The sequence below is a fragment of the Peromyscus californicus genome, unplaced genomic scaffold, assembly GCF_007827085.1.
Source record: "Peromyscus californicus insignis strain IS unplaced genomic scaffold, ASM782708v3 Scaffold_2__1_contigs__length_46816999, whole genome shotgun sequence".
Lineage (NCBI taxonomy): Eukaryota > Metazoa > Chordata > Mammalia > Rodentia > Cricetidae > Peromyscus > Peromyscus californicus.
The window spans coordinates 639,909-848,494 of record NW_026294540.1 but is presented as its reverse complement, the minus strand read 5'-3'; the positions used below and the strand labels follow the sequence as shown (position 1 = coordinate 848,494).

Below are 208,586 nucleotides of genomic sequence, written 5' to 3'. Positions count from 1 at the left end.
TATTCCTCCCAGCCAGTTACATGCAGTTCTGCCCTAACTGCATACGGCCTCCAGGTCTTGGGAGGGGCTAGAGCATAGAGGTGGGGAGAACTGAAGGAAGGGAAGAGGGGTCCATCTACATAACCATTAGGGAGTCATCCTCCATACTGGGTGCTGACCTTCCTGTGCACTGCTTAAGGGTCACCCCTGATCTGTAAGTAACTCCAGGAAACTCAGGGGTCCCCAGGGTGAACTTCGGTTTGGCTTAATGGACTATAGGGGTTCTGTAGTAACTGCCGGGTTCTGCCATCATGGCACAAGCAGCCAGGTGGCCAGGGAGGCGCTCAGATGATCACAGAGAGAGTATTTGTGAAACAGATAGTAGGCAAAGGTTAGCCGTGGGCTTTCTAGCCTCTGCTTGACAGCCACAGCTTCACTCTGCAGAACCAAGCCATTTATTGGGGTTCTTCCTCCAACAGCTGGAAAGCCTTACCCAACAGGGATGAGGGCTTCTGCCTGTCGCTACATAGACTGAGCCTCTGCTCTAGTCTTCCCTGGCATGCATATAGACTATACATGCATACATACACACACACACACACATACATACATACACACACACATACATACACACACACACACACACATACATACATACATACACACACACACACACACACACACACACACACACACACACACACTAGTCTCCACCAGGCCACCTGCAGCGTTGTCATGTTGTAGGGAGCAGATACTCAGGTGAGAGTCTCTCTTGCATGCATGAGTGCTTGTCTTGCGTGTGTGTGTGTGTGTCTGTGTCTGTGTCTGTGTCTGTGTGTAACATCAGTCGGCCTGATTGTTTGCGAGGGGTCACTACTGACCTCCCCCAGATGGTTGTTTGGCGTGGACAGTCACTCACAGCAGGGTCTTTGTGTGCCAAGGCAATAAAGTAGAGAACTCCAGATGACTGTTAATCCCACCAGTCCAGAATAAGACCACTACCACAATTTAAAGCCAAATCTAAAACAAGCTTTAATTAAATACTGGCTAGGTGGGCCCAGACCAGGTCCATCTCTAGGTTTCCAGCAAATGGCCGCAAGTCATGGTTTGCAGTGGCTTAAGTATTTCCAATCAGGGGCAAGCACACATCCTGCCTGTGAACCTCCCGCCTACATGAGATCAAGCACGTCTGGTGTACATTTGTCAAAAACCTTGTTTAGGGGAGTGAAAACATGGGGCTTGCTATGTCCCAAAGCAATAGCCTCCAGCATTTCAGGAACTGTCTTGTCTGCCTTGGGCAAGGGGCTTGCAGGTCAGAGGCATTTTTGTTTCATGGATCTCTTGGGCACAGTAATTGAAACTTAAAATGTAACTTTGGCTCTCACATTCCCCCCTTGAATTGTATCCTGAGTCAAATTCTTGACTCTGTGATGGGTACCTGTTTATATTGGGATCTAATAATCATCAGCTTAATGGCACCCAGACAGGAATTATTATTTAGTTAAGGCATCAATGATGCTAGAACCAACAGACAACACCTGATCTGATATCCCACTCCTGTGCATATACAGTCACACACTTGCATACTCATATATGTGCCACACATATACCACATGAACACACACATACAAATCATGTCTGAACCAATTCTCCAGAAACAAGCCACTATAATGCAGCAGTTTGACCCTGTCTGAAAATGTGAGATTTGAAGTTCCTGATACACAGGTTTACTTAGTTAACAGGATCATCACAGCAGCTGTGTGGCCTGAAGATCTTTGGGTGTATCAGTACTGGCTCTACCTGCCTCACGGTTTACCAAAAAAAAAAGTCAGTTACTTGTCTGAACACACCAGGAGTCGTTTAAGCAAATAATTACCATGCAAGCAAATGTGCTGATTAAGTTGAGTGCTTCTGCAACAATGGAGATGAAAGGGGGTTAAAATACTTGAGAAGACAATTCTCATTCCTCCTTCAGAACAAGGATCCGTACCAAACCAGTCTGTCCACAAAAAGAAATCAGATAAACACTGACAGCTCTGGAGGAGCCTGAGAGAAATCCTCACTTTACCCATTCCATTAGCTGGAAAGGCTGCTTATTCCTGATTTAGGGCACAAACTAAAAAGGCGTTGTTTCTGAAACAGCTTCTAAGATCACTGAGTGTCCTAGTCTGCTATCTGTTGCTGTAATAAACACCGTAAGAAAACGCAATTTGGGAGAGGAAGGTTTTTTTTTTTTTCATCTTACCCTTCCACAATCTGCCACTGAGGAAAGTCAGAGCAGGAACCCCGAGGCAGAAGCTGAAGCAAAGGCCGTGGAGGAACTCTGATTACTGGCTTGATTTTCATGGCTCTCTCAGCCTACTTTCTTATACAACCCAGACCCACTTGCCTATGGGTGTCACTGTCCACAGTGCACTGGGTCCTCCCACATCAATCATTAATCAAAAGAATGCCTCACAGACTTGCCTGCTGGAGCAATTTCTCAATTGAGGTGTCCTCTTCCCAGCTTGTGTCATTGACAAACTAACGCAACTGACCCCTTGTCAACATGACACACAAATACTTCACTGTTAAACCATAACCTTTCTCTTTTTCAAGACAGGGTTTCTCTGTGTAGCCCTGGCTATCCTAGAACTCACTCTGTAGATCAGGCTGGCCTCAGACTCAGAGATCCACCTGCCTCTGCCTCCCGAGTGGATTAAAGGCATGTGCCGTCGCCACCGCCACCGCCACCACCACCTGGCTCCTGTGATATCTGTTAAGTTGGCAAGTGTCTATTTGTGCTAGCTGTTATGGCTTTCCTCGCCTTGTTTTCTCATGGTTACGGGAACTAACACAGTCACTCTCAGGCTTCTGGGAGTGTCCTTGATGAGGAGGCCACAAAGGACTCTATTGAACAATGCATCCTGACAGAGTAGTATGACTAGTTAGAAAACAGTGCACCTTAGAGCTCCAACCACAAAGTCTTTGAGATGGTCTTTGCTCAAGAAGTCATCTAAGGCCGGGCAGTGGTGCCTTTAATCTCAGTACTCGGGAGACAGAGGCAGGTAGATTTCTGGGTTTGAGGCCAGCCTGGACTACAGAGCGAGTTCCAGGACAGCCAGAGCTACATAGAGAAACCCTGTCTCAAAAAAAAAAAATCTAACTTCCCAGAAAATATTTGTGAGTTTTAATGACTTCATTTCTCAAAACTGCCAATACTCAATCACTCTCTAGGTTCTCCAAGTGTTATTGGAATGGTCACATAAGTCTTTTTACATTCTGTAACAGTGTCTGGCGATACATCACTGCTTATAACACAATCACTTGTGAGAGATGCCTACAAGAGATCCTTGAAACTTAATATTTTTAAGAAATCACATAAGAAAAGATAGTCACTTGCTTTCTAAGTCTTTTCATTTTAAGGAAAGAATACTCTTTCCTTATAGGCTTCCACAATAACCTCTTTCTAAGATACCCGTTAAGAAGCCAAATGTCTCAGAAACTGTTGGGTCACAGTGTTTAGGTTTCTGCTGCTTGTTTTCTTTTTAGGACTCAAAATAACACGGTTTGTAAGACTTAATGTTACTTAATGAAATGGTCCTGTGGGCCTCTTTACCTGAAGTGGACACAACACGGTGATGGAATAGGAATGACTAATTACACACAGTCACTCTTAGAGAAGCATCCAAGACACTAGAGACCTAGTGCTCTCACGAAGTCATATACAGAAAAATGGTGGCCACTTGCTTGCTTGTTTGTTTGTTTGTTTGTTTGTTTTTGGAGACAGGGTCTCTCTGTGTACCCCTAGCTGTTCTAGAGCTAACTCTGTAGGCCAGGCTGGCCTCAAACTCAGAGATCCACCTGCTCTGCCTCCCCAGTGCTGGAGTTAAAGGCATACAACACCATGACCAGCTTACATTATTTATCTTAAGTAACAACTAACAATAGCCATAACCCAAACTTTAGCCCTAAACCTGACACTTAAACTAATATACATTTAATGCACACTTTAGGGTTCATCTTAATATTAACCCTAACCATTACCCCAACCCTAAACATAAAATGTTCTAGCAGTAAACCAAATACTAAAACTAGCCCTAACTCTAATGCTAGTCCCATTGATAACACTAACCCTTGTCTTTCCAGAACTAGCCCTAAACCAAACCAAAACCCAAAACTTACCCTAGTCCTAAAACTAAGTCTACCTCAGTACTAATCCAACCCTAGGTCCAACCTTAACCCTAAATCTAACTATACCCCTAACCCTTACCATAGCCTAATTGCTAACCCCAGACCTAGCCATAAACACTAAACCAAACCACAGCCATAATGTTAACCACAGGCCTAACCAAAAGCCCAAGTCTAAGAACAGCCTTAAACTGGACCGCAGCTGGAACTCTACCCAACCAAGAACTTCAATATCAGCTCTAATACTAAAATAACCTTAGACTGCACATAATCCTGGCTAAACTATAACTCTTAAACCTAAACCTAGCCAAGCCCAAACCTAATCCTAGAGACAAACTTAGCCTTGGCCATAATAAAACCTAAACCTAATCCCACTCTAGCCTAAGTCTACCCTAGTCCTAAAGAAGTGGTTCTTAATCTGGTGTTGTGACACCTTTAGGGGTAAAACGACCCTTTCACAAGGGTCACATATCAGATATCCTGCATATCAGATATTTACATCACAATTCATAACTAGAAAAATTAGTTATGAAGTAGCAACAAAAATAATTTTATGGTTGGGGGTCACCACAATATGAACTATATTAAAGGGTCACAGCATTAGAAAAGTTGAGAACCAATGCCCTAAATAGAAACATAACCATAAATGTAACCCAATCACTAACTCTAGTCCTAATCCAAACACTTGCCTATCCCTAAAAATACCTCTACCCTAACCATAAAACAAACGCTAGCACAAACCTTAACCCTATATCCAGCCATAAACTTAACCCTAGGACAAATCTTTTTTTATGTACCCAGTGTTCTGCCTGCATGTATGCCTGCACACCAGAAGAGGACACCAGATCTCATTACAGATGGTTGTGAGCCACCATGTGGTTACTGGGAATAGAACTCAGGACCTCTGGGAGGGCTGCCAGTGCTCTTAACCTCTGAGCCATCTCTCCAGCTGCCCTAAAACAACTCTTAACACTAATACTAAACCTGAATCTATGCATAATTGAGGGGGTCCCTGCAGGTATCACACAGGGAAGTAAACCACGTGAAGAGGTAAGAGTCAAAACCTGGTGCAGATTGACTTCATCAACCTGGATCTGACTTGGGGAGTCTAATGACAGGTGGTTTATTCCCAATGTGTTTAAGCCCAGTACAGTTTGGAAAAAATGTTCCCTGGTGCAATACAATCCCCACTGCACAAAGAAACGTAATTACACTGAAACTCAGCTCAGGATACATGTCATTTCTACATAAAGATGGGTTCTAGAGATACACTACCTGTACATGCTTAAGGGACTAAAGGTCTGGCCTGGTCTAGGTCATACAGATAGCACAGAGGTCATTTGGGTCACCTCTGGTCCTGGTTGTGGCAGCTTGATACAGCCTGGCCCAACAGATAATCAGATCACCAGGATGTTTTTCACTTCTAACTTACAGCTTTCTAGATGGAAGAACAGGTTTTTCCCATTGGAAAGACAATCCTGTATCCTTAGCATTCCTGGTTTTTCTGAAGATTTGTAAACACAAGGCTCTTCATGCTATGCTCCCAACACATAATCTTAACTATATTGCTTAATCCTAAATTTATCACCAGCATAGCCCTACACCTGTCCCTAACCCTAGTACTAACCCTAACAATAACCTCAGGCTGAAAGGTAACTTCAGTCCTGACCATCACTCTAATGATAACAGAACCCTAACTCTAACTTGTAACATGAATTTCTAAATGGTCTTTAATAATAATAATAATAATAATAATAATAATTTTTAAAAAAGTACCATATATTGGTGGAAATGCTGAAAGATCAGAGAGACGAAGGAACAAGTCACCTCTTACTTCTCGGACTCCTCAGCCTGAAAAGCTTCCCTCAGCTGAAAGACTTTAGTTCCTGTCTCCTCACGCCTTATATATCTTTCTCTGCCCACCCACATCATTTCCTGTATCAACTTTCCTAGTTGGAATTAAAGGTGTGTGACTCCCAAGTATTGGGATTAAAGGTGTGTGCCATCACTGCCTGGGTTCTATATTTAATCTAGTTACTTGTTCTGTTCTATGATCTTCAGGCAAATTTATTAGGGTACACAATATATCACCACACTAACCCTAGCCTTAAACCTAACCCCAACCCCAGCTCTAAGCCTAACAATGAACCCAGACAGAAACCTAACCTTAACTCTACCTATACCCCTAACTCTAATCATAATAAAGCCCCAACCCTAACCTTATCCCAAGCCCTAAACCTACACCTAATACTGCCCTAAGCCCTGCTGTAGGATGTCCCGTATACTGTAAATATATGTTGCTATGATTGATTGATTGATTGATAAATAAATAAAACACTGATTGGCCAGTAGCCAGGCAGGAAGGATAGTGTAGGCAGGTCAAGGAGGAGGAGAATTCTGGGAGGTGGAAGGCTGAGGCAGAGAGATGCTGCCAGCCGCCATGAGGAGAAGCATGATGTAAGATACCAGTAAGCCATGAGACACGTGGCAAGGTATAGATTTATAGAAATGGGTTAATTTAAGATACAAGAACAAGCCGGGCGGTGGTGGCGCACGCCTTTAATCCCAGCACTCGGGAGGCAGAGGCAGGCGGATCTCTGTTGAGTTCGAGGCCAGCCTGGGCTACAAAGTGAGTTCCAGGAAAGGCGCAAATCTACACAGAGAAACCCTGTCTCGAAAAACCAAAAAAAAAAAAAAAAAAAAAAAAAAGATACAAGAACAGATAGCAAGTAGCCTGCCATGGCCATACAGTTTATAAGTAATATAAGTCTCTGGGTGTTTACTTGGGGGACGCAAGTGGGAGAGATTTGTCCTGACCATGGGCCAGGCAGAACTAGGAAAACTTCAGCTACAAAGCCCAGCCCTACTTAACACTAACTAAAGTCTAACTATAAACCTAATCCTAAACTGATCCCTAGCACAAAATTGAATCCAAACCTAACCATAGTAAGCTAATACTCACTTAACCATAAGCTTTGTTGAATTCCTAGTCTTCACCCTAACAATAATTATGGCCCCAACTCTAAACGTAAAGCTAGCCTTAACAATAAGCATAATACTAATGATAGTTCTAAACTAACTAGAACACCAGCCCTAACTTTAACCCTAAAGCTAACCATTAACTTAATCCTGAAACTAGCTTCAAACCTCAAAACATTGAACCCTCACTGTTAAACAAAAAGTAGACCTAATCTGCATACGAAACTAAGCCTACTTTTTAAACACAACCCTACCCTAAGCCAAACCCTAAACCTAGCACTAACCCTATCCAAAGAAAGTAATAATCCAGAACCTAACCATAGCCTTAGCCCTAAGCCTAAGGCCAGTCATAATGTGAACCCCAATCCTAGAATAACACTGACTATAACCCTATTGGAACGTTAACCCAAGCCTCAGCTATGACCATACCCAATCCTAGCCCTAGCTGTAACCCAACTATAACCCTAACCATAACAATAGATCTGCCCCTAATCTTAACCCAAATCCTATAATTAACCCTAAGTCTGGAATAGAACTTAACCATAAACATGACCCTAAAATGAGTCACTACCATCATACTTAATCATCAAACCAACACTAACACTAGCCTACCCCTAATGATAAACCTAGACAACATCCTAAAATAAAAATAACCATAACTTTGACACTAACCATAACTTTGATCCTAAGCGTAGACCAAGTCATAAACCTAACCTTAACTTCAGTCCTAATCACAAGTAAGTCTGGACATAATTGTAGCAAGCTTTCTTGTCAGATATCTTTGGATCACTAGCCCTCAAATAATGACATGGAGAGAAGATTTCTTATTAATTATGAAAGCTTGCCTTAGCTTAGGCTCATTTCCAATTAGCTCTTATAAATTCTACATTCTGCCACGTGGCTGTTTTACCTCTCTTCCATTCTGTATGTCCAACTTGTTCCAAGTCTCACTGGTGTCTCATGTAAGTCCAGATTCATCCCAAGTTCCTCTCTGCCTGGAAGTCCCACCTAGTTTCTCCTGTGTGGCTATTGGCCATTCAGCTCTTTATTAAACCAATCACAGTGACACATCTTCACACAGTGTAAACAAATATTCTGCAACACATAATCCTAACCATAACTCAAGCACCAATCATAACCATAATACTAATAATCATAGACCAAAAATAACCCTAACCTAGCCATAGTCCTAAACCTAACTGAAACCATAACATTAACCTTAGGACCACGACTAACCCTAACCAACACTAGATCTAACCATAACCCTAGAAATAGGCCTGAACCTGAAACTAGCCCTAATCATAACCCTAACCCTACCTCTAACCAAAACCACATTCCTAATCTTTACTCTAACCTTACCCCTAGCCAGACCACTGAGCTTTGGCACTGGCCTAATCCTAGCTCTAACTCTAAATGAAATCCTAAACATATTCCTAATTCTAATTGTAGCCCAAGTCCTAACCCAAACCCGAACTGAGGCCCAGCCAAAATCCTAGCTCTATCATCGTCCAACAAAACCATAACCCTAACAATAGCCCTAACACTGACTCTCTCACCGTAGCCTAAACCAAACCCTAGAAAACTCCTAATCCTAACCAGAGGTCAGAACCTAAAACTATCCCCAGCCATAACACTTGACCCTAGAACTAACCATAACCCAAACCCTAACCTTAGGTGTAACCCCAACAATAACCCGAGCTCTAGCAGTAACACAAGCCACACCCTAAACTAAACCCTACCCCATAATCTAACCCATAGTCTTAACCCTAAGCACTGACATAGGCCTAATCCTAAACCTCTAATAGAAACCCTAAACATGTCCCTAACTCTAATTGTAGCTCCATCACAAACCCTAAACATAACCAAAGATCTGGCCAGAACCATTTCCCTAATCCTATTGTAAATATAACCTATAACCCAAATTCCTAACATTAACTCTAGCCCTAGCCTTAAACCTAACCCTATACATAACCCTATCCATAAATCCAACTGTAAACATAACCATAACTATAACATCTGACAGAACTGCAACCCTTATCATAACATAAGCCATAGCCACAGCACTAAGCCTAGCCCTAAAACAAACCTAGGCCCCAATTGTAGCCTTAAATGTAACCCAAACCGTAACCCTAACCCCACACTTGAACATAACTATAACCTTGAATCTAACACTACACAGGACATTAACTATACTCCTGTTTGTAACACAAACCCTCGCCTAAGCACTAACCATCACCCTAACCATAGTCCTAACTCTAAAACAAGTAAAACAAGTCTGGCCTTACACCTAACCCTAGCTATATACCTAACCATCACAAAGCTCACCCTAACCATGGGCCTACACTTAAAATTACTCCCAGTCACATTACAAACTCCAGACCTATCATAACCATAATCCTAACCATTGACCAAAGCCAAATGCTAACCCTTAGCCTAACTCCTAGCTCTATCCCAAACCCTACCACTAGGATTAACCCTAATCCTAACCCTAGTCCTAAACCTAAACCTAGATTTAAACCTATTTGTTGATCTAATACTAACTCCAAAATCTAAACTGCTAACTCTAAACTCCTAACGAAACACTAACCCTCTAACCATAACTGTGTACAACTACATAACTCTAACCCTAACCCTGCTCCCAACCCTTTGTCTAACCTGATAATACTAATCCTAACACTAACCATGACCCTGACTCTAATCCTAACAGCAGCCCTAACTCTGAGCATCTAACTCTAACCCTAACACTACATATGACAGAGATAGGAAATACATGCTTATGATCATATACATATACACCTAGATATGACCAAGCTGGAATATACAAGTATGTGAACATGCATAATATACACACCAACATATTACAGATCCAGGAAATGCATGTATGTGAACCTGCACATATAAGCCCACCCATGACAGAGCTGGAAAACATGTGGGTCAACACAGACATACATATCTACATGCATTTATACCTACATATGCCTGACCTAGGAAAAATATGTGTGTGAACAAGAACATATTCATCTACATAAGACAGAGCTAGGAAATACAAGTGTATGAATATGTACATAAACACATAACATAAAAGTTGGGAAATGCATGTGTGTGAATGTATGTGTGCATGCTCACACACATGCATTTCCTAGCTTTGTCATATATAGCAAATATGTTCATGTTCACACACATGTATTTTTTTAGTTCTGTCATATGTAGGTATAAATGCAAGTTCACATACATGTATTTCCTTAGGTCTGTCATGTGTGTATGTTCACACAAATGTATTTTCTTTTTCTTTCATATGTAGGAGTATATACGGCCAGTGTTGTGGAATAATCTTTTTGTACACTGTGTGAAGATGTGTTGCTGTGATTGGTTTAATAAAGAGCTGAATGACCGGGGCTGGGGATTTAGCTTAGTGGTAGAGCGCTTGCCTAGCAAGCACAAGGCCCTGGGTTCGGTCCTCAGCTCTAGAAAATTAAAAAAAAAAAAAAAAAAAAGAGCCGAATGGCCAATAGTAGGCAGGAGAGAATGGCAGGACTTCTGGAGAGAGAGAGGAACTCGGGATGAATCTAGGGGCGCCAGTTTCATCAGCGAGACAAGGAGGAAGTCAGAGACATACATCATGGAAGAGAGGTAATGAGTCATGTGGCAAAACGTAGATTAATAGAAACAAGTTAATTTAAATTGTAAGAGCTAGTTTGAAACATGCCTAAGCTAAGGCCAAACTTTCATAATTAATAACGAGTCTCCATGTTATTATTTGGGGGCTGGTGGTCCAAAGAAATTCCAACCAGAAAGCCCAACTACAGCTGGCCTGTGGTGGTGCACACCTTTGATCCCAGCACTCAGAGGGAAGAAGCAGGTGGAGTTTGAGGCCAGTTTGTTCTACAGAATGAGCTCCAGGACAGCCAGAACTACACAGAGAAAGCCTATCTCAAAACACAACAACAACAAAAGGATCTATATGCATATTCAGACATATATATTTTCTAGGTCTGTGTATATGTGCATGTTCACACATGCATTTCCTGGCTCTTTCATATGTATGTGTTTGAACATGCATATATCCACCCTACATATGAAAGAACAAGGAAATACATTTGTGTGAACATACACATATATACCTACATAAGTATGCACACATACACATATATGTGACCTGGCTTGGAAATTGCATTTGGTTCAACATGTACTTATAGCCCCCCCTCCAAGTGACCAGGCTAAGACATTATTTAAGGGCAAACATGCCCATACACCCCTAAATAGCAGGGGTAGTAAATATCTTGTGCTCCAATATGCCCCTATAATTCCCCCATGTTACCAGTCTCCAAATAGACACATGGGCCAACATGGCCGCCCCCTCCCCCATGAACAGAGTAGGAAATGGCTTGAGGGTGAACATGCCACCGCTCCCCTCATGACCAGCCTCAGATATAGTGTGGTGGCAACATGCCCATACACTCTATGTGATTAGACTTGGAAACAGCATGTGAGTATTCATGTCCCTGACCAGATTTGGAAATGGCATGTGGGCCAACATGCCCAGACAACCTCCCATAGGACTAGGGTTCAGAAAAAGCATTTGGACTAACATGCCCATACACTCCTCCATATTACAGGACTCAGAACTGGTATGTGGACCAACATTCCCTTATACCCTCCCCCCAAAATGACCAGGGTCAAAATATCATGTGCCCAAACATGCCTGTACAGTCTTCCATGTGTCCAGGCTCAAAATTGGCATGTGAGCAAGCATGCCCACACAACATCCCCTTTTAACAATTCTTAGAAATGGCTGATGGACCAACATGCCCTAACAACCCCCCCCCCATTTTACCAGCCTCGTAAATGCCATGTGGGCAATCATGCCCATACACCAACCACCCCAAATGACCTAACTCGAAAACGGCATAAGGGCCAACATGCCCATACTGCCCTCTATACGACCAGATTCAACATGTAAATACAACCTGCCATGTCACCTGGATCAGAAATGTCATGTTGACCAACATATCCGTACACTGTGCCGTATGACTGGACTTCGAACTGGCATGTGGGTCAACATACACATAACCCCCCCAAATGATCAGAGTCAGCTTCAAAATACACGTGTGGGCCAACGTGGCCATACACTTCTCCATGTTAACAGGTTAGGAAATGGCTTATGAGAGAACATGTCCACACACACCCACCAGATGACCAGGTTCAGTTATGGCATGTCAGCACGCATGCCAATATACCCCTTCCTTGTGACTGGGCTTGGTATGACATGTGGGCAAATGTGCCCATATACTCCTTACATAACTGGGCTCCAAAATTTCTTGAGGGCAAACATGCTCTGACACCTCCCTTGTTAACTGTGCTTGGAAAATGCACATGAAGCCACATGCACATACACCTCCCATATCACCATTCTCAGAAACAGCATATGGGCAAACACACCCTTATGAACAGGCTCAGAACTGGAATTGGAATACTTCCCTCCATGTGAGTTGGGTGGTAAATGACAGGTACTCCAACATGTCCATACTGTCCCCCAAAATAGACATGTGAGACAGCATGCCCATATATGCCACATGTGACCAGATTCGGAAATGGCATGTGGCCAACATGCACATATACCACCCCCATGTCTCTGTGCGCAGAATGACATTCAAGCTAATGTATACGTACACCCTGCCACGTGACCCAGTTCGGAAATGATATGTGGACAAATACACCATATATCTCTTCCATGTGACCAAGCTTGTAAACGGCACGTTGGCATGCCCGCTCACCTGTCTATATGAATGGGCTCAGAATTGACAAGTGGTCCCATAAACTCCTCAAAACACACAATTTGACTGGACTTAGAAATGACATGTGGGGGGGTTGGGGATTTAGCTCAGTGGTAGAGCGCTTGCCTAAGCAAGCGCAAGGCCCTGGGTTCGGTCCTCAGCTCCAAAAAGAAAAAAGAAAAATGACATGTGGGCCAACTTGCCTACACACCTATCATATGACCATCTTCTGAAATGACATGTGGGCCAACACACCCTTACACCCTACACATGACAGGAGCCATATGCTGTTGTTTATCTTTGGTCTTTTAGGGGGCCCGCCACCAAGCTCCCAAATAAATCACAGACGAGGCTTATTCTTAATTATGAATACCAAGCCTTAGCTTGGCTTGTTTCTTGCCAGCTTTCTTTCTTTTTTTTTTTTTTTTTGATTTTTAAAGACAGGGTTTCTCTGGGCAGCTTTGCACCTTTCCTGGATCTCGCTCTGTAGAACAGGTTGGCCTCGAACTCACAAAAATCCGCCTGGCTCTGCCTCCCAAGTACTGGGATTAAAGGCGTGCGCCACCACTGCCCAGCCTTGCCAGCTTTCTTTAACTTATCCTGTCTACCTTTGGCCTTTGGGCTTCTCCTTTTCTATTCCTGTATAACTTTCTTTGTTTCATACTCTGTGGCTTGCTGTGTAGCTGGGTGGCTGGCCCCCGATGTCCTCCTTCTCTGGCTACTTCTCTTTTTCTCTTCCTAGATCTCTCCTTCTGTTTCTTCTCTCTGCCTGCCAGCCCCTTCTATCCTCTCTCCTGCCTCGTTATTGGCCATTCAGCTCTTTATTAGACCATCAGGTGTTTTACACAGTCACAGTAACACAGCTTCACAGAGTTAAATAAATGCAACATCAACAAAAGTAACACACCTTAAAATAATATTCTACAACAGTCATAAATATCAAATGCTCCAATATGCCCATGTCATCCCCATATTACCATATAACCACTGTCAAAATAGGCACATGGGTCAACATGGCCGTACCCCACCCTCACCCTGTGTGAATGGGCTAGGAAATGGCTTGAGAGTGACTATATCCACACACCTCGCATATGGCCCAGCTGGGATAGCACATGTGTGCACACATGGTCACACACCTCCCTGTGTGATTGGGCTCAAAATTGGCATGTGGGCCAACATTCCTTTGAATGTGAGCACATGTACGCACGTGCACGTGTACACACACACACACACACACACACACACACACACACACACACATACGTACACACACACACACACAGCTCTGATATGGCATGTGGGCCAACATGGTCTTGCTGCTCCTCATGTTACTGGGCTGAAAAATAGACTAGTGGTCCAATATGCCAATACACCTCCCAAATGGCAAAGGTTGTAAATATCAAGGGCTTCAGCATGCCCATTCGGTCCCTCGTGTGACCAGCCTCAACACAAGCATGTGGGCTAGCAAGGCCACTCTCTTCCCCCAACCCTGTATGATCAGGCTAGGAAATGTACACTACCCCCATGTGACTGTGCTCCTGATTGCTGGGATTACAGAAGTGCAGGACGACCATCCATGGGTTATGTCATGCTGGGATTGGACATGGCATCATGTCTACGCTATCAATTGAGCTACATCCCTGCCCCCAATCTGGATTCTCTTTTGTTCATTTGTTTTTGTGATACTGGGATTGAACCCAGAGCCTCGTGCACAGTGGGCATGCAGTCTACCAACTGAGCCCTTCCTTATCGGAATTCTTTTTTTTTTTTTTTTTTTTCGGTTTTTTGAGACAGGGTTTCTCTGTGTAGCTTTGCGCCTTTCCTGGAGCTCGCTCTGTAGACCAGGCTGGCCTTGAACTCAGAAAGATCCGCCTGCCTCTGCCTCCCAAGTGCTGGGATTAAAGGCGTGCGCCACCACCGCCCGGCCCTTATCGGAATTCTTATCCCTTTGTTCCTCATTTCCTTTTGTGCAGTTATTCCCTTCTTCCTACTCCTCTGTGTAGCTGGAACTCTCTTGTCCCTTTAGTGCTCAGTGTCTGCTTGGAGTAGGTTGGATGGAAAACAAAAAACAAACAAAAACAAGTAAGAAAAGGAGAATGCAGGACAACTCAGTTGGTAAAGATACTTGTATAAGCCTGATGACCTAAATCCAGTCCCCAGAACAACAACGGAAGGAGGAAACGTAGTTCTGGAAGTTGTGCTGCGATCATACACATGCCTACACAAATGGACAGAATAACAACTAAACATACAAAAGCAAGTCAGGGAATGAGGAGCACATGTGGCCATCCGCCTGGCACTTTCCGTTAGAAAACGCAAGTGCTGGTTCAGTAGATTTCTGTCCTTTCCACTCTGGTGTCCGTCCTTGGCCTCTGTCCAGATTAGAGAGCCTGTGTCCTGAGACCTGGAAAATGGACTGAATGAGATCAAGGGCTTCTGGGAGTGATCCACGTGGTTCCCTCTATTCCAAATATTAGGCCACCTGGGCTGGGCTGTCTCAACCAATAGGGAAGCCCTGGCCCTGGAACCCATGGTCATGTCACTGAAGGCTGTCTGGATACATAGTCACCCACTGGTGAAAAGTACTCCTTCATTCCTTATGTTCTTTCCCCAATGAGTCCTGTTGACAGTTCCTGTATGAGAGTCTAAACTCTTTCTCCTGCTGGCTGTGTGACATTAGGGACTATTAACTTCTCTGGGCCTTAATCTTCTCATCTTTAAAATGGAGATATAATAGCAGGTTTCCCAATTCAATGGTTAATAATGTCAACTTGATAGGATCTGGAATCGTGTAGGAGATACTTCTTTAGTCATGTCTGAGAGGGATTTTCTAGACTGGATTAACTCAGGAACCCAAATATAGAAAGTACCAATTCATGAGTTGGAGTTCCTCCTGGACTGAATAAAAAAAGACAAAGTGAGCCACACCTTTAACCCTAGCACTCGGGAGGCAGAGACAGGCAGATATCTGAGTTCAAGGCCAGCCTGGTCTACAGAGTGAGTTCCAGGACAGCCAAGGCTACACAGAGAAACCTTATCTCGAAAAGCCAAAAAAAAAAAAAAAAAAAAAAAGTGAGCTGAGCACCAGCATTCACCTATCTCTGCTTTCTGATGGTTGATGCAGTGTGAGCAGCTGCCTTGTGCTTCCCCTCCACAACGGACTGTACTCTCCAACTGTTCGCCCAAAGGAACTCTTCCTTCCTTAAAATTGCGTTTGCCGGGTATTTTGTTATACTAATGTATATTACAGTAACAATGTATGTAGTAAAAGTTAGGAATAAATTTGTTAACATATGGAAAGAACACTGCTTGGCTAATGGTAAGGGATGGGCTCATGTAAGTTCCAGAAGACATCAGGAGTACACCTACCCTTCCACTGGCCATAACATCAAGGATACTAACAATGGCCTAGTCCACATCTTGCTTGCGTTTAAAGTGCAGAGAGCTTTACATTTGCACAAAGGGATATTTTATTCTATTAGTTGTGTCTTTATTCTTCCATGAGTCACCCACTCAGTGATGTCTGGTAGACTTTCTAGTCCTTCTGAGGTTTTAGAGTAACTATTTTGGCTTATGATGTGGCGCTGTGGACTCGAATCTTTCATCTTTCTTTTGGTGCTGGGAACAGAACCCAGAGCCTCAAAACCCAGGAACTAACTTACATATTTTTGGGGGGTGCGGGAGACAAGTACTATGTAGCCATGGCTGGCCTGAAATTCACAGCATAGACCATGCTTACCTTTAACTCTCAGAGATCCCTTGTTGATGGGATTAAAGGTATGTATACCACCATTCCTGGATTTTGTTTACTTTTTAAGACAGGGTCCCTTGAGGCCTGGGCTGATGTCAACTTACTTATGTAGTTGAGTTTGGCCTTAGAATTCTGATTCTCTAGCTTTTATCTCCAAAGTCCAGGGAGTAAAGTTAAGGTGCTACTCTAGGCTCAGGGAAACTTTGGAGGGCCAGATAGGCAAGAACTCTTGAGGCAAACTGAATGCCCATGCTTATACTCCCAGGACCTGCAAAATGGAGGCAGGAGAATCACAGGTTTATAATTATCTTTAGTTATGTGATGAGCTCCAGGATAACCTGGCTTACATGGGACCCTGCCTCAAAACTCTTACAACAAAAATTAAGTAAAATAAAAATGAAAGAAAACTGAGGGGGCTTGATGGGATGGCTCCATGAGTAAAGGGCATTTGCTGCCAAACATGACAATCTGAATTTAATACTGGGAGCAGCAAGGTGGACAGAGACAACTCCTTTCAAGTTGTCTTACTGACCTCCACATGAGCATGTTCCCAAGTCTCCCTGTCCACATACAAAATAAATGAATGTAATTTAAAAAAAAGAAAAACTGGGTGTGGTGGTGTCTCCCTTTAATTCCAGTACTCAGGAGAAAGAGGCTGGGGGATATCTGTGAGATCGAGGCCAGCCAGGGTTACATTGTGAGAAGACTCTGTTTAAAAAAATGGGGAGTAGAATCTAGTCAATATTTATATGTACACTTCAGCTATCATTTGGCTTAAAAGGGCTTATTGGGAAATGTTATCATTTTTACTATTTTCTACAGAGAAAATATTTCCCTGTTTAAAATAACCCTAGACTTTTGACTTATAACCTGTTTTTATGTTCAAGCTATCTATTATTTCTCCTGCAGTTGTACATAAAACGTTTTTACATTTAAAAAAATGGGGAGTAGGGAAAGCATGGGTGGGTGCTGGAGAGATGGCTCAGAGACTAAGTGCATTTGCTACTCTCTTGCAGAGACCTGGTTTGGTTCCTAGTTCCCACAGGGCAGTTCACAACTGCCTGTAACTCCAATTCCAAAGATCCGACTCCCTCGGCTCTCCTGCACACACAGTGCACATAAACTTATGCAGGCACACACATACATACCTGAATAAAAAATAGTAAGTAAGGCAAACAAACAACAAACACACAAACAAACAAAACGCCTAGGGCAGAGGAGAAGTCACACAGCCAGCGGCAAGCACAGAGATAAGGAGACCTTCGCAGGCCCTGTCCCCTCCGGCCCCGCCCATACCGTAGCCCCTATCTCAAGTCCCGCCCACTCTAGGGCCAGCTCCCGTCTAGTCCCCTCCCTCCCGAGGCCACGCCCCGCCCCACCACCCACGCGGTGTCTTCCTTTTTCGGACCCGCCCCTTGCCAGCTCCGCCACCTAGGAGGTCCCGCCTCCGCAGGCCCCGCCCCTTGTCCCGCCCCCGCGCAGTGCGGCTGCGCCGGCGTCTCAGGCTCCGAGGCCCGGGTGCCGCGGATCTTTTGTTTCCCCGCGGGGCTCTGAGCCGCATCGCCTGTCAAGTGCCGAGCCGGAGCCGGAGTGCGTCTGAGCCGCGGGCCGAGTCGGAGTGGGTCCCGACTGCCAGCGCCAGGAGGGTGCCGCGGGGGACGCCGAGGGAGCGCGCCGCTGCGTCCGCCGGCCTGTGGGACTGGGACCCGGCCCAGGCCTGCCCGATGGGGCGCGCGGCCCCGGCGAGGAGCCCGCGCCTCCGGCCCCGCGTCCGCGGCCCGCCTGCCGCCCGCGCCTCCGCCTGAGGCCAGCAGCGCACCCCGGAGCACCGCCCCCGGGCCCGCGCCCCCGGCCCGCGCGCGCCATGGAGCCGGGCCGCGGCGGCGGCGTCGAGACCGTGGGCAAGTTCGAGTTCTCCCGCAAGGACCTGATTGGACACGGCGCCTTCGCGGTGGTCTTCAAGGGTCGCCACCGTGAGGTGGGTGGAGCTCCCGGGGGACCCCGCAGTCCAGGACCCCAGCCCCGACTTTCCTTACCTACGGAAATCCGTAGAGGGACCCAGTTCAGGACCCCAGCCCCGGAAACCCACCTGCTAACCTAGCTCCAGAAGCCAGGAGACGCCAGCCCAGGATTCTCTAGCCCTGAAGAGTCAGACCAGTCCTGGGAACCTAGCCTGGGACTCCATCCGCTTAGGTTCCAGGCCCAGCTGAGAGAGCCTACCTGCCTGCCTCTGGCAGCCTCCCATGCCACGACCCTTGGAACAGCCACCTTAGGCCATCAATGTGTTCCCACCTTGGGGGGCAGAGGGAGGGGTGTTCTCAGCCCTGAAGTTCTACGTTTGGCTTTTCAGAAGCACGACTTGGAGGTGGCCGTCAAATGCATTAACAAGAAGAACCTTGCCAAGTCCCAGACACTGCTGGGAAAGGAAATCAAAATCCTGAAGGTGAGCCAGCGCCTCGAGGGAGGGGGAGAGAGGGTGGGCCGGCTCTTGTCTCGCTCATGAGAAACTTGGATTTGTGTCCTAGGAACTAAAGCACGAAAACATTGTGGCGTTGTATGACTTCCAGGTAAGGCCGGGAGGCTTGCTGCTGTGGGGCTCGGGGGAGGGGTAATGTTATTCTTGCAGGTGATCCATTCACAGCCTCAGGCTCTAGGTTGCCAGGGGCTGGAGCCCCCAGTGGACAGTTAGTGGGTTTAGACTGGTGTGGTGTAGGTGAAAGGAGCTGGGGTTCTGAATGTGGTGTCCCTGGCTTGCGCAACTCTGAAGCCCTACAGGGCCCTGGAGACCCCCATGTCTGGTCCAAGTTTGTCTTGGGTCTTGTGCACCCCCCTTCCCCTGTCCCAAGGTTGTCTGTTGCCTGAATGGGGAAGGAAGGCAGGCGGCCATAAACACTAGTGTTGGATCTCTGGCGATTGTGTTGCTCAGATCGTGTGTGGTTCGGGTTTAGCGTATCCTGGTGCTAAGGACCCTTTCCCTCTCTACACTGTGTGACCCAGTGGCCCTGACTGCATCTGGTGCCCCTGGCAGGCCCACCTGTCTGGGCTGGCGGGTTTGTTTGTTGACATTGCTTCAGCGGCCTGGCATTGGCCAGCCCACTCCTGCGTCAGAGGCTGGGAGGGGGAGGGGCTGCTGGAGATTCCTTCTTGCGGGCGGTTGGGGCTGGGCCCACTGGACCCAGCCACAGGATGCCGCCGCCGCCGCCTCAGGACTGGCAGCCTCAGCAAGCAAGCCAGCTGACCAGTCAGCCTCAGTGTTGCCCTCCAGGTCCCCCAGCCCAGTGATGGCAGGGGCTGGAGGCCCTGGAAGCCCCGTGTGGGGACCAGGAACCCTAGGTGCTGGTCCCCGAGCAAAGTGCTGACTAATGATTTTGAAACCTGTTTACTGGGGCCACGGGACCAGCCCTGGCTGAGGGAAGTTCCCAGCGGGCAGCTGTGTTTTGGTGGCCTCCTACCCTCCTCCCTTCCTTCCTTCCTTCCCTCCCCTGCTCCTCTTCCAGCTTTACCTTGGAGGCTGTGACATGTCATGAGGTGACCGTGGGCAGGGCCTAGGTCCAGTATGACAGGGAGTACCTGGCAACAGCTGGAGACATTGTGTTCTGGGTCCAGAAGGTTGTCCTTCTGCTGCCTGCCTTTCCTCCCTTCCCCCTGTCCCCGGTGCTCTGGGCAGGGCCACATCAGTACAGTCGATGGGCTTCTTGGAGGACCCAGGGCTGAGTAGATGACATGACCTTCATAGGGACTCACCCTGGCCCTCATCCCACCTTGTGGTCCCCGCCAGGTTCCCACAGTTCCAGGCCTGGTCATTTCCATGGTTGTCTTCAGAACTGGACAGATAGTTGGTTAGATCCTCTGCAGATTTGAGGCCTGGCCGGCTCTGGTTTCTACTCCTCTGCTTCATCCAGTTGGCCACCTCTGCCATTTCCTCCAGTATTGGCCAGGCTGTGGCTTCCTCTGCCAAAGGAAGTGCTGAGAAATGCGAGTCCCTGCCCTCTCCCTGGGTTCCAGGGCCTTTCATCCCATGGCCTGGGGGTTGTTGCTCTGTATCCTTGATATTTGTTTAAGATACACACTTTGGCCAGAGGAAAAGATGATTTGGCCAAGAAAGCTCTCCCAATACTGCAGAAGGGATTGAAAAAAAAAATATACAGAAGTCATTCTCCAGTCCTTGAGCAGATGGAGGCCTGCTGTTCTTTCTTCTCTTAGGCATCCCCACAGTTTTTGGATTGCTCCCTGGAGATGTGTACCTTTCCTACCGTACTATCCCCATTGTCCTCCATGGTCTCTTGGAGAAGGCAGGTCGCCTCAGTTTCTTGTCACACACTGATGTCTCCCCTGCTCTGAAGAATCACACTTGGTTCCTTATTGGAATGACGGCTTGCAGGCTCAGGGCTCAGAGCTGGACTGTAGTGAAGTAGTGCCTACGCTGCAGCCCTGGCTCTCCTGTCAGGTCACAGGTTGAGTAGGAACACAGGTGGTATTTGCTGCCATCTCTTGCTGTGGTTATTTAAGGCCGTGTGGTGCCCAGGCCTTGACTGTCTGTGGTTCATTGTACTAGCCTAACCCCTCCTGAGGGACACAAGCTATTCCGGGATTCTGGCAAGTCAAAATGTGGTCATGACTGGCCTTGGGCACTTTGGCTAGGAAGGAGATATAGATGGATTCCTAGAAGTTGGAGCCGTGGGCAAGAGTTGTTGTATATACTGTAGTTTGAGTGACTGTTGTCAAATTGCCCCCCAGAGAGAGAATGCTGATGGTCATCTGGCAGTTGTCCATCACTTGAGGGTGTATTGACTCAAACCTCATCTCAGTCAAATCGTACTAGTGTTTTGTTCTTTTTAAAGATTTATTTATTTATGTATATATGTGTGAGTATATGTCTCGTGTGTGCTGGTGCCTTCAGAGGTCAGAAGAGGATGTGACGTCTTTTGTAGCTGGAGTTACAGTTGTGAGTTACCTGAGGAGGATACTGGGTACTAGAACATGGGTCTTCTGCAAGAGCAAAATATGCCCCTCCCCTTTTATAAATATATAATTTATTTTAATTTTATGTTCATTGGTGTTATGGCTGCATGTATGTCTGTGTGAGAGTGTCAGAAGCCCTGGAAGTGGAGTTACAGACAGGTGTGAGCTGTCATGTGAGTGCTGGGAATTGAACTTAGATCTTCTGGAAGAGCAGCCAATGCTCTTGGCTGCTGAGACATCTCTCCAGCTCCAGCAAAATATGTCTTAAGTGCTGAGATCTCATAGCCCTCATCTTGAGTAGTGGTAAACAGATCTACTTTTGTCTCCCATGTTGGAAGCAGGGTTCAGTAATTCCTGGTGGTCTGGTCCTGAGCCCTGAAGCCCGTCTTCGGGTGTTGCTTAGCTGTGTCCCTCCATATGAGACCTCTCCATGTCTGCGTTTTTACCTGTGAAATACCAGAGTCTGTGGTGACAACCTGAGTTAAAGTTCTTAGAGCTGTACTTACTTGGTACTGTCTATCTATACAGATGGTTTTGTTGTTGATTAGCTCTGTAGACCTGACTGACCTCACACAGGTGCTGGGATCAAAGGCACGCACCACCACCACCCTGTTTATGCAAATATTTTTTACGTGTATGGGCTTTTTATAAAAGAAAGGAGTTCTTCTGTGATAGGCTACACATAGGCGTCTCCCCTCCCCCTTGTTTTCTTTCCTTCCTTTGAGACGAGGACTCACTCTACCATCGGGCTAACCTGGTGCTCACTGTGTATCCAGTCTGGTCTCAAACACCTGGCAGAAGCAGGTTAAGGGAGGGGAAGTTTATTTTGGCTACAGGTTCTAGTTATCATAGCAAGAAAGGCAGGGTGGGGAAGATGATGATTCTCACACGTTGGCCAATGAGGGAAGCAGAGAGCTCAGACTACAAGTGGCCTGGCTATAACGTCCTCCATCCATGCTTTTAGCCATGAGGGTTCCACAGTGCCACAAGCTGGGGACCAAGTGTTTAAACATGTGAACCTGTGGTGGCATTGAAACCATAACACCGGGCCAGGGGTAGGGTACACTCCTCTAATCTCAGCACTTGGGAGGTAGAGGCAGGCAGAGAGCTCTTGAGTTCCAGGTCAGCCTGGTCTACATAGTGAGTTCCAGGGCAGTTAAAGCTACATAGTGAGACCCTGTCTCAAAACAAACAAACAAAAAACATAACACAGACTCTTCCTTTATTTGGTAGTGCTGGTAGTTGAACCTAGGGACCTGAGCATGCTTACCTCATACTCTTACAGAGTTAAACCTCTTAACTCCTTGCACTTCTGCATCCACCAGAGGTTTGGGGAGGCAGCTAGAACACATGGCCTTCACCAAGGGTGGAATGGGCTCTCTCCTCATCCAGCATTCAATGTCTGGACTTATTCTTGCTCTGAGAGAGAGGGCATTGTCAGAATCATAATATCAGGCCATAGATGTAGGCTCAGTCCTTGCCTGCTTGCCAGCCTTACTGCTGATGACTCCCTGGAGGCTAGTACGCTGTCTGGCCGGTTCTCTGAAGCGCTGCGCCTTGCCAGGTTGCCCAGAGGTGACTCACCTGGACCTTGAAGACAGACTAGCTCTGAGTTCTTCTGTCTGGGTTAGGGGAGTGTCTGTATTCATCACTGGCCTGTGATGTGGGTTTGGTCATGACCTTCCCATCCACAGTGAAGATAGTGTTTTGTCACGTGGACCCAGACAGAGATAGGCCAGGATTCAGATAAGTCTGCAGTCTGTATACCTACAAAATTGAATGTGCTTTCTCTCTCCCTTCCTTTCCTTTACTCCTCCTCCTCCTCCTTTTTTTTTTTTTTTTTTGAGATAGGTGTATTTTTGACTGGTTGACTGACCTGGAGCTCACTGTATAAACTAGGCTGGCCCTGAATTCATAGAATTCTGCCTGCCTCTGCCTTCCCAGGGCTGGGATCAAAGGCATACACTACCACACCCACCAGTCACCACACCCAGCTCTTTCTTTGTCTTTTGAATGAGGGTCTCCTGTAGCCCAAGGCTAGCCTTAAATTTGAATTTCTGATCTCCATCTTCCTCCTCAAGATTAAAGGCATACACCAATGAACATATCGAGCTTTCAGACTAGGTTTTGATATATAGCTTTAGCTGTCATTAAACTTGTGATCCTCCTACCTCATCCTACTAGGTGCTGGGATTACAGGTGTGCACCACCATTCCTAGCTTGTTTCTTTATTTTATTTTCATATCTATGGATGCTTTGCCTGGAAATATATATATGTGTGTGTGTGTGTGTGTGTGTGTGTGTGTGTGTGTGTGTGTGTGTACGTGTGTGTGTACGTACCACTTGCATGCTTGGTGTCTGTGAAAGGCAGAAGAGGGTGTTGGATTCCCTGGAACTGGAATTACAGATGGTTGTGATATGTGATGTGGTTGCTGGAAATCAAAGCCTGGTCCTCCGGAAGAGCAGCCAGTGCTCTTAAACACTGAACCATCTCTCCATCCAGCCCCATATGGTTCTTTGTTTAAACTGTTTTTTAAACCTTTGCCTATGTTATAGGAGGGGTCATGCATGTGTCACAGTGCCTATGTGAAGGTCGGAGGACAACTTTGGAGGTGATTCTGCCGCTGTGGTTCTGGGGACTCTAAACTCAGGTTGTCAGGCTTGGTGGTAGGCAGCTTTACCCACAGGGCCAACTTGCTGAGCTCCCACCTTATTTTTTAATTTTTATTTCTTTTAAAGATTTGTTTTGCCAGGCGGTGGTGGTGCATGCCTTTAATCCCAGCACTCGGGAGCAGAGCCAGGCGGATCTCTGTGAGTTCGAGGCCAGCCTGGGCTACCAAGTGAATTCCAGGAAAGGCGCAAAGCTACACAGAGAAACCCTATCTCGGAAAAAAAAAAAAAAAAAAAAAAAAGATTTGTTTTTATTTTGTGTATGTTTTCCCTGCATGTATTAAGTGTATCATGTATGTGCAGTGCCCACTGAAGCCATAAGGGAGTTGGATCCCCTGGAGCTTGAGTTATAGGCAGTTTGAACCATCATGTGGGTGCTGTGAATCAAACCTAGGTCCTCTGCAAGAGCAACCAGTGATCTTAACTGATAAACCATCTCTCCAGATCCCTAATCCCCTCCCCGCTTTATCTTTTTAAGTCCAAAATAGGGGGTTGATGTTGAACGAAGAATTGAAGGAGGCACATGTCACAGGGGTGTGGAGACTAGTCATCATTCAGAAACTACTAGAAGACTGGAGTTTTAAATTTTTAGTGTGGGGGCAGATATGTTCAACATGTGGAAGTCAAAGGATAATTTGGCAGAAGTTGGTGTCTCTATCAGGTCGGTCCCAGGAATCAAACTCAGGTTGTCAGGCTTGGTGATCACCTCTTTTACCTGCTGGACCAAGGTTTTTTACCTTTTGAATTGTGGATGACATAAAAATATGGAGGTTGCAAGGCTGATGAAATACATCCTAAAGGCCATGGCTGTGTAGGATAAATACCATGTTCTGGAGACTGCCTGCCCTCTCCTCCTGTCCTGTGTGGCTCTGGTCTCCTGGCTGGCTGGCTTGTGTACTTCCTGCAAGTAGACTGACTTTCTGTTGAGGGGAGCTTTCTGTTTTTTTGGGGGTATTCAGTAACTTCTGACTGTGCACTATCTGTAGTGGTCGGAATTGCTGTAGCTAGATTACAGGAATATGGTCCTGGAGAGGAACTATATGGAGTTGTATTCCCAAGGGTCCACTCTATGTTCTCCTGCACTATTTGTGGCTTCTCACAGAGGGGTCTGACTATCCATAGCAGAAGTTGATACATGGCAGTAGGCTTGGAGCCCTACCTAGACACAGGATGCCTCCTCCAAGAGGCCAGCCTGGGTTGCTGCTGGAACCCAGTGTGGCAGAGTGGACCTTCCTTACCCCCTGGTACTATGAGCTGGCCTGCCTTTGTCAGCTGTCCAGAAGAGCCCGGCATTTTCTGTGGCTGTAGCCCTGCCACCTTCTGCAGTCTAGAAGCCTGGCTCCTCAGGAGTTAATTGGGTCAGTGCATGTCACCCGCCTGCCAGACCCAGCTTGAGATCACCAGACCAGAGTAGAGCAGGCAGAGGGTGGAGAGCTGGGATCCTATTAAGCAAAATATCTCAGTGTCTGGGGCGGGGCAGCCTCCTACGTGCCTAGATGCCCGTGCAGCTTCCCAGGATGCTGGACTCTTAGGCTAGCTGTGCACCCCTGAGAGCAGCAGACCCAGCTCCTGCAGGAGCGCTGATTCTATTCTCCCTCCTAAGTTTTCTTTTGCTCTTGTGAGTTTCTGTGCACAGGGAGGGAGCTCAGCAAGGGGGTGTCTGTCTCCAAGACTTGCTTTGCCCTGCTGTTAGCTGTGAATTGTCCACTGGCCACTCTCTGCTGCCTTCCTCTCTTCATGAGGGCTAGGTGATGGGACCTGACTGGCAGAATGGCAATAATTGGGAGCCTAGGGCATTCCCCATCATGGTGAAGACTGCCTGCCACTCTGTGTGGGAGGCTGTGATGAGAAAGCTATTCCTGAGAAGGACTGCTGTCTGCTCAATATCCTGGAGTGTGTGCTAGGGAAGCAGTCTTGGCCTTTGAGGTTCCTGAAAGGTCTTGTGGGGCCCCTAGAGTTTGCAGAAACCAACTGAGCAGAGCAGAGGCTGGAGAGGTGGTTCTGGGTGAGCTCAAGGTGAGTTGGGACAGGGCAGCTGTGACTACTGTGGCTGTGCTTTGGCCTCTGCCTGCTACTCCTATTCCTAGGGAGGGTAGCTTCTGTAATGGAGGGGTCAGGTCCGGGTGGACTGTTTCCCTTTAAAAGCTCCTGCCTGGAGACCCTTCTTGCTTTGTGGTTTACCTCAACTCCCTCCAGGCTGGAGACAGCATGGCCCTGCTCTGGAGGCAGGCAGTAGAGTTCCAGCTTGATTGGCGCTGGTTGGGTATTGGCTTAGGCAGGGAGATGGAAGATGGTATGAAAGCCAGCCTGCCTGGGCGAGCCCTGCTGCTCCACAGAGCTGGGCATGTCCCTTGGTTTCTTGGGCCTTGGCTTGCTTGTTTGTGAAACTGGCTGGGGAACATCCTTGTGCCTGGTATTCTGTGGGGCTCAGAGAAGTCGAGCACAGAGGCAGGAGAGTACAAGGAGCAGGTTTGAGAGGGTTTGCTGAGATGGTGCTACCAGTGGGGGACTAAGGCCACAGCTCAGGCCTGGTGGGAGCACTCACTGTCAGATGGACGTCGTCTGGCTCTCTTGGGACAGTCACAGGTCGGAGTGGGGCAACAAGCTGGATATGATGAATTGAATTTGACCCCACTATACCCTGTGCCCTTTTGGGTCTCTTAGCATCACCTTCTGGGAAGGACTGAACAGGGTCTGGCCGGGGACTGTGTGCAGATGCTGAAGTCCCATGGTTCACTGGCAGCTTTGCCTCTAAGGAGGCAGGAGGCAAGATGCTGTGTCAGAGAGGACAGACCTAGGGGTACTGGGTTAGTAGCTCTGAAAGAGGTGTCCCATCTTTGTCTTTCCAGATCTTTTGTCTGTCCTTGTCACTGTCCCTGCTTGTCCTGGCTGGGTGGATGAGTTTGGGGCTCTAGGACAGATCATGCCCCAGGGAACTGTGCTAATGATAAGGACAGGCCTAGGTCTCTACCTGCCACCCTCTGTGTGTGTTCACAGCAAGTGGCCCCAGCAGCCTCCCTTGCTTGGGCTGCAGGCTGAAGCTGCTGAGACAGGCCCTCTGATACAGAAGGAGCGAGTGTGAGCAGCAGTGGCTATTTATGGGTCCTTATCTCTGCCACCTTTGCTGTGCCCTGAGCCCACCTCCAGCTCTTACTTCAGTCAAACTGAAAGGGCCTCAGGCTGTTCCCTCATTTTGGTCCCTATCCTACCTAGACTTTGTCCCTCTTTCCTGGTCCTATCCCTCCATCCTGGGTCCCTAACCTCCTTCCTAGTTGTTCCTGAGCCTTCCTTTGTGGCTCAGACTGGGGACTCTACAAGAGCATCACCTGCCCCAGTCTCTGTCTCCTGCAGCTAGCCTGGAAGGCAAAGAGAGGTGGGAGTGGAGCCACATGCAGAGCTCCTCCTCTAGGGAGGGCAGGTAAGTTCAGGCAGGGACTTGGGGGTCTTGAGCATACCGGCCTTGGTGAACCAGTCTAGGCCTGGCCTACACCCAGTTTGTAATCTTGGGAACACAGCTGGAATGGGACAGCTGGGCTGCCTGAACACACTTATTAGCTCCCCAACCTCTCTGGTGCAGTTCTGGGGCACATGGGTGGGCTCTTTGCACATCCCAGGTGTTCAGATGTTTTGTGTTACTCGTGGGGTGTTCATATATAAGCATTAGTCATAGGGACTGGGAGGCTGGGTAGGAGGAGGGAGTCCTTAGAGTCTTAGTACATGTTTGGGGTAGCTGACTTGTGGGGCAGGTGGCCATTGGTTGCTGTGGTGGGGTCATCTGGGGCCTAGGGTATCTGTCCCATCTAGCCCTCACAGGCTATCAGAAGGGTTCTTTCTACAGTCCCCTCTTGGTCCAGGCTCTGGAAGAGATTTGAGGAACCTCCTATGTATCTCTCTATCTGCAGCTGAGTTCCTGAGGACCAGGGAGTGCATCGTCCTTGAGTGCTGTGGGAATGGGGTGGGGCCTTGGTTTCTTGCTGTGGGCTATAGGAGGGAGGACCTTTTTCCTGTGGTTCCTAAGGCCTGTTCCACCCATCTGGCAGCTATATTGCATGGATCATGCTGCCTGAGAAAGAATTGCAGGTTGCTTAGACCCAGCCTGGCTGGCTTGATACCCCTAGGTCCCAAGTTTCTTGTCAATGAAATAGGTGAGAATGGGTTGTTAGAGCTTTGAGGAGTGATTTGCCATGGGAGGCACCACAGTTTGGGGCTTGGCCCTGTCAGATGGGTAGTCCCTGTTCACACCAAGCTGAGTTATCCTTTGAGACTTGATTAGACAAGGGAACATACTGGTACCCAGGTGAGGGTCCGTCTGAACCTGAGAGAGGTCAGTGGAGGGAGGGGACCACGATGCCTCCTGTGGAGAGTCTGTTAGCCTCTAAATCCCTACAAGGCAGGATCAGAACAGCTGAAGGCCTCCCTGTTGCTGACTCAGACTGACAGTACCAGCCTATAATCTGTTGGCATTGTGGATTCCAGAACTGGGAGCTGAGTTCTTGGGTCTAAGAGTCAAGGTCAGCTCCCTTTGAACAGGAGCCACCTTCATAGGTAGTGGTCCATGTGCACTTCAACCTTTTCCTACCCTGAACCTTATAGAAATCCTCAGACCTGGGTAGGGTCTGAGACACTGAGGCCTCATTTGGTATGACCATGAAACAAGTACTCATCTCCCAAGCCACTTGCCACAGTTGTCTTCCTGTCTCCTAATCTTGGCCACAGAGGATACCTAGACATGGCCATGTTCACTCTGCCTCAAACCTTATAGGTAGATGACATGTTGAGGGTACCAGTGGTCCCAAGTGCCGAGGGCTCTTCCAAGTTATGTCTCATGAGAGAATATGCAGGGTACACTCCCATCTCAAATGGCTTGTTCTGTCTTACAGGAAATGGCCAATTCTGTCTACCTGGTCATGGAGGTGAGTTCTCATGGGGCCAGAACAAGCACAGGGCCCAGAGGGATGGACAGAGGGGTAGGGTGGCTGGGTATAAGCATGCACTATTGACATTCCTAGCTGGGATTTTAGGATACCTATACTGGACAAGGTCCAAGGAGCAGATACTGGGTTAAGGAGTCTGGTTCAGGCTGGAGGGTCTTTGGCCGTGTTCTGATGGTGTGTCCCTGGTCTTTTGCAGTATTGTAATGGTGGAGACCTGGCTGACTATCTGCACAGTGAGTAGGCACACTCCAACTGGATACTGCAGCTAGCCTAAGATGCTGCCAGCTTGGTTTGCTTCCTGCTTTGGGGCTGTGTAGAAGGGAGCCCAGCTCTTTCAGGCCCTTAGGCCTCACCACCCTCAGCTGTTTTTGGAGTGTCTCCCGCATGCTGGGTGGGTGGCTTGAGCAGAATAGTCAGGTTCTGCTGTTTTGGTGGCAATGAGGACACAAGCCGGATAGGTGGGTCAGAGTGAGCACTGGCAGGGAGGGCATACGGGTTTCATGGTCGGGGAGTAGCTTTAGTGTATGTGGAGTTGAACCAAGAGACCTCTGAGTGTGTCTGGTGGGTAGAGACTAATGAGAGAGGCGCTCCCAGCAGGCCAAGGAAGCTTCGGACAGCAGGAGAGCTCAGGACCCACTGAAAGACAGCAAGTGGGTGGATTGTGAAGAGCAGAGTGAGGGTATTGACACCTCTTCCATGGAGCTCTGAGGGTCTGAGAGAGGCAAGTGGTGACGACGCAGGGACCTTGGCCCAAGGCCTGGAAGGACACAGTGGCTAACCAAGATTGTAATTTAGAATGCTTCACCTTGGCAAACACAAAACAGGAAACAGTGGGGACTGATAGCTCAAAGCAGCCCCTCCCAGATATGCCTGCTGTCTCAGACTGAAGGAAGTGACCGCTACTCAGTCTTCTTTTAAGAGTGGGGACTCTACGGTCCTAAGTACCCCCTAGCAAACCTCCTGAGCAGCCCTCTGTTCTTTGGGTCCTCCCTCTGCTGGAGCCTTTGGACACCACCCCAGACTGGGACACTAGCTTCTTGTTGAGCCATCAGAGCAGACCCTGGGTTTAAGAGGGCCCTGCGAGGTCTGCTGGGATGAGTCAGCAGTGGATATGGGGATGCTGTCTTTAGGCTCCTGGCCTTAGATGCAGTGGCCTGTCAGCTCACTGCATGCTCAAGTTCACGTGGCTGAGCCGTGCTAAGCTTTGCCCGCCCAGTATTTGCTCTTGTCTCCTGGGGCAGCATGCTGCACCCATGACCTTCAGTAGTTGGGTGGTTCCTGGCAACTTTCCAGGCTCCACAGGTGTTAGGTTGGCCCTAGGCCAGACTCAAATGTCACCTGTCTGTGGAGGAGGAATGGGTAAGCAGGCCAGTCCAGGGCTGACTTTTGAGTGTCTCAGGTGCTCACGGACCTCTAAGCATGTGTGTGTGTGAGTTCTTGTAGGCTCCCTGACTAGCCACCTGTCAAGTGACTGGGCTGTGGTGAGTGGGCGTCCCAACAAAAAGGATTGAGTGGTCCAGACTGGATCTGAAGTGAATGTTTGTTCTGTTGGTATTACCAAATGTATATATCTAAGGTGTACATGTTTTGGTGTCTGCCTGCCCAGCTCTGGGTGGGTGGTCCTTGCACTCACACTTTTCAGACCTGGTTACCAGTGAGGTGCCATTTGCTATGGCTCCTACCTGGGAGGGAGTTAGCTGGTTATCAGACATTTCTACACTGAACCACTATTGGTGAAGCCTGTGCCCTGTCTGGCCTGAGTGTAGAGCTACTCACTGTTTGTTTTCATTTGTTTGTTTGTTTATGAGACAAGGTTTAGCTGTGAAACCTTGACTGTCCTGGAGCTCTCTCTGTAGACAGGCTGGTCTCCAACTCCCAGAGATCTGCCTGCCTCTGCCTTCCAAGTGCTGAGATTAAAGGCACACAGGCACCATCACTGCCCAGACTTGTCTGCATTCTTAAAAAAAAACCTAGGTGGTGGTGTACACCTTTAATTCCAGCACTCCAAAGGCAGAGGCAGGCTTATCTCTGTGAGTTTAAGGCCATCCTGGTCTACAGAATGAGTTCCAGGACAGTCAGGGCTACACAGAGAAACCCTGTCTTGAAAAACAAAACAACAAACAAACAAAAAGCTTTTGTTTTTATGTGTATGTATGTATGTGGACCACATTTGTGCCTGGCACCTGACAGAGGGTTCCAGAACCCCTGGTATTGGAGTTATAGATTGTTAGCAACCGTGTGGGTGATGGGAACCAAACCCAGGTCTTCTGCAAGAACAGCAAGTGCTCTTAACTGCTGAGCCATCTCTCTAGTCCCTGTCTCCACTTTCACTTATGCTTACTTTTTGGAGGCCACTGTGGACTAGGAGGCAAAAGACCTGTCCCAGAACTAGGGACAAAGCCTGGTGATTGATTGCCTGGCACAGGGATGTAGAAGATTCAAGGAGGTGTCAATGGAGAAGTGGAAACCAAGACAAGTAGAGTGCTATCAGAAGCACCAAGAGCTAGCAGTTAGGGCTTGATGTGGAGGGGAGTCCTACAAGGATGCATGGGATGAGGGGCAGGTGGACTTTGTGGTTGAAATAAGAAAGGATCAGCTTCTGGAGGTTGCAAGACAAGTTGGCCTTGGTGCCCAATGGCTTGCAGAATGTACTGGCCCTGTACGCTAGAGGGTCTGAGGAGTGGCATTGGTGCTAAGCCCCTGAGCTTGTCTTTCCACACAGCCATGTACACTCAAGACCATGGTGTCCTGAGTCCCCTGAGCCTGCCTTTTCTTACAGCCATGCGCACACTGAGTGAAGACACTGTCAGGCTGTTCCTACAGCAGATTGCAGGCGCCATGCAGCTGTTACACAGCAAGGGCATCATCCACCGAGATCTGAAGCCCCAGAACATTCTGCTGTCCAATCCTGGGGGTCGCCGAGCAAACCCTAGTAACATCCGAGTCAAGATTGGTGAGACCCGTTGGGGTGGTGGCTGCCTGAGAGACTGCAGCAGGGGACCCTACCCAGAGCAATTTCAGCTCAGACAATCTGGGTGCTTCTCCTACAGCTGACTTTGGATTTGCCCGGTACCTCCAAAGCAACATGATGGCAGCCACACTCTGCGGTTCTCCTATGTACATGGTACGTGCCCACTCATGGTCCAGGACTATGGGGCGGGACAGGGCAGTACCATTTTGTCATGTCAAAACTGGTTGGTTATTGCTCTGGTAGTGTGTGTTGGTTGCTTGATACCAGGCAGATGTCTGCTCCAGTTGGCTGGTGCTTGGCACCTGTTACTGGTTATTGCATATTACTGTACAGTAGTGCTGATCTGTGTTGTCACCCTGTAGGCCCCTGAGGTCATCATGTCCCAGCACTATGATGGGAAGGCTGACCTATGGAGCATCGGCACCATTGTCTACCAGTGTCTGACAGGGAAGGCCCCCTTTCAGGTAAGTGAGCCCCATGACACTAAGGTCTTAGTGAGTTCCCAAAGCCTAGAGGGTAGGGGTCAGTTTGGGTGGCATTTAGGGTGGTGTCCCCAGCATGGAAGAGTACAGGGTTGCCAGATGGGGAATCAGTTTGAGGTTATAGGTATGAGCTTGGTGGCTATCCTGCATCCTCTAGGTGAAAGCTCTTGCCATACCCTATTCCAGGGGTCACTGAAAACACTGCATTTCCTTAAGAGTCAGGTAGCCCTTAGGCCCTGCCCAGTCACTCCTGATCTCTGCCACACAGGTACTTCCTGCCTAGCAGAACAGTCCTCTTATCTAGGGCTTAGGCCATACCTCTCTGCTTGGTAAATTAAGGGTCACCTCTGCGATGACCCCATCAGAGGTCAGTGTCATGTCTCAGTATGGACCTTCCACCCACCCTTGCTTGCTTCTAAAGCAGCTGTTAGCCCATGTGCAGGTGCCCAAACCTGGAATTTGAGAACCCAGGGCTGTGTCTGCCTTAACAAGACATGGTATTGATGCCTGCAGTGACCCCAAGTTGATAGGCCTCGCATAGTTCCTACTTGCCAACATTGACTATTCGGGTTAAGAACTAACCCCACTCCCTATCTCTGGAATGTCAACCCCTGAGCCTCCCAAGTGTGTCCCCATCAGGTGCTCCGTATACCCTGATCAGCCTTGGAATATATACCCAGCCCTGGCCACCCTTTCCTCAGTTGTAGGGTCTGGTGACTCCCTCTGTCCCACCTGCCTTCCCCTGGTCCTTGTGTGCCTCATGGGATGTCTGGGGACGAAGGCACTTGAGAGGCAAGGCAGTGGTAGGTGGCAGGACTCTGAGGTAGCAGGTACTCCACAGGACTGAACTTTTTCATTGTTATTCCAACAGGCCAGCAGCCCTCAGGACCTGCGCCTGTTTTATGAGAAAAACAAGACACTAGTTCCTGCGTAAGCAGCCCTCCATACTCTGCAGGCGGGTCCACCCCGGCACCCCACAACTCTTGCTCAAACTCATCCTCTCTTTCTCCCAGCATCCCGAGGGAGACATCAGCCCCCCTGAGGCAGCTGCTCCTGGCGTTGTTGCAGCGCAACCACAAGGACCGCATGGACTTTGGTGAGCACAGGTCACCTGGCACCTTACGTTAGCTGGCCTTAGTGAGCATCCCGGCCCCCGTGGCCTGCCGTCTGCTGTCAGCCTCCAGGGCCGCAGTGCCCTGGGCTGCTCCTACTTCAGCAAGGCCAGCAGAACGGACCCTGCTGAAATGGGGGTCAGATGTTCTCAGAGCCACGGTCTGGGGCCCTTCCTCTGCCCAGGTAGCTGGGGCCTGGCCTTGACACCCAGGGCTCTGTGGTTAGGCTGTCGGGGTCACGGGCACCAAGATAATTCACTCTCTTTATCCACAGATGAATTTTTCCACCACCCTTTCTTAGATGCCAGCACCACCATCAAGAAGTGTGAGTCTCTGGAGGTCCTGGGCACAGACAGGGCTTGTGACATGTTCCCCATGTCTATAGGTGCCACATGCTATTTTGGGAGACACCTTGGGAAAGTGGGGGGCACTGGAGGTACCACTGATGCTGGCTGCTTGTCTCTGTGGTGAGAACTGGAGTACTTGGGCCAAAGGCAGCCACGTCCCAGAGCTGCAGTGGGTCCAGCAGTGTGCATACTGACCCATGTTCCTCTTGCAGCCCCACCTGTGCCTGTGCCCTCGTATCCAAGCTCAGGGTCCGGCAGCAGCTCTAGCAGTAGCTCTGCATCACACCTGGCCTCCCCGCCGGTGAGTTGGCTTCCTGGGTTTCTGTTGAGCCATGGAATGCATAGTGATAGGTGTGCATAAATAGATGAAGCTGCCTCTGGTCCTTACATGCTTTAGGCATGGTCTGTGTAGCTGTGTCCTGCTTGACTAGGGAAGGGATCCACGCTCCCACTGCTCAGTGCCAGTGCCAGGTCTGTTGGTCATGCCTGTATGGGGCTTGAGCCCCATCTGAATGTTCCCTAGTGTTTGGGTTTGGCCCATACATAACTGGGAGCAGGTTCTGTGGTCTATGTCTGGTGGTGAGGGCTCCTTCCGGGTGGTGCTCATTCTGTGAAAAGTATGCCTGTGCCAAGCATTACCACCTGCTCTGGAGTCTGGAGGTGTGTCGACATGGTGCCTGCTTGGTGCTGGTTTGCAGCGGCAGCTTCCTCACAGGGACACTACTCTATGTCCCCTGGTTACTATATAGAAGTAGAGAGGTGGGGTGAACACTGTCCAGAGGTAGATTCTTCATGAATGGCTAAGAGCTGCCTATATATACACAGGCTCCCAAGCAGTGTGTGTATAAACTCCTGACACTAACCCTAAAGAGGGACTTGCCTTTAATGTTTTAGAGAGATGGCTCAGAGGTTAAGAGCACTGGCTGCTCTTCCAGAGGTCCCCAGTTCAATTCCCAGCATCCAGATGATGGCTCACAACCATCCATAATAGAGATGGTGCCCTCTTCTGACCTGCAAGCATACATGCAGGCAGAACACTGTATATGTAATAAATAAACAATCTTTAAAAAAAAGAAAAGAAAAGAGAAAGATCTGCTCTGCTACAGAGAATGTCTAAGCCCAGGCCCCTTGCTTAGCACTGTGGGCCTGAGCACCACTGTGGCCTGCACTGTTCTTGGGGAGGTTGATTGCCTGTGAGCTCAGTTCACAAACCCTGCTCTGTTTTGCAGTCCTTGGGGGAGATGCCGCAGCTACAGAAGACCCTTACCTCCCCAGCCGATGCTGCTGGCTTTCTGCAGGGTTCCCGGGACTCTGGTGGAAGCAGCAAAGACTCCTGTGACACAGACGACTTTGTCATGGTCCCAGCCCAGTTTCCAGGTCAGGTCCCACTACACAGGCAGGCAAACTCACACGCAGTATTCGTTGGGGGAGTATAAGGGTGTATCAGACAACTGGGTACTTCCACATACATGTGGCCATGGGGTTCAGACCTGACTCCCTATGGGCAATTGGAATGGGTTTCTAGAGCCCTGAACTTTCTGGGGAGGATGTCATCACCACAGGTGTATCTGGAGAGCCTTGTGCCCAGGTTCCAGAGTATAAAAAAGGGACATGGGTGGTCCATGTAGTGTCTATACAACACATAGGTGGTGCAGAAGGGCTGCCACCCCAGTGTCCACTTTTGTCCTGGAGTAGACTGCCCTTGCACTGGGACCCCACAAAGCCACTGTATTGGCAATTAACTGCGCTGCTGAGACTGCACTCTCTGGAGAACAGGGACATTGGACAGAGCACAGAGAGACAGAGAGGGGGTCAGGTGAGCCAGGGAAGGGAGGGGCACCTTGGTCAGATGATTTCTTCTTCCACAGGTGACCTAGTAGCTGAGGCAGCCATTGCCAAGCCCCCACCTGACAGTCTGCTGTGTAGTGGGTGAGTAAGTCTCTTTTGATGTCTGCTCAGGGATAAGTTGGGCCTTTGGGTCTTGGCCTGGAATAGACCATTTGGGAAGGACTAAGGCTGCTGGGCCCCCTTAGGGAAGACTGGTGAGGGAGTTTAGGGTCTGGATGCATCTGTCTAAAGGTGTCTGTTTGTCCTTTTGCCACAAGGAGCTCGCTGGTGGCCTCTGCTGGCCTAGAGAGCCATGGTCGCACCCCGTCTCCCTCTCCAACCTGCAGCAGTTCTCCCAGTCCCTCTGGGTAAGCATAGATGGTCACCAGTGACCCTCAGTGTCATGGCCACCTTTCTTGGCAAGATCTATTGTGTCTAAAGGTCCTGTATTCGATCAGATTTGGCTAGACATGGCAATATGGATGTCCCACTGAAGGGCTGTTGTTGATGTATGGCTGGATTGATGAGGGGACCAACTGAGGATACTGCCTACAGGACCTTCTCTAGATTAGGGTATTGGAACACCTGTGGGGGTCACACAGACACGTGTGCAGTGGGTACAGTGTGAAGCCAGCTCTTCAGGCCTGGGCGGCAAAGCTGAGACCTCTCTCCCCAAATGTGTCTGGGCCTGAGCCTCTTCCAGTGCTGTCTCCAGCGGTTACCCTCTCTCCACAGCCGGCCTGGCCCCTTCTCCAGCAACAGGTACGGTGCCTCGGTCCCCATTCCTGTCCCCACTCAGGTGCACAACTACCAGCGCATCGAGCAGAATTTGCAATCGCCTACTCAGCACCAGGCAGCCCGGTTAGTGTCCCTGACTTTAGTGAGAGTCTTGCCACAGCTGTCCTGTGACAGTCATGGAGTTTGTAGAACTCTTGTAACTGCTGGGGGCTCGTGGGCTCATAAAACCCATCTTGTTGGCAAGATGTGTTTGGTAGACTAAAGTAAATGTTAGGGGTTGGATGAGTGTTTTCATAGAAGCTATAGAAGGCAATTTGGGTTAGCAGTTTCAGTGTCTGTAAGCCAGAATAGCCAAGGACAAGCTCAGTAACATCAAGGGGCCCTCAGTGATGTTGACTAGACCTCATGTGCCCTGACTATGTGCAGGTCCTCTGCCATCCGAAGGTCAGGTAGCACCAGCCCCCTGGGCTTTGCTCGGGCCAGCCCATCTCCCCCCTCCCACACTGATGGAGCCATGCTGGCCAGGAAACTGTCATTAGGAGGTGGCCGTCCTTATACACCCTCTCCCCAAGGTAAGTCTATATGGGGATGAGAACCGGTGGGCATTCCTTTCTCATCTGAGTGGGTGGGGTGGGTGTGATGACCCCTCTATTTGCTGTGGTCTGATCTAGCCACTCTTTTCAGTGGGAACCATCCCTGAGCGGCCCGGCTGGAGCAGAGTGCCCTCCCCACAAGGAGCTGATATGCGAGCTGGCAGATCACCACGACCAGGTAGGTGTGGGCACCGCCCCTGGCCTGAGCGTCTGTAGAGCAGGCATGAAGGATAGCTGGGGTCTCCTTCCTGTTGTTGAGGCTCTTGCTCTTAGGGAGAAAGTAGGAAGTACTGTGAAATAGTCTAGCGTCAACCTTTGGATCACAGAGGGTGCCTCCTGCCACTCAGTTCCTTGTACCCAACTGTGTGGCTTTGGACAGATTGCTCAGCCCTCTGTGCCTCTGCTCCATGGAGGCTTCCTGAGGTAGCTGTAAGAGTTCTTGTGTTCTCGGAGTAAGGTGTCCAGAATGATTGCTACAGAGACCTAGAGCGGGGCAGTGCCTTGTTTGGTACTTTCCCAGTGTGCCCAGCTCAGGAACCTGTCTCTGTCCCTGTCCCCAGGCTCCTCTGTGCCTGAGCACTCTCCACGGACCACTGGGCTGGGCTGCCGCCTGCACAGTGCCCCCAACCTGTCTGACTTCCATGTTGTGCGCCCCAAGCTGCCCAAGCCCCCAACAGACCCACTGGGAGCCACCTTCAGCCCACCCCAGTCCAGCGCACCCCAGCCATGCCCGGGGCTACAGTCTTGCCGGCCACTGCGTGGCTCACCTAAGCTGCCTGACTTCCTACAGCGGAGTCCTCTACCCCCCATCCTAGGCTCCCCCACCAAGGTAATGTCTGGGCTAACTTCTAGGAGGGCCTGAGCTCTGGTGAAGGAGATGGGATGGGAAAGGACCTGGTCTCTGTGTCTTGGCCGCCTGTTGGGCTTCACCCTCAGGCTGCTTCCCTGGAGGTGCCCAGCAGGGGTTTAGGGAAGGTGATTCTTGGAGATCATAAGGCCTCACAGAATGGGGACTGCCAGCTTCCCTGATAGACCCTTGCAGTTCATTGGGAAGAAAGCCCGGGCCCCATGTCTCTTCTAGGCCATGGCTGCTTCCCTGTGGTAGTGTGGCACCACAAGTTTTTTCCTAGGATGAGTAGGCCTGGTTTGAGTATAGGGAAGAAATCTCAGACTAGGCATGATGGCACGTACCTATAAGCCCAGCTTTTGGGAGGGTCTGAATGTTGAATGGGCTGTTTGGTAAGACTCCATTTCAAAAAATGTCACAAGTCCAGTGTGTGACTTAGAGACATGGTGTAGTTCTCTCTCTTTGTGTTAGCTTTCCTTTTGGAAAAGGGTGCCCCACACAGCAGCTGCCACCTCATGTTGTAAGAGCCTGTACATACATCCTCAGTGCCTGATCTAGAGGGACAGATGTGCTCAGGGGCTCCATCCTGGGCTGTGGGTTCTGAGGTGGACCTTCTCAGTGCTGTCCTTCCCTCCTAGGCGGGGCCCTCATTTGACTTCCCGAAAGCTCCTAGCTCTCAGAATTTGCTGACCCTGTTGGCTCGGCAGGGTGTAGTAATGACACCCCCTCGGAACCGCACACTGCCTGACCTCTCAGAGGCGGGTCCTTTTCAGGGCCAGCAGCTGGGCTCTGGCCTGCGGCCTGCTGAAGACACCAGGGGCCCCTTTGGCCGGTAAGTGGGTTGGGAGGACTGTGCTCAGGAGCTGTCCTCCCTATCATTTCTGACCAAAGTCACCACCGCGTGCACTGGCTGCCCAGTGTGGCAGGTGTTGGGAATTGGTGGTGGGCCCTTGCAGTCCAGCCTGTTTTCCTTGTTTGAAAAATGAGGTGAGTTAGAGAACTACAGCTCCTTAGGACTAGCCTGAGGTGTGGTTGTGTGCAGAAATAGGGCCCCAGCTGCTGAGCCCAGAGGCCCTCCCCGCACACACTGCCTCCCCTCCTGCCGCCTCAGGTCCTTCAGCACCAGCCGTCTTACGGATCTGCTGCTTAAGGCTGCATTCGGGACTCAGGCCTCCGACTCAGGCAGCACCGATAGCTTGCAGGAGAAGCCTATGGAGATTGGTATGTGAGGGCCTGTGGATGTGTTTGGGGGAGTCTGGCCCCAGCCTGGTCCCTGAGCCTGCCTTATTCTTTAGCTCCCTCTGCTGGTTTTGGAGGGACCCTGCATCCAGGAGCCCGTGCTGGAGGGGCCAGCAGCCCAGCACCTGTGGTGTTCACCGTGGGCTCCCCACCCAGTGGTACCACACCACCCCAGGGCACCCGCACCAGAATGTTCTCAGGTGAGGGCTATGCCAAGTAAGAGCAGCACCTTGGGATGGGGATTCTTGAGTGCAAAATCCCTGTTCTGTAGCATAGTCCTGAAGATCCATTTTTATAAAGTCTGTGGCATTCCCAGCATGTACATGGAGCAGGGGTGGTGCCCAAGATGCTGGTCTCTGTGTCCATCTGCCCTAAAAGGCCAGTCTTTGTTGTCTGGGAGTCCTGGTTCCAGAATAGATCCAGAATTTCACAATGATGGCAATGGTTGCCTTGCCTTCCCTATACCACCCAGTTCTGCACGTGGCTTCTCTGCCTTCTCTGAGCAGATGTGGGTTTAAGTATTAGGAGCTAGAGTACTTCAAGATAGAGCCCTAGGGGTGCTGGCACCTTTGACTTGTCGTGTTCCCTATTGAAACATCAGGATAAGGAAGAATGTGAACTGAGGCACATCTGAACTCTAGAGATGGAGTTCAGAGGGCCAGAGACTGCAGGGTGAAAAGCAGGCAAGCTGCCTATCCCTTACCAGCCATCTACCTACAGTGGGCTCTTCCAGCTCCCTGGGCTCTGCCGGCTCTTCCTCTGCCCGCCACTTAGTACCTGGGGCCTATGGTGAGGCCCCTGAGCTTTCTGCCCCAGGCCACTGCTGTAGCCTTGTTGACCCCCTTGCTGCCAACTTGGAGGGGGCTGTGACATTCGAGGCTCCTGACCTCCCAGAAGAGACCCTCATGGAGGTGAGGCTTGTGGGGAGGTGACAAGCATGGGTGCTCCCTTCTGACTTGCCTGCTTAATACTAGTGGGGTGGGGTGGGGGGAGGCGCCCCTTTGGCAGATCAACCTTTCAGCCCTGCTACACACACTTGTGTGTCCCAGGCTCTGACCTTTATTGCTTCCTCAGCAAGAGCACACGGAGACCCTACACAATCTGCGCTTCACACTTGCATTTGCACAGCAAATTCTGGAGATTGCAGCCCTGAAGGGTAGTGCCAGTGAGGCGGCCGGGGGCCCTGAGTACCAGCTTCAGGAAAGTGTGGTGGCTGACCAGATCAGTCAGTTGAGCCGCGACTGGGGGTAGGTGTTGCCTGGGGACTGAGAAGGCAGCTCCTGGGCATTGCTGACTTGCCTCTGACCTGTTCGTTGCCCTCTAGCTTTGCAGAACAACTGGTACTATACTTGAAGGTGGCCGAGCTTCTATCCTCGGGCCTACAGACTGCCATTGGCCAGATCCGAGCTGGCAAGCTCTGCCTTTCATCCACTGTGAAGCAGGGTAAGGATGTGGTGCTGGGGTAAGAGTGAGCAAGCCACACTGAGAGAGAGAGGGCAGATAAGGCCACATGGGTAGGCCTAGGCCACACCAGAGGGCAGTTGGCAGAATGGGTACACAGGGCCTGGCCTCCTGGTTTTACCCAGGACAGAGCTACTTGGACTGATGTTGATCTTGCTACATAGGGCTGGGGACAGCTGGGGCCTGTGGCTGCTGTGCAAGTGGAACATGCCCCTTTACTCACATGCTTTCCAGTCCTCGATGGGGGTCCTATACTCCTGTGGGCCTGAAATGACTGACTCTTCTACCCTAGTGGTACGCAGACTAAATGAGCTGTATAAGGCCAGCGTGGTGTCCTGTCAGGGCCTCAGTTTGCGGCTTCATCGCTTCTTTTTGGACAAACAACGGCTGCTGGATGGGATCCATGGTGTCACCGCTGAGCGGCTTATCCTTAGCCACGCTGTGCAGATGGTATGGGGCAGTCTGTGTGATTTGTCTGGTGGGGCTTGGGATATTGTTCCTAGGGTACTGGCAGGTGCTAGAGGTCTCTGACGTTAGGGGATGCTCTACCCAGCAGGAGCTGGGGCTTCCCATGAACTGGCACAATGCCCTGTCCACCACCTAGCCATCCTCCCTGAGATTCAGTCTCCTCCATAAACGTGTAGATCACAGCCCAAGGCAGGGCTTCTGCTTTGAGATTATTCTGTTCCTCACCTATGAGGAACACATCTGCCAAACCGTGCTCCTTTCTCAGGTGGGACGACACGATGAGTGCCATGCACACTGCCCATAGAGCCACCGATTGTGCTGGAGTTGGGTTTGGTTGTTGTATCCAGCCAAGCAGACAGCACAGTGGCCACCATGCAGGCAGGTCACCTGGCTCTATGAGTATTATGTAGCTAATTCCTTAATTCTTTAGCCATCCCCAGGACATTAGCCATTCTTTTTTTTTTTTTTTTTTTTTTTTCCTAGACAGGGTTTCTGTGTGTAGCCCTGACTGCCCTTGAACTTACTTGCTCTGTAGGCCAGGCTGGCCTCAAACTCACAGAGATCTTCTTGACTCTGCCTCCCAAGTGCTAGGATTAAAGGCGTGCACCACCACCACCACCACCACCACCACCACCACCTGGCTAATAATTAGCCATTCTTTCATGCTCACTACAGATGAACTTGAGCCAATCACAGTGTGCAGTGTGCTGAGCATTCAGGCCACTCCTGCCTTGCTCTGACTCTGCTCAGCTCTGCCTTCGTCTACAGGTGCAATCTGCTGCTCTGGACGAGATGTTCCAGCACCGAGAGGGCTGTGTACCACGCTATCACAAAGCCCTGCTACTGCTGGAGGGGCTACAGCAAACACTCACAGACCAGGCAGACATTGAGAACATTGCCAAGTGTGAGTGCCTTTCCCTGGCAGCCTGAGTGGGGTGGTAGGTGTGACCTCCCCACCTCATGCTCCCTCTTCCACAGGCAAGCTGTGCATTGAGCGGAGACTCTCGGCCCTGCTGAGTGGCATCTGTGCCTGACTGGTTGCTTCCAGCCTGCTGTGCCCTTGGAGTCCAGTCCCCTCTGCCACCCTGCAGGGTAGGGTCTGAAACCTGGCAGACTGTCCTTCTTGACACTGATCCGATGGTGCTGAGACTGCTGCCAGCCAAGTCCAGCAGGAATGCTACGTGGTGGACCTGTATAGACTGATGCAACTCTTGCTTCCTAGGCTGCCAGTCTCTGCTGGTAGATGGACATCAAAGTGCCAGGGACGGCTCCCTTGCCCACTGGGACAGGAGTTTCTGAGCATATCCTTCCCAGCTGGCTCCCTTGGCAGGCAGGTGTGGCGCTGAGAGGTGGTAGGCTGGTGAGCGTGGGCACCTGCCACCTGCAGAGCCCACGGCAGCCCCATGGACAGGCAAGGCCCTGAGACTGTTGCTGACTCGAAGCCAAAGCGAGCTTTTTCTCACAGCTCACTTGCCCCATTGTCCAGAAAAAAAGGGTGTGGCCTTTTGGCCTCCTGATATCTCTAGGAACCTCTCCCTCTGAGGCTACCCACCCAGCTTTGTAAGTCACCGGAGCACTTTATGCAGACAGAGACTGGAGAACCTCAGCCAGCCCCTCAGACTGCTGGGAACCCGCCTCCCGTTCCTGGCTCTTGCTCTCCAAGATGCTGTACAGATGCAGACCATGTCTACGTGTATAAATAGCCCAGTGTGCACCTCCACCTGTGTCTGGTCTTTGGAGGAAAACACAGGCTTGCCTCCTAGGGGAGAAACAGTCCTCCTGTTTAAATGTTCATTAGGGACAGTCATTGTGAAGCACCATGCTTTTTAAACTCAGAACTTCCACACTTTACTCCTAAAATGTATCACCCTCACCCTCCAAACTCAGTTTTTCTTTAAAAAAGGAAAGTTACGATGTTTAAGAATTGGAAGGGTGGGGAGGGGAAGGCAGAGCATTGCTCTGAGTGTTTCCGATGGAGGAGACGGTACCAGCTGTGTGGCTAAGGGTGAGATGAGGCTACCTGCTGTGGTGTTGTGTGCATGTGTGAGTGTGTGGCTGGCTGTTTCTATCAACTGTCCCTGTTCGATGGCAGAAAGGGCAGTGCCCAGATGCCGTCCTCCCCATGCAGCGGGCAGGTGTGGGTGAAAAATAACATATGCAAAAATGTCTCCCTTGGAGCTTTCCTGTCAGTCTGGCTCCTGTGCTTGATGGCCTTCAGGATCTGTGCTGAGGCTTGTCTTCCAGGCTCCAGGGTGGACATAAGCTAATACCTTCCCAGCCTTCCTGGTCTGCTAGTCCTTTGTCACTGCTCTGTCCATGCATACTTGAAAGTATCTGGGTGTCCACAAGGCAGACCTGGGGTTGCTGTCCCCAAACAATGTTCAGAGTTATAGACTACACACACATACACACACACACACCACTTTTCTTGTGTGTGTGTGTGTGTGTTTTTTTTTTTGTTTTGTTTTGTTTTTTTGCAATACTTGAAATATTGCCACTGTGCTTGGACATACAGAAAAGCAGATCTCTAAGACTAGCCTCTCTAGTCACCCCATGACCTCCCTTGCATGTAACATGTTGTATTTATTGCTTTGTGGCCAACTGGAATCAAGAGCCACCAGGGAGGCTGGCGCAGGGCTCCTTAGCTACCACCTGATTCCTAATGGCTGCTGGGTGGCTGTGTATGCGTGTGGCTGGCTGTGTGTGGCATGAGCCAAACCTGCTCTCCAAAGCAGGGCTCAGCCTGTCAATTTTAAGATGAATTTTGTGTGAGTCCACCTCTTTTGCGTTTCACTGTGTCATATCAGTTTAAGAAAATAAAATTTGGAATTATTGATGTGGTGTCATTGTTTGTCCTGGCGTGCTGCTGTCTTGGTCCTGCCTTTAGGTCCATATTTGCAGGCTGCCTTTTCCTATAGGGCTTTATGGTGCCAGTGGTGGCATACTCAGCTTTGGGAGCAAACCCCAGCTTTATCCGGGGATAATTGGGTGGATCCATTGTGTATCCCAGGAAAAAACAGCTCACACTGGGCCAGGAAAGAATCCAGAGAAGGCAGGTCAATTCTCTAGGCCATTTGAGAACACCAGCTTTCGGTTCCTTTGGAGATGCACCAGGTTGAAGGTTTTACATACGTGAGGCTCATGTTTCCTGCAAGGAATCCTCTGACTGCTAATAGAGTGGTAGCATCTGTGTTCCTACTGTCAGCAGGAACTTGGATATGCACCTTCCCCACTTTTCAGAGACAAGGTATTAAATTCCTAGGCTCAAATGATCTTCTTTCCCCTGCCTCAGACTTAGGAGTAGCTGGGACTGTGGGGGTACACTCTATCACCCAAAGGCGTCAGCCAAAAAGAGCCTTTAGTTCCTGTCCCCACCCAGCCGTATCACTTCTTGGGATTAAAGGTGTGTGCCACCACTGCCTGGCTCTATTTCTCTCCTAGACTGAGTCAATCTCAGTAGTCCAGGGTGGCCTTGAACTCAGGATCCAGATGGATCTCTGCCTCCTGAGTGCTAGGATTAAAAGTGTGCACCACCACGGCCTGACCTCTGTCTAACCTAGTGGTTGGCTCTGTCCTCTGATCCTCAGACAAAATTTATTGGAGAACACACTATTATCACCACAGAAAAGGGACTGTAGGTAAGGCATTCTTAGAAGCAATGTTTTTTCCTAGAGATTGTTATGGGAAAATCTGTATGCTGTAAATATATGTGTTTCTGCTTAAGGTGCCTGCTGATTGGTTTAATAAAGAGCTGAATGGCCAATAGGTAGGCAGGAGAAAATGGGTGGGACTTCGGGAGAGAGAGGGGAACTCTGGGAAGAAGAGGAAGAGGCAAGAAGAGATGCCAGTGGGACATAAAAAATAAGAGAGCCAAGCGGTGGTGGCGCATGCCTGTAATCCCAGCACTCAGGAGGCAGAGGCAGGTGGATCTCTGTGAGTTCGAGGCCAGCCTGGTCTACAGAGCTAGTTCCAGGACAGCTTTAGCTGTTACACAGAGAAACCCTGTCTCAGAACTAAAAAACACTGCTCTGGTTGTAATCAAGGACAGAACTTGAGGAGATAAAACAAAAAATTCAGGAGAGACAAGAAAACAAGTATTTTGGCAAACTGCTATAAATGATCAGAGACCAAAACTAAAAATACAAATAAATGGCAATGAAATTGAAGGTTTAGTAGACACAGGATCAGATGTAACAATAATTTCACCCAAATCTTGGCATCCAGAGTGGCCTCTTCATGATGTATTCAGCTTCTAGGGTATATAGCCGTGAATTTATGGGGACATGATTTGTTGCCACAATGGAAAACACAGATTAACATTCCTCCAATCTCAGAAACAAACCATAAAAGAAAGAATGCTTCTGAGAAAAATATTAAAAGGTATTATCAAGAACAGTTACAGACTGTTCAGGTTGTACATAAACAGGACACAATAGCTGTTGGTCTTTCAAAGGTACCAAGTGCGGCTGGAGAGATGGCTCAGTAGTTAAGAGCACTGGCTGCTCTTCCAGAGGTCCTGATTTCAATTCCCAGCAACCACAAGGTGGCTCACAACCATCTCCAGTGGGATCTGATGCCCTCTTCTGGTGTAAAGGTGTACATGCAGATCGAGCACTCATAAACATAAAACAAATCTTTAAAATGGTTAACTGACAAACTTATGTGGTTGTAACAATGGCCTTTGACATCAGAAAAAGTACAAGCACTAGAAGAGCTGGTACAGGAGCAGCTAAATGCTCAACATATTGAAAAATCAACCATTCCCTGGAATTCTCCTGTATTTGTTATTAGAAAAAAATCGGGGGGGTGGGGGCTGGAGAGATGGCTCAGTGGTTAAGAGCACCGACTGCTCTTCCAGAGGTCCTGAGTTCAATTCCCAGCAACCACATGGTGGCTCACAACCACTTGTAATGAGATCTGGTGCCCTCTTCTGGCCTGCAGGGATACATGCAGGCAGAATACTGTATACATAATAAATAAATAAATCTTAAAAAAAAATCTGGAAAATGGAAATGTTAACAGATTTAAAAGTCATAAGTAAGGTGACTCAGCCAATGGGCTCCTTACAGCCTGGAATTCCCCTGCCTTCATTACTTAAGGGATGGTCTGTTATAGTGATTGATTTAATAGACTTGTTTTATCACTATACCTTTACAAGAACAGGATAAAGAAAAATGTGCCTCGACAGTGCCTTCTTATAATAATGTTCAACCTGTTAAAAGGTATTAGTGGAAAGTTCTTCCAGAAGGAATGTTAAACAACTGAACTTTGTGTCAATATTTTGCACAACAGTCCTTAGAAATAATTCATAAACAGTTTCCTCAATCTAAAATTTATCATTATATGGACAATATCTTACTGGCTGATTCAGATACAGATACCTTATAAAAAAGTTTGATGAAGTAAAGAGAATTTTGCTTTGATGGGGATTACATATTACAAATTGCTCCTGAAAAAATACAGAGAAGAGATTATATCAATTATCTAGAATATAAGAAAGGTTTATAGAAAATTCAACCACAGTAAGTACAAACTCTAATCAATTACAAATTCCTAATGATTTTCAAAAATTGCTGGCAGTTATTAACTGGCTATGGCCCACAATTGGATCAAGAGCTAAGTAATTTATTTCAAACTTTATAAGGTGATAAGGACTTAAAAAGTCCAAGAAAATTATCAGCTTAGGCTGAGAGAGAATTGGCTCTGGTAGAAAAGAAATTACAGGATGCACATGTGGATCGCTTGGATCCAAAGCGTGATTTTATTTTAGTTATTTTGCCTTCTACCAATTCTCCCACAGGAATTCTTATTCAGAGAGAAGATAATATCTTAGAATGGATATTTTTAGCACACAGAGTAAAAGAATAAAGACCTATGTAGGAAAGGTTTCTGAACTGATTCTGAAAGGAAAAATGAAACTTTGCCAATTAGCAGGAATATACCCAGCAGAAATTTTACTAATGCTGAAATTGCCTCATTATGGGCAGAAAATGAACACTGGCAAAGAGCTTGCAGTAATTTTTTGGGAAGAGTAACAACAAATATATCAAAATCAAGAAATTTCAGTTTATAAAAAGAACTAATTGGATTCTTCCTCATATAGTAAAAGGGAAACCAATTTTTGGAGCCCCTACATTCTATACTGATACAAATAAATCAGAAAAGGCAGGTTATAAATCAGGAAATTAAAGTAAAGTGGCTCAAAGCCCTTATGGTTCAGTTAAAAAATTCAGAGCTGTATGCCATTCTTATGATATTATTAGATTTATTAGATATTATTATTTTTCTGAATCTCTTAATATAGTTACTGACTCTCAATATGGAGAAAGAGTTGTTTTACATATTGAAACCACTGAACTTATTCTGGATGATTCAAAATTAACATCACTCTTTATTCAACTACAACAAATAATTAGAAATAGAAATCGTCCCTTGTATATAACACATATCAGATCCTGTACATGTCTACCAAGCCTTCTAGCATAAGGTAATGATGAAATTGATCAGCTAGGTAGGTAGGAAATGTGCTAGAAGCCTCAGAATTTTATAAGAAACATCATGCTAACAGCAAATGTTTGAAGAAAGATTTTTCTGTCATTTGGCAACAAGCCAAGGAAATTATAAGGAAATGTCCTACTTGTTCTTTGTATAACCAAACTCCATTACCTGCAGGAAGTAACCCAAAAGGTACCCAAAGAAATGAAATCTTGTAAATGCATGTGTTTCATTTTGCAGTTTAGAAAATTAAAGTATGTATACCACACCAAAGATACATATTCAAGATTTCAATGGGCAACTGCTCTGAGTTCTGAAAAGGATGATTCTGTCATTACACATTTATTAGAAGTTATAGCCATTATACCTGTACAAATTAAGACCAACAATGCTCCAGCATATCTCTAGTAAAACGAAACAGTTTTTTGCTTATTACAACATAAGCATATCACAGGTATACTACACAATCCTACAGGACAAGCAATTATAGAAAGATATAAGCACACTTTAAATGATATACTTAATAAATAAAGAGGGGTAATAAAGACCCCCAGAGATAGGTTACACAGTGCTTTATTAATTTTATTTGTTTTTGTTTTTTGAGACAGGGTTTCTCTGTGTAGTTTTGCGCCTTTCCTGGAACTCACTTTGTAGACCAGGCTGGCCTTGAACACACAGAGATCCACCTGCCTCTGCCTCCCGAGTGCTGGGATTAAAGGCGTGCGCCACCACTGCCCGGCAACTTTAAAACCTTTAAATGGTAATGAGAAAGGAACAACAGCTGTGGAGAGACACTGGATTGTAGAAAAAAAAAAACAACTGCTAAATTAAATCAGCCTGTACATTTTAAAGATGTGTTGACCTCAGAATAGAAACTGGGATATGTGTTATGTTGGGGAAGAGGTTTTGCCTTTTTTTCCACAGGATAAAAAAAGCTGTGGATACCATAAAGATTGATAAAGATTAGATTTGAACAGAAGAGACCTCTTGATTAGGAGAGGCAACAGTTCATCATATAGCTTGGTCATTCAATCCAAACTAACTTACAAAGACTTACAAATATCTTTCATTTGATTGGGCATGAAAAAAAACAAAAAAACCCCCAATAGTTTCAAATGACAGTTTACCAAAGGCACACTTATGGTTGCTGGGAATTGAACTCAGGACCTCTGAAAGAACAGCCAGTGCTCTTAACCGCTGAGCCATCTCTCCAGCCCCCCCATTTCTCTTTTTAACTACATTTTGCCTCTGGGCTTTTTATCTTTCTTTCTTTCTTTTTCTTTAGATTTATTTATTTATTATGCATACAGTGTTCTGTTTGCATGTATCCCTGCAGGCCAGAAGAGGGAGCCAAATCTCATTACAGATGGTTGTGAGCCACCACGTGGGTGCTGGGAATTGAACTCAGGACCTCTGGAAGAGCAGTCAGTACTCTTAACCTCTGAGTCATCTCTCCAGCCCCCTTTCTTTTTTCTATATATCTTTTATTCCTTCTTACTCCATGGCTGGTCGTGTAGCTGGCGGCCCCTGGCATCCTCCTCTTCTCTCTTTCTTGCTCCTCTCTTCCTCTGTCTGGCAGCCCTCCCTATTTCTCTCTCCAGCCTAGCTATTGGCCAGTCAGCTCTTTATTAGACCAATGAGGTGTTTTAGGCAGACAAAGCAACACAGCTTTACATTGTTAAACAAATGCAACATAAAAGAATGCAACACATCTTTGCATCATTAAACAAATATTCCACAGTATATACACATGTAACACACCTTAAACTAATATTCCACAACATTTGGATCTGTTAGTGAATCAAACTTGTTTTCTAAATCTCTAAGAGTTGGAGTATTTGGAGCTAAGGTAGAATATTTGACCAGGGTGGTGGTAGCTCATGCCTTTAATCCCAGCAGAGACAGGGGGATCTCTATAAGTTAGTTGTTTTCTAAATTCTAGAGTGAACAAGGGGGTGAAGGTGCATGCCTTTAATCCCACCACCCAGGGACAAAACCTCCTAATTGGTATGTTTGCACACTAGAAAAATCACAGACCATATTTGCAGATTATTATAAAAATCCTCTACAGGATTACTAGAAAGGCAGCTAATTTCCAATGGAGACAGGAACAAAGAGCAGCTTTTGAGACTAAGGTAAGCTATTCTCCATGTATGCAACCCTGACCTATATTGAAGCAGATGATACCCTAATTATGGATATCATATTTATTGGTGAATTGGCAACTGGGGATTCTTCATAAAGCAAAAAGGAGTCCACCAACATTTGTCTGTTGGCTTCTATTGCAAATGATTTCCATATGCAGAGAATAAATATTGTCTCTTTGAGAAACAAATCTGGCCATTTTATGACGCATGGAGAATCTTATTTTTTTTTATTTTTTTATTTTTTTTGGTTTTTTTTTTTTTGAGACAGGGTTTCTCTGTGTAGCTTTGCGCCTTTCCTGGGACTCACTTGGTAGCCCAGGCTGGCCTCGAACTCACAGAGATCCACCTGGCTCTGCCTCCCGAGTGCTGGGATTATAGGCGTGCGCCACCACCGCCCGGCTTGCATGGAGAATCTTTTTTTTTTTTTTTTTTTTTTGAATTCAGAAATTCCAACATTTATTTAAAATGAGACATCTGCAGAGCAAATAATTCTTAAATTGTGATTCAGGCTGAACCAACTTCATAAAAATATGCTGAGACCAGGCAAATCCACAGATTTCAACTACAAGTTCACTTCTTTGCCCATTCTTCTCTCTTCTTTCCCGAATAACCTCTTTCAGATAAGAGTTCAAGGGAGAATTTGTCCTGTTCTAACTCCTCATATTTTGTCCACTGCTCCTTAGGCAAGATCTGATGCCTCAGTTGGGTCCAGGGCTCTCTCAATGCTAAACAGTCTGCTGTTTAGAAGGCCAGGAAGCCTTCTTATGGCTTCGTTCACATCTTCAGTCTCAGATGCTGTATGATCTCACATTAACCCGTGAGGCCGGCCGGCATTCTCGCATGGAGAATCTTATACCCAGTCATTGCCAACTATCCTATGGTCATGAGGGCACCTCTTACAATGATGGATTGGATCTGTTTGAAAGCAGAGTCCTTTTCAGGCTTAGCCATGGAAGGAAAGTTATTACAGTGAAACTGGTACCTATCTGAATTCCTTCGTGACCAGGATGTGGTAGCAAAGAGGTCTGAGCCTTCCTGCACTGAGGAAATAGCTCAGTTGCCCATAATTCACCTCTTCCCCAAAAGAGGCACCTATAGAACTGTGGGGGATTAATGGAATGATCATAACATTTGGTTAACACATGGTTTACTGATGGTTCATCAAGCACTGACGGAACCAAAACTAAGGGAAAGTGGCAGCCCCTAGACGGGAATGGCCAGTACTGAGAAGGAACCACAAAATCAGCACTATTGGCTGTAAGACAAACAACTAGGAAAACAAAAGGAAAATCTTCTCCAATTCATGGTGCGTGTGCAATGGTACAGCTATATGGCCATCAAAATTTACTGACAGATAAATGGCAAAGATACCCGTTCATAGGAGGCATGAATGGAAATGGCATAACCTAGCAAAACTTAGCAAAGACATCAAGTTTTATGTTTTATGTAGTTCACACAGGCCAAACAGACAAAAATGTCTGAAAATAATGAAATAGTGAACAAACTGTCATCATGTTTAATTAAGACTAGAATATTAAAATTTGCCATGGAACAAACTCAGAATAAATCAGCAAGAATGACAGATTACACATTCAAAACACTTGAAAGTTTATCCCTAACACTAAAAAGTAAGAAGAAATGGAGAACCAAATTAAACCAGGACAACCCTATGAGAATAATTATTATAATGAATCCATAGCCGTCACACCTTTAATCCCAGCACTCGGGAGGCACAAATAGGCACATAAGAATTACAGTGATTTAAATTTAAAAGCCACTTGCAACCGGGCGGTGGTGGCGCATGCCTTTAATCCCAGCACTTGGGAGGCAGAGCCAGGAGGATCTCTGTGAGTTTGAGGCCAGCCTGGGCTACCAAGTGAGTTCCAGGAAAGGCGCAAAGCTACACAGGGAAACCCTGTCTCGAAAAACCAAAAAAAAAAAAAAAAAAGCCCCTTGCAAAAGGCAGGCTGAAATTCAAAGTGAAGTCCTTTGTGATCTAAAAAAAATACATTTAAACTTTGTATTTATGTATAAAGAGAAAGGGAAATATAGGTATATTTATCCACAATACTAAGGTATATTTAGTTTCAAAAGAATATTTTTTGTTTGTTTGTTTGAGACAGGGTTTCTCTGTGTAGTTTTGGTGCCTGTCCTGGACTAGCTCTGTAGACCAGGCTGTCCTCGAACTCACAGAGATCCACCTGCCTCTGCCTCCCAGTGCTGGGATTAAAGGCGTGCGCTACCACCGCCCGGCCAGAAGAATTTATTTATTTATTTATTTATTTATTTATTTATTTATTTATTTATTTATTTATTTATTTTGGTTTTTCGAGGCAGGGTTTCTCTGTAGCTTTGCGCCTTTCCTGGGACTCACTTGGTAGCCCAGGCTGGCCTCGAACTCACAGAGATCTGCCTGCCTCTGCCTCCCGAGTGCTGGGATTAAAGGCGTGCGCCACCACCGCCCGGCTGAAGAATTTTTTTAAATTGAAAGATAATACTTTTGTCAAAAAACTTGTTGCCCTAGGAAAGACATAACCTGCCAAAAAAGGAACTTCCCGCCACCTCAGAGTTAGGGTTGGAGCAGGGTTTTGCTTTTATCCTTCCAGGAGAATAAACATCTAGCTAAGGAATCTGGAGACCACTGGACAAGTGAAACATCTGAAGAAAAAGGACAGAACATCAAGAGAAAACGTCCCAAGAAAGAGTAAATTTGCCAAGTGGAATTGCCCACCTCCTGCTGATGGGCTTGAAATCCCGGCTCGGAGCCCTAGACTATTGCCAGCACCCATGCCACCATCTTGCCCCTTCCTGCAGGAGATCCGCCTCATGTAGGGGGGTAGAAGGGGTAGGATAAGCTCCCTTCTTTCTTCCCTCCGTGTGGCTGGCCGGCCAATGGTAGATTCTCAAATGCTTGTCTCTGCTGCCCTCTACAGACATAAGTGGTAAACGGTTTTTATGTGGTCCCAACTCAATTAAAAATTAAAGCTGGATCTCTGTGAGTTCGAGACCAGCCTGGGCTACCAAGTGAGTTCCAGGAAAGGCGCAAAGCTACACAGAGAAACCCTGTCTTGAAAAACCAAACCAAAAAAAAAAAAAAAAAAAAAAAAAAGCTGGTTTTGGGTTGGAGCGTAGCTCACTCCTTCTTTAAACCCATGCAAGCTTGTTAAAGGAAAATCCAGAATCTCTGTGTCATATCAGAAGAGCCACCTGGTATGGGACAGAGGAAAACAAAAGATGAGGGACTATCTATTGCCGCTAATCTCATAATCTTGTGGTTTCCATTTGACTTTCTAAAACCTTTCTATTTAAACAAAAAGGGGGAAATGCCGCAGGATACTTGATCACACTGCAAACCCCAAGATTTACAATATATTGCAATATTTACTGGAAAAAAAAAAACTCAGCCCTAGCCCACACCTTTAATACAAGAGCTTTCTGCTTGAATATTATAAACAGGATTAAATAAAGTCAGCATTGGTCAAGAGGCAGAGCAAGCAACCAGTTGACAGGAAGTGAACAAGAAAAAAAACAGAGAGTAAGAGGGAGTCAGCAGGATGGAGAGAGACACACACAGGAAGTAGAAGGGAGGGACACTGAGTTGGAGGAATCTTGTATGAGGTAGCGTAGGAGAAAGGTCTTTTCTGGGATGTCAGCAGAGGAGGAAGGTCAGCTGGGTGCTTTCTCTGCCTCTCTGAGCTAGCGGCTTCCACCCTAGCACCTGGCTCCCACATCTTTAATGGTAAAATTGGACGACTGAGATTTATCAAAACCAACTTGGTGTCACAACATAGCAGGAGCTCTGGACCTCCTACTGAAGCCCTCTTCCACCCTGAGACTCCATTACAGAGCCCTGAACTTCCAGGTTCATTTGAGTGGGCTTGTAGATGCCTGTGCTGGGGTGGAGACTAGCATAGTCCTGGAGCGGCCCTGGCTGCCTCTGGCTGAATGACTGAGACCATCTGTCCAGGTAGAAGGGGTATAGGGGTCTGTGATCTCCACAGCCAGCAGAGTGACTATCAGCGGGAGGCAAGAAGACAGTTTGGTTCAACACGACTCAGTAGCCGGTGTTGGTTCAAACTTCTGAGTCTACCTTGAGTAGCTTATTTTAGGAATATTTAAGCACAGCACGATTTGGTGAAAATTATTCTGGAGATAATTAATTCAATCCCATGTGCACAACAAAGCATACATAAATCTCCTTGAGGAACAAAGCAAGCTAAATACAGATTGCACATGACTACATTGAAACTCATGTAAACCTTTGTAAAGGTCCCATAGATTGAGAAAAACAGGTTTATGATTGACAGAAAAATAACAAACTTATGATACGGGTCTGGGGGAGGGTCCAGTGCCAGAGAAGTCTCTAGCCACACATGTACCACAAAGGTCACCCAGCCTTCTGGGCTGAAAACAGGTTTTGCATTCCTTCCCGTGAAGGAACAACATGGTGTGTTTAACATTCTGGTTTCCCCTAGTGCTTATCTGTGAGCACAAAGACCTCCATGTCGCCTACACCGAGGGACCTGTGCTGTTGCTTCTACGGCATGCTCATATCAAAGGGTGAGGCCACATCTAAGCAGCAGAGACAGGCTTTCTGTAGCAAAATAGTTGAAGAGACACTGGGGTGCCAAGTCTTGAGAGGGACTTTCTTTGGGGGCCCTTCTGCAATACATGGAACCAGGGCAGGGTGAACTATCTGGAAGTCTTAAGCACAGGCTGCTGCTGCTTCCTGTTAGCCCTTCTCCCCCAAGTCCCCTGACCTCCTTGCCCGACACGGCCCAATGGGCTCCCACTTTGGTAGGGGTCACAATCAAGTCCTTTCCATACCCATAAGGCCACTGACTCCTCTGGCTTTGTTTCCACCATTTTCTTTTTCTTTCTTTCTTTTCTTTTCTTTTTTTTTTTTTTTTTTTTTTTTTGGTTTTTCGAGACAGGGTTTCTCTGTGTAGCTTTGCGCCTTTCCTGGAACTCACTCTGTAGCCCAGGCTGGCCTCGAACTCACAGAGATCCTCCTGGCTCTGCCTCCCGAGTGCTGGGATTAAAGGCGTGCACCACCACTGTCCGGCTTGTTTCCACCATTTTCTTTTGAGAGACGTCCTTGTGGTTTCTCCAACTGCAGACTCCGGAAGTGATCTTGCTGGACCCTCCCACTCTATCTGCAGGAAGGCACATTTGCTAAGGAGGGTCAGCCACACCCAGGAGCACTGCCGTCCCAGGGCCTTTGCGCTGGTCCCTAGTCACCTGGAATATGTTTTACCCCTGAAAACACTTGACTCTCTGTCTCATTTCAAGCTGTGGTCCTCGGAGGTGTCCAGCCCAGTCCCTCAAGTCTCTGTGTGTGGCTTTATATGTCTGATGTCTGAGTAGGGAAGTATCCTGAGTCAGCCAGGTGGGTGCAGAAAGGAACCAGAGATTGGTGAAATTTACCATTTCTTTCTTTCTTTCTTTCTTTCTTTCTTTCTTTCTTTCTTTCTTTCTCTCTCTCTCTCTCTCTCTCTCTCTCTCTCTCTCTCTCTCTCTCTCTCTTCCTTCCTTCCTTTCAAGATTTATTTATTTATTATGTATAAATAAAGTGAAAGTGTTCTGCCTGCATGTGTCCTTGCAAGCCAGAAGAGGGAACCAGATCTCATTGCAGGTGGTTATGAGCCACCATGTGGTTGCTGGGAATTGAACTCAGGACCTCTGGAAGAGCAGCCAGTGCTCTTAACCACTGAGCCATCTCTCCAGCCCAAAATTGATCATTTCTGAGAGTGACACAGGGTGCAAGTTGAGGCTGAGAATGCTCAGGATGAATGTGAGAGCCAGAAAATGGGGGATGAAGTGAAAGAGAAGGAATTGCAGCCTACATGCCAGTGGCTGCTTGTCCAGGATCATGTTTGCTGTGTGTCAGTCTCTGGCAAAATTAGAAAAACAAGAGCCATGTGTGAAGTTAGATGTGGTGATTTACACTTGTAATCCCAGCACTTGGGAGGCTGAGGCAGGAGGGTTGCCAAAAGTTTGAGGACAGGAGGTGGGTGGGTATGGTGGTGCATATCTTTGTTTTTTTGTTTTTCAAGACAGGGGTCCTTTCTGTCCTGGAATTCGCTTGCTTTGTAAATCAGGCTGGCCTCCGAACTCCTGAGATCCACCTGCCTCTGCCTCCTGAGTACTGGGATTAAAGGCGTGTGCTACCACCGCCCGGCGGTGGTGCATACCTTTAATCCTTGCTCAGGGCAGTACAAGGCAGAGAGAAGACACAGGTAAGCAAGCAGAGGCAGCCAGCAGCCAGGGCAGCAGTGGGAACTCATAAATATATATTTATTCCTGTTCCAGGCTGGTCAGGTCTACATAATGAGACCGTCTCAGAAAAAGGAAATGGAGCTGAACATAGACACCTGGCTAGATCCTATTTGTATGACCCAGGACCAGAACCTGTGTTCAGCTTCATCAGTAACATAGGGACAACAGAATGATACCCACGGTTCCATGCCATTAAACACGTCAGTGTCTGGCAACTGGAGCAGCTTCTGGAAATGCTGGGACGCTTGATGGTCTGCACACTGCAAAGCCAGTGGTGGGACTGCAAGAGCAGCTGTGACCTTCCAATGCCAGGGTTGGTACCTTGGGCCTTCAGGCAAGGGCCCACTCAGAACCACTGAGAAGGTGCTGGGGTTATCTGGGCATTAATAGTTATTACCTGAGGATTGGCTCCCTGGTGCATTCCTAACCTGCACGTTCTAATGAAGTGGTCTCACTCTTCAAGACACAGCAGCGGCCAGCCTTCTGCTTCTTTGGAGAGCAGCGCCTAGACTAGCCTGGATCCTAGTTGGGAAGCCCCACCCACTGGGTCCATCCCACTAGGCGCGTCCCAGAAAGACTTTTGTCCGCCTTCGGCCGCCTTCCAACGCTTGCCCGCTTCCGCCTTCGTCCACGTGGTCTGCATCGGGGGTCCGCGGCGCCGTGAGTGGGGCCGGCGGGACAGTCCACGCTCCGCACGCGCGCCGGCTGCGCGATCGCTAGGGCGGCGGGCGGAGGGCAAGGGGCTGTAGTGGGGAAACAGGTCAGCCTCGGATCAGGAGCGCCGCAGGGCCGGAGCTAAGAATTCAGGAAGACGGGGCAGGGGTGTCGGGGGTGCAGAGTTCGTCAGGGATCCGTGAGGTCGAGGGTCGGCGACCGCCACCCCGCCGCGCATGGGCTTCCCCCGCCTGTGGGCCGCACTGCTGAGAGCCTGGGGACGGTGGACGGCGTGCCCTGGCCCGCGCGTGCCCGGGTAAAGACCCCGCGACCGGCGCCTCTGCCCTGAGTCCCCACTGCTGCCCTGGCTGCTGCCTCTGCTTGCTTACCCGTGTCTTCTCTCTGCTTTGAGACTCTACCGCTGCCTTGTACTGCCCCGAGCTATCTGCTTCTGGCCAGAAGCGCTGCCTGCTTGTGTCCAGCTGTGCCTCAAACTCCAACCCCGGAGTTGCCACCGTTTCCCAACCCTGCCAGCCACCCTGTCACTGATGAGCCAGACTGGTCTGCCATTAGGCAGGGTCTGCAGAGTCCGTTGAGCCAGGCAGAGCTGGGGCCTCCCATCAGGTTCTGTTGTTGTATCTTTTACCATCTTGGTCACCCATGCCTGTTTCCTCAGCCTGCCCCCTATGGCTGGAAACAAGGTGCCACCAGCGCTGGCTTCACACCAAGACAGGAAGGTCCGAGGTGGCTGGGTCTGGGAGGAGACGCAGCGTCCTCCCAAGAGGGTCAAGGGCGGTGAGGATGAAGAGCCTCCACGAAAGCTGCCAAAGCGTAAAATTGTGCTGCTCATGGCCTACTCTGGCAAGGGCTACCACGGCATGCAGGTGAGGAGGGCTGCGCCTAGACCGCAACCTACCTGGGTCAGCTCCTGGTTCCCCTGATGCTGCTCAGAGCGAGGCCATCCCAGGAAATAGCAAAAACTGAGAGTTCTCTCCATAGGAGACTTGGGCGATTGTCTTCCACTATGGTTAGGCCAGCTCTGTGGCCGATTCACATGTGACCTTGGGAGCAATGACTCTTCATCATTAGGATGGCACCTGTATAAGAACCTACTGAACTATGTGACGTGGGGCAGGTTTACTGATGCTGAGAGTGGAGACTGGCAGGTGCTATCTGTCCAGTACCCTGAGGGGCGGCTCTGCTGAAGAGTATTAGGGGCCCTGGGGCAAGCTGGAACCTAGGCTCTATCTCTAACCCATGAACTTGACCTTCTGAAAGGGGTGCTGACCAGTGTGGGAAGAATCTTCTTTCCTGTCACCTCTGCTGTTAACATTGTGTCCCCCCCCCCCCTTTTGTTGTTTTGTTTTGTTGTGTTTTGTTTTGTTTTTCAAGACAGTTTCTCTGTGTAACAGCCCTGGCTGTCCTGGAACTCACTCTGTAGACCAGGCTGGCCTTGAACTCACAGAGATCAGCCTGCCTCTGCCTCCAGAGTGCTGGGATTGAAGACATGCACCACCACACCCGGCTTTAAAACAGATTTTAACCTTTGTTTGTATTTTGTATATCTGGGTGTTTTGCCTGCCCAAGTTCATGCACTGCCCTCATAGGCTAGAAGAGGGTGTAGGATCCCCTGGGACTGGAGTGACAGGCAGTTGTTAGCTGCCATCTGGGTGCTGAGAGTCAAGCCCAGTCCTCTAGAAGAGCAGCCAGTGCTCTTAACCACTGAGCCATCTCTCTGATCCCTGTTCTCTCTTTCTAAATCTTAATCTTGCCAGGCTGTGGTAGCAGATGACATTAATCCCAGTAGAAGTAGGCGGATCTCTGGGAGTTCTAGGCCAGCCTGGTCTCCAAATCGATTCCTGGACAGCCAGGACTGTTACACAGAGAACCCTGTCTCAAAAAAAAAAAAAAAAAAAAAAAAACCAGAACAAAACAAAAAACACCACCACCAGAATACCTTAATCTTGATCCACAGGATGTTCATTGCTGTGATGTGTCCAACCAAAACAGTGGCTCCAAAATATACTGTCTGGTCAGGCATGATAGTGATTTTGAGAATGAATGATTCTCAGCAGTGACACAAGTCATGTTCTGTTCTACTTTAAAAAAGATCCTGGGCTGACTGGTATGGTGGCACATGCTTGTCATCCTGGCATTCAGGAAGTTGGTGCAGGAGGACTGCAAATTCAAGGATAGTCTGGGCTAAGGAGTCAGACCATGTCCCTCTCCAGTTTAAAAAAAAAATAAAAATAAAAGGGCTTCACAGTAATTTAACTTAAACTATGACATTGGTGAGACCACACAGACTATTCACTGCTCCTGGGGTGACTGGTCTGCTTTTTTGAGGGCAGTTCTGATTATGGAAGATTTATTTACTATGTATGCAGTGTTCTGCCTGCATGTATGCCTGCATACCAGAAGAGGACACCAGATCTCATTACATGTGGTTGTGAGCCACCATGTGGTTACTAGGAATTGAACTCAGGACCTCTGGAAGAGCAGCCAGTGCTTTTACCCTTTGAGCCATCTCTCCAGCCTGCAAAGTTTTTACTGTAGGCTGTCTGAAGAATTTTGTGCCTTCCTAGTAAGATCCTGTTTGCCTCAGTTTCCCCACTAGGGAAATGACAAAGGTGCCTGGCTCATAGGGCTGAGTGGGGGTTGTGGTCGCTTTTTGTTACAATCTTTTTATGTCATTTGGGAAGTGTCCCTGACTTCACAGTGAGTTTTGGGGTTGACTTTAGTGGCAGTGAGAGTACACTTTGGAAAGATTTTCTCATGCAGGGAGCTTGGTCGAGGTGCTCACAGGCCTGTTTCCCTTGCGAAGGTTTTCTCTCAGAGCCAGGGATCCAAGTTTTGGGGATTGGTAGGATGTATCTGATTATGTCTGAGTTTGTGCCGTCATGCATACCCCGGACCATGGTTAGGGTAGGCTGAGAGGTGCAGCATTAGAGCTAGTTCCAGAAGTGATGCTCAGCTTCCTGGCATGCATACATCCCAAGAGCTCATGAAAACAGGATGTCCATTTTTTTCTTTAGAGGAATCTGGGGTCCTCTCAGTTCAGGACCATTGAAGATGATTTGGTATCTGCCCTAGTCCAGGCAGGTTGTATCCCTGAAAACCATGGCACAGACATGAGGAAGATGTCCTTCCAGCGATGTGCTCGCACAGACAAGGTATGTGTCCCATTTGCCTGCTGCTTTCACTGTCCTGTCATCTCAGGGTCCACCTGTCAGAAGGGATCCTAGCCAGGGGTCATGCCTGATGATATGATAGCAATTTTGATAGTAGTGACATGGTTTGTTTTCTGTTCTACTTAGAAAATAAAAACAAAACATAGGTTGGCTGCGTTGGTGGCACTTGTCTATCATGCCAGGATTTGCGGGGAAGAACACTTTGTTTAGTTGTAGGGAGGGCCAGGAGTACAGACTGGTAAGCTGGTGCTGGGTCCCAGGTGGGGGCTGCACAAGGCCCTGTCTTCACTGGCCTTTGCTTTCTTTGGATAGCTCTGTCCGAGGCCAAAGTCTTTGCCTCACAGCCACGCATGATAGCCCCCCACAAAGTAGATAGGATTATTTAGGGTGACTGCACTTATTTTGTTTAGGTGGGTGAATTCCCCCCCCCCCAATTTTGGTTTTGATTTTTTTTTTAATCTGAGACAACAAAAGATGATTTATTGGGTTGGAGAGAGGATTTAGCATTTAAGAGCACTTAGTGTTCTTCCAGAGGACTAGAATTTGGTTCCTAGCACCCATATCAGGTGACTTACACCTCCCATAACTCCAACTCCAGGGGATCCAATGCCTCTGACACTTTTGGGTACCTATACACATAATTAAATATTAAAAGAAGTGTATAAAGAATACACATAATTTAAAAATTAAAAAAAAAGAGAGATGCTTTATTGGCCACAGCTCAGAACAAACAGAAGTAGTCCGGGATGTCACAGGTCCGGGGCAAAGACAGACACAGGCTGTTTTGGTTCTAAACAAGGCAGGTCTCACAGGCTGTCTTTGCGATTGGATGGTGACGGAAGTTCTAACTCCAGGAGAAACAAATTATGAACAGTAGCCTGTAGTGCAACAACTTACACCAGTGTCTCCGGTCAGTCTCCAGCCTCTGGCATTTCTTATACCTGATCCCACAGCCTTTGGGGACCCCTATGCTTCTGCCTGTACATTTGCTTCTTCCTCCACCTATGTACTTGTGACTGATTGCTGATAGAGCTAGGTAGGGTAATCCTAACAGTCTGCATCATTTATCTGAACAGCCAAGATGTGTTTATTGCAACATACAGTTGGTGTGAGCATCTACCAGTGGGACATGTCTTCACTCTCCCTATGTGGGCACCAGGACTTTTTCTTATTGTTGTTGTGTGGGAGTATGGGTGTGCACGCGTGGAAGTCTATCATAGGCTCCAGGGATCAGGTTATCAGGCTTGCATGGCAAATGCTATCACCTACTCAGCCATCTCTCCTGCCTGAGTGAGAGGTCTTTGACAACATTGTGTACCCACGGGATAAGCATATTGCCACAGTGGCTCATCCCACAGAAGAGACTGCGTGTGGCTGATGGCCTAGCTTTTGTAGTCCAGACTGTGAGGCTGAGGCAGAAGGATTTCAAGTTTGAAGACAGCCTAGGCCACAGAGTTCAAGGCTTTATAGCAGGACTCTGTCTTAAAACAAACAAGAGAAGAACACTGGGTCTACTTATGCACACTTGTCATCCCCTCAGAGGAGGGGTTGTAGGAAGATTGTTGAAAGTCTGAGGTCAGCTCGGTGTACACCATGAGTTACAGGCCAGCCAGGGTCACCTGGGGAGACCAAACAAACGAATAACAACAAAAACAAGCACAGTGAGAACAAGGTGGTCCCTTAACTGCTTGTTGCCTGTGCAGGACCAGAATGGGGTGCTGCTGGCTGAGCTGGAGTGTTGGCTGCCTCTTCTGGCCTCAGGACCAGGGTGTAAGGGTTGTGCTGGAAGACAAGACCCCTAACCCATCTCTCTTCTCTGCTCTGTTTTCTTTGCAGGGTGTGTCTGCAGCTGGGCAGGTAGTATCCCTAAAGGTGTGGCTAATTGATGACATTCTGGACAAGATCAACAGCCACCTTCCATCCCACATTCGGATTCTGGGTAAGCTTCCCTGTGCGAGCACCCTAGTGGCCTCGTGTGGACAGAGGCTGTGTTTGCCAAGCCCTTTGGGAAGTGGGGAACCTTGCAGGTGCCCAGCAGGTGCTGGGGTGCTGTGAAATTCAGTGTTGCTCCCTCAGGATTAGCTAGTTGAGCACACAGTTCCATGGTCTTTGGCTATACTGCTCTGATAATCTGTGGGTACTTTTCTCATAAAGTGATGGTTGTGAACATGGAGACAGATGGTTAAAACAAGGCCAGCGGTGCTCTTTTGTAATAGGACGGGCAAATGGACTTAGAGAACCTGGAGCCTCATACTTGTTCCAAGCCGTATTTCTAGCCCCTTTTAACTTTTTTTTTTTTTTTTTTGTAATTATTCATTTTGTTTCACATGCATTGGTATTTTGCCTGCATGTATGTCTGTATGAGGGTATCAGATCCCCTAGAACTGGAGATACAAACAGCTGTGATCTGACATGTGGGTGCTGGGAAATGAACCCAAGTCCTCTGGAAGAGCAGCCAGTGCTCTTTTTTGTTTGTTTGTTTGAGACAGGGTTTCTCTGTGTAGTTTTGGTGCCTGTCCTAGATCTTGCTCTGTAGACCAGTCTGGCCTCAAATTTACAGAGATCCGCCTGGCTCTGCCTCCCGAGTGCTGGGATTAAAGGGGTGCGCCACCACCGCCCGGCTCTACAGCCAGTGCTCTTAACTGCTGAGCCATCTCTCCAGGCACCCACTCCCACTTTAACTTCTTTTAAATTTGTTTTGTTTTGTTTGAGACAGGGTCTTTCTATATAGCCCTGGTGGCTGTCATAGACCTCACTATGTAAACTAGGCTGGCCTTGAGTCTATAGAGATCTGCCTGCTAGTGCTGGGATTAAAGGTGTGTACCATCACGCCTGGCTTTAAAAAGTTTTTAAAAAGTTATTATTATTATTTTTTTTGTTGGCAGTGCTAGGGCTTAAATTCACGGCCTTGTACATGGTAGTCAAGTTTTTTTTTCCACCTTTTCTTTTTTTCCCTTCCTATCTCTTTAGATAGGGTCTCACTGTATAGTCCTGGTTGGCCTGGAACTCTGCTGTGTAGACAGATTGACCCTGAACTCACAGAGATTTGCCTCCTGAGTACAGGGGTTAAAGCACTTAGTACCAGTAAAGTTTTCTGTCTCTGAGCTACGGTCCCTAGCCCACTTCCTAAAAAAAAAAAAAAAAGCTGTGCTAGACTGTGCTGAGAACAGTGAGTTCTTGTACATCCTGGGCCAGAGTAAAACTCTCTCAAAAATAAAATAAAATAAAATCTAAGCGACTAATATATAAATAAATAAGATGGCCTTTTAAGGGTCTTGCTGTTACATCCAGGGTATTCTTGATCTTACGGTTTTCTTGCCTCGCCCTGAATGCTGGATTTATGTGTGCACTACCATGCTTGGCAAATAGAGTACACTTTTATTTGGTTTAGTCTTTTTCTGACCTACGAGGACAGTTTCATCCTAGAATCCCCTAGAGTAAACCCTTTGAATGTCACTTTTGATCACCTTTGATGTGTCTTGCTATTCATGTCCAGGAAGAATATCCAATGAATTACCTCTAGTTTGGTGGTGTTTATTTATTTATTTTTTGTCTTGTTTTTCTGTTTGTTTTTGTTTTGTTTTCAAGACAGAGTTTCTCTGTGTAGCTCTCTCTGGCATGGTAGCCTCTTAGGGGCTGTATACCTAAAGAAAACTGACTCTCTTTGCCCAGCAGCCATAAATTGCCAATAGCTCTTCAGCTAGGGGTGAGAACCTCCAGTTTTGCCCAGTAGGTAGCATTTTCTGGCTTTTGAAATCTGCTCCTATATCTGTAGAAAGATTTAGCATTCTAGGTCCTAGTTACTTTCTTCAGATGGCTCCTGACTCAAGGCCTGGTCAAAAGCTGCCGCAGATTTATAACCTGGGCTTGGCATGTTTGCCAACTCCAGTCTCAGCAGACCCTTAGGTTTTTGTCATTTGGGTTTGTTTCATTCTGGGTTTCAGCACCGTGTGGATTCTGAGTTCAGAGTCAGAACTGGGTACCTGTCCTGGGCAAGTGGTGCCAGAATCATGCTGTCAGGATGTAACACCTTGGAAGCATTTCTGCTCACCTGGGTTTCTTACGTGCTGCCCTGTAGGACTGAAGAGGGTCACAGGCGGGTTCAACTCCAAGAACAAGTGTGATGCCAGGACCTACTGCTACATGCTACCCACCTTTGCCTTTGCTCACAAAGACCGGGATGTACAGGATGAGAGTTATCGCTTGAGTACGGAGACCTTGCAGCAGGTCAACCGACTTCTGGCCTGCTACAAGGGCACCCATAACTTCCACAACTTTACCTCACAGAAGGGGCCCAGAGAGCCCAGTGCACGCCGCTACATTCTGGAAATGTACTGTGAGGAGCCCTTTGTACGAGAGGGCCTGGAGTTTGCTGTGATCAAGGTGAAGGGCCAGAGCTTCATGATGCACCAGATCCGGAAGATGGTTGGCCTGGTGGTAGCCATTGTGAAGGGCTATGCCCCTGAGAGTGTGCTGGAGCGCAGCTGGGGCGAGGAGAAGGTGGATGTGCCGAAGGCGCCGGGCCTTGGCCTAGTCCTGGAGAGGGTACACTTTGAGAAGTACAATCAGCGCTTTGGCAGTGATGGGCTGCATGAGCCCCTGGACTGGGCCCAGGAGGAAGGGAAGGTGGCCGCTTTCAAGGAGCAATACATCTATCCCACCATTGTCAGCACTGAGCGGGATGAGCGGTCCATGGCCCAGTGGCTCAGCACTCTGCCTATCCACAACTTCAGTGCCACTGCGCTTGGTGCAGCTGGCACAGGTGCCAAGGTAGGAACCTGGTCTACAGTGGGCATATGTGTCCATGCTAGGGCTGGGTGGGCTGGGCAAACACTTGTCTTCGGCCCCAGTTGTAGATAGCAAGCTGAGTTCCAGAGACTCTCCAAAGTCATACAGCCCCTGGAGGAATGGGGATTATAGGGTCACTGGGCTATCTCCTGCTCCTGCCCCACCCTGTGATCTCGGCTGCTTGCTGAGGCAGTTGTTGACCTAGAATAGCCCAGCTGTCCTCTGTGCAAGCTTACTCATGGGCTGGCATTGAGCTGAATCTGCTGAGCAGTTTGGTTACAACTAAAGGTATAGGCTGCGTGTGCCTGTCTGTTCAGCTGCAGTCTGTTCCCGTGCCTCCAGTGGCCTTCCCTCTACTAGGGTGGCTTTGCTCAGCCCAAGCCCTTGGCACTGTGCCCAGGATTCCATTGTTTTCCCCTGTGGGCCCCACACGTGGGAGTGCCTACAAGTTGGGTCTCACAGTCCTTTTCCTGTCTGCACCCTTTCCTACAGGTCCCCAGTTCCCTGGAGGGCAGCGAAGGGGATGGAGACTCTGACTGAAACTGCAGCTGCTGCCACTGCTGTGAGGGTTGCGAGTGGAATCTCTGCACTTGCCTGTCTCTCAGGACAGGGAAGCCAAGAATTCTGGGGCCAGCTTGTGGATGTAGCCTGGCTTCATAACCTCAGGATATTAAATTCTCATCCCAGGAATCAGCCGCCTCTTTTAGCCCATGCATTGTGTGTATACACTTAGCATGAAAGGACACTTTTTTTAAAAAAAAGAAGTGATTTTTCTTATTAAATATGTTTTGCTTAGTGAATTATTCTTTCCCTCTTTTCCTTTTTTGGTTGTGAGATGAGTGGGACACTGCTGTGGTAGGGATAGCTGAAGGGCACAGAGGGTCAGCATGGGGGTGTGGTTGACAGGGCAAGCGGTAGATGTTGGTGAGTGCAGTGGTATGTCCTGTCAACAGCAGTATGCTCCCAACTGCCAGCTGTACCCTCTTTCTTCTATCCTGGCCTCTTTGAGTCCAGTCCAGTTTTCTCTGCAGTGGCTACATTGGTAACGTGAGCTCTTGGCTGTCATTTCATGCTACTTATTCTTGGGCTATGAAGAGATCCCCTTCAGCAGCCTCCACTTCCACGCCCTGGTGTTCCTCCTTTTGGGTCTCCTTTCTTCAACTGCATGGCTGTTCATGTCCCTCAGCAGGTGGGGGCTCCCACCTGAGCAGTGGAGTTGTGAAATGAAACTTCGAACCTTCCATTTTCTGGCCCCAGGACACTCCTCCTGTCCATTCTGTCTCTGAGACTTCCACACAGATTTGGAAGCTTAACCTCCACCTGCCTGCACAGAGCTTGGGTTGAAGCTTATTCCTCCTCACTGCATACCCTTTGCCTCGGTATTAGACTTGGATTACACTTCAGCCCAGTGTAATCCTTCCAGAACATCTCTTGCCTTTTCTGGGTCAAATTTCCAGTACAGATGTCTTCATCCTACAAGCTGAGTTTTTTGTTTGTTTGGAATGGCAAGCAAGCGGTTATGCCTGGTGAGATGAGATGTCTTAACAGTTAGGAGCAAACCTGGGTTTGATTTCCAGTACTCATATGGTGGCTCACAGCTATCTGTAACTCCAGTTCCAGAGGATCCAGCAGGCTTCAGGCAGGCAAGCAGGCAAAGCATTTATATACAAGAAGTAAAATAGATAAATCTAAAAAAAAATTTTTTTTTCTAAGACAGGGTTTCTCTGTGTAGTTTTGGTGCCTGTCCTGGATCTTGCTCTGTAGACCAGGCTGGCCTCGAACTCACAGAGAGATCTGCCTGGCTCTGCCAAGGGTCAAAGGCATGCCACCACTGCCCAGCTAAAAAAAAAATTTTTTTAATTTATTTTAGGGGTTGGTGACATGGCTCAGCAGTTACAAGCTCCTGCCATTCTTGCAGAGAACTTATGTTCAATTTCCAGCACCCCTGTTGAGCAGCTTATATCTGCCTATAACTCTAGGTCCAGATGACTCAGCCCCCCACCTTCTGGTCTCTGAGGGCACTGCATTCATGTACACATACCCACACATAAGACACACATGCACACACCTAATTAAAAAATAAAATCTTTAATCCCAGCACTCAGTAGTCAGAGGCAGGCAGATCTCTGTGAGTTTGAGGTCATCCTGGTCTATAGAGCGAATTCCAGAACAGCCAGGCTGAAACCTTGTATGGGAAAACAACAAAAAAAAGTGTGTGTGTGTGTGTGTGTGTGTGTGTGTGTGTGTGTATGTACACATGTACGCTCCCTGATGTGGGTGCTAGGCCTTCCACAAGAGCAATAGTGCTCAGTCCCCTTATTTTTTGTTTTTGTTTTTTAAATTATTCTATTATTTATTTGTGTGTGTGTGTGTATGCCATGTATATGTGAATGCCTATGCAAGCCAGAAGAGGATGTCAGACCTACAACTTATTTACAAATTGCTGTGGACCACCTGATGTGGGTTCTGGGAACTGAATTCAGGTCATCCCAAAGAGCCCCAAATTCTTTTAACTGCTAAGCCATCTTTCCAGCTGCCCCAACTCCTTGTTGGGTTTTAAAAAAGATAATTTATTATTTGGCATTTTCATGCATGTTATTTTGATCCATTCACCTTCCTTTTCCTTTATCTTCTACCACTCCGTCTGGACCCTTCCTCCTAACACATTTCCCTCCTGTTTTTGTGAGATAGGGTCTCATCATGTATTCCAGGACAGCCTCAAACATGCTGTGTGGATGAGGCTAGCTCTGAATCCCACATCTTCCTGCTTCAGGCTCTCAAGGGCTGGTATTACACTGAGTGGCTCTCAACTTTCCTAACTTCCATCCTTTTATACAGTTCCTCATGTTGTGGTGGCCCCCAACCATAAGATTATTTTGTTGCTACTTCATAACTGTAATGTTGCTACTGATATGAATCATAATGTAAATATCTGATATACAAAATATCTTACATGCCACCCCAAACGGGTTATGATCCACAAGTTGAGAACCACTGGATTACCGGTTTGTACCACCATGCTTGACTAATTTCTTTCTTTCTTTCTTTTTTTTTTTTTCTCGAGACAGGGTTTCTCTGTGTAGTTTTGCGCCTTTCCTGGAATTCGCTTTGTAGACCAGGCTGGCCTCGAACTCACAGAGATCCACCTGCCTCTGCCTCCCAAGTGCTGGGATTAAAGGCGTGCGCCACCACCGCCCGGCCTTTGACTAATTTCTTTTTAAAAAAGTGTTTTAAAGTCTCATTCCTTAGTCCAGGTTGGCCCCAAACTTGCACAGCAGTCCTACCTTGCTTGGTCGCGGTTTTCACTTGCTTTTCTCTGATGCCTAGTGATGCTGGATGTATTTTCCAGACTTCTGCTCACCTCATCTCAGCCTCGTTTCTATGAACCACAGCAATACTCGGGTTTTAGGCCTTGGGGCTAGTCCCCTAGTCCCCAGGAAGACCCAGAGGACGCCGAACTTTTCCTAACCAGTCTTGGGCTCACAGACCCCAGGATGCCTAACTGAGGAAAACAGGATCTACCTCGTACTGACGAGGCCACGCCCCGAGTTTGCACGAACGTCCCCGAGCCTTGAGGCTCCGCCTCGTATTGGTGAGGCCACGCCCTGAGCCCGCCCGAACTTCCCCGAACCTTGAGGCTCCGCCTCGTATTGACGAGGCCACGCCCCGAGTTTGCCCGAACGTCCCCGAGCCTTGAGGCTCCGCCTCGTATTGACGAGGCCACGCCCCATCCCAACTCACGTAGATGAGACCTTTCAGAGGCGACTCAGCTCTCCGGATCCCGCCCCGGACCCACCCAACGCTCCGCCTGCATATAGCCCCGCCCCTTGACTCGGCCCTCAGGAGCATTTTCAACTTCAGGCGACCTCGCGCGGATGTGACCGGCGTTGCAGGACAGGTACCGTTAGTCCCTCGCCGCTTGCCGTAGCCCCGGCGCTGCTGCTTCCTGCGCCCGTGGACCCGGATGCGCCGAGCGGCGGGCGGCGCGCTCGAGCCTCCCGGCTGTCCGGACGCGGTGGAGCGCGGCTCGAGGTGTAGGGTGAACGGAACGGCGACAGCGGGGTGAGAGGCCGGGCTGGTAGGCAGCCTGTTGGTGGTGGCGTGCCGGGCGGTCGCCTTCAGCGGTGCTGCGGCCCGCGTCGCGTCAGGCCCAGGCCGCGGCGGCGCTTTGTCGTAGGCGGGCGGGGCCCAGGGGCTGGGCGGCGCGGAGGGGGACCGGTGGCCGGGCTTGGCGCGTGGCCCGGCCTCGGGAAGGCCCTTCCCTGGTCTGCACCCCCGCGCGCCGCTTCTCGGCAGGCGCGCGGCCGGTTCGGAGCGATCGGGAAGGCGGGGCTCCTAACGCCCGCGGCACCGTTGGTCAGCGGTGCGCGGCTTCCTTCGCCGCGTAGAGCTGGTGGGAGCTGAGGTAGAGCGGGAAGGACGCCGGCGCCCGGGGAACCTCCCGGGCTGGGGCCCCGAGGTGCACCATCAGCCTCCGAGCCGCTGTCTCCGCAGGTCTGTCCCCAGGTCGAGTACCTGGGAGCCCCGCGACTTTGAATTGGGAGTTGCGCTCATCCCTGGCAGGATGTTTGCGATCTGTGTCTTCTGGATTTTACGTGTGACAAAACGGTTCTTGTTTTGTTTCGATTTTTGGTTTTTTAGGGAAGAGTATTACCGTGTAGCCCCGACGGGCCTTTTAACTTGCTGTTTAGATCAGGCTGGCCTCGAGCTCACAAAGATCCGTGGTTTTTGTACCTTTTGTGTGTGTGGTATTTGTACACCATGAAGAGCCAGGAAAGGCAAACTACATGTTAACTTTAAAAATTAATGTTTACTTATTTAGATTTTTCTGAGGTAAAGTCTCATGGAAATCCGAGTCAGTCTGGATGGAACTCACTAAGTAGCCCTAGCTGGCTTGTAATTCTTAGCAATCCAGCTGCCTCAGCTGCGGTATTGGGGTTACAGGTGTGACCCATCATACTTGGCTGTTTTATTTACTTGTTTTTAAGGTGAACCTTTGTGCCCCAGGCTTGCCGCTGGCCCAGGGCTCAGGTTATCTTCCTACCTCAGTCTCTTTCTTTTTCTTTTTCTTTTTTTGTTTTTTTGAGACAGTTTCTCTGTAGCTTTGGAGCCTGTCCTGGAACTCGCTCTGTAGACCAGCCTGGCCTCGAACTCACAGAGATCTGCCTCCCGAGTGCTGGGATTAAAGGAGTGCCACCACCCGGGTCCTATCTCTGTCTCTTGAGTAGCTGGAAGTGCTGGTGCCTGCCGCAGTGTCCAGTCAGCCCCCGCCCCCTTAATTTTCTTTAAAGACATGGTCCACTGAGTAGTTCTGGCTGCCAGGAACAGGTGGGCCTCGAACACTCGGAGATCCACCTACCTCTGCCACCTGACTACTAAAGGATTAAAGGTGTTACCCCCCCCCCCCCCAATGTTTTAAAATTCAGACAGTCTAATACCAAAAGTGCCTTTATTGTCCCTTGTTCTGGTCTTCTAACTTTAATAATGGTTGGGATTATGTAATGAAACTGTGTCTTAAACTGTGGAGGTACCATGATCACTCAACTATACAATAGCTGCCTCATAATATTGCTTGTACTGTTGTGCCTGTGAGGCATTTGCTGATGTTGTGACCTCTGTGTTGGGTTGCTGTTTGTGGCCCACTCACAGCATAACGATCTTCAGTTGTTTTCTGGCCACCTTATTCACACCAACATAGTAACCTTTCCTTGGCTCAGTGCTCCCTTCAAGTTGACCCTTTCATTTCTCAGCTACCTTGTATTCCAGGGTGGGAGAGAATTTTTGTGTGTTCCCAGTCCCCATTTCCCTCTTTTTCTCTGTAGCAGCTTTACTTGGACTTTTGGTCATCTCTTCTCCACTGATTAGGCTCCACTGTTTTTGAAGTCTTTATTCTGGTTGTCATGACATTTTTTTTTATTTATTTGTGTGTGTTCCTGTGTATGTCTGCCATGTGTGAGTGCCTGCAGAGACAAGAGGGTGTCTCATCTTCTGGTGGTTGTGAGCTACCCAACATGGGTGCTGGAATTCAAACTCTGGTCTTCTGGAAGAGGAGCATGTACTCTTGATCCCTGAACCATCTCTTCAACCCTTGTTTATTTTATGTGTATAGGTGTTTTGCCTACATGTATATCTCTGTACCACTTGATTGCCTGGTGCCCTCAGATGCCAGAAGAGGGAATCAGGTACCCTGGAACTGGAGTTACAGAGGATTGTAAATTAGCATGTGGGTGATGGGAATTGAACCTAGGTCCTCTGGAAGAACATCCAGTGCTCTTAACTGCTGAACCATCTTTCCAGCCCCTGTCCATGAGTTTCTTGAGATTGTTAAAAAGCAAACAAGTGAAAGCATTGTCTTTTTTATTTTTATTTATTTTTTGGTCAATTAGCCATGACTGACCTTGAACACTATATGAACTTGTGATCCTCCTGCCTCTGTCTTCTGAGTGCTTCCATTCATTACAGGCATGTGCCACCATACTTGGCTGAAAGCATCATTTTAAATATGTTTAATCGTTCTGAACGTGTATGGTACCGGGGATCAGATTCAGGGTCCTCGTCATGCTAAGCAAGCACTTAACCATTGAGTTATATCCCTAACCCTTATACTTAAACATTGAGTGTTGTTTTAAAACACCCTTAGGTAGAGGTAATGTGTTTGGTGTCTGTCAAATGACTTATTTGGGATTGGAAAGGGTTCTTGAGCAATTTTCTCAGGGAGTGAAGGCAGACTACATAGGTGAGAGAGTTTTAAAATGTGAGCGTCCGAGTCGTCTGTAGTCGTCTTGTGTGGCTGGACCTCAGTGACTGGGTGATACAAGGCCTTTTAGTCTAGCTGCCACTGCACTGCTTCTGGGTCCTGGCTCTTACTGAGTTGTCTTCATATAAGAGAGAGACCAAACCAGTACTGGTCATACCCTGCTAAACCCCAAAACCTGCTCGGTGTGGGCCAGTGTCCACATAGTGAGACCATGTCTCAAAGAAAATAAATAAATGGATCATTGGGGACATGTACATTTAAATTTTGGTTAGATGTGGTCTCATCCTAGTTAAAGTGGCAGTTAACAAAAAGACAATAACATGTTGGTGAGGTTGTGGAAAAGGGAACTGTGGTATGTAGTTGGGGGGAATGTAAATTGATACTGCCAAAATGGACCCAGAATGGGAGAACCTCAAAAACTAAAAAAAATGGGACTACTCGTGACCCAGCAGTCCCACTCCTGGGTATATATATCCAAAGGAATTTGCAGTCAGCATACAGAAGAGACACCTGCACAGCTGTGTTTCTTCCAGCACTGTTCATAACAGCTAAGATAGGGAATCAGCCTAGGTGCCTGTCTGGGAATGAGTAGGAAAGAATATGATGTTCTCTCTCTCTCTCTCTCTCTCTCTCTCTCTCTCTCTCTCTCTCTCTCTCTCTCTCTCTCTTTCTCTCTCTCTCTGGACGATTCTAGGAATGAGTGGGAAAGAATGTGATGTATAGATACATACAATGGGGGACTCAGTTCTAAAGAGAATGAAGTCACATCATTTACCACAGATTGTATGGAGTTAGAGACATTATGTAAAGTGAAATAAGTCTTTTGTGGTTGCTGTGAGGAAATATCAGACAGAAGTAACCTGAGAAGAGAATTTTATCTTAACAGTTTAGAAGATACAGTCATGGTGACTGGGAGGGCTAACTGGAAGGGCTTGGTCTGTGGTGGTTGTAACACATGGTGTACATTGTTCACATCTCATGGATCAGGTAGCAGAAAGCTTGGTCTATAGAAGTGGAGAGAGAGATCACCTTTGAGGGCCACTCTAGCAATCTACTTCTGCTAGCTAGGTCATACTTCCTGAAGATTCTAAAACCTCCTGAAACAGTGCCACCAGTTGGAGACCAAATGTTCATCAAACATATGAGTGTGGATGATATTTTAATATTCAAACAGTAACATTCTGCCGTTGGACTTGGGACATTTCATAATGCAGGATGTATTCACTCTGACTGTACAAGTCCCCATGGTCTTAACCATCTCAGTACTGTTTAAAAAGAGTGTTTTGAGACTTAAGTAAGGCAAACTCATAGCTGTGAACCCTTGTTAAAAACAAAAAATAAAAAACGTTAAGTACTTCCAATAAACACTGAGTGAACATTGCTATTCTAAAGTGGAGGGATGGGAAGATAGCAAAGAGAGATTAGACTAAGACAAGACTGAAGCCCAGCAGAGCAAATACTAAACCTGTAGCTTCATATCCAGCATCTGGGGCTTGTGGTATCATGTGGGCTTCAACAGGCTTGGTCAGCCTTACAGCACATACGGACTCTTTCTTGGGCCAGCTCCATTTGGTGGCTGCAGCTTTCCTTGGAAAATGGTCCACATTCTGGGCATCTCTAACGTTCTGGAATTGCTTTTGCAACTTAGGCTTCACCTTCACAGCCTTATGAGCAGACCATAGATTCTTATCTCAGATCTGACCCTGTGGGCTGCACATTGCTTTTTCTTGTCTGCTTTTCCCTGGAACCTTGGATTAAACCTCTGTGACCCTTAACTCCCCCACCCGCTCCGAACCCCCGGTTGTTCAAGACAGGTTTTCTCTGTGTCCTAGAACTTACTCTGTAGACCAGGCTGGCCTCGAAGCCAGAGATCCACCTGCTTCTGCCTCCCAAATGCTAGAATTAAAGGCATTTTTTTCACCACCACCACCTGTTTGACCTTTAACTCTTACCTTACTTCTGCATGCCTGCAAAACCAGCAGTGCACAGGTGATGCCAATTTGTGCTACCTGCTTGAGGTATAGGTTGGCCTTTTCTACAGCTGCAGTAGCCACTATGTGCCTGTGGTGACGGACTTTGATTAGGTTCTTCAGAGATTCTGTTTATTTAGAAATAGAGTCTTGCTGTTTGATTCTAGCTGACCTGGAACTCACTATATGGACCAGGCTAGCCTCCAACTTGTGGTACTTTGCCCTAAGTGCTGAGATTAGAGGTATGTGCCACCATTCCTGGATTTAATACTCTCAGTTTAAATGTAAAGTTTTCAAATGAGTTTGTATTTTTATACCATGGAGCCTTTATTTATTTTAGGGTTTATTTTTATTATTTTAAAGTTGTGTGTGTACACAGGTGCCTGTGGAGGTCAGATGCATCACATTTACCATGGAACTGGAGTTACTGCAGTTGTGTGTGCTGGGAATCCAACTTGGTTCTCCATAACGGCAGTATACACTCTTAACTGTAGAGCCACCTCTCCAGCCCAGATTGATAGTTTTTTCCTTCATGACACCTTTCCTCTTGTTTCAGTGTGACCTTTCTCTTATTGGTACTAATCTTTTTAACAATTAGAGCAGCTTTGCTGTCTTGTCTGTAACTTTGAATGTGCCCATGCTTCTTTCCTCACCAAAATGCATATTTGCTCTGAATTCTTACTATAAACCTAGCTAATGGCAGCCAGCAGTAGCACTGCTATACTCTGAATGTTTTGAATTTTTCTCTGCCAAGTTAATTACTCCTTTACCTTTGAAGTCAGCCTCAAAAATTACAAGACACAGGCAGAACTTAGATTCTTTGCCAGAATGTAACAGGAAAGTCCTCTATTCCAATTCTAACAGACTTTGTTCTCATCTAAAACTTCTTGAATGTAGTCTTCATTGTCTACATTTCTGTTGGCATTTTGTTCTTTCACACTCCCACAGGATTGTCCCATTAAGAGCTGCAAACATAACAGTGTAGGGCTTCTTCAGCTCATCTCTCTAGACTTTTCCACTTTCCTCTACCCAGTTCCAAAGACATATATATCACATTGGTCAGATAATAACTACAAGGACTTCTTGGTGTCAGTTTTCTGTATTAGTTACTTTTCTTTTTGTTATAATACTTGACAAGCATCTCAAGGTTAAGATAGATTTATTTTGGCTGACAGTTTAGGTGGGTCATGAGAGGTTGCAGTGTGGCTTGCTTACATTTTGGTGGACCAGGAAATAGGGAGCTTGGGCTGGAACCAGAAATGGAAATGTGAACTTCAAGGTCCATCACAGCAACTTACTTCTGCTAGCTAGGCCCACACTTCTGATGGTTTTTACAACCTCCAAAAAAAGCACTTCTAGCTGGAGACTTAAGTGTTCCAACTTGAGCCTGTGGGGGGACAGTTCACATTTAGACCATACATAGAAAGCCAAGTACCACATGATCTTATTCGTGCATGGAATAAAGTAGATGCCAACAGTTGAGAGTGGAGTAGTTGGGTGATGAATACCAAGGTACAGGCAGGTGGGAGGAACTCGTGCTCTTGGTCTACAGCACCCTGGGGTGATTGGTCTGCAACAGTCTGTCATAATTTCAAAGGATTCTCAGCACAGAGGTGATATGATGACCCTGATGTCAGCACTGCACATCCTTTGCATTTATCTCACCATCCCACTGTACTCTATGAACATGCACAAAGGATATGTCAGTTTTAAAAAGCTGAGTTAAAAACTGGTGTGTCTGTAATCTAGCATTTAGGAAGCTGAGCTAGGAGGATCATTGTAGGCAGACTTTTCTTTCCCACCTGCCAGTTCCCAAATAACTGACATTGATACTTAATATTAATTATAGGCCTGGTGGTGGTGGGTGCACGCCTTTAATCCCAGCACTCGGGAGGCAGAGTCAGGCGGATCTCTGTGAGTTCGAGGGCCAGCCTGGGCTACAGAGTGAGTTCCAGGACAGGCTCCAAAGCTACACAAAGAAACCCTGTCTTGAAAAACAAAAAAAAATAAAATAAAATAAATAAAAAATAAAAAAAGTCCAGCTGATAGCTCAGGCTTGTTACTATCTAACTCTTACATTTTAAAATTAACCCATATTTTTTATCTGTGCTTTGCCGTGGGGCTTGGTACCTTTTCTCAGTGTGGCATGTCCATCTTGCTTCTCTGCCTCATCTCACTACTCCTCTGACTCCACCCTTCTTCCCAGAATTCTCCTAGTCTAGCTTTCCTGCCCAATCTCTCCTGCCCAGCTATAGGCCAGTCAGCTTTTTTATTAACCAATGAGAGTAATATACAGCCAGGTGGCGGTGGTGCACACCTTTGATCCCAGCACCCGGGATCAAGTTCGAGGCCAGCCTGGTCTACAGAGCGAGAATCTAGGACAGGGACCAAACTACCTGGAGAAACCCTAGAGAGAGAGAGAGAGAGAGAGGAGAGAGAGAGAGAGAGAGGATGAGAGAGAGAGAGAGAGAGAGAGAAATACATATTTACAGTGTACAAAGATTGTTCCACAGCAGATCACTTGTAAGTTCAAGGCCAGCTTGGACTGTATAGGGAAAACTGTCTCTCCTGTCCCTCCTTCCTTCCTCCCCACTCCCCAACAAACAGATAAAGACAAAAGCCAGCCAAGGTGTCATCTGATGACAACACTCAGAAGGCTGAGACAAGAGGATTGTGAGTTTGAGGCCTGCTTGAGATACATAGTAAGTTCTAGGTCAGCCTGGGCTACATGGTTAGACTGTCTCTCATTTTAAAAAAAAAAGCAAAGGCAAAGTTAGAAATACATAGCTGGGTGATGGTGACTTACTCCTTGAATTCCAGCTCTTGGGAGGTGGGGGCTGGGGAGGCTGGTGGATCTCTGGGTTCAAGGCCCGCCTGGTCTATGGAGTGAGTTCCAGGACAGCCAGGACAGAGAAACTGTATCTCCAAAAACAAAACAAAACAAAAAGAGAGAGAGAAAGAAAAAGAAACAGGCAGTTTTGCCTTTGCCCCTACTGTCTGTTGGGGTATCTGCACTTTATTTTGGGAAGCACTTTATTTTTCATTTAAAAATGTTTTGTGTGTATGGATGTTTTTGCCTGCATGTATTTTATCTTTGCACTACATGTATGCAGTACCTCAGGAAGCCAGAAGAGGGTGTCGATATTTTTGGACTGGAGTGAGACCACTGTGAGCTGCCATGTAGGTGCTGGGAATGGAACCTGTGCCCTCTGGAAGAGCAGCTAGTGCTCTTAACTAAGTAGCCAACTACTCTCCAGCCCCTTGGGAAGCATTTTTAGATAAGTCGCTTTTTTAGGTTTTTTTTTTTTTTTTTTTTGGTTTTTCGAGACAGGGTTTCGAGACAGGCTGGCCTCGAACTCACAGAGATCCGCCTGGCTCTGCCTCCCGAGTGCTGGGATTAAAGGCGTGCGCCACCACTGCCCGGCTAATATTTTTAGGTTTTTTTTTTTTTGATAAGTGGCTTTTTTACCTTATAGTTGGTAGTATTTATTTCTATAACTTGAATATAAATAAGCTTACTGAGGTCAGAATCATTTACGGAAGCATAGTAATTTACATCTAGTAAAAAGTTTATAGTGCTGTAATTTTGGGGTGTTTTTTTTTGTTCCGTGTTAACAAATCAAGTTCTACAAATAACTCTGTTTTCCCAGGCTTCCTTGGGCTTCTTTGTGGTCATGCCTTTCCCCACTTTCAGCCACTTCAAGTTCTGACCTAATCTGTGTCCCTTTTGGTCTTAACCTTTTTCTAGTGTGCTCTTTGTTGGGCTGGTGGCTCGGCATCTTGTACCCAGGATTTTCCTGTGCTGTTGGGAGTATCTGGCTCCTTCCTCTTGTGGAGTTGTGTTTCTTTGTGTGACTCTACCATGGTTTGTTCATTAGGTAAAGGTTAGTGTTAACCTTTTTTTAATTTTATTTATTTATTATGTATACAGTGTTCTGTCTGCATGTGTACCTGCAGGCCAGAAGAGGGCACCAGATCTCATTACAGATAGTTGTGAGCCACCCATGTGGTTGCTGGGAATTGTACTCAGGACCTCTGGAAGAGCAGCCAGTGCTCTTAACCTCTGATCCATCTCTCCAGCCCCAGTATTAACCTTTTGATTGCTTTCTTTTTTTCCCCTCCCTCCCTTCCTCCCTCCCTCCCTTCCTTTCTTTCCTTCTTTTTTTCTTTTCTTTTCTTTTTTTTTTTGTTTTTGTTTTTTGAGACAGAATTTCTCTGTGTAACAGCCCTAGCTTTCCTGGAACTCACTTTGAAGATCAGGCTGGCCTCAAACTCACAGAGATCCACCTGTCTCTGCCTCCCGAGTGCAGAGATTAAAGGCATGCGCCACCACCCGGTGATATATTGTTTTTATAGATAGTTACTGGTATGTGTATATATTAGTTTTTTTGAGACAGGATTTCACTTTGCAGTTCAGTGTGGTCCAAGTGCTGGGACTATGGGTATACCACCATGCTCAACATGTTACTGATACACCTGTTATAGGTATATAGTTTTTTTTGGAGACATCTCATTATATAGTCCAGGCTGGCCTAGAACTTGCTATGTAACCAAGACTGGTCTAGCTTGCTGTTGATAGTGTGTGGGTTCATGTGGCAACTTGAAGTTGATGCTTGATGTCTTCCTCAGTTACTCTTCACTATATTTATTGATGCAAGGTTTCTTGCTGAACCTGGAGCTCCCCAGATTCCTGCTAGTGTAGGTAGCCATCCTCTTCCAGGGATTACCTATTTTGATGCCTTTCAAGTGCTGGGATTACAGGAGGCTGCCACACCTGACCTTTTTTTTTTTTTTTTTTTTTTTAATGTGTGTGGGTGTTTTGCTTGCATGTATATTTTTGTACTATGTATGTGCAGACCTGAGGAGGACAGAAGAAGGTGTCAGATTGTTTGGAATTAAAATTAGAGGCTATTGTAAGCTGCCATATTAAGTGCTAGAAATTGAACCCAGATCCTCTACAAAAGTAGCAAATGATCTCAACCACTGATCCATTTCTCCAGCCCCTTGCTTGACTTTCATGTGGGCTCTGGGGATCTGAGTCCAGTCTTTGTGGTATACTTTTCCATTTTAGTTATACATTCTCCATCAAGAGCTTGAACATTGTTTTTGGTTACATGTTTTACCTTTGTTGTATCATATGTGATGGTAACTATTATTTTTAAAATTACATTAAAAAATTTACTTGCTCTCTCTGCCTGTGTGTGTGGGGGGGGGGGGGGGTATGGGTTTTGGGTGTGGGTCACAGTGACTTGTGTGAGTTAGTTCTCTTCTTCTGCTATGTGGGTCCTGTGAATTGAACTCAGATTGACAAGCTGATATATTTGTTTACCTGCTAAATCATCTTGTGAACTAGTTTTTTAAAAAGATTTATTTATTTTTATTTTATATGTATGGATGTTTTGTCTGCATGTATGTCTATGTGCCATGTGCAGAGGAGGCCAGAAGAGGACACCAGATTTCCTGGAACTGGAGTTACAGATGGTTGTGAGCCACCATGTGGATGCTGGGAATCAAACCTTGGTCCTCTGGAGGAACAGCTACTGCTCTTAACCATTAAGTTATATCTTCAAGCCTGTGGGTCAAATTTTTAAGCAAAAAATTTTAAATTGATAGGTCAAGTAAGAGTCACTTCCAAACCCTTTCCACACTCATACTGCCCTCTAAGTTCACTCCCATGGGGCGTTTTATGGGTTGAGGACCATCTGAGATCTGCCTTCCCACCTTATTTCAGACCCCCTGTGGCACTGTGTGTAGTCATCTGCCACTTGTGTGGTTTAGTGCTTGCTGCAGGCTTGTTTTAGTTTATATTGCCTTTGTAAGTGGTGAGGTTGGATATTCTCCTGTAAGTTGTTAAGCAGATGTTTATTTACTTTTCTGTTGTTTAGTGTTTCTGTTGTCTTTCACAAGTATTCTGTAGTGCTGTAGCCCTCTGTAGTATTGTACTCAGATATCCTTTCTGAGATTCACTGTTCCCAGGGCCTTGTGCATCATAGACAAGTGCTCGAACTACTCAGCTGTATCTTCGAGCTCCTACCTTTGAGTTTTTAACATTTTTTATTATTTATTTATATTTGTTTGTTTTTTGAGACAGGGTTTCTCTATGTAGCCTTGGCTGTCCCGGAACTTACTCTGTAGACCACGCTGGCCTAGAACTCACAGAGATTTGCCTGCCTCTGCCTTGGAGTTTTGGGATTAAAGGCATGCGCCGCCACCACCCAATCTTATTTATTTTTGAGACAGGATCTCATCATGTATATCTGAATGGCTTAGAACTTGCTCTGTAGGCCAGGCTGGCCATGAACAACTTACAGAGATCCACCAGCCTTTGCCTCTTGAGTGCTGGGATTAAAGGTGTGTACCTCTACTCCTGGTATTTAGCATTTTTATATATACAGAATATATATACATATATATTCTGAGTACTGGGATTGAAGGTGGGCCACACATGCTTGGCTGTTTTTTGTTTGTTTGTTTGTTTGTTTTTTATTGTTTGTTTGCTTTTTTATATTATTGGCTTATGCCATTGTGCTGAGCTTCACCCATATATTGAATTTTGAAATTTGGCAGTTTCATTTACAACACCAAGGAGAGTTCTTAAAGGAGGTGGGGTCAACTGAAGGCTGAAATCAGTTGAGAGATACTGAAAAGGGAATTTATGTCCTCAAACTATATCTTAGAAGTGGCTATGAAAAAATGTTAGGAGTCTACAATGTTAGTATAAATCATGAGTAGGATAAAACTGCCTATATTTCTTTAGGGCTCTATCTGTCTCATTATAACTCAGCTGCGCCATTTTCTGGCAGGGCAGGGGCATCTAGGCAGCTGTGTCACAGCTTGATGTACCTGGTATGCAAAAAGCCCCTTTGCTCTAAGTTAAATGTCAAAAGGGAAGTCTAGAGATACCACTAAGGCTGTGTAAGAAGGGAGGGTCTGAGCTTAATTTGTACAAGAAACAAAGCTAAGTACCTAACATCCACCTGACCTAGGTGGTGTCTCCATATGGATATTTACCTTAGTTCAGGAGACTAGCAGGTGGTCTAGAATGCTTATTTTGTCTGTGTTTGTCCTTGGCTGTTTGAGAGGTATGTCAGATAAAATGCTTTTGTTCAGAGCTGGCCCTGGCCTTGGATGATAGCTAGAGGAGATATTTGATTCTAATGCTAAAAAAGAGAAACAAAAAGCCTAGAAGAAGGAAGCCTTGCCTGTGTGACTATCATCCAAATATCTTAATTGTATATGCCCAAAGAATGATCAATCCACACTGTTTAGAAGTTCTTAGAAAAAAGAATCAATTGGGAAATCTCTAATAGTGCACATTGAAATTCATAGCAGAAAACAGCTGATATATTCAAAAACCAAATAATACCAAATACTCCTTGAGTCTTGGCTTTCTCTGGAAAAATCCTTGACTCTTTCAGCTAATAGCTTTGCCATAGTCAGCTGAATTCCTACTTTATATTTTTGTATTCTGTAGCACACATACCCACACAAACACTGGCATCAGATAATTATAATTAAAACTAATCTTAAAAAAATTTCACTCATGAAAGTTTTTCTCTTGTAAGCGTTCATCTCTGTAACACAGATGTTGAGGCACATAAAGGATTACTTCAGAATTTTTCTTCATCATGAATTGATTCATGTAACAGAAAGCAAACATGTAAGATTGAAGTCAGAGAAATCAGTCCTCCTCAGTTGGTGGTATCATTTGGAAAGATTTAGGAAATGCTGTCCTGCTGGAGGAAATATATCACTTGGGGTAGGCTTTGAGAATTTGCATCCACATACCATAGATAGATAGATAGATAGATAGATAGATAGATAGATAGATAGAGAATGTGTGTGTGTGAGAATGATGTGTGCGATCTCTTGTATATGTGTGTGTTGAAGTATGGATGCTCATGTGGTGGTCAGAGGACAATTCTCTAGTGTTCGTTTTTTGCCTTCCACTTTGTTTGAGATAGAGTGTCTTCAAACCTATATATACCAGGCTAGGTGGTCTGTGACCTTCTGGACGTTTTCCTGCCTGGGGTTTTCAAACATGCTCTACTGTCTTCTGATTTTACATGGGTCCTGTGACTTGAAACTCAGGTCCTCCTGTTTGTGCAGTAAGCAGTTTGCCTATTAAACTATCTCCCTAGCCTGAAATCCTCTCAAATCCTGCTATTGCTCCAGCTACAACTTTATCACTTTGGGGATTACAAAATTGAATTCCCTTCAGGGATTAATACATTTTTCTGGATTTCTTTCTTTTTTATGTCTTTTACATTTAGTGTAAAACTGAGTGTAATAAAAATGCTTAACTATTTGATATATGCTTTTTAATGAGTTTGTGTTGAATTTTCTCAGTGTGTCATCGTAACTTTTTATCCCCGTCTCTATCCCCTGGATTTGTGACTTGTTCTACTTGACTTTGTTTCTGAAGCTGGGGCACTATCTCTTTGGAGCTGCCTTGCATTCACACCCCCTTTGCCCCAGTCTCCTGATAGCTGAGATCATGGTCATGGCCACCCCATCCAGATTATGAATTTCTGTATGTGAAGGGGTTTCTTTCTGCTCCTTTGTTTTGTTACCTTGACATTCTGGGATTTTTGTTTTGTTCTTTTTTGTTCATTTTTCTTTTCTTTTTTTTTTTTTTTTTTTGGTTTTTCGAGACAGGGTTTCTCTGTGTAGCTTTGTGCCTTTCCTGGAACTCACTTGGTAGTCCAGGCTGGCCTCGAACTCACAGAGATCCGCCTGGCTCTGCCTCCCGAGTGCTGGGATTAAAGGTGTGCGCCACCACCGCCCGGCTTTCTTTTTTATTTTATGTGCAGTGGTGTTTTGCCAAGGGTGTTGGGTCCCCTGGTACTGGAGTTAGACAGTTGTGAGCTGCCATGTGGGTGCTGGAAATTGAACCCTGGTCCTTGGAAGAGCAGTTAGTGCTTTTAACCTCTGAGCCATCTCTCCAGCCCTGTTTGTTTGTTTGTTTTTCAAGACAGGGTTCTTTTTGTAGCATTGGCTGTTCTGGAACTTGCTCTGTAGACCAGGCTGTCCTCAAACTCTTAGAGGTCTGTAGTCAGAGTTTTCCTGTGCTGGCAGCCGTTCCCAAATAATCACTCAGAGACTTAATTGTAAATGCTCAGCCGATGGCTGAGGCTTATTTCTAACTAGTTCTTACAACTTAAATTAACCCATTTCTATTAACCTATGTATTGGTTTGTGGCTTTACCTGTTCTTCAGCATGTCTTGCTCCCTCTATGTCTCCTGGTGACTCCACTGACTGCTCTTCTTCATCCCAGCATCCTTAGTTTGGTTGTCCCGCCTATACTTTATGCCTAGCTACTGGCCAGTCAGTTCTTTATTAACCAGTGCGAGTAATACATATTCACAGTGTACAGAAGGATTATTCCACAGCAGAAATCCGCCTGCCTCTGCCTTCTGAGTGCTGTGGTTAAAGGTGTGTGCCACCATCACTTGACTGACTTTTTGGGATTTTTCTAGGGAGATCATCCTTATATACTTTATATATGCTTTTCTGTTTTTGTGACCCCCATAATACTTGTTCAAAAGATCATAAACTTTTACTAATTAGCTTTCTATTACTCTGAAAAAATTAACTTAAAAGTAGAGAGATTGATTTTGGCTTGTGTTTCAGGTTCAGTCCATGGTTTCATAAGTCCATTGTTTCTGAGTGGCGATTGAGACAGAGCAGCAGGGAGGGTAGGGTGTGGAGGAACAAAGCTGCTCACTTCATTGGCTATCAGGAGCAGATGAATGAGGCAGGAAGGGATTTAGGATAAAACATACCCTTACATCTCTTAATTCCAGCACTTGGGAGGCAGAGTTCCAGAATAGCCAGGGCATACAGGGAAACTCTGTCTTGGGAGAAGAAAAGACATACCCTCATACCACACTCTCAGTGACCTACTTCCTCCATCTAGGTCCCATCTTCAGGTTTCCACTACCTCCAATTGTGCTACCAGCTGGGGACTAAGCCCTTTGGTAAACTTTTCACCAAACAGTTGCAGTAATCATAGCTTGTTTTGAAAGTATAGTTGTGACTGAAAGCTCTCCCTGTATATTCATAAGTGATTCATATTCTCATCCATTTCCCCTTGCCCCATTTCTTTTCTTTTCTTTCTTTTTATTTTTCAAAACAGGGTTGTAATATGCTTTTTCAGTGGGACCACCAGCCCACAAATAACAACATGGAGACTTACATTAATTATGAAAGCCCAGCCTTTAGTTTAAGATTGTCTCAGTTTAGGATTGTCTCAACTAGCTCTTATAACTCAAATTAACCCATATTTTTTAATCTATGTTCTGCCACATGGCATGACCTCTCCTCCATCTTGTACCTCCTGTCTCCTTTCCATGTCTGTATGGTGACTCCCTGTGTGCCTAAATTCCTCCTCTTCTTCCTTTCTTTCCCTGGAAATCCTCCCTATACTTCCTGCCTAGTTATTGGCCGTTCAGCTTTTTATTACACCAGTTGCAGCAATACACCTTCACACAGTGTACAAATATCCCATAATACAAGATTTCTCTGTGTAGCCCTGGCTGTTCTAGAACTCGCCTTGTAGACCAGACTGGCCTTGAATTTAGATATTCTCCTGCCTCTGCCTCCCGAGTGCTGGGATTAAAGGCATGCACCACAACTGCCTGGCTTTTTTCTTTTTTTTTCTGGTCCCATTTCTTTTTTGAGATAGGATCTTGGTGTGTAGTTACTCTATGTCCTTGAACTTGCATCAGCATTCCTGGTTCACTCCTGGTTGCTGGTGTGTGCCACCACTCCTGGCTTGATGATACATTTTTTATTTGAAAGTCGTGCAAATTTTGTAACTTTTTCAGGTTCATGGATGTAGCTGGAAGTTTTCCAGTGTCCCACCCAGTCCCCGCGGCTACCCGGTCCCAAGTAAACACACAGAGGCTTATATTAATTACAAACTGTATGACCTATGGCTCAGGCTCATTATTAACTAGCTCTTATAACTTAATTCAACCCATTTTTATTATTAATCTATGTTTTGCCATGTGGCTTCATGGCATTACCTGTTCTTTCACATCTTGCTTCTCCTGGCCATGGCTTGCAGCTTCTGCTGTGACTCCACCCTTCTTCATCTCCATCTTCAGTTTGAATGTACCAACTAACCTTATTCTGCCTCACCATTGGCCAAACAGCTTTATTTATCAACCAATTAGAGCAAAACATATTCAATGCATACAGAAAGACGTCCCACAGCACATGGCTTCATTTCTTTTTCATTTTCTGATAGAGATAAGCAGTAATAGCCTTGAGATGAGGCTGCTGCTTATCTTGGTGGCAAAAATATGCCCTTAAATTAATTAAATACTTATGTGTGTGCATGCATGTGCTGTGATGTGTGTGTATGAATGGTAAGCGGACAACTTGGGGGAGTTGGCTTTCTCCTTCCACCACCTGGGGATTGAGCTCAGATCCTGAGGCTTGGTAGCAGGTGTGCCTTTACCTTCAGTGCCATGACTTGGGGCACTGTCCTGTGTTTCCTCTTGTAACTTAGCTCTGAGCTGAATGTCAGGTGCTATGGATTTGCACCATTGTTTCTTCTGAGGAAGAAGATATTCTGTGTTTGTGGTCCACCATGGTAGGCTGAGGGGCAGGTCTGACACCTGAATTGTGCTTCCCTGCTCTGTCTTCTCTTTCCTTCTGAAGCCTGCTTTCCTCCCCAAGTCTCTTCTGCTCTTTCCTCACTGTCTGTAGTCATCTCAGCTTAGCCTTCCTTTTCGTTATGCTGTAGGGGACCCTTTTGTTGCCATACAGAGTTGACCTTGGGAACCATGTATAGTCATCACCAGTTGAGCTCTCCTCACCAAGGTGATGACAATGTTGACTTGTGCTTGGAGACTGGTGGTCTCTTAATGGGAACATACTCTTTGCCCTCAGCTTGCTTCTTTGGGTCAACAGTGTTACTCTGGTCTGTTCTTGGGAGGCAGATGTAGCTGTTTGGTATATAAGGCCTGGCTAAACTAGTGAATCCCAAGAGCTACTTATACAGAGAAGGGTTCTTTGGCACTGTGGCAGATGTCACAGAGTCATTTACAAAATAGCCACTGTCCCTTTGGGCTGAATGTGCTGTGTAGTGCCATAGTTCTTAGGTCATAGTTCTTTCTTATTGGACTTAACCACTTCTTGGCTTTCTACTTCTATATGATAGCAGGGGCTAGGGCACCCTTCTTCCCTTGGTCTTCTTTCCTTTGGAATCTTGGGTGGAGGAAAAGAGATGGGGAAGGGAGTTATAGGTAACATGTAAGTGGCTACCTGTTCTTTTTTTTTTTTTCATTCATTAGGGTGGCACTCATCTGTTCTTTTTTATAAAGTAATAAGAAGAGCTCACGTTTGAATCAGACCAGTGGGAACATATGTTCAAGTACTGTTTCAGTGCTTCTAAGTGGTAATTGTATTAAATGGTAATCAAATGATTGTATTTGCCTTCCAATGTCTTGATTTTAATTTTGATTTTCTAGGGGAATATTACATTGGATAGAAAAGGGAGGTGATAATGCACCATGGCAGTGGTCCTCAGAATGTCCAGCATCAGCTCCAGAGGTCTAGGTCCTTCACTGGGAGTGAAGAGGAGCAGCCAGCCCATCCCAACTTACCCCCATCGCCTGCAGCGCCTTTTGCTCCATCAGCCAGCCCATCTGCACCCCAGTCCCCTGGGTACCAGATTCAGCAGCTAATGAGCAGAAGTCCTGTGGCCGGGCAGAATGTGAACATCACACTACAGAATGTTGGCCCTGTTGTGGGAGGAAACCAGCAGATCACACTGGCCCCTCTGCCACTGCCCAACCCCACCTCTCCAGGTTTTCAGTTTGGTGCACAGCAGAGGCGCTTTGAGCATGGCTCTCCATCGTACATTCAAGTTACTTCTCCCCTGTCGCAACAGGTCCAGACTCAAAGCCCCACACAGCCTAGCCCTGGGCCAGGGCAGGCCCTGCAGAATGTTCGTGCAGGTGCTCCAGGCCCTGGGCTGGGCATCTGCAGCAGCAGCCCCACTGGAGGCTTTGTGGATGCCAGTGTGCTTGTGAGGCAGATCAGCTTGAGCCCCTCAAGTGGTGGTCACTTTGTATTTCAGGAGGCACCGGGCCTGACCCAGATGGCCCAGGGAGCCCAGGTTCAACTCCAGCATTCAGGAGCTCCCATCACTGTCCGAGAACGGAGACTCTCCCAACCTCATGCACAGTCAGGAGGTACCATCCACCATCTGGGGCCTCAGAGTCCTGCAGCTGCAGGTGGCACTGGATTGCAACCTCTGGCCAGCCCGAACCACATCACCACGGCCAGCCTGCCACCCCAGATCAGCAGCATTATCCAGGGCCAGTTGATACAGCAGCAGCAGCAGCAGGTGCTTCAGGGGCAGCCACTGAACAGATCTCTGGGGTTTGAGAGGACACCAGGTGTTCTGCTCCCTGGTGTTGGGGGACCTTCAGCATTTGGAATGACATCCCCACCACCACCCACCAGTCCGTCCAGAACCACCATGCCTCCAGGCCTTTCCAGTGTGCCTCTCACATCTATGGGAAGCTCAGGAATGAAGAAGGCTCCCAAGAAGTTGGAGGAGATCCCTCCAGCCTCCCAGGAGATGGCCCAGATGAGGAAGCAGTGCCTGGATTACCACTACAAGGAGATGGAGGCACTTAAGGAAGTCTTCAAGGAGTACCTGATTGAACTGTTCTTCTTGCAACATCTTCAGGGGAACATGATGGATTTCTTGGCTTTTAAAAAGAAGCACTATGCCCCTTTGCAAGCTTATCTTAGGCAGAATGATTTGGATATTGAAGAGGAGGAAGAGGAAGAAGAGGAGGAGGAAGAAAAATCTGAAGTTATCAATGATGAGGTAAGAAATAGCAGTTCAGTAGTCTAGAAAGGCTTTATAAAGCAAAATAGATGGTGTGCAACAGTAGACTGAAAATGTGTGAGCTTGGGGTAATATAGGGTTTGAGTGTCATAGGATCCAAAGAGGAGTAAAGTGTGTGTTTTCCTTCTTCCTTCATGTAGAGGAACTGCTGTTCAGTGTAGCTGTCTGGGGAGGAAGATGAAGGACTGTGTTTGTGACTGATGCCTTCTCAGGGCCAGGTGTTGTCACTGAGCACCAGAACCCGTTCTGGGCAGAGAGCTCAGCTATGCTGTCTAGGCTTCTCACTCCTGTCTGTGCATGTGGTCCTTGGCCAGCATGACACTACTTATTGCCAGTCCTTTGGCAGCCCACACGAAAGGTTCTCTCAGTGCAGTGAAGCTTAGCTCTCCTCCCCTGGCTTCCTGGTTTCACTATATGTTTATGTAGGTCTGTTCGTAAAAAAACGGTTTTTAAACAAGGGATTTAAATCACTAGGTGTGTCTTGTGGGGAATGTTCACAATTAAAGTATAGATAGTGTCAAACGATTATAAGAAATTTACTTATTTTTTTTAGATTTTTAGATGTAGTGTTAGATGTGAGATCGTATTTTAAGCTCAAACTTTGCAAACACCTATGGAGTGATACTTGAGACAGAAGCTTTTGTAGACAGTTTGTTTTTTGGGTTCCTAGAATGCTGCACAGTAAATCCCCCAACAGCACAGCAGTTCTGCAGTTCTCTGAGGTATACTGGGGTCTTAGCAACCTGTACTGTGATGCACTGTCTTTTGTGCCTTTGTCTTGTGTAGTGTTTATTATGTTGGTGGAGCTTACTTTGTTTTATGATAGAGCTAAAATAATTTAAACTGCTGTCGGCCCTTTGGCAATGAAACCTGCTTTTGGTGAGCAAAGGTTTGCCTTTGCTCCAGAGTCCTCACTAGCATCTGTGGATGTATCTGTGTGGCTTGGCCTTCTGTGTCTTCTTCAACACTGGACCTAGGCTGGACCATTTTTGTTATTCAGAAAGTATCAATGCTTTTGAGGACCACCACTAGTGCCATGGAACAGTGAAACTGAGTTCTGTTTGTATCTGTTACCAATGTTGTTTGTAAGCTGAGCCTCCTTATCTGTACTTTTGAAGAAGCACATAACCTCTCACAGCTTCTACTAAAGACAACTTTTCTGTGTGACCCATGTGGTGGCTACAGAACATTATAGCTGTGCAGATCTTTCAAGAAACCAGCTGTGGGACACTGATACCTGAGTGTCTGCCATTCTCATTTTACAGTTGGAAGTTGCAGAATCAAAAATGTTGCCTGTGATCTAGACTGGAGTTCTGAAGATTGGCAGCTGTTAGATTGTTATGCTATGAACCTGTCAGTTAGCTCAGTGTCCCTTTATAGAATTCGATGCAAAAAACATTCTGTTTTTAAGCACCTAAATTAGTGAGCTGTCAGCAATGAAATTCTAATAATTTTGAGCAGTCTTAAAAATTATGTTACCTTTTTTTCTCAAAATATTTCTCTCAGGTAAAGGTTGTGACAGGCAAGGATGGGCAGACTGGGACTCCCGTTGCTATAGCAACCCAGCTTCCGCCAAATGTTTCTGCTGCTTTTTCATCCCAGCAGCAACTGTTTCAGGTACTTTTTGATGGTTCTAAATTGTAGTCTCATCCCAAACGTTTCTTTCATCCAGATATTTTAACCTTCAATTTACTATTTGCTCTTCGGCATTTTTTTTTTCCAGAGCCCATTTCTTATTTTGAACAGTAAAAGTCTTTCTGCATATACAGTTCTGAAATTCAGTTGCATGAATGAATGACAACACGGACCTTACTGCATTGTTTTCTGTGACCTGCAATGTGGTGGTAGCTTGTAGTGTGCATGTCCTCTAATATTCAAAGTCCTGTTATTGTATGCTTAGGGTTCCTTGTGTGCTGTGTTTAATGTTTGTTCTTTCTCGTGTCTTTTACCTGTATTTTGAAAACAGTGCAAAACAGAACAAGTAGAAAGATATAGTAGTTATTTTTCTTAGCTGGAGGAAATGTTGATGTGAATCTCAGTCATCAGGACTGAGATTTCTTAGTAGAGGAAACCAGAATGCATTTGTGACCCTGGGATTCACACACATGCTAAATTCTAGGAGCTTTGGAGAGAGTGTGTTGGCTTCTGAAAGTAGTTTTGTCCTTGGTGATATTTTTGTTTTTAATTTTAATATAATTTCAAATATGAAAGTTGCTATAGTCATATAGTCATACAGGAAGCTCCTGTGCCTTTTCTGATTCATTGCTATTAGCTTTTGGTCAGTTACATTTCATTCTCAGGATTATGCAGTACCATATGGTATCATGACCCTCATCCCTAAATGCTTTAACTAGTAGAAGAGGGCAGGTCCTCCAAGTCAGGAAATGCCACAGTAATCTGGTACTGCTTTATGACTGGCAGTTGAGATTCAGATTCCATCTCTGGTCCTGCAGAGGTCCTTTGCAGCTTTTTCCCTAGCCCTGGACCTTGTCCAGGATATCCGTATTCCTTACTTGTCATGCCTCTTTGGTTTTCTTTAATCTAGGCTGGTTTCTTGCTCTTTTGTGATGATGATGTTTCTGAAACATACAGAGCAGTCATTTTGTGGAATGTTTTGTTGTGTGGGATTGTTTGACATGCCCTAGTATCATGTTCAAGTCATGTAGATTTTAAAGGAATACCACAGAAATGACAGTGTGCCCGTCTCAGTGTATCATGTCACCAGGCCATGGTGTTGCCTAGAACCGACTGGTGATGTTAACTTGAAGCATCTGAAGTGGTGTCCACCAGGCTTCTTCAGTGGATATTAATTCTCCTTCTGTAAATGATGAGGCTATAAATTATGTAAATATCCTCAAACCCACTATTTCAAACAGCTATTGATGAATCATTTTGAATTGGTTACTGCTATAAAGACCCACAGTGGATTCCCTCCCTATCTCCCTTTTCTTCCTTTCCCTTGTTTTTATTTATTCATTTTTAATCATTTTGTTTGTTTGTTTGTTTGTTTTTCGAGACAGGATTTCTTTGTGTGACAGCCCTGGCTGTCCTAGAACTCAATTTGTAGACCAGGCTGGTCTCAAACTCACAGAGATCCTTCTGCCTCTGCTTCCTGAGTGCTGGGATTAACGGCGTGCACCACCACGTCAGCCTTAACCTTTTTGATTCATTCATTTATTTATTTATCTACTTACTTATTTAGTTATTTTTGCCTTTCCCTTATCTTTCTTTTTGAGGCAGAGTTTTACTTTATACCCAGACTAACTTGGAACTTAATTCTATAGCTCAGGTTGACCTCAAACTTACAGTAGTTCTCCTACCTTTTTCCCAAGTGCTGGTAGAATTATAGTTATGAATCACTAAGACTTGCTTTTTTTTTAAAAGACCTTTTTTCTTAAGTAATCTAGGCTGGTCTCATACTCACTATGTATCCTAAGAAGACCTTGAACTCCTCTGGTCCTCTTCCCTCTTCCCCTGACATCAGCTCCAAAGTGGGGTTTCTATTTCCAATATTCCTTCTGCATTTATTAGCTAATCACTTCTTGTTACATTCATTCATATGTAGATACCCATTTTAATCAGTGAGTTACATGACACTTTAAATACTTCTTTGGTTTTGTAACATCAGTAACATTCAGTTTTCTTTGGTCTGTAGTTGTGTGAATGTTCACAACCATAGAGTTGTGTACTTCCCAACACAGTTTAAAAAAAAAAAGGTTTTGTTTCCACTAAACAGTCCTTCATGCACTCTTGTATGCTCTGACCTTTCATGTCCTCTGGCAAGTGCTCTCGGAGTGCCTTTCTGGTCAGCTTGTAGTTTTTTCTGATTGCCGAATACTGTTATTGCTTCCTGATACTTGGGTCTATAACTTGTCTTTACAGGTTCCCTGTATTCCAAAAGAAATTAGGAAGTAGAATTTGGTAAAGGGAAGCAGATTTGTTTACAGTTTGGCTAAACTGGAGAACAAAATTTTTATCCATCATGGCTGTGGCAATCTTCATACTTTATTGAAACAAAGGCAACAGATCTGTAGATTGAGATGGCTTAACCCATTCTTTCCTAGGAGGAAGACAGCATATCCAGGTTGCCTTTCCTATCTATCTCCCTTCTTGACAGGCATCTTCCATTCTTAGCAGGGGAGAATCTGGTATGTTTAAAATTTTTTTATTAGGTTTCATTTATGTGTGCCACTTGCGCCTGGTGCCTGTGGAAACCAGAAGAGGGCGTCGAGAACTTTTGGAACTGGAGTTAGATGGTTGTGAGCAGGTACTGGGAATCAAACGTGTGTTCTCTGCAAAACCTTTAAGACACTAAGAAGTCTTATGTTTTCACAAGGTAGACTTGTCTCCTGGTGGTGTTCTCAGGGAGCAGTTTTACCCTTTATCTTTGCTGGGTAATTGAGTATCTCTGTTTCAGGGATTCACAAACAAAGCTGCTGTAATTGTTTACAGATTGCATTTTGTATGTACATGGGTGTTCATTTCATCCATATGAATACCTGTGAGTCAGAGTCAGGTTATTGGGTCCTATGTGGAGTGTAGGCTTAGCTTTATAGGAGATGACTAACCTTTTTTTTTTCCTTTGGGTGGTTTTGTGTTCTCAGTAGTAGTGTGAGAGTTGTGTTCCCCACTCCCCACTTCATCACCGTGTGAGCTATAGTCCATTTTCTAGGAAGTGGTAGGTATGCGACAGTTTTTAGCCTGATGATCTTGGGTATCTTTTCTGTTTGTTAGCAGGTCTTTTTGATGAAATGTTGTATCTTACTCATTTCTTTTTCATTTTGTTGTTGGTTTGTTGTTGAATTTAGAAGTTTTTTTTTTTTTTTTTCATGATATAGATGCCAAATTTTTGGTACAATACTGTGCTAGTTGCAATTTTTTTTCTTGACTATCACTTGCAGAGCAAGTATTTAAAATTTTGGTGAAGTGTAACATTTTTTAAAATCGATTGTGCTTATACTTGATCTCAGCCAAAAGTCTGAGTAGTAGTATACTGTGCTTCTGATATCATTCCTAAGAATTCTGCTCAAGTCAAGTCACAGAGATCTGTGTTTATGCCTAGAAGTTCAGGAATTTTACATTTAGGCCTATAATCCATTTCAGTGAAGTTCTGTGTGGTGTGACAGATGTTTGTGGGTTTATTACATATGGATGTTTGATTGTGTTAGTGCCAGGACACTCTCTCTCTCTCTCTCTCTCTCTCTCTCTCTCTCTCTCTCTCCATCCATCCATCCATCCATCCATCCATCCCCGCGCGTGTGTGTGTGTGTGTGTGTGTGTGTGTGTGTGTGTGTGTGTGTGTGTGTATTTGTATTCAGGCATGTGCATACCATGATGGATGTCAGAGGATTACTTGCAAGAGTCTGTTCTTTCCTTCTGCCATGATCCTGAAGATTGAGTTTAGGTGGTCAGTCTTGGTCATCAGGCTTGGCCATAAGACACCTTTACCCACTGAGCCATCTCACTGACCCAGGTACCATAAATTCTCACCTTGGTTCTATTTTCTTTGTTGTTTTGTTTGGTCCTTGTATTTCCTATCCCTTTTCCTATACGTTTCAGAGTAGACTTAATATTTTGCTGGGGTTTGGCGGGGATTGCATTGCATCTGTTAAAACCAGTTAGGGGAGAACTGGTAGCCATACTGTACTGTCCTTCCAGTCTTGAATGTGACTTTTTCATGCATTAGATCTTTGGTTTCCTTGATTGATGCTTGTAATTTTCAGCATGCTAATGTTGTAGTCTAACTTGTTAGAGTTGTATTTAAGTATATCATTTTTTTGTTGTTATAAATAGTATTTAAAAATAGTTCCTAGCTGTTCATTGCAAACATAGAAATACAGCTGGCTATTTTAACCCATATTCTACACCCTTGTTACACTCATTAATTTGTTTTTTGGAGCTTTGTTATAGGTGTCATGGGGTTTTTTGCATAGACAATCATGTCTACAAATAGAGAGTCCTACTCTTTCTATTTCTTTTTTAGATGTACTTATTTTTATTTTATGTGTTTTGTCTGCATGTATGTCTGTATACCATGTGCATGCAATGCCTATGGAGGTCAGAAGAGGGCATTAGATCCCCCCTGGAACTGGAGTTCAGGTGGTTATGAGACACCATGTAGGTGCTGGGAATTGAACCTGGGTCCTCTGGAAGAGCAGTCAGTGCTATTAGCCACTGCATCATCTCTCTAGCCTGGAGTCTTAACTTTATCCTTTGCTCTTTTATGCTGTACAGGTCAGGACGTCAGTGTGATAGTGTCTTATAGTAGTGGAAACCCAGACAATGTTGTTCTTAGGACTTCCTCTGCAGGATGAGCGCCATCAGTTTGTAGGTGTCTTTTTTTCAGGCTAGGGGAAATTTCCTTTATCCGTGGATATTGAATTTTGTCAAGTGATGCTTCTGTGCCTATTAATGTGATTTGTGATTTCTCTTGAGTCTAAATATGGTGTCTTACCTTAAATTGTGGAATACTTTATAACAAGAAGCACATTATTGTCATTGTGAAGTGTTTGCTGAGTTTTAACAGGTTCACACTCTGGTATAACCCATATGTTAGTCACTGTGTCTGCTTTTTTCACCATGAGGTCTCATTTTCCTTTCAAAGCAACTACCTGTTCCTTTTCCACAGCTCTCATTTGGTTTGATTTCCAGGATGTTTGTAATTGACTGCCTGAGGTCTCTTCAAGCTGGCTGTAGTGTACTTTGACATGTTCCATACCCCTTCATGGCACAGAATGTTTTAAGATTCATCTACTGTACTGTGTGTGCTGATTCATTTCTGTAATTCCAACACTTAGGAATCAAGAGGCAGGGAAATTGTTACAAATTTGAGGCTAGCTTAGTCTACACAGTGAGTTCTAGGCCAGGCGGAGCTACTTAGCACATAAATAAAGTGCATCTTCTTTGTTCCTTGATCTAGCCTTGAGATCAGCCATTTTCCCAAAGAGCATGATTCATTTTTGTGGGGAGCAGTAACCTGATTCTACTATTTGTGAATTCATTATAATTAGCTTAAAGATAGATAAATCTTTTTTTTTAAGGGTTTTAATTTTATTGCTTTTATTTATGTATGTCTCTGTGTATGTATGCCATGTGTGTTGCAGTGGTACAGAGGCTGTCTGGTCTTTGGAACTGGTGTTACTGGTGATTGTGAACCACCTGATGTGGGTGCTGGGAATTGAACTTGGATCCTCTAGAGGAGCCCAAAACATGGCTCTTAAGTGCTGAGAGCCATCTCTCCAGGCCCTGAAGATGAATCTTAACTTAGAAAGTTTCAGAAAATCCAGTCAGGTATAGTGGCATATGTCTTTAATTCCAGCACTTGGGAGGCAGAGGTAGTTTGAGTCCAGTCTGGTCTACATATTAAAATCTAGAACAGTCAGAGCTACATAGTGAGACCCTGTCTTGAAACATATAAACACCAACAGCAAAATAAAAAGAAAATTTATAGGTGTAATCTTTGTATTTGCAGGAATGCAATGTATTAGTGTATTTATATGTCATTCAGAGGCCTGTCTATGTAAGAACAATGGGACTGTGGAAGGTAAAGGGTGCCTACAAATATATGAAAAGATGACTAATATGTTCAGTGCAAATTTAGCCATTCAGATTCACAATTAAACATACTCGATGACCAGAGATGAAGTTGGATGGCATGTGTTCATTTGAGTGTGTGTGTCTCACCCTCTTTTAGAGGAGTGTGCTTGATCTAGACATAAGAAAACATTTTGTTTCAGCTGGAAAAGATGAGTGATAATCACATCCCAGACCCAGAAATGTATGCCTGAGGAGTTTTTGAAATTTTGTATGTACCAGAACATAGGTATAGTAATGTTTTGGGGTTTTTTTTTTGTTTGTTTGTTTTTGGTTTTGGTTTTTCAAAACAGAGTTTCTCTGTGAAGCAGTTGTGGCTGTCCTGGAACTTACTCTGTAGACCAGGCTGGCCTTGAATTCACAGAGATCCGCCTGCCTCTGCCTCTGAGTGCTAGGATTAAAGGCATGTGCCACCACCGGCCAGTAATAGTGATGTTCTTAAGTAGCATTGTGTGTAACTGCCCTGACTAGAAAGAACCAAAGATGCTTTGTCAGCATTATGGGCAATGACTATGTGGAGTATCAACCAGAGTGCTCTGTGGGTAAGTGAGGGCTGTGCCACGAATTTAAAACTCAGCAGAAAGCAGAACTCTGGAGATAGACTAGAGAAAAGTCTGTCAATGATGACACTATAAAGAAAAGGTTAGCACACAGCTCTGAAAGTGAGGACCTTGGTGAGGAAGGAGGCATTCAGAGTTTTCATAAATGTATGGTCATTTCTTGATTATTGGTCTTATTTATTTATTTATTTTGAGACAAGGTTTCATCATGTAGCCCTGGCTATTTATTTATTTATTTATTCATTCATTCATTCATTTATTTATTTATTTTGAGACAAGGTTTCATCATGTAGCCCTGGCTAGCCTGGAATTTTTTATGTAGACTGGGCTGGCTTCAAACTACCTCTGCCTCCCGAGTCCTGGGATTAAAGACATGAGCTTCATGCCAGCTTAGCCCTTAAAAAATAAATGTTTGTTTATTCAGTGTGTGTGTATGTGGTGTGTACATTTGATGGGGTGTGTGTGTGTGTGTGTGTGTGTAGGTCAGAGGACAACTTTTGAGAGTCATTTTTCTTTTTTTGAGACAAGGTTTTACTGTGTAGCCCTGTCTAGCCTGAAACTTGTTATGTAGACTAGGCTGGCCTGGAGCTGTGCTTCTGCCTCCCAAGTACTGGGATTAAAGGTGTGCACCACTGTGTCTGGTGGGAGTCACTGTTTTATGTTCATCTTCCATCTTACCATAGAAATGCCAGGATTACAGATGGACACCACTGCATCCATCTTTTTCTGTGGATTATGGGGATCAGGCTCAGGCCATTTAGGCTTGCACCCTATATGTTTTAGCCATTGAACCACATTTTCAGTCCTTTTAATGGTATTTTAAATGCTATGCATTGACTTTCTCCATTTTTCTTCTCATTGGTGTATTATGAAAAAAAATAAATATACAGAAAATTGGAATGGACTATTCAATATTTGATACCCATTTAAATTATATGATTAATTAAAGTCACATGCACATGTGGGTGTCAGAGGACCACTGACCTTGAATTGCAGCAGTCTTTATGTCTTTTTCCAAACCGCTAACATTACAGTGTACCGACTACATGGCTTGCTCCTTTATGTTAGTGCTTATAACTCTGTCAAGCAGTTGCTCATATTCCATCAGTTTGAGAGTTGTTCCATTCAGCTGATGTTCAGGTTTGGGCTTTGGGTCCCTGCTAGGGAAGTACTCTTAGGGGTGTAGCATTTGTGAGTCAGAAGAGGTTAGTTTATAGGTCCTGACATATGTTACATCATGTTTAGCCAAGAATATTGATGGATATATCCGAATATCCCAGTCTTCCTGTTCTCATATATGTTGTCCTGACAACTACACTAAGCATTCTAAAAGAATTTCAGGATGGGTTTTGTTGTTTGCAGCTAATGTTTGTGCTAATCAGAGTACAGATCCAGAGCTTTCTGTGGCCCAGCTATTTCTCAGAGCTGCTGAGGAGAGTCTTCATACACTCTTGATGCAGATTAGCTCTGGTGTGACCACCCTTGCAGTGTTAGGGACCCTACCCCAGCCATTATTTTCTATATTATGAATGTGTTCATGTTTTTATGTGTATAATTGAAAGTTTATAAGCATCAAATGGGATCTTAACCCGTTTTTATTATACATAGTTTTTAAAAAAGGAATTTTATTATTACTTTCCCTTTTTTTTTTTTTTGGAGACAGGTCTCACTATGTAAACCTGGCTGACCTCCAATTTGCAGATTGCCTCCCAAATGCTGGGATTTTTAAAGGTGTACACCACCAAGTCTAGCTTTTTTTTTTTTAAGATTTTTTTTTTTTTTTTTTTTGGTTTTTCGAGACAGGGTTTCTCTGTGTAGCTTTTCGCCTTTCCTGGAACTCGCTTTGGAGACCAGGCTGGCCTCGAACTCACAGAGATCCGCCTGACTCTGCCTCCCGAGTGCTGGGATTAAAGGCGTGCGCCACCACCGCCCGGCCTTTTTTTTTAAGATTTTTATTTTATGCATATGAATGTTTTACCTGCATGTATGTATGTGTACCACATTCATTCTGGTGCCTGTGAGACCAGAAGAGAGCATTGGAATCACTGGAACTGTAGTTACAGAAGCTTGTTAGCCACCATGTAGGTTCTGGGAACCAAAGTCTGGTCCTCTGCAGAAGCAGAAAATGCTTTTAACCATGGAGCCATCCCTCCAGGCCCAGTGTATATACTTTTGAAAAGAAGGCTCAGGTATGTTTTGTATTTGTGTTGTCCATACCAAATCCTGGTGTCAGAAGACTTTGAATTAAGAGATTACAGGTTACTGAGTCTCTTCCACTAACAGATATGCCTTTAAAGGTACTCAGAAAGGTCTCTTTCTTTTCCCTTAACCCAATTCTATCTTTAGCGACAGCGTCAGTCTTAGAAGCCGTGGTCTAACCATTTAGCCATTTAATTACTTTATTAAAATTAAGGAGACATTTGGCTTTAGGAGCTACAGGTTCCTGCTGATGTAAGTCTTCCTCCAGGAGGAGGTGAGTGCATTTTTATATAGGCAGCAGTCATTTTGAGTTTGAGCCTCTGTCAGCTACATTTATTATTAATTTATGTATTTATTGTGTATGTGTGTACTGCCAGAACATACACACATCTATGTGTGGGAGTACAGTACCTGACATATGTATGTATGTCAGAGAACAACCTAGGGAACTTCATTTCCCTCTTTCTCCCATGTACGTGTCAGGGATCCAACCCAGATTGTCAGGCTTGGTGGCAAGCATCTTTACCTGCTAAGCCATCTTACTGCTCCCTAGCTAATTTTTTTTAAAGACAGGGTTTCCAACCTGGTCTCTATGGCAAGTTCCAGGACAGCCAAAGCTACACAGAAAAACCTTGTTTAGAAAAATAAGACAGGGTTTCTTCATGCAGTCCAGGCTGGCTTGTATTTTTCGGTCCCCCTGCCTCAGTCTTTCTGCACGTGGTTGATGGTCAGCCAGACTCCTGATATCTACCAGTCAGACCTAGGCAGAGGAGACAGGGCCTCCTCTGTCTAGCAATCTCTGCTCTCCCTGTCCTCCTTCCACAGAGTGTAGCCTGGGAACTGCCCTCATGCCACCAGCCAACATGGGGAAACTTGCTAGGCTCCTTTCCCTTCTGTATCACCTGCCACCTCTTCTTTGTTGTGATGTTTCATCTGGAGCTTATGATTATTTGGAGCATGTTTCCTCAAATGTGGAGTAGTTAGTCACTCCTGGATGCAGGCCAGTTATCTTTTCACTAAAGAATAACTGTCTTGGGGGCTGGAGAGATGGCTCAGCAGTTAAGAGCACAGGCTGTTCTTCCAGGTCCTGAGTTCAATTCCCAGCAACCACATGGTGGCTCACAACCATCTATAATGAAATCTGGTGCCCTCTCCTGGTGTGCAGGCAAACACTGTATACATAGTAAATAAATACATCTTAAAAAAAAAATGTCTTGAGTATATAAGTGATACCCATTTATTTCAGAGTATTTAGAAAACTGAGAAAAGCACATACATGAATTAAAAGTTATCTGTAATTCCATTCACAGAGAAGCCACTGTTAACATGTTTTGATTTTTCAGACCATTCCTTTATTTCTTTCCTCTTTGTCGTAGTTAGGGTTACTATTGCTGCCATGAAGTATTATGACCAAAAAGCAAGTTGGGGAGGAAAGAGTTTATTTGTGTACACTTCCACATTGTAGTCCATCACTGAAGGAAGCCAAGAAAGGAACTCAAACAGGGCAGGAACCTGGAGGCTGGAGCTGATGCAGAAGCCATGAAGGAGTGCTGCTTACTGGCTTGTTCCTCATGGCTTGTTCAGCCTGCTTTTTTGTAGAACCCAGGACCACCAGCCCAGGGATGGCACCACCCACAATGAGCTGGGCCCTTAACCATCAATCACTAATTAAGAGGGGGGCAAAAAAAAAAAACCTTACAGCTGGATTTTTTTGTTTTTCGAGACAGGGTTTCTCTGTGTAGCTTTGCACCTTTCCTGGAACTCACTCTGTAGCCCAGGCTGGCCTCAAACTCACAGAAATCCACCTGCCTCTGCCTCCCGAGTGCTGGGATTAAAGGCGTGCGCCGCCGCCGCCGCCGCCGCCGCCACCACCACCACCGCTCGGCCTTTCTTTGGTTTTTCGAGACAGGGTTTCTCTGAATAACAGCTCTGGCTGTCCTGGAACTCTTTTGTGGACTAGGCTGGTCTTGAACTCACAGAGATCCGCCTGCCTCCCAAGTGCTGGGATTAAAGGCCTGTGCTACCACTGCCCATTACAGAGGCATTACTTAATTGAGGTTCCTCCTTTCAGATAACTCTAGCTTGTGGTAAGTTGACATAAGACTAGCATACTCTCTGTCTCCTGTACTCTTCTATCTTCCTATCTTTGTTAAACATGAACAGGACACCTTAGTGTTCACTGTACTACCTGTCATTGGTGAGCCTGTGCTCTGTGGTGTGTCTTTTGATTAGCACCAGTAACTTTGGTGTTTAAAGTACCCCACAGAGGAGACTTGGAAGAGCTAAATCCTTTAGAGAGAAATTCCATGGCCTATACCTACTGGTCAGCACTGCTGTTAGGAAACCTGCTGATATGGCAGGGACAGTGCTCAGATGAGGAAGTCTTTGCTGACCAAGATTCAGTGAATTGCTCTTTTTTGTAAAGTGACATGTCAGTAGCTTTTTAGGTAAATATGTTTTTGATCTTTGTTTCTTTTTTGGGAGGGGATGGGTCTCACTATGGATCCCTAGCTGGCCTCCAACTAAGAGATCTTTTGCTTCTGTGCTGGAATTATAGGCACAAATTGCTCTGCTTAGCTTAAAGGTCTTCTAATTTTTTTTAAAAGACGGCCCTCATTGTATATCCCTGGCCTAGAACTCACTCTGTAGACCAGGCTGGCCTCAACTCACAGAGATCCACCTGCCTCTGCCTCCTGGGTGCTAGGATTAAAGACATGTACACCAAGCCTGACTATTTATTTTAGGTCAGCTTTTGGTTTATAGCAGAACAGAAATAAAGTACAAAGATTATCCAAATCTCTTTTCCCCATCTTCCAACGTGTGTAGCCTTATTCCTGTTGACATTCCCCACAGGGGTTTACTTTTTTAACTGATCCTGCATGGACATTATTGTCATCCAGAGTTTGTAGTATGCACTGGGGCTCCCTCTTGTTGCTGTGCTTATTGTAGGTTTAGACTGCCATGAGGGTCATATAAAATATGATGTATTCTGCCCATCCCTCCCACCCACTCCTTGTAACCGCTGACCATCTTCTGTCCTCTTAGTTCTGCCTTTTCTAGAATGTCAAATGCAGCTAGTTGAAACCACGTCGCTCATACAGATTGAATTCCTCTGCGTTATTTAAATAACATACATATTTCACTTGTAATACACATATATGTATATACATATATATATGTATACAGAAAGGGGGTGGGAGCGAGAGAGGGAGAGAGAGGTGGTAATCAAAAAGCATCATCTTGGAGATTCCAGATAGATTGTTGTTAATTAGGGTTTTCATGTTGTTCCCCAATAGGAAGGCACCTGTAGTTTTCCTTCCGTTACTGAGTTTTTGGTGTGAAATTGGGCCAGGTAGTATGACCTTAGGCCAGCCAAGCTATAGCCTCGAACTGAAAGGAAGGTTTTTCCAGTTCAGCCCTTTTGCTGTCATTCAATAGTTTAAGCTAGTGTTTGAAGCTCGTAGATTGGTGATGATTTGAAATTCCATTTAAAACCAGAAAAATAGGTCTTTACCAGTCCTTTTTTTTTTCTCCTAAGAGGTAAGTTAGAATCTTACAGTATTTCTGATATGCAAATATACATTCCATGTGTGTGTTTAAATACTTTGTGTGGGTAGTAGCAGTTGCTAAAAGGAGCCTTGCTAAAAGGAGCCTTACTAAAAGGAGAGAGGTCAGTGTTTGGAATAGGTATGGTAGTTTTAGTGTGTGTCATTCTTCTGATGGCTTTAACAATAAGAATCTTACTGATTTTCATTTTTTTTCAGCACCAAGCTCTGACTGGGAGCCTAGTGGTGGGGGCTGGCAGTGCCACAGAAGCCGACCCCTTTAAGAGGCAGCAGGTGATGCCACCTACAGGTATGCCCAGCATGGCCAACAGTACATTGGTGGTTTAGTTGCCATATGTTTCTAAAGAACTTAATTTCTTCTAAGTTAATTTTTCTTTTGGTTATTATCAACTAAAATATTTGCACAAGTTTTTATCTGTATTGAAGTTAGAAACTTCAGTTGATTCTGTACGTTTCATCTGCTTTCCCATGAACAGTCATGGTATGACTCACTGTTAGGCCACATTTGGAAGCTATTTTTTAAACTACCATGCACACCCCTCCCCCCCAATGTGATGACACTTTTTTTTTTTTTCAAGATAGGGTTTCTCTGTGTATCACTAGCTGGCCTGGAACTCACAGGAATCTCCCTGCCTCTGCCTCCCCAGTGCTGGGATTAATAGTTTGTACCATCACTGCCTGGAACTCCCTTTTTTTGAAATGTGAGAGGCTACAGTAGTTCAGAAGGTGACACATAGCTGTCTCTGACTTTATGCCTGCTTCTTCTGCAGCCACAGCAAGGGCCGCTGTCAATATTTTGTGATTATCACACATTCTTCTGTACATACCCAAAATTTCCATACATATGAGTTACTCTGAAAAAACTAAAATGTAAACACACAGATACAGAGTTACTTTAAAAAAAATAATGACCATAATAGGTTACTTTCCTAGTCAGTGCATCTGAATCTTTTGATGTCTGCACCATGTTCCGCTGTGTGGATGAACTTTTTTTTTTTTTTTTTGATTAAGATTCTATCTCACCCTCTCTGGCCTGCAGTCACATATGCTGTATACATAATAAATAAATAAATAAATCTTAAAAAAAAAAGAAAAAGAAAATCAGTAGACACTCTTTAAAAAAAGATTCTGTCTCATGGGCTGGAGAGATAGCTCAGAGGTTAAGAGCATTGACTGCTCTTCCAGAGGACCAGAGTTCAATTCCCAGCAACTACATGGTGGTTTACAGCCATCTATAATGAGACCTGATGCCCTCTTCTGGCCTGCAGGCAAACATGCAGACAGCACACTGTATACGTAATAAGTAAAAATAAAAATTAAAATAAAAAAAAAAGATTCTGTTTCATGAGACCTGGCTGGCCTGGAACTCTTGATGTAGCCCAGGCTGGCCTTGAACTTGGAGGGAACCTCCTGCCTCTGGCTCTCCAGTGCTGGGTTTGCAGGTGTGTGCCACTACACATGGCTTTGGCCAGTTGACTTTTATCAGTCATTCTTTGCACGTCTTCCCTGTTTATTACTATGTTTCTTTTGTTTTGTTTTGTTTTTCTGCCAGAATGAGCAGAGACTTGACGTGTAGTCTGAAATGTTCATTTGACATATCTAGTAGCTGATTTGAAGGAACAGCCTCTTGAATGAACTGTGGTGTTGCTCTCAAATTGCCCACCAGCAGGCATGTCCGATTCCACCACTGTCAACACTTTCTGGCTCTCACATTTTGTCCATTTTCCTTATTTTGATAAATCTCGTAATTTTTGGTGGTCTGACCTTAGGGTGAAGTCACACCTCCTGTTTTGATGTGGTTGTCTGATTCTGAGTAAGATTGCACAGGAGCTTTTATTGCTCATTAACCATTTGTGACTCTGTCCCTGGCTCAATATTGATGTTCTCTGTCAATTGTCCTGGGCATTGAAACTTCTCATGTTATTCGTGAGTGCTTTGAGAATGATTAAGTGAGCCTCTGCCAGTCATGTGTTGTAATGTCTCAGTTGTTGCTTGTCCTTTGACCTTTGTATGATGCTTTTCTTTGTACTTTCAAAATTTTAATGAAACTGTGTCAGTCTTATCCCTTATAGCATAGAAGGGCTTCCCTTTTCAAAGATTATAAAAACACTTACATATGTTTTTTTTTCCTACTACTTCTGTGGTTTTATTTTTATATGAAACGACACCTTTCTTGAAAATTATTCTAGAGCAGTCTAAGAGACCTCGTCTTGAAGTGGGTCATCCAGGGGTAGTTTTCCAGCATCCAGGGGTGAATGCAGGAGTCCCTCTGCAGCAGTTAATGCCGACAGTCCAAGGTAAGACCCAGCAGTAGAGCAGCACTCTTAGTTTGTCGTGAGGGAATGCCCAAAACCTAGAGCCTGGCCCAGATTAGGGCCGTGCAGTCAAGGGAGTGTACTGGATGTGGAATTTCCCATGTGGGGATGTGTCTTTGCACCTCAATCAATTCAGTATTGAGAAAGCCCCTGGAGACAGGTTCTTGCCATTCTAGTGGGAGCCACACATCTCCACATTGTGCTTTCAGGTGATTTTATTTCTGTGTTCCTTATTGCTACTGCTGTCAGGTGCCCTGTGGTTATTTGATGCTTGTTTTGCTTAGTACTAACTTGCAATAGTTGGGTGCATTCTTTCCTTCTTTGTGTGCTCATCCTGACCTTAGGTCTGCCTAGGACACTCCCATTTTGAGTGTAACAGTTCTCATGTGAGCAACAGAATGTCCAGTGTGTGTCCTTGTGAGTCACTTGGTGGAAGCTGCTCTGCACTGAGATCATTGCTTTGGACTCTTTTTTATTTTGCAGGAGGGATGCCCCCAACTCCTCAGGCTACACAGCTCACTGGACAGAAGCAGAGCCAGCAGCAGTATGACCCCTCCACAGGGCCTCCTGTGCAGAATGCCGCCAGCTTGCATACCCCACCGCCACAGCTCCCTGCGAGGCTGCCTCCAGCCAGTGTCCCAGCCACAACCCTCCCTTCCACCTTACAGTTTTCACAGCAGTCACAGATGGTGGAAGCTCCAACTCAGCTCCAAATCCCAGTGAAGACTCAACAGCTGAATGCCCCCATCCCTGCCCCCCTGCCCAGCCAGCTCGCTGCTCCTCCTCCACAGCCTGCCCAGCCGGCTCTCCACGTTCCGATGCCCGGGAAGGCACAGATGCAGACCTCTCAGCTTTCTTCCCAGACCCAGGTACTCTGTGGACATTGGCTGTTTTGACTAGTGAGGTGCAGAAGAAAAGAGGAAACAGTCTGCAAAGGTGGCTTGCAGTTTAGGTATTTGGTAGTGTGGTCTACACTGAACCTGCACATTCCTGGGAGCAGCTTTACTTACCCTTTTAGCACAGTTGGTTATTGTAGCAGTTGCAAATTAATTCTATTTGGCTCTGTAATAACAATCATTAAAGTAATAGAAAATCATTATTATTGTTGCTCTTAGTAGAGGGAACCTCGACCTGTTGAGTCACATGCTGTTTGGAGTGGGTTGTATTTGTCACCTCATATGGTCTTCTTAGACGTCACCCTTAGACTCTTAGACGGTGACTAATTTTACCAGTTTTGAAAAGTTGTGAGACTGACCCAAAGAGACATGGATGAAGTGATAATTCAGAGTTGACTCTAGCTGTGTTCGAGGGTGAAGCCACCATCAGCTAGGTTTCCTCCTTTGCTGCCTCTTTTCCCTTTTTCCCAATACGATGAATTCCACCAGCATGGATGACACTGTGCCTGTTGTAGTGTTGAGGATGCTGCTCCTCCTCACTGACTTCACACTTCTGTGGGTTTGTGAGTGCTTACTCCAGTCCCTGGAATCCAGTGAGACTGTGCAACATGGCAGGTACACCAGCTTTAAAGCATAGATGGGAGTCATTGAGTGCTGGGCCCCTTTGCTCTCACCTCCCTCATATTATTAAGGGAGCTACTCAGAAAAGCCTTAAGTTCCAGTTAGGATTTATAGCAGAGACTTAAAACAGATGTGCACAGAAAGGGAAGAACAATCTATACTGACTACCATGTGCTGTGGTAGGGACTCCATTGGCATTAGTTTCTCTACCTAGCAACTTTGTGAAGTGGAATTTGCTGTTCCCATTTTATGAGAAATTCAGGCCACAGGTCAAAAACTTGACATGTTATCAGCTATGTTGTAAATCTTGGGCTATTCTAGAGCTTTGAGGCAGGAAGGTATGGGGGTCTCCTACACACTTGGTTAGGGAAGGAGGGTGAACTCCCCCCAGGGCCACTAAACTGTCCCCATGGATTTTTGCTTTGTTTTGTTTTTGTTTTTCCGAGACAGGGTTTTCTCTGTATAACAGCCCTGGCTGTCCTGGAACTCACTTTGCTCGAACTCACAGAGATCAACCTGCTTCCCTCTCCTGAGTGATGGGATTAAAGGTGCGCTCCACTATGCCAGGCTCCCCATGGCCTTGCTTTCAAGAATGTGATCTTCCTTCTTTTGGAGTCACAGTCCTCACTTAGAGCAACATGGTGATTTTTTTTTTTTTTTTAAAAACCTTTGTTTCCTGCCTTTGTTGTTAAAAGAATCAGCTATGCCAGTCTGGTCTACAGAGTGAGTTCCAGGACAGCCAAGGCTACACAGAGAAACCCTGTCTCGGAAAAAAACAAAACAAAACAAAAAAGGATCAGCTTTGGTAAATGGCTTTTAAGAAACTGTGCAGGGCTGGAGAGATGATTCAATGGTTAAGAGCACATACTACTCTTGCAGAGGACCTGAATTCAGTTCATAGTATCCGTAGTGGATGGTTTACAACCACTTGTGAGTCAAGTTCCAGAGGTTCTGGCATCCTCTTGTATCTTCCAAGGGTACCTATACCCATGTGCACATACATACCCATACAGAGACATATACATATACAAGTAATTTAAAATCTTAAAAAAAAAAACTCCATAAATCTATACAAACCCATTACTAATTGGACCTCGAAACACAGGTCTGTAATCCCAGCTACTTGGGAGGTTGAGACAAGACGATTGCAAGTTGAAGGCTATCTTGGCCAACTTAGAGAGATCCCACTGCACAAAGTAAAAGGAAAGCTGAGTAGACTGTTTGCCTAGCATGTCTGAGGCCCTAGGGTCAATCCCCAGGATGGTGGGAAGGCCCTTGTTTCTTATGGGTTGGGCTGGAATTAGCTCCTGTTTTCTGTAAAGGGTCACGGGAGAAATTTTTGGCTTTGCAGGCCGTTCTGCTTCTGTTGGTCCCTCAGCTTTGTTCCTGAAAACATAGCTGCCAGCAATTTATGAGTGAATAGTGGTGGCTGTACTTCCATAAAACTTGATTTCTATATGTATGTACCTACTGTGACTTCTGGGCTCCTGAGGGTAGACACCTGCCATGGGGGGTCATTGTTAAATCCTGAGACTATGTCTGCTGAGTCTTTCTTGCCCTGGTGGTCCTGATTGGCCTTCCTGCTAGTCTATTCCTGGCCTTCACCCCTCTCTGAGTGGCCTCCTCCCTGGGCTCCTGGGAGAACTTCACACAGACTTGCTGTGGTTGAGGCCCCTTTTATGAGCTTGGCTTCTGGACAGTGAGGAAAGGTTTTCTACCTCTCCAGCCTTCCTGCCACAAGAGACATACATGGATCTGTTAAAAAGATGTAAGAAGCCAAGCTGGGACATGGTGGAGCTGGTCTATAATCCTGGTACTCAAGAGGTTGAGGCAGGAGGATGAAGAGTTCAAGGCCATCCTGAACTACAATATTGAGATCTTGTCTCTAAAAAGTATACCTAAAAATAATAAGCTCATCTGACATTTGAGTGATGTTACATGAAAATATAATATAAATAAAAATCTAGTTTAGCATTGTATTCGTTTTTCTATAGCTAGAACAGTCCTGTGTGTTTTTATTTTACTTTAAATTAAGGGATGCAGGGACTTCTGGCTCATGGTTTAAGGGTACAACCCATTGTGATGGGGAAGGCATGGCAACAGGGGTTTGAGGTGTCTGGTCACATTGTGTATGCTACCAGTGAACAGAGACAGATGAGTGCTGGTGCTCAGTCCTGTGGCTTTTATCCAGCTTTCTTTTCTTGTGACTTCATGGTCAAAGCAACTACCTTTCCTTCCTTATATGCCTTTAAATACAAATTTTAGTTCTGCATGAATGAAAAAGTAAAACTTGCCAGTTCAGACCCAAAAGCATTACAAGAAATTAAGAAAACAGCACCACTTTCCAAAAATGCAAGGGAAAAAACTGCATATGATAGTGTGTGCCTGTAACCCCAGCCCTCAGAAGACTGAAGCAGGAAGACACAGTTCAAGGCCTACTTAGCTATATAATCAAGGTTTTTTTTGTTTTGATTTGTTTTGCTTTGCTTTTTTTTTTTTTTAAGGGAAAAAGAAAAAAAATTAAATTACCTTTTAAAAGTAAGAGAAAAAAAGCTGAAGAAGAGGAAAAGCTTCCATGAGCTCTGAGATAATATACCAAGGTACTAAGTGCAGTTTATAGTGGAGCTTTTGTTAGGTTCTTTGCAGTACAACAATTTAATCTCTGGACATCATCTAGCTTGTGGTTCTGAGTTGTGGTTTGTTATGGGATTAATTTTGTGTGCATGTGTTGCCATGGAGAGGAAGGCACTGACTGTGCTGGCCTGTGTCTGCCGAACTCTCTGGCATTTGGGCACTTTGAACCCGGGAAGCCTTTTCCTGACCCTGATTCACTTGTCTTCTGCCTGCTAGACAGTAGCATCGACCAGGCCCCCCCTGGACTCTGCCCAGCCCTGCCAGCGGTCTCTGCCCACTTCCTCCTCTTCCTCATCCCTTGTACCCGTGAGTGGCTCAGGCCCTGGACCCTCGCCTGCTCGTTCTTCACCAGTGAACAGACCCTCTTCTTCCACCAGCAAGGCTCTGTCTCCCATCACTTCCCGGTCTCCAGGGGCAGCAGTGCCAGCTCCCCCCAAGCCACAGAGTCCTGCTCAGAATGCAGCCTCATCCCAGGACGGTTCTCAGGATAAACTGGCAGAACAAATAACACTGGTAAGTGTGCCCAGGCAGATACAGAGCATACTTGTTTGGTCTGTTTGTTTGGAGGAATCTTATGTTTTCTAGGCTAGCCTCTAATACCTGTGTAACATGAATTGCTAAATGTGTTAATTAAAAAACCTGGAGATAGGGGTTGGGGATTTAGCTCAGTGGTAGAGCACTTGATTAGCAAGCTCAAGGCCCTGGGTTCAATCCTCAACTCCAGGGGAAAACAAGAAAAAAGCCCAGAGATTTTGGGGTGAAAGCTGAAAGATCAGAGGGATAGAACAAGCCATAGCCACAAGTTCTTACTGCTAGGAAGTCCTCAGCCCAAGAGAAAGCTACTTCCTGTGTGCTCATGCCTATATACCTTTCTGTGCCCTGCCATCTTACTTCCTCCCTCCCTCCAGCTACATCACTTCCTCTTTCTGCCCAGCTCTATCACTTCATGTCTGTTTGTACAGACCTCCAGATCTCTATGGTTAACTAGTGCTGGGATTAAAGGCGTGTGCCACCACGTCTGGTTCTGTTCCCAGAGTGACCTGGAACTCACAGAGAGCTGGGTGAATCTCTGCCTCCTGAATGCTAGGATTAAAGGCATGTGCTATCACTGCCTGGCCTCTATATTTAATATAATGGCTGGCTTTATCCTCTGATCTCCAGGCAAGCTTTATTTGTTAGAGCACGAATAAAATACCACCACATTCCTGGGTTTGGGAGATCTTGCTTCCAGCTTGGTTAAGGGAGTCGCTGAACAAATTAAAGAGGAATGTCATCATACAACACAGTGGGGATTCAGCTTGTATTCTGGTTTGTGGTGTGCATTTCATTTTATTATTTAAAGATTGTGATAGTTTAAAACTGAACACTTGGTGCTGGGTGGTGGTGGCACACACTTTTAATCCCAGCATTGGGAGGCAGAGCCAGGCAGATCTCTGTGAGTTCAAGGCCAGCCTGGTCTACAGAGCGAGATTCAGGACAGGCTCCAAAACTACACAGAGAAACCCTGTCTCGAAAAAACAAACAAACAAACCAAAAAACCAACAAAACTGAACACTCGGTTTATGATCATTAGAAACCAGGACTGGGACCAAATAACACAGTCTTCTCTGCTTGAAGTAGACTCATTAATGTCTTTGCCTTGTGGTGAAATTGACCATAGTGGGCTGATTTCCTTCCAGTCATGTTGACCTTTACCCCTCACATCTATGTTCCTTACAGGAAAACCAGATCCATCAGCGAATAGCAGATTTAAGGAAGGAAGGCTTGTGGTCCCTAAGGCGGTTGCCAAAGCTTCAAGAAGCTCCGCGCCCTAAATCTCATTGGGATTATCTGCTAGAAGAGATGCAATGGATGGCCACAGACTTTGCTCAAGAGCGGAAGTGGAAATTGGCTGCTGCTAAGAAGGTAGGTTTGAAACATGGGGTGGTCATTCATGCTTTGTATCTTTTGGAGTAGTTGGAATTTAAATTGCTGTAAGTGAGCCAGGCACATGCCTTAAATGGTGGTGGCACACACCTTTATTCACAGTACTTGGGAGGCAGAGGCAGGCAGATCTCTATGACTTTGAGGCCAGTCTGCTCTACATAGTGAGTTCCAGCATAGCCAGAGCTCCATAGTGAGACCCTGTCTTGAAAAATCAAAAAATCAAAAAATTTGCTGAAAGTGGCAATGGATGGGACTCTTACCCCATTCTCTTAAGACTTTTGAATCCTAATGTGTGGAAAAAGCATCTTCTGTTGTGTAGGTGGAAACTGAGATAGAGTCCTTGGTGCAGAGATTGTGTTCCTTTTCCTTCCAGTTTACTTGCTGGTTAGGAATTGGATGCTTTCAGGACACCCAGGGCTGGTCGGGTGATTGCAGAGGCTGGAGGTTAGGAATGCCAGGTGTAAGATGCTAGGCAGTGTGCTCATCCTCTGCCTTCACTCCTGCCCTGGTGTCTCTGGTTCTGGTGGAGAGTTTGTTCCTTCTATTGTTCCCACAGCAGGCACAATCCTTCAGAGACTTGAGAGGTGATACTATTCACTCTACAAAAATGAAAATAGAAAGACAGGTTTCTGGAAAACTTTGGCCTCTGGGTGGAACTCAGCTATCCTTTCATTGTGTAGGCAACTACATTTAACTATCACATATCATGGACCATTGTTTTCACACCCAGGCCTTGGATATTTTCTTCACCTTCCTTGTACTCAGGGTTGGGGTTGATCCTTTGTCTCTGACCTATGTAGAGAGGGTTTCTCTGTGTAGCTTTGGAGCCTGTCCTGGAACTCGCTCTGTAGACCAGGCTGGCCTCAACTCACAGAGATCCTCCTGCCTCTGCCTCCCGAGTGCTGGGATCAAAAGTGTGCACCACCACCGCCTGGCGTACTTCTGTCTTTGAACTCCCCTCTTTCCTTATCTGGTTTAAGAAGGGGAGACAAAAGGTCTCAGATTAGGTCCATGGACATTTTTTTTTAAAAAGCCCCCAAAAGAAGCTTCTTAAATATTTATTACAAAGGAAAATGATTCTGGACATGTGAACACCAACCTGGATAGGATGGACATATAGCCAGTAGGAGGGACATGTGAGTACTGGGATGGACATATCGACTGGTATGGACAAAGTGGGCATGTGGACTCCAGGCTGGGCAGACAAGAACTGGCTGGTGGGATAGGGTAGCTAGGCTGACGAGAAACACAGAATTCATAGGGTGTAATGAGGGCCAGCTCTACACAGTAAGCCTACATCTACCCTTCCTCCTCACTAGGACAGGGAGAAACAGACGCTATCTCCAAGGAGAGCTTTCAAGGAGGCCTTGAGAGGGTCGGTGAGAGACCAGTGTAAGGTGTCATTGTAGTTGAGTGCTTTTCTATCTCAGATGAGGGAGAGACAGTGGTTGTTGGTATGCACTCTGTGCTGAATAAGTTCTTACCTTCAATTGTTCTCCCTACTTTCTGGAGCTGCTACTGGCAAGTACATAGAGTATTCCCATTGGGAACACAGACTGATAGCTTAGAAATAGAATCTTGATCTGGAGAAATGGTTCAGTGGTTAAGAGCATTTGCTGCTCTTAGAGAGGACTTGGGTTCAGTTACCAAATCCACATGGGAACCCAAACCATCTATAACTCAAGTTCCAGGGGTTCTGACACTCTTCTGGCTCTGAGGGTACCAGGCACACATATGGTGCACACATATACATTCAGGCAAAACATGGGAGCACATAAAAAAAATTCTTTAAAGTAAAATCTTAAGCCAGATATGGTGGGTCACAACTTTCAATCCCTGTTCTTGGGAGGCAGAGGCAGGTAGAACTCTGTGAGTTCAAAGCCAGCCTGGTCTATGCTGTGAGTTTTAGGGCAGCCAGAGCTATATAGTGAGACATTATCTCCTAAAATAAATAAAATTAAAATCTTAAGACTGAGATGTGATTGACTTGGCAGAGTGTTTGTCTAACATGCTTGAAGCCCTTGGGGTTGATTTCCAGCATCTGTAAAACAGGTAACACACCTGTAATCTATAATTCTAAAACTGGGGCGGCGTGGAGGTAAGAGGATAAGTTCAATCATCTTTGGCTCATAGTGCATTTGAGGCCAATCTGGGCTAAATAAGACCCTGCCAAAAACCACAACAACAATAAAAAATTATATACATATGCATCTTAACAACAAAAAAGGAAACCTTAAAAATGTCAGTTAAGGCTGGGCAGTGGTGGTGCATGCCTTTAATCTCAGCACTCGGAAGGCAGAGCCAAGCGGATCTCTGTGAGTTTGAGGCCAGCCTGGTCTACAAAGCGAGATTCAGTACAGGTTCCAAAACTACACAGAGAAACCCTGTCTTGCAAAAACCAAAAAAAAAGAAAAAGAGAGAAAAGATAAGAAAGAAAAAAGAATTAGGAGCACTGACTGCTCTTCCAGAGGACCTGGGTTCAAGTTCTAGCACCCACATGACAGCTCACAACTGTCTGTAACTCCAAGATCTGACGTCCTCATACAGTCTGCAGCAAAACACCAAATAAAATAAAAACAAATAAATTATATTTTTTAAAAAATGTCAGTTTGGGGCTTGATGGGATAGCTCAGCTGTTAAAAGTACTGGCTGCTTTTTCAGAGGACCTTAGTTTGATTCCCAGCACCCATCCACATGGTGGTTTACAACTATAATTCTAATTCTAGAGGATCTGATGTCTTCTTGCCTCTGTAGGCACTGCACACATATGCAGGCAAAATACTCATACACATAAAAATGTCTTTTAAAAGTCATTGCTTGCTGGGCAGTGGTCATGCACACCTTTAATCCCAGTACCCAGGAGGCAGAGGCAGGTGGATCTCTGTGAGTTTAAGGCCAGCTTGGTCTAAAGAGCAAGTTTTAGGACAGCCAGAACTGTTACACAGAGAAACTCTGTCTCAGAAACCAAAAAGAAAAAAAAAAAAAGTCATTGCTTGCTTCAGTAGCACATATAATAAAATACAGATATTAGTATGGTCCTTGTGCAAGAATGACACTCCGATTCATGAAATGTCCCCTATTTTTAACACTCAATGCACCGACCTGCATATGCATGTGTGCTTGTGTATACATTCACTTTACTGTTAAAAAAATAAGTTAATTCCTGGGCGGTGGTAGCTCACGCCTTTAATCCCAGCACTCAGGAGGCAGAGGCAGGCGGATCTCTGTGAGTTCGAGGCCAGCCGGGCCTACAGAGTGAGTTCCAGGACAGCCAGGACTATTTCACAGAGAAACCCTGTCTCGAAAACCAAAAAAAAAAAAAGTTAAAAAACAAAACAAAGCAAAAACTTGTCGGCACAACCCTTTCTCAAAAATAAATAAGAAAATAAACATCATTTTGTTTAGGGAAAAATGTGAATTATCTCAACCCAACAATTTCCATTATGTAGGAACATTTAGCTGCATTTATGCAGTGAAATACTCAGTGGCCCATTAGACATGTTTGTATTTGTTGAACGGGAAGATATTAATCACATGAGACAGGAAAAGAAGGTTGTAGTATAGTGTTTCATATCTATATAGTGTTTCATATCTGAGAAAATAACTTTCTAGAAAGTCAGGCAAAAAGTTGATAGCATTTATTTGTTTGTAGACATGTTTTCATCTAGCGTGCTTAATGGCCTAGGAGGTACCTGTCAGTGAATTATATGTGGCCTTATTTATTGTGATATGGTTTCTCTTTGTGGACCAGGCTGGTCTTGAACTCTTGATCCTCAGCTTCCTGTGACTTTAGACTGAGAAGTCTTAAATTTATTTTTTCTGTTTCTATTTTTTTCCCTCTCTGTGTGTGCACATTCATGTGGAGGTCAGGGAACAACATGTGGGAGTTGGCTCTTTCCTTCCATCCCGTTTGGCTCTTGGGGAATCAAACTCAAGCCCTTAGGCTTGGTACTAAGTGCCTTTATTTGCTGACCATCTTGCCAACCTGAGTACTACAATTCTTGAACTTTTCTTCACCAGCTTGTCAGAACTGTAGCCCGGCATCATGAGGAAAAGAAACTTCGTGAGGAAAGAGGGAAGAAGGAAGAACAGAGCAGACTGAGACGCATTGCTGCTACCACTGCCCGTGAAATAGAATATTTTTGGTCAAATATCGAACAGGTAAATGCTGGAATTCATTGGGATCTTAAAAAAAAAAAAAAATCAAATGTGTCCAAGCCGTGAGGCTGTGTGCCAGGGGACAGAACCTCAGCAGCTCCAGCATTCATGCATGTGCACCTTTCTCCTCTGTTGTTAACCTTCTGCAAGGTTAAGATGAGCCCATTCTGACCTCTTTATACCGGTGGAAGCCACAGCTTTGAAATGAGAATGTAGTGAAAGCCTGTCAGGTAGTTCTTGGTGTGCTATGGCTATGAAAGGCAAAGTCTTCAGGATACCTGCTTCCATCTTCCACCTGATAGAATTTGAGCAGGATAGACTAGGATACAAAATAAAGAGGAGAGCATCAAACTGAGTTATTTTCCTAATTACTGTGAATGAGGTTGGCTGTTTGTGTGAGTTTAATGTGTTAGTGCAGAATTGTACAATTTACATCCTTAAGGACTTGCTTGCTTATTCATCTTTTTTTTTTTTTAGGTTGTGGAAATAAAACTACAAGTAGAATTAGAAGAGAAAAGGAAAAAAGCCTTAAATTTACAGAAAGTTTCCAGAAGAGGTATGATATTGAAATTTGTTATTACATTTATTTATTTAGTGTGGGGTAGGGGAACACGCACATGTGCACCATGGTCTGTGTGGGGGTCAGAGCACAACTTTCTAGAGATGGTTCTCTCCTTCCATCATGTGGGTCCTAAGGATCAAACTCAGGCTGTCAGGCTTGGCAGTAGGGTCTTCACTTTCTGACCCAGCTATAGTTTTAAAGGATTTTTAAAGATTTATTTATTTGTTTTGTATGTGTATGGGTGAATGTGTGCCACCACGTGCCTGTGAAGATCTAAGTATAATTTGTGAGACTTGCTTCTTCTTCTGTCATATGGGTTCTGGACTTAGATTATAAGGATTGATGGCAGGTTTTTTTTTAACCATTGAGCCATCTTGCCAAGCTTTTAAAGATAGTCTTAATGAATCTCAGGTACAGAGTGCCCACCTAACATTTGTGAGGCTTTGCATTTGTACACGTGATATGTAAACATGGGCTTCGAATTTTTCATGTTATATTTTCTGCAGCTTCCTGGTTTTGGCTAGAGAGCTCATTGGTCAGGGAGACCATGTGCTTGCATTTGTTCTTGTTTTATTTTGTGTGCACGCGCGCGCGCACACGCGCACACACACACACACACACACACACACACACACACACAGATGAAGAGGGTGGGTGTTGGGGGAGGATAGGATCTCACTCTGTAGCCCTTGTTGTCCTGACTCAGGAGGAAAGATTGGCCTCCAGCACCTGAGTACTAGGATTAAAAGGTGTGTACCACCAGGCCCTGCAACAGTTTAGTTCTTTATCTCAGCTCTTTTGCTCTTTTTTTTTTTTTTAAAGATTTATTTATTATGTATACAGAAGAGGGCGCCAGATCTCATTACAGATGGTTGTAAGCCACCATGTGGTTGCTGGGAATTGAACTCAGGACCTCTGGAAGAGCAGCCAGTGCTCTTAACCTCTGAGCTATCTCTCCAGCCCCTCTTTTGCTCTTTTACTGTATGTCAACCCAAAGTTGGTCGACTATGAATGCTCTCAGAATTTAAGTCCTGTTTCTGGACAGTAAACAAACCAATTGCTTTATCTGTCAGGCATAGGACCCTTTAGGGATTGGGCTGGTGCAGTACCTTTGCACCACTAAGATATTTCTGCAGTAGTTGCCCCCAGTTATTGAATACTTAGGTACATGTGAGACACCACAAGTGGCACTCACCGTCTTCTCTAGTCCTTAGAATGTTCCAGGAGCCCTTATACCTCTCATATTATTGGTGAGGGAGCAGGCTGAGAGATGGCCATTGCTAAAGTTGTAGAATTGTAAACTGAGAGCTAGACAAAGTGGCACAAGTTTTGATTTTTTTTTTTCCTTTTTTTTTTTTTCCGGAGCTGAGGACCGAACCCAGGGCCTTGCACTTGCTAGGCAAGCGCTCTACCACTGAGCTAAATCCCCAACCCCATGGCACAAGTTTGAATCCCAATGTTTAGCAGTTAAAGGCAGGGGTTTGTGTATTTGAAGCCAGCCTGAACTCAGTCAGCTAGACCTTGACTCAAAAAAACAAACAATAAGCATAAAAAAAGAACTACAAGATGAAAACAGCTTTTCTGGGTTACCAAGAGGGAGGCTGGGTTAGTATGCAGGGGAGGAGATGGAATTTGCACTCCCTGTCCTTGATTGTTGATAGCCATAGACCTCAGCTAGTATAAGACTGTAGTTGCTGAGTTAAAAGCATCATCTTGCCACAGCTTTGGTGATAATACTGTATTTCTTGTTTCTTTAGGGAAAGAGTCCAGATTAAAGGGATTTGATACATCACCAGAACACTTTCTGGTAAGTACAGAGTTGTTGTTGCTCTCTGATGCATAGAGTGGGCTTGTTATATTTCCTGGAGAAGTTAGTAGACTATGAAATCAGTCTGCTTTGAAAATACAGTAGCGTTGGGTGGTGGTGCACACCTTTAATTCCAACACTTGGAAGGCAGAGGCAGGTAGATCACTCTGAGTTTGAGGCCAATCTGGTCTACAGAGTGAGTTCCAGGACAGCCAAGCTGCACAGTGAAACCCTGTCTTGAAAAAGAACAACAACCAAAGAAAACACAGTGGCACTTAATAGCTGTAGTTTCACTTGGGGTATGAATCTGTGAATTTGAGAGGATGCAGTTGTGTACAGTAATTAAAGATCTACATTCTTATTCCTCTTCTCCTTGGTGTCTATGCCATGATTGCCCAGCAAATGCCTTGATGCTCTCCAGTGGGTATCTGCTAAATAGACACTTTAACCTTGACATCTCATTCTGTATTGTTAAATCCCACATTTCTGATTTTTATTCTGTTTCAGGATCTAGGACTATCTGGAAGGAAAAGAAAAGCTAGCACATCTTTGACTGATGATGAAGGTCCGTTCCCTACTCCCTTGAGATCACAAGCAGAATGGGCACTCTGTATTGTCATATTGTCAGCTATGCTGACTTTGGCTGTTGGACTTGTTATTTTAAATTGGTTAGAAAGTTTAATCTTTGTATTTGTCCAGGAGTCTTTGAGTAAAAAGAGTCACTTTTGGTGTCTCCAGAGGACTTGGGGTGTTACTGTAGCAATTTGATGATGTCTTATTTTGTGATCTCTGGAAACCCAGGTGCATTTGGAGAGCCTTAGGGGTACACAGAGATGATTCAGGGCCACATTTATTTCTGTCCCCAAGGAGTGACCTTAGTACATTAGGGTAGATGTGCCTGTTAAAGGAAGACATGCTCACTGCCCACCACAGTTACCATGCTGGGATCTTTGGGAGGAGCCCCAGTCATTTTTAAATGTTGGCACTTGGTTCAAAGTAGAACACAGATGTAACTTCGGTGTGAGTGGCTTGAGATCAGCCTGTGTCCATGGCTTCTGACCTGTTTGCAAACAAATGTGTACTGGCTCCTAGTTGTAGGGAAAACGGAAGGAAACAGGACAGTGTGTAATTGAGGCCCCAGTGGTCTCAGCAGCACCGTAACTTTACTAGCTTGACTGGCAGTGTGTAAACTTCCAGACTTTTGCAAATTTGAGGTTCTAATATGGATTGATTCTTGTTGGGCCAGGTTATTATTAGTGTGGTAGATGTCAGGATTGTTTCACTCCAAAGGATAAATAAATGAGTGACAGTGGCTCACAGGACCTAGGAGCTTGGGTTCCATTGCCTGCACTGACATAGCAACTTGGTGTTCTTCAAAGTGCTCTTGTTTCTCCCATTTGTTCCTCTGTCCTAGTCTTCTGTCTCTTCTTTTAGCTGTTCTCCTGGGAGGTGGTCCTTCTTGTTCACACAGCTCTAACTTGGCACTGAAGCTGGAGAAAGGTAGAGAGCAATTCTGGTGCCTCCAGTCAAACAAGTGTCCTCTTGGAATGATTTATAAGTTCTTGTTTTTCTCTCCTTGGCTCCCTGTTGATGTTGGGAGGCTAGGATGTGTTTATCAGTGCAGCTAGCAGACTGAGAAAGGATTGGGGAGCAGATGTTTTTTGGGTGGCATCTAGCCATATGTAGTAATTTTAGATGATTTTCTTTGTAGACTATAAATGTGACTGTTTGGCTGATCTGAGGGCATCCCCTTGTTAAGTATTGGGTTAGTTTAGGGGAAATTAAACTCAGTAGGAGCTGCTTTGACTGATAAGTATCTGATAATGTTGTCACCTTAAATTCTGTGTTTCTTTGATATAGCATTACATAGTCCCAGGCTGTCCTCTAGTTGTGATGTCAGCATGGCCAGCAAACCTGTTCACTATTCTTTCTCCTAAGCCATCTTCTCTGTTAAGCAAGTTCAGGAGAAATGGCAGAATGAAATTCCAAGATAGGTCTGGCTTGTCTTGTAAGGTTGCACCAAGCTGTTCATGTCTAGGACTAGATGTGTCCAGGGCCTAGGGATGTGATATCTGGTGCCTTGCCAACTTTGGTGAATGGTAGAGATTTTGTAGTGAAGAACTGAGGAATTTGGGGATGTGGTAGAGATGGTAGGCAGAGTATGTGCATGTGTGCACGAATATGTGCATGTATTTTGGAAGAAATGGGCCATCTAATAGTGTGGATGAAAAGAAGCCAGCTGAAGAACTGCTGCTGAGGAGGTTGCAGCTTTTCTGGCCAGCCTTCTTACCTCTGAGAGGTTAGGACTGGAGAGTATAAGCTGGTTTGAGTTCATTGCTTTTGAAGCACAGGAGTACTAAGGGGAGGACACACACTTGGTCTGGGTTGTGGCCCTTCTTCTTTGTAGTAGGCAGTGATGAATTCCTAGAAAGCATGCATCCCAGTAAGTATGCATGTAGTTTTTCTGGGCTCTGCAATGAGTGGGAACTTTACCAGCATTCTGAGCTAGTGAGGTCTATTGCATATTGAAGAAACAGGCTGTGAATGGTAGGCTGCAGTGAAAGGGAAAACATTTCCCCTTGTTGCTTGTTTAACAATGGTTTCTAGAATCAGCCTGAAAAATTTAAGTATTTACATTCAGTTTCTTCAATAGCTGTAAAACAGTTTTGAAACTTAGTAGTATTTAGTGATGTTGAGAAATTCAAGTGAAGGTTTCATGTCCCTGACCTCTGTTGATAACCATTTTAGTGGAAGATGAAGAAGAGACCATCGAAGAGGAGGAAGCACATGAAGGGATTGTAGACCATCACACAGAACTTTCTAATCTGGCCAAAGAAGGTAGGCTGTCACTATCTTACAGCAGTACACGGGGCATAGTGGAGTTGGCATTTCCTTTGGGCCACCAACCAGCTCCCAAATAAAGACATGGAGAATTATTATTAATTATGAATGCTCAGCTTTAGTTTAGGCTTGGCCTGTAGCTCTTTTAACTTAGTTAACCTGATTCTATTTATCTACGTTTTGCCTTGGGGCTTTCTTTCATTCTGTATGTCCTCCTTTCCTGCTTCCTCCTTGTCTGTCTGACCCCTGGTGTCTCCTTGTCATCTCTTTTTCTTTCTCTCCCTGCCCCCCACCCCCCAGCCTAAATTCCTCCTCCTACTTACTCTCCTTGCCTGGAAGTTCCACTTACACCTCCTCCCTCACTATTGGCCATGCAACTTTTTATTAGACCAATCAGGTGCCTTAGGCAGGCAAGGTAAAATAGCAATGCATCTTTACATAGTTAAACAAATATTCCACAACAAACAAATGCAACATATCTTTACATAGTTAACAAGTTTTCCGCAACATAAACAAATGCAGCACATCTTTGCATGGTTAAACAAATATTCTGCAACAGCATAGTGCTGCCAAGTTCAAGGAAACAAATCTCTGGTGTTGAGTTACTTCTATTCTGGTGATCACAGCTGACCTAGACCTTTTGTGGCTCACTTCCTAAACTCTCCTCTCCCACTTCTGTGAGTCTCCCTAGCCACTGTTGAGAATGAAGCAGAGTTCCTTGACAGTGGTTTTGTAAGGTGTGGCTTGCTTTTCCTGTCCAGTGGTTCTTCCCAGTAGTTTCATCCAGAATGTTAGGTATTGCTGTTAACACCTTAACTCTACACACTATTTCACACATAGATATGTCATCGGTTACTTTGATTCCAACAATGCTGTTGTTGGTATTCTCTTGTTCTATGGTGTTTGTACACAAATGGCTCTACATATGTTCAGGTATGGACCATGCAGAATCATGTAGCATACATATACAGTTGGCTGTGCCAAGCTGCATGCTCTGCTGGTATAAGCCTTGGAGCTGGTGGTGAAGATAGCTCCTGGTGCCTTGGAGGAGTAATTCTCTGACAGTGAGGTGCATTTTCTCATGTTTGCTTGGCTTATTTGACTGTTAGGTTTTCTTTTCCTTAATTGACTTATTGAATTCCTTATATCTTTTAGATACAAATTCTTGTTGGGTTTTGTTTTATTTTTTTGTTTTTTGAGACAAGGTTTCTCTGTGTAGTTTTAGTGCCTGTCCTGGATCTCGCTCTATAGACCAGGCAGGTCTAGAACTCACAGAGATCAGCCTGGCTCTGCCTCCCAAGTGCTGGGATTAAAGGTGTGCGTCACCTCTGCCTGGCTCTTGTTTTGTTTTTATTATCTTAATTATATATAGATTTGTGTCTGCATGTGAGTATGTGCATGAGTTCAAGTGACCACAGAGGCATTGAATCCTCTGAAGCTGAAATTACAGATGATTGTGAGCTGTCTGACATGGAGAGCCTTCTCTCCACCCCAGGGGACATGAATTGTTTACACTTTGATCATAAGAATGGCTTTCTATAGTGTCTGATTTTAAAAAAAAAACCCAACAAACTTTTAATTTAAAACAAAACAAAACAAAAATCACATTTGTAGCCCCCCCCCCCCCAAAAAAAAAAATCTCATTTATAGCCGGGCATGGTGACACACACCTTTAATCCCTCAGGAGGCAGAAATGGGTGGATCTCTGTGAGTTGGAGGCCATCCTGGTCTACAGAGTTCCAGGACAGGCTCCAAAGCTACACAAAGGAAACCCTGTCTTAAAAAACAAAACAAGCCGGGCGGTGGTGGCGCACGCCTTTAATCCCAGCACTCGGGAGGCAGAGGCAGGCGGATCTCTGTGAGTTCGAGGCCAGCCTGGTCTACAGAGCGAGATTCAGGAAAGGCGCAAAGCTACACAGAGAAACCCTGTCTCGAAAAACCAAAAAAAAACCACAACAAAACAAATCTAAAAATGTTAATACTAATAAATTTAACTGAAAAAATATTTAGATTTTTGTATTAATTATGGATATGCATCTTAGTTTTCAGAGAAAAGAAATGTAGTTTTAGAATTTGCAAGTTGTAAATTCCTAATCTAAAAATCAAGAATCCAAAATGCTTTTAAATCTAAAACTTTTTGAGCAGTAAGGAAATGGTGTTCTCAAGCTTCAGATTTCAGAGTATTTTGATAGTGGATTTTCAGATGTATGTTCAGTTGACACTATGTAGATAGTCTTCAATCCAGAAAATCAAGAGCTATGACTATGTCTAGTCTTAGGCATTTTGGATAAGCAGTGCTAGCCTGCATCAGCTGTTTTAGGAAGAGGAGTGTATGTGACAAGCTACCTGTCCAGCCTTTTTGCTATGCCTTTCTGAGTGCTGTTTTTTCTTTGCAGCTAAGTGGCATTTGTTATAAAATAATCTTGTTTCTTCCTGCCATCCTTTCCAGCTGAATTGCCCTTAATTGATTTGATGAAGTTGTATGAAGGTGCCTTTCTGCCAAGTTTTCAGTGGCCGCAGCCTGAACCTGATCATGAAGAGTCAAGCGGGGAAGAGGGTATGTTTTTAGTGTTGTAAAGAATTCAGGTTTAAAATGAAAGCCAAAGTAAGATGTAAGAAATTGGAAGTATTGGAACCAAGGACAGGTTCTTCAGTCCATGTTAGCTGTGTTAGGGACTTTGGGCTTTGGATAAGATAAAGCCTGTGTGTGGCTGTAAACAAAGAACAAAAGAATTTGAACCAGGAAAAGAGTGTATTTTATATGCAGTTTTCCTATTGAATAAGCTGTAAACTGTGAGGTTTTTCTTACTAACTTGGCATGTTTATCAGAGCACCAGGTAAATTGTGGAGGATGTAAACATGTTTTCTCTAGATGTGTGTTGTGGTTATGGACCTAAGCATTGCCTTATTTTTCTGTGCTCTGCTGTGCTTGCTTATTAACTTGCAAGGGTTTTAGTGGTTGATTTTACTTACAGACATTCCAGACAGATACACAGATTACACAGACTAGCAGCTTGTCCTTTTCTCATTCTCATTCTTTTGCTTATTAGATAGATACAAGAGCATGTGAGAGGGAAGACAGGAACATCGGGCCATGAGATAGTTGTCAGAGGGTTCCTGTGGAATTCAGGGCCTTTCACAGTCCCCTTCTGCAGCAAGACCTAGGGTCAGAGACGAAGACTTCTTCCTTGTTTCCAAACTTGGGTGATGTTTCTAATTTTTCCTTTTTTTGATGGTAGTAGAAGGGAGATCATTAAACATGAGATACTTGTAATTCTGTCCACATTATTGGCTCCCTATTAACAGAGCCATTTCCTGAACACCAGACTGTTGGATAGATTATGGTTTGAGTCCCAGATAATAGTTGATTGTGCTGTTTCCTAACAATCATTCATGTTATTGTGAATGTATAAAATGGAATGTAATGAAAAAAATGTATCAATTCTGTATTTTTCCTTGTCATCTATTGCTCTCCCCCCCCCCCTCTATATTTAGGCTCATAAAACTCACAGCAGTCCTAGTTCTATCTGTTTCATTGTTCTAGATGTGGAAGACTGTCCTAGTGACAGGGAGAGCCGGAGGGACTCAGTTCTCATTGACTCACTCTTCATCATGGATCAGTTTAAAGCTGCAGAGAGAATGAGCATTGGAAAATCTAACACCAAGGACATCACAGAAGTTACTGCTGTGGCTGAAGCCATCCTCCCTAAAGGCAGTGCCCGGGTCACAACTGCGGTGAGGAAATCTTTCCTGCCTCCCAACAGGCTCCATAGAAATTGCTAGAAAAGGCAGTTGCTATTCTTCAGTTCTGTAAATCATTTGGGACTGTCCTATAGGTGTATTTTACAGCCTCTAGATTTAGGCTGTGAGAAAGGGTGCTGATTGCTTAGTCATTCTTTGACTGGTCTGTCTTGTCACTATAGGTGAAGTTTAGTGCTCCATCTTTGCTGTATGGTGCTCTCCGAGACTATCAGAAGATAGGCCTTGACTGGTTGGCCAAGCTATACCGGAAGAATCTCAATGGCATATTAGCTGATGAAGCTGGGCTTGGGAAAACTGTGCAGATCATTGCTTTCTTTGCTCACCTTGCATGTAATGAAGGTAAGAGTCTCTCAGTTTCCACTAGGAGAGTGTTTGGATCTGAGGGAGAAGACTTCTTCAGCCTCTTCTATTTCTCTCCTTTTACCTGAGCCAGGTAAAACACTCAAAATAGTTGGGAGTGGTGGTGCAGTCCTATAGTACTAGCACTTCAGGTTGAAGCTAGAGGATTGCTTGAGTCCTGGAGTTTGAGGTTGACTTGGACAACATAGTGAAACTGTCCACCAAAATAGAAAACAGAGCCGGGCGGTGGTGGCGCACGCCTTTAATCCCAGCACTCGGGAGGCAGAGCCAGGCGGATCTCTGTGAGTTCGAGGCCAGCTTGGGCTACCAAGTGAGTTCCAGGAAAGACTCAAAGCTACACAGAGAAACCCTGTCTTGAAACCCACCCCCCTCCCATAAAAAAAGAAAACAGAAATACTTTTTGCATGAAGAAACAAAAACTCATTCACAGTTAACATTGAATGAAAGAATTTTAATGCTTATTCAAAATGCAGCACCCACAGGCTTTTTTCTCAGTTTTATGATTGCAGCTGTTACTCTAGTGTGTAGGCAGCAGAATGGCTTCAATGTTGCTTCTGTGCTAATTGAAGCCCCTCCTGCTGGTGTGTGTTGTGTGTCCGTGTGTGTCCATCCGCCTGTCTGTGTCCGTCCGTCCAGAGGTTGCCTGGCAGTGAGAGGTTGGGGTGGGAGGGATGGATATTTTCTTCTATTGATGTCCATCTTACTTTCTGAGGCATGACTTCATTGAATCTAGAATTGCCATTGGCTAGACTGCCTAGTCAGTGAGTTCTGGGGATCCCTTTCTCTTTCCCCTAGAGTTGCAGATATGTGCTGCCACAACTGGCTTTTATGTGGGTGCTGGGGATCTGAATTCATGTTTTCCTACTTGTTCAGCAAGTATTTTATAGACTGAGCCATTTCTCTAGTTCCCTAGTTGGGAGCAGTTGATTGTGTAGCTCACAGTACTTTGCTAACATTTTCTTGGAGTTGTAGGGTGTTCACTCATCTAACCTCTTTTGTCAGATCTGTTCTCTCTAGTAGAACACATTTTTGATGTGTTTCTTAGGTCCCTTAGAGAGTGGTGTAGTTGCCCAGAGGGTCTGGGCTGCCCAGCTATCATGACCATGCATGCATTCAGGTAGCTCTGTGTCTGATCTTTAGGGTCAGCTCTCTATCTACTGCCCTGTAGCTTGCCTTGGGCCAGTGCTTGGCTCTGTGCCTGAGGGGCCTGATGCTGTAGGAGCTAGCTATTTAAAGAGTACTATGAGCTGGGACATGATCTTATGGTAACTTTTCTTGCAAAGCTGCTCTTCCTATTCTTTGGAGTGTATTGTTCCATTATTCCATTGCAAATTCAGAGTAGGTCCTTGCCATGTTGCAGGAAAAATTGACCTGCCTCATCATCCTCATATTGAACTTTTGTTGTTGTTTGTCCTTTGAATTAAAAAGCTTAATTGTATAATTAGTTTTTATTTTTATTTATTTTTGTTTATGTGTTTCTGCCTGAATTTATGCCCTGTGGATGCTGCTGCCCATGGGAGCATTGTATCCCTTGAAGCTGGAGTTAGAGGTAGTTGTGAGTCACGTGATGTGGGTACTTAGGAACCAAATTCAGGAAGCGCTCTTCACTGCTAAGCTACCTCTTAGGCTCTCGCTCCCTCCTTCCCTTTCTGTGTATGTTTGTGTGTACATATGTGCAAACATTTGTCAAGGTCAGAGGACAGCTTGCAGAGTTGGTTCTCTACTTTTCCCACGTGGGACCCAGGGATTGAATTCTTATCAGACTCATCAGTTTTTAATCTATACAAGTAGATTGATTTCTGTTCTCTTTTTTTTTTTTTTTTTTTTCTTCTCTGATTTGTTTCAATAGTTTTGAACTAGTATCACCAAGTCTTTTTTTTTTTTTTTTTTTTTTAAGATACAGTCTCTCTACATAGGCCTGGCTGTCTTGGAACTCACTATGTAGACCAGCCTTCAAGGTCCATTTGACTCTGCCTCTCAAGTGCTGGGATGAAAGGCATGTCCCACCATGCCCAGCTGGTATCACCATGGCTTAAATGTAGTATTTTAAAGTAGATTCACATATATAGTTGTTAATTCAAGATGGAAATAGATACTCTGCCTTTGTATTGTATTATTTAAGGCAAAAGGGTGTTAAATGTTTTATTATATATACAAGTCTATCCTATCTTCAGGAGACATGTTCAGCACCAGTGGGTATTGAAATTCTGAATCATACTGTGTTTCATCTTAAGTTCAGAACTTTTACTGAACTTAAGCATATAAAAGCATCCCTTTGACATGCCCAAAGTACCAGCTTTGCTACTCTTACTCAATAGGACTGTTTCTAAGTAAAGTAAATGTTACTTAATCAAGTTCTGCCATACCATTACTATGGATCTGATAACCAGTGTTTATACCAGGTGCTAACAAGCAGGTGGCATGTACCCTGTAGATAGAATAGACATATTAAGGTTTTTTTTTTTAAAAGAAAAATGCTTTTAGAAATTTTCATTGTTCTGGATGTGATGGTGCACATGTGTTTAATCCTAGCACTTGGGATAGAGTCAGGTTGATCTCTCTGAGTTCGAGGCCATACTGATCTATGTAGGAAGTTTCAGGCCAGCCAGGGCGACATAGTGAGACTGTCCAAAAAAAAAAATAGTAATAATAATATTTTCTTCATTGTATACTCATTGTATATGGTATTGTTACATAAGGACATTTTGATAATAAGGTTATATTATACATTGAATTTACCTTTTTTAAAAAGACTTTATTTTTTATTTTTATTTATTTATTTTTTGTCTGTCTGAAAACCAGAAGAGAGTGTTGGATCCTCTGGAGCTGGAGTTGCAGGTGGTTGTGAGCCACTTGACATCGATGCTAGGAACTGAACTCTGATTCTCTGCAAGAGCAGCTTGCCCTCTTGGCCACTGAGCCACTTCTCCAACCTTATTTATTTATTTATTTGTTCATTCATTCATTCATTCATTCATTCACTTATTTATTCTGGGGATTGAATTCAGGGCCTCATGTGTGCCAAGCAAGGCCTTTTCAGTGTCCCCATATGTTAACTCTACTCATTTTTTTTTTTGTATGTAAGTAGGTATGAGTGTTTTACCTATATGAATGTCTGTGTACCACGTGGATGCCTGGTGACCATAGAGGCTAGAAGAGGCATTGAATCCCTTGGAACTAGAGTTAAAATCAGCTGTGAGCTGTCTTGTGGGTGCTGGGAAACAAACCTGGGTCCCCTGCAAGAACAGTAGTGCTCTTAACTGCTGAGTCATCACTTTAGCCTCACTTTAGGCTTTTAATCCTGTTTTACTTTCTGGAGAGAAAGCCATTTTGGGTTTGGTCATGTTTCTTTATTTGCAAGGTTGTATGCTTAGAGTTTAAAGATGGTGTTTTTACTTTTTAAATTATGTATATGTGTGTGTCTGTGTGTAGGTATGTGTTTTTGTGTGTGGGTGCCTATCAAGGCCAGAGGTGTTAGATCCTCCTGGAGCTGCAGATACAGGTAGTTGTGAGCCACCTGATGTATGTGCTGGGAATCAAATTTAGGTCATCTGGAAGAGCCATCTCTTTATCCTAGTGTTTAAAGAGATCCTGGCTTGATCTCTTCTAGCACTGCTACCAAGAAGGAAAAAAAAAGTTTACTGACTTCTGCTAAGTTTTCCTCTGAAACTTCTGTTGAAATAGTGGTTGATTTTTCTCTTGAGCAGTTTCTTTTAAAAATCAGTAGTGATGCTTCAACAATGGCCACAGATAAGTGAAGTACAGCTTTATCTTAAAATCAGCCATTTTTGTCTTTGACCCATAATTGCATTCATTTCATTTAGGGCACAGAAATTGAAATTTGCTTTCTAGGTTACACCTACTGACTTGTAAATGCTATTTTCAGGCTAAGTTCGATCATTGAGTCAGTTGGTTATTTTTTACCTATAAGTGGGTACTTAAGGAGGTGCCTGTCTATCTGGGCTGTAGGGCGCTTGCTACTGGGAAGGATTAATTAGAGTCCGAGGTCCCAGGTCAGCAGCTTTCTTGTTTTGGGGAGTTGTTTGCTATAGACAAAGTTCTTTTTTTGTTGTTTGTTTTTTTTTAAGATAAGCTTTGGCTGACCTCGAACTCATAAAGCTCTGCCTGCCACTGCTGGGATTAAAGGCATGCACCACCACACCTGGAATAGACCAGAGTTCTTTCTCTGCTTGTGGTAACCCACAAAAGCTTCCTAGTGAGATCTGAGCTTGCTTTACACATCAGGGCTGCATTAGAGGATTGCTTGACCACATGAATGGTCACCAGGTATCTGGGATGGTCTGCACTGGGCTGTGCTGAGGGGAGGGAGGTCTTTTGCTCCATCCCTTTGCATTCCTTTAAAAGCCCTTTAGAAGAGACATAAGGGATTGGTGGGTTTTGACCCAGGCCCTCCTGAGCTATCCTGTGTTTCTAACAATCTCTTTCCTCTATTTCTATCTACATTTTTCACTTCTCCCTCCTCAAGAGTACCCTGGGGGAAAAAGAGGGAGCAGGTCTCCTTCATCTGCTCCTGATAAAAGTTCATATGGTTGTCAATGGATCCTGGATTTATTGTCTGTTCTTTTCAGCAGTGTTTCTGGAGAGCCTGACCCCAGTCGTAGTGCATCAGGGACACACTTGCTCCTACTCTGGGCAGTGTAATTATGCTAGAGGATAGTTTTTGTCTCCTTGGTGTCTGCTTTCCTATGGGCCACATATTTAATAAGGTTCTGCTCAAACTCAGCTTGGATACCTGGGTCTCACAGATTTCTTTTTTTCTTTTATAGGTAATTGGGGCCCTCATCTTGTTGTCATGAGGAGTTGTAACATACTCAAGTGGGAACTTGAGTTGAAACGTTGGTGTCCTGGCCTCAAAACTCTTTCTTATGTTGGCAGCCACAGAGAACTCAAAGCAAAGAGACAGGTAGAGCCACACCACCTCCACCCCCTCCCCCAATCCCCTTACTTTGTTTTGCACTGCTGGGGATGCACCCGAGTTTCACATACCCTAGACAAGAGGTGTGCCAATGAGCACCCTTAGCCAAGCATCTTTGAAATATGATGTGCAGGGCTGAAGAGACGGCACAGTAGGTGAAAGCAGTCGGTGCACAAGCCTGACAACCTAATTTTGATCCCTAGAAATCATGTGAAGGTATAGAGGAGAAAACCAACTCCACAAAGTTGTCCTCTGACTCCTACATGCACGTTGTGCACGCACGCCTATACAGAACATATCTCACACATGCCCCACAATAATAATTAAGCATGAAATAAAGCTAGACATCTTAATTTTTCTTAACATAGAATCTCACTGACTCATTCTTAGGAACTGAGACGGTTCGACTCTTAATGCTGCCTCAGTGGGGATGCATTAGACCACAGCCCATTCTCCTCTTGCTTTAAAAATCTTGTTGCAGTTAGTTGCAGTGTAGATATCTGCATCTCTTACCTTTCTTGTTTAGATTATACACTATAAAAGACAGGAATGTCTCCGGTAGTCTGTTTTCCCAGTGATAATTTCTAGTGCCTCTAAAGCAGCCTAGTTTGTCAATGAAAGTCTTTTAGGCTCTAGAAGAACAGAGAAGACTATCTTGGACTTTTTCTTGTGTGGTTGTTGTGAAGAATGGGTTGGATGGCTGGTGATGTGTGTAGTTTGACTGAGTGTGATTGCCCAGCAGTGCTCTGCAGATGGTTTCAGGGAAGTCGGGGTTTCTTTCTGTATTGCAGGAGTGGACTGAGCCCAACAGCTTCCACATCTGCATCACGTCCTATAAGCAGTTCTTCAGGGGCTACACCGCCTTCTCAAGGGTGCACTGGAAATGCCTTGTCATTGATGAAATGCAGCGAGTGAAGGGCATGACTGAGCGGCACTGGGAAGCCATCTTCAAGCTGCAGAGGTCTGACCTTACTCAAGTGTTCTGTCCTTTCCAAATAGCCAAGTATTCTTTGTTCTTGCCTAAGGATTCCTCTTAAAGAAATGTAAATCATTCCATACATATATCAATTTAGTGAAAAGAAATTTCTGTCTTCTTTGTCACAGCATGTTGTACCTAAGAGACACAGAGAGTCCCTTTGTTCACTCCTTTTCTTTGAGACAGGGTCTCACTGTGTAGTCTTGGCTAGCCTGGACCTCTCTATGTAAACCAGGCTAGCCTTGAACCTAGAGGTCTACCTGCCTCTAACCCCACCCCCTTCTCCAAGTGCTGTGTACCACTGTGCCTGTCCATTCCCTGAAGGCATATGTAGAGTTGCTGTCTTCACTTTCCTCACACATTGCCATTGAGAAGAGTTATGCAGCCTCCTTATGTGTTTCAGAATTCCAACATTGCCTCATTTTGTTTGTAGCCAGCAGCGCCTGCTTCTGATTGACGTGCCTCTGCACAACACTTTCCTGGAGCTCTGGACCATGGTACACTTTCTCATTCCTGGAATCTCCAGGCCTTATCTGAGCTTCCCCCTGAAAGCTCCCAATGAGGAAAACCAGGATTACTATCACAAAATGGTCATAAGATTACACAGGGTATGTTTGCTTCAGTGACTGCAGCTGACTTATTTAAAGCATATCTGCCTTCTGCTAAATACACCAAGGCATTATTTGGGGAGAAAATGGTTATTATTTTCTCCAGGTCACACAGCCATTTATTTTGAGGAGAACCAAGAGAGATGTGGAAAAACAGCTGACCAGGAAGTATGAGCATGTTCTGAAGTGCCGCCTTTCCAGTCGGCAGAAGGCCTTGTACGAGGATGTCATTCTACAGCCTAGGTAAGTGCTGGTTTGCCCACCTGCCCCTCAGCAGTGAGAAGCGGATGCACCCTGTTGCCTCAGTGAGTGTGCTTATCAACGAGGCAACCAGGAGCTCTGCAGTCTCCAGAACATCCCTTCTTCCTTCCTGCTTACTCTGCCATTAGATATGCTTTATCTGCATGCCTGCCATTTGTGTAGCCTGATGTCTATTCTGCTGCTGCTGCTGCTGCTGCTGCTGCTGCTGCTTGCATTAGCTTGGGTGGTTAGTGTGAACTCAACTGGTTGACCAGCTTACTCTTTGAAAGTAGCCACTGTTCTACTGGGTCAGTATGATCCAGTGGGGCATAGTATCCATGTTATGGTATAGCATCCTGTGAACTAAATGAGTCATCTCCCAACTCTTGCCTGGTAGCCCTACATGTCATTCAGTGGACTCAACTTGGGTCCTCTGACTCCTGTCCATGGCTGCTTTGATTCTTTTGTGCTCTATGGTGTCTTATGTTTAAAACAAATTCAAGAACTGTGCAATAAAGTTCAGTGGATTTTAATTTTACACTTGGTAGTTTTCAGGATTTAAACACTACTCTCTAGACTCTAAAGGCAACTGAGAAGTATCACATATGTGTTTACTATGACCTCACATGATAGCGTCTCTGGCAATGGACCTAGTCCATATCCATCAGGCTAGTCTCACTCAACTGGTTTATAGGTTCCCACTCTGGATAGGAACATAATGTGGTGGTGTGGGTTTCTCTGTGGATCAGACATACCCAAAGCTGTCTTGTAAGCACTTGCCTTAGCTGTGGGCAGAGGCCTTAGCCGTGGGCAGAGATGATGTAAGCTGTACCAAAGTTAGGAGGCAGTGGGGCACAAGGCCCGTTCATAATGGGCAAGTAGAATCTGGCCATCCTCCTACTATTTTTTGTTTGCTGAGTACAGGGTATATGTGAATCTCTAAGAAAAAGTAATGTATGTCTAAAGTTCTTGGGGTAGCATGTGGCTCCCTCAATGCCTTCAAGAAATGATATGGCATTGCTGCAGCATGTTTAAAAGGCTTATTGGAAATTCTGGGACTGAGTATAAGAATGAATGGCTGTTCATTTACAGGCTGTTTCCCTGGCAGTCCTTGCCAAGCTGCATTGGTAATGAAACACTCAGCCTATCATCTACTATGGGAGAGGAGCAGTGAATGTACCCTCAAAGCTTTCACAATGATCAACCCTCCAAACACCGTGGAAGCTACTTGAGCAGAAAATACTTAGCTATGTTGCTATAACACTGGTTTCTGTCAGATATTTCAGCAAGATGTTGACATCTTTTGTTGACCTTAGTGATGTGCTAGTTCTAGTTAGTGAGAAGTAATTTTGTGGGAAGGGGATGGAGCTCTGTGGAAGTCAGGTGCCAGCAGACAGGGGAAACATGGCTCAATTACCCTTAAATTACTTAGATTGCCCTCCACTAGGAGCTCTAACAAATCATCGTTCAGGGAATTTAGCTTGTTATATGTGACTGTGCCCACAGGGTAGTGAGGTGCTTGTGTTTGGGAGTGATGTCATCGTTTGTCGAGGTGTAAGAGGTTATGACATTGGACCTAGCACATCTTTGGTTGGTTCTGTGACACCTGCTCTGAGTAGAGTGACAGTGAGACTTTTTCATGTTTCCTTCCTTTTCTCTGAGCCACAGTTCAGTGCTAGTGTGTTAAGCTGTTGTGCATCTTGGCCCCATTTTTTGCATTTGGGAACCAGGTTTCTGGATACCATTAGATGCTCAGACTGCCAGACAAAAACCTGAGCTGGGCTCTCATGTCTACATTATACTGTCCAGATGCATAGGAACACTGAAGCAGACACATTGGCTCTCTCATGGCTTCTGGCTTTCTGGGGGAGCTTCCTTTCTGCTCCCACCTGCACATGCACACACCCACCCTTTCTCTGGAAATATCTATCATTCGTGGACTCAGGAAAGTAGATCCCAATCTTAGCCCACTCAAAGCTAAACTTGGCAACTGTTTTAAAACATCATGTTCCATTACTATTCTCCTAAGCTAGATGAATAGTTTGTCTTGCTTATTATTCTATTTTTGTGCCTATGCAGAGACCCTTATCACAGGACTCAGAGCTGGCTGTGTCTGGCTTTCCTATTGTCCAAGCTAGGTTTACTGTGACATTCACCTCCTGGCAGTGTTTCTCGGGACTCCCACTTTTCTCTGTTGTATACCTGATTTGTCCCTGGAGTAACTAAGACTGGCACTTCCCACAAGGAACTCAAGCTACCTCCTGAGCCCAGTTCTTTCCAGGCACCTTTTAGATGAGTTGCTTGGCTTTGGAGCCTGCAGTCTTCTTCCTGTGGTTCTGCATCCCTCTCTCAAGCTCTCCAGATGCCATTCTTCCTTACCTGCCTTGGGAGCCCCCTTCCTCGGTCCAGAGCTCTATTCCATACTGCAGCTCCCTGGTCCTGGTATGCCTTGTGGGTCTCTGTCTGTCTGATATTGCAGCAGGGTCTGGCTTGTGGCCTGCTCAGCATCTCATCCACCACTGTGTACTTGCAGGATCAGGGGATGTGCTTTCTGGGGTACTCTGGTCCCACCTTCTGGCTTAATGATTCCTTTCACATGTCAAACCATACCTTGGATGCTTCTACTCCTGTGTCAGGGAACTTATCCTGATGTTATTGAAACATGGCCCCTTTACAAAGGAACAGTCCTCCTTGAGGTTTGGCCTATACTAACCCTTTGTCTCTGACTCTCTGGAGTGACTCAGTAGAGACCTGTGTGGGAATATAAACTTGAATGTATAATGTAACTAATTTACTAACTCAGTCTTGGGAAATCTTGCTAGTTCTTCTGTTTTCTTAGATTAGGAAAGTAATTGATGATGAGACTGATGAACACACATTTGCCCTTGACATTGAACTTTTTTGCCTCTTCTACGTGAGCAGGACTCAGGAAGCTCTGAAGAGTGGACACTTTGTCAGTGTCTTGAGTGTCTTGACACGGCTACAGCGGATCTGTAACCATCCTGGGCTGGTAGAGCCACGGTTACCAGGCTCCTCCTATGCAGCAGGCTCTCTGCAGTATCGGTCAGCCTCTCTAATTCTCAGAGTTCTGGAGAGAGAGTTCTGGAAGGTAAGAGGATTTAGAAAAGTAGTGCAGGTCTTCTAGTACTTTCTAGATAAAATCCACATGATTATATGGATCACTTTCCAACCCCTCTTCTCTCTAGCTTAGTGTCTCTCAACCTTACTAATGCTATGTATGACTCTGTAGTACAGTTCCTCATGTTGTGGTGATCCCCAACCATAACATTATTTTTGTTGCTACTTTATAACTGTAATTTTGGTACTGTTATGAATCATAATGTAAATATCTGTTTTCTGATGGTCTTAGGTGACATCTGTGAAAGGATTGTTCAAACCCCCCCCACCCCCCCCCCACCCCCCCACCCCCCCCCACCCCCCCCCTCCCGCCAAGAGGGTTCAAGACCCACAGGTTGAGAACAACTGTCCTAGCTCCTGTCTAGTTTCTGTCTGTAGACTTACTGGTTTTGTGTAGCTCACAGAATTGTATCTGGATTCTTTCACTTAGAGTATTTTCAAGGTTCATCCTCATTCCAGTATGTCAGAATGTCCCAGTCCTCATAAGGGCTGGGTAGCATTCTGTTGTGAAAGGCCACATTTGTGTGTTCTTTCATCAGCTGATGGCTGCATAGGTGGTTTCCATCTCTGGCTATTAGTGTTGCTGATGAGAACATTCCTACAGGTTGGATTTTCACTGTTCTTGTGAGTGCACTGCAGTCGCTCCTGGCTCACAGCCACTCTGTCTGTGTCTTTAAAGAACTGCCAGCTGTGCCACTGCAGCTGGACCACCTGACTTGCCCTAGCAGTGTGAGGGCTTCCATGACCCTTCTTTTGTCTTTCATCCTCTTCCGTGTGATGCTGCTTTCTTGTTATCTCAAGTTCCAAGAAATATACATTAGTGGTACTGTGGAAAGCAGGATACTTGTTCTTGTCAGGACCATGGTCATAAATCTGACTGGTTCTACTCTGTCTAACACTGAGTAGTCTCCATAATAATCCTTACAGGGGTCACTCCTACACACTGATCATCACATGGAGGCCACACCTGCCCCCTATTCTTTCCTGGGGCAAACTGCTGTTTGTGTCCACACTATTCATGTGATGACTGGTTATATATGCTCCTCTGCAGCTCCAGATTGTCTCTCAATATATCTGTTCACATGACACTGGGGAAGGCCAAACAGCTGTTGTCCCATTGTGAAAAGGAGAGGAGACATGATCTTACTTAGCTCAAGCATGAGAGGGCTTGGCATACCATGTGAAACAGAGCTTCCTCAATTGACTCCTACCTTTTTCTTTCTTTCTTCTTTTTTTTTTTTTTTTCATTTCTTTTCCTCTTAGGAAACTGACCTTTCTATATTCGACCTCATTGGGCTAGAAAATAAAATCACTCGCCATGAGGCTGATTTACTGTGTAAGAAAAAAGTGACTAGGAAACTCATGGAGGAAGTCTTTGCTTCACCACCTCCGACAGCCCGGCCAGCAACCATGAAGCTCAAGGCCAGCAGGTATGAGGGTGGGTTAGAAGCAGCATGTGACTCATCTGGCATATCCACTACTCCAAGGACTTTCTGCTGGTTGGGAGTCAAGTGCCTCTACCTTACCCTCGTTAGTCAGTGGTGATGAGAAAAGCTGTGTTCTTGAGCATGTCCCGAATGTCCTTGGTTTCAGTGAGCACAACTACATTAACAAGATACTCAGATAGAGGCAGTAAATCCTGAGAGTCACCTTTCTTGGTTGTCTTTAGTAAAGTAAGCTTTAGGATTTATGGAGATGTTAGGGCTGAGAACAGTCTGTTGTCTGATTGGCAGTAACTGGCATGGCCAGGTCAGACCTCTTATTGGGAAGAGTGCATGCAGAGTATGCTCTTGGGCAAGAGCAAGGGCAGACACGGGATTCACTGAACAGCAGTGAAGTCAGTGCTCTTACAAGTGACACTACAATATAAATGATGATTTGGGGTGAGGGAGATCATGAGGCAGGAGAGAGAGGTGATGAAATCAGGATGTAAATGCTTCTGAACAGACTAAACTCAATGATGAGAAAGAAGCAAAATCCTGTGCTTGGGTAGAAAAGGAAAACAGAAAATTGTTATTTTTTAACAATAAAGAGGGCATTTGTACAGATCAGAAACCTATTCTTTTTTCAGACTTGGCTTCCTTGGGACTGTGACCTGCTTGCCATCCTTAGCAGCTTAGCTCAAGCCTGACAGACTCATACAGGAAGCCTGTAGCCATGTCACAGACAAAGCCTTCTACTTGTACTTACCTGGGCTTTGTTAAAAGGTTTCTGTGGCTGGCTCCTTGTCTGTTCTTCCATTTTCTGGTCAGAGAACTCATACCTCCATGATCAAACTAGAATCAGCTGCCTAGCTGGGCACTTTGTGCACCTTCCCAGCTCCTGGTATTTCTGTCATATGTTGAGAATTTGATTTTTCTATGCTCTTACTCTAAACTGTAGATATAACATGGGTATTATGTGCCGGAGGTGTTTTTCTCTTAACATACTTTGATATATACCTAGTAATTGAGATGAAACAGTATTCCTGTGTTACCAATTGAGATGTCCAACCTTTTGAGTACAGAGTTTATCAGCAGTTCCCACAGGCTTGATGCAAGCTTCTTGACAACTGTTACTTGGAGCTCCCTTGCTCCTGCTCTGTGCATCTTTAACCTGCCTTCCCCGCTGGTCTCTTGTGGGGGCAGTCCTCCAGAACCCATGCTGTCTGCGATGTGGTGATGTTGTGTGTCTTCTGCTTGGGCCAATGGGCATCTAGGTTATTTCAGCCTGTGCAGTACGGCCAGAAGCCCGAGGGTCGCACCGTGGCATTCCCCAGCACACATCCGCCTCGGATGGCAACCACCAATACAGCCACTGCTGCCCCACAGGGCCAGGTTCGAGGACGGCCACCGATTGCTACTTTTTCTGCTAACCCAGATGCAAAAGGTATCTTACATAATCAGCTCTCTTTTGTGGAAGACTGTGGGAAAGCTCTTGGCAGTCTGTTCCTGGCCTACCGAGTGTTATAGCCACTGCTGTAGGGTCTGGAAACCTCCAAATGGCCCACAAAAGTGCCACCTGCAATTCTTGATGAGTTGAAGACACTTTTTTCTTTTCTTTTTTTTTTTTTTTTGGTTTGAGACAGGCTCTTACTATGTAGACCACAATGGTCTACAACTTACATTCTCTCTGCTTCCAGTCCCCTGAGTGCTGGGGTTTACAGACATGCAACATTGTGCCTGGATATAGAGTTTCCTATTCTGGGTTTTCCCTATAGAAGGAAGTTCTTAGCTGAGCAGGTGATGGGGCCTCTGCCAAGTGTTTTCTTAAAGTATGTCAGGGTTGTTGAGGAAAGTTCCGGGCCTTCTGCTGCATTTGTTGCTGCTGTTTCAGCTTCCCTTGTGTAAAGAGGCACAGAAGTGGCTTGTAGCCTTATCTGAAGACAGTGGTGCAAAGGACTCTGATTGCTGAGAGGGGGTGCTTCTGCGTGTTTACAGAGTTCTGACAGCATTTGACAGCCCTGTTTCTAGTCCAAGATGTTTGCCCTGTGTGTTCTGTGACCTTACAGGTAGCCTTGCTGATTTGCAACAGGCAGAGCCTTAAATTTCTCTCAACCTAAGGACTGTACCAGCCTCTCTATGTTTGTTTCTTAAGAGTGGGCTTCTCATTAGAGAGACTGTGAAATAATGTTTATGTAATTTTTTTTAACATTCGGTTGTAAATACTGCGTGTTATGAAGAACCTCTAACAGCTTTGCACAAAACAACCTTATTGATTGCAGCAGCAGCAGCCCCGTTTCAGAACTCTCAGGCTTCCGTCGGTGCGCCTCGACACCAACCCACCTCGACCTCCAGCACAGCAGCAGGCCCAGCCCATCCTTCGAAACTGCGGGCTCAGACCGCTGTCCAGGCCTCCACCCCAGGCCCACCCCTGCCCCTGCCCCAGACCCCCTCGCTGGTGGCCGGGCAGAGCGCACCGCCCCAGCGGCTGGTGCTTACCTCGCAGGCCCAGGCCCGCTTGCCCAGTAAGTGGCCTTACTGTCCAGGGTCTGCTCTCACTGCCTTGGAGCAGTGTGTCAGGAACACGGGATATCTGAAGAGCCTTTGCTGTCTACTGCCTCTGTCTGTCCCTCAGTCCAGGCCTGGAGTGTGATGCCTGTCATGGTGGGGCCTTGCCAGAGGTCATTGTCCAGGGCCCTGCTCTGTTCTATTCTTTCTCCTCCTCCCCATTTAACCAGCTCTGCTTTTCTCCTGTGCTGCACTGGTGTTCAGGGCTAGCACCTTCACTTAGCCTTAGCCATAGTTCTGTTCCAGCAGTGCCGGGGGTCCACTCTGGGGGGCAAGTGGGGAGACTACATGAACTAGCATTAGGTTTCTAGATACTATTAGTTCTTTGTGGTTTCTCACATATTTCCAAGTTTAAACTTGGCATGAATACTTGCTCACCAGAGACATTTCTCAATAATTCAGTGACAACAGCTAATTATTACTAATTTTTTCCTAACTCAGAATTTTGTACTGCCGACAATGGGATTAGCAGGTTTCCAGATCTTCTACAGACCATTATCCATTGTACTATTGAAATTATGCTAACTTAAAGTATTACAGATCATAAAATGTTTCTTATTTACAATGTAGCAGAGTCACATTGAAGCCTGTTTGGAAAACTGGGAAGGGAGGGAAAAGCATCAGGGGAGACTGAGAATCTCTTCTATGGCAGCAGTGGGGAGTGGTTGTCCTAGGCAGTCACATGAGAGGAGAAAGCTGCGTGTACCTCATGTTTCTGTAGGTGACGAGAGTTACATTAGTATGGGAGAACTTATATGTAGTAGTGTGTGCAGTGAGTGAGTCAACTGGCTTTACCCATCTAGGAGGGCCGGTGGGAGATTTAAGTATCTGTGTGTACATCTGTCTCTGATTTTCATTTCCCCTTCCTTGTGCACAGTTATTCTGTGTGCAAGACATCTTCAGGTAGTTTACTAGTCTTTTACTAACTGTTTTCCTTATGGTACCTTTACTAACCCTGGCATGGATTTTCTTGGGAGAGGAGCATTTGAACTTGGATAGCACCTGTTGAGTAAAAAGCCCTTAAGCTTCTGATCATTTTCTATGAAATACCAACTCCTATGAGCTCATTTGAATTAGTATGAACTCCGAGTTTTATATCTGACTTACTTAATTAAGCTTTCCTAGACTTAGACTTAAAAGCATCTGCAATTAAAGTTTGTTGTTTTATGTCAATGATATGATCTTATTTGCTGGACACATAATTTCTCAAATTTTGTAAGTCCTCTGAAGAGTTTCCAGTTTAATGCAAGTAGATTTCTGATATTTTTGATATTTACTGTTTTTTCTTTTATTATTTATAGAGAAAAGTAAAAATATTCCTTAATAGTTTGATGAGTTGATACTGAAAGTCCGTGCCAGTTGTGATTAAATAGATTAACCACTAAAGTCTGATATTTAATAGTATTTTTTATTTTGTCTTAAAATAATTTTTTTTTAATGATTGAAAGCAATACCTAAGTAGTGTTTTGAAGACACTAGCATACTATAGGCAGTTACTATTTATAAGTGATTGTTGTATAATGGTCAGTAACTTCATTCAAAGTGATGTTAGCTTAGCTTTTCTTCTGTGTTTTAACAGGTGGGGAAGTAGTGAAAATAGCTCAGCTGGCATCCATTGCCGGGCCACAGAGCCGTGTGGCCCAGCCAGAGACACCTGTGACCCTGCAGTTCCAGGGGAACAAATTCACTTTGTCACATAGCCAGCTGCGGCAGCTAACAGCAGGCCAGCCCCTGCAGCTCCAAGGTAAGAGACAACCAGCTGACACTAACGTTGACAAGGACAGAGGTGTGCTACTGTTAGTATTGCACTTGAGAGCCTGTCTGGGTGGCAGGGTGACTTGGTCACTGAGATTCAGATTCTTCATCCATGAATCATGTTAACAAGTCTCACAGCAGGGGTTGAGGAATGATGAGATGACATTCCTGAGTCATCTTGGCAGTGAGTGCCCTAAATAAGTGATACTTGTTTTTTTATCAGTACCATCTGCTCTTTGAAAGAGCTTCCTCTTTTGTAAGTCAGAGTAGAAATATTTGTTGCTTTCTAATATGAATGTACCGAAAGACTGGCAATTTATGTAGGGGAGATGCTCTATCCATCTGTCTACCTCTCAGTTGGGTTCTTACTATGTTGCCAGGCTGACCTGTGACTTCTGAGATCAAGACATCCTCCTGCCTCAGCCTCGTAGCTGTGACCTCAAGATTTGTGCCAGATTAAAGTTTTAATTTTAACTCTGGGATCCAAACATCTCATACCTTTGGTTAAGAATATATAGTTATTGCTTTCAAAGAAATGGAGGTAGTAAAATTTGAGTAGTTCCTTAAAATTAATCTTCAGTGGTATGATGTGGCAACCATTGCAGCTTCTTCAGCTACACACCAGCACCAGGTGATCATTGGCTGCTTACCTTCAGGTTAAGGTCTCACAGGTATCTATGGCAGCACTAGCCAGCAGCCGCTCCAAGAGACTCTCCCCTGGATTCTGGCTGGATGACTGCTTTTCGAGACACTTTAATTCCTATCTCCACAGGGCTTGGGATCTTAGACTCAGGGCCATTCATGAACGTAATTGGTGATTTGTTTTCTTGTCACACATTTGGTAAGAAGGTTCGGGCACACATAATAGAAAAGTGACAGACTCCTAAAGAGTCATCACGAGCACCTGGGCTAAGCCTAGCTCTTTCTGTAGTTTTTCATCCCTTTGGCAATGGCTACATGGGTCTGGGAGTGTTTCTGTGACCTTCACAGCCTTAGGACAACTGTGGTCCTCAGTGGATATGTACCTGGATATGTGCAGGATTAGTGGTCTTTTCTTGATGTGTTGTAAAGCAAACTCTCCTCAGATGGTTTTCTGTCTCCGTCTGAGATTTTCAAAATACTCCCTCCTTCATCAGAGTTACTGAGCTGTGGATATATTTGCTCGTGTAAATGTGACTGTGTGTGTGCAGTATACCGACTCATTTGTTACTGTACCATTTGGAAGTGGCTAGCATGTAACTATACTGTGCACACACCTGTTACTGATGCTCCTGGTGGACGTGTGATTGCAGGTAGTGTACTCCAGATCGTGTCAGCCCCTGGGCAGCCCTACCTTCGAGCCCCTGGCCCCGTGGTGATGCAGACCGTGTCTCAGGCAGGCGCTGTGCATGGTGCCCTGGGAAGCAAGCCCCCAACCAGTGGCCCTAGCCCCGCACCCTTGACCCCACAAGGTAGGGTGTTCTAAACAGGAGGAGGGCTTGGTGAGAACTTCTTCCTGACTTTTCTTTGGAGTGACTGGGAGGGGTCGTGCACCTCAGGCCATGGGCCTTCTTGCATGTCAAAGCCTTATTTGTGATAGTCTGGTTTCCATATGTGTCATGGCATCAGCTTGGTTTATTTCTTTTGCTCCCAAATATACTAGTGGAATATGACCAAACCCCACTGTCCTATTCTAATAAAAAACTCTAGGGTTCAGAGGATTGGCTCATTGGTTAAGAGTAGTTGTTGCTTTGCAGAGGACTTGGGTTTGTTTCCTTGCACCCACATGGTAGCTCACAGACATCTATGACTCTAGTCCCAGGGGATCTGTCACCCTCTTCTGACCTCTGCAGGCACCAGACACACATGCAGACATACATGAAGTTATATATATTTATATATATAATATATACTTATATATTATATATATAAATATATATATTTAATATAAGTAAATTTTTTTTGATGAAAGAAACCTTAGGAACCACAAAATATTTAGTAACTATGCCTAGAGCTCCCTAAGATAGAGTCACTTGGTGCAGGATTTGCACACTGCTCTAGCTGGCCCATGCCCAAATGCTGCTGGGCTCCCAGCTTCTGTCCTTTTCTCTGCCAGCTTCTCTAAGACCCAACCCTTGCCTGGATGTGCTCAGTATATTAGAACTGGTGGGTGGGTTTGAATCATGGACAAGCAAGGAGCCATTACTCACTATATGCTGATGACCTGTGGTGTTTCACCAGTGTAGAACAAAGGAGGATATGAGGCTGGCTTGGTCAGGGACAGGTATGTGATCTGTTTCAGAACATTCCTCACTCCAGTTCTGGACATAGTTTTGATGCACTAGACTCTTAGAGCCAGGTCCTTTCATCTTCTTGGAATTTCAGAAGCTAACTGCTATCCCTTAGCCAGGCAGTCCACCTTTGGGAATGGAAAGCAGATTGACTTTCCTTTTCTGCTTTTTTCCTTTTGGGGGCAGGGAGCACACAGGTGTGAGGGATGGAACTCCTCAAGCATTCCGGGCAAGTGCTCTACCATTAAACTACACCCTCATCCCCTTCAGCTGTTTGCTTTTACGTTTGTAGTTGGTGTTCCGGGTCGAGCAGCAGTGAGCGCCATGGCTGTTGGAGAACCTGGACTGGCTTCCAAACCAGCTTCTCCTGCTGCAGGGCCCACCCAGGTAAGGCTTAGATGCAGGGGCACACAGTGGCAAATGGTGCGGTGCTGAGGCAGTCAGCTTTCAGGAGCTTTTCTGTGGCAGCCAAGGCTCCTTTGGTCTTTTTCAGTTTATGAATTTCAGAGATGCACATGCTCCTTGAATTAGAGCCTTGATTTAACCCTCATTGACCTGGGCCTCTGACTGCAGACATTAACATCTTTATTCCTTTTGTCTTATCTTTTCCTCTATGTCTCAGGAGAAGAGAGAAAGCTCTCTGCCTCTTCATTTTTCCTGCTAGTAGTTTCATAGAAGTAGGCCGTGAATGTTGAAATGAATGTGTGCATAACAGTTCCCAAAGTGTTTAGTGAGTTGATTTTGTCAGATTGTTTCTCAGATAACCTTTTTTTTTTGTTATGTTTTTCTGATTTTGATCAAGGAGGAAAAAAGCAGACTTTTGAAGGAACGGTTGGATCAGATGCATTTTGTCAATGACCGGCGCTGTTCCCAAGCACCAGTGTATGGCAGAGACTTGCTGAGGGTTTGTTCCCTCCCTGGCAGGAGGAAGAGGCCGTTGTGCTGGTCTTTGGATAGCAACCTTGGGAAGGGTGCCAGAGCAGCAAACTGTTACATGTCACCCTCAAAAAGTAAAGGTGATCTGATTGTGACAGTGAGTCAACGACAAGAATCTCTTCAAGATGTTCTTGACAGGTGAGTTAGTGTATGCAGGTAAATATTTTTATCCTTTATTTTTTCTTCCTTTACTCTGCTTTAATTTACCTTTAATTTTGGTTCATTGGAAGCACAAGCTGGCTTCCAATTCCATGTAGCTAGCTAGCCTAGGCTTTGCTTGAACTCCTCCTGATGCTCCTGCCTCCTCCTCTCAAGTGCTGGTATGTATGAATCACCATATCCTATAGTTCTTCATTCTTTGGACTTTTTTTTTAAAGTTCTTATTTCCAGTTGCTTTCCCCCAGGTTGTCCTTTTGAGTTGCTTGGGGGTTTGAAGTGGTTTGGGGTCTCTATCTTTGGGACCAGAGGGCTTGGTTATTGGGTTATTAGCTGGCTCTTTTAGAAAACTGGCCCACAAAACTAGCCATATGCTACTTGGGGACACTGAAGAGTAGAATTCAGAACAAGTTAGTAGAGCAGTCCCAATAGGCTAGGTGCTACAGCCAGCCACACTGTTGCTGCAAGGCCTTGATATGTCTGCTTCTGTTCAGACTACTGACCCTCTACACAGGTCTCTGTGTGCCCTGGCCCTGCTCCCCAGGCTCAGCTTTAGGGTCATTTTCTTTGTCTGGCTGAACTACGTTGTTAATCCCTGTCCAAAAGAAGGCCCTGATGACCCAGTGCCTAAGCTCAGTGTTGAGAGCCTGCCCTTCAGGTCTCAGGTCAGTGAATCAGTGAAGAAAGGAGTCCTTCCTAGGCTGACCACCTGTGCCAGGTCTTCCCAGGCTATGTGGTAGATCTGCAGCCATTTGTTCTCATGCCCTTGCTTGTCTTTGAAATGCTAGTCATCTTAAACATCACAGAGGGCCACTTCAGCGGAGATGTGCTTGGGAGCAAACCAAGACCCAGCTTCAGGGGCTGGAGAGACAACTAAGCAGTTAAGAGCCCATATTACTTTTGCAGAGGACCCCAGTTTGGTTCCTAGACCCCATGTTAAGGAGTTTACAAGTGCCTCAAGCTCCAGGGCATCTGACATCTACTTCTGGCCTCTGTAGGCACTGCATGCATGTGGAATCAACCCTTACATAGACACACATGCATAAACATAACTAAAAATAAAAATAGCTGGGCATTAATAGCATTATCATTAATGCACATCTTTAATCCCAGCACTTGGGAGACTGAGGCAGGCAGATGGATATCTGTGAGTTCTAGGCCATCCAGAGTTACCTAGTAACTGGCTAGCTTGGAGCTGTTATTTTACTCCATCTAAATAAAGTAAAATAATATTAAAAGTAAGTAAATAAATAAAATTTAAAACTGAGCTTCAGCTAATGCCCAGGGAAAGGCTTTCTGGAATAGATGAGTAGAGGTTAGCAGGTAGTGTCAAGTTGGCAATGGCCTTGCTGTTCTGTCTGTCTGCAAGGGTGTTCTGGGTCTGGCCCCTCTCAGTTACATGTCACCTGCAGCATTTAGAAGGTTTGCATCCAGAGACAGTTTGCTTCTGTCACAAGAGTCCCAGCAAGAATATCTGAGCCAATGGCTATGGTCTGGAGAATGCCCTGTGCTGATCATTTAGATCTATCCTGATGGAGATTGTCTTGGGGTGGTGTCCCTTATCTGTGAAAGATTATGCTACCTTGCAGTGATAGAATCAGGAGCTAGGGCTGCTTGTCTGGCAATACACACTGCCAGAGGGTTCTGTCCTTGCCTAGAAGCCTCAGTGCTGCCAGAGGCTCCAAGGTGCCACATAATGACCACACATGATTTCTGCTCCTCAGGGTAGCCTGTGTGATTCCTCCAGTAGTGGCGATGCCACCCTCCCTGTGGGTGGCGAGGCCGCCCTCCCTGTACAGCAGCAGGTTGCGAGCTCTGAGACAGTGCCTGAGGGAGCACACCCGCCCCTACCACCGGCAGCTGCAGCAGCTGACAACACTTCGCTCACTGCAGTTCCCGGAGCTGAGACTGGTACAGTTCGACTCAGGTATGACAGACCCTGTGAGCACGGGTTATGAAGTGTGATACACTTCTTCCTGGAATACAAGTCTCTTGCTCTTTCTTTCTTTCTTTTTTTTTAGGGAAGTTAGAAGCTTTAGCAATCCTGCTACAGAAACTGAAATCGGAAGGACGACGAGTGTTGATTTTATCTCAGATGGTTCTTATGCTGGACATTTTAGAGATGTTCTTGAACTTCCATTATCTCACCTATGTACGGATTGATGAAAATGCCAACAGTGAACAACGGCAGGTAAGAAATAATCTTCCTGTCATGGTAATTTCCTGGTGTGATCCTGAATCATGGGATTCAGGCCTCATTTCCTACAACTGTGAGGTCAGTGTCCCATACCCCTTCTAGCATTTAGAGCACATCTAAGCTCCAAACTGACTCTTTTCTTGATGTTTTCTTCCCCCTCCCCACAAACAAGCATGTCTCAGAACAAATAAATAGGGATAATCTGTAGTCACATTGGGTTAGTACTGACATACTTTAAGAGGTGGCTCTGTAGCAAAGATGTGGGTGCTTTTTAGACTAACTTACAAAGAAATACAAATGGAAAAGTATATCCATGTTTTGCTTGCCATATTTACTACTTTTTAAGATTTGGTTAATAGACAGTGCTGGTAGGAGCCTCTTTAGCATAACTTTACAGAAAACAGCACAGTTGCCAGCCTCAGAGATGGATAGACACTTGATCTAGTGTTCCCTATCTAGGACTTCCACACAGTAGCAATCATGCCTCACTGCATGATTGGTATATAAAATTGTTCACTGTAGAAATGCACAAGATAAGCTGTGATCAGTAACGGAGTGACTATTCAACAGCAGAAGAAAGTACATAAAGGTCTGTGCCTTGGCAGTGAACCACAAACTGTCTTCACAGCTCCATATAACAGACTCAGAGGTCCTTACCAGAAGTGTCTCAGCATGAGCCTGAGGATATAGTACAAGGGGTCCTGAGTGCAACAAAGATAGGGTGCTGGACAAGCCTTGAGTTGCGCTTTTTATGTTGCATAGCAAATACGAGGTTCCTGCACAGCATGGCTGCAAATAGAAAAGAGCCTGTTTTGTTGGTAATAGTGTAAAAAATTGGGTTGTGGGCTGGATGGATGGCCCAGAGGTTAAGAGTACTAGCTGCTCTTTCAGAGGTCCTAAGTTCTGTTCTCAGCAACCACATGTGACTTACAACCATCTGTAATGAGATCTGGTACCATCTTCTGGCCTGCCAGGTATATGTGCAGGCAGAACACTGGGTACATAATAAATAAATCTTTAAAAAAGAAAAGAAAATTGGACTGTTATTGGAAGGGAGAGGATTGGTCAACTTTTAGTTCTGTTTTGGCATGAAAATAATTTGCAGAAGAGAAGTACTCACGTTTTCATTACAATTCATTGTCCCAAGTGGTGAGAGAGATCTTTTTCTACTTCCTCAGCCTTACTCCAGGGGCTTCTTGCCTGTAGAGTGCCCTGGCATTGCCTGAGGATAGAGGAGAAAGCACAGCTCCCTCCCTAGCAAGACTCTGCTTTCTTGTGGGGCCTACAGATTGGGCTGACAGCAAGTGCCAGATAGGGCATGACATCTTATGCACATGATGCCTGTATTGTCTAACCCTGACACACAGATGCTTATGGATAGAAGGAAGAGCATACTTGCAGGAGAGCCAGGGTAAGATGTTATACATGAGACAAATCAGACTGTTACAAAACAGATCATGGAAAGTATCAGAGGTCTCCCAATGTTCTCTAGACATGTTAACCTGAGCACTTTGTTTCCTCTCAGGAGCTGATGAGGAGTTTCAACAGAGACAGGCGGATTTTCTGTGCCCTTCTCTCTACCCATAGCCGTGCTACTGGCATAAACCTTGTTGAGGCTGACACCGTGGTGTTTTATGACAATGACCTAAATCCAGTTATGGATGCCAAGGCCCAGGAGTGGTGTGATAGAATTGGGAGGTGCAAGGACATCCATATATACAGGTGATGACAATCCTGGCCAACTCATAGAACTGCACATAATGAACTTGGTAGAAGGTGTGGGTGCAGGAATTCATTTTAAGTGGTAGAGCCAGATGACTATGCTGCAGTTGAATTTTACAAGTTCATATATAACTGAGGTTTACTTTCCTTTTAGATATGTTTCTAGTACTGCCGTTCTGTCTGGTCTTTGAACTTGGCATTTGCTTGAATTTGTAATCAGTTGTGTGGCTTAGGTCTGGTTGTTGGTTTGCTGGTGTTCAATGTTCACATGTTGCATCTCTTTTAGAATAACTGGAGAACACAGTTTATATTTGTGTTGTTTTAAGAATTATAAAATACAGCCGGGCGGTGGTGGCGCACGCCTTTAATCCCAGCACTCGGGAGGCAGAGGCCGGCGGATCTCTGTGAGTTCGAGGCCAGCCTGGGCTACCAAGTGAGTTCCAGGAAAGGCGCAAAGCTACACAGAGAAACCCTGTCTCGAAAAACCAAAAAAAAAAAATAAATAAATAAATAAATAAATAAATAAATAAGAATTATAAAATACAAAGTATCTGTTGAAAGACTTGAGATATGTCTCATTATTTTCAAGCATATAAATTGTAACTGGCCATTTCCAGCTAATTGGGAAGACAGAAGGCCCCATGGCCCACTTTAAAATTTCTGGTTGTTATTTGTTATTCTAATATAGTACTAGTCTGTGTGTGAGTGTGCTGGACCCTTAGCTGGTCTAAGTGAGAGAATGGGGCTGGGTCACTATTTCCTGATTAGGAACACAACATAGTCTAGACAGGCAAAAGATGAATGGGCTCCATGTTGAGTGTTGAAGAAAAATATGAAACAGATAAATGATAAGATTGGAGGGAGTGGCTTACAGTTCTTAAGGCAAAGGTCAGATCAGTCTTATAAGTTGAAAAATAAAGTGCTCTTATTTAAAAGTGGGAATAGAGAGAGCCTAGGAATATGTATGAATAGTCACTTCTAAGTGTCACAGCCTGAAAAAGATCCAGCTCACTGTTGGGTAGCATGATACTCAGGTTAAACATGAAATGTCTCTTTAGGCCTACAGACAGGCAGCATTTCAAAGAGAAGCTGAGTCTAGTAATGGAAGCTGCCATGTCTATGGGGCACAGGGATTGCCTCAGCTCTTCTGAAAGCAGCATGAGAAGACTCGTTGAAATTAAAGTGTCATGTTCTTTGTCCTAACCACACCAAGGCATCTGCCCCACAGTGTGAGGTTGTTCATTGCAGGAGTGGGGAGCACCCATTAGGGTGCAGCCATACACCTGTTACAGACAGAAGGAAAGCATGTTCATAGGGACCTTCTTCATGCTTCTTAGCAAAGGTAGCAAGTTTAGGTTAGCATGTCAGGACAGACAGAATTTGCCTCATGCTGTACACATCAAAGACCTGTTGGGGAACACCCAGGCTAGTAGCATTTTGCTAATAGCCTTTGCATTGACTTCCTAGAGGAAAGGGTCAGAAAGGCAAACAATGATAAAAACATGTATTGCAAGAATTCCTTCCTATCTGCCTCCTTATAAGGAAGGCCCCAAAGACAAGCCAAAGTTTGATGCCACTCAAGCCTAACTTGGGAAACATTACAGTGAGTTTATTGGGCTTACTTACAGATTGTGAGCGGTTCCTTACAGGAATGTGGGTAACCTCGAAGCAGCAGCTGCACCCTAGAATGGATGACAACTTCTGCATAGCTTTCCATCTTCCCTGGGCCTACATTCTCTAGCCCTCCACATGCAGTTAGTGCAGAATCACATACAGAGATAAAAGTACCCTCTCCCAGTCCATCTTTCTGAGAGACCATCAGTAGTCGTAAGTCCATTCATGGTGATCTCTTGCAAGTAGGCACAGCTGATCTGATGGATGGCTGCTTATTTTGCTTTGAGGACCACATTGTAAAATATATCTATCTGTTAAAAAGTCACCTACAGGGCCCATGTGATAGCTCAGTTGATTAAAGCATTTGTCACCACACCTGATGACCTGAGCTCAATCTCATGGACCTACAGGGTAGAAGGAGTATTGTCACTATTACTGACAATAGTGATAACAATTGTGGTAACAAGTTGTTCTCTGACTTCCCCACACGAGTTGTGGCAAATACATGTCTGTCTGTGTGCTTGTGTTCTCCTTCTGTCTCTCTTTCTCTCTCTGTCAGTCAGGTTTTTTGTTTGTTTGTTTTTAATGTTACCCATACTGAACATGGTGGCACATGCTAAAATCCCAGCATTCAGGAGGCTTAGGAAGATCATGAGTTTTGAAGCTAGCCTGGTGATATCTTGTCTCAACAAAAATTAACTAACCAACCCACCTCATGTATATGCTATTATTACATGAATGTAAGGTAGTACCATCTTGTTTTGTGCATGCAGAGTATTAATGTGCTTATAAACTAAAGGTGGATAGAAATAGAATTGTTGTAGTGGTAGCCTCATGGATTAGAATCTGGCTGCTTTTCCCCATTCCTCGTACATAATCAAACTGTGTATATTGAACCCACATTAATGATGAGACAGCAGGGCTTCTTGATTGGTCACTTTTTTTAAAGATAATTTATTTTTATTTTTATATGCATTGGTGTTTCGCCATGGGTGCTGGGTACCCTGAAACTGGAGTTACAGACAGGTATGAGCTGCCATATGGATGCTGGAAATTCCAGATCATCTGGAAGAGCAGTCGGTGTTTTTAACTGCTGAGCCATCACTCCAGCCCCTATTGATCACTTTTTCTTAAATTTTTTTTCTCTTGGAAAAATTCTCATTTGTTCTTTTTATCCCTATGGAAATTTATGTTAAAATGGTTTAATTTAAGCTTTCTTGACTGTTAGCATTTAACACTCTAAAAACAAGTAAGCAGAACTGGAGAGATGGCTGCTCTTCCATAGGACCCAAGTTCAATTCCCAGCACCCATATAGCAGCTCACCAACTGTTTGTAACTCCAGTCTCAGGGAATCCAGTACCACCCTCTGGCCTTCACGGGCACCAGGCATGCAAATGGTACACAGATATACATGCAGGTAAAACACCCATATATATAAAATGTTTTAAAAGTATATTTTAAAACAAAGCAGTGAACGTAGAAAATAATAGACTGGATGATGGGGCCTGCTGGGGGCATTACCCTGAGATGGTGTCTATTCCATTGTCTGTTAAGTGGGGACAACACCCACAGCACTCTGTTGGCCTAGCAGCTTCCAGGAGACAGATGGAAACTGTTTATACGTAAGTGAGAATGGAACCTCTCTTAAAAGTCTCTTACTAGGCAAGTCAGAGAATAACTCTGCCTGTTGTGGTCAGAAAGTGTCAAAGACAGACAGTAGGGATGAGTCCAGGACTGAGTGAGATGGGCCTAGGTTGAATGTGGTAGGAGAAACATTGGCAAGCAGAGGACACAGACTCCAGAGCTCACTAGAGCTGAGATTGGAGAGAGGTTGACAGACAGTGGCTTAATAAATGTTGATCAGCATGTGAGGCATCTGCTGCTTCTCTGGCTACCATCTGAACACCTGTACCTGGTACTGGCATGTGTTTCTAGGGGACTTAACTGTTGTTTCATCTGTATACGTGTACATTTTTTCCCCTTCTCTTTTTGTAGGCTTGTCAGTGGCAATTCTATTGAAGAGAAATTGTTGAAAAATGGAACTAAAGATTTAATCCGGGAAGTAGCTGCTCAGGGAAATGACTACTCTATGGCATTCTTAACTCAGGTAGCTTTCATTTGTTAAGAATCCTCAGTGACTGGGCATGGTAGTAGTGCAGGACTGTATAGTTCAGCACTCAGGAGGCTGTGGAAGGAGGATGATACTTTAGAAATCAGCCTGGCCCTGTCTCACCTCCTACCTTCACTCAGTGAGGAATGCCATAGTGAACAGAATCATCTTATTTTGATCTGAATTCACTAATGAGGGAGGATTTGATGGTGGGTTTTTATGCTACCCAAGGCTCAGGTCAGGTACAGGATTATGTCTGTTCCTGGAAATGATTGTGCCTATTGCTTGTGTTCAGCGAACTATCCAGGAGCTGTTTGAAGTTTACTCGCCCATGGATGATGCTGGCTTTCCTGTGAAAGCTGAAGAATTTGTGGTGCTTTCTCAGGAACCATCTGTCAGCGAAACTATTGCACCCAAGATTGCAAGACCTTTCATAGAGGTGAGGAAAAATATGGTCAACCATAAGACTTGTTTGACAATGAATGATCTATTTGAGTCTTGACTATGTGTGCTTTTTCAAAGTATGGTTGTGTGGTTTCGCTCACCTGGCTTATGAGTTCTCAGTCCTTAATCTTACTTGATTCTCCCCTCCCTTGATCCTGCAGCCTTCTGCCTTCCTTCCTCCTCTGTCTCAACTGTAAAGACGTATCAAGGGAGTGGAGAAGATGCCGACCATTGTCTTCTTTCCATTAGGACTTTCTGAGCCATATTTTACATTTAGTATTGAGCTACCTTATTTCTTCCTCCCCTGACTCTGAGAACCACCAGTCCCATGTGGCCCCTAAGCACTAGAAATACTGCTCACCTGTGTTGAATGCACTGTCCCTGTAAAATACACAGCTGACTTTGAAGACTTAGATGAGGCCCTATAATGTCTTTCTTCACCATTTCTCGTGTTGATGCCTTTTTAGGGTGTAATGTTTTGGATTCATATGTGGGATATAACTGTTTCAATGCAGGCACTGGAAGATTTGGAGTTGCCCACATGGGTCCTGTGCAGTGACCATCTATGTAGGAACATAGCAGATACCTGACAAGGCTACTTATATCCCCTCCTTCTGCTTCTGACTTGACCAAGACCCTCTTCACCCTAAGGCTAGCCTTACTTGCCCCTTAATTGCTGAATACCTCTTCTCTACCACAGCCTCAAGTGAAGGCAAGGGGTTCCTTCCTCTCCAGACCCTGCTCTTTGTGCCCTCTTTGAGTGTCCTCCCCAGGGAAGTTGCCACACCTCTCATTCTGCTGTTTGACTAGGATGGTGATTACTGACATGCTTTTCTGCAAAAGCCATGAATGGTGGTGTGTGGCAATGCCCTGGTATGCTACTGGCCTGTGCTCCATGCTATCATAGCTTGTCTTTACTAGCAGTGGTGATAGCCAGCTACTTTCTGATTCTAAATGTGAATTATTCAGAAAGTCCCTTTCTTCCTTTAGCCATTCCCTTCCAGAAGTGACTACTCTTGTGGTACCTTATTACATCTGCCTGTCTTGAGCTGGATATGAATGGGATTCTGCTGTTTGTTTAATGTGGCAGTAATGTATCTGTCTCCATTCTGGATAATGACATTTATAAAGTCACCACATTGCTCATCGGACCTGTATATATATGGATGGCTGTTTTGAAGTGTGCTTTTGCAATGTCTCATGTAAGCATGTACATGCATTCCTGCTGAATGTAGGCCTTTGAAGTGGGGTCTCTGGCCAGCATATCCTGAATATATGACTAGAGCTGAATGGTATGCCCCAATGGTATCTGAGTGCTGCAGCTGCTGTGCACCGCCCAGGGCCTCAGCTGCCTGGTCTCATGTGGTGGCTTTATTTTGCATCTTGCTGTTGAGTAGTGAATCTGAACACCTTTTTAATTGCCTAGTCAGGTTTTTTGGATTTTGGAGTTGGGTGTGTGTGTGTGTGTGTGTGTGTGTGTGTGTGTGTTTTATTTTGTGATTGTGTGTGTGTGTGCCCACCTGTGTGTGCACATGAGTGTGAGTGACTACAGAGACCAGAAAAGGGGATCAGTTCCCTTGGAACTGGAGTTACAGGCTGTTTGTTGTGAACCACCTAGTATAGGCACTGGGAACTGGACTCAGGTCTCTGAAAGAGCAGCAAGTGCTCTTTAACTATTGAACCATCTCTTCAGTCCAGTATTTTCTAACATTGATTGTGTGGGTGTGGGTGTGTGTGGTGTGGTGTGGTGTGGTGTGTAGGTAGGTCAGAGAATAGCTTGCAAGCGTCAGTTCCCTCCTTCCACCATGTGGGTTCTGGGGCTTGAACTCAATCTTGGAACACAGACCTTTGCCTGCTGAGCTGTCTTAGTGTCTGTTCTGTGATGAAGGTTGTTTTTTTTTCTCCTTTCTCTTCTTCCTACTGTCATTTTGGGTACTTTATGTCTGATGGACTCAGGGCACCCATACCATTGTTCTTTATCTGTTATCCTCATCAGGGCTTTCTGTATCCAACTTTAAAGATTCTCTAGGTCAACATGGTGCCCTCCTTTATTGTCCTCTGGAAATGATTTTTGTGGGTCTTGTGCAGTATGGTCATCTTTTAAACTGCAGGTTTTGCTAGATACTCTGAAAAGTGGTTGCATGGTTTGTGTGGTGTTTTTTTTGTTTTTGTTTTTTGTTTTGTTTTAACAATAGCTATTTGGTCTCACATGTGAGCACCTCTTGTGAGCCACCTTGTGGTTGCTGGGAATTGAACTCAGGACCTCTGGAAGTGGTCTTAACCTCTGAGCCATCTCTCCAGCCCCACTCAGTGTCAGCTTTTTAATGTACATGCTTCATAGTCCAATAAAGTGAGCTGTCCTGTATGTTCTGGATACCTCTGTCTACTACAGTTTTCTGTGGACTTTCTTTTGTATTTGGACTGTGAACAGGTCTCTGTTTTGTTCTCCCTGTGTCAGCAGCTGTGGTTAGTACCATACACTAGGTGTGAGATGAAACCACAGGGTCTCTTCTCATTCTTAGAGTCTATAATTTTTGGTGGCTTCATTTCCCCCTGTTTCTTTTGGCATGTTACCATCTGTAACCCATGTCAGTGTTTTGTTCTTCCATGGAGCTTTCCTGTCTAGCTTGATAGTAATTTTAGAAGTTTTAGATCCATCCATATTTCTCATTACTGGAATGCCTGTCATCCAGCATGTACATGAAACTCTTCAAAGAAGGGAAGTACTTGTGGAGGCTTGCTGTTGCTTGCAGTACTGGTGTCTACTTTAACATTACAAACGCCTTCGTTTGCCAAGTCTACCATCAAGTCTCAGTGCATACTTCCTTTAGGCCCTCAAGAGCATTGAGTATCTGGAGGAAGATACCCAGAGGTCCACAGAGGAAGCTGTGCCTGGATCCAGCACTGTAGTTGTGTCTTCAGACTCCGACAGCTCTAGATATGATGAGGAGCCATCGCAGCTGGAGGAGCTGGCTGACTTTATGGAACAGGTTTGGGGATTTTTTTTTTTCTTTAAAGCTAAGAGTTTTAGCATTTGAACCCTTTTGTAAAATATGTTTTGTTTGCTTTGATTAAGAGCAGTTACTTTTTAAATTAAATGTCGTGAGAGGATTTTATGAGGAATTTTATTGATCTTTATAAAGTTGCTACTAACCCAGTTCAAAAAAATGTATTTTTGAAATAGCTTACACCAATTGAAAAATATGCATTGAATTACTTGGAATTGTTCCATACGACCATTGAACAAGAAAAAGAGAGAAGCAGTGAGGTAAGAGAATCAAGTTTTGGTCAGTTTAACATATTAAAAGTAAAAATTTGGGGGATTGGGGATTTAGCTCAGTGGTAGAATGCTTGCCTAGCAAGTGCAAGGCCCTGGGTTCAATCCTCAGCTCCGAGGTAAAAAAAAAAATTTTTTTGCCAGGCGGTGGTGATGCACGCCTTTAATCCCAGCACTCAGGAGGCAGAGACAGGTGGATCTCTGTGAGTTCGAGGCCAGCCTGGTCTACAGAGCAAGATCCAGGAGAGGCTCCAAAACTACACGGAGACCCTGTCTCAAAAAAAAAAAAAAAAAGTAAAAATTTTCAGTGCTGAATTTGATTTGAGGTGACTATGATGTCACTCCATGTAATTAAAGGGACAGAGCCAAATTCTGGTGGTGAAGGCTTTACTGAGACAGATCTTGCAAGCCCTGTGCAGGCAGCTGGATTGCTTGCTTTTCACCTTGATGTCATTGCACTTGTTTTGAAGTAGCTTGGGGTTGATACAGAGTTACATGTTGAGGGGCAGAGCATGTGCAGCAGTAAGAACTGAGACACCCCTCAGCTGGGGAGATGGGGCTCTACCATCTGTGTGCTCAGTGGCTGGGGGTTAACCTCTAGGAAGAGGTCAGAAGCACCCTGCCTGCTCTGATCTTGAAAGTTCTTTCCCCTATGCTTTCTCTTAGCAGGATTTGGTGATGGCATCAGTGAGGGACTGGGAATCCCAAAATGCTCGGACCCTACAGGAAAGGGAGGCCCAGCTGCAGCTTGAGCAGGAGGAGGCAGAGCTTCTCACCTATACTCGGGAGGACGCATACAGCATGGTAAACTAGCACTCAGCTCCTTTCCTCACCTGATTGCTGTTCTGACACTTTGAGGTCTTAACTGATATTCACTTAGCCCTCAGTGGATGGTATTTCCAGGATTTAAATAAACACAGTTTTAAATCCACAGTCACGCTTGAATATTGATGAAAGGATGTGATTGTGGCATGTAGCATGAAGTAATACCTTTGTTGTATTTTAAACTTGTTTGTGTTTCATAGGAGTATGTCTATGAAGATGCTGATGGACAGACAGAAGTTATGCCGGTACGTGACCCCTCTCCCTGAATGCCTGAGCAAAGGCCAGCCTTCGCATAGCTCAGCAGCTTATGGAACCTGCTTTCTCTATGCAGCTCTGGACACCACCCACTCCTCCTCAGGATGACAATGACATCTACATTGACTCGGTTATGTGTCTCATGTATGAGACCACACCCATCCCAGAAGCTAAACTGCCTCCTGTTTATGTGAGGAAGGAGCGCAAGCGACACAAAACAGATCCCTCAGGTGTGTGCCCCTCTCTCTGCTGGAATAAGAAGAGGGACCCACCCATTGTCTCTTGTACCATGTTCCTGGGTCCTCCTATGTCAGGGGAGGAACCTTGATGGTGACAGTTGTTAGTACTAGAAAACCACTAGGAGGCTGGGTACCATGGCATACATCTGCATTCCCAGCCCTTGGGATGCTGAGGCAGAAGGATCATAAGAGTTCATGGCCAGCCTGTGCTAAATATAAATAGTGAGACTATTTTGAAACCCCAGAACAGACAAATAGTAAACTCAAGAAAGTGGTTTTACTTTTAGCAGTTGTTTCCATAGCCCCTCGGTCTACATGCCTTTTGTGTGCCTTCTTTCCTTTTTTTCACCCCACTGGTGAGGAAATCTCTGTCCTGTATTGCTGAACTCTGCCCCTATTCAGCTGCAGGCAGGAAGAAGAAGCAGCGGCATGGTGAGGCAGTTGTCCCACCACGATCCTTGTTTGACCGGGCAGCACCCGGCATGTTAAAAATCCGACGTGAAGGCAAGGAGCAGAAGAAGAACCTGCTGCTGAAGCAGCAGACACCCTTCGCCAAGCCTCTGCCTACCTATGTCAAGTCCTCCGGGGAACCTGCCCAGGACAGTCCCGACTGGCTCATTGGCGAGGACTGGGCCCTGCTGCAGGTGAATGGCTGTGTTGTCTTTGTGTTGAGCATTCCCATGGTTTGTTTGCTCCCCAACATTGGTGATTCACAGTGCTTTGTGGTGTGTGTTTGGCACATAGAAAGACCACACCAATGCATTTGAAGTGTGTTGACCTATGTGTTCTGAAACCTCATCCTCCAGGCTGTAAAGCAGTTACTTGAGCTGCCCTTGAACCTCACGATTGTGTCACCTGCTCACACTCCCAACTGGGACCTTGTCAGTGATGTCGTCAACTCCTGCAGCCGAATCTACCGGTCTTCCAAGCAGTGCCGGAATCGTTATGAGAACGTCATCATTCCCAGAGAGGAGGGGAAGGTGAGCTTTTAACCCCCTGGTGTCCCTGATAAGAATTGGCCTCTTCAGTGGCCAGGTCTTGCTGTGTATTGCTGGGCAGTGCAGCTGTCCCTGTAGACTGTGGTGACGTCAGCCTTCTTGATCAGTGAGGCCTGCGTCTGCACAGTACTGGCACGAGTAATGGACCTTCGTGGAGAGTCAGTCATCTTGCCCTTGATCATAGTTGATGTTAGCATACGGACCAGGTGCCAGCCTCTGCTGTTGCTGCAGTGTGGAAAACTGTGCCATTCAGGTTTCGGAGGAGTAAGGGGAGAACTCTTCTTTGACTTGTCACCATCTCACGTAAAGAAGAGTCTGCTGCTTTCAAGCACAGTCAGTGGTTTGACAAGCAGCCTCTGTTTCTGGGTTAACTTTGAGCATTGAAAGTGTTTATAGTGTGGACAAACCATTCTGTCTATCATTTAAGAAGCCAGCTATGGTTTGCATCCTGGACCAAAATGAGTCGTGCTGCTGCTCAGGGTCATGCAGGCCTCTATTTGGCTTTTCCCCTACCTGCTCTCTGTTTCCATTTCTCCATTTGGCTTTCTTTACACAGCTCCTTGTTTTTGTTTTTTTTGTTGTTGTTAATGTTGTTTTTGTCACTTAACAGCTAGTTTTTCTGCACAGTGTCCACAGGCCATATCACACACACAATATTTACAAATATTCAGCCCTGATGCCAAGGCAGATGTGCAACGAACACTGCCTTTCTGATCACATCAGTATGTCCATTAGCATAGGAGCAACAGCGATGTTGGCAAGACAGGCATCTAGTCCTTATTTTGGTACAGTCTGTGAACATGAACTTGGTGTTAAGAGCCACATGTGCCCTCGGGATGAGGTTGCCACACTCACCTCACTTCCGTGACCACTCTGAACCATCTCTTGTCATTTCTAAAACACTCGTCTCAGAACAAAGCATTTGTTTGCTTTTTTTTTTAATAAAAAAGCAAGCCTTCCTCATGATACCATTCTGTGGTACCTCCACTGTAAAACTTCCTGAAATCTCACATTCACTCTTTTATGTTCTGGAAGCATTTATAATTATAGCAGCCATTACCTTAATATTGAAAAAAAATAAAGCTAAAATATTTTCTTCTTTTATAGCTGATTTGTGAAGCTAATCCAAAGAAAAAGGCACAAAATATTTATAAGGTACGAGGAGGTGTTCTGAATGAGATGGAAAGCTTTCTGTAAGTGCCTGTGAAAAGGAGTACAATGAGATTCAGACTGAGCCCCGGACTCTAGTAGCAGAAATACAGCACTTAGGGTTTTCTCAAGTGCCTTTTATTCCTATGCATAGAGGCTTTGCTTCTTCAATCTGAAGGAACTGCACAGTGAACTCACTGAATCCCTCAGGGACATCCAGAGCCTCCCTGTTGTTCACACCCTGTTGAGGTCTGTGACATGGTGGCTAGATGCCAGTAAACTCACCATACCTAGCCCTGGAGCTGTCATTCATAGCTAGAACCAACCAGAACTTTGTTGCTGAACACATGTCCTTGCTGCCTTTGGCCTTGTCTTGCCTTCACTCTGGTGGTAGGTGTGATGCACTGGCCTTACTCTCCCTTCTCCCTGCTTCCCTTTGTTTAGTTTTGTTGTTGTTGTTATTGTTGTTGTTGTTTTGAAATAGGAGAATGCTTATAGGGGCAGTGTTCAAGAAGCAGATCCATGTAACCGTGCACATTCATTTTTTTAGTTCTAACTTTCCTTGGCATTCTCTTTGAACTTAAGGCATTCCTCAAGCAACAGATGTGTACATGTATATCACAACTACTGGATATACATCACTGACTGAAGTAATGGGGTTGGTCAGGGTTTAGAGATATTGAGGGGCAGAGAGAGTCCTGGGCAAGGTGGGGTTGTGGGCTCTTGTCCCTGACCTCTGACCTTGCACAGACTATCTCTGGACTTCCTATATATGAGGGGGAGTGTTCAGATGTCTTGGTAGCAAGTTGACAACTGTTGAATTTTGTTTACCTGTGGCATTTTTAAGCAGGAAGGATCACTAGATATAAGTGATGTCACAGCCCCCAAGGAATGCAGTTTTAGACATCCCTGTTACCCTCACTGTCCACTACGGGTAGAGGGTATCTATTTGGGATTACCACTGCCTCATTTGTCCATGGGTATTAGACTCAGCAGTTGAAGACTTGCAGCCAGCCCCACCATGTCACCTGCCGTGTGTTAACTCCAGAGTGTGACCCTAAATATTTTGTGCAACCGTTCTCTCCTCAGTGAAGGGGAGGCTCAGCTAAGCAAAGTTCCTAAGGATTGGGGAATATTGCCAGCTACCAGCAAAGGATGGCTACTCAGTGTTGCAACTGTTGTATTATTGTGTTATCCAGAAAGAAAGGAAGGGAATGGGACTTGGGTGCAGCCGTTGGAGCTTAGCTACAGGCTTCTGATTCAGAAAGTGTTGTTTCCAGAGTAGTTGTGTGTCAGGCTGATGGTCTAAACTTGATGAGTTCCTATCAATTTTGTTTCAGAGTAAGAACAACCGTCCACTCCGCACAAGCCAGATTTATGCCCAGGATGAGAACGCCACTCACACCCAGCTATACACAAGCCACTTTGACCTGATGAAAATGACAGCTGGCAAGAGAAGCCCCCCAATCAAGCCTCTGTATGTCCCCTGGGCTCTCATCCCATTACTGTGATTGCATCAGCTAAGAGACTAATGACTGAGACTTGCTCTTGATTATGTTTCCTCTTGTTTGGCAACCATTCTTTTGTTTCTATGTTGCAGGCTTGGCATGAATCCCTTTCAGAAGAACCCTAAACATGCCTCTGTGCTGGCAGAAAGGTACTTCGATGGATCTGACACATTTTTCACCTTTGAAATGAGTTTGGGTAGCCACTTTTAAGTTCAGTAGAATGATGAACTATAGTATAAAACAGCATGATGCACACTTTGGCCATGATGGTACAGGCCCTAAACTTGAGAAATCTTGAGGTCTTTTGCCTTTGAGCAGAGTGTGTCTGGGGTAGCCCTGCCAGACAGACAGCACATTGAGAGTCATGTCCTGCATACGTAAGGAGCTGTCATCTCCTCTTGCTTTGTGGCAGCAGCTTTGTTCTCTGGTAGAGCAAATATGTTCCAAGGCTAAGAGAGGGATTGTAAAGAACTTTCTTCCTCAGGCTCTTCTGCTCTGCAGGCACAACTTTTGTTAGTTGTACCATAGAAGCTTATTAAGTTGTGGCGGGGGGGGGGGGGGGGGGGGGGGGGGGGAGAGGGGGTATCTGTGGTTGGTATGCAAAATGAATAGAAAATATCTTAAGGAAAAAAAAGCTTATTAAGTTTAGAGGTAAATGTACTTGGTTATTCAATAAAGGAAAAATAAATTAGTGGGTGGATTGTGAAATGGGAAGATGGGAGATTGTAAGCATTCTCTTTGTAGCTGAGATCAGGGCCGGAGACTGGTAGTAGTTTTGTTTGTTTTGTTTTGTTTTTTGTATGTTCTCTGAGATGAACTGTTAGGAAGAAGATCTGCTCAGGTGAAACAGCCACCTCTTGGTTTTCATCACTGCACATGTGCGCACTGGTCGCTTCTTCTCCACCTGTGTTTTCCTGTTAAATGCTGTGTGTCTCCTTGTCACATAGATACGGGAGTGGTCCTTGCCAAATAGTCAACTGTTGACACATTTGCTGAGAGCCCAGTTAGCAGTGCTCTGGGTGACATGGGCTTTTCACCTCATGGTGTCCCATCTCCTGGGGCTGGACCGCCATGTGGAAACTTGAAGCCCAGCCCTGCTGTGATTTTTTTGTTTGTTTGTTTGTTTTACCGTAGGAATTACCTTTAGAGGTGCCTTATATTACTCATTTGTTATCTGCAGCAGTGCTTATTGATTGGGTGGAATGATGAGCTAATCAAGCTAGTGTTAATAGGTCAAAGGCTACCATGCCACACAGTGCTTGTGAAGGGTGCTGGCATGCCTTCCAGAGGTATATATAGCATGAAAGGGAGGACAGATCTTCACTGTGGCTGGAATTGCTAAATGGTCTTAATAAAAAACCCGGAACCAGATATTGGGTTAAATGATGAAAGATCAGAGAGTCAAAGGAACAAGCCACGGCCAAGTCCCACCTCGACGACAACTCGGCCTAAAAAGGCCTCGGCCAAAAAGGCTTCAGCTGAAAAAGCCTCTAGCTGAAAGGGACTTCTGCTGAAAAGGTCCTGTCTCCTCACACCTTACATACCTTTCTCAACCCAGCCATTACTTCCTGGGATTAAAGGCGTATGTGATTCCTAGTACTGGGATTAAAGGCGTGTGCCACCACTGCCTGGCTCTGTTTTGTCTCCTAGACTGAGTCAATCTCATATAGTCCAGGGTGGCTTTGAACTCGCAGAGATCCAGATGGATCTCTTCCTCCCAAATGCTAGGATTAAAGGTGTGTGCCACCACTGCCTGGCCTCTGTGTTTAATCTAGTGGCTTGTTCTGTCCTCTGATCTTCAGGCAAATTTTATTAGAGTATACAAGATATCACCACATTTCCCCCTTTTTGTCTAAAATAATAAAAGAAGGTTATAACTAATAATAAGAAAAACTATATACAATAAGTACAATAAGCATTGACTATATATATATATATATATATATATATATATATATATATATATATATATATATATAGAGAGAGAGAGAGAGAGAGAGAGAGAGAGAGAGAGAGAGAGTGAGAGTCAAGAATTACATTAACAATGTCCAGTCCATAAACATTGGACAAATTCAGAGAAAATACTCCAATATCTATCCTATTTTGTTGAGTCCAAAATGTTGTACCTAATTCACTTTCTGTCCTAACTTGTATTACCAACCGAATACTATCTTTTGATGTCTTTCAAAATTATACACTTTACACCTCTTTAGTGAGTTTCTTTTCTGAATTTGTTAACAAGGAAAACTGTAACTATCTAGTCTTCAGCTCCCTCAGAGACCCAAGAAGGAAATAATATTACCTAAGTAAGCAGGAAGTACAAGCAAGTGACTTCCAAAAAAATGTGAGAAATGACAGAAATAGCTAGCTGCCTGGACAGTCCACCCAGGGTTCCCCTGCAACGTTGGGGCATCCATCTTCAGCCTACAGGCCTAGCATATCTGACAGACTTATCTGTGAAGCAGGATTTTCTGCAGGGCTGTCCTACCTTGTCTTGGCAAGGTTTAGCAGTTCTTTCTTTTGTGTCCTGCTTGTCCATTTGGACAGCATACTGTCAGCAGTCGAGGCAAGGGCATTTTCTTGCCCAGTGGCTAACTTACCACAAAGAAAGTAAACTCCATATGAAGTTTCTTTGATGCTCATCATCTTCTCTGAAGTAGATTGGTGCTGCCAGGGGTAGACATGTCGCATTGTCATAAAAAATAAAATATAAAATCTGTTATTAAAACATCTTAAATGCCATATTCTGTAGATCTCTGAAGTGTCTGAAGATAACTTGTCTATCTAAAATATAACTGTTTGACCTTGAAAACACACCTAACCTGACAAGTTCCATTGTCAGGTGACTAACAACTAACCTGCATTTCTTTATATCCTAAATAGTTGGGAATAATAACTTTTAAGGACTAGAAATTTGCATTGCATTGTTAAGTCAGTTGTATAGGTACAATACCTTGAACAAGATTAGAAGTGTATGTACAATATGTTCTATCAAAATTAATCTCAAATTTGTATCAATATACAAAATTTGCATACAGTATACAAAAATCCAATCCAGTGTAAAATATTTAAAACCAGTAGTTGCTTTTTAAAAGTAGATTCAATAATCTAGCTTTTTATCTTATATCTATATCTTTCCCTTTTCAGAGTAGATTCAGTAATCTACCCTTTTATCCTATTACTTCCTATATCTTTTTTTTCCAGATTCAATAATCTACCTCTTATCAATATCCTCTTTTTTCTTTCTTTCTTTCTTTTTTTTTTTCAAACAAGAACCCTGAATCTAATTTCCTTTGTTTAGCTTTTTTCCTGGCCATTACCAGTTAACAAACTTGTAACCAACCTAAACAATGACAATTATCCATCACCCATTGAAAGACCAAAAGCTACCCACCCCACCTCTTAGGAATGTGGGTGTCCTGTTCTTAAAATTACTTCCTGCTAGGGGCAAAGGCATCTTTAGGGGATCCTGAAAAGAAAAATTTTGGGTTAATTGTCAGGTCCTGAGAGAGATAGCTGTATCATTTGTTGTCCAGTCTCTACATAATGGGAAAGTATAGAGCTTGTCTCAAGTCCTGGCTAGAGTAGTCTGTGAGGCTGGATCATCTCAGCTAGCCATCTTGATATTGTCCTGAGCAGTTTGCAGTCCAAAGCCAATCTTTGGGTGGTGATTGTCAGCTTGGTAGCGTTACCGGTCATTGTGGGATTGCATCTTTTCTAAGACTTCAAAGGTCGCTATTAGGTGTGGTTGTGGTTTACTGCAGAAAATCTTTTTCTTGGGACAAGTTTTCTGGATGATTTGTCCTTTTTCTTCAGATGTTTCATTTGTCCAGTGTTCTTTAGAATCCTTAGCTGGATGACTTCATTTTCCTAAAAGACAAAAACAAAATCCTTCCCCAGCCCTAATTTTTGGGGTAGTTTCCCTTTTCTAATCTTTATCAATTTGGATTTATAATTTCTCCTTAAATTTTTGTTTTATTTTCTAAAGCTGTTCTGTCATCCAAAGCAGTATGGTTTCTTTTTTTGTTTTGTTCTTCGAGACAGAGTTTCTCTGTGTAGCCCTAACTGTCCTAGAGCTCAGTTTGTAGACCAGGCTGGCCTCAAACTCATAAGAGATATTCCTACCTCTGCCTCCCAGTGCTGAGATTAAAGGCCTGTGCCACCTCGCCTGGCTGTTTGTATTTTAACACAAGCCTGAAATATAGTCAGTCTGGTAACTGAGACTATAACAGAGTGATGTAGCTGGAAGATTTCCTGTGTTCCAGCCTGCTAGCAGTCGGGACAAATCTCTCTCACTCGCATCCCCCAAGTAAACACACAGAGGCTTATATTAAATTATAACTGCATGGCCATGGCTCAAGCTTTTAGCTAGCTAGCTCTATATCTTAAATTAGCCCCTAACTATTAATCTATGTATGCCACATGTTCCATGGCTTTACCTGCATCCCATTACATGTTGCTCCTTGGGCAGCTTGCGCGCTCTCACACTCTCGCGTGCGCGCGCGCTCACGCTCTCTCTCTCTCTCTCTCTCTCTCTCTCTCTCTCTCTCTCTCTCTCTCTCTCTCTCACACACACACACACACACACACACACACACACACACACACACCTTCTTCCTGTCTCACCCTTTGAATTTCCTGCCTGCCTCTAAGCTGCCTTGCCATAGGCCAAACAGCTTTATTTGTCAACCAATCAGAGAAACACATATTTGCAGCATACAGAAAGATATTCCCCCATCAGAGTGACTAATATATGAGTGGACACCCTGGACCAAAACAGTTTATCTTGGTCTGGAATGAATGGGACAACACATGTTTTCATCAAATATTCAGGACAATATGTAGTTTAAAACTAGTGAATTGTGGGGCTGGAGATAGGGCCCAGCAGTTAAGAGTTTGGTTTCTAGCACCCATGTCAGATGATTCACAACCACCTGTTTGTTACTGTAGCTCCCAGGAATCTTCTGGCCTTCATAGACACCTGTATTCATGTGCATAAGCTCAAACACATACACATAGCTAAAAAATTAAATCTATTAAAAAAAAAGAACAAAAAAAATAATGAATTGTTTCTAGAATTTTCCAAGTAATTTTTTTGACCATGGTTGATATATGTAACTAAAGCTGTAGATAAAAGGGCTTTTTACCTTTCAGTGGAATCAACTATGACAAACCGCTGCCTCCCATTCAAGTTGCATCTCTCCGTGCAGAGCGAATTGCAAAAGAAAAAAAGGTATAGTGCCCTGGACCCTGGGTCCTCTCAGAAACATGCTGCTGTGAATGCTGTCACTCTGGGCTGGTGCAGCTCCTTTAGCAGCTTGTCTTCTCATCTGACCCTTCTAGGCTTTGGCTGATCAGCAGAAGGCCCAGCAGCCACCTGTGACACAGCCGCCCCCTCAGCAGCAGCAGCAACAGCAGCAGCCACCACCACCTCCACAGCAGCCACCACCACCACTGCCTCAGCCACAGGCAACAGGCAGCCAGCCACCAGCAGGACAGCCTGCTGTCCAGCCCCAGCCCCAGGTCCAGGCCCAACCACAGCCTGTGCAGGCACAGTCTAAGGGGCAACCCACGATGACAACTGTGGGCAGTGCTGCTGTGCTGGTGAGAGCCTTTAAACCCACAGTGTGTGGACCTCCCTCTGAAAACACACGATGATCCTGGGGGAGCCTGTGTTTTCACCCGACTCTGCCATCCCCCAAGGCTCATGAACGAGTCTCACTGGGTTGGGAAGGTGAAGCTCTTTGGTATATGGATCAGGGCTAAGGAGAAATGGGTTCTAAAGTTGGGTATAGTTGCAGATACTTTTAATCCAAGCTTGAGGGAGATTGAAACAGGAAGATCTTGAGTATGAGTCCAGCCTCAGCTGTGAAACAAGACTGTGACTAAAAACAAAGGCTGGACAGATGAGCTTGTTGCTTGTTCCTTTCACTCACTGCAGGGAGACAGAGCAGTACCTTCTGTGTCAGTGTGCATGCACAGCCACCCCCTGAAGATGCTCCACTTATACCCACCCACTTTCTCAAGCCATAAGCGTACAAATATCCAAAGGAAATTCAGAGTTATGGGCCTGAAGGACAAAATTGTTGACATATATACTTCAGTTCATTTTCTGTGACGTTTGTCACACAGACATTGAAACCACAGGTAGAGTCACACTTAAAGAGAACAGGCTCTGCTTAAATGGATGACACTTGAGGCTGTCGGCCAGGTGTGGAAGTGTCTGTGTGGTGCGTTCCACATGAATGCTGGTCTGGGTGGTTTTCTCAGGAGCCTTCGAGTTTGTTTTTGAGATGATCCTTTATCCTTTACCTGGGGCTTGCAGATAGGACTAAGTAGGCTGGCCAGTGGACCTCAGGGTCCATGTCTGCACTTCACCAATACAAGGATTACAAGCACACACCACTACTTCCGGGTTTTCACGTGGGTGCTAGGAGTCAAACTTAGGTCTTCATACTCAAAGCAAGCACTTTACCACCTGAGATATCTTCTCAGACCCTGAATTGAGCTGTGGTGGGGTTTTGTTTGTTTTTGTTTTTGTTTTTGTTTTTGTTTTGTTTTGTTTTTCCAAGATAGAGTTTTTCTGTAGCTTTGGAGCCTGTCCTGGACTAGCTCTGTAGACTAGGCTGGCCTCGAATTCACAGAGATCCTCCTGCCTCTGCCTCCCGAGTGTGGTGGGTTTTGTATGTGATTGAGTAACATTCTTTCTTCACTGAGATGGTACATTTACTAAACATTGTATGGTGTGGGAAGTGGGAACTTTCACAGGGCAGTATCTCCTGCCCATTGAAGTTCGCCTTCCTGTGTGAATAGAGTAATGACCACAGGAAGAACCTGGACAGTGGTTGGTTGGCAGGAAGATTCTTCCTGAAGAGGTGGCATTTGAAAGTTAAGGCCTGAATGACAGGAAGGCATTCATGAGAAGGATGGAAGCAGCTGGCACAGAGGCTTGCATATAGTGTGTGTGTGTGTGTGTGTGTGTGTGTGTGTGTGTGTGTGTGTGTGTGTGTGTGTGTGTGTAGGGGTGCTCAGTTTGGAGGTAATGCATGTGGTGAGGGGCAGCATGGGAAGGGGAAGCCAACCTGGAAACAGCCCAGGTGCTGAGGCACAGAGTGGAGTCTAAAGGCAGCCTACGGAAATATGCTCGGGAATTTGCATTGGCTGATGATAATTGCTTTTGCAGTTTGTGCAGCAGAAGGCCTGACCTGAAGTTAACCTGAATTTCTGTTTTCAATAGGCAGGAACCATTAAGACATCAGTCACTGGAACAAGCATCCCAACAGGTGAGGAGGGCGCAGAGGGCTTGGAAATGGAGCTCAGTCTTTCTTCTCTGGCCTCACCCACATCCTCCTCTTTAGGCACTGTGAGTGGAAACGTGATTGTGAACACAATAGCGGGTGTCCCTGCTGCTACCTTCCAGTCCATTAACAAGCGTCTGGCATCACCTGTGGCTCCCGGAGCTTTGACTGTGAGTTGTTCCCATGTTCAGAGAGCTTACCATGATTTGTATTTTGGGAAGTTTATTTGCTTTTTGAATGTTCCTAAATTTCATAAAATCTACCTAAGTAACTGATCGATTTGGGAATCCTCAGGTGTTAGGAAACTGTCGTCTATTTTAGTAAGAAAAGGTGAATTTCCCCATAGGACAAGCTTTCAGAGAGGAGAGAGGTGGTATATGAAGAACAGCAGCTAGTCCCCTTGACCCAGGTGTCCCTTAGCTATGCCTCACTTGTACCAGTGGGAAGCAGAGGTGAGGTGGTTGCCTTGGTAGAGTGCTGTGCTGGAGTGTGGAGCACAATGCCATAGGAAGGGAGCAAGCAACCTGACTTCCTGGGGTAACGGCATCTGGGCAGGAGAGAGAGCCACCACAGCATGAAGGTAGAGGTCGGCTGGGGAAGATGGTCCCCTAGGAGGAAAGGAAATGCCCTCTGTGACATAACACAGAACATGTGGTCAGAAGGTTTTCCTAGTGTCAGCCACCTGCTTTCCTTTCGTAGTTCACAGTCAGAATAAAACACATTGCATTAGAATTCATATTCTGATACCCAAAGGCAGCTTGTCTCCTGTATAAGAAGTGATACTTCAAAGCTCTAATGCTGAGGTTTAGAGAATATCTCTGCTAAGAAGATGTGATTTCTCTGATAACCTATAGAGGTAGACACACAAATGGATGGAGTTGAACATGCCAAGGGAAGCTAAGAGGGAATGGACTGGCCTCACCAGATGGTGGTACAACAGTTTAGGAGCCATACACTAAACAGTTAAACTTGTCACACAATTCATACTTTCCTTTTTTTTTTTTTTTTTTTTTTGATGCCCACCTCCCAAGTGCCAGGATTAAAGGCGTGCACCACTGAGCCCAACTGAATTCACACTGCCTCGGTTTAGGCAGCTGTGCCAAGTACTGTGATAACATTCTTATGTTAACTTTCTAGACATCCGGAGGTTCTGCTCCTGCTCAGGTGGTCCACACCCAGCAACGAGCAGTTGGTTCCCCAGCCACAGCCACCACTGACCTGGTGTCCATGACAACAACTCAGGGTGTTCGAGCAGTTACTTCCGTGACAGCCTCAGCTGTGGTCACTACCAACCTGACTCCAGTGCAGACCCCAACCCGGTCTTTAGTGACCCAGGTGTCCCAAGGTGAGAGGCTTGGTATTTCCCTGAGCCAGTATCTGCTCTTAGAGCTTCTAGCTTGCAGGTATTGTCCAGGAGAGCTGAGGATGCCATGGTCTAAAAAGCCAACCTCTTTTACAGCCACAGGAGTTCAACTACCTGGAAAAACCATCACTCCTGCTGCCCACTTCCAGCTTCTTAGGCAGCAGCAGCAACAGCAACAGCAGCAGCAGCAACAGCAGCAGCAGCAGCAGCAACAGCAGCAGCAGACCTCCCAGGTGCAAGTTCCACAGCTCCAGGGCCAGGCCCAGTCCCCTGCACAGATCAAAGCTGTGGGCAAGCTGGCACCGGTGAGCATGTCCTTCGTCATAATATCACAGGCATACCTGGCCTGTCTGCAGTTCAGAACCTATTTTACAAAAATCTATCGTAGTCTTTAGGTAGAGAGCCTGCTTTCTTGTATTTAACACAACTTTCCATCCAGTATGAATCACACTTCTAAGAAGCATTAGGAAACCTTAGCTTCCTGCCCGCAGGTGCATCTCCAAGCTCGACTCACGGCTCTTTTTCCAGATGACTGAAAAGCCTGAGTGTACCATTCTTGGAGGATAGTGTGAAGACACTCCTCAGTGCTCCTCTTTAGGAGCAACTAGGTCAAAGGATGCTTCTCTTGGTTGCTTATTTGAAAATTGATGTTCCTAGTTTTGCCAGTCTGTCATCTGGCTGTATTTTGTGCTAATGTGTTTACTTTAGAAGGAAATGTTATGTCCTTGCAACAAATGCAGAATCACAGATATGCAGCATCAAAGGAGCCAGAGAAACAGATCCAATGTGGACAGATTGACTGCTTGGATCTAACCTTGTAAGCTGCTGGTCAGAGGCTTGACTCACTAGAGATGAGATGAACTAAGGCCACCTCTGTGATGCTTGGGAAGAACAGTGTCTGTCAGTATTCTGTTGGGACCTCCAGAGTGTTTTTGGCCACCTTAACCTTTTGAGACGTGGTAGTGAGGTACCTCAGATGAAAACTACCCAGCTGTGTGTGTGGCTAATACACACGTCTTCATTCATTTGAAATGCCACAACTTAGGACATTCAGCTCCTCATTCAGCGGTTATGTTTCAGGGCTCCAAAGCCCCCCAAAGCTGTGGCTGCTGAATTAGACAGCCCTTTTCCTTCCAGTAAACCAGAGTAATTGTTCTCACTACTCAAAGTCCATCAGGGGAAAATTGTCTGATAGCTCTGACTCCAGCATTGAGACTGCTCCAGTCAGCATTTCTCACCCACTCCAGCTGCCAGGAGTCCTGAGCATCCTCTTGTTCCTTTCTTCACCCACATTCTCCTAATTCAGTTTCAAAGCCATTGCCATTTCTGATAGATCCAGAGAGATCTGATAGTTATGAACAACTCATATACTTGTGAGAAGGGGATGCCCCCCCCCCCCTTTTAAATGTTTTTTGAACTAGTGTCCTGATAACTTTGTCTGTTTTTGAGTCAGGTAGTATCATGTAGCTGATGTTGGCCTTGAACACCTGGCCCTTTCCTCTTTACCTTCGTTGTGCTAGAATCGCAAACTTGAGCCACCATGCCCAGCTCATTACCTGTTATCTTCATAGGTTTACTGCCAAGTTATTACTATTGATGGAATTTAGTTAGTTACACAGTCATGAATCTATGTAAACTGACTTGTGAGAGGTAAGAACCTGGAAAGCTTGCTGTGAACTTAATGATCTGTCAGAGTCTGTCCCCCATTTCCTTGGTGAAGTGCTGATTTTCATTCAGTGCCCAATTGGTTGTGGGGATGGTTTATATTCTGCATATCAGCTAATGTACATGAATTCTTAGTAGAGATGGAGAGGGACTTATGGTTAGTTCATGTGGAGAACATTCCTTATTTGGGTTTCAGGAACATATCATCAAGATGCAGAAACAGAAGATGCAGCTGCCACCTCAGCCCCCACCACCACAGGCCCAGCAAGGTCCCCCACAGCAACCGGCACAAGTGCAAGTGCAGACCCCACAGCCCCCACAGCAGCAGCAGAGTCCTCAGCTCACCACAGTCACAGCTCCACGGCCTGGGGCTTTACTCACAGGCACCACTGTGGCCAACCTCCAGGTGGCCCGGCTTGTAAGTTCCAGTTCATTTACTTATTGTCCAAGAGTACCATCTTTGCATTTACCCAGAGTGTTTTTGTTTTTGTTTTTAAAAGCCCGGGGTGGGTTGCAACTTTGTAGAGTTGGTTTTCTTCTTCCATCTTTACATGGGTCACAGAGGGTAAACTCAGGTTGCTGAGCCGTCTCAACAGACACCATCACTGCATTTCAGTCAGGCTTCTGTTGCTTGCTCAGGAGCCGTTAGGTCTTGTGGCAGACTTAGATGTGAAGCAGAAGATTTGATCCTTACAGAGGGTGAAATATTAGACTTGTGGCAAGTTGTGCTAACACTACTCAGAACCATGGAAGTGTCACTAGGCCTATTAGGGACAAAATTGTTGGGGATAGCAGAAGGTGAGTAGTGAGGGGTAGGCACAGCACACTGGCTGTCCTGTTCTTTGCAGTGGAAGGGTAGGGGCAGTGCCAGTATGGCTAGAGCACAGAACACAGTGCAGTATGTTGCAGGCACCCCAGGTTCCATGACCAGCCCACTAGTGACCACTTGGCAGCAGGGAGAACCGTTGAGGATTTGAAGGAAGGAACAGCAAGATAGTGTGTCTGAGGAGATGTACACACTGTGGTCAATGTGCTGTGGATCTTCTGTGTCACAGCATCCAGTGATGGGTGACCCTTGGAGGGCTTGCCCAACCAGTGCTGCCCTAGGAGCTCTGTACCAGTCTCCTGGTGTTTTGTATTATGAGCTACCTTTAACAAGTGAAGGAACTGTGGCACAAGGGCTAATTAGATCCTTTACTTGGCAACTATAGCTTGACCTAGGACTGGAGTCCCAGGTATTTGGGCTCTGCTCTGTGTGTAGGTCTTCGTGAGAGGCCCCCTCTACCATAGAGGGACCCTGAGGAGGACTTATTTAAAAAACAAGCCTGTTGTGCCTGTGTTTACAAAACTGAGTCAGGAGAGTGGTAACAGGTAGTCGTAGGAGGAGCTTAATGAACAGTTGCAGAGTAGATTTTAGTATTTAGGCCACAAACCTTACATGCTAGTTATTATAATAGTGCTCTTGTCTCCTATAGAAATAGTGGGGCAGTTACAAAGCTTTTGTCAGTGATAATGAGGAGATCAAATGACTAAATGTTCACTAAATGGACCTGAAGGGTGGGTTAGCAGCTGGATTACTTTTGTTTATCATGGCGGGGAAGTTGTGGCAGTGTGGAAAAGGAGACAGGTGGCATTGCCTCTGCACTCAGGAAGCAGGGAGACAGATGGTGGTGCTCTCCAGGCTTCACTGCTCCGTTTACCTGTTGTTGAGTCTGGGCTCCCAGTCCACATTCAGGGTGGGTCCTCCCCTCTGCTCTGCAACCTCCTTACAGACTTTCCCAGAGGGTTGTCTCCTGGGCAGTTCTAAAGCCAGTCAGATTGACAGTGAAGGTTAACCTTTCATCACGCAACTCTGAAACTGACTATGTAAAGGGAAGAGGTGCTCGTTCTACTGCTGTGTTTTTGCACAGATGGAAAAGATGCCTCGCAGGCTGAATGTCAGTTTCAGTCCCCTGTCTGTGGGCACTTTAGGGCTGTGAATAGCTTTTCCTTTCTTAGGTTTCTTTTTGTTTATGTGTGTGTTTGGATAATCTTATACATACAAAAGTTGACTCATTTCCATTTGCCTTTTGTAAAATGTAATCTAGGGAGAAAAATGCTTGGTAGCAGTGTGGGAAAACTGTAGGATCAGGTAGCCTCGGGTGTGTTTTCAGATGGGTGGTCATGGCAGTGCTCTGGGAGGGGAGGGTGGTGGAAGCCAGAGGATGGAAAGTAAGTGGCACAGAACAAGGAACAGAGAGGAGTGCTTGGAATCTTATGAACATCAGAACATGGCAGCAGGGCAGACGAGTCCAGAAGTCTTGTACAGTCTGTCCAGTGTTCACAGACACTGACTGTGTCTGTCAGTGACAAGCACAAGTCTGGGCTGGCCTCGTGATTCTCGATTGTCCTCTAGTGTCACTGCCCTCTTTCCACGTGGTCTGTGTCATTCTCTTGACTTCTGGTCAAAAAAAAAAAAAAATGTTTTTTAAAAAATAGGAAAGAAAAGGACAGACAATGTCTGAATTTCTCTGGATTCTCCTGTTATTTTCACTGTTTAGACCCGGGTCCCTACTTCTCAGCTGCAGGCACAAGGGCAGATGCAAACTCAGACGCCCCAGCCTGCTCAGGTGGCCTTGGCAAAGCCTCCAGTGGTATCTGTCCCAGCAGCTGTGGTCTCCTCGCCGGGGGTCACGACCCTGCCTATGAACGTTGCAGGGATCAGCGTGGCAATTGGACAGCCACAAAAAACAGCAGGTACCTTCCTGCAGCTTCTTGTTGCTGCATGCAATTCCCAGGTGGCCCTGTGTTCTGGTGGAGATCACTGCCTCACTCTGTCCTATCACCTGCTTCACACATGCTGTCCTAGGGCTTAGTATAGGTTCTCTTAGTTTTCCAAGTCCCAAGTTTTGGCCTCAGTTTAACCATTAACATTCTGACATTTCCCATATGTTTGTCATTTATGAAATAGAAACAGGATGTATGCTGGTAGTGGTGGCGGTGCACACCTTTAATCCCAGCACTTGGGAGGCAGAGTTAAGCAAATCTCCTGAGTTCACAGACAGCCAGGGCTACACAGAGAAGAAACTCTACCTCAGAGCGAGAGACAGACAGATATCTATGTATTGATTGATTGTATATTTAGGGCCTGCAAAACCTTAGGACAATTCTTTTCTGAACAGAACCTGGATAAGCAGGGAGCCCTTGCCTGGACCTAACTGACTTGGTGTTGTTATAGGGCAGACTGTTGTGGCCCAACCCGTCCATGTCCAACAACTGCTGAAGCTCAAGCAGCAGGCAGTGCAGCAGCAGAAGGCCATCCAGCCACAAGTTGCCCAGGGCCAGGCTGCCGTCCAACAGAAGGTATGGGGAGGAGGGTCCAGAGTAAATGGGCTGTGTTAGGATGCAAGGATCCCAAGAGTGTTGGCTTCAGGGTGGAGGTGCTAGTGTGGTCGGTGTCCCTTGTTTTCTTTTCTTTTTGAGACAAATGCTTATGTAAGTGATGATGGTAGGGTGTGTGGCCTCAAGCTGGATGCCAGGTATGGATTTATCAGACTGGAAGGGACCAGAAATGATTAGGAAAGCAGGAACAGGCTCAGCACGTGGAGTCCACTGGGACTGTGGGTTCAGGACTGGGGACACTGCCTTCTGTACTTAGTGTACTTACTGGTGGCATCACCCCGATGGCAGAAAAGTAGGGCAGTGCCAGTACTTGGGATGGTCTTGACTATGTTGTTTAGAAGGTGCTGTGAAGGGGTCAAATGGTGAAGGCTCTTGGCAGCTACTGAGGGTTTGAGTAGGAACCTGGTCCTCACTTGGCTCTGATCCTCTGCTGTCTTTTCTTCAGCTAACCACTCAACAGATCACTGCTCAGGGCCCACAGCAGAAGGTCGCCTATGCTGCCCAGCCAGCCCTTAAGACCCAATTTCTGACCACACCCATCTCCCAGGCCCAGAAACTGGCTGGGACTCAGCAGGTACAGACACAAATCCAGGTAAGTATGCTACTGTGTGCAACTCAGTGCAGATGGCAGGGCCTGTGGAGACATAAGAATTCCTTGAGTCCTGCAGGCTGAGGAAGAGTACCAGCACCCATCCACTGTGACTACCACTCCTAACCTTTTCTGTAGGGCCCTTTCTGTGTAGTAGGCATGGAGCCTTCCAGAACACAGGGGAGTCTCACAAATGAGGTCTCAGACTCATGCTGCTGTATACCAACTTACCTCGTGTGTGTGTGTGTGTGTGTGTGTGTGTGTGTGTGTGTGTGTGTGTGTGTGTGTGTGGTTACTTTATTAGCTTGTGTTTTGGGTAATTGATGAGATTCCATCCTTTCCTGGTTTATTGACTTTCATGTCTCCTCTGACATACCTGTTAAGTAGTCTGCCAGGTTAGTTTTCACAGTCTAGATATAAGTTGCTGTGGTAACATTTGTGTGTGGCTTCTCTTTCCACTTAATGGTATCTTTAGATGAGCTACTGGAATCTCTAGTCTCTTTCTGGCTAAAGTCTTGCTTAAGAAATCTAGCCTGGAAGCTAGAAGATGGCTTAACAGTTAAGCTCTTGCAGAGGACCCAAGGTCAGCTTCTAGTAACCACATTGGCTAACTCATGATTGCCTGTAACTCCAGCTCCAGGGAACCCAGCGCCTTCTTTCTTGCCTCTGTGGTACTAGCATTCAATATGCACAGACATGCACACATACATAAAACAAAAAGAAATCCATTCCAGAGGTTGTGGCCTTATGATTTTTGCTTTCTCACTTATGTGTTTAATCCAAAGAGGGGCCTTGATAAAATCTACATATGTGAATGCCTGTTATTTATTTTCAAGGCTGCTTATTAAAATGTCTATATTACCTCCACTTCATCCTGTTTAGTGTCTATGCCTGTACCACTCGGGTCTCTGGCAGGCATGTTCTACTCTGTCCTTTAGGATTACCTGACTGGTTTTGGCTCTCTGTACTTTAAAGTTGGTGATTTTGGAGTCAGTTTGTTTATAGCCACGATCCAACTACTGTTAGAACTGCATGGATTCAGTAGTAAAAGAGTTAAGTTTATGATCATAGCTTCTAGTTTACCAGGATAATACATCTTCTGTTATGTATGTCTGAAGGGCCTTATAAATCATGTTAGATGTATTTAGTGTGGTAGTGAGGATTAAACCCAGAACTTTATGTAAGTATGCACTACTGCTGAGCCACATCTCCAGTCCTTTAAAAGAATTTTAATTTAGGAACAGTTTTGCTAAGCTGCTAGACAGTTTTGAACTTGTGTAACCCAGGCAGACCATGAACTTGTGAGCTTCCTGCCTTAGCCTCCCAAGTAGCAAAGATTATAAGCAGCTGTGAGCTTCCACATAGGTGCTGGGAATCATAAGCTCTCAGTTGTTGAGCCATCTCGCCAATCCTGGTGTTTTGCAAATCGTCTGTATTTTCTTTTTTCTTTTGTGAAGTACTAATATATTTAGACTTTATATTCTTTAGGTAAACATTGATTTTTAAATGCTACTCCACAATATTTTAAATATAGGCTAGGCATAGTAGTGCACACTTTTTTTTTTTTGGTTTTTCGAGACAGGGTTTCTCTGTGTAGCTTTGCGCCTTTCCTGGAACTCGCTTTGGAAACCAGGCTGGCCTCGAACTCACAGAGATCCGCCTGGCTCTGCCTCCCGAGTGCTGGGATTAAAGGCGTGCGCCACCACCGCCCGGCAGTAGTGCACACTTTTAATCCCAGCACTCTGGAGGCAGGTGGATCTCTGGTTTACAGTTTGTTCCAGGACAGCCAGGGCCACACAGAGAGTCTCTTGTTTCCAAAAACCAAGAAAGAAAATACAAATATGTTTCTGTAGATAATGGTAATATTGTACAGAATCTTGTTCTCTTATCTAAAACAAACCCTCTGTAGTACTTATGTTATAAAAGCTATGTTTATATCATTTTTGTATTTTCAATGTATAATACTTTAAAGAAAATTTCTTCATGCAATATATTTTGATCATATTCTTTCCCCTATCACAACTCCTCCCAGATCCCTAGACAGAAAGCCAACTTCATGCATATGTTCTATCTTAAAAAAAAAAAAAAAAGACAAAAAAGCATACTAAAAACTATCCCTGGGCATGGGGTCTGCCCTGGAGTGTGTTTAGTATACACGGTGACACTGCATTGAAGAACCCACATTTTCTCTTTCCCAGCAAATAGCTCCTTGGGTAGAGGTAGGTTTTTATCAATTTTTCCTGTGGTTACATTTCTATCTTCTGGCTTTAGCTGTTAAAATTTTTTAAAGTATTAATTCATATGAGTGTTTCCATACTCTTGAATTCCAGACTCATGATCCTTGCTTACACAGGCTTTAGGGTCTCCTTTGTGCATGCTTGAGGTTACAGAAATTTGACTATAAGATAGTCAACTATTTTGAGGAGGGTTTCACTATTGCTCAGGCTAGCTTTGAACATGCTGTGTAGCCCAGGCTGACCTCAGCTTCCAGAGTACTAGGGGTTGTGGGTGTGGACTACCATACACCACAGTCTGTATGGAAGTTTTGTAGCTTCTGTGATTCTGAGAATTCAACCCAGGGTTTCATGCATGCTATACAAATGCTAAGACAGCCTTGCCCCATATTAGTGAGCTACAGCATCAGCACCGTTTAAATTTGACAATAGCAAGAGATTTCTGCAACAAAATATCTGCAGGAAGTAACAAGGGGTAGAAAGTTTTGCTTTATAGATCATGAGCTCTCAATTATGATGAATGAAACCACTGGGAAGTCTCAGTTTCTGCCCTGGTGAGACCTCCTGGTCCACTGAGCTTGCCTGTCCAGAACCTCTATCCAGTGCCACTAAGAACAGAGTTTACTCCCAAGAAAGTTAAAATGTGAATCCTTGAGTCATTAATGGATTGCTTCTGAAAGTGAGTCAGTTGCTCTTCACCCTCCTAGAATCCTGGTAGGCATACTTGAGATTGTTTCTCCATGTTACCTGCCATTATTTGTTTGCTTAAGAACAGAGAAAGATGTTTGTGCATGTATATTGTATTTTGAATCCTATGCTTGCCTTGTTTTGTCAAAGGTTGCAAAACTTCCTCAAGTTGTGCAGCAGCAAACACCTGTGGCCAGCATCCAGCAGGTTGCATCTGCTTCTCAGCAGGTAGAGTGCACAGAGACTTAGGGGATGGTGGGGGGCACAATTTGTTTCAGAGTAAAATACTAGTGATTAGAGAATTACTTTTGGGGAAAGTGACTTACTGACTAGGGGGAAATCTCCAGGGAAGGACCAGACTTGTGCCCCAACCTGTTCTCAGCAGGCACCTTTGTTATGTTCCACAAGACAGGGCCACAGCATCTGGGGAGGCAGCATGGGATCCAGGTGGAGACAGGCTGGCAAGTGAAAACACCCCTTTCTGAACCAGAGCCCTCTGGCTTGTCTTTCCTTATGGTGCAGTAGTATTTGGTTAAAGTGGTGACGTGGTTTTCACTCTAAGCTGCCTGTGAACTTGCTGTTCTCTGGTGACCTGTGCTCTCTCATCTTGGCTCAGGCTTCTCCACAGACAGTGACACTCACGCAGGCAACAGCAGCAGGGCAACAGGTGCAGATGATCCCAACAGTGACTGCAACAGCCCAGGTGGTGCAGCAGAAGCTCATCCAGCAGCAGGTGGTGACTACAGCCTCTGCCTCACTGCAGACCCCTGGTGGTCCAAGCCCAGCACAGCTTCCAGCCAGTTCTGACAGCCCAAGCCAGCAGCCCAAGTTGCAGATGCGAGTCCCTGCTGTGAGGCTGAAGACACCCACCAAGCCTCCATGCCAATAGGAAGCAAACTGGTTGGTACTATGTAGGGCAAGGCTGTCTTAACAGAATGCTATACAGTTTTTGGACTCTGGGATCTGCTGCCTAGGTTGGCCAAAGTTGTTTGACTTTCTCCTGTGTGTATGTGACTAGCTGAAAAAGCGACAGTTGCAGTCTTTGATGGTTTCACTGTTTGGGTAGTGTCCACACCAGTCTTTTAAAAAGCCCTTTAGTGTTTCTTTTGTAGTGCAGACTACTTAGTACATGGTAGGGGCAGCATGTCCTACAGCAGGCTCTAGCTCATGGTCTTTGGTACCACTGTTCAGGGAGATGCATCATCGTCTTCTTTCAGGAGAGATGACAGTAGACCATCAGAGGACCCCCCCCCCCCCTTCTCTTTCCAGAGTCTGCACTCTGGTCCTCTTACCCTTCTCAGTATGCCAGTGAGGTCCTGGCTTGCATTATGAGCACCCATTTTGTCCTAGTAGGCACTGGCTTTCCTTTGAATGAGGCTCTGGGACCGATACCATCTCTGTATAGCCAAGTTTGTGTTTAGACACACTACTGGGATCCTTTGCAGTATTCTTGTGACAAGCTAGTGTGAGTCTCAGGTGCTGTATACATGTATATGGCAGGTGGGCCAGCCTGATGTAGCTGGTACCAAGGTTACTGTTCCCTTATTGTTGTCCTGGTCTAGTCTGGAGAGCTTAGTATTTTTAGGAAGGCATCTGTTGTACCACCCCTCAGCAGCTCTTCATGGATTTTAAATGTCTCGACAGATGCCTGGTTGTGCCTGTCATGGCTAGTGTAATGACAGGCCTGCAGTTGAAGGAGAAAGGGTTAGGATGGCGTTCAGTCCTATGTTCACTCTTCTTACCACTGTAAGGTGACTTGTGTGCCTTCTTACCTGCCAGAGTGGAAGGTCATGTTCCACATCAGGGCTGAAGCCTGTTTTATGGCCTGGGAGTTAAGTCTATGCTGTCAGCACTGCAGCCTTGAAGACAGGAGTTGTTGTATTGTTTGAGTACTCTTCCTGTCATGTTCATCCCACTTTTTGTGTGCTGTGTGGGCAGGAATGTGACAGTACATCCTAAAGCCCAGCCAGAACTCACTTTTGAGTTCTTAATGTGAAACTTGGGGTGAAAGTAGCAATTAGGTGTTGAAAAACCAGAAGAGGTTTCGTGTTTCCTGATCCATAAACCTGTCCTGTACGTGGTCTACAAGCAAAAACCCACTGTGTTTTGGCTTGGTGTGTGCTGTGTTGGGGGAAGAGCCTTTGGAGGATCCTGGCTCCCAGCAGCACTTCCTGTTCCCTATAGTCCTCAGGCAGAACTGAGCTCAATGGGGTCCTTTGTCAGTGTCGCACTCACCTTTCTCCATGTTGTGGCAGCGTCCTTCAGTGTGCCCAAGCCCAGTGGTTGGGTGGATTTATAGGTGGGGGAGGTCTTCATTTTTGGTGGTTACTTTCTTTCATTTTTCAACCAGATAGCTGTTCGTTTTGTTGGTTTTTTTTTTGTAATATAAGAAACAGGACTGAAATTGTAAATACTTTGTAAACACAGCATTTGTACTTGAATAGGATTTTAAAAGGACACTGCTGTCCTACCAAGCAAAGGCTAATAAAAGTGACCTTTCTACACCCTTCTTGTTCTGTTTTTTCATTTGCAAGGTGAGAAAACAAAAGAAGCAATGTTGCACCAGAGGCGCTCTGTATGTGTATTGCTCCAAAGCTGCAGAAGGAACAAAGCTTTCTTCCTTTTTAACTCCTTGGCCTTGAAGCCACTCTGTAAAGCCATACTTGGGTTCCTGCACGGCTTCCCACCATGTGTCTGCTTCAGGGCTTCACAGTGCCAAGAGGACTGCAAGTTGAGGCCCCTCTTCAGGCACCAGGGAGTAGGCCTTATGAGCAGGAGCTGCTTATGAGTAGTCCCAGTAGCGGCTGTTACTGCCTCCTTTCAGCCTTGTAAGTGACCAGGTGACCTTGCCTTTCCCCCAGTGTACAGCCATATAAAATCCTCTCCAAGGCACCTTCCATTATGACACCAGAAAAACAGTGTTTGATTTCTACTTAGAATCTCACATCTCATCTTTCTGAAAGGCCTTGGGTTCAGCTCACATCCAGCCTCATTCAGGCAGATCCCCAGGTGGCCCTCCACCTGGCTGGTCTCATGGTCTCCACCTCTTCTGGTGTGTCCACCACCTTCACCAGATGCCTGCTCCTGCACAGACCCAGACAAGCCTTAATGACTCAGGCCCAACAGGTGACAATTGGGTGCTGATCTTGTGTAGTGACAAGACAGCAGATGTGATCTTTTCTGACACTGCCCATAAACATGGCTGGCCCTCAAGCAAGGTGTGGTGGTGCACACCCTTACTCCCCATCAGAGAGGCAAAGGGGACCAAGCTAGCCAGGGGCTTTCACAGAGGAGGAATGGAAAAAAAAAAGACTTCCACTCACCTGCTTGCCTATCAGTCACCACACCCACTGCACAACCCTAAGGCTGTATAGCCTCTGACCCCAGACCCATTTGGCCTGCCTATCGAGTCATCCTACCCACGACACTATTCAGCCTTGTATGGAGTCTGACATGGAACTCCAGGCAGACACCCCCAGCCAGTCTACCACCCTACACACCAGGACACCATGGCGATCACACAGTATCTGGCCACTACTCCACTCACCTTCACTTGAGGATGGTGTGGCATCCTGCAACCCACCTTCAGAGCACTGTCCACTTTCACAGTGACTGGAGCCCCTGCTACCCAAGGACCGACCACCTACAGAACCCAGCAAGGCCCCTGCAAACTTCTGAAAATTGGCATTAACAATCTTCTAAGCCTGAAAGTTTATTCCTAGGCTCAGAGGTTGCACTTACATCTCTCACTCACCCTAAGAACTGACAACCAAATGCTATTCACTTGGTCCACACCTGACAAGCTGAAGTAACTTAACAGCAAGCAAAGATCCAAACACCCATTCAAACCAGATAACCACATCAAAAACACTACCAATGACCTTATTCCTGATGCTTAGGTCCCATCACAAAAACAAACATATAAAACAAATGCATCTAACAGTCTACCCAAACACTATAAAGAATACATTTTCTTCTCAGCAGCCTATAGAACTTTCTCCAAAGTCAACCATATATGAGTATACAAAGCAAGTCTCAACCCTGCATTCCATCTGGCTACAGAGTGAGGTAACCCTGACTCAGAAAGACAAACATGGTATGTACTCACTCACAGGTGGATACTAGATGTAAAACAAAGGATGACTAGACTGCTACTCAACTCTAGGGAGGCTACCTAGAAAAGAGGACCCTAAGAAAGACACAGGGATCGCCCAGCGACAGAGAAATGGATGAGATCTACATACGCAAACTGGGGGTAAGGGGGGGTGGGTAATGGAGGGCAAGGGTAATGGAGGGCAAGAGAGCTTAGCGGGGTGGGAGGTCCCAGCTGGATCAAGAACAGAGTAGGAGAACAAGGAAAGAGATACCATGATGAAGACCACATGGTAATAGGAAGAAGCAGAGTGCTAGAGAGGTCCCCAGAAATCCACAAAGATACCTCCATTATAGACTACTGGCAATGGTCGAGAGAGTGCCTGAGCTGACCTACTCTGGTGATCGGATGGCCAAACACCCTAATTGTCACGATAGAACTCTCATCCAATGACTGATGGAAGCGGATGCAGAGATCCACTGCCAAGTCCCAGGTGGAGCTCCAGGAGTCCAATCGGCGAGAGAGAGGAGGGATTGTATGAGCAAGAGATATTGAGACCATGATTGGAGGAAGCACAGGGACAAATAGCCAAACTAGTGGAAGCACATGAACTATGAACCAATAGCTGAGGAGCCGCCATGGAACTGGACCAGGCCCTCAGGTAAGTGAGACAGTTGATTAGCTTGAACTATTTAGGAGGCCCCCAGGCAGTGGAACCGGGACCTGTCCTTGGTGTAGGAGCTGGCTTTTTGGAACCTAGGGCCTATGCCGAGACACTTTGCTCAGTCTTGGTGTAGGGAGGAGGGGACTGGACCTGCCTCAGCTGAGTCTACCAGGCTGGACTGACTCCCCAGGGGAGACCTTGCCTTAGAGGAGGTGGGGATAGGGGGTGGGAGGAGGGAAGACAGGGGAATCCGTAGCTGATATGTAAAATTAAACTAATCATAAAATAAAATTTTTTTTAAAAAAAAGTTTGTTAGAAAACAGGCATTTCTAATTAAACATGCCTTTGAAAATCATTCCCTGGGCCCAATATACATGAACTAGTCATTGAAACTATGACCTTCAGGCACTTTAAATGTCAGCAATCTTATTAAAGTTACTGAAAAAGTCAGGTGAACACCCACCCAGCTACCCAGGCACCTAAAAGCCAGCATATGACCTCACTAAACTCACTCCTGACAGACAGTATTCAGGAGGATCTCTGGGTATAGGGAAAGAATCAGATCCTGTGAGAAAAAAAGTGATGTTAGCTTGGGTTTAGGGCAATGAACAATCTGGATGGTTACAGGGAGGAGGCAAAAACGGGAACAAGGGACACAGCCTGGTACAAGCAAGGGAAGTCAGGGCTGTGGTAGATCCAGATTAAAAAAGGACTTGGGTAGGGGCTAGGGAGATGGCTCAGTGGTTAAGAACACTTAATGCAGCCTGGTGTGGTGGTACACATAGATCTCTGAGTTCAAGGCCAGCCTGGTCTACAAAGTGAGTTCCAGGACAGCCAGGACTGTTACACAGAGAAACCCTGTCTCGAAAAAAATAAAACAGAAAAAAGAACACTTAATACTCTTGCAGAGGATCTGTGTCCAGTTCCCAGCATCCACACAGCAGCTCACAACTGTCTGTAGCTCTAGTTCTAGGAGATCTGACACACACTTCTGGCCTCTTCAGGCACTAGGCACACATGTTGTACACAGGCATACATGCAGGTAAACATTCATATATGTGAAATTAAAAAAAAAAAAAAAAAGGCTGGGGCAGAATGGTGGGAGGCTCTCCCATATCCAAGTTCCTAGAGTCAGGAAGGGCCTGAAGATGGCACCTGTGGCCTGTGTTACTTTCTTGGGCTAGCCTAGGTCTCCTGAGTTAGAGGGATAGCTCAGTGGTTCCTGTGTTGAAGCTATCAGAGAATTTGCATGGGTTAAAGTTATCCACTTATTTTTTTCTCAACATAAATAAAAAGTTTTATCTTTTTTAATGTTTTTTTATTTATTTTTTCAAAAACAGGCCTTCCTATGAGCACAGATAAGTACTAAGTCTCCTTGACTATGTTCAGACAAGGACTCTCCCATCATTTAAGTTTACTTCTTTTTTTTTTTTAAGATTTATTTATTTATTATGTACACAAAATTCTGCCTGCATGTGTACCTGCAGGCTAGAAGATGACACCAGATCTCATTACAGGTGGTTGTGAGCCACCATGTGGTTGCTGGGAATTGAACTCAGGACCTCTGGAAGTCAGTGCTCTTAACCTCTGAGCCAACTCTCCAGCCCCCATTTAAGTTTACTTTATACTTGGATGGTAGCTAATTATAAAACCATCTTGAAGACTAGTAGTCACAGAAACATCTTCAAGGCTGCCACCAACCTATTCCTGGACTCTAATGACTTGTCTGGGACAGGCTCACCATACTCTTTCTGTAGACATGAGATGCTAAAGCTAGGAGCACTTTAATCTGCAGTCACTGTAATGCTGACCTTAGTTTTTCATCATGCTCCTGAAGGCACCCTTCGGCTTTACCTGAGCTTATTTCCAAAGACCAGTTGGACGCCAGCAGTACAAACCAAGGGCTGTTACTTTTCAGGACTAAGCCACTATCTAGGCTGCCTGGCCCAAGATGACCATGGTGCTTGTGGGGGAAGGGTTTCCGCTGGAACCCCAAGGAACTGTATCTTCTGCTTACACACAATGTTCATTTCAGCAGGACGCTCCCTTCAGGCGCTTGTTCCCATCTAGGCCGCCTTCAGCTTCTGCTCTTCCTAGGGAGAAAGGGAGCTCTGCACTGCTGCACCCTTACCTGCTGTCTGCAGGTCCCTTGCCCTACAACCGGGAGACGATAGGTGCCGTGCTCAGGAGGCCTTTCACATGGCATCAGGCTGCTTCCTGCTTGCCTCCCTTTCCTAGAGTGTGTGACGACATTACCAGAGTAGAGGCTGGACTTGCAAAAACCCCACCTGGGCCCAAAAGCACTCACCTTGACAGTCTTCTCCAGCTGAGACAAGGCTGTCTCGTAACGAGCAACTAGTGGCTGCAGGAGCTCCCTGGGGATCTCATGACGTGCCAGCTCAGGCACCCCAGCTTCTGACACCATCTGGAGGAACTTCCTTTCCTAGAGGGAAGGGTTTCCATGGGAAAGGGTCAGGACCAAGTGCATCTGCAGCAGCATGGATCTACCCACGACATCTGCTGAGAACTACATGGTCTTACCTGCACTTTCAAGAGAAGTGTGAAGGCCTGTCCTGTTTTTCCAGCTCGGGCTGTTCTGCCAACCCTGAAACCAAGCATGAGTGTGTTTTGACAGTGGCCCTGGAGACCTAACAGGACAGCTGTTCTCTTGGCCACACTGCACACAAACCACTATGCAAGGTGATCCCACATATCATGACCAAGAGCTCATAAGCTGACTAACCTTACCTATGCACATAGGTCCTCAGGTACTGGGGGGCATCGTAGTTGATTACCAGCTCCACACCCTGCACGTCAATGCCTCGAGCAGTAGCATCTGTGCTGATAAGGCTGACGAGACACAGGGTTAGTTCCAAGCCTCTCGGGAACCAACTATCAGGAACTAGAGGGGCCCAATAACACCCCAACTCTACATAGTCAGGTCCTGTTTGTTCTCCAGGTACTCACAGCTGGATCTTTCCCTGTTCAAACTGCTTCAAGATTTTCTTCCTTTGGCCAGGCCCATAGCGGGAGGAGAATTCAGCCACGCTCACACCCCCAAAAGCTTGTGCTAACAGGAAGAGCCTAGGTTGGGAAGAAACAAGCCAGATGGTGCCAAGGTCTAGTCTGTATTGGCTACACCCACCTTGGTCCAACTCACCTGTGGGAATTCTCTCGGGAGTTAGTGAAGCAAAGGGCCCTTGAGAAGTTCATCCCAAGGACAAGGTGTAAGACAAGGAGTGGCTTCAAGCTGAGTCGACAGGGCACATAGTGGTGCTGTGGGAAACGGACAGCAGGGCTAGCCACAAGCCCTGGGCCTAGCCGCCAACCTGCCCCACATGCCCTACTTGCTCACCGTGAGCCCCACGGGGAAGGCGTACTTCCCCTCCAAGTTTCCATCCACCTCAACTGTGTCTTTAGGGCCAATGTGTCCCAGCCTTGTGGAGAAAAGCCTTGGCTGGTAGAGGCCAAGCCGCTGCAGCTTCTCAGGGTTCTGGGTCAGTGTGGCTGAGAAGAGCAGCTTCTGGAGAGGCATCTGGGGAGAGCAAGTGCTGGAAAATGACGAGCACATCAGCAGGGTGAAGGGCGTATTATGACTCCTATTTTAGGCCCAGCAAGGGGACCTGAGAAAGGGACCAGCAGGGTACCTGGCAGCAGTCACAGCCTGGGGCTGTGTCCTCTGGAGCAGGGCACAGGAGCCTGAGGGGCCTTCACTGTAGAAGGCTGCTGCCACCACTCGGGGCAGCCAGGACTGGTGCATGCTGTCTATCATCCGGTCAGCCTCATCGATGATCTACAGGAGACAGGGAGCAAAGGCCAACTGAAGACTCTTTGCTGAGATCACCCCAGCTCAGGAGCCCTGGTGTCCAGAGAAGGTGGCCTACCAGGAATCGGAGCTGCTGGAGGCTGAATCCTGGGGTCTGGTCAATGTGGTCCACCAGGCGGCCAGGTGTGGCCACCACAATGTCAGCCAGGCAACGGTAACCATCTACTCTACAAACCAGAAAGACTCAAAGAAAGGAAACGCCTCACATGTAAAGCACCAACCCCACCCCAGCCAAAGGACACCAACTGGGCTGGGGAAGGACCTCCTGAAGAGCCACCACCTGGCACACCTACGTCTTCTGGACAAGGCTCTCCTGCTCCTTGGCCAGTGACTTCTGTCCCGTCACCAAAGCAACCCGCAGAGGTGTGGTGTCCGTGTAGATGTTGAATACTTTGCTCACCTGCAAAAGGAATCTGTCACTGGCCTAAGATAGATGGTGGCCCCTGCTACAGTGAAAACTCTTGAATTTAATACAGGTGGTCTAGGGGTAAGTACCACATACATCCAGCAGGGTAACTAAGACTGGGGAAACAGAGTTCTGGATGCAGGGCCGTCATACCTGTTGGGCCAGCTCCTTAGTGGGAAGCACAACCAATGCACGGATGTGGCAGACCACTCGATGCAACAGGGCCTGCAGGGACAGAGGTCATCTGTGCTACCAGGACCCGCGCTGTGGTAACAGCTCTAGCTAGAAACCTGTACTCTTATACTCACTTGTACCACAGGGATGACAAAGGCTAGTGTTTTCCCGCTGCCCGTTGGGGCAGAAACACAGAGGTCGCTAGGTTGGTAGCCACCTCTGCCTACCAGAAACCCACTGTCTGCACTCTCCAGGAGGGCAGGAATCACAGCTGCCTGGACTGGAATGAAGGAAGGAAAGGAGCAGGTCAATTCTATGCCAGAATATACTTCACCCAGGAGTCCTAGTCAAAGATGGCAACAGGACTGTTTAAGACCTAAGCTAATCATTAGGAACCTGAGCAGAAGTTCACTGATCTGATGTGCAGTAGGGGCCACTAAACCACAGCTCTTATACCAGAGCTCTGACAGCCCAGGGATGGCTGCCTCGAGGAATTCACCCCATCATCTGCTCAGGGCTGCAGTACCTGGAAAGTAGGAAGAGATGCCATTAGCCCTCAGCTGTTTCTGCAAGTCAGGGTGAACCTCAGGGATGTCCTCGATAGGAGTAAGATCCTCAGTGACACTCTTCTTGACACAGCTTGGCTCTGCCAGCCATGCCGGCAGGAAAGGCTGCACCTAAAAAAAGAGAAAAACCGGGGCTGGCGAGATGGCTCAGTGGTTAAGAGCACTTGTTGCTCTTCCAGAGGTCCTGAGTTCAATTCCCAGCAACCACATGGTGGCTCATAACCATCTGTAATGAGATCTGGCACGCAGACAGAACACTGTATACATAATAAATAAATAAATCTTTAAAAAAAAAAGAGAGAGAAAAACCACAGGAGTTCCTCAGAGCCCTCCAGGCTCGTGGAGCAACATCAGGAACCTGGAACTACAGGAGAGACCCTAACAGCAGCTTCTGGAGAGGCATCTGGTGAGAGAGCAAGTGCTGGAAAAGGGTACGTTAACAGGGTGAAGAGCATATTAGCAGGACAGGTTTCCTCAAGCCACCCTGACTCCTATTTTAGGGCCAGCAAGGGGAGCTGAGAAAGGAAACAACACGCACAATGGAGCAGTCAACCCTGATGCAAGAGCTGACTTAGTCTCTCCTCAACCCTTCACCACCACCCATTCTTGCAGCCTTCGGACAAGACACCCAGGCCAGCAACTGCCTCCCTGCACCCAGAAATGATGCTGTCTACGTGGGGCCGCCAGGCACACCATAGGGCTTATCCCAATAGCTCTTACATGACTCTGGATTTCAGTTTCAAGAGCGTCCGTCCACACATACCCCCAGGAATTCTCCCGCTATTCTGTAGTTAGGAGTCACGTAATGGCAGAAACAAACAAAACAAGACCCACAAACATACAAAAAAAACCTCCCCGATAAGTCTGATGAGTAGCAGGCGGACGGCCAGACTCACCTTCGGTGTCTTCCTCCTTGCAAAGTCCCCCAGCACCGGGCCTGGAGCCCGGGATCTTGGGGCCTGCTCTGGGGGCCTCTCATCTGAGTCCTCTGCGCCGGCATTGAGCTCCCCAGGCGCCTCCTCGCCTCTCCCTGAGCGACACATCACAGTGTAGGGAACATCAACCCCGCAACGCACCCAGGAAAAGCCTCCACGCCCCGTCCACATCTCGGACGCACAGCCCACCTGCAACCGCGCTGTTGTCCGTTTTCTGCCGCTTCGCTCTAGGAGCCTCCGGGCTCTGAACCACCGAGCCGCTTACCCCACGCCGCCGCCGGGGCCGTCGACGCCGCTTGCCTGCCGCTTCCGCGGCCACCTCGGCGGACTCAGGCTTCGGCTCCCGCTGCTGCCGCTCACGGGCTCGGTTCTTCAGTCGCTCGAGCAGCACTCGCGCCCGGCTGCCCGCCTCTGCCTCTGCATCCCCCAGCTCGGAAGCCTCCGGGCCCGCGTAGCGCGCAACATGGAACAGCGCCATAGTCGCACACGCTGTCGCTCCTCGGCGCCCCTTGATGACGCGGGCAGGGGGCGGACCTATCAGGCGCTGGTGACGTCACAGGCGCGACTAAGCTGGGCGCAGGCATCCGTTCCCGGGAGCCGCTAGCAGCCTCATGGACCGCCACCCGGCTTCCGCGGGCTCCCGAGGGGAACTTGGCCGTCTACTGCAAGCGGTCCTAACGAGCCGTGGCCAGGCCAACGCGGTGTTTGACATCCTGGCGGTGCTTCAGGTGAGCGGCGGGGGCGGACTTGGGGCGGCAAGTGGGAGTCACAACGGTGCCCAGCGTCACCCTGTCTGGCCTCCCGCCTCAGTCCGAGGACCCTGAGGAGATCCAGGAAGGAGTGCGCACATGCAGCCGACTCTTCGGTACCCTGCTGGAGCGGGAAGAGCTGTTCGTGGGCTCGCTGCCACACGAGGACACGGTCCTGGCAGGTGAGTGACTTAGAGGGTCTTGGGGTGCTCTCCACCAGCCCGCCCCAGTGGGACGCCTTGTTAACACCAGGAGGAACACCCCAAGCCAGGGCCTTGTCACAGACTATATGGTGTAGGAGGACTCAGTCCACTGTGGTTCAGGAAGGGAGATCTGTGTACTTGCCAGGTCTACATGAAGTCGTATACTTAGCAGCTTTGTTTCCCTCTTCATGTTTCAATTGTGCCACTCCCAAAGTTTGATACTGTCACTGTCCTAGTGCTTGGGAGATCCAGATTCTGAGGCAAAATGAGAGGAACTGTGTCTCAATACCTACTCCCACTTGGCAGAGCTCAGAAATTGTCTTTTCCAAGGCCTGGTTTGGGTACAGGTTTACAGCTGTGAGGATGGAAGACAGTGGTAAGGTGAGGCTGGGTTTAGGACTCTGGTCTGGCTTGGCACACGTGAGCATCAGTGGGAGTTAGCTCTCCTCTGTCGTCAGGATCCCAGGGAGCCACACACAAATACCAAGTGTGGATGAGACACCGCTATCACAGCTGCTGTAACCGCCTGGAGGAGCTCCTGACCCATCCCTCCTTCCAGGTCAAGGTGAGTCTTGAAGTCCTTGACCCAGCTTCTCCCCTCCTCTCCAAAGTACTTCACAAAGCAGAGGTAGGGCTGCTGTTGATGTGAACATCTGTTTCCTTGTCTAAGAGAAGCTTTTCTACCTAGACTTTTGTCTTCCACACAGCTGTTTCACTGTGGTGTGATTCAGCTGGCCCTTAAGACATGGAATCTGCAACCATATCTGCTTCGTTTATTGTCATGTTTGGTGTGGTGTCTCCAAAACTGCATGACAAGAGGGCAGTTAGGTGGCCTCCCCCTGCAAGCCCACCTTGTGTGCACACTGCTGGAGTGGTATTTGCTCCGCCCATGACATGGTCCCTTTGTTTTATTTATTATTTTTTTGGTCCTGGCATGATCGGACTGTGGACGACCTGGGAATTGAACCTGGTTCCTCTGGAACATCAATCAGTGCTCTTAACCACTGAGCCACCTCTCTCTTCTCTATCCATGTGACCCCTATCCCTTTCCTTATCAGAGTTCACATACAACGGCAGAAAGCACCACCTCCTTTAGGCCCTGTAGCCCAAGGTCATGGGCAGAGCAAACACCACTACACACCTCAGGCCAAATTCTGTTACAAGAATTGTAACAGTTCTGTCCCAAGTTAACAAGAGCATGTCACTGTCACCATCATCACATACTTAGAACATGGAGCAAGATAAGATTGGGGTCTCCTTTCTCTCTTGCTTCTTGGCCCAGGCCTAAGCCTGGTTGTGAGAGACCCTCAGGCTAGATGAGCTTTGGCAGGCCATCTGGAGGATGGGGACATCATGGTCACTCTTCTCTGCTTCCCAGGAGCTGGCCCTCAAGACACTCATGAAGTTTGTGCAGCTGGAAGGAGCAAAGCCCCTGGAGAAGCCCCAGTGGGAAAGTCACTACCTCTTCCCCCGAACACTCTTCAGGGTGAGGCCCTGGTGGGACCTGGAGGGTTGTGGTGGCCACAGCCTAAGATGGTTCCACGGGCTAACTGTCTGAACAGATAGCTGGGGGATATTATGTTCCGGTCTTGTCTTGACCTGGGAGCTAAGCAGGGCTTACTGCTTTCTGGTCTCTGTCTCGTGAGTTGGAGAGGAAATGGCAGACAGCCGGGTGGTGTGGAGCTTGGCAGGGTTGTGACACCCTTCTTGGCCATGCTAGGATCACTCTGTGGGAGAAAGTCATTCACCCAACTCTGTCCCCAGGCAGTGGTAGGAGGCCTGCTCACACCCGAGGATGACCACAGCCTGCTTATCTCCCAGTTCTGTGAGTACTTGGAATATGATGACATCCGGTACCACACAATGCAGGTGGCCACAAGCATTGTGGCCCGAGCCACCAGCCAGCAACCTGAGGTAAACAGCTGGGTCCCATCACCATCCTGTGTCCTAGTACCTCAGGGAGGCAAGGAGATAGCAGCAGCCTGGACAGCTGCTCAGGCTAGGCTTCCTACAGGTGTCACTCACCTTCTGGAACAACGCCTTCATGTTGTTGTCTGCCGTGAACCTGCCCCTCAAAGAGCATGACCTCCTCACCAACTTCTATGTGAAGCATACACGTAAGTTCTGTGCAGGTTAAAGCCCACTGGAGCCTGCCTGCTGATAGGAGGGCTCCTGAACAGAGTCCAGACCAGTCAGCCTGGCAAGCTACTGTCTCCCCCTCTTACAAGTTGGTGACCCCTTTTTGCTGTAATTACAGAGACATCGGACAAGTGGAAGGTCGTTCACTTGAAGGTAAGATGCTTTCAGAGACCTTCCTTGGCAAGGCCTTTTCCTCTCTGGGTAGATTATAGGCAATAACTGTACTCCACTGTCTCAAGTGATGCCACTTATGTGTCATTGTAACCAGCTTCAGACCCGAGTCCCTGTGCCCTCTGTTGCTTGTACTGAGACATGGCATCATAGTCTGGCATGGGCTGTCCGGGTCAGAGGCTCCCAGTTGACTGCAGAAGGGCCGGAAGGGCTGGGGTGTGTCAGGATACATGTGCTGCCTGGTCCCATTGCAGGAGCACAGAAAAGCTTTCCAGGAGATGTGGCTTGGCTTCCTCAAGCACAAGGTAGGGTCTGGTGGGTGAAAGCACCCAGTTTGGGGGTGGGGGGTGGGGGAAAGGGGAATAGCTCCATGACTGCCACAATCTCTACAGCTGCCCCTCAGCCTCTACAAGAAGGTGCTGGTGGCTATGCATGACTCCATCCTGCCCTACCTGGCTCAGCCCACCCTCATGATTGACTTCCTTACAAGTGCCTGTGATGTGGGTGAGTAGGACTTCCACCTAGGCGATTTGGCAAGGGCGCTCACTGTGCGTGGGTCCAGCTGCCATCTCCTGCCTGAAAGACCTGAGCTAAACTCCATGACCTTCCTGCATGTGGCCTTAGGTAGTCACCCTGTAGACTGGCCACCTGCAGCTCTGCCCATCCTTCCCTTACCTGCTCAGGCCCAGGGTGAGCAAGGTGTAGCCTCATGTCTCCGTGTTTCTGCAGGCGGTGCCATCAGCCTCCTGGCCTTAAACGGGCTTTTCATCCTAATCCACAAGCATAACCTGTGAGTGTCAGACGGTCCCACACTGGTCTGCTCTCTCGTTTCTCTCAAGGGCCTGCATTGCTCACCTGGGGGAGGTTAATGCAGAAGAGGTGCGAGAGGGGAGCTTTGGTTGCCGGGGGTTCTGTCCCTTTAACCAGCTCACCTCCTGTATCCTCTCGGTCCCTCCCTCAGGGAATACCCTGATTTCTACCAAAAGCTCTATGGCCTCCTGGATCCATCCATCTTTCATGTCAAGTACCGAGCCCGTTTCTTTCACTTGGCCGACCTCTTCCTTTCCTCCTCGTGAGTGTTGGGGGTGTCCAGTGGTCTGTGGGGGCTGTAGTTCTGGTTGGGGAGAAGGTGGAAGGATGGTTGGGGACCTGTTTTCTCACCTCTTGTCCTCCCAGTCACCTCCCCGCCTACCTGGTGGCTGCCTTTGCCAAACGCCTGGCCCGGCTGGCCCTCACAGCGCCTCCCGAAGCCCTGCTCATGGTCCTGCCCTTCATCTGCAACCTGTTGCGTAGACACCCTGCCTGCCGAGTTATGGTGCACCGCCCACAGGGCCCTGGTGAGCAGGCATGGTGGCACACCCTAGCAAGAATCATATCTGGCTCCTGTGACACCAAAGGCCAGGTGGCTAATGGAGTCTTGATCCTGTTTGTAGAGCTAGATGCTGATCCTTACGACCCAGTGGAGAAGGACCCAGCCAGGAGCCATGCCTTGGAGAGCTGCTTGTGGGAGCTGCAGGTGAGTCACCTTCCTGTCCAGATTCTAGAAGGCGTCTGAGTCTCCACTGACACATCTCTAGCAGCCCCCGGGGATCTTGGTCACACAGGGCACCGTGCCAGGGTGTGCCAAGGTATTCAGTTACTGGCAACCCCACGTTGGCTCAGGACTTCAGGCTCCATCCCAAGGTCCTGCTGGTATGTCGTGAAGTTCCTGTTGACATCATTGTGTGCTGCTCCTAGACCCTCCAGCAGCACTACCACCCTGAGGTGTCCAAAGCTGCCGGCGTCATCAACCAGGTGCTGTCTGTCCCCGAGGTCAGCATTGCGCCACTCCTGGAACTTACTGCATATGAGGTGAGGGCCGTGCACAGGCTGTTGGGGTGCCCGCCACAGGGATCACTGCATCCAGCCCAAAGCCACTGTGTCCTTTGCAGATCTTTGAGCAGGACCTGAAGAAGAAGGCACCTGGGTCAGTGCCCCTGGAGTTCATCCCCACTAAAGGTCTGCTGGGCCGACAGGACGACCTCTGCACCCAGCTCTTCACTCTCAGCTGACCTGACTGTTGCCTCATCTCCTAAGAATTTTCTTTTTGTGTCTGAGACAGGATCTCACTATGTAGCCCAGGCTGGCCTGTAACTTGTGGTCCTCCTGCCTCAGTGCCCCCTGTGCTGAAGTTACAAGGGTTCACACCATGCCTGGGTTCAAATAAATGGTTTTTTAAGGGAGTCTGTCTGGCCAGTTGGGTCTTGGGCAGGGCTGGGGAGGGGGAGGGGGGCCTGCTAGAATCCTCTGCCTTTCCCCGCAGACTGGAGGACAGGACGGGGGGCCTGGATACTTCACAGGGATCCTGGCGGTGGTGGCGGCGGCACAGGAGCACTGGGCCCACTTCGTACTGGGGCAGTCCTGCTGTATCCAGCTATGCTTAGTTTAGACTCGGGTGAGGCGGGGGTACCCAAGTGGTGACCTGGGGACACAGAACTCCCCCCATCCTCTGGGCTGCTGGAAGTTAGTAGCTCGTCTACCTGCTCTTTACCACAAATAACCTGGTTTCCAGTGAGGTCAAAGACCCTCAGTTTCATCTCGGGGTTCAAAGAGAGATGTCTTGGAGCTGTGGTGATGCAAGCAGATGTGTATACGCCCTGTGTCTACTCCCAGTTTGGCTGTCTGGATTCTGTGGGAACCCATTTGCAATGGGTTGGCCAACAGGCCCTACTGTGCATGGCTTGCAAGAGGATTCGAAGAAAATGATGGTGGGTGGATTTGTCTGCCACCCGAATGATTGGGGGACACAAGACTGGCTTCCATCCCCTTATCCACACTGCTCTCCTCTAGTCAGTCTGGTTCCTGCCTAAGGATATTTCTGCTGGTCACATTATTTCCTTAAGTTACCCCATTATTCAAGCTCCATTTGAAAGTGACCTTGGGGGTACCCTGCAGGTGGACTAGGCTAGGAGGGTAAGATGGTTGGGATCAGCAAAAGGACCCTGGAAGCTCCATGGAGTGCCCAGAACTCTGAGGGCCACGCTTCTGAGGATCACATAGAATGAAATGGGAGTGAGCAAGATGCGTTAGGATGAGGCAGCTACTTATATTAATGACTACAGTTGTATGTGATCATCCCTATTAGTTTTCTGTGGGCACCGTGCATAACACTGAGTTGGGTCAGGCTCTTTTTGGCAACCTCACATGTTGCTTGCTTGCAGGGAAAGGCCTGTGGTGGTGTCTACACAAGTGAGAACATACACCACTCACTGACTGGTAGGGGCCCTATGTATTTGGCAGTCCCTTACCAGGCAGGTTGACTTTTACATGTATTCTATCATCCATGCACAGGGGCCATAACTGGGAGCAAGCCTCACAGGACTGGATAGCATGCTGAATGTTGGAGGCTTTTACTGGAATGCCAGCCTTTGGTGTTTCCTTTCCCATCCCATGCTGGCTCCTGTGGCCAGCTTTGTATGAATCCAGTGAGCTGCTTCTTGGCACACCTGGGGGCAATGGCTCTTGCCTTGGTAAAGATAGCAGTTTCTTGGGCTGGAGAGATGGCTCAGAGGTTAAGAGCACTGCTTGCTCTTCCAAAGGTCCTGAGTTCAATTCCCAGCAACCACATGGTGGCTCACAACCATCTGTAATGAGATCTGGTGCCCTCTTCTGGCCTGCAGGGATAGGTGTACTGTATATATAATAAATAAATAAATTTAAAAAAAAAAAAAAAAAAAAAAAAAAAAAAGATAGCAGTTTCTCATTTCCCTGGGGGGTGGGGTTCTCAGAAGGTAGGAGCTGTACATAAACCACCAGGGACTCCAGCTCCTCTAAGTGTCCTTCTACATCTATTGTCCTTACAGTGGCTTCACAATCTGATGGTTTTTCCTTTACCACTGAGCCATCATAAAGTCAGGCCTTTGAGTACTGTCCAACTGTCAGTATAGGTTGTCATTGACCAAGGTTCCCATGTTGCCATCCATATGGTTCTTAACACAGCATAGTGGCTGTTCTCTTTCCAGTCACATGGTGCTTGTGTTCATTTGTATTGCTATTCTGGTTTGGCGCCCAGGCAGATGCTACGGGTACACCAGGCATCAGCATGAGTTGGGGACATCCCTTCTAGTATTCTAGTATTCAATTGCAGGAGGCAAAAGGAGAGGTTCTGGCTTTAAATGACACTGGCCCCAGTACCACCTACATCGCATTGGTGATAAGGGTTTGTCTTAGTTAGGGTTACTATTGCTGTGATGACACCATGACCAAAGTGACTTGGGGAGGAAAGGGCTTGTTTGGCTTATACTTTCACATAAATGTTGATCAAAGGAAGTCAGGACAGGAACTCAAACAGGGCAGGAGCTGATGGAAGAGGCCATGGAGGTAGCCATGGCTGTCCTGGAACTTGCTCTGTAGACCAGGCTGGCCCTGAATTCACAAAGATCCACCTGCTTCTGCCTCCCAAGTGCTGAGATTAAAGATGTGTACCTCTACCATCCCTGGTGGAGCCTGCTTTCTTATAGAACCGGAGCCCTCTCCTATCAATGAAGAAAATGCCCTACAGGCTTGCCTACAGCTGGATCTTATGGATCCGTTTTCTCAGTTGAGGTTCCCTCTCTGTTGACTCTAGCTTGTGTCAAGTTGACATAAAACTAGCCAGGACAGCTGACTTCTTGTCAACTTGACACAAACGCATCACTGTTAAACCACAACCTTTTCTTTCTTGTTCATTCCCAAGATTACACATTAATAAAAACACCACAATGGACACTTTACAAACTTAGAAATTCCCACAGCTATACAAATTTAAACATGTAAAAAGTTGTCTTTTTAAAAATATCCAGTCTTGACAGGTGGTGGTGTTTGCTCCCCTTTTAACCCCATCGGAGGTTGAGACCAGCCTGATCTACAGAGGGAGTTCTCTAGGACAGCCAGAGGTCCACAGAAACCCGTCTAGAAAAACAAAACAACAAAAACCAGTCTCTTTTAAAATTCAAATTCTCTGTGAAACTCCAAAAAAAAAAAAAACCTTTTAAAAAAAAATTGGGTTCCTGCAAAGTCAAAAACAAGCACTTTAAAAAAATATTTAAATAACATTTTTTCATTTATTTTACATACCAACCAGTTTCCCCTCCCTCCTCTCCTCCCAGTCTCCCCTCTCCCTCCCCTTCCCATCTATCCCTCCTCCCTTTTCACTCTTCCTCCACTCAGAAAGGGGCAGGCCTCCATGGGCTCGAGCAAAGCATGGCACATCTAGTTGAGGCAGGACTGAGCTCCTCCCTTTGTGTCAAGGCTGGACAAGGTAATCCAGCATGGGGAACAGGTTCCCCAAAGCCAGCAGGATCCAGGGACAGATCCTGATCTCACTGCTAGGAGCCTTACAAAGAGATCAAGCTACACAATTGTCACACACATACAGAGGGCCTAGGTCGGTCCCATGGAGGCTCCTTAACTGTTGGTTCAGAGTCCATGAGCTCTCATAAGCTCAGGTCAGCTGTCTCTGTGGGTTCGGCTGTCATGACGAAACACCAGCCTACAGAATGGAAAAAGATCTTCACCAACCCCACATCTGACAGGGCTGATCTCATATATATATATATACATATGTATATATATGTATATATATATATATATTCAAGAAATTAGACATCAAAATACCAAATAACCCAACTAAAAACAAGCATTTTCCTTCTTCAAGAGGGAAGAACCAGGGCAGAGTCACAATCTGAACAAAGCAAAACCAAACTCCAACAGTATAAATAACTCAGTGTCCATCCAGTATTTGGGATTCACTTACCCTCTTTCAGACTCCTCCAAAGGACTTGGGTCAGTTCTCCGGCTTTGCCCTCTGCAGCACACACAGCTTGTCTTCTAGGCTCAGGCTGGCTCCACTCCACACTGCTGCTGGTCTGTGGTTATCACACAGTACTGTCATCTCCAAAATGCTGGGGTTTCCTGCTACAACTGGGCTGCACTTTCACCAATAGTGTCCACTGGGCTCTCTTCAGGGACTCCAGTTCTGCCACACAGTGCCAAGCCTCATTTGCTCTCCATGACCCCTTCAGGTCTTCAAAACCAGCAGCATCTGGGTTACTCTTACACTACCAAGTTCAGCTACCAGCATGAGGTACAACTTTGGTAGCTTCTGGAACATAGCTTCAGTGTGCTGAACCCGAGGAAACACTTCCCAGAAGACTTCACCTCAGGGATGCTGGTCTCTATTAATCACAGGTGATTCTTCAGCCCCAGCTGAGCAGCATCCATTGTCCCAGCAAAGCAAAGGTTTCACTTTAGTGGTTCTGGTCTCCTGTTAATCACAGCTGATTCTTCAGCCCCAGCTGACCAGACACCACAGATGCTTCACGCAAATGGCCCTGTAGAGTCTTTGCTTCCCTCAGAAACTTCACAAGCCAGGCCTCCACCATCTGCACTGCTCTCAACATTCTTATCTTCCAAGCTCCTCAGAACAGCTCACTGAGCTCTCAACACTCAGTGGCATTTCTAGTCCAAAGTTGCAAAGCCCTCCTCAAAGCAGCGTGGTCAAGTCTGTCACAGCAATACCAGGTAATATCCTGGTACCAACTTGTCTTAGTCAGGGTTTCTGTTGCTGTGATGAAACACCGTGACCAAGGCACTTGGGGAGAAAAGGGTTTATTTGGCTTACACTTCCCTATCACTCACTGTCTATACTGAAGGAAGTCAGGACAGGGACTCAAACAGGGCAGGAGCCTGGAGGCAGGAGCTGATGCAGAGGCCATGGAAGAAGAGTGCTGCTTGCTGGCTTGTTCCATGTAGCTTGCTCAGCCTGTTTTCTTATAGAACCCAGGACCACTAGCCCAGGGATGGCACTACCCACAATGAGCTGGGCCCTCCCCCATCCATCACTAATTAAGAAAATGCTGTACAGGCTTGCCTACCTACAGCTTGATCTTACAGAAGTGTTTTTTCAACTGAGGCGCCCTCCTCTCTGACAGACTCCCACATAGAATGAGGCCCAATCTCAAAAAGAAAAAAGCCAAATGTGGTGGGTCACACCTATGATCCCAGCGCTCAGAAGGTTGAAGCAGGAGGATTGGTATGAGTTCAAGACCAAGATGGGCTGTAGAGTGAGTCCTTGTTTCACTAAAGAAATTAAAAATAAAGATCCAGGGGGCTAGAGAGATGGCTCAGAGGTTAAGAGCACACTGACTGCTCTTCCAGAGGACTCAGGTTCAATTCCTAGCACCCACATGGCAGCTAACAACTATCTGTAACTCCATCTGATAACCCCAAACAGACACACATGCAGGCAAAACACTCATGCAAATAAAAAATAAAAGTCATTTAAAAAACAGATCCAGGTGTTAGAAAGTAGTCTTTAGAAGGGATAAAGCCTAAGGGCTCCTCCCCTTAGAAGGAAAGGGTCTCTACTAAAGGTTTTGGGAGGGGAGTGTCTGCCCTGTCACGTGAAATGCAGGAGGCCCTCACTAAGGGATGGTAGATAACCAGCATCTTGACCACGAATTTCCCAAACATTAATTTCTGTTTTCTCCCATTTATTCTTCCTCGTGTGTTCTCTTACGACAGCACAGGCAGAGGAGGGGCCTCTGCTCCAATCTTGAACACAAGGGGCTCGCTGCTGCCCCATCTATCGAGCACCTGTTGTATACTAGCAAATCTCCTTCTATGTGCAATGGCTTCACCTCACAAACGTGCTCTCCTCCTCCTCCTCCTCCTCCTCCTCCTCCTCCTCCTCCTCCTCCTCCTCTCCCGTCTCCTACCAAGAGATGCAAATGCTTCAGGCAATTAAGTCATACTCATAAGAAACAAAGACCATGCCTGGACAGAGGTGGGGACACTGGAACATCTAATTGGCACTTATCAAATTTGCTACAGGGAATGGTGTCAGTGACATTCTTCCCAAAAGGCAGCCCATGCTTGGAGCCTTGGCAAACACACCCAGCTGAGCACTAGATGATGGGGCGCATGGATGCCCCTCTGTAGTTGGAATTTTCTTTGAGCCACCAACCAGCTACCAAATAAAGACACGGAGACTTATTATTAATAATGAATGCTCAGCCTTAGCTTAGGCTTGTCCCACTAGTTCTTTTAATTTTACCTGTTTTTATTCATCTACATTTTGCCTTGGGGCTCTCTCTCTCCTCTCTCTCTCTCTTCTCTCTCTTCTCTTCTCTTCTCTTCTCTTCTCTTCTCTCTCTCTCTCTCTCTCTCTCTCTCTCTCTCTCTCTCTCTCTCTCTCTCTCTCCCCCTCTCCCTCTTTCTCTCTCTCTGTCCTACTTTCCTGCTTCCTCCATGCCTGGATGGCTGGCCTCTGGTGTCTTCCTTTCTTTCTTCCTAAAGCCTAAATTCCTCCTCCTACTTACTCTCCCTGCCCAGAAGTTCCACCTACACCTCCTCCCTCACTATTGGCCATTCAGCTTTCTATTAGACCAGTCAGGTGCCTTAGGCAGGCAAGGTAAATCAGCAACACATCTTTACATAATTAAACAAATGCAACACATCTTTGCATAGTTAAACAAATGCAACAATCTTTGCATAGTTAAATATTCTGCAACACCCCTTTGGGGTGCTCGTCTGTCACTGGTGCTTCCAGGGCCTCACCCTCTGAGTCAGTAGCTGCTAGAAAGTGTCACCCACTCACTCTCCCACAACTAAGCTGCTGGCTCAGGAAGGTGGTTTGTGCCTGTCTATCCTCAGTTGTTCAGTTGCCGTGGCCACAAAGCAAGTTGCTTTGGAACTTAATGCACAAACTACCACAGCATTTGTTCTTCAGCTGGGGACAGGTGACTCTGCTCCACTCCAAATAGCTGCACAGGTCCTGGCTGGGCTCCCCTGCAGCAGCTGCTGGCTATCTACTAAGACCTGGAAGACTGTGGCTGGCATCCAAGACAGAAGCTGGTGTGGGGACAGAGCTGGAATGACAGCCAGGAAAAAAACCTTGCAAGCATCAAAAGGGGCAGGTCACTTCCATCCTGTGATGCTCCAGATCAGTTAAGACCCATCAAAAGGGGACCCAAATGGGGTGGAGTGAAGGGACACTTTTGTGTTCCTTCATGCTTACAAGAACCTCATCACATCATCACACAAAGAGGGGGATGAAGGGCAGGAGTAAACCCAGGGTATTTTCTCTGGAAATAGCACTGTTGAGCCTGTCACCAGGTGCCAGGTGTGAACATTCAGGTTCTGAGGGCCATATTGTTCCTGCTGCATGGGCTCAACTCTACCCTGTGACCTGGATCACAAGAAGCTGGTCCCGCACCAAGGAGGTCAGGTTTTAGCCAATGATTGTTACCTGAACCTATCCTCTCTCTGGTGAGAATTGCTACCTGTGCTTCTCTCTCTTGGGTCACTGTCCCTCTGAGGTCCCAGCATCTTCCCATACCTCTTTATCAGGATGGACACTGGTTCTTTGGAGCTTACAGTATGTGCCTGGGGATCCCCCTTTGAACTATTTGACCCCCACACGGTTTCCCTCATCTTGAGGCTCTTTCCTGGTGTTCACTTATCTGTATTGGGGCTTTGATTTTGCCTTTGTGAAAACTGTCCTTTACATATGGGCCACATCTCAGGCTGGTAGGTGTCCAGTCCACACCCAGGGCTCTTTTTAGTCAAAAGTACTTGATGTATGTGTGTCAAACAAAGTAATTGGGGTCTCCCTGTCTTGCTCCTGTCCCTTATCCTTTAGTAGGTCACTACGAATGTCCACTCTCCTCACTGTCAGGTATGCACATCTGCCACTTGCTTGTCTCCTGATGTCTGTCACTGCTTTATTGACTTCATTTTGATTCTATGTGCAAGGATTTGCTTCATTTCCTGGAGGCTTGGCTGTTCCTTTCCAGTTTATCGGAAGCAAGATTCTTGGACCTCTATTAAATGTTAAACATACGACAAGGTGTCTCTAGCAGAAGAGGTGTGTGTCTGTGGCCAACAAATTGGGGCCTTTCTTCATCTTCACACTCCATGGCCTACAGGAGCTGTCACAGGTCTGCACGGGCCAGGGGTCTGTAGCTGGAGAATTTTTCTCCAGCTCCCACCGCCAAGTCCCGCCAGTCCATGTGGCTGGGTGGGACTGGAGAAACCTTCTGGCTACACTGTTTTGAGATTTCTTATTTTGGCACTTGAGATTTATGTGGACACTGCCAGCTGCCATGATGACAAACAGCATGTGAAGATGCCGGTAAGCCACGAGCCACGTGGCAAGGTATAGATTTATAAAAATGGATTAATTTAAGCTATAAGAACAGTTAACAAGAAGCCTGCCACGGTCATACAGTTTGTAAACAATATAAGTCTCTGTGTTTACTTGGTTGGGTCTGAACAACTGTGGGATTGGCGGGTGAGAGAGATTTGTCCTGACTGTGGGCCAGGCAGGAAAATTCTAGCTACAGGGTCAGACCAGTCAGGGCCTCGCTCAATGGAGGAGGCATGGAGATGCTTTTCCCAAAGGCCTGCTCGATTGGCCCTGCCTAAAAGCTTTGATTTTGTTCCTCCAATTGGTAGCTCTATGTCGAACTTGGTCCAAGAATGGAGTCATGTGAGAATTCTGAGTGCTTGTGAGAACACCCTAAGAAAACAAGACAAGAGTCCTGTGACCTCAGGTTCTTCAAAACATGGAATTGTTCTTGGAATATGTTTTCAAGTTCCTCCCAGGTATAGCGGATAGGAAAAATTTACATCAGGTCACTTATTATTGCTTGCTGCTGGTATAAAAATGTCTATATGTGCTGGGCGGTGGTGGCACACGCCTTTAATCCCAGCACTTGGGAGGCAGAGGCAGGTGGATCTTTGTGAGTTCGAGGCCAGCCTGGGCTATAGAGTGAGTTCCAGGAAAGGCTCCAAAGCTACACAGAGAAACCTTGTCTCGAAAAACCAAAAAAAAAAAAAAAAAAAAAAATGTCAATATGCTTCTATGGAAAAACATGTTTTCCCAAATGTGGCTTGTCTATGTAATTGTATGCAGCTTGCACTCATGTGACCTTTCTTTTGGGGTGGAGGGTTTCAAGACAGGGTTTCTCTGTAGCCCTGGCTGTCCTGGAACTTGCTCTGTAGACCAGGCTGCCTTGCACCCACAGAGATCATTGACTCTGAAGCTTCTGCCTCTGCCTCCAAGTGCTGGGATTGCAGGTGTGCACCACCACTGCCTGGCTTCATGTGACTTTTATTAACCCTCAGAGAATAAATTCTGAGGTTCTGAATAAAGTGGGCTAATGCATGAGACTTTAGTTCGCCTCATTCATCAGCTCCATTCTCCCAAGTCCCACCGACTCTAGAGCAATGACAGCCCTACACTCTGGCACAAACCACAAGGTCCTGTTGGGGAGGAAAATTAACATTTCCCCAGCCTTTGTTGGCTCAGGGTAGACGGTCCATAGCAAAGTCAAGAGACAAACAGGTCTAATCACACATGGCCCTCCTCTTTAGATGGATGAGGAACAACTGGGCCTCCAGAATAGACTCAGAACTGTTGGTTCCAGAACTGGGTACCACGTTCTCTGAGGCCAAGGTGAGAGGAAGGAAGGTGGGCTGTACCTGTGTCAGCAGCCACTATACCTGCCCTTTTCTGGGTACCTACAGTGACAAGCCTGCCTTCCCGGTGTTCAGGAGGAGGCACGTGGCCACAGAAAGGTGCCATCATTGACTCTGAAGCTTCTCAAAACAATCCTCAAATGAAGACCTCTTTGGGATGGTTTGGCCTGAGTCCAGTCAGGCCTTATTGGCTTCTGTAGCTGTTAAGTCCTGGGGTTGGCCAAGCATGACCAGACAGGAATGGGGACTTTCCAAAGGCACCCTCCTATCCAGATAACGTCACCGTGAGAGCCTTGTTCTCAAGAGCTCCAACAGGGATATTATGGGATATGTCCCATGTATCGAGCACAGGTCCCATGAGACCCTGAGCCAGCAGAGTGGTGGGACAGGGGGACTCTCAGGATAGACACATCGAGAGCGAACCTTTCAATATTAGCTAGAGAAACTCCTCCTCACAACAACCTGCCATTTAGCTGTTCCAAGGGTGAGGCCAACAAAACAGGCCATCCTACCTGCTCAGGCCAAGACAAGGGAATTTTTGTCCATTCATGTCATATCAAGTCACTTCCGCTTTCTGAACACTAGGTGGCTCTCTAAACCCAGGTCTGCCTCAATTTTGAGCAACCTTAGGAACTTTATAATCAAAAATGTAAAAATAAAACAAAACAGGAACTTGATACAAGTGAGAGATTGGTAATTTGGGGAAAGTACAGCAATTGGTGGCTGTCCTTCACCCTGTCACACTTACTTAATTTGCCAAGCTGGACTTGGGTCATTCGCTGACTGGGCAATTGGCCCAGGGAATTTCTTTTTCTCTTTTCTCTCCTTTCCTTCCTTCCTTCCTTCCTTCCTTCCTTCCTTCCTTCCTTCCTTCCTTCCTTCCTTCCTTCCTTCCTTCCTTCATTTTTATTTTATGTGCATTGGTGTTTTGCCTGCATGTATGTCTGTGTGAGGATTCTGGATCCCCTGAAACTGGAGTTACAAACAGCTGTGAGCTACCATATGGGTGCTGGGAATTGAACCAGGATCCTCTGGAAGAGCAGCCAGTGCTTTTAACTGCTTAGCTATCTCTCTAGCCCCCGGCCCAGGGAATTTCTTTTACATCTGCCTAGGAAAGTTGGCCAACAAGCAAGGACTCTGCTGGCTACAGGTCCTTGACTACTGGACAGCCTGGATCAAGCCCAGCCACTGTCTGCTTCTCTTCAGAGGTTCTAGGACTAGGAGAATGTACTTGGCTAACCTACCATGGACATCAGTTCTCTTGGATAGTTGCGCCCCATACTGAGCCTCAGCAAGCCATGTTCTGCTGGTACACCCCTGTGTCCTGGCACTCATGGGCACCCATCTGCTAAGCTGGGGCATGGGGTCCCAGTGTCACATCTGCCCCAGTTCAGGGACATGTTCACACAGGGCTATGAAACAGCAGAGGGGATGTGGGATACAGGAGAGGAAAAAGTGACAGTCAATGACAAGCTATCATGCACAAAGATGTGGAAAGCTTCTTTGGAAGAAAAAGGCATTGCAGGAGGCCATGCCTGCATCTGATGATGCAATCTGTGGTGTTTGTGGTATGTCTGCAGTGTGTATGTACATCCACATCACTTGTGCTGTGTATGTGTACAGATGTGCATGTGTGGTGTGTGAATTTGCATGTGGGTGTATTTGCACATGTGTGATATGTGGGCATGTGTGGAGGTACACATGTGGTGTGTGAGTATATGTAAGGGTGTACATGTACCTATATAGTATTTGTGTGTGTGTACATGCATATACATTGTGTGTCACTGTATCTGTTAGACCTGAGTTCAATCCGCAGAACTCACACAATGGAAGGAGAGAATGGACTACCACAACATGTATGTCCTCTGACCTCCACAGTCAAGCTGTAGCACCTACATCCACACCCACACAATAAATACATACAAACATGTATGTTAATACATAATTGTTTAAAAAGAAAAAAAACACAGGCAGGGTAGCTCTTCACCTTGGACCTGCCTTCTCTGGACCTGGCTGGAACTGTGTGAGAACCTTGCACTTGAGAGACTGAAGCAGGAGGATTGCTGCAAGTTTGAGGCCGGGCTAGGTTACACAGTGAGATAACTGAGAAAACAGAGAAAGTTCATTTAATCAGCAACTCCGTGAGTCCTGGTCCTACCCTGAGGTGCTTTCAGTGGGACAGGGCAGAGAAGTGGAGTCAGGAGTGGAGCTTTGATCTCTCAGGACATACATACATAGGTCCTGCTCTCTACGGGTGTGATGGGTGGACGGTGTTTGCTGAGAATCTTATACCTACCGATACTCCTTCTGGGCACTGGTTGGGGTCATCCCATGACAGGTCCCAGAGTGGATGAGGCAGGGGAGTGGGGACAGTGGCCCAGAGGCAGGATGCAGCCCTGATGTCTATGGCATCACCATCCTATCCCGGGACTGATAACCACTGGTTTACTGATTCTGGGCATTGGTGAGAACAGGAATGGGTGGTACCTGGCTTGCTGAGGGTGGGTGGGAAGGCCTGGTTCTCCAGTCCTGCTTGTGCCAGCCACTTCTGAGAACTCTGGCCACCCTGACAGAGGACCCCCAGCCCTGATGGAGAACTCCAGCGGTGGGATTATCTTTCAATATAAGTGGTGGTGGCAACCTGAAGTGCAATCCTATTTAGTCTTTTTTTTTACATTTTATTTATTTATTATGTATACAGTGTTCTGCCTGCATGTATGCCTGTAGGCCAGAAGAGGACACCAGACCTCATTACAGGTGGTTGTGAGCCACCATGTGGTTGCTGGGAATTGAACTCAGGACCTTTAGAAGAGCAGCCAGTGCTCTTAACCACTGAACCATCTCTCCAGCCCTCCTATTTAGTCTTAATAATAAAAACCTGGAGTCAGATATTAAGGGTGAAAGCTGACAGATCAGAGAAGCAGAGCAGCAGCCACTAGAGACTTCTTACCTCTATGAAATCTCAGACCTGAATGGACCTGAGCTCCTGTCTCCACCCACCTTATATTCCTGTCTCCACCTCCTCGATGCTGGATTAAAGGTGTGAGCCTCTCATGTGCTGGGATCAAAGTCATGATCCTCCCTAGTGCTGGGATTAAAGGTGTGAGTAAGCCTCCCACGTGCTGGGATCAAAGGCTTGCACCACCACCATCTAAAGTTTATCTTTTAGACTGGTTCAATCTCATGTACCCCAGGGTGGGCTTGAACTTCTGATCTTCCTGCTTCTTCCTCCCAAGTGCTGGGATTAAAGATGTGTGCCACCACTGCTTGGCCTCTATGGTTAACTAGTGGCTAGCTCCACCCTCTGATCTCCAGGCAAGCTTTCTTTGTCAGAACACAAACAAAATATCATACAACAGCAACCTTACTCAGCCCTTGCAATAAACCTGGTTTCAGATTACATTGTTCCCACTTTTAGATCTAGATGAAAGAAACAAGTTCTAGTCAGACAAAAAAAATGGCTAGGGCCCCCCTCTGCCACTGTGTCCTCACTGTCTGTGGGGCTCACCCCTTCCCGTACTACCCCACGTGCCATTAACTGGCTTCCTTGATAGTTACTGGAATCTTTAACTGACCATCTATTTCTTTGTTTTCTCTGCTCCGCACCCCCTGCCTCCCAAACCACACAGAGCTTCACAATCAATGGTGGAATTACACAAAATGCAATTTATTGACCTAATGAGCAGGCAAGTAAATAACTCAGCCATGCAGGAGATCAATTCCTTGGTCTGATTTCCCCTACCTCCTTAGAGGAGAGGCACAGACATGGACCTGATCCATTTTATCCTGAAGGCTGAGCTCCTGCCCATCCCCACTACACTCCTCTCCTGATCTGGTGGCCAGGTCCTCTCAGTGCCTGGGGCTCCAGCCAACCCTCTAAGGCCAGTCCCTTCACTACTTAAAACATCACAGTTGGGGCTGGATAGTTCAGTAGTTAGGAACATTTGCTACTCTCGCAAAGGACCAGAGATAGGTTCCCAGCAATCCTGTGAGGTGGCTCACAACAACTTATAACTCCAGCTCCAGGGCAACTGATGACCTCTTATAGTCTCCGAATGCACATACACACATGAGCAAATGAAAATCATTCTATTTTTTTTTTTTTTAAAGAATCAGGTAGTACTCTGTCCTGTAGGTCAGCAGTCCATGGTGGGCTAGAACTAGTTCCTTGTGGAGACCCAAGGGACAATCTGTCCCCTCCTTTCCAGTTCTAGAGGTCTGACATTCCTGGGCTTGGATCCATCTTCCGTCCTCAAAGCTGGTAGCGTTTCATCTTCTAGATTCTCTTGGTGTCTCTTCTGTTAGGCTACCTCTCCTCTGTCCGGCCTGCCATATTTTAATTTTAGTTTTTCTTTGTGGTGCTTAGGATGTAACCCAGGGCCTCAAGCACACACTCTACTAGTTGAACCACACACCCAACCCCTGCACTCTTCTAATAAAGGACTCTGTCTTAGGTTCCTATTGCTGTGATAAAATATCGTGACCAAAATCAACTTGGGGCAGAAAGGGTTTAGCTCAGTTTTATAGTTCCACATCATAGTTCATCATCAAAGGTACTCAGAACTAAAGCTGGAGACAGGAGCTGAAGTGGAGGCCATGGAGGGTGCTGTGGTGGTATTGTGTTCCCCAAAATATTGTGCACCCTAATAAACTTATCTGGGGTCAGAGAACAGAACAGCCACAATATTAAACAGAGGTTAGGCAGTGGTAGCACACGCCTTTAATTCTAGCATTCCAGAGGCAGAGACCCGTCTGGATCTCTGTGAGTTCAAAGCCACACTGGAAACAGCCAGGCATTAAACACACCTTTAATCCCAGGAAGTGATGGCAGAAAGCAGAAAGGTATATAAGGCGTGAAGACCAGGAACTAGGGCTGGTTAAGCTTTTAGGCTTTTGAGCAACAGTTCAGCTGAAATTCATTCTGGATGAGGACTCAGAGGCTTCTAGTCTAAGGAAACAGGATCAGCTGAGGAATTGGCGAAGTGAAGCGGCTGTGGCTTGTTGTGCTTCTCTGATCTTCCAGCATTCACCCCAATAACTGGCACCGGGTTTGATTTTATTAATAAGATCTTCTAACAATTCGTGCTACAGGGTGTTGCTTACGGCTTGGTTCTTGTGACTTGCTCAGCCTGCTTTCTTACAGCACCTAGGACCACCAGCCCAGATGTAGTACTGCCCACACTGAGCTGGGCCGATCACCAATCAAGAAAATGTACCACAGATGTGGCCATGGGCCACTCTGGTGGAGGCATTTTCTCTATTGAGGTTCCTTTTTCCAAAATGACTCTAGCTTGTGTCAAATTGACATAAAACTAGCTAGTGCAGGGTCTTAGGAATAAGCTCTGGGCCCAGTCACAACCCAGGACTTTTTTTTTTTAACCAGCAAAGCTCCTTTGTATGTCTCCACCTAGCCTTGCAGGACATGTCCCCAGCACGATCCTACTTTCACCCTACCCCACAGGACCCCAATCCTGCTTCCGGGGCTGCAAACCATGCCCTTGGCAGAATGGGTTGTATAGCAGTATTTGCCTGGAACTGGGTGTTGGCAGATGTTAAAACTCACCCTTACCGTAAGTACAGAATTTCCTAACGCAATTACAATCCATGTTGGACGGGGAATTAAATCAGAGCATGGCAGGAAGAGGCTGGTCATAGCAGGGGGGGATGAGGGCAGCTGCTGGGTTCCAGAGGAGCACGCTTAATACCAGTAAGCTCACTGTGAGGATCATGGCCTTCCTCTTGTCAGGGCCAGCGAGGTGGTCTGCATGGCCCCCCAACTAGAGGGGGTGGGGGGTGAGGACAACAGGGTTTTCTTTTGTTTTTGTTATTGTTTTTTTAATCTTTATTTTGTGTGTGTGATTATTTTGCTTCCATGTATGTAGAAATCAGAAGAAAGTGTTGGATCCCCTAGAACTGGAGTTATGGACAGCTGTGAGTCACCATGCGGGTGCTGGGTATCGAACCCAGGTCCACTGCAAAAACAAGTGCTCTTAACCACTGAGCCATCTTCCAGTCCCGACAGGGTGTTCCTGTCAGGACTTAGCTCTGCCCTCTGGACCTCTGGACAGGTGACTTATTCCCAAAGCCACGCTTTCCTGACATAGGTGGGTGAGTATCTATAGGATTCAAGGAGAGGGGTCCTGCACCCACAGCCCTGCACTGATGGGTCCTGGGTGCTTTCCAGGGACCCTTCAGCCCAGCAGAGACCCCTGGACTTTACTCCACTCATAATTAATTTAAAACTCCTCCCACTCTCACCCTTTTGGACTTTTTCTTCTTCAGGCTGGGTCTTGCTAGGTAGCCCAGACTTCAGCCTCACTATGTAAATCAGTCTGGCTTCAAACTAATGCTGTAGTCCAGGCTAACCCCAAACTCATAGCAACCCTCCTGCCTCAGTCTCCTGAATACTAGTAAGCTATCATGCCAAGCTAATTTTTTTCCTGAGATAGGTTTTTCCTGTGTAGTCCTGGCTGTCCTGGAACTCTCTCTGTAGACCACGCTGGCCTCGAACTCACAGAGATCCACCTGCCTCTGCCTCCTGAGTGCTGGGATTAAAAGCATGGGCTACCACTGCCTGGTGTAATTATTTCTTCCGTATTTGGTTTAGTTTAGGTTGTTTTCTTGTGGGGGAGGGTTGGAGGCAGCATCTCATGTTCCAGGGCTGGCCTTGAACGCACTATGTAGCAGAGAAGAGTCTTGAACTTCTGACTCTCTCGCCCTATTAAATATACATCACCACATCCAGTGCTGAGGACTGGGCCTAGAGCTTCATGCTAGGAAAGCACTCTCCAGAACACCACCCTAGCCTGAACAACTTCTCATTATAAAATGTCTTCTTATTGCAGAATAACCATATAAGATGTGATTCTAACATTAGAATGCCTAATACAGTTGCTAATGATCCTATCATGTAGTTATTAATTATAATGACAATCCTAATTGTGGGAAGAGGATAGAATACCATCTCCTTATTACAGAAATCCCAGAAGCAAAAGGAAGTTGTGAGAAATCTCTGGGAAAGTCAAAAGGGAGGCATACCCAAGGGGTTGGTCCCAAACCTTCCCTATGCATGTATGACATACCTTATTTATGTTGTACAATCATTCTTTATGTATATTTTGAGCAAAACTGCAGGTAAGACTTACATATAATAATTGGGCTTTAATTTTGTCTCAGCTTTTTGATTGTCCTCGTTTTGAATGATTGGTACCACATAGAAGTACCTCCGCCATGTAGATCCCGGGATCTGAACTCAGGTTATTGAATTTGGAGGCAAATCCCTTACCTTCTCAGTCATCTTGTAGGCCCTTGTGGTGGTTAATCTTGGTTGCCAGCT

The 208,586-nt window shown here is 46.0% G+C and overlaps 5 protein-coding genes, 1 non-coding gene and 1 pseudogene across 27 annotated transcripts; 6 read left to right on the top strand and 1 right to left on the bottom strand.

The window, feature by feature from the left end:
- The first annotated feature begins 18,474 nt into the window (after positions 1-18,474).
- Positions 18,475-44,138, top strand: Ulk1 (unc-51 like autophagy activating kinase 1). 4 transcript variants are annotated; one of them, XM_052754905.1, is made up of 28 exons: positions 18,475-18,631; positions 19,004-19,096; positions 19,179-19,220; positions 29,166-29,198; positions 29,416-29,452; positions 31,999-32,172; positions 32,270-32,343; positions 32,553-32,654; positions 33,544-33,602; positions 33,686-33,768; positions 34,059-34,109; positions 34,344-34,432; positions 35,361-35,508; positions 36,000-36,060; positions 36,237-36,326; positions 36,694-36,819; positions 37,123-37,268; positions 37,381-37,467; positions 37,850-38,118; positions 38,775-38,968; positions 39,248-39,357; positions 39,432-39,575; positions 40,096-40,286; positions 40,504-40,622; positions 40,700-40,818; positions 41,129-41,286; positions 42,073-42,208; positions 42,283-44,138. In XM_052754905.1, the coding sequence occupies exons 1-28, from the start codon at positions 18,518-18,520 to the stop codon at positions 42,336-42,338; spliced, it is 3,105 nt and encodes a 1,034-aa protein (XP_052610865.1). In that variant the 5' UTR covers positions 18,475-18,517; the 3' UTR covers positions 42,339-44,138. The 4 variants fall into 4 exon arrangements, with proteins under 4 accessions (XP_052610865.1, XP_052610863.1, XP_052610864.1 ...); XM_052754903.1 differs by having other exon boundaries at positions 40,450-40,622; XM_052754904.1 differs by lacking the exon at positions 19,179-19,220 and having other exon boundaries at positions 40,450-40,622.
- A 12,653-nt stretch (positions 44,139-56,791) lies between these two features.
- Positions 56,792-65,658, top strand: Pus1 (pseudouridine synthase 1). Of its 4 annotated transcripts, none has more exons than XM_052754900.1 (6): positions 56,792-56,885; positions 57,556-57,763; positions 59,915-60,052; positions 61,907-62,009; positions 64,149-64,840; positions 65,351-65,658. In XM_052754900.1, the coding sequence occupies exons 2-6, from the start codon at positions 57,566-57,568 to the stop codon at positions 65,396-65,398; spliced, it is 1,179 nt and encodes a 392-aa protein (XP_052610860.1). In that variant the 5' UTR covers positions 56,792-56,885; positions 57,556-57,565; the 3' UTR covers positions 65,399-65,658. The 4 variants fall into 4 exon arrangements, with proteins under 4 accessions (XP_052610860.1, XP_052610861.1, XP_052610859.1 ...); XM_052754901.1 differs by having other exon boundaries at positions 56,884-56,985; XM_052754899.1 differs by lacking the exon at positions 56,792-56,885 and adding an exon at positions 56,892-57,195.
- A 3,131-nt stretch (positions 65,659-68,789) lies between these two features.
- Positions 68,790-178,326, top strand: Ep400 (E1A binding protein p400). 14 transcript variants are annotated; one of them, XM_052754881.1, is made up of 54 exons: positions 68,790-68,920; positions 86,069-87,441; positions 88,969-89,079; positions 101,579-101,669; positions 103,570-103,677; positions 104,179-104,564; positions 108,063-108,359; positions 109,566-109,751; positions 113,793-113,933; positions 114,408-114,486; positions 116,250-116,299; positions 116,807-116,864; positions 119,048-119,137; positions 121,590-121,697; positions 122,685-122,875; positions 123,064-123,241; positions 128,050-128,186; positions 128,990-129,159; positions 129,608-129,782; positions 129,889-130,025; positions 132,945-133,131; positions 134,424-134,590; positions 135,859-136,028; positions 136,864-137,106; positions 138,729-138,893; positions 140,197-140,355; positions 141,467-141,561; positions 141,977-142,248; positions 143,991-144,193; positions 144,288-144,457; positions 145,989-146,185; positions 149,796-149,907; positions 150,206-150,349; positions 153,186-153,344; positions 153,539-153,622; positions 154,301-154,435; positions 154,657-154,701; positions 154,788-154,941; positions 155,353-155,594; positions 155,757-155,930; positions 158,438-158,574; positions 158,698-158,754; positions 163,760-163,838; positions 163,949-164,209; positions 165,843-165,888; positions 165,964-166,073; positions 167,041-167,248; positions 167,363-167,571; positions 169,128-169,349; positions 171,472-171,667; positions 172,149-172,273; positions 172,758-172,904; positions 175,973-176,050; positions 176,439-178,326. In XM_052754881.1, exons 2-54 carry the CDS (start codon positions 86,104-86,106, stop codon positions 176,709-176,711), a joined length of 9,456 nt encoding a protein of 3,151 aa, XP_052610841.1. In that variant the 5' UTR covers positions 68,790-68,920; positions 86,069-86,103; the 3' UTR covers positions 176,712-178,326. The 14 variants fall into 14 exon arrangements, with proteins under 14 accessions (XP_052610841.1, XP_052610843.1, XP_052610842.1 ...); XM_052754883.1 differs by having other exon boundaries at positions 154,298-154,435; positions 171,493-171,667; XM_052754882.1 differs by having other exon boundaries at positions 154,298-154,435; positions 172,758-172,886.
- Positions 112,766-112,856, top strand: LOC128121146 (uncharacterized; annotated as a pseudogene).
- On the top strand, positions 145,633-145,765 carry LOC128121155 (small nucleolar RNA SNORA49). The gene has a single exon (XR_008222098.1). It is a non-coding gene; the product is annotated as a small nucleolar RNA SNORA49 (small nucleolar RNA).
- Ddx51 (DEAD-box helicase 51) lies at positions 169,360-186,993 on the bottom strand. 3 transcript variants are annotated; one of them, XM_052754896.1, is made up of 15 exons: positions 186,676-186,993; positions 186,448-186,581; positions 185,512-185,662; positions 185,120-185,265; positions 184,965-185,036; positions 184,699-184,805; positions 184,464-184,572; positions 184,227-184,372; positions 183,935-184,130; positions 183,740-183,855; positions 183,547-183,663; positions 183,328-183,429; positions 183,121-183,184; positions 182,888-183,022; positions 169,360-171,371 (listed from the first exon to the last, which is right to left on the bottom strand). In XM_052754896.1, exons 1-15 carry the CDS (start codon positions 186,962-186,964, stop codon positions 171,357-171,359), a joined length of 1,899 nt encoding a protein of 632 aa, XP_052610856.1. In that variant the 5' UTR covers positions 186,965-186,993; the 3' UTR covers positions 169,360-171,356. The 3 variants fall into 3 exon arrangements, with proteins under 3 accessions (XP_052610856.1, XP_052610855.1, XP_052610854.1); XM_052754895.1 differs by lacking the exon at positions 169,360-171,371 and adding an exon at positions 181,949-182,672; XM_052754894.1 differs by lacking the exon at positions 169,360-171,371 and adding an exon at positions 182,695-182,813.
- Positions 186,994-187,033: 40 nt separating this feature from the next.
- On the top strand, positions 187,034-191,970 carry Noc4l (nucleolar complex associated 4 homolog). Its single transcript, XM_052754898.1, has 15 exons — positions 187,034-187,214; positions 187,297-187,417; positions 187,897-188,003; positions 188,817-188,924; positions 189,203-189,352; positions 189,453-189,555; positions 189,696-189,730; positions 190,003-190,053; positions 190,141-190,252; positions 190,478-190,538; positions 190,710-190,820; positions 190,925-191,085; positions 191,182-191,264; positions 191,486-191,599; positions 191,680-191,970. The coding sequence occupies exons 1-15, from the start codon at positions 187,098-187,100 to the stop codon at positions 191,797-191,799; spliced, it is 1,554 nt and encodes a 517-aa protein (XP_052610858.1). The 5' UTR covers positions 187,034-187,097; the 3' UTR covers positions 191,800-191,970.
- The last annotated feature ends 16,616 nt before the right edge of the window (positions 191,971-208,586 follow it).

Coding starts and splice junctions, on each gene's coding strand:
- Ulk1 (XM_052754903.1), top strand. CDS start 18,518: ATGGAGCCGGGCCGCGGCGGCGGCGTCGAGACCGTGGGCAAGTTCGAG. Junction 29,453..31,998: donor CCTGGCTGACTATCTGCACA/GTGAGTAGGCAC, acceptor CTTTTCTTACAG/CCATGCGCACACTGAGTGAA. Junction 39,358..39,431: donor GGAGAAGCCTATGGAGATTG/GTATGTGAGGGC, acceptor CTTATTCTTTAG/CTCCCTCTGCTGGTTTTGGA.
- Pus1 (XM_052754899.1), top strand. CDS start 57,116: ATGGGCTTCCCCCGCCTGTGGGCCGCACTGCTGAGAGCCTGGGGACGG. Junction 57,764..59,914: donor AGGGCTACCACGGCATGCAG/GTGAGGAGGGCT, acceptor TTTTTTCTTTAG/AGGAATCTGGGGTCCTCTCA. Junction 62,010..64,148: donor ATCCCACATTCGGATTCTGG/GTAAGCTTCCCT, acceptor GCTGCCCTGTAG/GACTGAAGAGGGTCACAGGC.
- Ep400 (XM_052754879.1), top strand. CDS start 86,104: ATGCACCATGGCAGTGGTCCTCAGAATGTCCAGCATCAGCTCCAGAGG. Junction 166,074..167,040: donor TGGCTCCCGGAGCTTTGACT/GTGAGTTGTTCC, acceptor TTAACTTTCTAG/ACATCCGGAGGTTCTGCTCC. Junction 169,350..171,471: donor ACCTCCAGGTGGCCCGGCTT/GTAAGTTCCAGT, acceptor TTCACTGTTTAG/ACCCGGGTCCCTACTTCTCA.
- Ddx51 (XM_052754894.1), bottom strand. CDS start 186,964: ATGGCGCTGTTCCATGTTGCGCGCTACGCGGGCCCGGAGGCTTCCGAG. Junction 184,573..184,698: donor GAGAGCCTTGTCCAGAAGAC/GTAGGTGTGCCA, acceptor TCTGGTTTGTAG/AGTAGATGGTTACCGTTGCC. Junction 184,373..184,463: donor TCCAGCAGCTCCGATTCCTG/GTAGGCCACCTT, acceptor TGTCTCCTGTAG/ATCATCGATGAGGCTGACCG.
- Noc4l (XM_052754898.1), top strand. CDS start 187,098: ATGGACCGCCACCCGGCTTCCGCGGGCTCCCGAGGGGAACTTGGCCGT. Junction 190,539..190,709: donor CTAATCCACAAGCATAACCT/GTGAGTGTCAGA, acceptor TCCCTCCCTCAG/GGAATACCCTGATTTCTACC. Junction 191,086..191,181: donor GCACCGCCCACAGGGCCCTG/GTGAGCAGGCAT, acceptor TCCTGTTTGTAG/AGCTAGATGCTGATCCTTAC.